This window comes from Canis lupus, chromosome 17 (genome assembly GCF_011100685.1).
Source record: "Canis lupus familiaris isolate Mischka breed German Shepherd chromosome 17, alternate assembly UU_Cfam_GSD_1.0, whole genome shotgun sequence".
Lineage (NCBI taxonomy): Eukaryota > Metazoa > Chordata > Mammalia > Carnivora > Canidae > Canis > Canis lupus.
This window is the reverse complement of record NC_049238.1, coordinates 25,170,946-25,426,489: the sequence shown is the minus strand read 5'-3', so window position 1 is coordinate 25,426,489 and position 255,544 is coordinate 25,170,946. Positions and strand designations below refer to the sequence as shown.

The window sequence follows — 255,544 nt, the reverse complement described above, 5'->3', positions numbered from 1 at the left end:
TCGCGCTTGCCTGGTTCTCAGGGCTCCCGGCTCGCGGTGTCATCGCTCTTACAGTCCATTCACCATTTTCTGCCCGTCTCCCGCAAAGGATGATTCATCTGACTTCCATCTCCTGAAGTAATGGGTACCATGAAAATAATTTCGATCGTCTATCAAGAGGAAAATGATTAAACGGATTTTGGAACGACCATATGGAACTGCGTGGAGCATTTAAAAAGAACGAGGCGGATCTACATGTACTAATAAAGAAAGGCGTCCTCGAGATATTAAGTGAAAACAGAATATTACAAACCAGTGTGATCTCCTACTTTGTATGAAAAAGAGTAAATGGAAAGAAAAAAAGTCACCAGTACCAATCTGGGGATTGTTATCCGACAGGGAAGCAATTGGAGACACAAAGTTAAGATCGCCGAAGACAAAAATATTAGCTCAGTGGAATGAAGTGAATGCTTCTACACGTTTATTTAGTACAGGTTTAGAGGCCCATTTTGAAGAATTAATTCGTTTGAATAGGGGCATTCCTAGGTTTTGCACAGTAAACATCCCACAGTTTACTGAAGAATCCAAAATGGGCCTCATTTTTTTTTTTTTTTTTTTTGTTTTTGTTTTTAGCCTACTGGCTGTCCCTTCCTTTGGGGAACTACCACTCACCTCTGCTGCCTCTGTGTCAATGAGCTGTGAGCACTGAACCCAATCTCGCAGATCCCGGAGGTGGAAACATGAGGTTAATATACTCTCCAAGAAACTGGAATTTTGGATGGACACAAACACACACACACACACACACTCAGTAGGAACTGAGTGCACTAAGGAGCTATCAGTTCATCTCATTAAGATCCCCAGCGCTGCCAGGTTCCTGGACTGGTCACTTGATAGTGTAACCTATCCAATAAACTATTCAGTTCTGTTTCTCTATTTCTATTTCTCTCCCTTTCTCCATCTACCGACCTTTTTTCCCCCTCTCTCTTCTTTTTACTTAGTTAACCATCGCTTTTTGTTCCCTAAAACTAGAATCCTAACTGACATAAAGTTCCCATTGTTTACAGAGTGAGGTTTGCAAATGCTTCATGCCAGCTTCTGATAATCGCCATATTCTGGCCACGACTTTATCTAATTTTTCCCCACCACTACTTCTCTGCAAACATAAGTTATTGCGAAAATGACCTACCCCTCCTCCAAATGCTCCCCACCCCCTTTCCTGCCTCTGGGTTTCTGTCAATTCTTCCTTCTGATAATGTCCTCTCTGTTTCACATCTGATTAATTTCAATTCCTGAGTTCTCTCTTTTGAATCCCATAGTACTTTTTGTTCTTGTTATGTGAAATCTGTATTTATATATATGTCATGTAAACAAGATGTATATAACTTATATGTATAAAGAAAAATGATGAAACAGCATCTGGTTTAAGAGAAAGTAAATGTAACCTGTTCCTTGAAGCACTTTGTGAGCTCCTTCCTAATCTCAATCTCATTTCTCCCTCCCTAGAGGAAGCCACTGTCCTGAATTTTGTACTCATTGTTCCTTTGCTTTTCATTTTAGTTTTGCAATGTACATGTGCCATATATTTCTAAACAATAAATTGTATAGTTTTGCCTGGTTTTACCTTATGCAAATGCAACATGTATTCTTAATTAGCTTTTTTCTGCTCGATAGTCAAGTGTTTGCAGTAACTCCTTGTTGATTTGTATAGCTATAGTACATTTATTTTAACTGCTATGTAGTATTCTACTACTTGAATTTAAAACAATTTATTTTACCATTCTACTGTTGGTGGATATTTAGTTTGGTGCCAGTTTTGTTTTTGTTTTTCCTTAAATAACTATTTAATTTCACCAGGACACATTCAAAGTAGAGCGGCTCTGGAGTCACACTGGTTGCATTTAAATCCCTGCTCTACCATTTTCTCTGATCTTGGACTATGGAGTGACTCAGCTTTCACATCTATTACATAATAGCAGAGTAGTAGGTAGTGCCTGGAGTAAAGTTACTGCTCGGTATTTTTCGATTGAAGAATGGTTCTCTCACGTATACACATATACTATAATCCACTAAAATGAGTTGCTATCAAATTTCCAAGCATTTGTTGCTCTTTCCTAGGACCACAGTTATCCTCAGGTCATTTTTCTTTCCCTTTATTTTATTTATTTATTTATTTTCTTTCCCTTTAGAATTGCTTCTCCTCCTACTTCCAATGTCAAAATCCTTCATGGCTTAACTGTAATGTTATTTTCTTTGGGAGGAGGGCAGCAGAGCAAGGTTTACTGAATGATAGCAAAGCAATAGTACAAAGTTCCCAAAGTGGGAGGGGACCCGCGAGGGTTGCCCTGTAATGTTTCTTCTGGATAAATTCTTCCATTATCGCCACCTGCAGAAATGATCCAGTCTTTTAATTCTTATGATGATTTGGTTTTGTTACTCTCTGGCTCTTGTTAATATATATTGCCTTGTGTGATAATATGTATTGCCTTGTGTGATAGTTATTTAAATACCTTATCTCCGGACACTTGGGTGGCTCAGAGGTTGAGCGTCTGCCTTTGGCTCAGGGCGTGATCCTGGAGTCCAGGATAAATACTTTAACTCATCCTGATATAGATTATAAACTTATTTCAAGGCAGTAGCCAAACTTCACACATTTTGGCTTACTTTCTGCATCTAGCCTGATGTCTTACTTATGGTACTCCATAAGTATTAATAATTTGAAAATCAATTCAAACAAGTGATTGTTGCAGATATCTGTTACTATGTAATAAACCACTCCAAAAACTTACGGGTTTAAGATTATAGCCATTTATTTACTCATGATTCTGTGAGTCAGCAATTTGATCTGGGTTTACCAGGCAGTTCTAGTGGCCTTGCCTGGGGTCATTCATGTAGATGTTAGTCATCTGACGGCTTGATTGGGCCTGTGTGGCCTAAAACTATCCTCCCTCACATTATCCAGATGGTGGTGGTGGCCATTGGCTGGGCCATATGTCTCCAGCAGGATATTCCAGACTTCTTTACATAGCATCTGGCTTCCAAGAGACCAGGAGATGGAGCTGCAAAGTCTCTTGAAGCCTAAACTCTACATCTTCATGTTGTCATTTCTGCTGCATTCTGTTGTCAAAGAAATCACAAGGCCAACTCCAAAGTAAGAGATGGGAAATTAAATTCTATGCTTGATGGAGGAGTGGCACACTGCAAAGGAGGCATATATATAGATAGGGATAGAAGGAATTGTTGTGCCATCTCTGCAAGAAATCTTTTTTTTAAAGATTTTATTTATTTATACATGAGAGACACACAGAAAGAGGCAGAGACATAGGCAGAGGGAGAAACAGGCTTGAGACATAGGCTCCTTGAGGGAACCTGATGTGGAACTCCATCCCAGGACCTGAGATGGGATCAGGGACCCCAGGGATCACACGTGACCTGAGCCAAAGGCAGATGTTCAACCACTGAGCCACCCAGGCGTCTCTCTGCAAATTATCATAGTGATTATGTGTAGAATTTCCTTTTACCTCAAGTTTAGAGTTTCAGCTTAAATTTTAGATAAACTGCTCATCTAAGAAAGCATTTCCCAACCATTTTTCTGAATCATAAAAACCTTCTTAGTTTTAATCATGAGCTAAATTAAATCAACACACGTAATTTTAAGGTGACAGCAACAATGATAATCATGACTAGGACCACCAGCTAATATTTATTGAATCCATATTCTGGGTTAACCCGGTTAATTTATACTCTCTTATTCAACCATCATTATTTGAGTTAAGCATTGCTGTCTCATTTTTTATTTATTGTTTATCCCCCCATTTTTAAAAATAAGGAACTTGAAGCTCTAATAGTCTGTTACTTGCCCAAACATATTAATGACACATACCATTTCAGGGCTTCAGGGAGTTAAAGTAAAAATGTAGGCTTCCAAAGAAAAACATTTTTACATAGTCTGTTTATATACTCTCAATTATGAAATAATTGTTTCTTCAGCCCCTAGAGCAGGAGTGATGTTTTGTTCCTTGGCATCCTGGTGTTGAGTCTCCAGCCTCAATAAATTCTGTTTCTTTTACACCCACAGTGTTATTCCAGAAACCAGACGTTCCTGGGATTTCACTTTGGAATCATCTCAATCCACATCTCCTGCCTCTTGGAATTATGTCCCAGGCAAACCCATTTTTCTGAAGTGACCTCTTCCTAAATCTGCCTCAAGAGAAATAGTGCCGAGCTGTAATCCTGGCCTGATAGTCTGCCTAGATTGAAGATCCTAACCTCAGTCATTTAACCTACAGTGTGATGGCCTCCCAGTTTTCAGATGGGAAGAACTTGCAGACACTTAATCTTGAAGGGAATCTGGGCCAGCTTCACCAGAACAAAAAGCAGGAGCTGAGTACTGTGCTAACTAATCCAGGACATTTGGTCACCGTATCAGTTTAACCCATTAATTTATTTACCAAGTGACTATCACCAGATAGTTTTGGGGCAATTTTAGCCCTACTTCTCTTCTAAGGAATTCCTCAAACCTTCAGCTTGAGAGATGCTGGATTATTTGAAGTAGGGATGAATGACAGCTATTAAAGACCTCTTCTTTTTTTTTTTTTTTTAAGATTTTTATTTATTTATTCATGAGCGACACAGCGAGAGAGGCAGAGACATAAGCAGGCTCCACGCAGGAAGCCTGATGTGGGACTTGATTCCGGGACTCCAGGATCACACCTTGGGCCAAAGGCAGGCGCTTAATTACTGAGCCACCCAGGCATCCCAAGGAGCTCCTTTTCAATTAAAAGAAAAAACTACAATAAAGTGGCCCACTTAGAACCAAGAGATTACTGATCTTGAAAAAGGCAGAAAATGAGAGAAACGAAGACATGGTTGGAGGTAAGGGAGGAGTAGAGTAACAATTGGGGGATTATTATCCTATAGCTGTGTTACTAAGCAAAAACATAATTGTGGAAACTAATCATTTCTTTTTATTGAGTCCACATTGTGATGCATATTATGCATTTATTTGTTAAACAAATTTGTATAGGGGATCCCTGGGTGGCTCAGCGGTTTAGCGCCTGCCTTTGGCCCAGGGCATAATCCTGGGGTCCCAGGATCTAGTCCCACATCAGGCTTCCTGCATGGAGCCTGCTTCTCTTTTTTTTTTTTTTTGGAGCCTGCTTCTCCCTCTGCCTGTGTCTCTGCCTCTCTCTCTCTCTCTCTGTCTCTCTGTCTCAGTCTCTCTTTCTCTCTCTCTGTCTTTCATGAATAAATAAATAAAATCTTTAAAAAAATGTATAAAGCACAGACAGCATGCCAGGCAATGAGTAAGGTGCCAAGAATATAGGAGGGAATAAAAGATACAGTAGCTAAAAAACTCAAGTAACAACTAGCAACAGTGGTGAGACATATAACATATAGGGGTTCCTGGTGTAGCTGTGGAATTCAAAAATGTATGTATGATATGAATGAAAAATATTATAAGAAATTGGAGAGTAGCATCCCCTTATTAAACAGGACAGCTGTTACTTAGCTCCAGCTGATTTTTGCCTTTCAAAAACATGTGGCATACTGTTGCCATACTTTTAAAACATCTCAAGAGAAACCAGAATTCTGAATTCTTATGTGAAATCTATGGCTGAGGAGATATTGGCTTAAAATTTAAAATCAAACAAACCAAAAACAAAACTGAGACACCAGTTTGAGATTCTCTAGTTTCCAGAGGATTTGTTTCTAGTGAAAGAGTGAATGAGCTCATGGTTTTGAAATAGTAGTAGGTGTAAGAGTATAAATTGTTATCTAACCTGCTCAACCTGATTTTTAAAACTATGATGCTGTGGAGGCATATGAAGAGGCAGTTAATACAGAATTTGAAATGCATGCCCTGGAATAGCAATTTAGATTGTCAGAGGGTATATTCAATCATCACTCTGAGTACTTGGTTATAGAAATTAGTATTATATTTCTTTTTTTTTTTTTTTAAAGATTTTATTTATTTATTCATGATAGTCACAGAGAGAGAGAGAGAGAGAGGCAGAGACACAGGCAGAGGGAGAAGCGGGCTCCATGCAGGGAGCCCGATGTGGGATTCGATCCCGGGTCCCCAGGATCGCGCCCTGGGCCAAAGGCAGGCGCCAAACCGCTGCGCCACCCAGGGATCCCATATATTTCTATATTTATGGTGGGCAGGGCATGTTTACTCTAGCACCTGTGAAAAGCAGGGTAATTCACAACTGTTAGCACCAAGTGAACGTTGGGGCATGTAGAAAGAGTTGTCTGTTTTCAAGAGTGGTTTCTACCAACTGCAGTGACTTCAGAGAGCCTTCTTTATCCTTGACATCCTCCTTTCCACCTTGACAGGTAAGCTCAAATCCTATAGTCTGGTAGGGATACCTAAGTCTGTCCATTTACTCTCCTTTTTTAGTGTTTCAGTCTGTTTGATGTCCTCCTGCTCCTCCCAGCTTTGCTTAAATACTTATTCTTTGTTAATACTGCTCCAAAGACCCCTACTTACATATATCTCAACCTCATGCTGAACTTCTTTAGAATTTATGCTCTGTATCATTCAATCTAACCTTTAATCAGTTATTATCTTATATTGTCATTTAAATGTATCATGTATGTATATATATCTAATGTAAATGAACTAGAATACGAATTTACTGTAATTTATATTTATTTAAATTACTCAAGGGACACCTTGGTGGCTTAGTGGTTGAGCATCTGCCTTTGGCTCAGGGAGTGATCCTAGGATCCAGGATGGAGTCCCACATTGGGCTCTTTTTTTTTTTTTAAGATTTTTATTTATTTATTCATGAGACACACACACACAGGAGAGAGAGAGAGAGAGAGAGAGAGAGAGAAACACAGGCAGAGGGAGAAGCAGGCTCCATGCAGGGAGCCTGATGTGTGGGATTCGATCCCGGGACTCCAGGATCATGCCCTGGGCCGAAGGCAGGTGCTAAACCACTGAGCCACCCAGGGATCCCCGCACATCAGGCTCCTTGCAGGGAGCCTGCTTTCTCCCTTCTGCCTGTGTCTCCCTCCCTCCCTCCCTCCCTCCCTCCCTCCCTCCCTCCCTCCCTCTCTGTGTCTCTCATGAATAAATAAATAAATCTTAAAAAAATAAATTCCTCAAGAGTTTAAGATCCCTTACATCACCTTCTTGGTGATTTGCTAGAAGGACTCATGGACTCAGAATATAGTCATAGCTATGATTTATTACAGCAAAAGGATAGAAAGCAAAATTAGCAAAGGGAAAAGGCACATGAGGCAAAGTCTGGAGAAAACCAAGCACCTGCTTCCAAGAGTCTTCTCTCAGTAGAATCACACAGGACATATTTAATTCCTCCAGCAATGAATTCTGACAACATGTGTGTAATATTGTCTACCATGACACTCATCAGAAACTCAGTGCTTGGGTTTTTACTGGAGCTGAGCATGTAGGCACCCTCTGGCTAAAATATACCAAAATTCCAGACTCCTAGAAGCAAGGCAGGTATATAGAAGAAACCATAGTGTTTGTACAAAAAGTTTAAGCCACTCTCATCATTTAGGGAAAGTTTTGTATTTGTGTAGGGAACTGTTTATCATTCAAATTCCCAGATACCAACCTTGGGAGCAGGCCTTTCTAAGGATAGCAGTTTCAGGCTTGCTATGTTAACTCTTTTCTACACACAACCCACAAATACTTGGGTGAAGGGAAGCGTGAACTGGAAGATTTTTCTTTTAGTACTATCATACAACTGATTAGACTGATTGCTCACATAAATATTCTTCTCCAACACTGCATGTGTTATGTACAACAAACTGTATATTTTCCAATTACAGAAAATTTATCTAAATGTTTTTACTCTATTTATTTATTTGAGAGAGGGAGAGAGAGGGAGAGAGTGTGAGCATGCAAATGGAATGAGGGGGAGAGGGAGAGAGAGAATCCCAGCAGGCTCCATGCCCAACGCGAGCCTACTGTGAGGCTTGATCATGACCTGAAACAAAATCAAGAGTTGTATGCTTAACTGACCAGGCCACATAGATGCTCTTTATTTTATTTTGTTTTGTTTTATTTTATTTATTTATTTTATTTTTAAAAGATTTTATTTATTTATTCATGACAGACACACACAGAGAGAGAGCGAGGCAGAGACACAAGCAGAGGGAGAAGCAGGCTCCATGCAGGGAGCCTGATGCGGGACTTCATCGGGTCTCCAGGATCACACCCTGGGCCGAAGGCAGCGCTAAACCACTGGGCCACTGGGTCTGCCCTAGTCTTTTTTTTTTTTTTTTTTTAAGGTTTTATTTATTTATTCATGAGAGACACAGAAAGAGAGAGAGACAGAGACACAGGCCGAGGGAGAAGCAGGCTCCATGCAGGAAGCCCTATGCGGGACTCGATCCAGGGACCCCAGGATCACTGTTTGAGTCAAAGGCAGGAGCTAAACCGTTGAGCCACCCAGGGATCCCCATACCCTAGTCTTTTTATTTTAAAGCAAATTCATGCTTTTAGGGGGGAAAAAGTTCAAGCAATATACAAGTTTGGAAAAAACAAAGACTCCCTCAGCATTTTCCCTTTTAATATTTTGTTTTATATTCCTGGCTTTTTGCTATGCACATACAAATAAATACATACAAAAATAGATTCTTACTATAGAGATTTTCCTATAACATGCATTTTTTTTTCACACAAAATTATGTAGCAAATGTTTTTCATACCAGTACCTATGGATCTATTTTAATCTTTTCAGTGTTTACACACTAGCCCATTGTATTATCATAATTTAACCTATTCCCAATTTTTTTCCGCTAAAAACTATGGTACAATAAGTATCCTTCAATTCATACTTTTTTTTTTTTTTTGTATTTCTATGGGATAAAGTTGTGGAAGTAGAAATGGTGTGCCAAAGTGAAAATTCTGTTTTAGTTTATCCCTCTTATGGTAAACTATCTTGAAGTCTTTATATAACATGCAGCAATGAATTTTTTTTTTTTTTTTGAGAGAGAGAGAGAGTGAGAGAGCAGGAAGGGGCAGAAGGAGAGGAAGAGAGAATCCTAAGCAGGCTCCACACTCTAGCCTGGAGCCTGACATGAAACTCAGTCTCACAACCATGGGATCATGACCTGAGTGGAAATTAACAGTTGGGCACTTAACCAACTGAGCCACCTAGGCACCCCAACAGTATTTTTTGACTGGCTATTCAGCGTCCATTCCCTTTCTTTTCCATTCCTACCCATTCTAAGGCTTTCTCTTGTAGAACCAATCCCCTCCCATTATATAATGTTCATACAATTCCAGTGGGATCAACTACTACCAGGTCACATCCTTGTCACTGTTGAGGAATGGACAGTAATTCAGGTCCATGCTAGTCAGTACATGACATCCACTTTATCAACGTAACCGGTTCAAAATGGACAGATCAAAGCAAAGTTCATACTTGTGGTACATGGGTGGACCTAGAGAAGTGATGCTTTGTTTTTGAATGTGAAAAAGAAAGCATGTTGTCCTGAGTACTTCTAGCAATGATTTCTTTACCATGAGAAAGCAGCCTGAGATTGAAGCTGATACATTAAAGAGATGAAGGTAGGAAAATTGTAGACAAACAGTATAAAAGCCAGACTAGACCTTGTTAGATACCCACCTTACTACCAGGGTTTTCAATTGTTACTCAAAAGTCTGGTTTGTTGCTTAACAAACTGGAATTGAGATTTGTTACTGGAATCCCAAAGGATACTAACTGATACATTTGTCCTCTATTTATGCACAGCCTGGAGCACAATCTTTGGAATGAGATGGATATGGGTTGAAATTTCAAGTAGCCATGTGAGTATGTAACATTATGTGACAATTTTGTTTTCCTTTTTTTTTTTTTTTTTAAGTAGGCATCACACCCAGGGTGGAACCCAACACAAGGCTTGAACTCACGACTCTCAGATCAAGACCTGAGCTGAAAAAGAGTTGGACGCTAAATTGATTGAGCCACCCAGGCACCCTGACAATTTTCTGAATCAATTTTATTATTTTCTTTATGGGGATAATTGTATCTGTTTTACGGGGGGATTACAGTATTATGTAGTAGAATATGTAAATCACTTCACTTGAACCTAGTTGGGAATTCTAATTCAATTTTTTTAAATTCAGGTTTTTTAGGGGGGTTCTCTCTTATATGGATACATCAGCAATGCATTCTGATAATGATACTATAAAGAAAAACACATTTACATAGTAATCTGGTATTAAAATTAGATGGCATAACTACCAATTTCTATTTTGCTGCCCATGTTTGTCTTTAAGTAGAGAAAAGGTTTCAGGGCATCTGGCTGGCTCAGTAGAGTATGTGACTCTTGATTTTGGGATTATAAATTCTAACCTACGTTGGGGGTAGGGATTACAAAAGGGGGGGGATGGTTTCTTTTTCTTTTTTTAATTTTTATTTATTTATGATAGTCACAGAGAGAGAGAGAGAGAGAGAGGCAGAGACACAGGCAGAGGGAGAAGCAGGCTCCATGCACCGGGAGCCCGACGTGGGATTCGATCCCGGGTCTCCAGGATTGCGCCCTGGGCCAAAGGCAGGCGCCAAACCGCTGCGCCACCTAGGGATCCCTATTCATGTCTTTAAAAGGCCATTTGGGGGTCACCTGGGTGGCTCAGTGGTGGCATCTGTCTTTGGTTCAAGGCATGATCCTGGGGTCCCAGGATCGAGTCCCACATCAGGGTCCCTGGAGGGAGCCTGCTTCTCCCTCTGCCTATGTCTTTGCCTCTCCGTGTGTCTCTCATGAATGTATAAATAAACAAAATCTTTTTTTTTAAAGCCTATTTAGCATATTATTTGGTATACCAATATTTCTGAGATGATGGTGATGGGGTGGTTGGGCATGGGGTTTGGTAGCAGAGACACAGGAGCTATGGGTAAAGTAGTTGTCTTTTTATCAGCCACCAGAGAGACTTCCTTGGAAAATGACTTCCTTCCAAATCTGGAATATATATTTCTAGGTCTTCTTCAGAGGTAGTTGGTGTCCCTTCCCACAAATTGTCCTCAGAGGGCCCATTTACACTCAATACACTCTATGTCTTCCTTTGCAAATACGTTAGCGTTTTTGTGTATGAGTGTGTACTGAATCATGTACTTTATTTGAGCACTTTCTCCCAAATTAATTAAAAGAAAACAGAATAGGAACAAAAAAGGTGACTATGGGGACACTGGGGTGGTTCAGTGGTTGAGCCTTTGGCTCAGGGTGTGATCCCAGAGTTCTGGGATCGAGTCCAACATTGGGCTTCCTGCATGGAGCCTGCTTATTCCTCTGCCTGTGTCTCTGCCTCTCTCTCTCTCTCTCTCTTGCTGTCTCTCATGAATAAATAAAATCTTTTTAAAAAGTAGTCTATGTTATTATAACAAAGCAGTAGTTATAGATAAAATAGAATGTCTCACTTATATAGCTTCACACAAAGCAGTTTCATCTATTTTATCTCATTTGATCCTCTACACGATTATCCTAATCTATATGTGTAAAAACATGAAGCTCAGAAGAGTTAAACTATTTGTTTACTTCCACATGGCAAACAATGAAGGAATCAGGTTCTAATACTCATCTAATTACAAATCAAGTGTTTTTCTACTATATATATTACATTATTCCTAAGTCGATTTTGTCTAATAGGCTAGTGTTTTATTTTTTATTTTTATTTTTTAAAAGATTTTATTTATTTATTTGAGATAGAGCAAGAGAGAGAATACATAAATCAGGGGTGGGTGGAGGGCGGCAGAGGGAGAGGGAGAAGCAGAATCCCCATTGAGCAGGGAGCCCAATGTGGGGCTCCATCCCAGGACCCAGAGGTCATGACCTGAGTTGAAGGCAGACTCTTAACAGACTGAGCCACTCAGTGGCCCCAATAGGTTAATGTTTTTTTTTTTTTAATTTTTATTTATTTATGATAGTCACAGAGAGAGAAAGAGAGGCAGAGACACAGGCATAGGGAGAAGCAGGCTCCATGCACCGGGAGCCCGACGTGGGATTCGATCCCGGGTCTCCAGGATTGCGCCCTGGGCCAAAGGCAGGCGCTAAACCACTGCGCCACCCAGGGATCCCTAGGTTAATGTTGCACCAAGTCTGTAAAAAGGGGGTCAAGCACATAATTTTTCTTTATTATTCTGGATTCTAGAATTCTAGTTCTAGAATCTATAAACTACTGTTTATTCTAAACTTCAAGAAAGACAAGTCTAGAGTGGTGCTTTGGTGCAAGTGCTTGCCTTCCCTATACATTCACTTCTTTTAAAAAACATTTATTGAATATAAGAAATATATGTGGAGATGAATATAACAAATTTTTGCCTTTGAAGAACTAAAAAATCTAATTGTGTTTAACTGCACACAACATATAAGGCAGGATGAGGTAAGTGCTTAGTAGAAAGACATGATAAAAGCAGATGAGAGGAGTCTTGAACCAAGTTTGGAATGACAAGGCCAAATGAGAGTTAAATGTTCTTCTCATTCTTCTAATTTATCCCTCTCTAGAGTACACATTATTGCCAATTTCTGTCATAATCATAATTCTCAGGGTCCATCCTCTTTATAATTTTTTAAAGATTTTATTTATTCATTAGAGACAGGGAGAGAGAGGGAGGGCGGGCACAGGCAGAGGGAGAAGCAGGCTCCACACAGGGAGCCTGATGTGGGACTTGATCCTGGGATTTCAGCCTCACACCCTGGGCCTAAGGCAGGCATCAAACTGCTGAGCCACCCAGGGATCCCCTAGAATTTTTAATTTCATATAAGAACTCAGTATTCTGCAGTCTCTTCAATTAACTTTATAGGTCCTATCATTTTCTTGCTAAGTCATTAACATCATTTCTAGCTGTCATTTTTTCCCCTCCCATCTCTCTGCTGTGATGGTGTGTTCTTTTTTTCCACATGTTGTAAATATAAAAAAATTTGGTGAAGCTTTTTTGTAAACCTCACATAAGTTTTTCCTGGTTTGAGAGAAACCTGGCTGATAGTTAATTATTCTGTTTACTCCTTTTGGTAATCATATATGCATGTATCTTACACACACACATAAAGATATATATGATCTTTAGTAGTGTCATTGTATGTATTTGTATTCAGTTTTGACTATGGATCAACTCCATATATGCTGTGAACCTTAGTATGTACCAGGCACTGTATGAAGTACTAAGTTACATAAGACAGGTCCCTGTCTCGAAGGAGCTCAGTCTAGCTTCTCTTTTACTAAAACTGTCAGTACTTAGAAAACATAAATTAGCAGTTCTCAATTACTTTCTGGAATTTGGAAATATTTATTGAGTGCTTGCTTGCTATATATTAAGAAATCCACGAATATATGATAATATAGCAATGTACATAACTGTTAAGTTTCCCCAACTCTTTTCTAGACATATTTACTGTTATTTCCCACTCCTGAAAAGCATTTAATCTTAATTTATGTATTAGTAAATTTCTGTATCCTTTATATATGTGTCCACATCTTTGCGTCAGTCCTACATGAAACATCCTCAAGATGCCTTATGGTAACTGCCACCAATTACAATATTAAACAAGTAAACATCACAAAATTAAACTTTAAAAACATACGCAAAAAAAAAAAATGTACACATAAATCTAGTTCCCAAATTCATTTAGATTTTCATCTGTTCAGTTTTTGCAGAGGAGCAAAACTTTTTTAGTTGTATTCTTTCTTTTTCAAAACTTAATGTTATAATCATAAATGTTTCTGTATTTCTGGAATCATGACTTTCAATAGCTTACCTCCCCTTATATTGGTATGACATAATCTAGTCTCCAAATATTTAATATGAAGTTTTCAAACTTTCATACTACAGAGTGCAACTACAAATGGGACTGTTGAATTAAAGGTAGGAACTTTAATGAGTGTTATCACTTGTATTTACATTAAAATAAATGGCAAAAAAAAAAAAAAAAAGGCATTTATTGGGATCCGAGCAATCCTGTTTGCTATTTACGAGCTGTAAGTAGAAGGCAAATGATCCTTTGTGTTTTTTTTTTTCCCCCACAAATGCAATAGTATCAACAGTAGCACACTTTGGAAAGCCAGTTGCTTTTTGCAAACTTTGATACAAATGTAAGGTGGCATTAACACCGCAGATTCGCAGATTGGAGGTCTTGAGCAAGGCTTACCGGGAAATCCTCAAACACTGCTTCTTCCCCCACCTTTTTAGAGTAAAACACTGACATTCTTTCGCCGACTGCTTGGCTTAGGTCTGATTTTTCGTTCAGAACCACCCAGGGAGTGGGTGACTGAGCTTCCGCAGAAGCTCTCCCAAAAGCGGCACTGGGGGCTGGGCGGGCCGAGCCCCTGCCCGCTGTGGTGGTCCCGGGGTCTGCAGCTGGGGTGGCGCTCGCCTCGGTGTGCAGGCTGCAGAGCCAGTCTGCCGCAACCTTCGAGGCCCGGTCTCGGCCCGGTCTCGGCCCGGTCTCTGCCCGGTCTCGGCCAGGACGCCCCGCCGACTGCAGCTGGGGAACCTGGACTCCGGCCGAGGCGCTAGCCGCTCCCCGCCCCCGGGCCCTGCGGGGCGGGGGCGGGGGCGGGGGCGGGGGGAGGGGGGAGTTCTGCGCAGGCGCGGCAGTCGTGCGACATCCGTCACTTACGGCTGAAGCGGTTTGTGCTGGGAGTTGGTGGCGCGGTGCAGGGCTCTTAAGAACGAGCGGCTTGGGCGCGGGTAATCAGCTCCCTCTCCCCTCTTTCCCACCTCTTCTAGGTTCTTGGGACCACCGCGGAGCTTCCGGACCTGATGCGGGCGCCCTGTCTTGGACTGTCCCACCTTGCTCTGCTGCTCCGGGTGCTCCCGCGCCCAGGTGGGGGTGAGGGGCGGGGTCGGGGGCTGGGCTGGACTCCATCCTGGCATCTTCGTGTGGAAATCTCCCGGGTAACTCACGGTTCTTCTTGTTTTCCAAGACTGGTTTCCGGGGATTGTGACTTGCAGGGTCCGCCATGGAGCCAGAGCAGATGCTGGAGGGGCAGACGCAGGTACCAGGAGGCCCTGGCTTCAGGGGGGCGGTGTGCAGCGAGAAGGGGTGGCTCACGTCTCAGTGACCTGTGTTTTGTTTCCTAGGTTGCAGAAAACCCTCACTCTGAGTACGGTCTCACAGACAATGTGGAGGTAATTTCGCCCACTTCTTATGCCGCATCTGAACGTCTCTTATGAGCTGGAGCAAACTTGGGATCCTTTTTTTTTTTTTTTTTTTTTAAATTAAAAAAATTTTTTTTTACTAGGTTGCTTTGCACAAGGGAAAACTTTATCAACATGAACTAAATAGTATCAAATCATGGGTAGCTTGTTTTATTAGCAGTAGTAATACCTCGTGCCATGCAGACGTTCACATTAGTTTTGAGTCAAGAGGTTGAACTTCTGAAAGTGATATAAAGAAACAAACATGCGTTACTAATGGAGACTGGCCAATCGTTTGGCTTGCTGGGTATTAATGAATCTGTTGGAACATTGCTTTGGAAAAAAAAAAAGCACGTTTAAAATTACACCCATTGTCTTTGTAGCAGAATAGTGTTCTCATGGAGTTAACATGTAATAAATGTTGATTTCTCTGCTGTTCAGTAGAAGATGCGATGCCGTTGGAAGCTATAACACATAATAGACCTTGGTTTTTTGTCTTAGTGAAGTCTGAATTCAAAGACTACCTGTGAAAAACATACAAAAGAAGATAGACTTTCTTAGAGCTTTTTCATAGAAGTGCTAGGAGGTGGTTGTTCAAAAGTAGAGGTTATTTTGTAAATGAATGAGTAAATGCCAGGACAAAAGAATTAGCCAAAGCTGGGTAGGATTGGTTAGGAAAATAGAGGCTTCCGGGAGATGTGTGCGTTTTATTGGGAGCGGGTGGGGAAGGAGACATTGCCAGTGATTAAGTTTGGATAAATGCACATAACTATTTCCAAGCTGCTAATATTTCTTTGTTTGTGCTGTGTACCAGACACACTGCTAAGTAATTTACATGTATCTTTAGTCCTATAAAGCTCAGGGAAGTTGAATACCTTGTGCAAAGTCACCAGGAAGTATAGTGGAGGGCTGTGTGTTAAACGTAGGCAGGTTGACGTTTTTGAGGTAGTTAAATTGTCTTGGCAGTCTTGATCAGCTACTAGAGTTCCCTGGTATGTGGAATAACCACTCTGCCTTACAAAATTGCTAGGAATGTTTCTGGGTTTGATATCAGTATATTAAGAAAAACACTTACCTATTTTCATAATGTAACCTTTAATTGAACCTGAAGATATTTTACACCACTTTGTATTTCATTTACAAACTTCTTTATAGACATCAGGAGTCTTTTCTTTCTTTTCCTTTCCTCTTTTCTTTTCTTTTCTTTTCTTTTTTTCAGCAGTCTTTTCTTGATGATGTTTGTATATGAAGGCAGAGTCACGATAGAGAAGAGCAGTGATTCCCAAAGGCTTTCTCTCAGGTTCTCAGACCAATTTCCGTGGTAGTGAGAAAAAAAAATGAGAGTAGAGGGAGTGTTTGATACACTCTTTGGTGATTGGTCTTCTGCTTCTATAGTTTCATTTTAAGATTTTATTTATTGATGACAGAGAGAGAGAGAGAGAGAGAGGCAGAGACACAGGCAGAGGGAGAAGCAGGCTCCATGCAGGGAGCCTGATGTGGGACTTGATCCTGGGTCTCCAGGATCACACCTTGGGCTGAAGGCAGCACCAAACCTTTGAGCCACCGTGGCTGCCCTGCTTCCATAGTTTTAAAATGCTCATTCCTTTAATGTATTAATGGTGGTAGTAAAATAATAATTATGTTTGTTTGTAAGATTTTACTTGGCAAAACAGAGTTGACATCCCTATGTTAGTCCTTTTGTTCATAGTGTAATTTTTAATTTGTTGTGGTATTTGAGAGTCTGGAAATCAATACTGGATAGTTGCTGCTACTTTTTCTCTTACTCTATTTCTGCCTTTAATGGCTTATAAGTTATAATTTCTTTTTAGGTGCTTGCTTTATAGTTTATACATGCAGGTTTGACTTCACAATTTACCTTCAAGTGGCATTATTTCTTTTTGTGTAGAGTATAAGAACCTTACTTGTAACAAGGGCTCTTGGGTGCCTCAGTCAGACTCTTGGTTTCAGTGTAGATCCCCCATTGCTTGGGTTGTGAGGTCCAGCCCCTCATCTGGCTCCTAGTTCAGCAGGAGGTCTGCTTGAAAGATTTTCTTCCTCTGCCCTTTCCCCAGCTCGGTCCCTCTCTCAAAATAAATAAATAAATCTTAAAACAAACAAACAACAGTATTGTCCCATTTTCTATCAACTGACCTTTGGACTGTTGTTATGTTTTACTTCTATGTATAAGTCCTGTAATTCATTTTTTTTTCTTTTTCTTTCTTTCTCTCTCTTCTTTTTTTTTCTCTTTTTTTTTAAGATTTTATTTATTTATTCATGAGAGACACACAGAGAGAGAGGCAGAGACACAAGGCAGAGGGAGAAGCAGGCTTCATACAGGGAGCCTGAAGTGGGACTTCATTCCAGGTCTCCAGGATCACGCCCTGGGCCAAAGGGAGTACTAAACCGCTGAGCCACATGGGCTGCTGCATTATATTTTCCTTAAAAATTTAATTATCTTTACTTTATTTTATTTTTAAAAATATTTTATTTATTTATTCATGAGCGACAGAGAGAGAGAGGCAGAGACACAGGCCCAGGGAGAAGCAGGCTCCATGCAGGGAGCCCGACATGGGACTTGATCCCGGGACTCCAGGATCACGCCCCGGGTTTAAGGCGGTGCTAAACCGCTGAGCCACCCGGGCTGCCCAGTTAATTATCTTTAAAGAGATTTTTCTGAATATCTGAAAAGGCATTATTTTGTCTTTTTTTTTTTTTTTTTATTGGTCTTTATTCCTGAGATATTTTTGCTGGTATAGATTTGTTCCACTGTCTTTTTGGCTGACATCATTTCTGATAGGAAATATGCAATCACTTCTGTCTTTGCGTCTCCATATTTAATGTCTCTTCTTTTGGTGCTTTTACGATTTTATTACAGGTTGTTTTTTTTTTTTTTTTAAGATCTGTTTATTTATTCATGAGAGACACAGACTGAGAGAGAGGCAGAGACATAGGCAGAGAGAGAAGCAGGCTCCTTGCAGGGAGCCCAATACAGGACCGGATCCAAGATCCCAGGATCCCATCCTGAGCTGAAGGCAGGTGTCCAACTGCTGAGCAACCCAGGCGTCCCTTATTTCAGGTTTTAAATAATTTGATTATGATGTGTCTTTGTGTAGGTTTTTTTTTTTTTTTAATTATGCAGCTTGTGCTTAGGATTCATCGAGTTTCTTGAATCTGTGGATTTAGAGTTTTTGTGAAATTAGGAAAATTTCAGCTTTTTTCTTCAAGTATTTTTAAGTACTCTGTAAGCTTAATTATGTTTTCCTCTCTTGAAGATGTGGAAGATGTTATAAGAAATGGTTTACAGCACTGCCTATTTTATTATCTGTATCATTTCTGGGTCTGTTTCTGTGGATTAAAATTTTTCCTCATTAGGGGTAGTATATACCTGCTTCTTTGCCTGTGTAGTGACTTTTTATCAGAGGCTGGGCATTGTGCATTTTACCTTGTTGGATACTGGCTATTTTTGTATTCCTTCAAACATTCTTGAGCTTCCTTCTAGGACTCAGTTAAGTTACTAAGAAACAATTTGATCCTTTCCAGGTTTGCTTTAAACTCTGTTAGGACCACACTAGCCTTTAATTTAGGGCTAATATCCTCCTCTTACATCTCCCCTGGAGCTCCATGTAGTACAGTTTTCCAATTTTGGGTCACAGGAACATGAACTATTCTTGGCCTCATGTGAGCTCCAGGGATTGTGTCTCTTCATTCCAGGTGCCCTGGGTAGTTATCCTGTATGCATGCACGATAAGTATTCACCTAAAGACTGCAAGGCAATCTCTTTAATTTCTTTCTGAATATACCTTTCTTCTTCATGCACTCTTCAATACTCTGTCCTACAAATTCTTTTTTTTTTTTTTAATTTATTTATGATAGTCACACACAGAGAGAGAGAGAGAGAGAGAGAGGCAGAGACACAGGCAGAGGGAGAAGCAGGCTCCATGCACCGGGAGCCTGACGTGGGATTCGATCCCGGGTCTCCAGGATCGCGCCCTGGGCCAAAGGCAGGCGCCAAACCGCTGCGCCACCCAGGGATCCCTGTCCTACAAATTCTAGTTGTCTTATTTCCCTGAAGTTTTAAGTCTGTCTTCTCAGCTCAAGGAGACTGCTGGGCTCTGCTTTGGTTCTCTGCATTGCATCCTATAAATTTTCTAGGCAGGAGGCGGTAACCTGGGATAATCCTAGTGCTCACCTTATTTTTTCCTCATATTTGTGATCAATGTTATATACCCTTAACACCTTTTACCTTTTAGGGAGGTGGTAATTTGGATGTATATATTTTTAGATTAATTCAGGATTTGGGCTTAACTAAAATTAAGCATGGCTGTTGGCACATAGTGGATATTCATTAAATGTTTGGATGAAAAAAATAAGAATATTTAGTCAAGGGATTTATTATTACATCTACAGGAATTGTTTAGGCATTGTTGATTCTTATTGAAGGCATTGAAATGTCATGTAACCGACTAGTTTTTGTCCTCCATGTGAATTATCTGTTGAAGTTTACCAAGGAACAATAAATTCTTTTTTTATTTTTTTTTTATTTATTTATTTTTTTTATTTATTTATGATAGTCACAGAGAGAGAGAGAGAGGCAGAGACACAGGCAGAGGGAGAAGCAGGCTCCATGCACCGGGAGCCCGATGTGGGATTCGATCCTGGGTCTCCAGGATCGCGCCCTGGGCCAAAGGCAGGCGCTAAACCGCTGCGCCACCCAGGGATCCCGGAACAATAAATTCTTAATCCATGAGCAAACAGATAGCTATTTTACACATTAATTAAGCACAGAAGATTATTGTCTCTTATGTTTCAAAATAAGATGAAAAAATCATGAGCAAAATTAGAATAGTTGGCTGACATAGTTGTGGGAAGTGTCTTTGGAAATCATGGTGTATATATATCGTAGGTATATGATTAAAGTTTTTGTTTTTTACCACTTTTTACAAAATAAAATTGTCTAAAAAATTAAGTCTAGAAAATGTTATTTTGTTGTTGACTCATTTATATCCAGTGTGAGTATAATTGAAACAAAAGTTCATTTTTAATTTTTATTTATTTTAATTTTTTTATTTTTTAAAGATTTTATTTATTCATAGAGACACAGAGAGAGAGAGGCAGAGACACAGGCAGAGGGAGAAGCAGGCTCCATGCAGGGAGCCCGACGCGGGACTCAATCCCGGGTCTCCAGGATCACACCCCAGGTTGCAGGCGGCGCTAAACCACTGCGCGCCACTGGGGCTGCCCAAAAGTTCATTTTTTAAAAATGATTTTATTTTTAGTAGTCTTTACACCCAATGTGGGGCTCAAACATACAACCCAAAGATCAAGAGTTGCATGCTCCACTAACTGAGCCAGTATGGCACCCCAATATTTCATTTATTTTTAAAAAATTTTTTAAAAAAGATTTTATTTATTTATTCATCAGAGACACGGGGGGGGGGGGTGGGGGGAGGCAGAGACACAGGCAGAGGGAGAAGCAGGATCCATGCAGAGAGCCCGATGTGGGACTGGATCCTGGGTCTCCAGGATCAGGCCCTGGGCTGAAGGCAGCGCTAACCGCTGAGCCACTTGGGCTGCCCCCAAAATTACATTTAAATGAAAGTGTTCTTAATAGTGTTTTGCCTTTTAGGTAGCCACTTATTTCTAATTTTCTAAAATGTTTGATTTGTAAAAGAATGAAAAGTTTTTCAATAAAGTAGTTTTTGATGCTCTGGATGTCAGATGAATCTACATGAAAGACCTAAAATTTGAAGGTTCTTAGGAGTAGAAAGTATGTCATTGTTTCTTAAACATCATTTAAATACCATATTAATGATCTTTTCTGTATTAGTAATTCTACCATTTTTTGGCTGTCATTCGATTAATATTTTTTTATTCTATTCACTTTAAAAAATCATGAATGCAAAAAAAAATCATGAATGCATTTCTGTAAAAAAGAAACAAATGGAAAGGCATTCTCAATTTGATAGAGGCTAACCATAAAAATAAAAACAGTGAATACAAAATGGTAGTAAATTTTAGCTATATTCTATTGCCTTTGGAAAGCTCTGAGCCTGAAGCCTGCTGTCTCTGTTAAGAGACTTTAGCAAGTGTTACAGAAGTGTTACAGACCTATTAAGTACCTAAGTGAGACTTTGTCCTTGATACGTCTGTGATGAAAGAATTGAAACAGGTCTAGCTTTCTTACTGTGCTTCAGTGCTACTTAGTGTCAGACTTTTTTGAAGCATAGTGTAAGAAGGTATTCTTATGAAAAAAACAGTAGCACTTGTATTTACTCCTCAACAGGCAGAAGGAAAGGGAGAAAAGGATCTGGAGATACTGGGGTATATGGGCTGACTCGGTCCATAGGGCATGCAATAGTTGATCTCGGGCTCATGAGTTTAAGCCCTATGTTGGGTGTGGAGCCTACTTAATTTAAAAAACTAAGTAAAAGAATGAGATCCTATGGTGCCTTCAGAGAGAAAAGGTTTAAATGGAATTTAGGGATGGGTCTGGTTTTTATTTTGGCAGAAAGATTTGCTATTCAATATCAGCTTTTCTAGTCATTGATTCTCTTAGTGTCATCTTATCATTAATTTTTGTTTAGCATTCAAAATAATCCAGTTATTTGTAATATACATGCATGTTTTTTGAATCCACTAGAGGATAGTAGACAATGAGAAGATTAATGCAGAAAAGTCATCAAAACAGAAAGTGGATCTCCAGTCTTTGCCAACTCGTGCCTACCTGGATCAGACAGTTGTGCCTATTTTATTACAGGGCCTTGCTGTGCTTGCAAAAGAAAGGTAAGACAATAGTATCTGTAAATGGAGTTATCAGAGAAAAAATAAAGACTTCTCTAATTGAAATATTGTTATCATTAGTTATGCTGAGTTATTTTTAAAATATAGGGAATTTATAGATATTAGAGTTTTAAAAAAAATAAGTCAGCCATAACTGAATTCAGATACTTTCATTTATCTGTACTAGTCTTGGATCATATGTATATTTATAAAGCTTTCTAGTCATGGTGTACATGTAATTTTATATGTCTTTTTTACTTTATAACAGAAAACTTTTTCTATATCTCTGCATAGCCTTTGTGATTATAATTTAAATTATAACAATACTGCAATTAATTTAGCCATTTTTTCATTGTTGAACACTTAGGTCCAATTTCCTTTGTTAATATAGGTTAGGCAATTTATATGTTTTCATGTGTCTTTTGCTTTTGTTAAATTACTTAAAAAGATTTTATTTATTTATTTGAGAGTGTGCCTATGTGAGGTGGGGGAGAGGGAGAGGGAGAGGCAGCCTCCCCGCTGAGCAGGGTGCTAACTTGGGACTTGATCTCAGGACCCTGGGATAAGGACTTGAACTGAAGGCAGATGCTTAATCGAATGAGCTATCCAGGCACCCTTGCTTAATTATGTTCTTGTGATACTTTTCCAAGAGTTAATTTGCTACTTTGAGGAACGACTGTTGTTATGTAGTATATGATACATAAAATCATTTTTTTCTGTCTAGAAGTTTATCCTTAAAGTTCTACTATCATAGCCTCAACAGCATGAGTGTTGCTATAAACTTTTCTTGCAAAGTTGTTTTTTTTTTTTTAAGATTTTATTTATTTATTTGAGAGTGAGTGAGAGAGAATGAGAGAAGGAGCAGGGGGTGGGGAGAGGAAGAAGCAGACGTCCCGCTGAGCAGAGAGCCTCAGGTAGGGCTCAATCCCTGGATTCCAGGATCATAACCTGAGCTGAAGGCAGATGCTTAACTGACTGAGCCACCCAAGCGCCGCACTTGCCAAGCGGTTTTGATTTATATTTCTTTGTTAGCAACATTACAGTTTTTTTCTTTACATGTTTTTTCCTATTAATTCTACCTAAATTCTTTTTGTGTAAGCAAATCCAATAAGAAAAATGTTTTCTTAAATTATATGTATAAAATAGGATTTGTTTATGACTGCAAGATAGATCTTGGCTCTAATACTGTCAATTAAAGTATGGGCATCTTTTATATACATATATTTTTGTTCTTTATCTGCAGAAAGCCAGTATATGAGAAATTCTAAATATTACTTTAAATGCTAGAAGGAAAAATTTGAAGAAGTTTTTAGGTAACATGCTGTTAGTAAATATACTTTTTAAGTAAGGAATTCTGGCAAAATTATTCATGAAATTATATATAGTATGTGAAAAATTATATATAGTATGTGAAAAATTGTTTATGTCTAGGCAGTTCAAAAGACCTTACAAATTTAAGGGAATGTTTTGAGATCATTGTAAATTAATTCTAAATATGCCTTTTCATAGTAGGATTTTATTTTATTTTATTTTAATTTATTTTATTTTATTTTATTTTATTTTATTTTATTTTATTTTATATATTTTTTTTGTTTTGTTTTGTTTTCATAGTAGGATTTTAAATAGCTGATTCCTCCAGCTTTTCATCTTTTGACTTGTTTTCTCAGCAAGAATAATTCATGGAAAAGTGATAAATATAAAATACATCTTTTGTTGACATTTTTCCCTAGTTTTATTGAGAAATAATTGACCTATATCACTGTATAAGCCTAAATGATATAGCATAGCATTTGATCTACATATATTGTGAAACGATACCATATCCATCATCTCACATAGATGCAATAAAAAGGAAAAAAAATAAAAAGAAATTTTCCTTTTGATGAGAACTCTTAGGCACTCCTGTCAACAAGTTTGCTATTATCACACAGCAGTGTTAGCTGTGGTCATTGTGTCGTATGTCATAGCCCTGGTGCTTATTCATCTTGTAACTGGAAGTGTGTGCCCTTCGATCACTTTTAATTCCCTTTCTTCCACCTCTGAATTTTAAAATATGTTTATGTTCTTAGTTGCTCTGTGTTGTAGCAGTATTAGAATTATTATTGATTTAAGTATTTGAAGTAAAATAGAGGTACATTTTTAGAATGAAACATACCAGAACTAACTTGTCCAAGTGACTATTGAATCCTTTGATTAATTTTTCAGGAGTTCATCCATTTGTCTCAATGATGCTACAGCCATTTTCTTATATTGTTTTTGTACTCTTATTGAAGGTTAATACCTGTGGAGAAAATTGTGCATATTGTAGGTGTATGGTTTGATGAATTTTCAGAACCCAAACATATCCACATAACTTGTGCTCAGATCCAGAAACTGAATACTGTCAGAATTCTCCCTTGTGACCTCTTTAAGTCATTATCCCCCCTGGGTAATCATCATCCCATTGTCAAAAATTACATTTTTGAAACTTGTGTTTTTAGAGTTGTATTTATAATCAGATGTAAGCCATACAAAACTTTCAGTCTCTTTTAACTATATTGTTGATTAACTTGCTTGCCTATTTCACTTACTGTATTTACTACAAATGGCCTTTGAGTGTAAAATGAAAATTAAACTGAAAAAGATGTATTTTCATTATGGAACAATACATTTAAATTAATACACTTAGAATATACATTTCTAAATTATGGATTTCTTTTCCCTTACAGACCACCAAATCCCATTGAATTTCTAGCATCATATCTTTTAAAAAACAAGGCACAGTTTGAAGATCGAAACTGACTTAATTGGGAAGAACAGAAAAATTTGGTTTCTACTGTAGATTTACATGATTAAGAGGCAGCTTTAATTGCCATGATTCCCCCCCCCCCCCCTTTTGGAAATATAAGAACCTTCAGGACAACAGAACTTATTTCCGGAATTGCAGAAGAAAACATATTTCCCTTATTTTGATTTAATCACCATACTTATTTAATGAGTGTATTCTGTGCAATTTTTTTCTCAGATTGTCTTTAACTTTGTTTTTAAAATAACCTTCAAAATAAACCGTTAAAGCGTCATTATTTGAAAGTAGTTTTTATTCTATATGGCAAATATTTATATGGCTCAGTTATTTTCATGAATTCCTTCTTTCTTGGGTCTTAGAGTACTGCAGGATGAAAATACACCAGAGTCGAGTTTAACATAAAATAAAAAAATCTCTGCCAGCTTTTCTCAGCGTTGTCCCTGGACCTCTTGGAGGGTGGGATCTTTGCATCTTCAGTTTTTAATATCAGAGGTAACTAATTCACAGTGAAGTTGTAGTACTGTTATAAGCATTGTGGAGGGTGTACAATATCCTTCATTGCCAGAACACTTGGTGGTAATAATGTAATAGTAGCTTTCTTTTATTGCAATTCTATATGTCAAACATAATTACCATTTTACTTAAATTATCTTTAATACAGCAACTCTACAAAGTAGATATTGTTATTCCCATTTTGCAGATGAGAAAACATTTGGAGGGGTTTAAGTGACTTGCTCAAGATCACATTGCTGGTAAGTGCTTGAATGGCATTCAAACCCAGTCCTACCAATGTGTTGCTGATAGTTAAGTGAGAAGTGCTTGTGCAAGTTCACATCATTGCTTATTTGGCAATAAAAAACACCAACCAGTCCTTTTTTGGGGTCTGCTCATTTTGTCCTGTATGAAAAAATTAAGATAACTCATGATCTCAGATAAAAGAGAACTGTCTGAAGAAAGCCAGGTAGGAAGAATATTCATTAAGAGAAGCAGTTCTTAGTGGGGAATGGCTTTGCCCTCTCACCCCAAAGGACTTTTGGCCGTGTCTAGAAACATTTTGGTTGTCACAACTGAAGTAAGGTGGAGTTCTACTGGCATCTAGTGGGTAATGATCAGGAATACTGCTAAATATCTTAAAATACATAGGGCAACCTGCATGCCCCACCCATCCCCAAGAATTATCTGCCACAAAATATCAATTAGTGTTAAGATCGAGAAACCCTGCATAGAGGGGAAACCTGGCTGGCTCAGTTTGTGTCATACAGTGCTCGATCTCAGGTCATGAGTTCAAGCCCCACATTGGGCCTAGAGTTTACTTACAGGAAAGAAAGAAAAGAAGACCCAGTTTTGGAGGAATGTTAAAGATGTGTGTCCAAGCTAAACACGTGAAGGTAGTTGAGATATAAAGTATGCTGATGAGGTATGTCTTACAGTTCACTTTAACACAGGAAAAAGCTTATTTCAGTAGGAGTGACTCTAGTGGGGAGGTGACATGGTTTTGATTTAAAATTGCAGATCTGTACAATTTGCATAAGAAAAGCCTGTAGCAATTGAGATCTCTTGCTTATATAGTAGTTTCCATAAATACTAATTCCATCAGATGCATTTTGGTTATTTGGCTAACTTCTACATAATCTGCCCAATTTTTTGGTGATATTTTAACATTTTATTAAGTGCTAATTGGGTAATTTTTTATTAAAACATCAATAGTTTTATCATCTTAATGGCAGTTCTTCATCTGTGATTCACATCAGAGCCACTTGGGGAACTTTTCATATATATTTCATATATAAATAGCCCCTGAGAGCCTGATTAAATTGTGATAGAACCTGGCTTCTGAATTTGCCTCTTTGAGGCATTCTGATATACACCTCTGGTTAACCACCAGTTAGAAGTAATGCAGTACTCTGCCTATGCTCCATAACTTCTAGTGTTGTATTGAATTATCTTTGACTTGGGGCTTAAATTACTCAATCTTGAAATTGATACTTTTTAAAGTAACAGCTGAGAATAGGCATATCTTTTGCTGCAATGCACATGCTACTAAACAGTACTTAACATGTGCTAGGCACCATGCTAAATACATGAATTGTTATATAATCCTCAAAATCCTGTGAGGTAGGTTAAATTTTAATACCTCATTTTTAATTAATTAATTAATTTATTTTTAAATATTTTGTTTATTTATTCGTTAGAGACACAGGGAAAGAGAGAGAGGCAGAGACACAGGTAGAGGGAGAAGCAGGCTCCATGCAGGGAGCCCGACGTGGGGCTCGATCCCTGGTCTCCAGGATCACACCCTGGGCTGAAGGCTGGCAGCGCTAAACCGCTGAGCCACCCAGGCTGCCCAATACCTCATTTTTAGATGAGCAAAGTGAAATTTTGTTGACTTGTACAAGGTTATAGAGGAAAGTAAATTTGAGGCAGGATTCAAACCCAGCTTAATGCTAAATTACTTTCCCTTAATGCTATATTACCCTCTGCTCTAATGCTCTCAGGTATGTTTATAGTTTTTCCTTGGGGTAAAATCAGTCTGCCCATGTGTGTGCAGTAGAAGCCCTTTTATCCAGTTGGTAGGTGAAAAAGTGAGTCATGGTGGGGAATCCTAAATGACACTGAACAGATATTTTTTTTAAGCTTAAAAATGTTAATCTATATTAACTTGGTAATATTTTCATTTCAATCTTTTATCTGGGTATGGGTTCTCTGATTGGAATTCTGTATCATTTTTCTCCCTTAAATCACTCCTATGATGTATGGTCTGCATATTTCAGTATCAGGTTTTTTGAAAGTAGAGAACGCTTTTTTTTTAGACATTTAAGAAGTAATTTGTAGAATCCTATGCTTGTTTCATGTTTTTTTTCTCCAGCCTTCAGTCATCTTACCTGCCTCTAATTTGACAGTTTTTACATAGTCTTTCCAAAGCATTCTACCTAATTTTTGTACACCTTTTGCATTATGTGTCTGTATTTCATTGGTTTATGTAATGTTTAATTAAATTATGTAATGGTAGTATCTAGTACAACTGGCATAAGTAAGGTGGAGAACACTATTGACCCTTGTTAGGTATGCACACAAACCTGAGAGGAGACCGCAATCATGTGAGAGTTTCCTAAAAAGTGTAATCTACAAGCTTATAGAGTTCAACTTTATTTTACGATGGGAACAGAGAGCATCACTTACCCCACTAAGCCGGTGGACTGAAAACCAGTTAAGCACATTTCCCTGTACTTTGATGAGGTATTTTACAAACCATGCCTACCCTTCGAATACTTAATGGATAGGTTATGGTTCAGTAAACAAATACAGAAATAGAATGGGAAGTCCTATATGTTATAGAATGAATTCTTGAATTACGTTGGTAGGTAGGTTAGTGGGAAGACCATAGAGCAAATTAGGCATAGATTCATAGAGGAAATAGAGACCTTGAGTTGAGAAAAAGAAAAATGGTTTGGATAGAATGATGACATTGTCTATTTAATTCTGGTCTTGTGGGAAGAATATTGAACCTTTGCTTAAATCTCATTTAGGAGAAGGCATGTCGGATTTTTAGAATTGATAACTTCCTGTTAGAAACTTGATAGAATGGTTGTAGGGATAGCATAATAATATAGCCAGATATTTTTCTGGACTGGATTCCAAAAAGGCATTAACAAATTGGAGGCCTGATACTTATCATCAAACTGTAGAAATGAGGGACAAAGGTGAAAGCTGTAAATGGCTATCACTGAGAATCTATTTATTTAAAAATCTCTACATTTAAATTAGGAAAGTAGGAAAGTAATATAGTGGAAAATAGGTCACCAGATATAAAAGGGCCAGGCAGTAATGAATACGAATTTTGTTTTAAAAAAAGTTAAAATCTTTTAACTCTGTTATTTCATTTCTGGGAATTCTAAATAATATTAATAAGTTTGAAAAAAGTTTTATAAAATTTATTTCAAAAAATTGGAAATGAACAAATTTTCATCTTAGTAAGAATCACTAAATACATACTTAGTGACTATTCAGTGTCAGGTACATAGTTAAGTATTTAATAAATATTACTTATCAAGTTTGGCTTCTAATGGAAGGGCAAACTAGACTGACTCTAGATTATAGTACTAGTTTGTAAATTTTTTTTTTTTTTTACTGAATTATAGTTGACACACAATGTTACATTAGTTTCAGGTTTACAACACAGTGATTCAGCATATGCTATGCTCACAAGTGTAGCTACTGTCTGTTACTGTACAATGCTATACAATACCATTGACTATTCCCAGTGCTGTACGTCTTATCCCCAGAACTCAACTCATTCCCTAAGTCTGCACCTCCCACTCTCCACCAATTTTTGGTCATTTCCCTTCTCCCCTCTGGCAACCACTAGTTCGTTCTCTGTGTTTATGGGTCTGTTTTTGCTTTTTTGTTTATTCATTTGTTTTTTAGATTTTACATCTAAGTGAAATCATAATGGCATTTGTCTTAGAGTACCATTTTAACTGATATCAAAAGAGCATCTTTATGCTAAACTCTTCTCAAGTTTGATTTGTTCAGAACTCTGGTTTTATTCTACAATATTTTTTGGATATGGGGCTTTTAGTAATTAGTGGACTTCTTAAGCTGTCTGCTATGGATAGCATTTTATAAAAATGGTCAATTTAATATTGCCATGTAGGTTCCAAAAATCAAGCCTAAAGATGTAAGTATTTTGTGTGTGTAGGTACTATATGTATATGGCACAAAATTCCAAAGATACTCAAAAGTTTAAATCTTTTGTCCATCCTTGCACTTCTGCCACCTAAACATATTGTTACCAATTTATTGTGTTTCCTTCTAGGAGTATTCTGTGTATAATCAAGTGTATGAGGATACTTATAAGTATTCTGTTTTACACAAATGGTAGGATACTTTACACACTGTTCTGCAATTTGCTTTTTCCTCCCCCCACCCAGCTCTCCATACAGTATACAGCACCACCTTAGTCTTTTTAATGGGTGTGTATGTATGAATATATCCTAATGTAAGAAGTCTCATATTGATGGTTATTGTGGCTGTGCTAGTTGTTTGCTAATACAGACTGATGCAGTGAATATAGGACATGCTTTTTTTTTTTTTTTAAGATTTTATTTATTTATTCATGAGAGACAGAGAGAGAGAGGCAGAGACACAGGCAGAGAGAGAAGCAGGCGCCCTGCAGAGAGCCCGATGCAGGACTTGATCCCGGGTCTTCAGGATCACACCCTGGGCTGAAGGCAGACACTTAACCTCTGAGCCACCCAGGCGTCCCAAGGACATGCTTTTTTAGAACATATGTTGGGTTATTGATGTTGGGTTCTGGGACTAGTGGTGCCCTATTTATTATTATTCTACTTTATAAGAACTCTCTATTAGTGAGGACTTCCTCCCTGCCTTTGCTACGACTGATGTTTATGGAGTGTCAAACCCAAATCCCTAGTAGATATAACGGAAATTGTTAATAATAACATGGAAATTGTACAGTATTGCCAAACAGACTTCTTCTGGGATGTGAAATGGGTATTTTGCATTATGTGGATCTCCATTAATTTAGGGGAGGTAAGTGAATAGTTTCAACAAATTCCTTTAAAGAGTCTCTCCTTGAATAAGGTAGCTAAAGAAAGATGGAAAGAAGGAATCATGATGGGATATATTGAGAGCATTATCGAGATAATGGAAGATCTTTTAACCTTTTACTTCTCTTGGCATTGTGGTCTTTGCTTAACTGGACCAGTAAGAAAACTCCTTTGGGGGAAAGAAGCCTCCAACAGAGCATTTTCCTATGGAGGATGCTTAAATTTAAATTAGGTTACTAGTTTGGAATGAATCCTGAGATTGTTCCTTGGAGTAGAGGATAATGATAAAAAGAAACAAAGAACAGCTGATAAATTGTTTTCAGAATACTTTCATTTTACTTCATGATTCTCACTGCAAGCCTGTGAGTTAGATATTGCTGTTTGCATTTGACAGATGAGAACGCCGAGATTTAAAAGGCTATGTTAGTAGATGCCATGATCAGTCTGAAATACCAAGCTTTCTTAGTTCATCATATCCAGTGTCCCCTTCCCTCCTTTTCTGGGGCCATAGAAGCAGAATCAGGAATCATTGACTTTGTGAGCTATTACTGCTTATCAATGCCATGCCAATCATATCAGCAGTTTTCCTTTTCTTGAAGTTTATGATGAAAAGTTTACCAATTTACCATGTCATCATTTACCACTGAATTTTGGTACTCTGTGAAGAGTACCATGGAATTAGAGCTGCCCCTCATCTTTTTGGGACATCCCTTTGGCACTACTTGGCACATCCTTTTTTTTTTTTTTTTTTTTTTTTTTTGCTGTGTAGTATGTTAACATTTGGGCAGGTTAGTGGTTAGAGGGTTAGAAATGGGGTAAAGAAATTCATATCAGTGGAGATTTTTTCATCTAATAATTGTGTAGAAAAAGGTGTGAAAGTCAGAAATGTTCCAATAATTGACCAGACTTTTAGGCCTGGGATGTCACACAAGATCCTTGGGCCTTAAAGCTGAAAAAGTGGGAGGAGGGGTGGGAATAGGAAAGTAAATTAAAACAAAAACAAAACTGTATTATGACATTAGGGAAACTTGAATATTATGCAGCCAGTTATCCGGTTTGAACTCTACCAATGATCTGTTCAGTATGAAATTCAGATTCTTTCACTGAAGACGTGCAAGTTTTTCTTAACTCTCTTCCCGGTTTTGGAATGATCTGCTTCATAACAACGCTACCTTGGTCTAAGATATCCTACTTCTCTGTGATTCTTTAATAGTTTTAGAGGAATTCTTTGTTCCTGACTCTTACGTGAAATACTGGGATTTATAAGAGGAGGGGTTGTAAATAATGTTTGTTGTATGCAATACTCTGTCAGGCTCTACATTTTATTAACTGATAATCCCAGGGACCCTCCTTGAATATACTATCCCCTTTTCATAGAAGGGAATAACTGAGGCTAGCCTAGCTATTTTCACACTTGAATCTAATTAGGGAGTGAAGACCTGCACCTACATCCGTATACAATGAAACGAGATAAATGTTTACAGTGTCAAAGCCACGATTAGGTGTAAGAGTGGCCGCGGGAAGCAAAAGCTAGCGTTTGAGGGGACCCCTGCCCTCACACTGCCATGTGCCTGTTCCTATACAGGAACTTCCTGAACGAGGCCACAGGCTCGCATCCCCGGGAGTGGAACCTCGGGGGTGTGAATCCACTCAACATTCGCGTGTGTGACGAGGCGGGGGAGGACGAGCAGGACGAGCAGGACGAGCAGGACCGTCCCCGCGGAAAGCCGCGGCGGCGGCGGCGGCGGCGGCGAGCCCCGGGTGCTCGTCATTTACGGAAGTTGGCTGGGGGAGGGGGCTCGCCCTGCGGCTGCGCCCCGCTCCCCCCCCGCCCCCCCCGCTCCCCGCCCCCCAGCCTCTGCTGCCGCTAAACCCCGGAGCGCGGAGCGTGCACGCTGCGATCCCTCGGCGGCCCGGCCGCGGCTGCTGGGCATGCTCAGTGGGCAGGACCCGTTGGAGCGGCGAGTAAGGAAGCGCTGGCTCCTCCGCGGGTCTGCCGTCCCCGCTCGGGCCCCGGCCCTGGGCTTCCGTGCGCGCGGAGCCGCAGCCGCAGCCGCCGCCGCCTCCCCGCGGGGCCTGTCCGGCTTCCGCCGTTAACCTCGCGGCGCGGCCGGAGGAGGAGCGGGGCGGGGCGGGGCCCGCGGGCCGGCGGGCGGCCGGGCGGGCGGGAGGGCCCAGCCGGGGTGGGGGCGGGGGCGGGGCGGGGCGGGGCGGGGGCGGGGTGGGTGCGGGGAGTCCCGCGGGGGTGGGGGGGTGGGGGTGGGGGTGGGGGAGGGGAGGGGGCGGGCGCGGAGTCACGGGGGTGGGGTCAGCGGCGCCGGCTCGGGGAGGCCGGCGGGGAGGGGGCCGTGGGGGCGGCTCGGCGGAACCAGCCGCGGCCGGGGAGCGGCGGCGAGGCCGGGGGCCGGGGCCAGGGCTTTCCGGGCTTCGGTGAGGCCGCCGCGGGCCCCATCTTCCGGCGCTCGCCGGAGCTCGTGCTGATTGTTGCTGCCGCCGCCACCGCCCCGGCTGCCATCTCGTCCTCCTGGGCCGCCGCCGCCGCCGCCGCCGCCTCCTGGGCCGGGCCGATCCCCTCCCCGCCGCCGCCTCCTCCTGGGCTGGGCCCGCGGTGTCTCGTCCCCTCGCGGAGCCGCTCCTGCCGCCGCCGCCGCCGCCTCCTCATTCATCCTCGTGCACCATAGGCGGCACAGGCACCAAGATGTCCAACCGAGTGGTCTGCCGGGAAGCCAGCCACGCCGGGAGCTGGTACACAGCCTCAGGTAGGGCCCCAGGCCGGCCCCGCGTGCGGAGGGAGCGCCCCCCCTCCCCCCGGGGCATCCCGCGGGGCGGCCGGCTCGCCGCCGAGTGTGGGGCGGACGGCGCGCGCCCTCCCGGGGCCGGGCTGGATGGAGGCTGGAGGCCGGGACCCGAGCCCGCCCCCGCCCCGGCCCCGGCCCCGGCCCCCGCCTCCGCCCCAGCCCCAGCCCCAGCCCCAGCCCCGGCCCCGGCCCCGGCCCCGGCCCCGGGAGGACGGCGCGCCCGGCGCGGGGGAGGCAGGCAGGACCGGCGGCGGGGCGTCCCCGTCTCCCCTCCAAGGTGCCCGGCTGCCTGCACGGGAGCGCGGGCTCCGGACCTTCTCCGGCTCCGGGCTGGACGCGGGGTCCCCGCCTGCGAGGTCGCCTAGGAGGCGGGAGGCCCTTCTCTGGGACTCGCGGAGCCCGTCTGTGGGGGTAGGGTAGGAGGGCGGCCAGGCAGCGCTTGGGGCGGGTGGCCTCCCAGCTCTTTTGTCCGTGTTTTCATTGTTACTGTCACTCGCGAAAGGGGCAGCCGGAGATGGCATCGGCGCGCCGGCCTCCCCCCGCGGCCGCGCCAGCAGCAGCCCGGCCGCCCGCCCGCCCGAGCCGAGCGGAGCCCCAGCCCCAGCCCCAGCCCCAGCCCCAGCCCCAGCCGCAGCCGCAGCCCCAGCCCCAGCCCGAGCCCCAGCCGCAGCCCCAGCCCCAGCCCCAGCCCCAGCCCCAGCCCCAGCCCCAGCCTGCGAGCGGGGCCCGGGTCTCCGCCGCCCCGGCGCGCCGTCAACGCCGCCTACAAACACTCTGGAGCTCTTTTATGTAAGAAAGCCCAGGGACGTTCCCTTTAATACACAGTTGGGTTAGGGCCACTGTTTTTCCTGGGATTACTTTCACGGGTCATATTTCTGGTGAGTTAACAAAGAAAGTTCCACCGTGATTCCCCATGGTGTTCCGTGGTCTGGTACCGGCTTACGGGTAACCGGACCCAACTTCTCGTGCGGATCTCGCATTCACGCTTTCCCTCTTGCACCGAGTCGGGTTGGGGTAGGGACGTGGCTGGTGAGGCGACAAAGATCTGGAAGAAAATTCCTTTCTCTGAGTTGCTGCTACTCGGGACTCGGAAACACATGCACTTTCCCGACTCACTGGAGATTTGCGGTGTTAAGACACAAAAGAATCCTAATGCTTGGATTCGCAAAGCCTAACAGGTAGCCGGCTGTAGTTTTGTACCGAGCAAATGACATTTGGCTTTGCCTTCGTGGCCCTGGCGTACTTCACGGACACTTAATCAGTTCCCACAGCCTGAGAATGTCAGTTGAGCTTTCCTTGGTGGACACACATGGGGATGTGTCCGAGACTCTGTCCTGCTAGCCGGTGGCAGAACGGGAATGGAGAAACGGGAGTCCCTGGCTCCTGGGTTTGTCCCCCATTAAGTGCATTGCTAATATTCAATTTATCAGTGCCTAAATGGCCTTTTCTGGGTTGTAAGTCACTAAGCTGCTTTCTTCAGTGTGTTCTGAAGGGTTAGAAAGTCTCAGTTTTCACTTTCATGGCCATCTTCTGATGTATTTCTTTTGGTTTTGTTTTCTGTATCTTTCTATAAGTGTTTTAGACTTTTTGACGTAGTTTGCCTTGACATTTGGGCAAATAATTCTGGAGGAATTTTTATAGATTCTTGAATATTCTTTGGGTAGTAAAATAAGGTATATCTCACACTTTGGACTTGAAACGACTTCTTCAGTAATCTCAAATATAAGAAGAATCCTTTAATCTAGCCCCAAACATTCTCTGATTATAGCTACTTATCAGTAGTGAGTGAACACAAACTATTTTCTTCTTTTTTTGGGTATAAGTGTAATTTTATTTTATCTTTTTACAGTGTTATATTAGTTTCAGGTGTGTACAGTATAAAGATTCAACGATTCCTAAACTGAACTATTTTCTCAAACATTTGAAATGCAATCTAATTTCCTTAAATTCTCAGTAGTCAGTAATGCCACTTTGATAATGTGAATGTCATAGAGAACCTTTTTAAAAAATTTCAGAGCATGTGTGGCGTGTGTGTGTGTGTGTGTGTGTGTCTATATGTATGTGTGATTTTAAACTTAAGTAATGATAAGGGATGAATTTAGAGCAATGTAGTTGTAAAAGCTTATTTCATATTTTAAAAATAAGTCAAAATAGAGAAGTAAACTTTGACTTGGTCTAACAACTTACTTCACATTATCCCAGTGTACCTAGGTTGATAGCATTGACCATCGGAAAAAATTTTACTTGTGTTATTATTGTTTCCCTAGTGAACTATTTCTAAAAACTCGAGTAATAGAAGAGACAGATGTGATTGTGGTTTGTCATTCTGTCTTTTCTACAGCATTCAGATCATGTCCATAGAATTAAAGTATTCGGTTACTGTTATAAGTAAGGGTGAAATCACATTTGCATCAGTTACATAGCTAGCTCAGAAAAAAAAGTGCATGTGCATATATGTTACATATCTATACACATAAATATCTTCATTGTTATATGCTAAATCCATTGATAGAAGTATAAATTATTCTTTATTCTCAAGGAATTTACAGTTTATTTGAAGTAAGTCATAAGATGGCAAATACATTTTGGATAAATTGAGATAGGGCTTTTAGGAGTTCTGAGGATTATGGAATCACTTCAAGGTAGCATTTGAATTGTGCTTTGAAGGAATGGTACTTAGGTAGGTTTGGAGAGGAGAAGAAACTTTGAGGGAACACCACAAAATACAGAAGCAAATAATACAAGTAGATAAATTTAATAAGAATGAATGGTTCATACTGGGGTATAGTTCTTGAGCCTGGAGTATTAAATTGGTGCTAGAGTATGGATGCCTGTGAATGCTATGCATCATAGTGATTTGATTTATTCAGTAGGTAGTCAGGACCAAGGGGGAAGTTTCTGAGTAGGGAACTAATATGGGAGTAGCATTTTAGGAAAATTAATCTCCTAGGAAGGTTAATCCTCATTTCTTTACCGGTGTATAGCTGGGCTCAGCAAACTATGCCCACAGGTCAAATCCGGCCTGCGGCCCTCATCATGAGCAAGTCTACTAGCTAAGAACAGTTTTTAATTTTCAAAGGGTTTAAAAAACAAACATAAGTGCCGTTGAAACCGTCTGTGGCCCGTAAAGCCTAAAATATTATTTGGCCCTTTACAGAAAAATATGCCGACCTCTAGTGTAGGTTAGTGGTTCTCAAAGTGGGATCTCTAGACCCAGCAGCATAATGTATCTGTACTCTGTATTTTCTCCATATTTATTCTAGCTTTTATTGCATTATTTCATGCTCTTAGTATCTTCTCTCAAGACAGTTTTAACTGCCTCGTAACTAGCCTTATCCTCCTTAAGTTCATCCTCTGCATTGCTCCCTGAATAATCTATCTGACCACATAATTCCTTTGCATAAATCTCACTGACCCATCTTGCCTTTTGGAAGAGGTCTAAGTTTCTTCATGACTTGGCATCTTACTATCTCTTTGACCACTCCTTCTACCCCATCTCAGTCCTTGTTTTTACCACCCTTAAGCAACATGTAGCAGCTGTAATTGTTTCTTTAAATATATTGTGCTTTTTACTCAAGCTGTTTGCTCTGATGGAATGCATTTTGCCTGGATAATTCCTACTCTTCTTTTAAAGACTCAGTTGTTCATACCTTCATGATGGCTGTCCCAATACCTGACCTCTCTAGGTTGTTTTTGTTGATCCTTTGTAATTCTGTAATGTCCTGTGCATATCTCTGTACATTTATTTGGTTATCTGTATGTGTGGTCATCATCTTTTTTTTTTTTTTTTCAAGATTTATTTATTTATTTTAGAGAGAGAGGGAGGGAGAGAGCATACACATGAGTTGGGGGAGGGACAGAGGGAGAGGATCTCAAGCAAACTCCCTGTTTATGACCTATGAGATTACGACCTGAGCCAAAACCAAGAGTTGGATGCTTAACTGAGCATCCTGGGTATATACCCAAAATACTGCACACAGGGGTACCTGTATGTGTTGTCTTCTGTAAGATTAGGAATTCCTTGAAGCTTGGGACAATATCTTACTAATTTTTGGTACCTTAAATACTCAGCACAGATTTTGTACATAGTAGATACTCAGTAAGTATTTGAATGAATGAGTGTTAAAGTGCTTGACATATAGTAAATATGGCAAAGGTATTGATTGTTGAAATCCTGAAGAGCAGCAGGGGTGATTAAGGACCATTGCAGTTAAATCTCTGAGGATAGTATGGGTGAAGAATATTAGTGGTGGGAAAGGATTAGAAATCCTGATTCACCAGTTGGGACCCCATTTTATCTAAGTTCTTTTTTTTTTTTTTTTTTTTTAAGATTTTATATATTTATTTGTGGAAATGGGGGAGAGAGATCACTGAGCAGAGGGGAAAGGCAGAGAGAGAAACAGACTTCCTGCTTAGCTGGGAGCCCGATGTGGGACTTGATTCCAGAACTCTAGGATCAACGACTTGAGTTGAAGGCAGACACTTAATCAACTGAGCCACCCAGATGCCCTAAGATTTTTTTTAAATTTATTTATTCATGAGACACACACACACACACACACACACACATACACACACACACACAGGCAGAGAGGCAGAGGGAGAAGCAGGCTCCATGCAGGGAGCCAGACGTTGGACTCGATGCTGGGTCTCCAGGATCAGGCCCTGGGCTGAAGGCGGTGCTAAACCCGCTGAGCCACCCGGGCTGCCCCCGGTCTAAGAGTTTTAAAGAAGTGTGACATACATATAGAAGAGTGTATGACTAGATGAATTTTCACAAAATAAGTACATTTATGTAATCAGCACCCAACTTAAGGAACATAGAAGTACTGAAATCCCCAACCCTTACTGTGTTCCTTGTATTCTAACACTAGAAAAATTTTGCCTGTTTTCGAACTCTATATGAAGTAGAATCATAAAGTATATCTTGTTTGAGTTGCTTCTGCTCAACATTACATTTATGAGATTAACCCTTATTGTGTAGTAGTTTGTTTTTTCTCATTGCTGTTCTCTGTTGTGTGAATATACCAGAGCTTATCCATTCTACTGTTGGTAGATATTAGGTTTTGCTGCAAGGAACTCATGTATGTATGTGGACTCCATGACTAGTGTGGGTGTGGAGTCCAATGCAGGGCTTGAATTCACGACCCTGAGATCAAGAGTCAGACACTTAACCGCCTGAGCCATCCAGGTGCCCCTGCAATAAACATTTTTGTACTTTTTTCTTTCTGGCGAACACACACATATATATATGTGTGTGCGCGCACGCGTGTGTGCAGTATTTTGGGTATATACCTTAGAGTGGAATTATTAAGTCATGGTTATGATATGCTCATTTTATTAGATTATGCTAAGGTTTTGGAAAGTGGTTTTACAAATTTACACTCCTATCACCAGTGTATGAGAGTTCTAGTTTTTCTTTGTCAGCATTTATTATTGCCACTCGTTTTTTTTTTTTTTTTTTTTTAAGATTTTATTTATTTATTCATGATAGTCACAGAGGAGAGAGAGAGAGAGAGGCAGAGACACAGGCAGAGGGAGAAGCAGGCTCCATGCACCGGGAGCCCGACGTGGGATTCGATCCCGGGTCTCCAGGATCACGCCCTGGGCCAAAGGCAGGCGCCAAACCGCTGCGCCACCCAGGGATCCCGCCACTCGTTTTATTTTTAGTTATTCTGGACTGGTGTGTGCTGATATTGCATTGTAGTTTTAATTTTCTTTTCCTGATGACTAATAAAGTTGAACACCTTCTCATATTAGGGACCCTGTGTTATTGGCCATTTGGATTTTGCTTTTGTGAAGCCTTTAAGTATTTTGCCTTTTTTTCTATTAGGCTGTTTACTTTTTTCGTATTGATGTGTAGTTTACATATTCTGGTTATAGTCTTGTTGGTTTTATGCATTGCAGATATAGTCTACTCTGTAGCTAGTTCTTTTAGGATCTTGGTGTTTTGGTGAATGAAAGTGCTTAAAGAAGTCCTGTTTATCAATTGGTTAGTCCTTTTTTGTTTCCATTTTTTTTTTCTTAACGATTTTATTTATTCATGAGAGACACAGAGAGAGGCAGAGATATAGGCAGAGGGAGAAGCAGGCTCCCCTCCCTGCAGGAGCTTGGTGTGGGACTCGATTTTGGGTTCACACCCTGAGCGGAAGGCAGACAGACCCTCAACCACTGAGCCTCCCAGGTGTCCTGGTTCTATTTTTGAAATCTTTGCCTGTGTCAGTATCTTGAAGTTCCTTTCCTGTGTTTTCTTTTAAAAACTTTGTATCTTTTTACTTTTCATATTTAGATCAATAATTCATTTGGTTGATAGCTGTATGTGTAATGGAGTTGGTACATTACATACATTTTTTTGTTGAACCAAATGTAGATACAGAAAAAGTATACAAGTCAAGTATATGCTTTGATGAATATTCACAAATTTGACATACTGTATGTAACCAGCCCTTTAGATCAAGAGATAGAACGTTTTCAGCATCCCAGAAGGATACATTACATTTTAATGTTTTTTGAAATTGGTTTATTTAAGTTAGGTATTTGTATCCAAATGTATATTTAATGTGGGGACTCCCTCCCTCCCCTGGAAAATGGTTGTTGTATTGGTGGTACATCTTATAATTATTGGTGTCTTAGAATTGAGGAAATATATCAAATTATTTCAAAGAGTATTAAGTGTTTGTATGATCTATATCTTTTTTTTTAATAAATTAATTTTTTATTGGTGTTCAATTTACCAACATACAGAATAACACCCAGTGCTCATCCCGTCAAGTGTCCCCCTCAGTGCCCGTCACCCACTCACTCCCACCCCCCGCCCTCCTCCCCTTCCACCACCCCTAGTTCGTTTCCCAGAGTTAGGAGTCTTCATGTTCTGTCTCCCTTTCTGGTATTTCCCACACATTTCTTCTCCCTTCCCTTCTATTCCCTTTCACTATTATTTATATTCCCCAAATGAATGAGAACATACACTGTTTGTCCTTCTCCGATTGACTTACTTCACTCAGCATAATACCCTCCAGTTCTATCCACGTTGAAGCAAATGGTGGGTATTTGTCATTTCTAATGGCTGAGGAATATTCCATTGTATACATAGCCCACATCTTCTTTATCCATTCATCTTTCGATGGACACCGAGGCTCCGTCCACAGTTTGGCTATCGTGGCCATTGCTGCTAGAAACATCGGGGTGCAGGTGTCCCGGCGTTTCACTGCATCTGTATCTTTGGGGTAAATCCCCAACAGTGCAATTGCTGGGTCATAGGGTAGCTCTATTTTTAACTCTTTGAGGAACCTCCACACAGTTTTCCAGAGTGGCTGCACCAGTTCACATTCCCACCAACAGTGTAAGAGGGTTCCCTTTTCTCCGCATCCTCTCCAACATTTGTTGTGTCCTGCCTTGTTAATTTTCCCCATTCTCACTGGTTTGAGGTGGTATCTCATTGTGGTTTTGATTTGTATTTGCCTGATGGCAAGTGCTGTGGAGCATTTTCTCATGTGCGTGTTGGCCATCTCTATGTCTTCCTCTGTGAGATTTCTGTTCATGTCTTTTGCCCATTTCATGATTGGATTGTTTGTTTCTTTGGTGTTGAGTTTAAGAAGTTCTTTATAGATCTTGGAAACTAGCCCTTTATCTGATACGTCATTTGCAAATATTATCTCCCATTCTGTAGGTTGTCTTTTAGTTTTGTTGACTGTATCCTTTGCTGTGCAGAAGCTTCTTATCTGATGAAGTCCCAATAGTTCATTTTTGCTTTTGTTTCTTTTGCCTTCGTGGATGTATCTTGCAAGAAGTTACTGTGGCCAAGTTCAAAAAGGGTGTTGTTGCCTGTGTTCTCCTCTAGGATTTTGATGGAATCTTGTCTCACATTTAGATCTTTCATCCATTTTGAGTTTATATGATCTATATCTTAATGCAGTTTTACTTTTTGAGTTGTTTTCATTCATTTTGCTGTATTTCTAAACATTTAATAAAATGTATCAGGGTTCTGTAGTTGGAAAACCACAATTGTTTAATTTTTTGATACGTGCCTTGAGTTTTGGGTGTTGAAATACATCTTAGTGTGTGAAAAATTGAAAAACTGACCAATAAAAACATTCTTCTTTGAAGAAAAAAGATTATATAATACTTAGTTTTAAAATTCACTTTTTGGGAAAAAAAATAAAATTCACTTTTTGGGATCCCTGGGTGGCTCAGTGGTTGAGCGCCTGCCTTCGGCCCCGGGGCGTGATCCTGGAGTTGGGAATGGAGTCTCGCATTGGGCTTCCTCCATGGAGTCTGCTTCTCTCTCTGCCTGTGTCTCTGCCTCTCTCTCTCTCTGTGTCTGTCATGAATGACTAAATAAAATCTTAAAAAAAATAAAACTAACTTTTTTAGGGGTGCCTGGGTGGCTCAGTTGGTTAAGGGTCTGCCTTGGGGTCAGGTCATGATCTTAGGGTCCTGGGGTCAAGCCCCACATGGGGCTCCCTGCTCTGTGGGGAGCTTGCTTTTCCCTCTCTCTCTGCCTGCAGATCCTTCTGCTTGGGCTCTCTGTCGAATAAATAAATAAAATTCTTTAAAAAAATTACTTTTTTAGGTTACTAAATATAGTGGTCTGTATGCTGATTTTTTTCTTTGCATTTCATCCTGCTATTTTACTTGGAGAAAAGCAACACAAAGAAAGAACAAATTTAATAGGCAAACTGTTGAGATTATTGCTTGATTACCTCTGGCTCTTTCTTACTTTCCTTCATGTTTTTTCTCATATAATTTCCACATCAAAATCATTTTCTTTCTTAGCTCCATGATGCAGTTTGTATTTATCTGTTTTTGGGTTTTTGTCCATTTGGAAGACCATGATGATAATAAAAATGTCCTTCATTAAGCTTATTACATAGGTACATTACATATATTTGAATATAAGCTGTAATCCTCAAAAGGACGCTACAAGGTTGGTATTATCTCCATTTATGGATGTGGAAACAATGAGTCAGAGAGATTGAGTAACATGTTTAAGGTGTAGTAAGTGGAAGAGTCTGACTCCAGGGAGCCAGTCTGACTCCAGAGAGGTATGGTGAGATATGTTGTCCCAAACATTGAACCTCTCTGTTCCATTTTAGATTTTCCCCAAACTATTGACATTTAACTCACACTTGTATATAATTTATGGTTTATTTTCTTTCTTTCTTTTTTTTAAGATTTTATTTATGCATTTGACAGAGAGAGCATAAGCAGGGAGTGTGGCATGCAGAGGGAGAGGGAGAAGCAGGCTCCCTGCAGAGCAGGGAGCCCCATGTGGGGCTTGACCCCAGGACCCTAGGATCATGACCTGAGCCAAAGGCAGACGATTAACTGACTGAACCACCCTCTAAAGCATTTTCTCATACATTTTTGATTTTCACAATAAGCCTGTGATTAGGATAGATGAGGCAGGCAGGGCTTTAATCTACCCCCTCCTTGCTATTTTATTGATGAGAAACTAAGACTTGGAGGAGGCTAAATTTGCGAGTCATACTACTGGTAAACAGTGAGCTAGGATTTGAACTTAGGACTTTTGGCTGAAGGCTATTTTTTCTAATTGTAGTGGTTCTGGAGTAAGAAAGAAGTTGAATTATTTGGAATCGGTAAGCGTCTCTATAATTTTAAGTAAGTAGATTATAAAATAATAAAATTGTGACTAGAAACACTTATGAATATTGACTATTATTCATAGAATGTAAATACTGACAAAGGAATAGTGTGTGTGTGTGTGTGTGTGTGTGTGTGTGTGTGTGTGTGTTTTAGGCTAGTCCCAGATTTAGATTTAGGCTTAGGAAAACTTTGGTTTTTTTTTTAAAGATTTTATTTATTAGAGAGAGAGAGAGAGAGAGAGAGAGAGAGAGCAGTAGGGGGAGGGGTAGAGAGAGAGAATCTTCAAGTAGATTCCCTGCTGAGTGCAGAGTCCAACTGAGGGCTCCATCCCACAACCCATGAGATCATTACATGAGCCTAAACCAAGAGTCGGATGTTCAACCAGCTGAGCCACACAGGTGGCCCACCATGATCTGTTTTTAAGTAGTCTATCCTCCTCCATCTTAAGCTCATTGCTTTTCTCTCTCTTTTTAATTTACTTTTTTGAAAATCTTGGAGCATTTTGTCATCTAAGATGATGCTGGTGGAGATGTGTATTGCTACATATAGCTCATGGAACATTGAAGATTCCATTTATATCATCATAATAATTATGCTTTTAGTAACCTAACTTTAATATGTTTTCATTTGGAAAAGTTTCTTTTTTTTTTTCCTTTTCTGATCGATCTCATCATTCTCCAGTTGGATGGATATTCTGGATTTCCTTCTAATTTCTAAAAACTAAATAGATTAGGATTAAAGAACTACCTGCTGATTTTGGAAAAAACAGTGTATATTGTTTTTTCACAAGAGCAAGTAGGGAAGGGGCACAGGAAGAAGCAGACCCCTGCTGAGTGGGGAGCCTAACTTGGCTTGATCTGAGACACTGAGATATGATCTGAGCCAAAGCCAGATTCTTTTTTTTTTTTTTTTTTTTTTTTTAAGATTTTATTTATTCATGAGAGACACAGAGAGAGAGAGAGGCAGACACAGGCAGGGGGAGAAGCTGGCTCCATGCAGGGAGCCCGATGTAGGACTCGATCCCAGGTCTCTAGGATCATACCTTGGGCTGAAGGCGGTGCTAAACCCCTGAGCCACTGGGGCTGCCCCTGAAGGCAGATTCTTAACTGACTGAGCTACCCAGGCACCATAGGCCTAGCAAAACTTGACACTTTTGGAGAGGCTTTATTTAACATTGTGATTCAATCTTGAATAAACTGAATTCTCTATGAAAGGTATTGCTCTAGGGACTAGTTTTGTAGCTGGCAATGAAACAAAAATCCCTAGAGTATATGTTCTATTTGGAGAAGAGACAATAAATAAGGTAAATAAGTAAAATATATAGTATGTTAGATATAGGAAAGTGCTGGGGAGAATTATCAAGCAAATAAAGTAGGGTTTGCTGGTGTGTAGAGAATGTTTAGGATGGGAGAGAAGTTTGCAAGTTTAAATAACATCAAAAGAGAAGACTTCATTTGAATGACATTTGAGTGAAGATTTGAAGTAGATGACAGAGCAAGCCTTGCATTCTAGATAATTTTAGGGTACAGTAAGTTCAAAGGTCTGGAGGCTAAAGCAGATGTGAAATGTTTGACGAACAGTGGGGAGGCCTTTGCAACTGGTATGAAGTGATCCTGGAACAGAGTAGTGTGATATGACGTTAAAAGTAAATGGCTGGAGGGCGGCCCTGGTGGCTCAGCGGTTTAGCGCCACCTTCTGCCCAGGGTGTGATCCTGGAGACCCGGGATCGAGTCCCACATCGGACTGCCTGCATTGGGGCCTGCTTCTCCCTTTGCCTGTGTCTCTGCCTTTCTCTCTCTGTATCTCTCCTGAATAAATAAAATAAAATAATAAAATAAAATAAAGTAAAATAAAATAAAATAAAATAAAATAAAAAGTAAATGGCTGGTGCAGAGGCACAGAGGTGTTGTGGTCAGATAAGTCTTGAAGACGACTGTAAGGACTTTTCTTGAGTGAGACTGCTATTGGAAGGTTTCGAGCAGTTGATGACATGATCTAATTTAGATTTACTAGAATCACTTGACTGCTATTTTGAGCATTGGGGAGTGGTGAAGACAGTGGCAAGGGCAGAACTAGAGAGACCAGTTGGGAGGAAAGCAGTAGTCCAAGTGAGAGATGATAAAGGTTTGGATTGAGTAATAGCAGTGAGGTGGGTAAGAAGTGGTTGGTTATTGGTTATATTTTGAAGATAGAGCTGAAAGGATTTGTTTCCATACTTGAAAGTAGGGTGTGAGAGAAAAAAGACAGGAGTCATGGATATTTTTTTAAGGTTTATCCCTTAGCAATTGCAGTAATGGAGTTGCTACCATCTGAGGTATGGAGGACTTAAGAGAAAAAAATTGAGGGAGGCAGGTTAGTGAGTCAGTTTTGGTTTGTTAAATTTTGAGGTGCTAGCTTTATAGTTACGAGGGTACATGAACCTGGTAGTTTAGAGAAGACGCCTAGACTGGAGATGTAAAATTGGGGATTACTGGTATTTAAGGCCAAGTGTCTGGGTGAAGTCACCACAAGAATGAGAATAGCTGGAAGAAAGTTTCATGACTGAGCCTTAAAACATTTCTAACCTGAAGAGGTTGGAGTGATGAGGCAGATCACATAAGGAAGACCGATTAAGCATTTCATTAGGCAGAGAATGAGATATCCTGGGAGCCAAGTAGAGAAAATGCTTAAAGATGTCTCAGCACAGTTTATGTATTTAAAAATATTTTATTTATTTGGGAGAGAGAGTGAGCAAGAGAGAGTGAAGAGAGAGAGTGCGTGCTCAAGTAGGGTGGAGGGGCAGAGAGAGGGAGAAGCGGACTCCTCACTCAAGAGGGAGCCAGATGCAGGGCTTGATCCTAGAACCCCAGGATCAGGACCTGAGCCCAAGGCAGATGCTTAACCAACTGAGCCACCCCGGCATCCCATCAGCAGTTTATATAGATTTGTCGGGGTGTTTTTTCTTTCACATACATATTTAAGTCTGGTCTGAGCTGCTCTCGTCTTCTACCTCATTTACCATTACTAGAGCTTAACTCTTAACTAGTTGCCTAGTTTCCATTCTGTTCTTTACACAGCAGAGAGAGGGAAATCTTTAAATATGTGAATGAGATAATATCCTTTTCTCAAAACCCTCCCCTTATACTTACAAAATCACATTCAAAATTTTTAGGCTTAGAAGGTCTTACGTACTCTGACCTCTGGTTAACTTTCTGATTTATCTCCTACCACTTACCCTTTAGTGTTCCAGCCATTCTGGCCCCCTTCTGTTTCCCAAATATATCAAAACTTATTCCTGCCTAAGGACTTTTGCAGGTATTATAAGATTGGCTAGTTCTGGCTGAGTAGCCTAGGAAAGGTTCTTTTTATTGGTTACCTTATTTTGCTAGTCACAGCTAGGAGAATTAGGAAGAGGTGAAAATGGGTGGGATAGTTTTTCCCAAAATGTTCTGAGAAACAGTAGTCCCTGGAGATGCCTTTGCAGAAAGGCTTTATCGTCAAATAAGTTCAGGAAATGTTGCATCTGTTTTTCTCCCTTGGGCCCAGACAAGTAACAATAGACTTGTTTTATGGCTCATTACATGGTCTGTCCTGGTGAATGTTCTGTGTTCATTTGAAAATAATGTATGTTTTCTGTAGTTGTGGGGTAGAATGCTTTCTAAATGTTAATTAGGTTAAGCTGGGTTATTATATTTAAATCATCTATATTCCTATTGATTTTCCTTATTATATATGTTAATTCCTGAGAGCAGTGTTGAAATTTCCAACCATAATTAAGGATTTGTGTATTGTTTCTTTTAGTTTTGTTGATTTGTCGTTTCATGTATTTTGAATCTATTAGTTGATGTACATATTTGGGATTGTTTTCTTGACTTGACTGTTATTACTTATATTCCTCTTTATATCTGGTAATTTTCTTGTTCTGAAGTGTTCCTTATTTTATATTAATAAAACCAGGCCAGGTTTCTCATGGTTAATGTTTGCATTTTACATGCCTTTCCATCTGATGTGTCAGGGGTCAGCAAGACTACATTCAGGTTTGATGATTTCTTAGAAGTACTCATAGAACTCAGAAAGACTATTATATACAGGTAGGGTTTATTACAGAGGAAAGATGCAGATTAATATCGAGGAAAGGAAAAGGTACATACAGTGGAGTACAGGAGAAACCTGGTGTAAGGGTCCAGTTTGTCCTCTCAGTAGAATTGCTCTGACAGTATTTCATTCTCTCATCAGTGATGAATGACAACAAGAATGAAGTCCTGCCAGCCAGGAAAGCTCACCTGGGTCTTAGTATCCAGGGTTTTTATTGATGTGTATGGGTGTGTGTGGGGGTGTCCGTCTTTGTAGGCATGGAACACTGTTGTGATTTGCCTTCACTAATCAGTCTCCAGCCCTCCTGTCTTTTGCAGAGCTCAGAGTGATACAGGTGTGGCCTAGGGTACCAGAAAAACAAAAACAGGCATTTACTATAAATTATATTGTTAGCATAAACTATCTAGCAAGGCCCTAGGTATACAAAGATACTTTTTTTTTTTATTGTAGTCAAATATACATGGCATACAATTTTCATTCTTACCAATTTCTAAGTGTGCACTTCTATGGCATTACAAACTTTCATACAATTTGCTATTGTCCCCAACAGCCATCTCTAGAATGTTTCCCTCACTGAAAGTCTGTACCTATTAAATCCGAACTGGTCATTGACTCCTCTCCCTATCTCCTGGCAACCACCCTTCCACTTTATCTATGAATTTGCCTATCCTAAGGTGCCTCAGTTAAGTGGACTCATGTACAGTATTACCTTTTTTGTCTGGCTTATTTAGCATGTTTTCAAGGTTAATCCATGTTGTAACATGTCTCAGAATTTTATTTCCTTTTTAGGCTGAATAATATCCATTTTATGTATATATCATATTTTGTTCATTCATTCATCTGTTGATGGACAGTTGGGTTGTTTGTACTTTTTGGCTTTGTGAATAGTAATGTTATGAATGTTGGTATCTGCTTGAGTCCCTATTTTTAGTTGTTCTGGGTATATATCTAGGAGTGGAATTGCTGGGTCATATGGTAATGCCTTGATTCTTTGAGGAATTAGCAAACTGCTATCCACAGCAGTTGCACTATTCTACATTCCTTCCAGCATTGCTCAAGGGTTCTATTTCCTTCACATCCTTGCCAACACTTGTTTTTTCCTTTTTTTTTTTCGATAATAGCCATCCTAATGAGTGTGAAATTGTATCATTATGGTTTTGATTTGCATTTCTCTAATGACTAATGATTTTTTTAAAAATATTTTTTATTTATTTGAGAGAGAGCATATGCATGTGAACAAGGGGTGGGGAGAGAGAATCTCAAGCACATTTGCTGCTGAGTGATGAGCCCTTTGAGGGGCTTGATCTTTCCACCCTGAGATCATGACCTGAGTCAAAATCAAGAGTTAGGGCAGCCCTGGTGGCGCAGTGGTTTGGCGCCGCCTGCAGCCCAGGGTGTGATCCTGGAGACCCAGGATCGAGTCCCACGACGGGCTCCTTGCATGGAACCTGCTTCTCCCTCTGCCTGTGTCTCTGCCTCTCTCTCTCTCTCTCTCTCTCTCTCTCTCTCTGTGGTGTCTCTCATGAATAAATAAATAAAATCTTTAAAAAAAAAAAATCAAGAGTCAGATGCTTTACTGACTGAGCCACCCAGACACCCTGACATTACTTCTTTTTAGCACTTTATAAATATTCTATTGAATTTTGGCTTGCACAGCTTCTGAGAATTCTGTCATTTTTTTAAAAAAAATTTGTTTCTCTCAATACAATGGTTTATTCTTTTCCTGTGGTTGTGTTAAGATTTTTTTTTTTTAACTTATTACTGTTTTCTCATCATTTATGTGCCTTTGAGTAGTCTCTGAGTTTATCTTTTTTGGGATTTGCCAAGTTTCTTGGATCCATAGGTTATAGTTTGCATCAAATTAAAAAATATTCATAATAATCATTATCACCTCAAATATTTTTTTTTACCCCTTGTTTTCTAGACTCCAGTTAAAAGTATGCTAAATAGCTTGATATTATCCTGTAGTTAATTGGGAATTATTTTTTTCCTTTTTTTTCCTCTCTGTGCTTCCCTTTGGATAATTTTTTGCTTTTGCTTTATTTTCAAGTTCACGGACTTATTTTTTATCTTGTGCAATATCTAAATTTGTTTTTCGTTCTATCAGTGACTTTTTTTTTTTAAGATGTTATTTGTATATTCATGAGAGAGATACACAGAGAGAGAGGCAGAGGGAGAAGCAGGCTTCCTGTGGGGATGCTGATGCGGGACTCAATCCCAGGACCTGGGATCACACCCTGAGCCAAAGGCAGACGCTCAACCACTGAGCCATCCGGGTGTCCCTATCAGTGGTATCTTTTAAGTATTAAAGAGTTGGGGCATCTGGGTGGCTCAGTGGTTGAGTGTCTGCCTTTGGCTTAGGTCATGATCCTGGAGTCCTGGGATTCATATTTTTTCACATTTATATTTTTTTAAAAATTAAAATATTGAAAGGCTCATTCCTGTGCCACCCTGTGTGTTTCATGTTCCCTTTCTCTTATAGGTATATGCTTTTATCAATTTCTTGAGTGTCCATTGTTTTGTTAAGCATAAAGAAGCACATATGAATGTATTATCATTACCTACACCTTTTCAGCAAGTGGTAGTATAGTGTATAATTGTTTTATACTTTTTGTACTTAACAAATTTTATAATTGAAAGTCTTTTTATGTTCTAACATGGAGAGTCATTATTCTGCTTATCACACCCCCTTTTTGATTGCTTATTCTGGTTCTTCAAAGGAAGATAGTTAAGGTGTATTCAGTAAGGTGACCCAGAGTTGAATAGCTAAATAAAATATCATTAGATCTCCAACAGTTATTTTCAAACTTTTCAAACTCAGTCCCTTTTTACTCCTCAAAATGATTGATTACCCCAAATGGCTTTTTTTAAAAATGTGAATTATATCTATCAATATCTGCCAAATTAGAAACTAAAACTGAGGAACTTTTAAAATATTTACTTCTATTTAAAAAATAATAAAAACTCATTCCATGCTTTACTATTAATAGCATTTTTAATGAAAGTAACTGTATTTTCCAAAACAAGAAAAATATGACTGGCATTTATTACATTTTTGCAAATACCTTTAATGTCTAGCTTAATAGAAAACAGCTGGAGTCTCATATCTGTTAAGTTACTGTATTCATTTTGTTGTGATGCATTGTTTAACCTGAACCATATCAAGAAATACAGATATGAAATTGGAAAAGGGCAGAGTATTTTAATGGACTTTTCAGATAATTTTGGATATCCTTTTTTGATACGTCACTAAAGCTAAAGTTGTAATTTTTAAAAATGTTTTTATTGAAATATAGTTGACATATGATGAATTATACATATTTAATATACCTGTGAGACTGTCAGCATCAAGGTGATGTGCTTCTAAAGGCAGTTTTAGAAAAAAGATGAATTCCAATTTGTGCTTTTTTTTTTTTAGTTATTTTTAAAGATTATTTATTTATTTATTAGAGACAGAGAGAGAGAGACAGGCAGAGGGAGAAGCAGGCTCCATGTATGGAGCCTGACATGGGACTCGATCCCGAGTCTCCAGGATCACGCCCTGGGCGGAAGGCGGCGCTAAACCGCCGGGCCACCGGGGCTGCCCGATTAATTCCAATTTGGAATTAGAAATCCTAGCAATGCAGGTTTGTTTTTATCTATCTATCTATCTATCTATCTATCTATCTATCTATCTATCTATCTATTATTTAAGAGAGAGGTGAGAGAGAGACCATAGAAGTGGAAGAGGTAGAGGGAGAAGGAGAGAGGCTCTCAAGCCGACTCTTCATGGAGTGCAGGGCTTGATCTCACAACCCTGAAATCACAACCTGAGCTGAAACCAAGAGTTGGGTGCTTAATCGACTGTGCCATCCAGGCACCCCAACAATGAAGTTTTTATACTATTCTTTTGTTAAGATCTGTCTATCCTCCACTTAAAGTGGATCTTTCATCCATGCAGTTATAACACCGTACATTAGCCATTTGGAAGACATTTGTTCCTTGGGTTATGCAGGTCTTGTAAATGTTTATATATTTTATCATTTATCGTTTATTTGTTTACTTATTTATTTATTTATTTTTCATTCATCGTTTAAAAATCACATTTGTTAATACACCATTCTTATCAGAAAAGTCTATGACTTGGGAAGCTTTTAAGCCCATAATGATAGAAACAAATTTTGCAGAATTTCAGGTTTCTCAAAGCTTGAATTTATAGCCAGCAGTATATATTGACAATTGTTTTCCTTAATGTGATAGACTCACTATTGATTTTCAAGGAAATATCTGCTAAATACCCAAGATTAAGTAAGTAACCATTTTTTGTCAGTCATTCTTTCTTTCTTTTTTTTTTTTTTTTTAATTTTTATTTATTTATGATAGTCACACAGAGAGAGCGAGAGAGGCAGAGACACAGGCAGAGGGAGAAGCAGGCTCCATGCACCGGGAGCCCGACGTGGGATTCGATCCTGGGTCTCCAGGATCGCGTCCCGGGCCAAAGGCAGGCGCCAAACCGCTGCGCCACCCAGGGATCCCTCAGTCATTCTTTCAAGAAAAATGGTATTCCATAAAAAAGTGGCTAGGTCAGCTTGCAACTCATGTTAAATTTTTCCCTTGGGAGAACCATCATGCTTCCCATTTCAGCACACAGAATACTGAAAAGTGTGTACTCAGGGGTTGAAATATAATAAAATGTGTAATATTTATAGCTGTAGCTCATCAAAGACGTTCCTAAATGAAACTGGATTTTTTTAAATTTTTATTTATTTATGATAGGCACACAGCGAGAGAGAGAGAGAGAGAGAGAGAGAGGCAGGCAGAGACACAGGCAGAGGGAGAAGCAGGCTCCGTGCACCGGGAGCCCGATGTGGGATTTGATCCCGGGTCTCCAGGATCGCGCCCTGGGCCAAAGGCAGGCGCTAAACTGCTGCGCCACCCAGGGATTCCTGAAACTGGATTTTTAAAAAAGTTTGTTTAGTGTGTGGTAATGAAGACTGTAATGGCTGCTATATTGTTTAGTGCTAATAAGATGCTAGCAGTTGTACCTAGTTACTTTTGAACCATCAAAGTAAATGCCAATAGAGTGAAAGAAGCAAGTAATGTTTTTCATATTATTATGAAAATGATTTTAATCTGGTGGACCTTCTGAAAGGATCTTAGGGATCCCCAGGAATCTGCAGATGTTACTCTGAGAACTGTTGGTTAATAGAAATCCTTACTTTTTCCTTGGCAGTTGTATTAACCTCTTCCCCCAATCCCACCTTTTTTTTTTTTTTAAAGATTTCATTTATTTATTCATGAGACACACACACACACACACACACACACTGAGAGAGAGAGAGAGAGAGAGAGAGAGAGAGGCAGAGACATAGGCAGAGGGAGAAACAGGTCCATTGCTGGGAGCCCGATGTGGGACTCGATCACAACCTGAGCCAAAGGCAGACGCTCAACCACTGAGCCACCCAGGTGTCCCTTTTAAGAACTTTTTATTTTTAGGGGATCCCTGGGTGGCTAAGCGGTTCAGCGCCTGCCTTTGGCCCAGGGCACGATCCTGGAGTCCCCGGATCGAGTCCCGCATCGGGCTCCTGGCATGGAGCCTGCTTCTATCATAAAATAAATAAATAAATAAACAAATAAATAAATAAATCTTTAGAAAAAAATGTTTTAAAAAAAAGAACTTTTTATTTCTAAACCACTATTCTTCATTCAATGTTTATTATAAACATCTTAAGGCCTGATCAGATTTTTTTTTTTTAGTTCTTTCTGCTATTTCATATAGCTTCCCATTATAATTAGAATAAAACCTAAACCATTTTACCAGCCCTACAAGAATCTTTATGATGTAGTCCTAGTCTCCTCCATCGTTCTTCACTATAATTCAGCCACATATTCCCTCTTACTGGAAATTTCTCTCCCTGAGAACTTCACAGCATTTGGGATTTCAGTTTAATTTTTACTTTCACAGAAAGGCCTCCTCTAATCCCTATCTATAGTAATTTCTCCCCTGGTCACTTCTTTATTATCTCTTCACCACAGTCAAATATAGAGACAAGTAGTACCAAGTGCAGTAATATAACACATGATACCTTATGACCCTTCCAATCTGGTCATAACTAAGTCAGGAATGGAGGTCTGAACCCAAGAAAAGCCAATTTATAGGCTGGCAAACAGCCAGTAAGATAGCCTCAGGAGTTGAAGAATTCTACACAAAACAGAAATGGAGACTCGATAAACTAAGCTGTGTCCAACTACACAGCTTTGTCCCTTCTACTTTTCAGTTTATGTTAGTCAACATCACCAATGAAGAAGTCGACCCTGAAATCATATATTTCCAAATCCCTAAAATATAAGCTGTAATGCTGAAAGTGGTAATTCATCTAAAATACTTAATCCAAAAGAATTCTTGGATGGTTATAAACAGCAAGGTTTTATCTTATTTATTTACAAATTTCCCGCCAGAAATTACTGTTATTCCCTCTTATACTGGTTTTAACAACTATTTAGAATCATACCTATTTACAAATAGAAAAATATTCTACTCTATAGGCAATTTTATAAACCAGAAATCCTAAAATGTATGTGATATTTCACTTAACCAGCAAAACAAAATTATTCACATAAAGTCCTTAATTATTAATAAATAAATGAGGCAACTGGGTGACTCATTTGGTTAAGCATCCAAATCTGGATTTCACCTCAAGTCATGATCGCAGGGTCGTGAGATCAAGCCTTGAGTCAGGCCTTATTGAGCATGGAGCCTGCTTAAGATTCTTTCTCTGTCTCTCTGATAAATAAACAAACCATTACCTTTTCTATTTAGTTTAAGATCTATACTGAATAAACAAAATAATTTTCTTCTATATATTCTCTTCACTCATTCATTCATTTTTTAATTTAATGAAATTTACAAAATTCCTATTTTATACCAAGACTGTTTCTGACACTGGGGAGACAACGATAAAAAAGGCAAGCAGGTCTATGTTCTCAGGGAGTGTATGTATTACAGAGAAGGGAGGCAGACAGTAAATAGGTGAACAACAAAATATCTTCAAATTGTGATCAATGCTACAAAACAAACGTATTTTGTAGCCACTCTGTCTAATAGAGAAGACACAGTTTAAAAAAAAAAAGGCAAGGAAGGCACCTCAAGTATCTAACAACTGAATTGAGACCTGCAGAATTAAGAGTCAAGAAAAGTCTCAGGGACAGAAACATCTAGGAAGAGGGGATAGCAAGTACAATAGCCCTGACTAAAAGACCTACCATATTAAAGGAATCAGGAAGGAAAAATAACAGTTTCACGAATCCTAGTGAACAAGGGGGAGAATGACAAAAGAAAATGTACGATAGGCATAAGCCAAATGATGTAGGCTATCCATAATAAGGACTTTAAATACAAATACAAAAGAAAATCATTGAAGCAGTAATCATTAAAGTAGTACAGTCGCATCTGATTTACATGGTTTTTTTTTTTTTTTGATTTACATGGTTTCTGAGTCCTAAAACATACTCTTGTAAAGTAAGCATACTAAGAAATGTAATTAAACATATAATTTAAAGCTAACTTTGTCATATATTTGGCAAGTTAGTGTCAGACAAGTAAGATAACAAGTAAGATAATTTAAAGCTAACTTCATCATATATTTGGCAAGTTAGCATCAGACAAGTTAGTGTCAGACAAGTTAGTGTCAGACAAGTTAGTAGTCAGATTAATCATCTAATCATTCATAAAGCATTTAGTGAGCATTTAGTGAGCTTCTGCTGTGTGCCAGATGCTGCTTTGGGTGCTAGAAATACAAAGATGATAGCGGTAATGTCACCTTTCACTCTGAGCAGTAAATACAAAACTAGTAATGGTGATAGCATCTTCTACTCTGAGCAACCCAGTTTCCTTCCTAAAGGCTCAAAGCAGTGGTTCTCTATGTTGTGTATTAGAGTCATCTTTGGTGTATGCCGATATCTGGGTTCCACTTATTAGCAATTCTAATTCAACAGGTTTCCAATAATCCCTAATCCCTCACCACAGAAGTGAGGGAAGAAGTATATCAAAATCACTTCTATCACTGTCCTCTTGGGAATAAGAAAAATGAGCCACTGTAATTAGTGTGAGGTGTATATAATAATAGTACAGAGTATACTGCGGGGGGTGGGGAGTGTGTATGAAGATAAACAGTAAGATTGACAGCCACTATAACAGGATTCAAAGGTGGGATTGGAGGGATGCCTGGGTGGCTCAGCGGTTTAGCGCCTGCCTTTGGCCCAGGGATCCCCCGCCTAGGTGAATTTTAACATTAATCATCACTTTCCAATTCTTAGATTTGAAAATGTTTTTAAATAACTGAGTTAAGACAGTTTGTATTTTAGTCTTCTGTGCAGTCTATTTGCCAATTTGTCCATCTGACATAGTAATAAATGGTTGGTTTGTACATGTCATTAAATCAGGAAGTGTTTACTAAATACATGATAATGTCTCACTAAGAATTTTGGGAAGTAGAAGGTTAGTACAAAGAAAGCCTCACCCAAGTTCAGGTGAGCCATATGGTGAGGCTTTTGGATTTCAGCCTTATTATATATCCAGCATTTATTGAGTCTTTACTGTATGTCAGGCATTGTACGTGCGTTTCATTTTTAATACAACAGCCTATGAAAAAGCTGAGGCGTAGGTTATTCAGAGTCACAGTGTTGGTGCTAGTATTCCAACCAGCTTGATCCACAGTTGGAGCTCTTAACTACTACTCTATATCGCATCCCATACAAGGCTTTTAGTAAATTAATATCTTAGGTTACAAAACATGTATATTTATTTGAAAATGAAATGTTAGGGAATTGTGTAACTTGTAAAACATTTTATTTTGTGGAGGTTCATGATGTAAGATCAATAAAAACAAGATAATCCTAAAAATTTCCCAAATATATAAAGTTTAGTCCTGCATGTTTATATAAACTGTACATTGCACATGTTTCAATATGCTGTCTTGTAATTTAAACACATTTTCAGGCATAAAAATTTTGAGTGGTTACCCATTGTCTACATGGAAAACAAGCAAACGGTTTTTTTGTTTGTTTGTTTTGTTTTGGAGCCTCAAACACTTATTATCTCAGTTTCTGTGAGTCAAGAATCCGTGTGTGGTTTAGCTCATTTCTCTGGCTCAGGGTCTCCCAGCAAATTCCTTAATGTCAGCTTTGAGGTTACTTATTTTAGTTCCCCCTTTCTCAACTATACAGGCTTTTGTTTTGTGTAACCAAGATGGTCATTTCCACGTTTGCACTTTTGTTCATAGCTTCCTTCTGTTAGGAAATACCCTACCATCTTCTGCTTTTCCTGTTCGACTTTAAGACCTAAGTTAATTTATTATCTCCTTAGTACTTCTCTTTCGTCTAAACTCTTAAATCCCTCATTAGGCACTGTGTGTGTGTATGTATCCTACCTTGTCTTATTTGCTGTTTCCCTAACTGGATAAACCAGCAACATCATACATCATATGATGTAGTTTGTATCTTATACACACAAGGAACTCAATAACTGCTTGCTAGTGAAAAAGATAATAAAAAGCCATATATGCATGTCAGTGATGTTTTTACGTAAACATTCCATTTTGTTCATCTTGTCTCATTATAAATCTTAAGTTTAAAATCTGAAAATTTATATTCTTGTGGAAGATTTTAGTGTTTAATTTCATGAAGAAATGAAAGGTTGGAGCTCTAAAGGAGGGAAAAAAAGGTATGTTATGTGTCAATCTGTATAAATAGCAAGAATATGATCATAGTAATTAATATTTTGAGTTTTCTTTTTTCTTTTCTTTTATTTAAGCAGGCTCCACACCCAGCGTGGGGCTCAAACTCATGACCGTGAGATCAAGAGTCACATGGTCCACTGACTGAGCCAGCCAGGTGCCCCAATATTTTGAGTTTTTAGAAATGAAAACTCAAATTTCCTTGACACTTGATATGTTTAATTATCCATACTCCAAAATAGTTTTCTTGAATACTTTTTCTTGGTTTGAAAACATTCTGTATAAATTTGACTTATATTTCTTTCTAAATTTGGAGCTTACATAGAGAGAGCTGTTATTTATTTATTTATTTATTTATTTATTTATTTATTTATTTATTTATTTATTTTAAATATTTTTGTTTATTTGACAGAGCACAAGCAAGGAGAGGGGCAGAGGGAAAGGGATAAGCAGACTCCTCACTGACCAGGGAGCCTGACACAGGGCTCTATGCCAGGACCCTGAGGTCATGACCTGAGTTGAAGGCAGACACTTAACTGGCTGAGCCACCCAGGTGCCCTGAGGAAAGCTTTTATTTTTTTAAATGTAATTTAATTTTATTATTTTTTAAGATTTTTTATTTATTTATTCACGAGAGACACAGAGAGAGAGAGAGAGAGGCAGAGACACAGGCAGAGGAGAAGCAGGCTCCATTTAGGGAGCCTGATGTGGGACTCAATCCCGGGACTCCAGGATCACTCCCTGGGCCAAAGGCAGATGCTAAACCGACGAGCCACCCAGGGATCCCCAAGTTTTGCCATATTTAAATGTGTTTAGAATCTAGACTCATTTTTCAGTTCACCATTGCTGTATACTTGCTTCCTTTCTATCTCATTCTTTCTGTCTTTCTAGAAACTTTTTAGGCAAAGATGCTTTGTTTTTAGTACTCAATCCACATAGCGGGGTAGTGGGGAAGAAATGAAACTAGGACATTACTACCACTTTCCAGATACCCACCAAAGGATTGTAAACTGTTCCTGAGATCTATGTAAGATCTTCTGTGTGTCTAGGTGGCAGGGTATGGATTTAGGAGGAGTATAGGTTTTCACTGAACTGGAACCAGTAAGACTCTATTACATATACATTGCCTGCTGACTCCTCTCTGTCACACAGATCTAGGGATGATAATTTCCCTTAAATACCAGCTTTGTCTAGTTAGAGGAGCTTTATCCCAGGAGAATGCAAAATTTAGGTGTCATTATACTTGCCAAGCAGGTATTAATTTATTTAATATTAAAAGTTCAATATACCCTTTAGAACTTTTATGATTTCACTACCTATTTCTATTACTCATGACCATTTTTTTATTGTTCAGTGTGGCATGCAGTTATAAACACAAGATTGAGTTGGTTTAGATTTTGGTACCCTATAACTGTCCATTGATGTTTTAGAAGTTTATTGGTGTTTTGCACTTTAAAGTGCTGTATTCCAAAGATGTTAAAGCCCTGAGAAAATAAAATGTATCCATGTGCCTATCTTTTAATTTTTACTTAGAAGCCAATTAGAGTCATTAGAAATGTGTGTAACACCTTAACTATTGATTATATAAGTCATCTTATTAGGTATATAAAACAGGTTTTTTAAAAAACAATCATGTTTTGAATATGAAAACAAGTATGATTCTAACCATTATTATGTTAATTGAAATTAATTTTCATATATTTAAACTGTTAACCACAAATGGCATGATAAACAGACCTAGCTTCTTCCTCTTTTTTCTATTATAATCTTAACTCCTTTGGTGATTATTAGACAAAAACATAGTAAATAAATGAAGTGCACTAATTTAAGTATTACAGAGTAAGTTAGTATGTTTTATGGATGTTCATGGTATTAAACCAGGTACAGAAGATTGGAGGTAGAGTGAGAAAGGTTAGCAGGTTTCTGATAGGATGATTTTTCATTTTTATCATGCTTCTAAACTTCTGTAAACTGAAGATTTGTCTAAATTGTCTTTTTTGGTTTGTTGTATTGAGATGAAAATCAGATAATATAAAATTAGCCATTTTAAGGTATATGTTTCTTGGCAGTGTTGTGCAACTACCACCAATATCAAGTTTCAAAACATTCTTAAAACCCCAAAAGAAATCTATTGAGCAGTTAACCTCCTTAAGCCTATTAAGTTGCTCCCCATTCCCATCTACTATAGCTACTGTCAGCCACCAAATCTGCTTGCTGTCTTTACGGATTTACCTACTTGGGATATTTTATATAAATGGAACCATACAATATGTGACCTTTTGTGTCTGGCTTCTTTCACTTAGTATAATATTTTTGAGGTTTACCCAAATTGTAGCATGTATTGGTACTTCACTCCTTTTTATAGTTGAATAATACTTTCTTGTATGCAGTTATTGGGCATTTGAATTGTTTCCATCTTTTGGCATTTGTTAGTGCTGATACAGAGATTTGCGTAAAAATATTTGTTTGAATATCAGTTTTTGATTCTTTTGGGTATTGCTGGAATTGCTGGATCATATGGTCTGTCTTTAATATCTTTAGAAACTGCCAAACTCTTTTCCACAGTGGCTATACCATTTTATTATATTCGCACCAGCAGCATATAGTTTCTCCACATCTTGTCCATCACTTGTTCTTTTCCTTTCTTTCCTTTTCTTTTTTTTCTTTTGGGGGCGGGGGTGAGTGAGGGACGGGAGGGACGGCGGTGAGGGCGAGGAGATGCGGTATGCTGATCTCAGATATCTCTCTCTCTTTCTTCTTCTTTCTTTCTTTCTTTCTTTTCTTCCTCCCTTCCTCCCTTCCTTCCCTTCCTTCCCTTCCTTTCCTTCCTTTCCTTCCTTTCCTTCCTTCTTCCTCCACTGTGGGGCTTGAATTTATACTCTGAGATCAAGAGTCACATACCCTATTGACTCAGGCAGCCAGGTGCCCCAATTTCTTCTTTCTTTTTTTATTTTTTATTTTTTTTTAATTATTTTTTTTATAATTTATTTTTTATTGGTGTTCAATTTACCAACATACAGAATAACACCCAGTGCTCATCCCGACACATGCCCCCCTCAGTGCCCGTCACCCATTCACCCCCATCCCCTGCCCTCCTCCCCTTCCACCATCCCCATTCGTTTCCCAGAGTTAGGAGTCTTTATGTTCTGTCTCCCTTTCTGATATTTCCCACACATTTCTTCTCCCTTCCCTTTTTTTTTAAAATAAATTAATTTTTTATTGGTGTTCAATTTACCAACATACAGAATAACACCCAGTGCTCATCCCGTCAAGTGCCCCCCTCAGTGCCCGTCACCCATTCACCCCCACCCCCCACCCTCCTCCCCTTCCACCACCCCTGTTCGTTTCCCCGAGTTAGGAGTCTTTTTCTTCTCCCTTCCCTTATCTTCCCTTTCACTGTTATTTATATTCCCCAAATGAATGAGAACATACACTGTTTGTCCTTCTCCGATTGACTTACTTCACTCAGCATAATACCCTCCAGTTCTATCCACGTGGAAGCAAATGGTGGGTATTTGTCATTTCTAATGGCTGAGTAATATTCCACTGTATACATAAACTACATCTTCTTTATCCATTCATCTTTTGATGGACACTGAGGCTCCTCCCACAGTTTGGCTATCGTGGCCATTGCTGCTATAAACATTGGGGTGCAGGTGTCCCCGCGTTTCATTGCATCTGAATCTTTGGGGTAAATCCCCAACAGTGTAATTGCTGGGTCATAGGGTAGCTCTATTTTTAACTCTTTGAGGAACCTCCACACAGTTTTCCAGAGTGGCTGCACCAGTTCACATTCCCACCAACAGTGTAAGAGGGTTCCCTTTTCTCCACATCCTCTCCAACATTTGTTGTGTCCTGCCTTGTTAATTTTCCCCATTCTCACTGGTGTGAGGTGGTATCTCATTGTGGTTTTGATTTGTATTTGCCTGATGGCAAGTGCTGTGGAGCATTTTCTCATGTGCGTGTTGGCCATGTCTATGTCTTCCTCTGTGAGATTTCTGTTCATGTCTTTTGCCCATTTCATGATTGGATTGTTTGTTTCTTTGGTGTTGAGTTTAAGAAGTTCTTTATAGATCTTGGAAACTAGCCCTTTATCTGATACGTCATTTGCAAATATCTTCTCCCATTCTGTAGGTTGTCTTTTAGTTTTGTTGACTGTATCCTTTGCTGTGCAAAAGCTTCTTATCTTGATGAAGTCCCAATAGTTCATTTTTGCTTTTGTTTCTTTTGCCTTCGTGGATGTACCTTGCAAGAAGTTACTGTGGCTGAGTTCAAAAAGGGTGTTGCCTGTGTTCTCCTCTAGGATTTTGATGGAATCTTGTCTCACATTTAGATCTTTCATCCATTTTGAGTTTATCTTTGTGTATGGTGCAAGAGAGTGGTCTAGTTTCATTCTTCTGCATGTGGATGTCCAATTTTCCCAGCACCATTTACTGAAGAGACTGTCTTTCTTCCAGTGGATAGTCTTTCCTCCTTTATCGAATATTAGTTGACCATAAAGTTCAGGGTCCACTTCTGGGTTCTCTATTCTGTTCCATTGATCTGTGTCTGTTTTTGTGCCAGTACCACACTGTCTTGATGACCACAGCTTTGTAGTACAACCTGAAATCTGGCATTGTGATGCCCCCAGATATGGTTTTCTTTTTTAAAATTCCCCTGGCTATTCGGGGGTCTTTTCTGATTCCACACAAATCTTAAAATAATTTGTTCTAACTCTCTGAAGAAAGTCCATGGTATTTTGATAGGGATTGCATTAAAGGTGTAAATTGCCCTGGGTAACATTGACATTTTCACAATATTAATTCTTCCAATCCATGAGCATGGAATATTTTTCCATCTCTTTGTGTCTTCCTCAATTTCTTTCAGAAGTGTTCTATAGTTTTTAGGGTATAGATCCTTTACCTCTTTGGTTAGGTTTATTCCTAGGTATCTTATGCTTTTGGGTGCAATTGTAAATGGGATTGACTCCTCAATTTCTCTTTCTTCAGTCTCATTGTTAGTGTATAGAAATGCCACTGATTTCTGGGCATTGATTTTGTATCCTGTCACGCTACCAAATTGCTGTATGAGTTCTAGCAATCTTGGGGTGGAGGCTTTTGGGTTTTCTATGTAGAGTATCATGTCGTCAGCGAAGAGGGAGAGTTTGACTTCTTCTTTGCTAATTTGAATGCCTTTAATGTCTTTTTGTTTGAATGCTGAGGCTAGGACTTCCAGTACTATGTTGAATAGCAGTGGTGAGAGTGGACATCCCTGTCTTGTTCCTGATCTTAGGGGAAAGGCTCCCAGTGCTTCCCCATTGAGAATGATATTTGCTGTGGGCTTTTTGTAGATGGCTTTTAAGATGTTGAGGAATGTTCCCGCTATCCCTACACTCTGAAGAGTTTTGATCAGGAATGGATGCTGTATTTTTTGTCAAATGCTTTCTGTGCATCTAATGAGAGGATCATATGGTTCTTGGTTTTTCTCTTGCTGATATGATGAATCACATTGATTGTTTTACGCGTGTTGAACCAGCCTTGTGTCCCGGAGATAAATCCTACTTGGTCATGGTGAATAATTTTCTTAATGTACTGCTGGGTCCTATTGGCTAGTATCTTGTTGAGAATTTTTGCATCCATGTTCATCAGGGATATTGGTCTGTAATTCTCCTTTTTGGTGGGGTCTTTGGTTTTGGAATTAAGGTGATGCTGGTCTCATAGAACGAATTTGGAAGTACTCCATCTCTTTCTATCTTTCCAAACAGCTTTAGTAGAATAGGTATGGTTTCTTCTTTAAACGTTTGATAGAATTCCCCTGGGAAGCCATCTGGCCCTGGACTTTAGTGTCTTGGAAGGTTTTTGATGACTGCTTCAATTTCTTCCCTGGTTATTGGCCTGTTCAGGTTTTCTATTTCTTTTTCTTTCTTTTTTTTAAATAGCTATTCTAATGAGTGTGAAGTGGTATCTCAATGTAGATTGATTAGTTTTTCCAAATCACTAATGATATTAAATATCTTTTCATGTGTTTATTGGCCATTTGTATATTTTATTTGGAAAAATGTTTATTTAGATCTTTTGCACATTTTTAAATTGGGTTGTTCTTTTTTTGTTGGGTTGTAAGAGTTCTGTATGTATCCTAGGTATTGATTCTTTATCAGATATGTGATTTGCAAGTATTTTCTCCTTTAATATTGTTCATTCTTTTCACTTTGCTGACAATATCGTTCCATATGTAGAAGTTTTTTCAGTTTTTTAAAAAATTTTTATTTATTTATGATAGTCACAGAGAGAGAGAGAGAGAGAGAGAGAGAGAGAGGCAGAGACACAGGCAGAGGGAGAAGCAGGCTCCATGCACCGGGAGCCCAACGTGGGATTCGATCCCGGGTCTCCAGGATCTTGCCCTGGGCCAAAGGCAGGCGCCAAACCGCTGCACCACCCAGGGATCCCAAGTTTTTTCATTTTGATAAAGTCCAGTTTTATCTATTTTTCCTTTTTGTTTGCTCATACTTTTGGCATTATATCTAATAGTAAACTGTTAGCAAATCCAAGGTTATCATGATTTGCCCCTCTGTTTTCTTCTGAGAGATTTATAGTTTTAATTGCTATATCTAGGTTATTGATCCATTCTGAGTTAAATTTTGTATATGGAGTGAAATAGGGATCCAGCTTTATTCTTTTGCATGTGAATGTCCAGTGGTCTCAGCACCATTTGTTTAAGAGGTTCATCTTGACCCTGAATTGGCTATTGGTGTTTGAGTTTACTGCTAGATTTTCAGTTCTATTCCATAGATATTTTGGGTTTATTTCTAGATTTTCAGTTCTATTCCATTGGTCTGTCTTTATGCTGGTACTACACTATTTTTTTTGTTTGTTTGTTTTAATGATAGTCATAGAGAGAGAGAGAGAGAGAGAGAGAGAGAGAGAGAGAGAGAGAGAGAGACATAGGCAGAGGGAGAAGCAGGCTCCATGCACCGGAAGCCCGATGTGGGATTCGATCCCGGGTCTCCAGGATCGCGCCCTGGGCCAAAGGCAGGCGCTAAACCACTGCGCCACCCAGGGATCCCCTGGTACCACACTATTTTGATGATTATTGTTGTTTTTAAGGTTTTATTTATTTATTTATTATTTATTTATTTATTTATTTATGAGAGACAGAGAGAGGCAGAGGCACAGGCAGAGGGAGAAGCAGGCTTCCTGAGGGGAGCCTGATGGGGGACTCAATCCCAGGATCCTGGGATCAGGACCTGAGCCAAAGGCAGACTTTCAACCACTGAACCATCTAGGTGCCCCGATCACTATAGTTTTGCAGTAAGTTTTGAAATTGGGATGTGTGAGTCTTTTATCTTTGTTCTTTTTCAAAATTATTTTGGTTATTCAGGGACTTTTGAAATTCCATATGAATTTGGGATCAGTAGTTCCATTTCTGCAAATAAGGCAGTTGAGATTTTGATAGAAATTGCATTGGATCTATAGATCACTTTGGGGAGTATCGCCATTTTAACAGTATCAAGTCAACTCATATACACAGGATGTCTTTTCATTTATTTAGGTCTTTATTTCAGTAATGTTTATAGTTTTAGTATATATATGTCTTTCCTACCCTTGGTTAAATTTATTGCTAAGTATTCTTTTTGGGTCTATTATACATGGATTTGTTAATTTCCTTTTTGGGTTTGTCATCACTATTCAATAGAAATACAGTTGATTTTTGTTTGTTGATCTTGTATGCTACAACACTGCAGAATTCCTTTAATGGCTCTAATAGTTTTGATATGGATTCTTTAGAAATTTTTTGATTCTTTACAATTTTTTATCGTAAAAATCATGTCATTCATGAATAGAGATGGTTTTACATCTTCCTTTCCAACTTGGATGCCTTTTACCTCTTTTTCTTGACTAATTACTTTAGCTAGAAATTGTAGTACAATATCGAGTAGAAGTGGCAATGCTGGGCATTCTTGTCTTATTCCTAGTTTTAGGGGCAGTGCTTTCATTTTTTTGCTGTTGTGTATGATATTAGCTGTTTTTTGCTGTTGTGTATGATATTAGCTGTGGGTTTTCTCATAAATGTCAAGGAAGTTTCCTTCTAAGTCTGTTTTTATCACAAAAAGGTGTGTAGGGTTTTGTGAAATGCTGTTTTTCTGTATCAATTGAGATGATCATATGTTTTTTTTTTTCCTTTAGTTTTATTAATGTGGTCTATTGCATTTTGTTTACAGGTATATTGAACTGGGATAAATTCCACTTGGTTGAGGTGTATAATCCTTTAAGTGTGTTGCTGGATTTCACTTGCTAGTATCTCATTGAGGACTTCTTTATATTCCTAAAGGATATTGGTTTGTAGGTATCTTGTGATGTCTTTGTCTGGCTTTCTTATCAGGGTAGCCTCAGAGAGTAAGTTAGGAAGTGTTCTGTACTCTTCTGTTTTTGGTTTTGGGTTTTTTTTTTTTTTTTTTTTTGAGAGTTTGAGAAGGATTGGCATTAATTCTACTTTATATGTTTGATAGGATTCACCAGTATAGCCATCTGGTCCTGGGCTTTTCTTTGTTGGGAGATTTTAATTACTGACTCAGTCTCTTTACTTGTTACACATATGTTCAAAATTTCTATTCTTGAGTCCGTTTGGATAGTTTCTAGGAACTTACCCATATCATCTAGGTTATCTAATTTGTTGGTGTGCATTGTAAATAGTATTGTTATAACCCTCTTCATTTCTGTAAGGTCATTAGTGTTGTCTCTTTTATTTTTTATTATTATTATTTTTAAGATTTTATATATTTATTCATGAGAGATACAGGGAGAGAGAGGCAGAGACAAAGGCAGAGGGAGACGCAAGCTCCCTGTGGGGAGCCTGATGCAGGACTAGATCCCAGGACCTGAGCAGAAGACATATGCTCAACCACTGAGCCACCAAGGTGCCCCAGTGTTGTTATCTCCTTTAAATTGGTTTTTAAGTAAGGCTTTTAATTTTTGTCTTGTTAGGTTATTTCTTGATTTGGTATGTTTTTACCTCAGCCCAGTTTGTTTCTCACACTTTAAAGGTGGAGGTATAGGAAACATGACAAGTACAACATCCAGAAGTGACTGTGTACTGGCATTACTGTATATCATTTCAAGTAGAGTTAAGTTTATCAGACTCCCAGACCACATCCCAGCCATACCAGTTAGAGAAAACAAACAAACAAATGTATTACACATGCAATTTTGCATAGTGCTATCTTACTAGTTTGTATTTTCTGAAGCTGATAGTAAGACTTTGTTGATTTGAAAAAAAAAAAAAAAAAAAAAAAAAAGACTTTGTTGATTTGATTTTATATTAATGAATCTTCCTCATGCTTGGCTTTAGTTGTATTTCAAAACAAAGTTTATTCTTTCAGACATTTTTTTGCATAAATATTCCTTTCTTAAGTTTACACCCAAGAAAGAAGGGTCTACAATCTTAAAATTTAACAGAATGCTCTCATCATTTGCAGGATGTTATTAGCATCCATATGAACATATCACTGTGTAAGTTAAGAGCCTGAAGATGTAAAAAAAGCAAGAAAAATTTTTAGATGGGGTTTGGAGAGAGTTAAAAGTCTTTTGGTCTAGTTTATGAGTGGTTATATGAAGGAACTTTCAACCTGAAATGTTACTTCAGATTGGAAAAAGTGTTAGTGTTGGCAATAAAAGGTATTTTGCTTGTGTAACTACGGTGTTTTTTTTTGTTTGTTTTGTTTTGTTTTTGTTTTACTTGATCCCCATGGGGATGATAGTGCGTTCTGAACATGATTGAGAATTTTATGTGCCATTTGGTCAAGAAAGATGTTGATAGATTACCCCAAGACTCATTAGGAAGCCAAGCTGTGACAGTGCCTAGCATTGAATGGGTATTTAATAAAATGCTTGATTATGTGGAGGTATCAACAAAAAAATGTAACTATAAAACTACTTGAGTAGTTGTCTGAAATATAACAGAAACTGAGATCATTTTAAACTAACATTAGCTCTTTAAAACAAGCCACATTTTGAAATGCAGTAATAGGATTACTCTACTGGATGCAGAAGTGTGAGGGATGCCTGGATGACTCAGGTGGTTAAGCATCTGCCTTTAGCTCAGGTCATGATTGAGTCTTGGGACTGAGCCTTACATTAGGCTCCCTGCTCAGTGGGGAGTCTGCTTCTCCCTCTGCCACTCCCCTTGCATGTACCTGCTCTCTCTCTCTCTCTCTCTCAAATAAATAAAATCTTTAAAAATAAAAATAAAAGTTGTGGGAGCTCAGGAACAGCATTGTTCCTCTATTTGGAGAGATGGCTATTGAAAATTACAAGAAAGAGGGATCCCTGGGTGGCGCAGCGGTTTGGCGCCTGCCTTTGGCCCAGGGCACGATCCTGGAGACCCGGGATCGAGTCCCACGTCGGGCTCCCGGTGCATGGAGCCTGCTTCTCCCTCTGCCTTTGTCTCTGCCTCTCTCTCTGTGACTATCATAAATAAATAAAAAAAAAAAAAAAAAAAAAAAAAAAAAAAAAAAAAGAAAATTACAAGAAAGAAAATCTTGTGTTATTATAAAAATAATTCAGATACACTAGAGAAAATTTAGAAAATATAGGTCAATGTAAAACTGAAATAAATCATCTCTTATCCTAAAATAACTTTCCTTCCTTCCTCCCTTCCTTCCTTCCTTCCTTCCTTCCTTCCTTCCTTCCTTCCTTCCTTCCTTCCTTCCTTCCTTCCTAGATTTTATTTATTTATTCATGAGGGACACAGAGAGAGAGAGAAAGGCAGAGACACAGGCAGAGAAGCAGGCTCCGTGCAGGGAGCCAGACGTGGGACTCCATCCCAGGTCTCCAGGACCACACTCTGGGCTACAGGCGCGCTAAACCACTGCGCCACCCGGGCTGCCCTAAAATAACTTTTCTTAACTTGTTTTCTATGCCTATGTATAAAATATAGGATCATTTCATATATGTGTGTGTATGTATGTATGTATGTGTATATATGTCTTTGTAGCCTCATAAATTTACTTAGCTAGAAGTTCAACATATGCAACTTTCTGTTAAAATAATGGGAATTAGGAATCCTGCCAGAAAGTTTCCTGTGTAATTAATATAGTCTTAAATGGCTGACTGGATATAGTAACTAGCTTTTCCTATGTAAATGAGACAGTAGTGTTGAATTGTTTATAACATTTATCTAAAATAAACATTAGTAAATGCTAATAAAAATATATTATGTACATAAGATCAAATCAGAATGTATGGTATTTTAAACTTCTTAGTAGTTCATCAGCCAACACTTCTCTGCCTTTTTTAGCTTACATTTTAAAATTTTGTTTTTATAAATAAATATACTGTAACCTGAAACAGAACTCTAGTTAATTTTCTAGGTTATGAAAAAACGTTAAAAACTTGGAATGGAAATGGCCTTGTTAGAGATTGTATTTACTATCTCAAATTCTGTCTATAATGGACAACATTGACAATAAAATTAAAAACAAAAAACATAAATGTTGAATTGTGAAATGAAATAGTTTATATGGCAGGAATTTGGTGGAAGGCATGGAGTTGAAATGGAGGGACATGAAATGGCGAGTGTAGTTTTGTTATTAAGGAGTGAGAAAAGTGAAAGGGAGGGAGGCCTCCTTGTAATTAATTTGAGGCACTTGGAAGATTTATTACTGTACAATTTGTCATTAATAGAACATCTACAACTTAGTCATTAACAGAACAAATAACTAGGTTTGCTATCTAGAGAAGGAAACCTGCTAACACTATTAGGAGGTGCAGGTAGTAGGGCAGCCCTGGTGGTGCAGCGGTTTTAGCGCTGCCTGCAGCCCGGGGTGTGATCCTGGAGACCCGGGATCGAGTCCCGCATCAGGCTCCCTGCATGGAGCCTGCTTCTCCCTCTGCTTGTGTCTCTGCCTCTCTCTCTCTAGCTGTGTCTCTATGAATAAATAAATAAAATCTTTAAAAAAAAAAAAAAAAAGGAGGTGCAGGTAGTGCAAGATTCAGAGACTTCTAGGTTAGAAGATTAGCATGAAGGGTGCCTGGGTGTTAGTTAAGTGTCTGACTCTTGATTTTCACCCAGGTCAATATCTCAGGGTTGTGAGATTGAATCCTGTGTTGGATTGCTGCTTAGTACAAAGTCTGCTTAAGATTCTTTTTCCCGGGATCCCTGGGTGGCGCAGCGGTTTGGCGCCTGCCTTTGGCCCAGGGCACGATCCTGGAGACCCGGGATCGAATCCCATGTCGGGCTCCCGGTGCATGGAGCCTGCTTCTCCCTCTGCCTATGTCTCTGCCCCCTCTCTCTCTCTCTCTGTGTGTGACTATCATAAATAAATAAAAATTAAAAAAAAAAAAAAGATTCTTTTTCCCTTCCTCTTTTCCTTTCTGCTCCTCCCTCTGCTCATGTGCACGCACTGCCTCCTTCCCTCCCCCGCCCTTTCAAATAAATAAAATCTTAAAAATAAAAAACAAAAAAAACCAAAGATCAGCATGAAAGCTCCTGAGCAAAGTTGTTAATCTCAGGGTAGAAGCTGTCTGCAGTCAGTCCTGTCTAGGCATAGGCAGCTCTGGGTCTCTTGGTGTTAACAGAAGCCAGAAGGATTTCAGGATGCATCCTATTATCAAGAGAGGCATTATCAGATACTAGGAGCAGACTTCAGATTGGAAAAAGTGTTAGTGTTGGCAATAAAAGGTATTTTGCTTGTGTAACTACGGTGTTTTTTTTTTGTTTGTTTTGTTTTGTTTTTGTTTTACTTGATCCCCATGGGGATGATAGTGCGTTCTGAACATGATTGAGAATTTTATGTGCCATTTGGTCAAGAAAGATGTTGATAGATTACCCCAAGACTCATTAGGAAGCCAAGCTGTGACAGTGCCTAGCATTGAATGGGTATTTAATAAAATGCTTGATTATGTGGAGGTATCAACAAAAAAATGTAACTATAAAACTACTTGAGTAGTTGTCTGAAATATAACAGAAACTGAGATCATTTTAAACTAACATTAGCTCTTTAAAACAAGCCACATTTTGAAATGCAGTAATAGGATTACTCTACTGGATGCAAAAGTGTGAGGGATGCCTGGATGACTCAGGTGGTTAAGCATCTGCCTTTAGCTCAGGTCATGATTGAGTCTTGGGACTGAGCCTTACATTAGGCTCCCTGCTCAGTGGGGAGTCTGCTTCTCCCTCTGCCACTCCCCTTGCATGTACCTGCTCTCTCTCTCTCTCTCTCTCAAATAAATAAAATCTTTAAAAATAAAAATAAAAGTTGTGGGAGCTCAGGAACAGCATTGTTCCTCTATTTGGAGAGATGGCTATTGAAAATTACAAGAAAGAGGGATCCCTGGGTGGCGCAGCGGTTTGGCGCCTGCCTTTGGCCCAGGGCACGATCCTGGAGACCCGGGATCGAGTCCCACGTCGGGCTCCCGGTGCATGGAGCCTGCTTCTCCCTCTGCCTTTGTCTCTGCCTCTCTCTCTGTGACTATCATAAATAAATAAAAAAAAAAAAAAAAAAAAAAAAAAAAAAAAAAAGAAAATTACAAGAAAGAAAATCTTGTGTTATTATAAAAATAATTCAGATACACTAGAGAAAATTTAGAAAATATAGGTCAATGTAAAACTGAAATAAATCATCTCTTATCCTAAAATAACTTTCCTTCCTTCCTCCCTTCCTTCCTTCCTTCCTTCCTTCCTTCCTTCCTTCCTTCCTTCCTTCCTTCCTTCCTTCCTTCCTAGATTTTATTTATTTATTCATGAGGGACACAGAGAGAGAGAGAAAGGCAGAGACACAGGCAGAGAAGCAGGCTCCGTGCAGGGAGCCAGACGTGGGACTCCATCCCAGGTCTCCAGGACCACACTCTGGGCTACAGGCGCGCTAAACCACTGCGCCACCCGGGCTGCCCTAAAATAACTTTTCTTAACTTGTTTTCTATGCCTATGTATAAAATATAGGATCATTTCATATATGTGTGTGTATGTATGTATGTATGTGTATATATGTCTTTGTAGCCTCATAAATTTACTTAGCTAGAAGTTCAACATATGCAACTTTCTGTTAAAATAATGGGAATTAGGAATCCTGCCAGAAAGTTTCCTGTGTAATTAATATAGTCTTAAATGGCTGACTGGATATAGTAACTAGCTTTTCCTATGTAAATGAGACAGTAGTGTTGAATTGTTTATAACATTTATCTAAAATAAACATTAGTAAATGCTAATAAAAATATATTATGTACATAAGATCAAATCAGAATGTATGGTATTTTAAACTTCTTAGTAGTTCATCAGCCAACACTTCTCTGCCTTTTTTAGCTTACATTTTAAAATTTTGTTTTTATAAATAAATATACTGTAACCTGAAACAGAACTCTAGTTAATTTTCTAGGTTATGAAAAAACGTTAAAAACTTGGAATGGAAATGGCCTTGTTAGAGATTGTATTTACTATCTCAAATTCTGTCTATAATGGACAACATTGACAATAAAATTAAAAACAAAAAACATAAATGTTGAATTGTGAAATGAAATAGTTTATATGGCAGGAATTTGGTGGAAGGCATGGAGTTGAAATGGAGGGACATGAAATGGCGAGTGTAGTTTTGTTATTAAGGAGTGAGAAAAGTGAAAGGGAGGGAGGCCTCCTTGTAATTAATTTGAGGCACTTGGAAGATTTATTACTGTACAATTTGTCATTAATAGAACATCTACAACTTAGTCATTAACAGAACAAATAACTAGGTTTGCTATCTAGAGAAGGAAACCTGCTAACACTATTAGGAGGTGCAGGTAGTAGGGCAGCCCTGGTGGTGCAGCGGTTTAGCGCTGCCTGCAGCCCGGGGTGTGATCCTGGAGACCCGGGATCGAGTCCCGCATCAGGCTCCCTGCATGGAGCCTGCTTCTCCCTCTGCTTGTGTCTCTGCCTCTCTCTCTCTAGCTGTGTCTCTATGAATAAATAAATAAAATCTTTAAAAAAAAAAAAAAAAGGAGGTGCAGGTAGTGCAAGATTCAGAGACTTCTAGGTTAGAAGATTAGCATGAAGGGTGCCTGGGTGTTAGTTAAGTGTCTGACTCTTGATTTTCACCCAGGTCAATATCTCAGGGTTGTGAGATTGAATCCTGTGTTGGATTGCTGCTTAGTACAAAGTCTGCTTAAGATTCTTTTTCCCGGGATCCCTGGGTGGCGCAGCGGTTTGGCGCCTGCCTTTGGCCCAGGGCACGATCCTGGAGACCCGGGATCGAATCCCATGTCGGGCTCCCGGTGCATGGAGCCTGCTTCTCCCTCTGCCTATGTCTCTGCCCCTCTCTCTCTCTCTCTGTGTGTGACTATCATAAATAAATAAAAATTAAAAAAAAAAAAAAGATTCTTTTTCCCTTCCTCTTTTCCTTTCTGCTCCTCCCTCTGCTCATGTGCACGCACTGCCTCCTTCCCTCCCCCGCCCTTTCAAATAAATAAAATCTTAAAAATAAAAAACAAAAAAAACCAAAGATCAGCATGAAAGCTCCTGAGCAAAGTTGTTAATCTCAGGGTAGAAGCTGTCTGCAGTCAGTCCTGTCTAGGCATAGGCAGCTCTGGGTCTCTTGGTGTTAACAGAAGCCAGAAGGATTTCAGGATGCATCCTATTATCAAGAGAGGCATTATCAGATACTAGGAGCATTTCACAAGGTGAGATACTTGGAATTATTTAAATGATGTAACATGCCTTCATGGGCTGGAGGAAGCTATTTAAGCTTTTTAGGAAGAAAATAAAAGAATCTTTGGTGAAGTACGTTATGTGACTTGATACTTTCATTTATACTCTGATTCAGTCTTTTTTGGCTTAGGCTTTGGGGAGCAGGGTCTGATTTTTTTGTTAAACACACCAGCCTTGAATGTGGCTCTTGAACCACAGATTGAGACAGACAGGCAGCACTCCTTACACTTGGTTGGAGCAGGGTCTGATTTTTTTGTTAAACACACCAGCCTTGAATGTGGCTCTTGAACCACAGATTGAGACAGACAGGCAGCACTCCTTACACTTGGTTGGGACTTGTAAGTTTTTGATTCCTGTTGTCTAAGCATCCTGGTTCAATCCCTCATTCCTCTGAGGCCTTCGGGATAATGTATGAGAAGAGAAGTTAGAACAGTAATTTTATAGTAACTACTTTGGAAACTCTTTAACTACATAAACATCAAATCAGAATTTTAAAACTTTCCACTAAACACTAACATTAAAAATCTATCAAGTTCTTAAAAAAAAAATCAAGTTCTATTAAAAGATTATATTTCTGTTAAGAAGAGAGTTAATTGACTGCCAAATGATTGGGACCTATTAACATCTCTTACATAGCAATTTTCACTTAATGAAATTATATCAATAACTACAAAACAGTATAGTATTCATTGTTTCCATGTTCCTTTACAGAATGAAGTCCTATATTATCCTATTTTATACAATGTTTTTTTTCCATCATAAAAATACTTGATTACTATAGAAAAACTCAAAATGTATAGAGGTGACCAAAATAAGTATCTAAAATTTGATACCCCAAAATAACCATTAATAGAATATTGGTTTTATGCCACTTAACAAATGTTGCAACATTTACTAAGTTTGGTTGTTTTTGCCTAAATAATTATTCTTTCCAAAGTTATTTAACTTTAAAAAGGATAAATTTTTAATAAGTTTTAACTAAAATGTATGTGATATCCTTGAAATCCATATAGAACTGGCATCAAATGATTTAGCTTTCTCTGGGACCTGAATATCAGGCCTAGTTTTGATGGCAAACACTCATTAAACTATTATTTAATGGCAAAAGTAGTAAATGCCACCTATTATTCAAAAGCAGGGTGTCAATTTAGAACTCTAATTATAAATTACCAAATAACTGGGGAGGCCTGGTGCTCAGTGGTTGAGTGTCTGCCTTTGGCTCAAGTCTCATATCGGACTCCTGCAGGGAGTCTGCTTCTCCCTCTGCCTATGTCTCTCCCTCTCTATATCTCTGTCTCTCATGAATAAATAAATAAATAAATCTTTAAAAAAATCAAATAATTGGTAGTAGTAACTAATACTAGCTGGTAAAGGTAAGTTTGTAAATTTCTTTTCATCCTAAAAGTCACCGTTAAAACATGGGGAATATGTAGAGTATTTTCTGGATAAAACTGGGAATATAGCATATAAACTGGGGATAAAGGGATGGTTTAGGAAAGAGGAGCAAACTGCATGTAGACTTTGGAGGATTTTATTTTTCTCACTTTTCAAATGAGATTAGGCCAATTTGAGTTAGTGTTTGTTTAGAACTTAGGGAAGGGATGCCTGGGTGGCCCAGCGGTTGGGTGTCTGCCTTTGGCTCGGGTCGTGATCCCGGGGTTCCCGGATCGAGTCCCACCTCAGGCTCCCTGCATGGAACCTGCTTTTCCCTCTGCCTACATCTCTGCCTCTTTCTCTGTGTCTATCATGAATAAATAAAATCTTAAAAAAAAAAAAAAGAACTTTAGGAAAGGGTGAAAGAGTTGGCTTTTAGAAAATCTTTTTCGTTTTTTTTTTTTTCTAAATTTTTATTTAAATTCTAGTTAGTTAACATACAGTACAATATTGGCTTTAGGAGTAGAATTCAGTGATTCTTCACTTACATACAACACTCAGTGCCCATCACAATAAGTGTTCTCTTAATACCCGTCACCCATCTAGCCCATTCCCCACCTACCTCCCTCCATCAACCATCAGTTTATTCTCTATCTTTACGTGTCTCTTATGGTTTATTTTTGTCTCTCTTTTACCACCCCCCTATGTTCTTCTGTTTTGTTTCTTACAGAGGAGTAAGTCATATGGTATTTGTCTTTGTCTGACTGTCTTACATTCTTTAGCATAATACACTTTAGTTCTATCTATATCATGAATGGCAAGATTTCATTCTTTTTGATGGTTGGGTAATATTCCATCGTGTATATACACCACATCTTTATCCATGTATCAGTCAATGGACATTTGGGCCCTTCATAATTTCGCTGTTATTGATAATGCTGCTATAAACATCAGGGTGCATGTACCCCTTCAGTTCTATATTTTTGTACCTTTGGGTGAATACCTCATTAGGGTAGTTCTATTTTTAACTTTTTGAGGAACCTCCATACTGGCTGTACCAGTTTACATTTCCACCAGTAATGCAAGAGAGTTCCCCTTTCTCCATATCCTCAGCAACGTCTCGTTTCCTGTGTTAATTTTAGCCCTTCTAACAAGTGTGAGGTGATGATAATCTCATTATGATTTTGATTTGCAAAATACATGTTTTTGTATGTGTTATTCCATTTAATGCTAGGCTACCCCATATAAGGTCCCATATAAGGTACTTAGTGTTTTATACTTACTTGATGATGAGAAAACTGAAACTCAAAGTTTTTTATTTAGGTCACAAACTCGGGTATTTTTTGCTTTGCTTCCAGTTCTTTCACTCATGTTTACCATTGTCTGATTTCTAAAGTTCTTTCCAATTGCTAAAATTCTGTGATTTTACAGAAGTGGAGAGAATAGTGTAATGAATTCCCATTTATTTATCATAGAATTACAAAATTATTAGCCCATTCCTAATTTATTTCACCCTGTATCCCCTTGCATTTGCCCCCCCACATTATTTTTATCCCCATATTAGTTTTTTTTTAAACTAATTTTAACTAAATAAAATTAGTTTTATTTATTTATTCATGAGAGACAGAGAGAGAGGCAGAGACACAGGCAGAGGGAGAAGTAGGCTCCATGCAGGAAGCCTGATGTGGGACTCAATCCTGGGACTCCAGAATCATGCCCTGAGCCAAAGGCAGACGCTCAACTGCTGAGTCACCCAGGCATTCCACTCCCATATTATTTTGACACAGATTCTTTAATATGATTTCATCTGTAAACATTTCAATATTTAGCTCTAAAAGAAACTAATTTTTTTTAAAGATTTTATTTATTTGAGAGAGAGAGCATGAGTGAGGAGGGTAGAGGGAGAGGGAAAAGCAGTCTCCCTGCTGAGTGAGGAGCTGATGTAGGGCTTGAGGTGGGGCTCAAGGTGGGGCTTGATCCTAGGACTCTGAGACCTTGACCTAAACTGAAGGCAATTGCTTAACTGACTGAGCCACCCAGGCATCCCAAGAAACTAAGTTTTAAAAATTTAAAACAAAAAACAAACAAACAAACAAAATAAATAAAAATAAAAATTTAAAACATAACTGTACTAATATTATCACTGTAAAAAAGTCATTAATTACTTCATATTCAGTTAATGCTCACATTTACCTTATTGTCATAATTTCTTTTTAAATGCTTTTTAAGTTGGGATTCAAATGAGGCTCATGTTGCAATTGGTTGAGATGTCTCATAGATATATAAAAATTATTATTTAAAATATTTTCTATTTCTTTAGGGAAGTTTTATTTTTTTATTATTTTTTATTTTTTTATTATTTTTAAAAGATTTTATTTATTAATCATGAGAGACACAGAGAGAGGCAGAGACACAGGCAGAGGGAGAAGCAGGTTCCATGCAGGGAGCCTGATGTGAGATTCGATCCTGGGAATCCGGGATCATGCCCCAAGCCAAAGACAGCCACTCAACTGCTAGACACCCAGGCCTCCCTTGAGAAGTTTGAGAATCACAGCAAAATTGAGTAGAAGGTATAGAGATTTACCATATAACCCTCTCATGTCTACTTGTTTAGCCACCATTTGTTGAAAAGACTTTTCTCCATTTTATTGCCTTCGTTCTTATGTCAAAGATTAGGTGCTATATTTCTGTGGATCTATTTTTTGGGCTCTCTTTTCTGTGCTGTTGCTCAGTTTGTCTATTCTTTTGCCAGTACCACTCTCTCTGTCTTGACTATTTTGGCTTTATGGTAAGTCTTTTTTTTTTTTTTCTCCATGTAATAGATTTTATTTTATTTATTTTGAATGTATTTATTTTGTTTTATTTTTATTTTTTTTATTGGAGTTCAGTTTGCCAACGTATAGCATATCACCCAGTGCTCATCCCATCAAGTGCTTTCCTCAGTGCCTGTCACCCAGTCACCCCCCCCCCCCCCCAGGTCCCTTTCCACTACCCCTTGTTTGTTTCCCAGAGTTAGGAGTCTCTCATGTTCTGTTGTGTTTTATGGTAAGTCTTAATGTTGGTTAGTATAGTTGTCTGCCAACTTTGTTCTCCTTAAATATTGTGTTGGCTTTTCTGGGTCTTTTGCCTCTCCATATAATATTCAAAATCAGTTTTTTGATACCCTCCAAGGTAACTTGCTGGGCTTTTGATTGGGATGCACTGAATCTGTAGACAAAGTTGGGAAGAACTGACATCTTAATAATGTTGAATCTTTCTATCCATGAACATGGAATATCTCTTCATTTATTTATCTAGTTTTTTTATTTCACTCATCACATTTGTAATTCTCCTCATATAGGTTTTGTATAGCTTTGGTAGCTTTATGCCCATATATTTCATCTTTTTGGGTACTAATGTAAATGTTACTGTGTTTTCATTTCAAATTCTACTTGTTCATTGCTGGTATGTAGAAAAGCTTTTGTATTTTAATCTGTATGCTACAACCTTGCTATACTTATTTTTTCAGGAGTTGATGTTGATTCTTAGGATTTTTTTTTTTTTTTTTTTTTTTTTTTACAAAGGTGATCATGTCATTTTCTTAGATGGATGTTTTTTTATTATTCTTTTCCAATCTTGTATAGCTTTTATTTCCTTTTCTTGTCTTACTATATTAGCTGGGATTTCTGGTATGATGTCAAAAAGATGTGAGACACCTTTTTGCTTTGTTCCTGATGTTATTATCTTTTAAAATCTACACCTTCTCTTTCTATCTCACATTTTTTTTCCTTGCAATTTTGTTTTTGTTGTTGAAGAAACTAGGTCTTTTGATTTTTAGAGATTCCCATGGCCTAGATCTTTGTAATTGTATCTCTGTTGTGTTCAGTATGTTTTTCTGTCACATTTATTATATGAAAAATATTAATTAGATCTAGAGGAGCATTGCCCAGTATAAATATAATGAAAGCCATAAATTTGAGCCTTGTATGAGTAATTTGAAATTTTCTGGTATTCACTTTAAAAAAATAAAAAGAAACAGTTAAGGGGGCCCTGGCTGGCTCAGTCGGTAGGGCATGCGGGTTTGTGAGTTTGAGTCCCATGTTGGGTATAGAGATTACTTAAAAAAATAAAATCTTAAAAAAAAAAACCAAAACAGGTGAAATTGGTTTTAGTATGTTTTTATTCGATCCATTATATTCAAGATGTTCTTTCAACATACAACCAATATAATTTTTGAGGTAGTTTATACTTTTTTATACTAAATCTTAGAAATCTAGTGTAGGTTTTACACTTATGTTACACCTCATTTGGAATAAGCTGCGATTGCAAGTACCCGGACTCTTGTTTTGAACAACACAGATTTTTTTTTATTTTTATTTTTTAAAAGATTTTATTTATTAAATGAGAGAGAGAGAGAGAGAGAGAGGCAGAGACACAGACAGAGGGAGAAGCAGGCTCCATGCAGGAGGGGGCCCAATGTGGGACTCGATTCTGGGTCTCCAGGATCAGGCCGTGGGCTGAAGGCAGCGCTAAACTGCCGAGCCACCCGGGCTGTCCCAAACAACACAGATTTAGAGACTTGACCAGATTTAGGTTTCTTTTTATTTTTGTCAGAAAATAGAGAATGCCTGGTTATCTCTTTTTGGTGATACTGGTAACCATTCATGATCATTGTTTAGATCTAATAATTCATTAGAACTTATAAAGTAGTCACTTTTTTTTTTTTATCATTCTACCTTCATTTATTATCTGTAATATTTCTCTAAGAGGATACTTCCTATCCTTGGTTACTTGCAGGAATAGTTCACTTAGAAAAAGTAGGGTAAGTAATGCTTGATCCTTTTAGTTACAAATTATCAAGATAATGATTTGGTTCCCTAGCATTTGGATAAAAGATAACATTGGATAAAGGTAATCAGCAAAAAAAAAAAATTTTTTTTTTTAAGTGTTACTGTGAACTCCTAGACTTAAAAAATACTCAAATTGTCCCATTTTTAGCCAGTGGGAGCCTCTTTAAGCTGATTTTTGAGTCCTCTAGACATGACCCTAATAGTCTTTGATAACTTTCTTGCATTCTGGGGTGTTAGTCTGTATTATCTAGGAAAACACAATCAATGGGATATATACACATATATATAGAAAGATATTTATTATAATGACTTTGCTTATGAATTTCAGAGGCTCATAAGTGAAAAGATCTGTGTTCAGCAAGTTGGAGGAGCTAATGTAGTTCCAGACCAACTCAAGACTCAGGAAGAGCCAGTGTTTAGGACTGAGTCTGAAGGAAGGAAAAAAAACCAATGTATCAGCTTGAAGTCTCTTCAGCAGGAGGAATTCCCTCCTACTTGTGAGAGGGTCCAGCTTTTTTGTTCAATTCTGGCCTTCAGTTGATTGGATGGGACTTAAACACCCACATCAGGGAGGGCTGGGAGGGCAATTTGTTTACTCAGTCTACAAATTCAAATGTTAATCTCACTCAGAAACACCCTGACAGACACACCCAAAATAGTTTTTGACCAAATGTCTGGGCACCCTGTGACTCAGTCAAGGTGATATATAAAATTAACCACCACATCTGGTATAAGATGTTCGAGACTCATTTACGTGTTCTGCCCATGGAATCTGCCATTTTCCCAAGGAACCCGAATCTTTACTATCTTAAACAAAATCAAAGTACCAAAATCTTATAAATAATGTTGGCAATTAATAAATGACCTCTGATGATTCTTTTAATGATGAAAATACATCGAGATTCATAATTTTCAAAGCTTTACTTTAGAAGGCTTTGTTTTGGGATTTTTATCAAGAAAGGTGTAATTTCTTAAAAGCCATTAAAATGACTTATGTTGTAGTTAATTTTCTTTTTTTTTTCTTTTGTAGTTAATTTTCTTATTCTTTTTCTCGCTTTTGGGTGTCTGTCTACTCCTATGTTGATCTTTTTTTTTCTTTCTTTTTCTTTTTTCTTGTCTTTCTTTCTTTCTTTCTTTCTTTCTTTCTTTTTTTCTTTTTTCTTTTTTTTTTTTGGTGAGCTCTGTGCCCACTATGGGTCTTGAACCCCTGACCCCAAGATTAAGAGTTGCCTGCTTGCCAGCCAGGTACCCCACTATGTTGATCTTTCTTAAGTTTTTGATACAACACTCAAAGAAAGCATAGAATGAAAGCTGATAGCCCAGAGTTTATACTTAGTAAAATGTATACAAGTGGTTGATAAGTATCTTTAAGTATCAATCTAAATAATTCTAGGGGGGCCTGGATGGCTCAGTCAGTAGAGCGTTGGAGTCTTGATCTCAGGGTTGTGAGTTTGAGGCCCATATGGACTGTGGAGATTACTTAAATAAAATCTTAAAAAAATTGATTCTACCTGTTAGTATATTACATAACCTAGAGTTACAGACATAATTGAGTTTATCCTCTTCATTTATAGAAAGAGAAATTGAAGCCTATATCTGTGGGAATGTTAGTGCTATAATGTTATAGCACTATATTCTATAGTGCTAGAATGTTAGTGCTGGATCACTTGTTTTTTAGAGTAAGCAATGTGCTGATAGGACAACTTCATAGCTCAGAGACACACCACGGTGGCTCAAAATACTGGCATTGCTATTTACTGGCTATATGAACTTAAGGAAACTGGCTTTCTTATTTATTTGTAAGCTAGAAATAATAATAACTATGTCATGGGATTGAGTAATATTTTAAGGAACCTAGTACTATTCCTTCACATTGTAGGTATACTATAAATTGTGGCTTTTCCCATCCTCTAGTTTGCAGTTCTTTCTGCCATATTATTACTTCTTTTTAAAATTGAACATCAAGTATATCTAAAGTAGCTGAAAACAGTACTTTTCTTGTATTTTTTACCATGTTTGTATTATTCATTTAACAGAATTTTTCATTAACAGAATAAAAAAGTTGGTCTGGTCCCTCTCTGAATGTTTCAGGATGACAGTATTGAAGTTCAAATTGAGATTTTACTTTTCATTCTGAAGTACTTAATCAAAATAACTTTTGTTGTTATATCCCCATTTATCATAATTATTGAATATTAAACACAGATGTTTTGTTTTATTTTATTTTTAAAAGATTTTATTTATTCATTCATGAGAGACAGAGAGAGAGAGAGAGAGAGAGAGGCAGAGACATAGGCAGAGGGAGAAGTGGGAGCCTGATGTGGGACTCAATCCCAGGACCCCAGGATCACGACCTAAGCCAAAGCAGACCCTCAACCATTGAGCCACCCAGGTGCCCAAAACACATGTTTTAAATAATATTTTGTGTCATCAAGGTAGGATGTAATCATGTTCATGCTTGTATTCTGCAGCAAACAGGGTAGTTTAGAAAGGCCATAATTAATAGATGTTTAAAAGCTGCTTTGATGTTCTTAGATTAAAGCTTGGCTACTAATACCCAATGCTAATATTTTAAATTATCACTCTCCTTTTGAACATGAACTGTTGGCTTGAGTTCTATAGAACTAGCTACAGGATTGTTTATGTGTAATTCATGTTTAATTTGAATGTGTAGAGAAAATCTTAGAAACTATTTATCTTCCAAAAAGTGTACTCTCATATTCATGCTGGTTGCTGTCTATTTGGATACAATTCCAAAAGCATACTTGAATGTTGACTTTTCCATGACAGTTAATAGATGGCTTTCTTCACTGGGAGGTATAAACATATGATTGCTAATGCCTAAGGTTCTATTTCATAAAATGAGTGAATTGATGATATATTTGAGGTGTTGGAGACTTCAGATTGGGAGACCCAGAGACCTTTTTTTTCTTTCTCCAATCAAAAAGGAGGCAATGATAGTTGTATTCAGCTCTTCTTAGAGTGATTTTCACTTGCTCTTTTCATTTTCTTGTAATTTCTCTGGTCTCTCACTACTTGTAAATTTAATTTTTACCACCACCCTCACCCCAAAATACTGAAAACTAATTGCTTTCGGGTTTCTGTTTCTCAGAATCACTAAATACATTGATTACCATTTTCTCTGATCTCATTGTATTCATTCATTGCAGTATATTAGGTTCTGTTAATCTTGAAGATCTTATCTCTGCTTTTCTTGTACTGTATTTTCCCTCCGATTCTTGAGCTGCACCTCATTTCCCTCCCTCACTGATGCAACTTCTTACTTGCATGCTGAAATATCTGTATCTGGAGACACACTTTTAACAGTTGTGCTGTCATCATCAGTCTGTGCACACTCAGATGGCTCAGCTGTTCTCATCTTTCACCACAAATTGACTGCGAAATCTATGTTTCTGTTATTCATCCCCCCTCCCTTTTAAAAAATATTTTATTTATTTATTCATGAGAGACACACACACAGAGAGGCAGAGACATAGGCAGAGGGAGAAGCAGGCTTCCTGTGAGGAGCCTGATTGTGGGACTTGATCCCAGGACCCCAGGATCACAACCTGAGCCAAAGGCAGATGCTCAACCACTGAGCCACCCAGGTACCTTATATCATTCATCCTTTTTTCTTCACTTATGGCTCTTATTCTTAAGACCTCAACATCTTACCTAGTTTCCTTACTGTCTCCTAAAACTTCCAGTGTGTCCAAGTCAAAGTCTTCATCTTAGAACAGATTTCATGGTCTTCCTTAATTGTCATTGGTATTTGTAGTATTGTTTATCTTGTCCCCAGGTTTAGTCATCACTGGCTCTTTCACACACCCCCTCCAGTTAATTTTGGCACAAAGTTACACAAATTCTAATTTTGCTTAGTATACTTTGGGAAATGCTGGCTTGTAGAGTTAAGGTTGGTTGAGTGGTTATCTATCTATCTATCATCTATCTATCTATCTATCTATCTATCTATCTATCTATCTATCTATCTATCTATCTATCTAATCTGTCTATCAAATTGGCCTAAGTGTAGAGGGGTTTGGGAAGGAGTTTTATTTCTTAAGTAAAATTTTTTGGTGACCGTGGTTTAAAAGAAGGTGCCAGTGACATTATCTAAAACTTCTTAAAGGTACTAGTTCCTGAGCATGGCTGAGGCTTTCAGAACTTTTCTGGTATGATCTTCTGGGAATTGGAGAGGTCCCACCTGGATTTAAATCCAAGTGTTTATTCTTCCATTTATTCTTCCATCTGAAAACCTTTTACATTAAAACATTTGCTTTAGGGATAGTTCAGTGAAGATGATCCAAAGAGAAATGAAAAGGGTTTGAGAGAATAAATGCACACATATCACTGAACTTCTATGTTTAACCACGTCCCTTAGTCTTCAAACTTGGTTTTCCTCCTAAATTATCCATCTGTGAACTCTTTGGAAAGCCTATTATCTGGTAGCTGTTACGCTTGACTACCTTTTCCTTTTCTATATATGTGATACCTGGCATGCCCATCTCAGTCCACATTAGGCATGTTTTCTTGGTTAGTTATCAAGGAAGAACTTGCTGAGATTCTTTCTGTTTACATCTTATGGTTGCAAAATCAGAAACATAATGCTTTAGACGGATGAGCTGGCACATGCATTACCAATGTTTAGTGAAAAGAAAACAGGCCTCAAACATGCCACAACAAAAGCATAGAAACAAAAATTGCATTAGATTATAGTTAATTACTTCAAAAAGCAAATTGGCTTCTCTGTGTTATCTAATGAATGCTGAAAAAGTCATAGTGGAGAATTACTTGTCCCTTGCTGGGCAAGTAAAAAAAACAAAACAAAACTGTTGAAACTATTACATTTTACATATTACATAAAGAAAGATACTTAGGGCAGCCCCGGTGGCGCAGCGGTTTAGCGCCGCCTGCAGCCCAGGGCGTGATCCTGGAGACCCTGGATCGAGTCCCAGGCTCCCTGCATGGAGCCTGCATCTCCCTCTGCCTGTGTCTCTGCCTCTTTCTCTCTCTCTCTCTCTGCATCTCTATGAATAAATAAATAAAATCTTTAAAAAAAAAAAAAAAAGAAAGATACTTATAAGGTGTTCAATGTCCTCTTTTCTAGGTCTTTCTTATCTAGAATGTTTTCTTGTTTTCTGATTTTATTTACCAGAAATTGGTGATGGACATCACACTTAAGGAAGTGACATAAGAAGGGGGAACCCCCTTTTGCTTGTCAGATTGGTCTGTATATATCTTCATACTTTATATTTTATTGGTCATATAGCAATTTTCAACTGTTGGATTTTGTTTAACTTAGTTTATTAATATAGATATTGTCTTAGGTCTAACAATGATTTGTTAGTTGGGTTTAGCACTTAGAGGCTTTTTTCCCCCATGTAATTGAAACAGATATTTGCAGCATCGTTTTTTTCTTTTAAAGCAGGCTTCTGTGTCCAATGTGGGACTCAAACCAATGACCTCAAGACCGAGATTTGCACGCTCTGCTGACTGAGCCAGTCAGGGCCTCATGCAGCATCATTTTATAAAAATATATATACATATATATTTTTTAAAGATTTTATTTATTCATGAGAGACACAGAGAGAGAGGCAGAGACATAGGCAGAGGGAGAAGCAGGCTCCATGCAGGGAGCCTGATGTGGGACTCGATTCTGGGACTCCAGGATCATGCCCTGAGCCAAAGCAGACAGATGCTCAACCGCTGAGCCACCCAGGTGTCCCTAAAAAGAAAAAAAAAAAAAAAATATATATATATATATATTTAAATTTTATTTATTTATGTATTCATGAGAGACACACACAGAGAGAGAGAGAGGCAAAGGCAGAGGGAGAAGCAGGCTCCACACAGGGAGCCTGATGTGGGACTCAACCTCGACCGCAGGACTCCAGGATCACGCCCTGAGCCGAAGGCAGAGGCTTAACTGCTGAGCCACCCAGGCGTCCCTAAAAAAATATTTTTAATTGAAGTCTAATTGACGTATAATATTAGTTTTAGGTGTACAGCATAGTGGTTCAGTAGTAACATATATTACAAAATGCTCACCACAGTAAGTGTATGACAATAATATTGACTATATTCCCTATGCTATAGTATTCATCCTCGTGATGACTTCTTTATTTATAACTGGAAGTTATAAATCCCCTCCATTCATTTCTCACATCCCTTCACCCCTCTCCCCTTTGGCAACACCAGTTTGTTCTCTGTATTTATGAGTCTGTTTCTCTTTTGTTGTTACTGTCTGTTCATTTGTTTTGTTTTTTTAGATTCTACATATAAGGAAAATAATAAGGTATGTGTCTTTCTGTCTGGAGCATTTCACTTAGCATCATACCCTCTAGGTCTACATGTTGCCACGAATGGCAAGATTTCTTTTTTTTTTTTAATGGCTGAGTATTATTCCATTGTGCATACATATCATGTTTTCTTTATCCATTCAGTAGTTAATGGGACTTAGATTGCTTCTGAATCTTGATGCAGGATCATTCTTTATGACTTCATGGTATTACGTTACACGACTGCAACATTTTTTTTATACTTAATTTTTGGTTAGGTAGTACATGTACATAGTACAAAATATGAAAGATGCAAAGAAGTACACAGTGAAAAGTAAAGAAGTACACTCTTAGTTCCCTCATAAGGATGCAGTCATGTTATCCATTTCTTTCATGTTCATCCAGAGATAGTTTATACAGATACAAACCAGTACATAATCATGTATACACACATTCAAAATGACAACATATTATACCTTCCGTGCTCTACAATGCTTTCTTTTTTTTTTTTTTTAAATTTTATTTATTTATTCATGATAGACACACACACAGAGAGGCAGAGACACAGGCAGAGGGAGAAGCAGGCATCATACAAAGAGCCTGATGTGGGACTCGATCCAGGATCTCCAGGATCACACCCTGGGCTGCAGGCGGCGCTAAACCGCTGCGCCACCGGGGCTGCCCTACAATGCTTTCTTAATTAAGAGATCTTCCATAAGGATTCATAAAAATTTGCATCACTGTTTAACGTTTGCTTACTCTTCTGCTTTATGAATCTACTATAATCTGTTTAATCAGGCTTTTTGTGTGTGGGGGGTAGACACTTAGATAGTTTCAAATCTATTGTTCTGTCAATTCACATATATGCAGTTATATTATACATTTCATTTGGTGTGGTCCATTGGTCCTGATCCACTTTTTCTGGTTAAACTCTAAGTGAAAGCTCTTAGAGAAGCAACAGAAATCTGTTATTATACAGAATAAGGTGAGAATGTGGTGATGTCTGCAAATCTGTTTTGTAGTAGAAATATATGAAAAGTGAAAATTCTAACCTTTCCTTTTATTTTTTTAAAGATTTTATTTATTCATGAGAAACACAGAGATGTGTGTGAGAGAGGCAGAGACACAGGCAGAGGGAGAAGCAGGCTCCATGCAGGGAGCCCGATGTGGGACTTGATCCTGGGACTCCAGGATCACGCCCTGGGCCGAAGGCAGGGGCTAAACCGCTGAGCCACCCAGGGATCCCGTCCTTTTATCTTAAGAAACTTATTTTTTTAGTGAAAGAAGTGTTGCCTTGTGTGGGAAGTGTAATTTATCTTAGTCCTGATTCTATCCAATGAGGCAGACTTGTTTTATTTTTCCACAGATTGTTTTTGGATTTTGGGTATCAAAATACCCAGATTTACTAGTATCAACTGACTGATGGTAACACAAAGAAACATTAAAAAAAAGAAAAAGGGAAAGAAATGCACTAGCTGCAATTGGATGAAAATGATTCCTGGTTAGATATGCATTAAGGAAGTATTGTGGACCTAACATTAAACATTTATATAATTTAGGTGGTTGCCTTTTATGAGTCCAGTTCCTGTTTCCTCACTAGAGTACTTGACGCTGTGTGAGGGGATAAACATGGTATATCTTCCTGAAGCCTCCATTTCAGTTGCAAATAGGAACATGGGAGTTTTGAGATTATAATGGTTATTGTATTATCAGTCTACTACATTCTCATGAATTTTTGGATTGAAACAGAAGATTTAAAAGAGATTTTGAATTTGTGTATCACCTAGTTTCTAAGAATCTGAGTTTACTTTGTCATCAAGGATATTTGAGTGGAAAAGCTGGGGAGGCATTGATCCTAATGCAAGGCTACAATCACCATTTAAAATATAATGTAAATTTTAAGAAGCAACGGAGGTCACTTATGGCTTCAAAGTAGTTTGGAGATAAAACTTCATGCATTTATATATTGCTAATTTATGGCTTATGTGATGTATTCATTTATTATACAAATAAATGAATGAATTATACAAATTAAATGAAAAATCTCAGTTATAAACCTACCAAGAGGTTGTTAGTTACATTCATTCATAGAGCATGGGCAAATAAACTCCTTTATGGCAGTGGGCCTCACATTTTAATTTGTATCAGAATCACCTGGAGAGCTTCTTAAAAGCTTGTTAAAAAAATAGTTGCTATTTCCAGAGATTGTGATGACAGTAGCTCTGTGGTGTAAGACCTAGAGATCTCTTCCTTAAATAAACACATCAGATGATTCTAGTCTGTAGATCTCTTTTGACTATTGTTAGAGGAGAACCGCATTAGTTAAAAAAATGTAATGGTAGGAGCATATCAAAATCTTCAGGATTGTAATTTAAAGCAGTAGCATGATGCAGCACAATAGGCTTGATTTTGAATTTGACTTGTCTTCTGTAAAGACCTATAGATAGTAGTTGTTTGCTAAACTTTGATAATGGAAAACCTGTGGCTGGCAAGAGTCATGTTGCTATTCCAAGTAAAAAATGAGTATCTCAGAAGCCAAAAATACATTTTTCTTAGAAGTTAAAATTGCTCAAAAAAAGAAAAGTTAAAATTGCTTTGGTTGAAGAAATAAAATATTTTATTTAATTTGAAATGCTAAATCTAAGGGCATTAGATTTTAATTTTTATCAGCTGGAGACATGGGTTAAATGACCTTCTCTTTCAAAGTATTGTTTTGTTAAGACTGGTGAGGTTATGGTAAAATCGGCATTGTCATTGCATGGTGCAAACTTATGAATGGTTGCAATTTTGAATAACATTTTGAATATATGTATTGAAATCTTAAAACAGCTCATACTGATTTACATAGTAATTCCTTCCTTGAGAATCTCAAAAATAAAATTTAAATATGAAACAGAGATACTTACTATAGAATTGTTTATAATTGTACAAAAATTGGAAACAAACTAACATCTTATTTTGGAGTAATATTTAAAGAAGTGACCCATTCGCACAACCAAATGCTACTTAACCATAAAATGTCTTTAATTAAGAGTTCATAATATAGGGAAATGCTTATGCTATAATATTATTATGTAAATAAAAGCAAATTAAAGAATTGTAGATCATTTTAAAGATTTATAAGGAAATTTGGAAAATATTACTTTTCAGTGAGTTTTATAATTTGGGATTATTGATTCCCCCCTTAATATGTGTTCCCCTGATTTTCTATACTGAACATACTTTTTGTAATAAAAAATAACAAATGCAAATCAGTATTTTTATATCAAAAAAGAGTTTACATAAGATATTACAGCCAGTCACTATCAAGGGATTTAATCACATCATTTGGTAGGGATAGGGAATTTGTTTATAAACAGAGAATAGGAGTAGGAATAGTGAATCCAAATTAATAGACTATTAAGCAGATCATTGCTAAACCTGTTTTCAGACTATAGTTTTGTAAATGATTGGGCAGAGAAATAGACTGTGATCCTTCAAAAGTTGCAGCCCTTTTAGGTATGAAATGCCAATGGAATTGGTATTAACTCTGAAAATTTTGAGAAACTGTATATGAGTAGGTAGAAGAGTGGTAAGTGATTTCCAGTTGGCCAAATACAAGAATTGGTTTGTATACACTAATGGTTGTTGTTGTTGTTTTTAAAAGATTTATTTGTTTATTCATTATAGACACAGAGAGAGAAAGAGAGAGAGAGAGAGAGAGAGAGGCAGAGACACAGGCAGAGGGAGAAGCAGGCTCCATGCCAGGAGCCCGATGCGGGACTCGATCCCGGGACTCCAGGCCAAAGGCAGGCGCTAAACTGCCGAGCCACCCAGGGATCCCCATGGTTGTTTTTTTTGATGATTAATTGCCCCTATGCAACTGTATTCTGAACTATAAAGTTTAACTAAAAAATGTAAATAAATTCTTAAAATGTTTAAATAAATTAGTGGGTAATAAGGAATCCAGGATATTTGGATTTGGTCTAACCTTTGAGGTTTTTGTCAAGTAAAACAATCAGTGTTCTTCACAGCAAAGGATTTTTTTGCGGGTTGATACAATAATATTCTGGATAGGTTGGGGCTAGATTCATTGTGATAATTCTTGTGTTCCAAGAGCATACTATTTTTTGTGTGAGGAGTCCTGTCATAGATACTATTAAATAAAAGTATACAGATAATATACATCCCTTGAGATGTATCTAAAAATAAGATACTAAGTTTTATAAATAACATAGCAATACATTTTAGGTGTGTGTCACAGTTACAGTATCAATAATGAGAGAGAGGATTTGGGAAGAACTGTTGAAATGTTGCTTTTAAAATTAAATGAGATTATTATAGTTGGTAAGGCTTCTCAGAAACATTTTCCATTGTAGTGAGAAGTACTGGTCTCAAATGCTGGTTTTCAGTGAACTTTTTTGCTCTTCTGCATTGAAATAAATACGAGAAACTTGTAGTGAGTGTAGTTTTCTTTTTTTTTTTTTTATGAGTGTAGTTTTCATAGTACCTACTGTATTTTATCAATTTTAAGATGTATATTTTTCCACATTTTAACATTTCTAGAATTGACTTATTTTATAATTGGTGGTACCTAACCATCATTGTTGGTTGTGAAATAGTTGCTACTGTCTACATATATGTGAACTCAAGAATTAATCCTGCTTGTATGACTTGACAACCGCAACCCACTGATCTTTTAGTTAATGTACTATTTAAGGATCATTTATGAATAGTTCATGATTCCTGAGTTGTCTTCCGAAACCTATAGTTATTTACATCTTCTGGTGGCACCTTTTGTAAGATCAAGAAATGTATGGCATGAGAATTTGTACAGTCACTTGTTTGGATGAGAATCCCAGAAGCAATAGAACACTTAAAAAAAAAAAATATTGCATCACTAATTATCCAAATGGTACAGAGGATGATTTTATGGAAAAACAAGGAGTACTAATGACTGTGAGTTAAAAAGCAACTTAGCTAATCAGATTGTGAGTTTGAAGACATTTTTAAGACTTCTTTGAATTTGGGGCAGTTGAGTGGCTCAGTGGTTGAGCGTCTGCCTTTGGCTCAGGTGGTGATCCCGGGGTCCTGGGATCGAAGTCTCTGTCTTTTATCTCTGTGTCTCTCATGAGTAAATAAATACAATCTTTTTTTTCAAAAAAGACTATTTTGAATTTATTTTTCTTTTTAAAATATAAACCTGAGTATTTATCATAATTCTAAATAAGTTTAAAAGAGCTTTTTCAAAAAATAAAAAAATTCTAAGTGATAAGAAACCATATGTCCTAGTTTAATTGGGAGCTTTTTTTTTTTTTTAAAGAGATTTTATTTATTTATTTGAGAGAGAGAGAGAGGGAGCAAGCACAAGCAGGAGGATCAGGATGATCAGCAGGCAGAGGGAGAGAGAGAAGCGGGCTCTCTGTGGAGTAGGGAGCCCTGACACAGGGCTTATTCCCAGGATCCTGGAATTATGACTTGAGCCAAAGGCAAATGCCTAACAGACTGAGCCACCTAGGCACCTCAAATTGGGAGGGTTTCTTTTCTTTTTTTTTTTTTGTCTTTTTAAAAGAATTTTTTTTTAAATTTTATTTATTCATGAGAGACACACAGAGAGAGGCAGAGACACAGGCAGAGTGAGAAGCAGGCTCCATGCAGGAAGCCTGATCTGGAACTCGATCCCAGGGCCCCAGGATCATGGCCTGAACCAAAGGCAGATGCTCAACCACTGAGCCACCCAGGTGCCCCTTTATTTTTCTTTCTTAGTGGTACATAAAATAAATAATGGTGCATAGTGATACTGGCAGTATCTTGCAGTCAATGAAATGTGATTAATTTATTCAGTTTAAAGTACTGAGATTATGTTAAAATTGTGCTCATCTTTTTGATATTATTTTATGAAGTCATAGTGATCATAAATAAATACTTGATATGTTTTAAGTGTCCTTTCTTGGTACAATGAAAAAGTGGCAACTCTGTTGTTTCCTCCTAATTTTTTTTGAAGTTTTATTGGCCCGTGAAATTCAGAGATCCAGCAGCCACTGTTATAAAAAAAAATCAAGCATAAATTATCTTATTATTTTTTGACTACAGTTTAGTTTTTAAATTTGAATAGGTTTCACAGAATGATTGCCAACAAAATACTAGGTGCTGACAGCATACTTTTGTTTGAATTTGTAATTTTTGCTTCTGCTTTCTCTCTTGTTACTTGGCCTTAACCAATCTCATGGAATTAAGTTTACTGTGTTAATAGGCAGATACCATTTAAAAAGAATGTGGTTTAAAAAATTGTGGCAGTTGGCCATTCCTTTTTTTTTTTTTTTTTTTAAGATTTTTATTTATTTGACAGAGAGACAGCACAAGTAGGAGGAGCAGCAGGCAGAGGAGGAGGAGGGAGAGACAGACTCCCTGTGAAGCAGGGAGCCTGATGCAGGGCTCCATCCCACGGCCATGGGATCATGACCTGAGCTGAAAGCATATGCTTAACTGACTGATCCACCCAAGCACCCTGTTCATTCCTTATATATGTGGGATATTTTGAACAATACTAGAAGATTCCTCTTCTAACCAAAAGTTTTTCTGTTTTAGATTGTCCCATTGTCTGAAGTTTTTATCTTTCAGCTACTCTTTGTATTTAAGACACTGATAGAAGCTCCATGAAGGCAGGTATCACATCTGTCTTTTTTTTACTGCTATAACTACAGCATCTGTTCCATTTCTTGGCACATAAATAGTGTTCCATAAATATTTACTCAGTTAATAAATGAAGGCAAATGTTATTTATGACATTAAAACATTATTGGTCATTGGAAAGCCCATGATGTGCTAATTTATTTATTAGAAAAGAACTTAGAGAACACATGATTTTTTTTCAGAGTGAACAGGCCATTGAACGGAAATTTTTTGTTTGCAAAGAAGAGGAACAGCAGGCCAAACAGAAAAGTGTAGAAAACCAATTTGACTACTTCATTACATATCTTAGAATGATTCTGTTAATGAGTTGCATAGGAAAAGCAAGGCTGATGAGGGGTGTGTATGTGTTATTAAGTTGCATTGCAGTATGATTTATTGTCTGTTTCCTAAGGAAATAGCTGTTCATTGATCTTTTGGGTACCTGCTTTTAGTATCTTATCCAAAGAAGAAAATGCCCATTTATCCCTCTCGGCAAGATCAGACAGCTCTTAGTTTTGCTAGGATTTAACAGTATTTCTGATTTTTCTACTCATCAGTGTGCCTTCAAATCCAGTGGTATTTGAAACACAAAACATATTTTGTTCATCATCTTCATGTATTAAGGATACCATATTGCCAAGTATCAGCCTCTCTGAAAGAACTCAAATTATTTTTTTCCTTGATACTTTATAGATCAACAATTAAGCAACCATAATAAATAGATATGCTTAGTTGTCATATTCAAAGATAATTAAGAAACTTGGAGTTTAGCTTTTACCTTGGGATTCTCCTGAGGAAATTGGTCCTTTTAATAGAGGGACTGCTAAAAGAGCTTGATTTAGTGCTTAAAATCAGTAAATTTGGTGGCAGTAGAGTGGCTAACTTGGGAAATAATATGTTCTTTGCTTTTATCCATTATCCAGTTTCTATTTTATAAACTTCTGTCTGTGGAAATACTTAGAGCAATACTTATTTTAAGTTAATATGAAATTTATTAGGCAGCTAAGAATTTATATTGAAAATCTGAGCTCTTTTTCCTTGAGTTATTAATGAGGTTATGTAATATATATTTTTTGGAATTGTCTTAAATTTAAGTTTTTAAAATAAACGACATTGCTGAAATCAGAACTTTTTTGTACTTTGACTTTTTACAGATGGACTGTTCATTATATGACTTGTTTATGTATATAGTCCTATTATGTACAGGGGGATATCCAAGCCAGTAGATATTTAATCTCAATGGATACCAGGGAAAAACAAATTAGAAGAAGTAAGGGGATACTATTTCATACTTATCATATTGCCAAAAAATAAAAAATTTTGACAGTATGAAATATTGGTAAAAATGAAGAGAAGTGGGAATTTTTAACCATTGCTGATGTTGGAGAAATATGAACTAAAACCTCCATTTCAAGAAGACCTTTCTTCAAAGGCAGAAGAGAAAGAAAATGATTTTTTTTCTTGAATAAGCATTGAGCCAGAATGTGAAGCACATCACAGGCAATCTGCTAAGAGATTGCAAAGACCTAAAGAGAGCTTACCCTTTTATATGTCCAAGCACATACAACCATTACATACATGTTTTTAAGATAAATTGAGAGCACTACTTAGTGCTCAGGTCGGGGGACTTAATAGCAAGATATAGCACCCATGCATCGTTTTAAGTCACTTGGTAATTGGGATGACAATATGTATTTGTTAACTGGCTAAATGTGTATTTGTAATCTTATGATAGGAGGTAATTTTGCAGCTTGGAGTTAGGTGGCCAGCTAGTTAGGTTCCTGTCTTCCCACAGAAATTGACAAAAAGAGGGTATTCTCTCCCCTGGTGCAAATCACATTTCAAAGAGGTGATTACTAGGTCCTTGAGCTAGCCCTGGGTTGCTGTTAGTAGCCTGCTTGCTTTCTTATTTATGTATTATTTAAAGTAAGCTCTACACCCAGTGTTGGGCTTGAACTCAGGATATTGAGATCAAGAGTTGCATGATCTACTGACTGAGCCAGCAGGAGCCCCTAGAAGCTTATTTAGCTTTTAAAAAGATTTACATATATTTCAGAAGGATAGAGATAGAATTTATAATTACAACTCTTCTAGAGAAAGTGCTCTAAGAAAAATATGGGGGTATCTTTTTTATCTATCTACCTACCTACCTACCTACCTACCTACCTTAATTACTTAAAATAGGCTCCATGTGGGGCTCGAACTTACAACCCCAAGATGAAGAGTCAGGTGTTCCACCAACTGAGCCAGGCAGGCATCCCATTCTTCCCTTACAATGAGAATTAAACTTCTCATTTTTTTATGCCCTTACACTGATGAGTAAATTGATTTGGCTACTTCACTGGGCAATTTGCAGTGTTCTGGTAGAGTTAAAGATGTGCATACTCTATATGATCCAGTACTTTTATTTCTAGTTAAATCCCAGAGAAACTCTTAAAAAAAGAGATTTATTCATTTGAGAGACTAAGCAAGCAGGTGTGGTGGGGAGGGACAGAGGGAGAGGGTGAGAGAGAATCCTGAGTAGACTTCCCACTGAGTGTGGACCCCAATGCAGAGCTCATCCCACAAACTTGAGATCATGACAGTGGAAATCAAGTTAGTTGCTCAACTGACAGAGCCAGCTGGGTGTCTCCCAGAAAACTCGTGTAAGAGACTTGTAACATTGCATATTAACAGTGGAAATAGCAAATGTTTATGAAGAGAGTGAATAGATAAATTTTGGTATATTCTTAAGGTATAATACAGCATTGAAAGTGACTGAATTAGAGCTACAAAATCAACATGAGTACCTGTTATAAATAATATTGAGTATTAAATTATAGAACATGCACAGTATATTTATATAATATTTTTAAAACATTGGGGATCCCTGGGTGGCTCAGTGGTTTAGTGCCTGCCTTTGGCCCAGGGCACGATCCTGGAGTCCTCGGATTGAGTCCCACATCAGGCTCCCAGCATGGAGCCTGCTTCTCCCTCCTCCTGTGTCTCTGCCTCTCTCTCTCTCTCTCTGTCTATCATAAATAAATAAGTAAATAAATCTTTAAAAAAATAAAAACATGCAGAACAATCTATATTTTTATGGATATATTCATTAGTAAAAGTATATAATGAAGTGATAAAACACCAAGATCAGAAAGTGGTTACCTTTTAGGAGGTAAATGTATAATGGGATCAGCAAGGTTTTCAAGTGTGTCTGTAATACTTTATTTCTTAATAGACAAAGATCTTAAGTAAAGAAGAATGTTAAAATTTATTAGGGGTGGGTAGGTACATTGGTGTTTGTTATTACCTAGAATCTTTTGTAATGTTTAAATATTTTATGATTAAATGCTTAAAAAAAGAGAAAGAAAAAAGAGGCCAGAAAAATCGGTGTTAGTTGGGGGGGGGGGGGGGGGAACTCAATCTACTTTTGTAATTGCATGCTAATGGTAATGATCTAGTAAAAAGGGACAAGTTAGTGCAGGTGACTGGGAGTGTTACCGGAAGAGTCCTTGAGAAGAAAAACAATGGGACCCAGTGCAGAAATAATTTGCTTGGCTTTTGATAGGAGTAAGGCCAGTGTGTTGACACAGGAGAGTAAACAGAATAAGTGGTAGGAAGAGGAAGTAGTTCTGTTCTGAATTTAGGGTGACTAATGTCCAGGTTTGCCTAGGACTAAGAGGTTTCCCAAGATGCAAGACTTTCAGTGCTAAACTGGGAAAGTCCTGGAAAAACAAGGATGGTTGGCCATCTTCTGATTTTCCTTGACAAAATGAAAAAGCAAGATCATCTGCTAGGAGTGAGAGGAGGATGAGGCTTTAAGGTAAATTGAGAAGCTATAAGAAGAAATTATCTTAAGGTTGGGAGAGCAAATTGACTAGGTTAGTATGATAGACTTCTGAGCTTTGCTAAGGGTCTGCTGAAATTTATGGGTGTAATATCAAAGTTCATGTGGTATTTTCTTGTCATCTCATTCAGCTCTACAGGTGAAGGTACTGTGTTAAATGGAAAGTTGGTTTTAACTGATTTGATTGTGATGAGGAAGAGTGAGGGCATAGGTAAGGAAATGATTATAGTGATGGATCATCAGCTTTCAGGCTGAGTAAGAGGTAGAGAAGAAGGGAGACGAAGGATAGCGGAAAAAATAATTCCCAATCTTTTGGCAATAACAGATTTTTAGAAGTGAACTGGAAAGATAGGAAGTGAGGAGAGTGGGATGCTTGAAATTGAGATTTTTGACATGATGCAGTCACTGGTCATCAATGCGATTACCAGAATAGAGGCTGGAGTAGATAGATGGAAAGGTTTTGGGTATGGGAATGATCACTCCATGGATGTGATATTAGTGATTAAGGCAAGTTTTGGTGCTCTGAAATCAATCACTCAAGTATTTTCAAATGCCAACAGTCTTTTGTTTCTTGTGCCTCAAATCGTAGATTGTATTGTTCTGGAATGAAGATGGTTGTAAATAAGTAAATGTATAAAAGCAGATTTTGTTTAATCAGTATGTGGCCTTATCTATGGCTTGCTTAGTAGTTGGTTAAGTTTCCAATGTTAATGTCCAAACTAATGATCCCACTGTACATTAAGTTATTTTAGTCCCAAATAGGTTCAATAAGGACTTTGTGTCATGGATGGTTATAGATAGTACATTTCTCTGCTAACTCCAACTTCCCTCTTTCTCTTTTTATAGGACCACAGCTGAATGCACAGCTAGAAGGTTGGCTCTCACAAGTTCAGTCTACAAAAAGACCCGCTAGAGCCATTATTGCACCGTAAGTTTTAAGGGTCTTTACCCAGAATGTTTCATATGTTAAGTATTAATATAGTATCTATAGATGGAACTAAAAAATTAAAAAACAAATGCTATGTTGAGCTGAAGAAATTATATATTATTTTCATGATTCCTTTAGCTTTCACTTTAATTTAAGGATAAAGGAATTTCTCAGGTACAGTAATTTTAAAATTTGATTTTGGTAGTAAAACTGACTTTTAAAGTGGAAGGTGATTTGCAGTGCATAAAGTTGGTGATTTTAGATTGATGTAACTGAGTAAGTTCTGTTTTAAATAGTAAAATGATCTACTTTAATTCAGCTGACTTTTTCCTTATAATGAAAAAGATGTGTTAATCATAATACCATGCAATATGGAGTAGCAACCAGATATTTGGGGAAGGGGTAGTGTTTTTTTTTGTTTTGTTTTGTTTTGTTTTGTTTTGTTTTGTTTTAATGAAGAAAATGTTTTGTCTTTGAATCTTTTAGATTCAAAGGCTTTTTAGAACTACAAGTTAAAGTATAGTTAATGGTGTGGTCTGTATGTGATATGAATTCAGTTCATTTTGATTTGGTTTCCAGTGCTAACTTTCAAGACACATTTTTTTTTTTTTTAAAGATTTTATTTATTTATTCATGAGAGAGACACAGAGAGAGAGGCAGAGACAGGTGGAGAGAGAAGCAGGCTCCCTGAGGGGAGCCCGATGCGGGAGCCCGATGCAGGAGTCCGATGCAGGACTTGATCCTGGATCCCAGGATCATGACCTGAGCCAAAGGCAGCTGCTCATCAAAACACATTTTTTAAAGCACATGTTAACTGTTTGAGAAAAGTAAAGGTTGGAGTTTGTCCCATTTGTTTCACAGCAGTGTCTTTTATGTAACTTCGGTTGAGTTAGATTTGGTGCCCCAATAAAGAAAAAATAGTGAAAATAATAATAGCATCTACTTATTAAACAATATGAGAATTAAATAAGTAAATACACATAAAGAGCCTACATTAATGTCTGGCACATAATTAAGTATTCCACAAATGCTAGATATTTAATGTGCCAAACATTTTGTTAAATGCTCCATTTGTATGATCTAACTTGATCTCATTTAATAGATAAAGGAGGCTACTGTACCACTTCTAAGGTATATGATAGACAAGTTCCTTAATCCCTTATGCTTTTGTCTTGTTGGTAAAATTGGAATATTTATAGTACCTCATATAGTTTTTTGATGATTAAATGAGTTAATCTTTAGAAAGTTTTAGTATAATAACTTAAGCTATTATTTATTTAGTCATTCAGCAAATATGTATGTACCCAGCTAAATGCCGGGTGTTCTTTTTTAGTGTTGCTTTTTGTTTCAGTAAGGTTCTTTTGAGAGGTTTTATCTTATCCTTTTATTTGGGACATATTCCTATTTCCTCAGTTTGCTTGACTTCCCTGTGTTTGTTTCTATGTATGAGTCTTCAAAGAGTAGCCTTGTATAGGAGATGGACCTTATCTTTCAACCTGGCCCTAGCTCTTCATTGTCTCAGAAACCTTTGTGATTGTTTAAGCAGCCTGATTTATTCTTGATAAGTCCTAGTTGTTGAGGGTGTGTCAAGACCTGTCAGTATTCTGAAGGAAGTGGATCTTAGGCACCCCCTACTTATGCGCTAATTAGAAGCCAGACCCTCAGGCAGCAGGTTTTAAAATATGCCAACATAGATAGTCCTGTGGGACTATAGTTGTAAAAACCCTGTTGGCCTCCAGACCAGGTAATCTAAAGGTGTCCTCTGGGGTGACATTGGCAAAAATCAGGGCTTCAGAGGAGTGTATAAGCTCCTCTCTGGGAGGTACTGGTGAAATGTAGTTAGATTACTACTAAGTGACTAACTACTACTACTAACTACACGTAAGGCTTAGGGAGAGCATAAAAATGGTATCCCCTGGCCTCCTTTCCTTGAAAGCATCTTCACAGCCTCTAGATGTATGGCAAATGTGAAGTCTGCCCCTCAGGCTGAAGTTCTGGGATAAGTAAATAGGCTTGTTTCACAGAAGGACTAGGGATGTGTTTCAAAGTGCTGTCTCTGTGATGCCCTGGAGGTGATAGCTTGCCAAGAACTGTCTCTTCAATTGTTGCAGCCCTATTGGACCCAGGAATACAAGCTCCCCTGGCCACCAGAGCGGCTGATCAAGGAGTGTCCTCTGTGTAGACTTGCATGTGCCTGCCAGCTTTAGCAGGGCCACAGGAGAGCGTGTGGTTGGTGCAGACACAGCTTTTACAGGGCCGCAGGAGAGCACAGGGCTAGGTTGCCCCATGGGTGCCTCTGTCCCTGGAGAGAGTTGCAACAGGTCCCTGTCTCTGATGTTTTAAGATTAGTCAGTGAATCTCCTTCACATTTAGTCTAGGCACTTTTCAAATCGCTGCTTTTGTGCTGGTTTCCAGGGTGACATGAGTCTGCATGTGAGCCCTTTAGGAGAAGTATTTCAGTTTCCTATAGCCTTTGGATTTCCTGGTTGTTTTGGGGATTCATCTCTCTGTTACACTTCCCAGGAATTGGTATACCTGATGTGGGTTGTGAAACCTTCCTTCCTCAGGAAGAAACTCTGGGTTTGTGAGATTCCTCCTGATTGTGGGTCCCAGTGCCAGGGATGGGGTTCTGACAAGGCTGCATCCTGCCTTCTCTTCCCATCTTGATGTGACACTTTTATCATGCAAAGGAGGTATTCAGCTAGTTTTCAGGTCTTTTGCAGAGGGAACCATACCTTATGTAGCAGTAGATTTGGTGTGTCCATGGGAGGTGAGTTCAGGATCATCCTTTGCTGCCATCTTGGACTGCTCCCTAATGCTGCAGTTGGAATAAACTAAAATTGCTACTTTTTTGGTGCTTACATTTTAGTACTTGGGAAAACAAACAGTAAACAAATAATTACAGGCATACATCAAAGATATTGTGGGTTTGGTTCCAGACGACTGCAATTAAACGAGTATTACAATAAAAAAAGCCAAATGAATTTGTTTCCTGGTGGATAAAGTTATGTTTACACTGTAATGTATTCTATTAAGTGTACAATAGCATTATTGTATGAAAACAGTGTATATACCTTAATTAGAAAATACTTATTGCTAAAAAATGTTAACCAGTAAGTTATAATCACTGATCACAGATGGCCTTAACAAATATAATAATACAAAATGTTTGGAATATTGCAGGAATTACTAAAATGTGACACAGAGACATGAAGTGAGCAAATGTTGGAAAATTGGCACCAGTGGACTTTTCTGATTTGAGGTTACCACAAGCCTTCACAATTTTTTTTTTTTTAAAGCAGTATCTGTGAAGCACAATACAGAAAAGGACAATAAAACAAGGCATGCCTGTATATTGTATCAGGTGCTAATGGGTGCTAAGAATAATAAAGCTGATAAGAAGATTGAGACTGACAGTATGGGTAGGGAGGTGCTAGTTTATGTAGGATAGTAAGAAAAGATCTCCCTGATAAGGTAACATTTGAGCCTAAATAATTCAAGAGAGAGATTATGCGACTATTGAGGGAGGAGGTTTTCAAGTTGAGGAACTGCAAGTACAAAGGCTCTGCAGCAGGATATGCTTAGTGTATTTGAGGAAAAGTGAGGAGGATGGGGGGGTAGCTGGAGTGGCATGTACAAGGGAAAGAGTCGTGGATGAAATAGGCAGCAGGAGCTCTCTCCTTGATTCAGGGATAAGGGAGGGAAGTTTGTGTAATCCTTGATTGGGTGAGAACAATGGATAAAAAAAAAGAAACAATGGATTAATAATCACGTCTTTATAGTGACTTGTGACATAGGTTCTATGTCATTCTTATCACTTTGCTGGTATTTGACTATTGCATGCTACCTTCCTAGTTAAAACTTGTTTCAAATGTAGGAACTGTGCTAAAACAATCTATAAAGTCAAGTTTAGTTATTCATAAAAATGTAGCTAGATTTATTTCCTTTTTATATTTAGTTTTTGGGTTGAAAATGGCAGTAGCCTGGGAAATCAAATGTTTGAGTCTAAGTCACAAGTATATGGATTTGTAAAAGATTTCCAAATTACCTTGGGTTTTATTTATTTTTGAAATAGCTCCTTTTTTTTAAAAAATGATTTTTATTTATTTACTCATGAGAGACACACAGAGAGAGGCAGAGACAGGCATAGGAAGAAACAAGCTCCATGTAGGGAGCCCGACGGTGGGATTCGATCCCGAGTCTCCAGGATCACGCCCTGGACTGAAGGCAGCGCTAAACCGCTGAGCCACCCAGGCTGCCCTACCTTAGGTTTTATTTTTTATTTATTTTTTTTAATTTTTATTTATTTATGATAGTCACAGAGAGAGAGAGAGAGAGAGAGAGAGAGAGGCAGAGACATAGGCAGAGGGAGAAGCAGGCTCCATGCACCGGGAGCCCAACGTGGGATTCGATCCCGGGTCTCCAGGATCGCGCCCTGGGCCAAAGGCAGGCGCCAAACCGCTGCGCCACCCAGGGATCCCTACCTTAGGTTTTAAAATGAGTATTTGTAAATAGTTTTGGCTTTGGTCTGTGTGTTTCTGTTATATAATGACTTTGCAATTATGTTTATGCATATGTAATACAATATCCATTTTGTTAACATATGAAAACTTTAAATTATAGTCAAATTAATCTTAGTATATAGTTTCCAGAAGTAATTATTTTCCTTTCTAGAGTTTTGGTTTTTTTTTAGGTAGAAAAGCAACAACTAATATTTTATTGTTCTATAGGCACAAAAGGGTCTTTGTTAGAACATGCTTATGTAGTAATTAGAAAATTTAAGATTCCTACTTTTAATTCAAATCAACTCTATTAAACTTTTAAGATATTAAGTAATCTCTACCCCCAACATGGGGCTTGAACTCAATCCTGAGATCAAGAGTTGCATGGTCTATTGTGAACCAGTGAGGTGCTCCTAAAAAACATTCTTTAACTTTTATAAAATTTAGCTCTCTAGGACCAGCTTTTCTTAGATTTTTTGCCTTCTTTGGCATAAATCATGTAAGGGGAGCCTTAAGAAACAAGTAATTCAGAACCTAGATAGCATACTTTTAAAACTGCTTAAACAGATTGCTTGTTTGTATATTGATGTATATAGTAAATAGAATAATGTTGTTAGAGAATAAATATTGACCCATAAACCAACTAATGATCAATCTTAATGATTCTAATCTGTATGGCATATAGGCATTTTTGAATTAAATTCAAAAGAATTTGATTTGATTTAAAAATGTCCTTTGGTTGAATTTAGGACAACCTTACTGTCTTGAGGTGTAGGAAACAGTATGTTGCCCAGAGATATATTGAAATGATCTCATGAACTAGGGTTCCAAAAGCCTTCCTACTATGACTGCTAGACACCTTAATGCCAAAATTGTTATCTTGCACTATGTAGGATTAACGTAGCAACCCTTGGAATAGAACTGTATGTTCAGTATGCATCACTTAAGAAACCTCTTATTGAATATAAAAATATCAGATAATTGGAAGGGGGCTTACTTAGACAGTAAAGCAGATACTATGGTTATTGAAGCCTGCCTCATACATTTAAACCAGAGTTTGATTTGTTAGTAGTGAACCTAATAGTAGTAGTATGGAGTAAAGGATACTTTCACTTTTCATTGTATACCCTTCTTTATGGTTTGACTTTTTTATACTGTGTACATATATTATTTTTAATATAAAAACTTAGTTTTAAGTTTTGAAAACTTAAAAGCCAGGAAACATTTATATAGAAGACCAGTTTACATATAGTGAAATATACTGTTGAGCTCTACCAGTGTATCTAAACAGTGTATCTACACAGTGAATATAAATAAATATAGTTAATTTAAGTTCCTGCAACTTGTTTATTTCTAGTCCTTGTTTATTTTAAGCAGTAGGTTATTCATGGCAGTATTTCAGGTCCTGTATATTCCAGCAGTAAAACAATCTGGATATGCAACATTGTGGTTAGTGTATTCTTTTTTTTTTTTTTTTTTTCTTTTTTTTTTTAATTTTTATTTATTTATGATAGTCACAGAGAGAGAGAGAGGTGCAGAGACACAGGCAGAGGGGGAAGCAGGCTCCATGCACCGGGAGCCCGATGTGGGATTCGATCCTGGGTCTCCAGGATCGCGCCCTGGGCCAAAGGCAGGCGCCAAACCGCTGCGCCACCAAGGGATCCCTGGTTAGTGTATTCTTATTTGACTTGAATAACTTTATTTTTTTTATTTTTTTATTTTTTTAAAGATTTTATTTTATTTTATTTATTTTATTTTATTTTATTTTATTTTATTTATTTTATTTTATTTTATTTTATTTTATTTTATTTTATTTTTTTATTTTATTTTTTATGATAGTCACAGAGAGAGAGAGAGGCAGAGACATAGGCAGAGGGAGAAGCAGGCTCCATGCACCGGGAGCCCGATGTGGGATTCGATCCCGGGTCTCCAGGATCGCACCCTGGGCCAAAGGCCGGCGCTAAACCACTGCGCCACCCAGGGATCCCAAGACTTGAATAACTTTAATAACTTTCCTTAGTTTATAATATTGTTTGCTTAATATTTGTGAGATTCCAAACATGTTGTAAAAATAAAATAGTCTGAATAATGACTTTCTAATCTGGACATTTTTGAAGATATAATTATCTAATATTCTTTTAATGAAGCAGGAATCTTGAGGGCCCTTGAGTAATGCCTATGGAAATAAAGAGAATGAAAGATGAGGTCCAGTGAAACTAAATGGAGAGTGTCATTGTGAAGCTGCTGCTTTTGGAGGCTGCTTGAGCCAGTTGTTGTTCAGGTGGATTCCAGATACTAACAAGTGTTTTTAAGTTTAGTTTCTGGCTTTCTAGATCATAGTTTACTGTAAGTAGATCTTAAAGACTTTTCTTACTGTTTCATCTGGTCCCATCTTCTCATTTCATTTAGTCCAATCTTTTTATTTTGCATTTTTGCCACTATTAAGTAGAACTAGAACTATGAGAATCTGATTTTGTTGAATCCAAGTGTGTGTGGGGTGTGTGTGTGTGTGTGTGTGTGTGTGTTTTAAATTGTTCTCTATATCCTCTTTGATGAAAAGCCTCTCAGAGAATGTGTGGTAGACTCTTGGCATTCACACTTTATGCAATTCACCTATAACCTTGAAGGTCTCAGAATGAACAAGTGAAAGTCCATGTCATGTAGTAATTGGTAATCTTCCTGACATAGGAATTTAAATTATTTAAATTATACCCACACTGCAAGGTTGCTGTGGGAACTGTCATTTAACTAGTGAGTGACCATGGACAGTGGCCTTGTATCCTCATTCGATTGCAGCTCTGTATGGGGCACAGAAATTCGGAAGGTTAGGAGCTAGACTTGGTGATATAAAGGGTCTGCTGTGTAAGAGTAAAGGGAAAAGCAAAATATTTTGTTACAGGAAGGATCAGTTTTTAAAGGCATGGTTTTAGACTAATGAAAAATGATAGGCATTAAAGTATAATTTTGAATTTGCCTTCATTGAGGTTACATTGGGAACCAGAGTGACCTGGAAAGACTCTCAGGGATGACTTTGCATTAAGGTTATAAGAGCTTGTGAAAGACTGATTAGGATACACTTTTATGATGTGTATTCAAGTATCTGTAGAGTTCACATTTTCAATGCTCTTCTATTATGCACAAAGAAGAAAAAACCTTAGATGTTCCCATAGTGAACACTTACTTTATTATGAGTGATCTCTTAATGAAACATTGTTTCCACAAATATGTAGAAAGATTCTTATTAGCAAGAAAAGGGTCTAGGAGCAGAGGATTAGTGCTGAGATTTGATGGTTATTACCATGACTCTCTTCATTACCATGTATCTGGGCCAGGATAAAGGAAAGTACTAGAAATTTTTTTTTTTAAAGAGATTTTACTTATTTATTCATAAGAGACGCAGAGAGAGAAGCAGGCTTCATGCAGGGAGCCCGATGTGGGACTCGATCCCGGGACTCCAGGATCATGCCCTGGGTCAAAAGTAGGCGCTCAACCGCTAAACCACCCAGGTGTCCCTAGAAATTCTTTTCTTTGGCTATAATCATAGTCCTTTCATGAAGTAGAGTTTCTCATTATGTGGGCTAAGAGGGATGGTACACTTAATGATTTTTAAAAATATACTCTGCAATATATTCTCTATTAAGATTAAAACTCTCTCTCCCTTTTTTGCAACTATTCTGCCTTTGTTTCAAGCAGGCTTTTAAGTCCTCAACTTCAGAAAGGACTGAAACCATGAAATCTGAGTTCTATTATAAAACATATTTACCTTAGTTAATCATGTTTTCTTTTTTTTTTTGATGTTTTCTTTTTTTTAAATTTTAAATACTTTCTTTTTTTTAAGATTTTACTTATTTATTCATGAGAGACACAGAAAGAGAGGCAAAAACACAGGCAGAGGGAGAAGCAGGCTCCATGCAGGGAGCCTGATGTGGGACTCAATCCCGGGACTCCAGGATCATGCCCTGGGCTGAAGGCAGGCGCCAAACCACTGAGCCACCCAGGAATCCCTAATAATGTTTTCAAAAGCACCCACTTTCCCTACAGTCCTATAGGATATATGGTATTCTTCTAGTTATAAGGTTGTTGATTTTCCTACCCCATGGAAACCTTTCTTTGTTCCTTAAAATAGATAGAGGTTAAGAATGGGTTCTGGAACTCTACTGCCGACCTTTAAGTCCTGGTGTAGTCAGTATTTGTGTGACCTTGAGGAAGTTTCTTAACCGTTCTGCTTTCGTTTCTTCATCTATAAAAGAAAAACAATAATTCCTATTTTGTAAGGTTGGTGTGAGGACTAAATGAGCTACTAATTTGAATAATGTGGATGAGGGACACAGAGTAAGCTTTCAGTAAATGTAAGTTATTACCATTATCATAATTGCCCTCTACCCTCTCCTCTTCCTTGTCCCTCTGTACCTACTTGGTCACTAAGATATGTCAGGTTTTTTTTAGACTGTAGACCATTCATGTCTCATTTCCTGCTGGCACTGGGACCTTTCTAGACCATGACTTTTACTACCTCAGGCCACAGCACCACCTAACACCTCCTGCCTCTGATCTCTGATCTCATGTTTTTCAGTACTAGACTAATAACAGTTTTGTATTGTCACTACCTTGCTCCAGAATATACAGCAGTTTTTTAGTTACTTGTTTTATCAAGTCTGACTGTGGCTTAACACTACTTATTTCACTCAAGCCAGTCTCATATTTTCTCACCTACATCATGTACTTGGACATTTGCTCATGTTCTTCCTTCAACCTTTTTTTTTTTTTTAATTTTTTTTGTAAATTTTTATTTATTTATGATAGTCACACACACACACACACACACACACACACACACACACAGAGGCAGAGACATAGGCAGAGGGAGAAGCAGGCTCCATGCACTGGGAGCGGGACGTGGGATTCGATCACGGGTCTCCAGGATTGCGCCCTGGGCCAAAGGCAGGCGCTCAACCGCTGCGCCACCCAGGGATCCCTTCCTTCAACCTTTATGCTCTTCCTTTGTGCCTTTACCTCTCTACTCTTAGTATTTCTATTCTACCTATACTTCAATAATCCAGTGTTTCTAAGATGACTTTATGGCTTTTAAGAACTGTGCTTAGGTAGGCACAGGATTGGACTGATTGAGACAAAGACTGAGAGATCAGAGTGTGGACTGGGGATCAGAGCCTTTAAATTCAAGAATGGCAAATAGGAGTTAAGTCTGAGAAGCAGATCTAAGATGGAAGGACCAACTTAAACGACAAGGGTTGGGACGGGAAGGGATAGGATATAAGTGACCGCTGAGAGCAAAGCAGTTATTGAAAACTTGACATACTGTTCTGCAGGTTTGAGACAGACCAGGGCAGATCTTGATGGATCAAGTGGTTTTTAAGGCCCACATGGCTGGACAAGATAGCATACTTATGAATTTGACAAGAGGGAGCCAGTAATGTTATGATCAGGAGCAGCTATTAGGAATCTGAAATAGTCAGTCTTGGGGTGTTGGGCACTGGAAGACTGGGGCCATAACTGGAAAAAAATTTGAGCCCCTGGTTAGGCTAGAATATTAAGATCAGCAAAACTGAATGTAATGTGCTGAGCCATAGAACAACTTAACATTTCTTCTGGCTAGGATTAGAACTGTGTTGTGTGAATAGTGCTATACTGAAGCAACTTGATAGGCTCTCTTGCTGGATTTATGGATAGAGTGACTACCCCTAATCCAACCAACAAAGCCTGCAGTGGTTTCACTATGCTCAGTGTAGATTCCGTATTCCTTACCTCTTGATTAAGCATACTGCTATCCCATATTGTTGTGATTGACTTAAGTGAATCTCTTTTTCTCCATTCATAGCTTAGGTTAGATCAAATGGTGATCCTTTTAAAAAAGAGCTTTATTGTAGTAAGATTAACATATGGCTGCATATATTTATTTAAAGTGTACATTTGGATACATTTGAAATATAGATACACACCTGTGAAACTGTCACAATTAAGGTAATGAACATACTCATCATCTTCAACGTTCCTTGTTCCCTTTTGTAATTCTCTCTCTGCACCTCTCTGCCTCTTCTTTCCACCCACATCCATTGACTTACTCTCTGTTGGCTACAAGTTAGTTTTATTTTTTAGTAGACTTATATGGTATGAACTCTTTTTGTCTGGCTTCTCAGCATATTTCTTTTTTTTTTTTTTTAAATTTTATTTATTTATTTATTTATGATAGTCACAGAGAGAGAGAGAGAGAGAGAGAGGCAGAGACACAGGCAGAGGGAGAAGCAGGCTCCATGCACCGAGAGCCCGACGTGGGACTCGATCCCGGGTCTCCAGGATCGCGCCCTGGGCCAAAGGCAGGCGCCAAACCGCTGCGCCACCCAGGGATCCCAGCATATTTCTTTTTTGCCATCTTTTTTAACATAATTATTTTTATCAATAGTTCATTCCTTTCTGTTGCTGAAGAGTATTCCATTATATGACTATACCTCAGTTTTTTAAAAAAAATTCTATTTATTCATGAGAGAGACAGAGAGAGGCAGAGACATAGGTAGGGGGAGAGGCAGGCTCCTGCAGAGACCCTGATGTGGGACTTGATCCCAGGACCCTGGGATCATGACCTGAGCCAAAGGCAGGTGCTCAACCACTGAGCCACCCAGGTTTGTTGAAAGACTTTTTATACTTCAGTTTTTTTTTTTTTTTAAGATTTTTTTTTTCTTTATTTGAGAGATAGAAAGAGAAAACAAGCAGGTGTGGGAGGCGAGGAAGGAGGGAGAAGCAGACTCCCCATTGGGCAAGGACTGGATGTGGTGCTAGATCCCAGGACCCTGGGGATTATGACCTGAGCCAAAGGCAGATGCTTAACCAACAGCCACCCAGACCCCCCTAACTCAGTTTGTTAATCCATTAACCTCAGTTTGTTTATCCATTCATCTTTGGAGGAATATTTGGTTGTTTCCAGTTTTTGACTGTTGCAAATAAAGCTGGGATGAACATTTATGTACAAATCTTTGTAGTTATAATGCTTTCATTTTTCTTAGGAATGGAAGGCTGGGTCATATGGTAGGAGTATATTTAACTTTTTTAGAAATTGCCAAACTCTTTTCAAAAGTGATTGTAACATTTTACATTCCCACAAGCATAGCTTGAGTTTCAGTTCTATGTCCTTAACATACTTGGTATGGTCACTCTTTTTAATTTTAGCTATTCTACTGGATGTTTAGTGGTAGTTTTTTGTAGTTTTAATTTGCCTTTCCCAAGTGACTAAACTATATTGAGCATTCTTTTATGTGCTTATTTGCTATCCTAGTATATTCTGTGTTGAAGTATTTATTAATATCTTTCCCTATTTAAAAAAATTGTGGTAAAATATATATAACAAAACTTAACATCTTAAGTACTTTTACTTTTTTTTAAAGATTTATTTATTTATTTATTTTTGAGGAAGCATGTGCATGATTGCACAGAAGTGGGGTGAGGGGCAGTAGGAGAGACACAGAGAGAATCCTCAAACAGACTTGCCACTGAGTGCAGAACCTGACTTGGGGCTCAATCCCAGGACCCTGAGATCATTACCTGAGGTGAAATCAAGAGTTGGATGCTCAACTGACTGAGCCACCCAGGTGCCCCCCATCTTATACCTTAGTAGCATTAAGCACATTCATGTTATTTTGCAGCCAATCTTCAGAACTCTTTGTCTTGCAAAATGGTTACCTATTTTATTTACTTATTTTTTATTTATTTATTTTTTACTTGTTTTTTTTTTTTTTTTTTAATTTTTACTTATTTATGATAGTCACACACAGAGAGAGAGGCAGAGACACAGGCAGAGGGAGAACCAGGCTCCATGCACCGGGAGCCCGACGTGGGATTTGATCCCGGGTCTCCAGGATTGCGCCGTGGGCCAAAGGCAGGCACCAAACCGCTGCGCCACCCAGGGATCCCTGGTTACCTATTTTAAATATTGGGTGTGTTTTGAAATTTTTTTTACATATTCAGATATAAACTTATATCAGGTGTATGCTTTATGAGTATTTTCTCCCAGTCTGTGTTTTGTCTTTTCAGTTTACTGTGCATCCTGAAATCAGTTATGGCAAGAATGAATTACTCCACATTAATTAGCAAATTTCTATAATCAGGGCTTGATTTACGTTTGTTGATTGTCTATACTTAAGAAATGGGGGAAAATGTTAATAATGCAGATTAAACTTAAAGATTATGTTGTGTCTAGGGGATCCCTGGGTGGCTCAGCAGTTTAGCACCTGCCTTCCGCCCAGGGCGTAATCCTAGGGTCCCTGGATCGAGTCCTGCGTCAGGCTCCCTGCATGGAGCCTGCTTTCTCCCTCTGCCTGTGTCTCTGCCTCTCTGTGTCTCATGAATAAATAAATAAAATCTTAAAAAAAAAAAAGATTATGTTGTGTCTGTAGCCTTATACTTTATAAAAAAGTGTAAGAAAGTATGAAAGGAAATATTTCTTATAGTATTTCAAACTTAGCTAATCAGTAGAGAACTCACACAGGTCAGACATGTGTCTTCATTGTTCTACCCTTGTCAGTTGCAACCATTACTTGGCTATGGATATAAGAATTCAGCAAAAAATCAGTGAAAGCATTCTGTAGCAATCAATTGACTATGTGGAATTTTCAATAAAGAGAATTATGTATTTTTCATTATTTGTAAATTATATGATACCTGTGTTTTTTTTTCTTTTAAGATTTTATTTATTTATTCATGAGAGACACAGAGAGAGGCAGACACAGGCAGAGGGAGAAGCAGGGTCTCTGCAATGAGCCTGATGTGGGACTTGATCCTGCAACCCAGGATCATGCCAAAAGGCAAAGGCAGACACCCAGCTGCTGAGCCACCCAGGCGTATCTTTTTCTCTCAGTAAAGTTTATAATAAGTTTATGTACACATGTGTGTGTGTGTGTATATATATATATATATATATATATATATATATTTTTTTTTTTTTTTTTTTTTTTTTTTTTTTTTTGCAGAGACAGTTGTTAAATATTTACCGGCATATCACTGTCCGCACACTAATAAGTAAGCACCAGAGAAATGTGTCTAAACTCATGTAACTTGAATGAGTCAAGAAAGAAAAATGAGGTCAGGAAACAAAAGTCAGTCCATAAGTGATAAGAGAACCAAATCTAATTCTGAAACCAAAAGATGAAAGGGAAGAGTAATAGGGAGAGAAAATGAAAGGCACAATACTCAGAAGGTCACATCAATTCTCTTATTACTAAAGACACAGAAGAAGTGAGTTATTTTCTTCTAGGAATTTTATGGTTTTAGGTCTCACAGTTACGTCTTCAATCCATTTGGAAAATTCCAAATTTTTGTATGTGGTGTAAGAAAGTGGTCCAGTTTCATTCTTCTTCATATATCTGTCCAGTTTCCCCAGTACCATTTGTTGAAGAGACTGTCTCTTCCCTGTTGTAAATCCTTGCCTCCTTTGTCATAGATTAATTGACCATATAGGTGTGGGTTTATTTCTAGGCCCTCTATTCTATTCCATTGATCTGTTTTGTGCCAATACCATACTGTTTTAATTACTACAACTTTGTGGTATGTCTTGAAATCTGGGATTGTAATACCTTCAACTTTGCTCCTCTTTCTCAAGATTGCTTTGGCTCTTTGGGGCCTTTTGTGGTTCCATACACATTTTAGTATTATTTGTTCTAGCTCTATGGAGAATACCATTGGTATTTTGATAGAGATTGCTTCAGCTGTAGAAACATTTTTCATTTTTCTAGTTATGTCTTTAGGGAAGGGAAATAAAAGCAAAAATTAACTATTGGGACTACACCAAAATAAAAAGCTTTTGTACAGCAAAGAAACCATCAAAAAAACAAAGTCATCTGATAAATGAGAGAAGATATTTGCAAATGATATATCTGATAAGAAGCTAATATCCAAAATATATAAAGAAGCTCTAGGGGCGGCTCAGCAGTTCAGTGCCACCCTCAGCCCAGGGCACGATCCTGGAGACCCGAGATCGAGTCCCACGTTGGGCTGCCTTCATGGGGCCTGCTTCTGCCTCTGCCTGTGTGTCTACCTCTGTCTCTCTCATGAATCAATAAATAAAAAAAAAAAAAAAAAAAAAAGAAGCTCTATATCTCAGTACCAAAGAAACAATCTTTTTTTTTTTTTTTTTCCCAAAGAAACAATCTGATAAAAATGGGCAGAGGACCTGAGTAGACATTTTTCCAAAGAAGACATAAAGATGACCATTAGACACGTTGGAGAGATGCTTAACATCACTAATCAGGAGAATGCAAATCAAAACTACATTGAGAAATCACCTTACAGCTGTTAGGAATGGCTAGATTCAAAAAGCCAAGAAATAGCAAGTGTTGGTGAGATGTGGAGAAAAAGGAACCCTCTTGCATTGTTGATGGGAATGCAAATTGGTGCAGCCACTGTGGAATACAGTATGGAGGTTCCTCAAAAAATTAAAAGTAGAATTGCTACATGATCCAGTAATTCCACTACTTGGTATTTATCAAAGAAAACAAAAACACTAATTTGAAAAGATAAATGCTCCCCTTTGTTTATCGCAACATTATTCACAATAGCCAAGGTATGGAAGCAACCCAGTGTTCATCAAAAAATGAATGGAGGGCAGCCTGGGTGGCTCAGCGGTTTAGCGCCGCCTTCAGCCCAGGGCCTGATCCTGGAGACCCGGGATCGAGTTCCACATCAGGCTCCCTGCATGGAGCCTGCTTCTCCCTCTGCCTGTGTCTCTGCTTCTCTCTCTCTCTGTGTCTCTCATGAATAAATAAATAAAATCTTAAAAAAAAGATGAATTGATAAAGAAGATGTCACACACACACGCACACACGCACGCATGCATGCACGCATACACAATGGAATATTAGTCATAAAAAGGAGACCTTGGGCAGCCCCGGTGGTTTAGCGCCGCCTTCAGCCCGGGGTGTGATCCTGGAGACCCAGGATTGAGTCTCACGTCATGGAGACTGCTTCTCCCTCTGCCTGTGTCTCTGCCTCTCTCTCACTCTGTGTCTGTCATGAATAAATAAATAAAATCTTAAAAAAAAATTTAAAAAAAAGGAGACCTTGCCATTTGTGACACATGAATGGACTTACAGGGTATAAGTGCTAAGTGAAATAAGTCAGACAATGATAAATAAAATATGTTACTTATGTAAGATGTAAAACACAAAATAAACAAAGAATAAAAGAGATTAAAAAAACAGACTATTAAATAGAGAGAACAAACCTAGTGGTTGCCAGAGAGAAAAGGTCAGTGGGATGATGGATGAAATAGATAAAAGAGATTAAGAGTATACTTCTTGATGAGCACAGAGAAATGTGTAGAATCTTGAATCATATATTGTATACCTGAAACTGATATAACACTGTATGTTTTAAAAAGTCTAAAAAATAAGAAGTTAGAAAAATAAGGTGAGTTGTTACTGTAGGATATTTGTTTTGGTCTGATTTGACTTGATCTTGGTCTTATTGTTATGTAATAGTCTGCTAATAACATTGAAGAAGAATGTTAAAAACTCATATTTATTAGTATTCATTAGCAACTTCAAGTAAGCCTTGGCTATCTCAATTTAATTGTTCTCAAGACCAAAAAAATTATAAAATACTTTTTAAAATTAAAAATTGGAACATAGAACAATTATGTGTTCTCTATTGTCTGCTAAAGTTTACATCATTAGCTACATTGCTTTTTTTAATCTATATACTCAATTCTATGATGTTTACCATAGTTATATTTCTTTCAAAAGGTTTTTTTTTGAGAATATCTTAATTTTGAATCTGATAATTAAATTTTAAAAATATTTTGTTTTGTAGCCATGCAGGATATACATACTGTGGGTCTTGTGCTGCTCATGCCTATAAACAAGTGGATCCATCTATTACGTAAGTAATACACAGTTTTGTTTAAGTGGGAGAAGGTTGGGAATCATAACCACTTTGTCACAGAAGTAACTTGATTTTGCATGCTTATTGTTATATACTTGATTTCATTAAGAATTTGACTATTTATTATACCTTATATAGGTTATGAAAAGTTTTCATACTGTTTTTCATTGAACATTTGGTTTTTACATTTAGGTTTTTTTTGTTGTTGTTGGTAGAATGCTTAGTTCTGGAAATGTTAGGGTTAAATGTTTTGTTTAAATTTCTCTTTGAAACCAGATGAGCATCTTTAAGAATGCAAAGTGCCTTGTTCTATCCTAGTCATTTTGTGATTTAAAATTCTTTATTGTACTTGTTAAGTTGTGGTTAATGAAAGAAAATAATTTCTCATTGACAAGATGAGGTAGCTGAGTTATTTTAGAATCTGACAGTGAATTTAATATGGTGTTTGAAGTATGTTAGCTCTTAATAATTCAGTGAGAACTCTGAAATTAGCTTTAAGATTTTTATCTGGCAGATTGAGACTTAAGTAATATACTGCTCTCTAAAATAAGAAATTTATGAACTTTTAAAAGCTTTAACTAGAAATAGCCATCCCCATTACTTAATTTGCTGACCAGCATTTTATTGAAATAGTTAATTCACAAATGTGAACAGGTATTAAGCTCCAGTCTGTATGCCAGTTATACATATACTATATAAGTAGGTAAAATCAATCATCTTAATTCTGTCAAATATTGATTGTTAGGTTAGACTTGTGCTAGTAGAGGTAAAGCATAATAATTCAAAATAAGTAACTCACAGCAGCCCTGAGTTTAAAAAGAAAGTCTCACCCCACTGCCTAATCCTTTACCTTTGAGCAAATTGTTCAGATTTTTAAAACAAAAGAACTGTTCTTTTTTATATTTATGTAGTGTGCTCTGCACATTGTATCATGCCTTTGCTGGAAATTATTTTAGTAAGTTTTTAATGATAAAAAATTGATAATGTTGTCAAATTGATGAGGTTTTAGTTAGCCCTGCCTCATTTATGGTGTTTTGAGGAGTGTCTTCATCAAGTACTTCTTGATACATTTTTAATATATGATTTCAGCTAATTTATTTCATGAGTAAGAACAAAAATAAATGAATTGGAAAGATTTTCAAATGTTTCCTTCATTTGGGCCTATAATAAAGGTTAGTTAATATGACAACCTTTTTCAAACCTTTTCTATTTGAGGATATTATTTGCTAGAAGGATACTCCTGAATTAAATTTAGCTTAGCAACATTAGAGAGATGAGAACCTATGTTGGTAGATGCAGAAAGGATGTATTAAATAAGTTGATAAAAAAGGATGTATTAAATAAGTTGATAATGGAAGGAAAAGAGAAAAGGGAAGAGAGCTAAGGACTAAGATGATAATAAAAGAGGTGAGTAAAAAGAGAGGCAAATGATGCATGAAGATGTTATCAGCTTATTTTTGTAATTAATATATAATAATTGAATTTTGAATAAATAAATCTGAAGATCCAAGCATTAAAAATAATTGACAGTCATTGCTATATTCTCTTGAAAGTAGCTTTCCTTGAGCTTGGCAGTGTTTCAGAGTCCTTTGAGAAAATAGAGAAAGAACATTTTTCTGGGAACTATGAGAAGTACAAAGAAAAAAATAACAGTCCAGGAGAGAAGTTTAAATTCTCTGCCACTAGATCCATTCTTACCTTCCACACTAATCCATTCCCTACATGTCAACTAGGATCATCTTTTTGTGCTGTCTTACTTTGAATGGATCTTTTACCTTTGCATCATTTTGTAATATCTTGCATGGAACATTTAGGTGATATTTGTTAACTGAATTATGCAGATCTTTTGAATGTTGACATTTCATCATACAGTGCCAAAAAACCACATTTGTTAATATCACCACAAATTTCATCACAAATATCTTTAATTATTGGGAAGCTGCCCATCTCACAGTGATAGAAGTTTTGCAAAAATCTAATTTTCACTTAAAAGCTTCAATTATATCTTGGGCAATGTTTTCTTTGAAGTGGCAGGCCTATTTTGTTCATTTTCTAGAAAATTTCTGCCAAATACCTAAATTGGAGTAACTGCAATTTGTCTACAGTCATTTTTTGAAGTAAAAATTGTGTCCCATGAAAAAAAAGCCCAGTTTAATCACATTTACAATCACACAAATGTTTTCCCTGAGATATAATTCTGTAGATAGCAAAAGTGCTTTATATATTTATCACCACAAAATTAATACATTTTGTCATACAGAATATTTTTAAAAAACTGTACTCAGAGTTCAAGATTTAATGATATTAAGTGAAACTGGCCTTAAAAAAAAAAAAAAAAAAAACCCTTGGTGTGGGTGAAGGTAAAGAATACATGACTACCAGTACCTTTGCTTCTATCAATCTATTGATTAATCTGTGGATCATAGTTCTATTGTGCTAGTGATTTACCAGCCTCATTTTTTCCCTCTAAGTACAAATGTCAACCCAGTGGAAAAGGCAAATAAATTCCTCATTAGTATGAAAATAGTTTTGATTTTGTACACTTCTTGAGAGGTTCTTTGGAAGGTACAGTTCACAATTTGAGAAGTACTATGATAAAGGGTGATTGGATTTAGATTATGGCTGTTGGGGAAGGCATTTCTGAGGAAATCATTTTTAAGCCAAGCAAATGGAACAATAGCACCTGTGAAGGCTTTGAAATAGGCAGAGCTGTGTTCCAGTCATCAAGGAACTGCAAGACCAGTATATAAACTATTGTGACCAAGGGGTGGAGGTGGGGAAAGTAATCAAGAGGGGGCCGTGCATTTGAGACTTTAGAACCCATTTTATCCTCTGATTAAGACTTTTTAAGCAGGAGAATGATGGAATCTAATTTATGTTTTAAAAGGAATACCTTGGTTGTTTAAGGAATTTAGAAAATGGTATATTTAAGTAAGTTCTTTCCTGTATTTATTGTTGCAAAATCTTTTTCTGTTACTAAAACTTTAATTGAAAACCTGGAAGTCAAGATATATAGTAACCTGAAAGAGCCAAAGAATCTTCTTTGGAGCCACATGATGTTTAATTCTTCAGTTAAAATATTCCTGTGTGCCAGGAAACATCTTTAAAAATTACTTGTATTCCATTATTTAGAATTAGTAGTTGAATATTTATGAGGGCAGATATGCAGGTAACTTTATTTATTGGATGCACAGACTATACTTCTTGTAGTAAGTAACTCCACAAATGTGAATTCTCTGGAGGTATTACACATAAACTACATTTATTTCTAAAAGAATACCTCTTGACTTTTTCTTGATTTATCATACTAAGGGTTGGTCTTTTTTTTTTTTTTTTAACATGTGTGACAATAGTAATGATAGGCTAATATTTGTAAGTTATTTATTTAAAGGCAAAGCACTTTGCAATTAAATTGGAAAGAAAGTGGCATTGCTTCCAATGCCCATATTACTTATTTTTCTTCAAAATATTCCTGAGGTCTTGGCGTTTATGGATCTAGCAATTTAGCCCCCGTCCACCAAAGAAAAGAGCGAGCATTATTTTTTATTTACATTATTAATTTTTTTGTTAGCACACAGCTAACAAAGAGACTCATTTTGAGATTACTACTACTATGCACTTTTTTTCCCTCCTTTTCAATGATGTCTAGCTTATTTTTGGTTTATTTTTGGGTTCGTCACTTGTAAGGATTCATATTGATGTGAACTAAACCTCCTTTTCCCTGTGTTGCGTATGAGTGAGTTTCTGTCAGATTGGAAAGAATCTGTTGAGTATACAATTGGCTAATTCAAATGTGTGGGGCTCTTTTCTCCACCAGTCTTATCTTTTCATCCAGATTGGGTCTCGCAAAAAGGCTGACAAGGTAAATAGGTATTAGAGGGGACAATTAGGTTTTCCAAACTGACCTTCGGTGTTTATTTCTGGAGTAGTGCTCATATTTTGGTCACTATTACAACCTGTTACACTTACCTAGAAATATGTCTGTGCCTTGGGTTTAAATCAATATTTTAAGTCATTTCATATTTTAATTATATATGCTGGATTTCCTAGGAGTGTTTATTTTAAATATTCTATTCCTCTGCCTTGTCATAGAAATACATTCATCAATAATAAAAGTGCTGCCTTTTTCATACTTGATTCTTGGTTCATGTAATACCTGTCCTTAGGCAAGTCACCTGAACACTCAGAGTTACCATTGTCTATATGCTACATTAGACTTTAATTTAGAAAATTGTGATTATGTTTATGGACTGTTGAGAGAGCATAGTGGTATCTTTTTTGTTCATTCAGGAATCTAAATTTGATTTGATCGTTTTTGTTTTGGAAATGGCTGTTGGCTTGCTCATAGAGGTGATGATAGGAAGTGAATATTGGCAGTGGAGGAAAGGAAGAGAAGAGATTATGTTTTTGACTAGAAATGGCCTGTGGATGAAGTCTTATGTTTTTGCTATCTGTGACATCCTGAGGAAGTTTTGGGACTCTAAACTGAGAATCTCTGTTTTCCTTATCCATATCTTCCTTACCATCCCCTCCCCCCACCACAGCAAGTAACATATAGCAGACAATAGGTTAATTTTCTTAGCTGTCATTGAATTTTATGAAAATAAATATATTGCCTAAGCACATTCCTTCACTTGCAAGTTTTTGATATGAAAGAACTAGCTAATATCTCAGTCTTTGTCCATTAACTGAGCAGTGAGTAGTAATCAATTTTTTCTAGATACATAGCTTATCATTATCCCCTTCTTTCTCATAGTTTTGGTTTTTCAAGTCTGTAAGTTTGTGTGTGTGTGGTGGGGGAAGAATCTGGGAGAACAGAGAAAATGGATGGTTTTGGAATTTAGATTGTGAGGATGTTTGTGATAAAATGAGGGGAAGTTAATTTTACTCTTGATGTCAAGATAAAAGGATTGTAAAGAATTAAGCTATGGTTTAGCCCAGTTCTTTTCTTTAGCTACAGTGCAAATAACACATAATCAAGTTTCTTTGTTTTTGGGAATGGCTTCTATCTACTTGAATGGAAACAGAGAAAGCTTATTATACAGAATTTTTCTCAACAATTTTTCCTTTTTTCTCTGCTATGGTAGAAATGTGGAAATAGCTTTATCAGAATGGTTCTTTGTAATGATATTTTGTATGGAGTTTTAGAAATTATACTATCATGTGTTTTTATTAAAGTCATGGTAGATCTTAGGAGGCAAATTTAGGACATGTTTAGAATTTGGAGATTTTATTTAATAGATGAAATGTTTAAATTCAATGAATATAGCTATTGAAAAACCTTATGTATCGTAGGCATTGTGAATGCTGAGATGATTTTAAGCATAGCAATTGATTTACTGTAGATCAATAAATCAGTAACTAGAACACCCAAGTGTTGAAAATGTTTTGTTGTTGAAAATGGTTCTTTTAAAGGCCTTCCAACAAAAAATATAGTTACAAAGTTGAAATTAATTAACTAAGCAAATCATTAGTGGGTATATTAGTTTGCTGGTGGTACTGTATAAAATACCACAAAGTAGGTGACTGAAAGCAGAAATTTATTTTCTCTCAGTCCGGAGGCTGGAAGTCCAAGATGAGGGTGCTGATAGGGTGGGTTTCTCCTGAAGCCTCTCTTCTTGGTTTGCAGATGGCTGTCTTCTTGATGCCTCTTTACATGGTCTCCTTTCTGTGCATATGTGCCCCTGGAATCTCTTCCTTTTCTTATAAGGATACCAGTCATTGGATTAAGGCCTTATCTGAATAGCCTCATTTTAACATAATGATATGCTTTAATATCTTATCTCCTAATATGGTTACACTCTGAGGTACTAGGGTGGAACTTCAACATAAACTTTAGGGGTACATAATTTAGCTCATAATAGTAGATAATGAAATGAAATCAGTCAAGATAGAAAATGGTGCCACATATGATTTTTAAAAATTACTCGTTTTTTCCCTTTTATTTAATAAGGTTTGTATAGAATTGCAATTGTTCTGTGCTTTTGTTGTATATCTCCTAGCCGGAGAATTTTCATCCTTGGGCCTTCTCATCATGTGCCCCTCTCTCGATGTGCACTTTCCAGTGTGGATATATATAGGACACCTCTGTATGACCTTCGTATTGACCAAAAGAGTAAGTATATAGAAATCTTACAGCTTTTTAACAGCTAAAAGTTTTTTAAAAATAATAATAAATTAATTTTAAAAATTAAAAATATGAATATTATAAATTAAATCTAGTTTTAAAGAATAAATTGATTTTAACTTATCTGCAAAAAGCAAAAGCAAAGAAAGATGATCTTCTATATGCATAAAAGACAACTAGAGTTTTTTTGCCAGCTGCAAAAATCTGTCAGGTCAACTAGTCTCCAACTGTTTATGATTATATGTGTATTCAGGGAAGTGCCTTGTACTCACTGTATCATGAGACAAGAAATTAGTACCCACAACAACTTGAAGAAAGATTCTGAGCATGTTAGTCTGCTTCTGTATATATCCCTTTCCTTGTAAATAGGCCATCATTCTCAAATGAGTTTTGTGGGGGTGAAAAAGTGAAACTCTGAAACAAAAGTGTTACATAAGTCTTAAGTGTATTTTATTTTTAAAACATGTCTGTATTTTGATAGATGTTTTTCCATAGGATTCTAGAAATCAGATCTTTTTTAGTTGTGTCTCATTTTATACATTGAATGTGTAAATTAAAACCTTTTGACTTCATAATAATATTTTTGGAGGAGTGGGAGCATAATTTTAAAAATCTAGAACAGTACAGAGAATAGCATAACAAATATTCTTTTACTTACCGTACACAATTGACTCAGAATTTTCCTTTTATCTAAATTCAGTTTATTTTCCCAGAAACCATTTTCATGATCTTGCTGTGTATTCCCCCAGTTCATCACATTATATTTTAAATATATTGGGTGCTTATTGTTTCAAGAAATCTTGGAACAAATTCTTCTGAAGAATGAGAGAAGCCATTTGCAAAACAGACAATCACCTCTTTTTCCTTATTTTTTAGGCCTAATTTTTCATAATTGGGGGTTTCAGTTATCCCTGAGTATTAGTAATTTGTTGTTAGAATAATTTTTACTAATGAAGCTGGAGTAGAACTAGCCTTATTACTCCTTGTGATGCTTTTAGGGGACATACCTTATTTTTTAAAATTTTGTTGGGGCATTCAGAAAATTTTGGTTTTAGGTAGCCTCCTAATGAAGGAATGAATGATTTTAATCAGGTATAATTTTGCAGAAAAGCCATGCCATCATTTGTTTCTTTCTTTGATATTGGTAAAACCCATTTAAGTATATAGTTATAAAAATGTTGGTTCTGTTCTCTGATAAAAAAAATTCTTATATCACTTTTTTTAGCATGTTAAATTTCATCTTTTTCTCATTATATAATATCCATTTTTAAGTATGATTAATTAGAAGGGTCTGAATGACTATGTCATTTTAAGATTATTTATGGCGTAGTACTATGTGAATTTATGTTCTTGTCCCAGAAGCTGAATTTTTAATTTTGAGGAAAATAGCATCCTTAAAGGAATTTTCTGCTCTTGGTATGGTAGGCATTTGATGTGGGAATTTTATTATAAAACAAAACACAACTTAAAAACTATATTATTAACCTCACGAGTATGTAGACCAGTGGCTTTGCCATATTTTACTAGGAATTCTAATCAACTGTATTCTTGTTGGCATGTGCTGATTAAAGTCCAGGAAGAGCTTAGACCCAGAGGTGATTTTAGATGTAATGAAAAGAACTGATGAAAATTTTGAATTATTACTTTTATTTAACTGTGTAACATATGAAAATGCCGTAGTTATCACATGTATTATTGCTTTGTTTGGTATGTAAAAAGCTAGTTTTATCTTTTTTAAAGTTAAAAATGAAGGAAAATGTTATGTGGTACTTCTGTTTCTTGCCAAAACATGTAGTTTTTTGTTACTGAGTGGAGTCTCACAGAATAAGGATATACATTAATATATTTGTTTTACTATATTTTGAAATCTCTTTAGTTTACGGAGAACTATGGAAGACAGGAATGTTTGAACGCATGTCTCTGCAGACAGATGAAGATGAACACAGTATTGAAATGCATTTGCCTTATACAGCTAAAGCCATGGAAAGGTATATTGATTAATATAAGAAATCCCAGAGAAATCGTAAATATTAATTTCTTTGGAGTTATTTTCACTGGGTAAAATTATCATTAGGATAAGGAGATTTTAAAGAAAATTTGTTATTTGACTGGTGCCTGGCTGGCTTAATTGGTAGAACCTATGACTCTTGATCTCAGAATTGTGAGTTTGAGCCCCACATTGGGTGTAGAGATTACTTAAAAATAAAATCTTAAAGTTTGTTATTTGAAATGATATAAAAATTTGAAATTGGATATTTCTAATGTGGTTTGAAGTTAGTTTTAAGTAGTTTGTCTGTAACGGCTGAACACATGAATTGACATGGTTGTTTTATTAGGTGATAATATTTTAAAAACCTGTGTGTTTGTGTGTGTGTGTGTTTGAATTAATCATTAAACATTTATCTCAGAATAACAAATTCTTTTATGCTATAAGTAAGTAATCATAAAACTTTAGATTTGGAAGTAACATTGGAGGTCATTTATTTCAGCCTTATGCAAAGTACATAAATATCTTTTATAATATGCTTGACAGATTATTATCTGGTGCCTGCTAACGGTCTTCCAGTGGTAGGATGCCCACGAGACTAAGTAGGATGACAGGGACAATATTTATTTTATTCTTCACTTGTATCCCTGTGCCTAGCAGAATGCCCATTACATAGAAGTCATTAGTTTATTTTGTAAAATGAAAGAATTTTTAAAAGAGCTTTCTTCTTTTAGGGCAGTATTTCAAATTAGAAGGTCTTCCTTTTGGAGGTCCCATTTGTCTGATTTTTTTTCAACCATTTCCTTTATATGGACTTAATATTCCTTATATAGTTTGACTTGTCCTAAATATGGTGAGATTATTCCTTCCCTGGGTCTTGTCACTATATTCCCTTAGTAAAATGCATTGTATATTATATAGGCTTATATTTTACATAATAAAATATATATTATATTTTTAAAAATATAAAATATTTTATATAAAATCTATCTTATAATATAAACCTATATTATATATATATAAAGTTAAATGTGTTAATGAAGTCCAAGACCACATGAACATTTTTCATGTTTATATGGCTTACCTGCTATTGGCTAATACACTTGTGGCCAGCTACAGCCCAAGGCTTTTTCATACATTGGATCATTTTTTTTCTTGTACTTTTGTGGTTTCTTTTTAACTCTTGATTACTACTGTGTAATTTTTTCTGGTTGGTTTTAGTCTATTATGGCAGTCTTTTAGGATCATTTCTATTCCTAATTCCGTTATCAGTTACTTAACTTATTTCAGTCTTATGTTATCCACATCTATTCATGATGATAACTATGATGAATTGTGTAAACCTAAAGGAAGTCCCCCCCCCCAAAAAAAATCATTGTAACATTAAATTATAAGCAGTATAGTTTTAGGTTAAGTGTGTTTTACCACATTCTAATCTTTCAGAAATTTTTAAACCAATATATGCTGTTTATTTTCTGGAATGCTAGTATAATCAGAACAGTACATTCTTCAATTACATAGGCTAAAAGAAAACTTTTGTTTTCCTAAAATGTTTGCATATTTTGTCATGAGAAAATATATTTTAGACATAGTGAATCTCAGTATAGTAGAACTAATACATTAGAAGCCAATAGTATCCTTAAGGCAGTTTTAACAAAATAATATTTTTGTTATTTCAAAAGTAAAACGTAATGTTGAAAATTTGGGAAAATAGAAACTAAAATCAACAAAAATTCCTGTTTATAATTCCCTCTCTATTAAATAGTGTTAAATAACCAATATTTAATATATCACTTCTCAAGAGACCTTCCCACTTACCCAAATTACATTTGCATCCCTAATACTGACTCTTAAAAAGTACCCAGTACTTTTCCTTTGTAGTCTTTGCTGCACTCATTACCTGTATTAGTTATCCATTACTGTGTAATAGATTGCTCCAAAAATTTTGGTTTGAAATCACAGCTATTATTGTATGAATTACTGCTCACTAATTTGCGTCAGGAGTTTGGGTAGGAGACACTTTGCTCTGGTCGTTGAGATGTTGACTAAGATAACTTTTAGTGGGGCTGGAGGATCCAAGGTGGCCTTGGTGCTGGCTTTTAGTTGAGACACCTCATTTGTTCTCTGGGTAGCCTATTTGTTCATCAACCATGGCTTTTCTTTCTTCTGGCTTCTCTCTAGGAGGATAGACTGGATTGTTAAGGCCTAGCATCATTTTTACTACATTCTGTTTTTCAGAGCAGACCACAATGTTAGCCAATATTTAAGGGAAGGAGAAAGAGATCCATTCCTTGATGGGAGGAGTAGCATGTGTATATTCAAGAATAGGAGGAATTGTTGGTAGCCATCTTTGCAGATGGACTTTCACAGTTCTTCTAATGGACAATTCAGTGTGTCTCCAACATGCAGTACTCAGCCCTCCTAAAATGCCATGAAATCTCATTCAGTTAGGTCCTCAGATTCAAAATCCATTACCTTGTGGTCTTTATTAGGTTGAGATATGGATGAGTCTTTCTGGGTACAGCTTCTCTTGGTTTGGATACCTGTGAACTAAGAATAGAAGTTTTATCCCACCACTCACTCTGTATACAATTTTGAGACAGGAATTCTTAGTCACAATAGACATTCCTAGTGGAGAATGAAAGAATGGGAAGCATATAGCAGCCTTTGTCCAAAGCAGTTCTGAAATCTAATTAGGGAACAGAGAATGTTTTTTTGTTGTTTATTTGTTTTTGTTTTAAGATTGAATTTATTTATTCATGAGAGACACACATACACAGAGAGGCAGACACAGAGGCAGAGAGAGAAGCAGGCTCCCTGCGGAGGGAGCCTGATGTAGGACTCAATTCCGGGACCCCCGGATCACAACCTGAGCCAAAGGCAGATGCTCAACCACTGAGCCACCCAGGTGTTCCAAGAATGTTTTCCAATTAGGGCTTGGTTCTGACTTCTGGTAGTGGTTTCATAATTCTTCACTTTTCTCATCTCTTGGCTTGGTCCCTTGGGCTCTTGGCTCTACTTGCGGACTCATTTTTACTTCTCCATAAGAAGTGGGCCTTGTTTATACCTCAGTCTGCTTCATATATGTGACAGTTTGAAAACCTAAAGGCCTCTTCTCATTTGGAACAGCGTTTATTTTAATCCAAACTGATAGAACTCTATTAAACATTGTGGGATTTTTGTATATCAGATTATAAGTGCATTTTATTAGGCAAAAGTCACATCCACAGTTCTTTAAGTGATAGGACTCTCTCTACTTTGGATCCCAAGCTAGGATTTTGTAAGCTTCTTAGGAGCCCTTTTGCCTACCTAAGAGGGAATATAAGCCCACTTGCTTAAATCTTTCTGTGGTCTTTTTTTTAAAGATTTTTATTTATTTATTCATGAGAGACACCGCAAGAGAGAGAGGCAGAGACACAGGCCGAGGGAGAAGCTGGCTCCCTGCAAGGAGCCTGATGTGGGACTCAATCCTCCATCCCTGGGTCACACCCTGGGCCAAGGCAGATGCTCAGCCGCTGAGCCACCCAGGTGTCCCTCTTTCTGTGGTCTTAATAAAGAATTGTACAGATGAATTTTTGATTTGATGATTGTGAGCTTATGATTTATGGGCAGTGCTCTGGATTTGATCTTTGTCTTCATATTGTTTCTTTGATAGTCTTTTGCTATCTGTAGAGGCTGGTGATGAAAAACAACTATTTTCCAACCAAACAACTCATGGTTAGAACTATTTCCTTTAAGTTTTACTTTTAATTCTTTAGCTCATGTTTTTCTTCTTTTACCTTCTCATACTTGGCTATAAAGAAACGAGTGACATTTTGAATATTTTGCCTGGGAATCTTCTTATTCTCCAGGTTCACTCGGTATATTTTTATTGTTCTAAATCATTATACTTCTGATAATTATGCTTAGCATAATTCTGCCAGTATATATATACGGGCCCCTCATTCTCCTGGCCTTGTATAGCAGTTTCCTTACTGCTCTAACAGTTCCCTGTCTTCTTCTTGCCCTTTCAGCTTCTGCTTGCCTCTGTATGCAAAGCCAATGGGTTAGGTTTCTGTTCCAGTAGTACCCTTTTCAAGCACCACTTTTTGTCTCACATACCTTCGTAGCCTAACAGATAATCTCAAAGTGCCTTTTTTTTTTTGGTTATAACTCTGTGAACTAGAAATTTGGTCATGGGCAGATGGTGACAACTTGTCTCTGTTTCATCTGCTGCCCATTGAAACAGGCTGACTTAGGCCAAAGGCTCTAGGGTACCCTCATTTTTTGTCACGGGCTGCAATGCTTGTTGTCTACTGAGGTACCTTGGTTCCATCTTGGAGCGCTCCATCTTCACCTATTGTCACTTATCCTTCAGGGCCTCTCTTCACCTGATTGTCCCTCTCCTCAGATAGTTGTGGACCATAATGAAGTAAATCGCAGTTCAGGGCAGCAAGAAAAGAAAACTAGAAACTTTGAGGCCACTTTATATTTAGGCTTGGAACTGGCCTAGTGTCATTTAGGCCACATTCTCCTCATCCAAGCAAGTTGCAAGACTAGGTTCAAGGAGAAGGAGAAGGAGACTCTACTTTTGATGAGAGGAGTGGTAGGAACATTTAGAAGTGGGAGGAATTTTCAGGGATTATACCTGAAGACAGCTTACCATAGTACCACTGTACTTAAATGGCTCTTTTTGGTGATTGTACCTGTATGTGTTCTCCTTCTCTTGCAGTTCCCTACTCTGCTCCCTGTCTGAGGGCAGCTAGTCTTTACTGTACCTTCTGTGCCCAGCTCAGTACCTGCTACACAAAAGAATTTCTGTAATTAATTGTTGAATGAATTCATAATAATCTTCACATTATTAAATATTATTAAATATTTTCCCAAAATGAGGTTGGATGTTCTTTCTTATTACTGCTTTTCATATTATGAACATATTTCCATGTCTTTTTTACTTCTTTTTATTGAGTACACATAGGACTTCTAGAATATATCTATGGAATACTTTAATCAGTTGAACATTTAATTTTCTAACTTTCCTTTCATAGTCATTACAGATTTTTAAAACTAAGTACCTAAGGTATTATTTATAATTCTATGTGTTATCTTAAACAAATTTAAAAAATAATATTCATTAGAACTTTTTAAAAAAATAATGAGTAGTATAAAGGAGGAAACATGAAATTACCCATAATCTCCTTGCTTAGTTAACCCTATTGACATTAAAAAAATACTTGTATAGTACTGTATGTACATAGGTTGAAAATATAAACAGCATCAAGATGTATAAGATGAACAGTTAAAGCTTCCCTGCTTCCCTTCAACAAGTGTTCATTTAACAGTAAAAAGTGTTATGTATCTACTAACATATGTATGCATGTATGTTTGTATTATATATGTAAGATTTATATATATACATACTTATTTGTGTAAATTAAATCATACAAACAAGAGATCATATCTTATGTAATCCTGATCCTCTTCCATATTTATTTTTACTATTGAATTCCATATATTATCTTTACTGTAGTAATTTTTACATTGCTTATAATTGTATTAAAAAGTTAAGTTAGAAAAAAAGGATATGTAGAAACCATCTATATTGAAAAAAAAACAAACAAAAAAACTAGTAAACTCTGAAGATTAAGATCATTGGATCCCAGCTCTTCTTTTTTCTTGTTCAGTTACCTTTAACATCCCCTACATGTTCCTTTCTCTGTATCATCCCTATTTACTGTTCGTTTAAAATTTAAAATTTTAATTGTTTTGGTAATTTATCTATATGAAATTAAAATGTACTCTTTAAGGCATAGAATTATATGAGTATTGACAAATACAGAGTTGTATATATCCATCATAGTCCAGATATAATTTTACTATCTTTTGTTCAGAAATATATGCAGAGTAAATAGGATGCTTTAGTAACTTTGAGTTTCATTGAGAAATACAGCACTATAAAACTTTTCATGTTCACTCTAAAAATATCATTATCTTAGCCATTTAATATTTTTTATTACTGCTAATAGTTTGGAACATATACAACTTGGAAGTACAGTACAGTGTATTTAAATATGTACCATCTTCTGCTTTACTTTCTAGCCAGTCTTACAAATTCAGTATGATTAGGATTCGACAGCTCTTGGAGTACTTAGAGTATTATTAAAAAACAGCAGCTTGATTTTGTGTAGTTTACCCAGATCAATAAGCTGAAGTCTTGTAATTCTTATGTTTGAGTTCCCTGAGTAAGAACACTACTATCGGATGATTTTGCATTGTATTAAATACAATTAACTGAACAGTTTTTCTGTTCTTAATATCTTACATTAGTATGGTACATTTATTACAGTTGATGAAGAAATAGTGGTACATTATTAATACCTAGGTCCATAGTTTAATTAGGGTTCCCTTTTGGTGTTACAAGTTTATGGGTTTTCTAAAGCCATGTTATCTACCATTATAGTACCATACAGAATCATTACACTGTCCTAAAAATCCCCTGTACTCTTCCTGTTCATCCCCACCCTGCCACCCTTTTCCCCTTTTCTGTCTGTGTCTTCCTTTTCCCATCTCCTGGTAACCACTTACCTTTTTATTCTCTCCATAGCATATAGTCATCTAGTTTCTGGAATGTCATGTAATTGGAATCATACAGTATGCAGCCTTTTCAGGTTGGCTTCTTTAAGTTAACAATATACTTTCAAGATTCCTCCATGTCTTTTTTTTTTTGGCTTAATACCTATTTCTCTTTATTGTTGAAGAATATTCTATTTTATGGATGTATCACAGTTTATCCATGCACTTATTAAAGGATTATTGATATAGTTAGATTAACATCTCTCATATTTATTACTGCAGTCTACTTACTGCCCTTGTTCTTTATTTCTTTTTTTTTGTTTTCTCTTATTCTACCTTCTGTGGTTTTACTTGAGTGTTTTATAGGATTCTATTTTTTTCTCTCAACATATCAATTATAGTTTTTTTTTAAAGATTTGTTTATTTATTTATTCATAGAGACACAGAGAGAGAGAGAGAGAGGCAGAGACACAGGCAGAGGGAGAAGTGGGCTCCATGCAGGGAGCCCGACGTGGGACTCGATCCTGGGTCTCCAGGATCACGCCCTAGACTGCAGGCGGCACTAAACCGCTGCGCCACCAGGGCTGCCCAATTATAGTATTTTTTTAAAAACCTTTTTTAGGGGAGGGAGGAGGGAAAAAAAAAAACCAAACATTTTTAGTGGTTGCTCTGAAGTTTGCAGTTGCATTTGTAACCAATCCAGGTACACATTGAAGTAACACTATACTGCTTCACAGGTAGTACAAGTACCTACAACAGTATTTTCAGTTTGTCCTTTCTATTTCTTATAACCTTACAGTCATTCATAAGCTATACTTACAGCATATTGTTGCTATTAGTTTTTGAAAACATTGTTATCTCTTAGATCAATTAAGTATAAGAAAATGAAGTAAACTGAAGATGTTATTTTATCTTTATTTCTTCTCTAATGTGCTTTCTTTAAGTAGTTCTGAGTTTCTGACCTATATCATTTTCCCTTTGTCTGCAGAACTTTTTACCAGTTTATAGCTCTGATTTTATTTATACCTTCTCTTTTGGGTTGAAAAAGGAATTCTTTACCACCCACTGCAGAATACACGAGAGATTCCTTTTATGATGTCTCTTTAAATCACAAATAATGTATTTTATATATGGGGAGTAATTAAATAGGCTAATAAATAAAACTCATTTTGACCCCAAAAAGGCAATTCTTTTCCCTTAAGTTTTACTAATTTATGTAAAAAATTTGATTGGTTTTAAGGTGGTTTAAGACATTTCCTCTCAAAATTTAAAAATTTTGGTTAATATGCGTTTTTCAAATGTTACAGAGCTTCTTAACTGTGCTAACCTATGTGTAAAGAATGATGGGGAATAGAAAAATAAACAAACATTGTGTATTTCCTCAGCATATAGCCTGGTAAGAAGGATAAGAAATATACTTAAATAGATATAACATAGTTCAAAGTGTATTAAGTGCAGTTGAAGAGTTTATGGGATCTGAGAAAGGGGATATGGGAGCAGAGAGATATTTAGGAGAGCACACATGTGGCTTTGTGGTAGAGATAGCATTTGGGTGGACTTTGAAGATGGCTATAATTTTCACAAAGCGGGGCAGGTTTCTGTAGGAAACAGTTCTCTAAGTACAAAGTCTAGGAGTAGGAAAACGCAGGGCTTAAGAATAGAAAGCTATTTACCTTGGCTTAAGGAAGTTGCAAAAGGTTTGCCTAGTAACTGAGGTCTCTGAGATATTTTTGTTTGGCCTGTAAAGCTAGAAAAAGTTTTCTTATATGTATGAATATTTTTAGTTGGATATTAGTCCTACTACTTCCTGTTATCTTATACCTTGACCAGCTTTTAATGCATATATATTACTAGCCTGGAGCTGGAGGCATTTGGAGGCATTTGTAAGTTGACTTACAGAGGCATAGAGTAAGAGGGGCAGATTTGGAAGTTGAGGGCCGCCTGGGTGGCTCAGTTGGTTAAGTGTCTGCCTTTGGTTCAGCTCAGGTCATGATCCCTGGGTGCTGGGATCGAGCTCCACATTAGGCTGTCTGCTGGACAAGGGAGTCTGCTTCTCCCTCTCTCTCTGCCTCTCCCTCTGCCTGCTGCTCCCCCTGCTTGTACACATGCTCCCCCCCACCCCCCCGTCAAATAAATAAATTTTTTCTTTTTTAAAGGAAGTTGGAACAGTAGGTTTGGGACCATTTTATAGAGGTCATTGAATGTCATTGTAAGATATTTGTATTTTGTTCCCTGATTGGTATAGAGCTAGTAAGAGTTCCTCAGCAAAAGAAGGACATGGTTAGGGATGCCTGAGTGGCTCAGAGGTTGAGTGTCTGCCTTTGGCTCAGGGCGTGATCCCAGTCTAGGGATTGAGTCCCGCATTGGGCTACTTATGAGAAGCCTGCTTCTCCCTCTGTCTATGTCTCTGCCTCTCTTTCTATGTCTCTCATGAATAAATAAATAAAGTCTTAAAAAAAAAAGAAGGATATGGTTAGAACTTGAAATAAGAATATTACTCCTTTTTTTCTAAGTAGGCTTCACGTCCATTGTGGGGCTTGAACTCAGATCAAGAGTCACATGCTCTACGAACCAGGTATTCCGAATATTACTGCTTGATGATGTGATGGTATGGTGAAGGATGGATTAGCGTTGGAAAAGATTGTTAGATATAGTTTAGTAAAGATCATGGGACTTTGAACTAAGATAGTGGTGGATGGGGTAGCAAATTGAGCAGATGGTGGGAGACATTTGAACGTTTAGAATCTATAGAACTTGGTAAATGTTTCTATGTGGGGGAGTAACTTGATTTTAAGAACATGCAAAAGTGAAAGGCCTAATAGATGCCATTATCAGAGATGGTAAAGCCAGAAATAGGTATAAGTTTAAGAGAATATAGGGCATGGAAATGTTGACTTGTTCATAATAAAATATGGAGATTTCTCTATAATTCTGATAGCAAGCTTGGCCAATTTGTGATATGATTATTTTACTTCAGATGATTAAGAAATATGAAATATGCCTGGCCTTGTAAAAACCTTTATTTCGGTATTCTTACTAAAATGGAAATTGAGAAAGGTATATAACCTTTGAAATTATTTTTATAATCTGATTAGATTCACTTAATTGATGAAATAGCAAAGACTTATAAAATGTTAATTTTAGTTGTCACTGACAGCTAGCTTACCTCCCCCTTTTCCCTCTCTCTTCCTCTTTCCTGAGTTCTTTGGTTCTGCCTGATGTTTCTGGATTTAGTTTGTTCTTATAGTGAGTCACAGTCTTTTGTATGGTCTATATATGCATGTTTCTGTCGTCTGATGGTGAACTTGATCAGAAAAAAAGATGAGAGGGGATCCCTGGGTGGCTCAGCGGTTTAGTGCCTGCCTTTGGCCCAGGGCGTGATCCTAGAGTCCCGGGATCAAGTCCCACGTCGGGCTCCCTGCATGGAGCCTGCTTCTCCCTCTGCCTGTGTCTGTCTCCCTCTGCCTCTCTCTGTCTCTGTCTCTGTGGGTCTCTCATGAATAAATAAATAAAATCTTTAAAAAAAAAAGATGAGAGAAATTATTTTTTATAAGCCTCCCTAAAACTCTGCCGTTATGATTCCTTTATGCCACTTTGCCTTTAACTCCTGTTTCAAGGGTTCCACCACCAGCTTTACATTTGAAGATTTGTTATGAGGACTCACAGTTTATTAATGGTTTTGGTTTATTGGGACAGATAGGATACACAACCGGACCAGCAAGGGAAAAGGATACATCAGGCAGAGTCTGGAGGAATCCAGGTGGAGGCTTCCAACGTTTTCCTTTCATAGGGTGGATTGAATGGAACGTGCTTCCTCTATCAATGTAACACACGTGCAGTGTTTCTGGTCAGGGAATCCTGCTTTAAGATTCAAAATCCAGGATTTTGGTTGGGGGCTGGTCATGTAGGGACTCTCAGCCTGTGTAATTAGCTCCAGCTACTGAAATTCTAGACTCTCAGAAGGAAAATGGGTGTTTGCTATTATCATTTTGTTTACAATCCAGGCAAGCTGGTACAGTGTCCTAAGTGGATAAAACAGCCTTAATCAACACAAGAAACATTGTTAAAGCCAAGGGCTAGTCTTTACAAGCAGCCCCTTCTAAAAATTGCTGCAGCAGACTAGCTAGGTTAACTCTCCTGCAAAATTCTCATTCCTCTTTTCCCAATTCCAGCCTGCCGTAAGTTTCTGACTCACTTAAATGCCATTCTAACCCTTCTTATAGCTTAGTTTTGTATTAGATCTTAAAATTTTACTTTTCTTTCTGATTGTGGCCTGAGTCAAGGTCCTCAAATATTAGAATGTAGATCTTTAGTGCTTTGTACCTTCAGTGGTATTGATGACATAGTAATACTGTTTGTTTTTAAAATGAGTGCTCCTTTCTTGGTTCTGGGGTTTCAGTTCTTTTTACTCTGTTACACATCTTGGATATATTAATTTTCTGCAGTATGGTTTAAGGTATAGGACAGAAAAAGAAGAGATAAAACTTTCTTCTCCATTATTGAAGTACTCATAAGAGCCTTGTAAGTAAGGTAAGTATTATCAACTGTTTTTACAGATGACAAAATTGAGGCTTAGGATAGTTTCAGGTAACTTGCTTCAGGGTAGCACAGCTTGCAAGTGGCAAAGATGGACTTTCTTTTAACAGCCTATTGAAATATGGTTTACATCCTATAAAACTCATTTACATAAGGATACAATACAACTCTTTGATTTTTAATAAATTTATAGAGTCATACATTCATTCTCACAATCTAGTTTGAGAATATTTTCAATACACAAAAAAGAAACTTTGTGTCCATTTGAGGGCAGTGCTGGCTCTGACTCTCAATCTTCAGCAACCATTTATCTGCTCTCTGTCTCTATAGATTGGTATTTTCTAGAGATTTCATATAAATGGAATCATATGAAATGCCCTTTGTATCTGTCCCTTTTCACTTGGCATACTGTTTTTGAGGTTCATCCATGTTGTAGTTGTATCAGAAGTTCATTGGGACACCTGGGTAGCTCAGTGGTTGAGCATCTGCCTTCAGCTCAGGGCGTGATCCTGGGGTCCGGGGATCAAGTCCTGCATCAGGTTCCTGGCAGGGAGCCTGATCCTCCCTCTGCCTATGTCTCTGCCTCTCTCTGTGTGTCTCTCATGAATAAATAAATAATAAAATCTTAAAAAAATAGTTCATTCCTTTTTATTGCCAAATAGTTATTACATTATATGAATATATCCTGTTTTATTTAATCTCTTCACCAGTTGATGGACATTTAGATCACTTCCATTTTTGGCTATTAGGAATAATGTTATAGACATTCTTGTACAAGTCTTTATGTGAACATATATTTTCATTTCTCTTGAATGTTTTAACTCTTTTAGAAACTGCCAAGCTATTTTCCAAAGTGATGGCACCATTTTATATTCAGCCAGCAAAGTATGAGGGTTCTAGTTTCTTCCCATTCTGGCCAATACCTGTTATTGTCAGTCTTTTTTATTATAGCCATTCTGATAGATGTGTAGTGTAACTTCAATTGGCGTTAATTTGCATCTTTCCAGTGACTCATGATGTTAAGCAACTTTTCAGTGTGGTTATTAGTCATTTGTATGTCTTCTTTTGTGAAATGTCTGTTCATGTATCTTGCCCTAGTTTAATTTGATAATTTGTCTTTTTCTGAGCTGTAAAAGATTTTACATATTCTAGATACAGGTTACTTTGCTCTCTTGAAGAGCAAAAGTTTTTGATGAATTCATTTTTATCATTTTTTTCTCTTTTGTGGATTTTGCTTTTGGTATCATATTTAAGAAATCTTTGTCTCATTCAGGGTCACAGAGATTTTCTCTTCTTGAACAGGAATCAGCAAACTACAGTTTGCAGACCACATCTGCCTACAACTTGTTATTATAAATGTTTTATTGGAATATAACCATCCATACTCACTCACTTACATATTGTCCATGGCTGCTTACTCTTTACAGTGATAGTTGAGTGGTTATGGAGATTGTATGGCCCTGAAAACCTCAAATATTTACTTTATGGACCCTTTAAAAAGATTGTTGCTGACCCCTGTTCCAGAAGTTTTATTATTTTAGTTCTTATAGTTATATCGATTACCCAATTTGAGTTAATTCTTGTGTATAGTATGAGGTAAAGGTCTAAGTTCACTTTTTTTTAATATGGATATGCAATTATTATCCAGTGCCATTTATTGAGAACAATATCCGGTAAGTAATGAGTCATTTTCCTTTTGCTGCTTTTAAAATTTTCTTTGTCTTTGGTTTCCATCAGTTTCATTATAGTATCTCTAGATGGGGATCTCTTTGTGCTTATCGTACTTTGGGTAATCGAGTCTCTGGGAAATGTAGAGTAATGTCTTTCATGAAATTTGGGACATTTTCAGCCATCATTTCTTTTCTTTTACTGTAACTTTTTTTGGGGGACTCCTGTTGTATGCATCCTACTATGTTTGATGTTGTCTACAAGTCTCCAGTGCTCTGTTCATTTTTCTTCAATCCTTTTTTCCCCTTTCTACAGGTCAGATGATTTATTTTATCTTTAATTCCACTGATTGTAATATGGAATCTGCTTTTCAGACTATCTAGTAAATTTTAAATTTCATTTGTTGTACTTTTCAACTCTAAAATTTCCATTTAGTTCTCTTTAATAGCTTGCATTTCTTTGTTAATATTTACTGCTTACTTAGTCATTGCCATATTTTAACTTTTTAAAGCATAATTTCCTTGAATTTTTTGAACATATTTATAATAATTGTTTTAAAGTCTTTGATAAATCTGGTCCCACATGGTTACAGCTTCTACTAGCTACTCCCCCACCCCCCTTTTTTTCCCCTGAGAATGTGTCACACTTTCCTGTTTCTGTGGCTCATAATTTTTTCTTGAAACTGGACTTTTTTTTAATCTTGTATTATAGCAACTTGGTTCTGATTTTATCAAAATTTTCTTAAAAAAATAAATAAATAAATAAATAAAATTAAAAAAAATTTTCTGCAGATGGTAGTGGTGGTTGTTTCATTCATTCACTTTTTTTTTTTTTTTTAAAGTAACTTTGTTGTCCTTGTCTACAGAATTTCTCTCTCCCAAAATTGTGGCTACTGATGTATTTCTTCAACTTTTAAAAATTTCTTATAATTTGACTTTCTAGAGTTCACCTCTATGTTCACATTGCTTAGTGCTTAGCTAGTGATTGGTTGGAGGTTGTGATTGAATGAATACCTTAAGTCTGTAAAGCTTTCATCCTCTGCTGGTGGATTGAGTATAGTTTGGGGAGCATATTAAAAATTTGGGCCCTTTTCTAGCTTGCCTCCTTTCCTTTCTGTTGCGTGTTCTCAGGTCTCCCTGTTTGTGCATGGGGATTTCCAGTCAGCCTGGGATGTGTGACATGCTGGTCTCTCTCACGTCTCCACTTTCTCTTGGGCATGCTTTCACACAGAATTAGCTGGCATTCTGGGGGAGCTTGGGACCTTATGGGTTTCCCCTGCACATATGTGCTTGCTACCTTCTAGTCAGATGGGATTATATGGAGAACATCAATAGTCTGCTCAGAATATGTGAACTTATCCAGTCCCTCTGTGGCTCTCTCCTTTCCAGAATCTCTCTTAAATTTCTAGGTAGTGCTCAGGTTATGGCTTGCTCCACTGGTACTATAATCTCAGGCTGCAGGAGCTACAGGTTTTTCTGGTTCTTGCTGGGTGTGAATTTTCTGCTCTCTACTCCAAATCAAAGTTAGCCCTCTTCAGCAATGAAGCTGCTGGTTTTCACAGCCAACCTTACCATGTTGGTGGAATGGCGCAGGGGGACGGAGGCAGCTCTTGGTAAAATGCCAGACTTCTGCTCTTCCAAAGAAGTTCAGTTATTTTACATGACCAAACTATTCTTGTTTTTTTTTTTTTTTTTTTTTTTTTTTTTTTTTGGTGGGAAAGTTTTAGATTTGTTTTTTGAGGGTGAGATTTTGTACTCCATGACTAGGAAAGACTAGCCTGACAACTTGAATTCTAAAACCTAGGAATATTAATTTCAAAGCCCAATTGCTCTTTTTTCTAATTCATACTTTGTGGAAATATAGAACAACAAGTAAAAAAAAAAATATATATATATATATATTTTTTTTTTTTTAAGAAATGACGAGGTAGATGGATGAATCTTGATTCAAAGCTTAGATTTCTAAGCAGTATGAGTCTTTTACCTTGGTATAGATAGATTTGCAAGCTGAGGCTAAGGGTAAGTGAATGGTTTGGTGGCTCTGTGGAATAGTAGACATGTATTATTTCTTGACAGCAAGCCAACAATTGTTGACAAAGTACTTTCCCAGTAGTGTTTCTCACTTCATAACAGTTTTAGAAAATAGATATTGCAATTATCGTTTTATAGTTAAGGAAACATATTTTTAGGTTAGTAATTTACCTACCCTCTTAACTTTTATTATATGATGGAGATGATACTTGAACCTATTTCTTCTGACTTCTTGGTTTTTATACTCTATATAACTGCATCGCTACCATGTCATAATTATTTATAGACTCTTTGATGATCCTAGTTTATTTATTTATATAGTACTGGAAGTTAGAACAAATCATAACAATCTTCTTGAGTTTTTACTAGAGGTCAAATTCTTTCCTTTCAAATGATAATCACTCTTATTGTAGAGCCCCTATTCATTCATGCAGTTGTTAAGCAAACTGGTGAAAGAGAGAAAGAGATATTCCATGGCAGCTTCCTCTGCCAGCTTCCTCTTTTTTTCTTACTCCATAGATGCAGATTCTGCCCAAGAAGCCCCTGCATTGCAGAGGGACTGGAGATCTGTATGATCTGTTTATTTCGCAATTGACAAGGGTAAGGGGGTCCTTATGGGGGAGGCGCTCGGGTGCCCTGAATTGAGCTTTATGAAGCTGGGCTAACACTTATTTTGGGAATAAACTTAAAATTAGTATTTTTAAAAACCCTTTTATGAATTCTGTTTGTCCTACATCAGTTAAGTGTCAGGTTATCATATTAAAAAGCATTTATTATAATGGTGATTTTTTTTTTTTAAAGTCCTGTTCAGAACAAGTCAGACAAACATGATTCACGCTTCTAAAATTCCAATCTGGGATCATTTAGAATGTAAATTATATTGAATATATGTAAGTAAAATTTCACTACAATGAAAAATTTAAAAGGTTTTGGATGAACGTCTGTTTCTATAGCCCATCATAGTTATTCTTTATTAATCTGCTCTGTTCCTTTTCCATAAATCTGTCAATCTGAAGAGTGAAAAAGGGACTTGTGGATATGTCATAAACATTGTGGGTGGGTGTGGTGTCTTTTTCTTGCTGCTAGAAATTAATACCTACTTCCTTGAAGTCTACATCCACCCTAGATGCCAGTGAAATTTGAGTTATATTTTCAAACTGTCTTATATCTGTTTATTAGTATAGGTACAAGGTGCAGTTGGTGTATCTTACGGGAGCCAAGATTAAGTTTTGTGGGTCTCATTTGGCAGGTTTATTTTATTTTATTTTATTTTATTTTTTATTTTTTATTTTTCTGATGCAAACACACGAGGGTTTATTAGCAAGCTCGAGCTTAGGTCCAAGTATGCCCGACACAGCGGAGCAGGGACTTGGGACCCATTTGGCAGGTTTATAAAAGTGCCAGAAGTGGTGGTTTTTATAACAGGATAGGATTAAAATATTAAGGAAGAGTTTAATGCTCTTTTAAAATTGCAGAAAGGTTGGGCAGATGATTGTAGCTTTGATGTGTAGTTGAGAAGACTTGATTTGGTGATGGTCTGATGGGCTTATTTTTATTTTGAAGATATTATTATACCTGGTAGTAAATTAGCTTTGTTTATCTAAAGAACTATTGTACATTTCTGTAATTTGAATAGATATTTTTAATATTCTGTATCTCTCTTATTTTTAAATGGTCTTCTTTAAACATTTAATTTATAGACTAAAAAATTCAACAGTATGTATCTTTCCCTTACCATTATTAATAAATGTTCCACTTTTTAGTGCCAACACATTGGAAAACTATTTTTATTCTTATACTTCTTAAATGACTTTTTTTTTTTTTTTCTCTGTTTTCTTTAAGCCATAAGGATGAGTTTACCATTATTCCTGTACTGGTTGGAGCTCTGAGTGAGTCAAAAGAACAGGAATTCGGAAAACTCTTCAGTAAATATCTAGCGGATCCTAGTAATCTCTTTGTGGTTTCTTCTGATTTCTGCCATTGGGGTAAGTTCTAGATTTTAACATATCATGATAGATACTATATACTTGTGGTTAATGGTATCTTTTCACTCTAAGCTCTGATTTTCAGTTCTTTACCATTTTCCTTGGAAAGTTTTAGCTGCAATGTTTAAAAGTGAATAAAAAAGTCTTTTAAAAAGGATCAGATTATTATAGTAGATTATGGATACATTTCCAAAGGCGACTGGTATAATTGGATTCACACTGTGAGGGCATCCTTGCTTTAGCTACTTACATTAGTGGGAGTTAAGATCTTTTAACCCCTATTTCCAGGTTGAGTTGTGTGGTAGATTCTCGGAAGTTAGTTTTTGGTAGATAAAACCAATGTTCTTCTTTAGAAGGTAGAAGAGCACTGTGTGCTATGCCAGTCCTTTTCCACATTTCTTTTTCTGTAATTAGTGTTTTTTCTTTCTATTTTTCCTTTGGTGCTTAATTTTTGCCATCAGTTTAGAGGTACCCTCCAAAGAGTGTAATATGTTGGCTGTTAGCATTGTGGTTTTCACTGGTAATGGCTAATACGAGTAAGAACTCTTATGTGATTTTTGTTATTATTGTGAATAAAAAAAGTAAGGAGACTTCACAGTGAATAAATCATAAAAAGACATTTGTGGATGCCTCTTTCAGTAAGTTTTATTTTTTGAATCTTTGAATACAGTTTGCTATCCTTTATCCATTGCTGTTCTGGATAGAGTATTTCTGATTCCTATTCCTTTTAGGACCTCTCTCATTGGCCTGAGGATGCCAGTTATCTGTTCATCCTTTAGTTATTTCTTTTATTATTGAGAAAACATAAGGCACAAGTCTGTACATTTTAAGATAGAGTACTTGAATTGCCAGAAAAACATCCTCTGTGAGATACAGGGAGCCCTGGCTTTTATATGTCTTAAGCATTGATTATCAAATCTGGCTCACTATTTTTCTGGCCTCATTAGGCTGGTATTTTCTCTTACCTTGCTCTCTGAGTGGCTTTGAAATCATTTTTAAGAGAGCCATCCTCCCTTATAGATACGTATTTTGGTTTAAGGCACTAATTTCTCATCTGGGGCTGATTGTCTTATGAGGGGGCATTTGGAAATGCCTGGAGACATTTTTGGTCATTACCTTGGGATGGGGGTGGGAAGCGGGGAGGCTTTAGGCATCAATTTAGTGGAGTACAGAAAAGCTGCCAAATAAACATCCTTCAGTACACAGAACAGCCTTCCTCATCAAAGAATTATCCTGCCCAAAACACGTAGTGCTAAGGTTGGGAAGTCCTGGTTTAGGCTGTGCTACCTTACCTAAGAGACTCTCAAGTTTCTTTATAATAATCAGTTCTATTGGCTAGTTGGTTTGCTACCTTTGGCAGAAGTTATTTTTTATGGATTTTAAGTATATTACTTAGATCTGAGGACTAGATAGATGCTTGGAAATTCTGATGTTTAGTCGTAGTTGATCTTAAAAACTAAGGAGTATCATTATTGAAAAAAGGATATTTTTCTTAGTGTTGTGAATTTGTGTTGATAATAAAGCATGTCCACATGTCTTAGAAATTAAAAATTCTTGAAGTGTGTGTCCCCTCCCTCTTCACTTTTAAGGCTCCCATGAATCACTTTAAATTACTTTTATGATCTAGAGAATTAGTTCCCCTGATATTGTTCTTTAGAATCTGGTTGGTATCATGTGCAATCACAGTATAAATCCACACAAAAATCAGTAGATGCTTTTCTCTTAAATCATTCTTTTTACCTCATTAATGAATTCTAAAGCAAACAAGCTCTAGTCCACTACTGTATTTAAGTATAATATTGAGAGAGAAAGATGAGTTTTTATATTCTACCTAGATTCTTAGAAAATTATTTAGGCCATTTGATCTCCAGTGTTCTAGAAAATTCTGGTGTTTAAATTTGTAAGCTAGGATTTCCTGGTGATAACTACAGATGATAACTCAAAATTTCCAAAGGTTGGTAGATGTTAGTTATGAGAATTATCCAGAGATTAAACATATTTATATTTACATTTGGTCGTTAAGTAATAGAACTTTTCCAAGTGCTTATATTTTTTAGTATCACTAACAATACTCATAAAGTGCTTAGTTTGTACTTTGGAAAGCACTGTACTAATTCTTATTAGGAAATTTGATAAAGATCTGGGGATAAGTGGAAGGTACTTATAGATACTATTAGATACTATTCCAAGATTGGTAGTTCCCCTTCTACAATAGTAACTGTCATTCTTGTAAAGTAAGATTCATTTTCTATTTTATATGCCTAGTTGAATTAATACGAATCTTCGGCTAGTTATGGGTTAAAATGTCTTAGAAATTTTCATATTTCTCAAATTACGTGCTCTGGTGGCTTTGGTCATCTTTTCTAAATTAATGAATGATATACATCCATTTCAAAAATCTAGCTTTTTCTTGTGAGGATATTTCTTAATGGTTTTTTTCTTCTTCTTCTTCTGTTTTTTTGTTTGTTTTTGTGGGTTTTTTTTTTTTTTTGTTTGTTTTGTTTTGTTTTTTGGTAAAGATACTGTATAGATTGATTTTACCATATCAAAGTAATGTTAACCCTGAATTCTAAATAATTTCACAGGAAGGATTTAGTTCCTTAAATACTCAGAGATCTTAAAAGTTCCATTGAGTTATACTGTCAAACACACTATTACATTTGTAATAGCTAATTTTTGAAGAAAAATTGCTTAATTGATTATGGTACAGTTGACAAATTACTCAGATACATATAGAGGAATTTTGTTTTTGTTGAATAGAGTACTGGCAGTGACAGCATTTTTCATTTCTAGTCATTGTTTCTATTATGTACAGCTTCTGTTTAAAATAAACCAAGAGATTTGGTGATAGAGACAGTTGGGAGACCTATTATGTGATTGGAAAGGTTTTGCCTGGTTGATTTTACTTGTTAGCCAATGTCTGTTACAAGAGTGACTTTTTTTGTGTGTATGCTTTGCTTTAAAGATGTTCATCTTTCAGATCCCATTTAAATTTTGTGTGGACTTGAAAAAGACATTAGAGAAAAAGTAGAAAGACTAAAACATTCTCAAATTTTCTTTTTGGGTGGGAAAAGCCAAGGGAGAGTGGAGACCTAGATTCTATTATGCTCTTTCTGTCCCTTATTTGAATCCCCTACTCCCCCCAGAAAAAAACCTTCACCATTTCAATTTCTGCCTTTTATTCTATCCTTAGTCTAATCCACATGAAAATTCATTAGTCAGCCCAAAAGGGTGATGTTTCCTAGTAACAGTTCATGATCCTACCTCATTTCACCCTTCCCACTACTACCAGGGATTGTGGCATAAGTGAAAGACATTTGCTGCTAATATTTTTACTATGGTTAAGTTATGTTATCACTACTTTTTCTGATCAAGTTTCTTGTCATATAAGATAGCTGCATATAAGAGAATTTTGACTGGGCCTAATTTAGTTTTTCTAATTGGTAGAATTTTCATTGTTTTCCTAACTTTCATTTTTGCTCTTATTCTTACATATAATATATACTGTTAATATTTGTACTTCCTTGATTTCCCTGAAATTTATATTTTCAAATTTAGATTATTGACAGCTTTCATTAACATAATTTCTAATTAACTTCTAAGAAGTTTCTAAATGAAACTGGATCTAACAGAAATTGGTTTTTTAAAAAGTCGATTCATTCTATTTAATTTTCCTTTTATGGTGGTTTTAAGTGCAAATTGACTTCAGTAAATTTACTTGGTAAATGTTAATGATAAATTATTTTATTAAAAATAGGAATAAAATTTATTATACTCACTTTAGCAATTTTGGATTTTTACATATAAAGTTATATTTGTCTAGATTTACATAATTTCTATAAGTATGTGTCACCTATCAAAAGTGGCATTCCTCAGAATATTTATAAATTTATATCTTTATTCAGATTTCTAGTTTAATATACATTAACAAGAGATTATACAGTCTGCTCTTTTTCCTTTCTGTTGTTAGTCTCTTAGATACTAGGGTACTACTATTTTCTAAATAATTTAAATTGATTTGAGTGTAACTTAGCTGATTTCTGAAATACATCTTATCCAAGCTTTCATATTTGTCTTCTCAAATTTTATACATACTAATTTCACCTATTTAAGGTTTTGATCTTTTGCATGTTGGAGGGTAGGTTATTATTATTATTTTTTAACCTTATAATTGAGAGTTTAGAATGAAAGGACTATAGTTTTTCACAATTTCAATTATGAACGTCCCTAGTTTAGGTCCTTAGTAGAGAGCGACTTGATAATCTATCTCACAGGTTGTTGTGAGGGTTAAGTTAAATCATTGAAAATGTTGTAACCTAGAAACCTAAAGTGATGAAGTGAATGTATAACAGTACAGTTTTTCCTGGACGTATGTCTGGAAGTCTGTTTTGTTCACTCATCTTTTGGGGGCTCTATTGATGAACTTTCCAAGCTCACTGTTTATTTCTGCAATCTAGTGTATGGCTTCATGCTGAGGTATTTGATATTTGTTTACTTTGTGTTTGGAGGTACTAAACAGTAGTGTTGGTTCTTGTACCATTCATTGTTGTGTGTCCTCATTAGTTGACTGTCGTGTGTCACACAGACATCCCTGGAGCTTACTCTCCGCACTCTGTGAATCCACTCATGAATCACCAGTCACCTTTGGAGATGGGGAAAATTACTTACCTGTATTTCTTTTTCTCAGAAAGCGTGCTCTGGAATGGATTCACAAATGAGCTACCCTCCTTCCCTCAAAGAGTAAGGTTTCTGCTTTACAGGATTTTTTTTCTTGGGTTATTTTTCCTCTCATCTTTTGAATTTGAAAAGAACTGAGGGAAGGCACCTGAAGAAACTACTGACATACTCACTAGGGGAGCTCCAAAGCTTATGCTGCCCTAGGGGCAGTGTCAATGGCTCTTAAAGCTAGAAAGCTCATACTTGGAGTTGAAACAGGGGCTCAGAGAATCCATTTTCCCAGTGTACCTTCTGAAAGGATGAGTTTCAGGTAAGTAATTTTCTCTTACTACGTGATATGCTTTATTCATACTTATGAAAGTGTACAAGTCCAGTTCTCCAGGTACATAGGCAACTGTATTTCCTCAGTTTAGATGCATAAGCTTTACTGAATGTTAGACACATTATAAAACAAAATGTCTGCTCGTGAATTACATAAAAATCATAATATATTTTAAATCAACAGTAAATATTTGATTAAAGGTGCATTTACGGACAATGTATTATGCTAGTATTGTCATTTCTTTCGTTTCTCATTAAATAAAGTCTTGATAAACTTTTTAAAAAATAATTAGATACAAAGATTTTTCTTTGCATTCAAATTCCAAGAGATGTGTAACTAAAGTTGCGTGTGCATGTGTGTGCGCGTGCACACATCCTCCCTCATCCTCCCCCCCCTCCCACCACACACATATAGGTTAGGATGATGGAAACTATTTACTTTGGATTAGATGCTTTCTGTATGTATGTATATTGACCAGAATGAATTTCTCAAATAATTTTTAAATGCTTGTACAATTTTTTTAAGATTATTCTAAGACAGTTTGAGCTGTTAAAGTCAGATATTTTTTCAGTGTAGTAGCTATATGTAGTGTGGATTTTCAGTGTAGTAGCTATATGTAGTGTGGATTTCTACTAGATTCTTTAGCTACAAAATGCAAGGTAGCTACCTAAGGAGTAGCAAGTGGTAGATAGCAAAATGTTAAACATTTAGTCATTTTTTTCCTGTGCATTTTGCCATTTTTTTTCAATCACATGTTGATTTAGTATTTTAAAATATTCAAGACATTTTATGTATTTTTCTCTTACTTCAGAAGTAATTTTTAAGTGAAAATGACATTGAAAATGGCCCGTATGAACAAGGCAGCATTTCCAAATATAGTTAGGCTTTTCACCTGTGATTAAGCCAGGTTTGACCAACTTCAGTTATTTGAAACAATAGCTCTGAACTTGGAAATCAGCAGAAAACACTTTTGAGTAGCAGATGGTTCTCAAAAAGTACATGCATTTTTCTCTCCACCTGAACAGTAGCAGTTTTTGGATTAGACAGTTATGTTCCAGTCACAGGGATTATTGACATCTAAAACTGACAGCTATCTCCTGAAGCAAGTAAAACAGAATGTGTTAGTATAAACCTGAAGTAATTCAGGTTCAAAGAATATTCATCTTCATCGCTTCCAAGAATATTACTACAGTTGACAGTGAAAAGTTTCTTGTCTAAGGTTATCCATTTAATTGTTCATTCATTTCACAAAAGATTTGGGACAATTCTATCAAAAGAACTTTGAAATAGAAATAGAAAATTAGTACATATGAATTGAATCTGTAAAGTTACTGCAACAGGCTTTAGATTTGACTTTGAGCCTTCTGATAGCCAGTGGCAAATGGGAAAAATAGGGTCAATTTATATAGTTCTTACTATTAGGTAGGAGTAAGTGTATACATTATGTAAAGAAAAACAAAATTATACCTAACTAAATTTTGGAAGAAATGTCTCATGAGTTATTTAACATAGGGACATTGAATGATGAATTGTCACTCTTTAAGAATGTTTTTAGTGCAAGGACTGTCATGGATCACATAGTTATGGCAAGATGTAGTAATCCTCAATGTTTACCAAAAAGGTTGTTACATTCAGAAAGCAGATAATTGTCTCAGAACCTTATTGCTTGATTCTAGGATAACATGAATTACAAGATGTAATACTGATTTAATAGAAACTCTTGAGGGAAAGTAAGAACTGCTACATGAGTAATTTGTACATATTAATGTATGTGAAAAGTTAAAATGTGAAAAAGAAAATACAGTATATTCTAGAAAGATGACCATCAAAGACATCAACGTCAACAAGTAAAGGAAGTATTGAGAATGGTTATGTGTTTTTTTCAAAAAAAAGAGCATCAAAAGAGTTTTATTATTTTGCATTGCTCATCATTTATGATTTTTTTTAGTAAAATAAAACATAAAAATCATAATTATCCTGCCAAAGGAACCCATCTTCTCAGGTGTGAGGATGATAATTATATATGTGAACTTTGCTCTAAAAATGAAGCACAAGACACAGAGTGTGTACATACATGACTGGTATAGTCTCATCCCTTTAAAATGCATTTTGGTGAACCTTTAAAAATAACTAATATAAAAGTAATGAGTTCTTAGAAATATAGGCATCACAGAAATACAAGTGTAGATGTATCTGAAATACAACGTGAACGGTGGAATAACATACCACAATTATTTAATAATGAATATGTTTAACTTTTGGTTTTTATATGACTGTAGCAGGAAGCAAAGTTTATTACCTGAGCCTTTTGTTTTCTCTCTTCTTTTCAAGCTTCTTCCAGTTTACCTGCTCTGTTTCTTGGAGAAGAGCTAAACTTATTGAATGTTCTGTGCTTGTACTCTTACTGAGATTTTATTGTCAGAGTAGGACTATTTATTGTACTTAATCTATCGTACTTAATCCTTTTGTGCCTCCTATTTTAAGGCACTTGTATTGATCATTTTTCAAGTAGAGAGTTTTGCAAGGATGAGAAATTTTTTTTATTGAGGTCATAAAAATCACAGAAGCCACATATATCTCTGACCTGCACTTTTTTTTTTCTGTAATAGAGACCAAATCTTTGCATTTATGCAGCAAAAGCTAAACTTTCATTGATTTGTTAAATTGAGATAGTTTTCTTAAACCAAGCTTCCTTGAATCATATTCTTTTGGGTTTACCTTCTATTATAGACAGATATGATATGTTTAACAATGCTTCTAACTTTTAAGCTGTTTTTTTTCCTTAGTCTTTTGTATTGCTCGTGACTTTAAGGTTCTACAGTTTGAAGTAGTTTTTAACATCATAAAACACTGGTGATATATCATTTCCTTATTACCTTCCCAAATACGCCTTTTATTTTTATGTACAAGGGCTCTTGGGAATGATTCTCTCAGAGGCTTAAGCTGTGCTTTGCCTTCCATGAGAACTGAAATTATTTGGTAAGCGCTTGCTTTCTTTTTAGCTTCTAATTTTTCCCTATTTTATTTTGTACATGATATTTGTTTCAAGGTCAAAGGTTCCGTTACAGTTACTATGATGAATCCCAGGGGGAGATTTATAGATCCATTGAACATCTAGATAAAATGGTAAGTCTTTCAGGTGTGGGGTTTTAATGCTCTAAGGTGTTTTCTTTAATTTCAGATTAGTGATTCAAGACTTAATATGTGAAATATACAGTGGACTAATAAATAATTCTTTCCCTCTCTTTAAATGTGCAAAATAGAGTTTACAGTCATATAAATATTGATCATAAAAATAACCCCTTTTCTATTAGTTGAAATTTCCTTTATCTTCATTTTATTTGATTAATGAGACTAAGAAAAATTAGATACAGGTTTTAGATGCTATTTGGGGGAGTGTCTAAAGTTTAGGGATGACAGGATACTAATGCCATTATTTACTTTTAAGCAGAAACAGTGGTAGCAAATTCTAAGTTTGTTTTATTATCTAATTATATTTCTTGGCCATTTGGATTTTCTTAAATAGTGTTTCATTTTGTTGTTTTAAATATAGAATTTAAAAATATGATTATGTTCTTATCTGGCCCAGGAGTATAGTAGACATTGATCCTGCTGTCATTTTCCTTAAAGTAGTATGGAAGTCATAGTACTTATTTTCATATTTAAGAAGTCCTACAAATCATCTTAGTTTTTCTTTTCTTTTTTTATTTTTTTACTTATAAACAGAATATTAAATATAGCAGATATATAACTAATTGGCTCTGACCTTTGATAGATCATCTCCTTCTCTAGTCCTCAATTTGTCATCTCTAAGATGAGAGATTTGGAATAGGTGGTCTCTAAATTGTCTTTAAACTCTGTCAGACTTTATGTCTGTGATCTGTTGAAATCAACTTTACCACTGTTTGAAAGCTTTTTGGCATATATACAAGAATATTTAGTCTGAAGTATCTGAAGTAGATAAAATATTTTAGTAAGGAATCTGGATTTAAAACTATAGGTAGGTTATACCTTGTATATTTTATTAAAAGCCAAATGCAATGAATGGAAATTTAGTTACTTAGGAGATTTTATTATATTTAGATATTATTGTATTTAAATTTATCTTATTACTTGGATCCAATTACGGCCTAATACACTTTTACCTTTGGAATTTTGTTTGGACTTAATTTACTGACTTTTCTTTTGGCTTTATGATGTTGTCATGTCAGACATTTAATTCTTTTCTGGCTTCTAGTTATAATCTTATTTTTCTGAGACTTGGTTCTCAGTTGCCTTGGGAAATTTTTCCGGTTATGTCATCATTTATTTTTTTCATGTAGTAAGTGATTAATGGGTGTCTCCTGTGTGTCTGGTACTGTGTGAAATACTAAAGATGTTGAGAAGAGAAAATACTGTCTCTCACTTAGTGCAATCATTGAACAGACTTAGAAGCTATTCCGACATAAAGATACAAGAGATACTCGGGACGTATGCTCTCCTTATTATGCTGTGAGAGTGACATAGATGATCCTTGCTTAGGATTTTGACTCTTTTTATACTTGATTGTCTCATGTTGTGGCTTTGCTCAGTTTCACCTTCCCAACCAGGCACACACTGACTACCCTGTTTAATTTTGCATCAGAGATTCCACCCTTTTAGCATTCTCAATCCACTTTATCCTGCTGCAGTTTTTCTTTCAACAAACTAAATATTCTACTTATTTATTATAGTTTTGTTAGTCAGGAAATTTATCTTATTCTTTGATATACCCAAAGTGCTTAGAATAATGATTAGAACATTACTAGATGCTCAGATATTTTTCAGGTGAATGAAATAATGAATATAATCTTCCTATATATATATTCAAGTAAATACCCTACCTATAATATGAGAAAGAAATAAACAGAAAATAATTTATGATAAAATAGTATATTTTTAATGATATATTTTTAATGATGTAATGATATAATACCAACTATATTAGAAGACATTATGAAGTAGTTAGATGCTTATACATTGTATAATTCATATAACAGCTATCCAGTGGATCCCTGGGTGGCTCAGCAGTTTAGCTCCTGCCTTTGGCCCAGGGCGCGATCCTGGAGTCCCAGGATCGAGTCCCATGACGGGCTCCTGGCATGGAGCCTGCTTCTCCCTCCTCCTGTGTCTCTGCCTCTCTCTCCCTCTCTCTCTATGCCTATCATAAATAAATAAATAAATAAATAAATAAATAATAAATAAATAAATAAATAAATAAATAAATCTTTAAAAAAAATCTTTAAAAAATACAGCTATCCAAACCTAAACAGTTTTTTAATATTTGTGACTCATATTACTAAGGTGTATTGCTGGGTGACTTGATTTTCTAAAATGGTGAACGATTCTTAGTAAAATTGTAAACTAAACAAACGGTAGCCTTCCCTCACTTTATATGATATGGCAGTTCCTGTATATTAAAACCATGCAAAACTTCTTGGTATTTATATATAAAATAGAATATTTATATATAAAAGTAGAGTTTCACCTCTGTGGACATGTCAAGAGTGTTATAGGATGAGAACAATGATTTATGTGTGTGACTGTCTTGTATTATAGGACAGTTAACATCCCTGGACACCACCCACCAAATCCCCCAGTAGCATCTTCTAATTACTGAGACAAACAAAAATGTGCCCACAATTTTTCATCATAACCCTGTGGTGAACAGTTGTTCTATGGCTTTATCCTACTTAAGTTTTCTTCTCAGTATTAATTACTGTGTGACTTATTATTTGTTGATTTGTTTGGTGATAACCTCCCCTATTAGATTACAAGCTTCATGAGTCAGGATCTTTGTCCATTTTGTATCAGCTTTTCACCAAGTACTCAATATATATAGTTGCTGAGTGAATCAGTGAATAAATGGATGGGGGGTAGTGATGAGAAATGAAGGTAGAGAATCTAGAACAAACTCTTCATTTAAGAAAATTTTTTAAGGTTTTTTTTTTTTTTTTTTTAATTTATTTGAGAAAGAGAGAGTGAGAGAGCAGGACCAGAGCAGAGGGAGAGGAAGAAGCAGACTCCCCACTGAGCAGGGAGCCCGAAGAGGGACTTGATTCTGGGACCTTGAGATCATGACCTGAGCTGAAGGCAGATGCTTAACCAACTGAACCACCCAGGTGTCCTTAGAACATACTGTTTAAAGGATATTAAATAAGGAAAGTGATAAAATCAGATTGTATTTGAATAGATCATATAGCGCATTGTAGCAGGTGGGTTGGAGGGAGGTCAGAGGAGAAATGAGTAAACCAGTTTGGTAATTCAGGTAATTTAGACAGTAGATGGGATGGTGATGGTGGGAGAGAGGGACAGAGTGGATATATTCAGTATATGTAAGAGACAAACTGATGAAGGGACTTGGAGATTGATTGAACTTGCTGGGGAAGGAAGTATCAAAGATAACTCCTAAATGTCTTGCTTACGCTCCTGGTTGGGTGTTGGTACTATTCACTTAGGTTTATAAGAAGATAAGACTGATGTTTTTGGAGGTAGGGAAACCATAAATCCTATTAGGGATATTCTATATTTGCTGTTGCCTGCAAGATACCCAAGTGGAGATGTCAGGTAGGCACTTGGATTTTTATTTTGTCAGTTATTTTTGAGTGCACTTACAGTCCTAGGCACCATTGGAGATAATGGCAGTAAACAAACACACTTGTTCTCACAGGACTTTTATTTAACAGGAGGAGATACATTGTTTTTTCTTTTAAAGGTAAGGGTATATATAAGTTAGTTTCCAAAAGTGATGTGTGCTGTACAGAAAATATTGAAAGGGTTTTGAAATAGTAAATGATTGGTGGTTGAGTGATTGGAGAAAGACTTCCCTGAGGAGAAACGTTAAACTTAGATAAAGATGATAAGGAGCAAACCAAGTAAAGATCAGAGGAAAAGAGCATTCTGGAAAGAAGGAACTGCCTGTGCAAAGTCCTGATGGGAAAGAGGCTGGTGGGTGGAGAAAAAAATGAAGGGCCAGTGTTGCAGGAGTACAGTAGATAAGAGTAAGAGTAGTATAAACTGTGGCCAGAGAGGGATAAGCAGGGATCAGATAATGTAGGGCTTTATATTCCAGGGTAAGAAATTTATATAAGTACAAAGGGAAGTGAAATGATGTAGTTACATTATTTTAAAGGTCAGTCTGGTGGTTGTGTAGAGAATGGATTCTACAGAAGTCTCAGGAATAGTAATAACAATGGGCGTGGGCAGTAGTTTAGCGGGGAGATGATAGCAACTTGGACTTGGGGTGGCATTAGTGGATGTGAAAAGAAGTTTGTAGATTTGATTGAGATCACTTTGAGAAGTATTTTCAAAAGGTCTTTGCTAAGGAATTGACTATAGTGTTTTGAAACCTGGAGAAGTCTGGAGTAAGTTTGAGAGTTCTAACAGGTAATTAGAGACAGGGTAGAGAGGAGATTGTCTGCCATAGTAATCCTTAAACTTATCTTTACAATTTCAGTCACCCGTGGAACTTTTTCAAAATAGACTTGCACATATGTGCCCCTGGAGATCACCTTCTGGTAGTATGGAAAGAGTCCCCAAATCTTTTTATTCCTAAATTCGCTTTGTAGATAAATTTGAACTGTCCTGCTATTGCCACAATCTGTTGAATAGAACAAATTTCCTCTTTATCTCTCTTCTCTCGTTTTCTATTCAGCTCTTTAAATCATTTGTTAACTCTAATTAGGCAGCATTTAATTTTGCACATGTAGGAATTTGTAAATCCATGAATTGATGCTTTTTGCACAGAGAGATGTTTTCTCTACAACATTAGTTTACCTGGTACTCCGAAGTCACTGAACATGATGGTATCCCTTACACCTCTTTAGAACTGTGGTCACATTTAAACAGTTTAGTATTATTTATCATTCTATGTGTTATGTATAAACATCCATATTTAACTATCCTTTTAGCCTTTCTTCTAATTCTATATTGATTGTTAGCTTATATTAAGAGGAGTAGCTTTATTTATCTCTCTTGAGATACATTATCAGACAGAGATAGACCTTGGTTTCTTACTTTGACGAAGAGCAAAAAGGGCAACAATTATCCATTGGCATGATTCCCATGATTCTCCTACAATTATTGCCCTTTCTGGTGGCTTCTAAGTCTTTGAAATTATAAATTTTTGCCCAAAAAATGAACAAAGAACCAGTAAGTTTAAGATTGACTTCTGAATCTGCATCTGACAACCTTACTTTAGATGTCCAAAATAACCAGGTCATAATTTTTAAATTTTTATTTAAATGTCTGGAATATAATTTCTGAACATTGAGTATTTGGTTCTTATTAATATGTTTGAGTTTAATATTTGATATGATATTTACTTGGAGTCTGATATTTGTGGTCCCTTTCTGTTTATATAGAATTTTTAAATGGCTTATAAGTGTTCTGTTTTTTTATTAGCATACTCTTAATTCAAGTTATAACTCACTTCTGCAGGTTAGAGTAAATGGATTAAAATAAGAATAAGAGTAATATGAATGATTAGGTCTATACATATAGTCTTGTATGTATGTTTGTGTGTGTGTGTATATATAGTGTATATATATATATATATATATATTTATATATTTTCTTAATTGATTTATATAACCAAATGGTAAATCTCTCTGTGTATTCCTTTTCTAAAGTACCATTTAAAAGTAATTTCATTCATTTGAGAACCAGTATCTTAATTTCTATATGTAGTCTTTTTAAAGCAAATATAGTTGGATGGTTCTCTATATAAGTATTAAAACATGTTAGTAGTTCTGAATTGTAATTGTTACACATCTTGAAAGTTTGATAGGATGAAAAATTAAGTATAAAATCTGAGGTATAATCTGTTCAAAATTAGTTTATTAATTAGATTTGGCTCTTTTTTAGTTTTCAGAAAAGTCTGTTTCTAAGTTCTAAAACAAAAGAAAAATAGCTGTACCTCTTATTGCAAAATAATTGTATCTAGAATTTAAATATCTTGGAATTGAATGATGTGAAAAAAAATCTAAATAAAAATTTTAGGAAGATAAACTGGATCTTCCAAATGTTATTAAGTGGGGAAAAAAGTAATGAGTTACAGGAGATGTATATTCTGGAAGTGTTAAAATAGTATTGGCTGCTGATCATATTTTTGGTATGTAGTACTTTGTAATTTCAGTAATTATAAAGCAGAACGTATTTTAAGACATTGATTTTTGTGAACTTTTGATACTACATACTGGAAACATTAACCATACATAAGTACATACATATGTATTTTATATCTATGTATTACATGATCATGTTATTTTTTTCTGTTGCACTTTTTATATAGACCAATGTTTCATTATGGGCATTTAGCAAAGAGAATCTGAAAATGGGATTGTAGTCATCCTTATAATGTTTTTTCCTTCCAGATTTATTAGTAGTCACTTCAATTATTGAACTTCAGCTACTTTTCTTTCTTTCTACTCTTTTTTTTTTTTTAATTTTTATTTACTTATGATAGTCACACAGAGAGAGAGAGAGAGGCAGAGACACAGGCAGAGGGAGAAGCAGGCTCCATGCACTGGGAGCCCGACGTGGGATTCGATCCTGGGTCTCCAGGATCACGCCCTGGGCCAAAGGCAGGCGCTAAACCGCTGCGCCACCCAGGGATCCCTCTTTCTACTCTTTTCAAAGTGAAATTGTTCAGATTTATCTACTCATACTGCTTCCTTGAACTCAGACCAGTAGTTTCTTTAGTAGTCTTTGGTATAAGGTTTTATAATATCTTTTAAGATAGTTATTTGTTAGTACATTGCTTCTTAGCATTGCTATCTTTTAGGGTGATTTTTTTCCCCCCACAAAATTTCTTTCACTATAAGATTTTATCTTGATGCCTCTTACAGAAAGCACAATATTTCCGTTTCCCATCTTGCCTGTAAAATACTTTTCTTTTTGTGTTTGTTACTTTAGAGGGAGATTGCTTCTGGGTGACAGAATTTAAAATTAAATTAAAATTAAATTGAATATTTTATTATATATAAACTTTTTTTTAAAAGGGAAGATCTTTATTGTCTTATCAGAGTCCTGAATTTGCAGCTCTGTCAGTTAAAGCTGTCTATTCAGTTTAGGATTGTCACTTGGGATTTAACATTAGAAGCTTTCACTCATTACTTGGAGAGTCAGCATGATAGATTCCCTCTACCCTTGTCCCCCTCAAGGTGGGGAGTTACCTTTCAATCTGAGGATTTCTTGCTGAAGCTGCTAAATTTCTCAGAAACCCAAATCGTACTGGATATTGGCTTTTGGTGTTTACGATGTCTGCTTTGTATCTTAGATCCCCACTGTTTCATATTAGATTTAAGTTCATGTGAGCAGATTCTCAATATGCTAGGCCCTAAGCAAGATTTTCATCTCCTAGACATTAGATTCCCTGATCATATCTTCCAGTATTTCAAGGAATAGAAGAGTTAAGCATATTTGAGAAGTGCTTTGTTTCTTCTTCTTGGAATTTTGGCAGTTGGCAGTAGTATCAAATTAGCATTTTCATCTTCTTGGGATTTTGGAAACAGTAATTTAAAAATTGTTAGCATCAAAATATAAATGTATACAAAACTATATTTGCCAGTGATCTGTATTACTTAATGGATGTCCTCTTTCTCCCCATCTTTATTGCTGTTGTTTGCATACTTTATGAATTTTCCAATTGGAGAATTTCACTCATGAGGAAAGCCTTATTTTTTCTCTATATCCCTTCTTTATAAAAATGCATACTTGTTCATTGTCTTTATTTGTCAGAGAATTGATCGTAATGGAATTGATTTTTGCATGAGTCGGTACATAACACACTTTAGGGAATTAAAAATTCAAGTTTAATCCCTTAACTTCCATCATCTCCATTTTTTCTTTTCCCTGTTATAATTTAACCACTATACCTTAATTTCAAACGCTTTGTTTAGTAGTGTCTTCTCTGCATTAATGACCTTTTTATCTTTCTATACGAAATTTCGTGAGTTCTTTGTTTTCAACAAATTTTTTCATTAGTTTTCCTGTTTCTGAATTCTTCACATCAGTATATAAATGTGGTAAGTTTGTTTAAGATGTGCTTTAAGATTTTAGCATTAAGGTGTACATCAGAACCTCAGTGTCATATCATGTATTAATGAGTAGAATTCTATTTAAAGTAAACTGTCCTAGACTTAATTCAGGAACATTAAAAGTTCCTTAAAATGTGTGTACAAATTATAGCTATGTGAGACTTCTTAAGAATTGTTGGTATGTCTCTTATGCTACATGAGGCAGACTAGTCAGTGAGAAATAGCCTCGGATTAGAAATTTAGAGGCAAGCTCTTCATCTGATTTATGCCTCAGTACCTTCATCTTTAGGGAGTTATATCTTGATTATCCATATATGTGGAAGAGATTTGTTTAACTCCATCTCTGCACTACTACTTGGCTCGGAAATATATTGTGTGATTTTTCTTTAGAATTATACTATTGTTTATCTTAGGTTTAGTTTTTAAGTTTGTTCATATTTCTCTGAACTTGTACCAAATGTCACTGAAGACTGTAGACCTGGAAGCCTCCTAATTTGCGGGGAAAACAGCTTAGCATTATACACTGGTTGTGGACAAATCTAGAAGTGGCTAATTGATGTGCAATCAAATGAAAGTTGATTACATGCACACACCTATCTGTCTTACATATTTGCAGGAAAGTGTGATGATGTTTATGAACAACTTGGATGCTCTGATAACAGGTTCTTTATAAAATTAAATTTGATGCTGCCACTGCCATATTTTTATGTCACCTACTGATTACTGTCATTTTTCAGATGTGTTCATCTGATTAGGTGCTTTTCTACTGCAGTTGTTTTAAAACATGTTGAAATATAATTTAAAAACCACACAAAATATATCAGTTGATTCCCTAGTTAAATCATCATTTACATTTCTCTCAAAGTATGTTAATCCAGTTTGTTGAACTCAAATGTAAAATATTTTACCTCAATAAGAAAACAAGGTAAGGTAATTGGTGAATGAATGAGTGAGAATCATTGATTTATTTGCTTGATTAAAGTTGCTCTATATTATTTTATTATGAATACATTATTTGAATGCATTTGCAGAGTATGGAATTTAGTGTGAATAAATTCCCAAGTCATAGTGGTTATCTTTATAGTAGTTTTTTTTTTTTTTTAGTAGTAGTCTTAAAGTTTTTGATTCTCAAAATCTTAAAGCATTCTAGCTGGAAGTATAAAGAGATGAAAAGCTTTTTTTTCCTTTTTTTTTGTTTTTAAAGATTTATTTATTTAGAGAGAGAACATGCGTGCGTGAGCATGAGCATGAGAAGGGTGGGAGGGACAGAGGGAGTGGATCTCAAGCAGACTTCCTGCTGAGTGTGGAGCCTGATAAAGGGCTTGATTCCATGACCCTGATGAGATCATCACCGGAGCCGAAATCAAGAGTTGGACACTCAACTGACTGAGCCACCTAGGTGCACAAAGAGATAAAACACTTTTTAAAAAAGTTCATAAAAGGCCTATTTTGCTTAAGCATTTGTCTTTTATGAGCTTTAAATTAATTAAAGATGTATTAACCTTTTTCTTACTGGTATCTTCGTTTTTTAACATACTGGTAATTCAGAATGCCTTGCACACTCTTGATATTTAAGTGTATGTTATGGAATTAGCTAAATTACAGTAAACCCTTAATTATTTATGCGTAAGAGAAATAAAACGGTTATGGGAAAAAACAGCCATATAGAAAATTTAATTTTCACAACAGATTTACTTTTGTAAATACGTTTATATAAGAAAGATGTAAGATTGTGAAATGTTTGAGGATTGTCAACTAAGTAATGACTGATGATAGTGGTGTGGAAACATAGCAGGAGATCAGAAAAAACTAAACTGAGGACTGAAAGTTTTCTGCTAATGAAGTGTACATATTGTTGAGAGCTGACTATAATGAGATTACCTATGATGAATGAGTTTGATACTTCACAAGGATTATTTAATGTGTTTTCTTTACTTCTCCTTAATTGAAAAATTATGATATTTGGCTCTTAGTAACAGTTTTAAAATATAATTACGAAATAATAAGTTGTGTACCTTTTTCTTTTTCTTTCATTTTCTTTTTCTCTTCTTTTTTTAGGGTATGAGTATTATAGAACAACTAGACCCTGTATCTTTTAGCAATTACTTGAAGAAATACCATAATACTATATGTGGAAGACATCCCATTGGGGTGTTATTAAATGTGAGTATTTTTAGGAAGGCTTGATTTTTAACATTTTAATATTTGATCCCATGATGTTTCAAAATATCTTAATTGTTATCATCTGTGATATTTTATTAATGACTGTTGGTTTTAGGTACATATAGTAAATTTCCTTTCTAGTACCTTTAAGATAATTAAGTTTTTCATTATTTTGCTTACATGGATAAAGTTATTTGTTAATGCAAGATAAGCCAGTACTCTCTTTAAATATAGAAAAATTGTTTAGAATAGAAGCCTAGTTTTTCTCTTGACTCACAGCCAATTCCAATATAGTCTTTACAAAAATAAACAAAAGTAACCTTTGATAATAAGTAACCTTATTAATTTGTTTTATTTAATGTTCTAGACTCTATAAAAATAAATGGAAGATTCTGTTTTTGAACTTCACATATTCATAAAATGTAACACAAGACAGCATGTATACGTTTTTCTCTTACAACAAAATTTCATGTAAATAATAATAAGAGATGGAAGTTTCAAGTAGCTGACTTTTTGAAAGAGATAATAATATTAACTTTTCCTCTAATAAATAAAACACTGTGGCTTTCCTGAAAGAAAATATGAGACTTTTTAAGAAAGTGTATGTATACTCAAGAATCGGAAGAGGAAGCAATAACTATAAACAAAAATAACAAAAAACCACTGGATTTTCTTATAGTTGTGTTTATTGTTTGGAGAGACAGAGAATAATGGAGAAGATGATGTTGGCCTAGAATAGGTAGGGTAGGAACCTACACTACAGTGTAGTTTAGTGTAATTTGAAAGATAGTACATTGTGGGTTTTTAGAAATGGTTTTCTCTTAGTGGTATTGATTGGAAGAAAAGCCTGTTAAGGGCATAAACTAATTATTGAAATTTAAACTAAGCTACACCAATTCCTAAAGTCTGTATTGGCTCAAATAAAATTGTAATAAAATAAATGATGAACCAGCCCCTAATTAAAGTAAAAATCCTGGCTTAATTCTTACATCTGGAAATTAATTTATATATATTTCAAATTTAGTCAAAGTCAGACAAAGAAGAGACAGTATTTCAAAGTGACAGAAGTGGCTGTGATTTGGTTTAGAGTAAGGAAAAAGGTATATTTTTCTTGAAGTGGCCTTATTAAATATAACAAAGGTAGTGTGGAAGATAACTGATATTTATCAAGAAGCTAGACTAGGGGAAATTATTTGAGAGAATGAAATAAGGAATTCTCTTTTTCCTGTTTAATATGATACAATAAGAAATTCAAGAAACAAATTAAGAAAAGAGTAAAAAATCAAGGCTTCAGTTGTAAAGTGGACAAAGTTAAGCTACCAGCACATTCAAAGAGTGTTCACTTTTTATTTAAGGTGTGTCATAACCAATTTTTTTTTCCCCTAGGCTATCACAGAGCTCCAGAAGAATGGAATGAATATGAGCTTTTCCTTTTTGAATTATGCCCAGTCAAGCCAGTGTAGAAACTGGCAAGACAGTTCAGTGAGTTATGCAGCGGGAGCACTCACGGTCCACTGAAGCTCTGAATCCTCAGGGATGCCACCTGCACATACTCATTCTCTGTCCGGGGTCCCAGCCTAGCCCTTACCAAGATACTGGTCCTGGTTTGGGGGGATTCTGAAACCTCAAACTAATAGAACTTTCTTCTCTTCTTTTCTAGTAGGTGTAGTCCTTCCTTAATTTCAATTCATTAAAAAATGCTTTATAGTATAGGGCAGTGGAAGGAAGGCTGGCATCAAAATATTTTGATCAAAAAAGATGGCAATGTGAAGGCCCAGTTGTGGCAGTTTTTGGAAAGTAACTTGTAAAGCATTTACCATATCCTAAATTTGCACTCTTTGCAGACTTGTGCACATATATTCCGCTTTCAGAATAGTTTTGCAAATTGTACACAAACAAACAAAAAAAGGGTGGAAGCTTTTTAATAAAGAAATTGCATTTATAAATGATCTGTATTAGAATATAATAAATCTCCAGTTATAGTCAATTACTACCCGTGTTGTACAACAGATACCTTCTATTTTAGTTGCTAATAAAGGGCTACACAACTCAAAATAGTCTGATTTAAACTTATTGCTCTGTGGTACATATGAAAAATTGTTTTTTTATTAATTCCATCTCAGAATTTTTATGTTAAAAGTGGTAAACTTCAGCTCATGTAAAAATATGTTAGGATGCATTTTGTATTTTACATATTTATGTGATTTTTTTTATCACAGATATTAGAATCATATTTTCAAGTTAGTTTTTAAAATTACATACAGTTTGCTTTTTTTGTGTGTGACATCACCTTGTGTCATTACTATATTGTAATAGAATATAAATTCAAGATTGGTAAAAGTACACAGATGTAGTCCTTCCCTTCAAAGATCGTGTTTGATAGGCAGTAGTCTGCAAATGAGGAAACATTGAATGAAGAGTGTTCTTAGTGATTTTCAAATCATTGCAGACCATACACTACTGCTGTGCTTTTTTAGTGCTTTAAGCAATTTGACTCTCTTACTTGAATTTTTAGCAAGAAATTGTTAACGATAACAAAAACAAAAAACCACTGGATTTTCTTATAGTTTTACAAATTTTTTGTCATTATTTTTGGTGCGGCTCTTCCAACTAAAATAATGGTATGGTGTTGTATTTCTTTTTTTAGCATAGACCATTTCTAGTCACTTCAGGAGAAAAAAAATACTTTGATTAGTTAATTATTGGCCACCATGCATGTACTAGATTATACCTATTTCAACCTAACATGGGTATCTACATTACATTGGAGAGCATTTGTATCTTCAGTGTTACGCCAGAATAGCACAATTTTTAGATGCCTTGCACCAATTTTATTTAAAGTTTTGCATTTCTTATTTACTAAGTATCAACTTTCTATACTCAAGAGTTGAGAAAAAATGATGTTATCTTTTGGATTCAAAATTATCCTCTATACATGTATGGAAATTATACTCTTACGTATTAATGATTTATTTCCCATCATTTAGGTATACTTTTGAGTACTATAAATATTTATTCCTTATTTATTATATAGACTATAAAAATTTCAAGATTGACTGCAGAGTGAATTTTTATTATTTTCTGAGTATAAAACTGATACATGATTATTACAGAAAATTTAGAAAGTACTGAAAAGGTTAAAGAAGAGAAAAAATTATCTTCAATTTCACTATCCAGAGATAACACTGTTAATATTTTTTGTATTTCCTCTCAGTCTTTGTCTATGCTATTTATATGTATGAGTGTGTATATGTGTTTGTGTGTGTGCATAACAAAATTGAGATTATACTGACCATATAGTTGTATACCCTACTTTTTATAACTTGACTTCCTAAGTACTTCCCCATGTCTTTGAAAATGTGATTTTTTAAAAATGGCTGCCTGATATTTTATTGTATGAATATATACACCACGATTGAACCAGTTCTCTCTTTGGATATTAGATTGTTTCTAATATTTCACAATTATAAATAATAGTGGGATGGCCATCTTTGTATGTAAAATTTGAACTCTATAATAGACTAGTTCTTTAGAATATATTCATGGGAGTGGGATAATTGGTTTAGATGGTGAGAACTTTTTAGGCACTTTAAAATATGGCCAAATTACCCTTCAGCAAGTTTGTACCAAATTAATAATACATGAATACCCCTCATACTGCCTCTTCCCCAGTTACTGATTATGATTTTTAAAAATTTTTGACAATTTGTTAAGCATATGATTGGTTGTTCTTTTTCATCATTCTAATAAGAGTGGCTTTACCATGAATCAGTTTTTTTTCCTTCTGTGATTTTGTAGTTGATTGATTAATAAAATTCACAAAAGGGTTGCTTAGGTTAAGTGGGCTGTACCCCTGTGAATATGTTTACTGTACATTTAAAACTCTAGAATATTTCAACATCACTCCACCCTTTCCTAGGATATGAACATATCTTTTATACTTAGTCATGAAGTATAAAGAGTTCCAAACTGATAGTTGAGTAGTGAGTTCTAGTTGTCTGTGCCAGTAATTAGTTCTCTTACCATAAATATTTCATGTTGTATTGAGATGGTCTCATCTGTAAAATGTGGAGGTGATATCTTAAGCACATTCTAGTATGTTAAAAACTTACATCATTAAATTAGAAGTTTTATCTTGATTTCAACTCTACATATGTAAAAATGAAAGTCTTTTCTTAACCCAAAAGGGAAATTAATTTGCATTATTTAATGCAGTTAATGTTACCTAAATTGTTGAACTTAAACTTTTCTACTTTAAGTGCCTTGAAAGTGTTTTGTATTTGAAATCTAAAATGTAAAAGAAGTTATTGTGTAGTTCTGTACAGTTTCTGCTATATTGTATACTTTTGAGTTATTTGCAGCAACTTTTTTTTTAACCGTAGATTGCACAGAGCAGTATATTCATGGATTCTTCACTATTCTACTAGTGAATCCTTGAGAAATGTATGTTAAAGATTAGCTCAGTGAGCAGGTAAGTAAATACTTTGTCTTGGGTGGGCAACAAATCATCACACAGAGTAGGATAAAAGACTATCCAGATACTCCAGTGTTCATATTTAGATATTCCATTATGGATGGTAGGTCCTGAGTTCATTACTGATCATTGTTGCAGGTCACAAAGTTTTCTTTGGTAGTAAGTATTGTCCATTGCCCTAGATTAGAGGTTGGCAAATGTTTTGTGTGAAAGACCAGTTCCTAATATTTTGGGTTTTGCAGGCCATAGGGTCTCTGTTCCAACTATTCATCTTTGCCACTGTAGCACAAAAGCAGCCAGAGGCAATGTGTACGTGAGTGGGTGTGGCTGGTTCACTCAAACTTCACAAAGAAAGACTCTTGGATTTGCTTGTGGGTCATAGTTTACTGTCTCCAGTCCTAGATCCTATAGTTTACTTGTAATTCAAATTACTGGCTAGTAATTTAAACTGCAGCAAATGATTCCTAACCCTCTCTTAATTTGATGTAGTCTACTTGGCTGGGTTTGAGTGTTATTTAGAATTATAATGGGAAGTGGAAGTAGGTAAAGGAAACTAGGAAGTCTTAGGAACTAATATTTTAAAGCACTTTGAAGCCCTTTTGTTTGCCGAGGACCACTGAGAGGTTTGCTCTGCTGCCATAAATTAATGAAAAGAATGATGAGTAGAGGTTGTGATTGGTTGTTGGAAATTATAAAGATTATTGTAAGCACTTGGCTACCTAGAAGGTATTAGAGGTTGGATAAGATGAACCTTTGTACCTGAGTATTCTAGGACATACACCAATAATTTAAGAGAGACTGTGAAATGTAGGACTCTATTTTGCCAAGTAAAGACTTTGGAAAAATAACTACCATCTTCTATCACAATCCTTTAGTATTCAGCCCCTCAACTGAAACCCCTAATATTTAGGAAGGGCATAAACTCAGAATAAAAGACGGTTATTTAACTTGAGCAACTTTTTAAGTTGATGGAAAAATTACAACACTGTTCTGTCTTCATTTACTCTGGATCAATGAAAACTTCATTGAAGAGTAGTATTAGTCCATCGACTGGCAGTTGGGAAGTGCTATGGTACAGTTGACTTTTAAGTCCTAATGTGGTTATAGAACTATTATTGATTAGCAAGTGTAATAAGCCACGGGCACTCTGACATTCAGTCTAAAGCTTTTATATTATTGTGTTAAATTGTAAGTGCCACATATTAAGAGGGATGTTATGAACTGTAGTCTTCATAGGGAGGCATCTGGAATGATGGAAGTCCTGAATGCTATGCAGAGTGGGATGCAGTCAAAGAAATTGGTAATACTTATTTTAGAGAAGATAAGTTTAAAGAGAGGGAATTTTTCAAATATTTGAGTGACTCCCATGTATAGGAAGAAATAAGATTGTTCTGTGTTGTTCTAAATGATAAAAGTAAGAAATGGAAGTTTCTGGTTCCACATTTAATGTTCTCTGTGAGAATTTCTAAATGCAAATGAACTCTGTCCTCAAAAAACATTGGAAGTACTCAAAAGCTAGATCAGTGGTTCTCAAAGTAGGATCCTATACTATCAGCATCAGCATCACACGGGTATATTATTGGTGTAGATATAAAATTATGGAATACCAAGCTGAAAAAAAGCTAATGGAATTAGTACAAATAAAATGGAATTTATTTCATGTGTATAAAACTATTAAGGGCAATAATTTTTCAATAGAAATTAATTTTGATCATTTAGCACTCACTTTCAATATAGATTATAAATTGATGATTGTTGCTTGTTAGTGGTGGAACACTGGACCCTCAGAATGATAATATACTTTTGCTTTAATTAAAACATTTAAGTACAAGCTAGAGGTTTCTATTTACTAAAATAAATTTAAGTTGGTTTTCAAATCAATGACTTGACTTTCTTAAACAGGTGCTTCTTGAACATTAAAACAGAGCCATATCCGTAGCAGAAAAAGGGTATTGAGGGAGCTTGCTCTTTTTACACCTGTGAATGTCAGAATACTAGGAAGGGAATCAAGAGGAGCTGGCAAATAAATTCTCTCTGCCTTCTTTCTCTCTTACTCTATAAATACAACTGAGTATCGTGTCACCCTATTATCACTGTGCTGTACATTTGGTAAAAGTACCCTTAGGTAGTGCTGCTAACCAGGACTTCTGCCTTTTTAAAGTCACTGTTGTGGATGGAACTTGTTTGCCTATCATGAGTTTATTGATACATGCTGCTTGTTGGGATACTATGTCAGTAATTTTAGAGTTTTAGATTTGTCATTTATTTCAAGGTTCTCTAGGGATTTCAGAGTGGTTTGTGCCCAAGATGTATCACATTAATTGTGTATGTGTGTATGTGTTTAATTCTAATGTAATGTTTTGGCCTTCACCCTATAAAATAATAGAAAAAACTTTAAAAGCCAGTTCTTCTGATTTTGAAAGCCATAATATAATACAGTTGATTTTTCATTATAAATTGTAAGTTATGTTTAAATGCATATTTCATACTGTATGGTGAGGTTGTAACTTTACTAGCTGTAGTCCTTTTTCTTTCCTGTCATTGTAATAATGAAACCAAAGAGCGTATAAATACCATTATTAAGCTTTTAAAGTCCAGGTGTATTCAGCATTGAGCAAGACCTGAATTCTGATCTTTAAATCTGCCAGTGCAACTTGTAGAAAATATTTTTATTTTTCTGACCACAATATTCTCTGAATTATTTACTAAATGTGATGTTATATATAAAAGTATAAAGTATAAAACATGATGAAAGTAAAAAGTATAAAACATGATGAAAACTAAAAAAAATGAGAATGATATACAAATGACATACCAATGATAGAGTTTGGTGAGATTTTAAAATAAGTACTTAGACTGTTGAACAAGATTTAATAAATGTATTTTTAGCTTAAACATTTTATAAATGGAAATTTTTTCCTGAAGTTTTCTTTCCGTTTAAAATTTATTGATTTGAATCTAACAAAAGAGACATTCAGTTTTGTATTTGTTCAATTTTGATGAATTTTAAAGCAAGGAGAACCAAAGGCAATCTTTAAATGAAGTGTCTTCTGAAAGACAGGAAAGCATAAACCTTTTAATTGGAAGCACTTTTTTAAATTGACTTTTTCCATTTTCAGTTTTAATTGTGAAAACCAGCTTCTTTACTAATTTTAAAAGATGGTAGAATTTAATATTCGCAGGCTCTTTGTAGTGCAAAATGAAATGAATGGTATGTAAGTGATCTGGTGAATTTGAAACCACTGGCCCACGGTTCTTAGCTCATATTTTGCAATATCTTTTGGTGTTTATTGGCATTTGGTATAAAGTTTTAAAGACAATTAATTAGAATCTGCGTTAGCTGTTTGCCTAATGACATGTTCAGCCAACTCTCAAGTAGAAAGATACTGTGGACTCATTTTCACTGGAATTCATTTTCAGCTTTGCTGGTGAGTTGCCACTGATTTCCTGAAACAAGTCATTGCTCTTTCTTAGAGCAGAGTTTCTTTCTTTCTTTTTTTTTTTTTTAGTTTCTTTCTTTATTGACGTGAGTTAGAATTGAATAATATAACTACTTTCCACCTTTGATTTTTTTATGACAATAATAAGATACCTTGTTTAATATATTGTACTTTTCATTTTTAAAAGTTACACAACCTTTTCTTTCCTCTTAATCTCAATAAGTATGCCCGACATTTTTGCCTTATTTTTATTGATAGAGAACCTGAGGCAGGCCTATACAAATAATATGACTTAGGTAAGTTTGCATGGCTAGTTAGTATCAGAGCGAGGACAAGAATTCAGCTCCTCTAATTTTCAGTCTGTATGTTACAAATGCTATACCATATTATTTATTACTCTATGTTTTGTTTTTGGTGCTGGCTCTTTGAGGTATGTTGAATTCAAATAGTGATGGGATTTTGCAACTTTAATAAAAATGGGAACCATTCATGTACATGTCTACTTTGATTAATTTAGGTAGAAATAGACTTCTTTTGATGGATTAAAGTACTCCATATTTTTAATAATTCTGAAGACTTCTATTTTCTTTTCTTGGAAGGCCTAAAAATTCTATTCTGTTGCTTATATCATCAAAATGCACTGCCGTTGTGTAAAGGGACACTGACAAAAATGAAACTGAAGTTATTTGGTATGGGAGTTACTGATGTTGAGACTTTGCAGCAGACACTTGGCTCTCACCCTTCCAGTCCATGCATAAAGTGTTCTGCAAACACCTGTGACTGTTCCATGGATTTTTTTCTCACCTGTACACAGGGAAGATTGGAAGTGCTAGGAAGATAATGCCCAGGGAGCACCCCTCAGCTAGTGATGGATGGGAATTGGAAGATAATTGTTCTAGCTTCCTTGCCCTTCTGGTGACACTCTGAGGCATGTTTCACATTGTCTCCTGGAGTTTCCAGTGGGACAAGACTTCATTGCCCAAAGCAGGAAACTTAAATATGTACTCTTTATTTTCTTCCCCCTCTTCACTGTCTCACTTCCATTCCTTTATCAGTGTTCCCTGGGATTAACTCCTAAATGAGCTTCTTGTCTTAAAATCCTGGTCTTCAGAGTCTCTTTCTGGGACCACCTAAAATACTTTTGACTTCGGAAATAAGTCATTACTAGTACTCATGCTAGATATGAAAGATTTCTTTTAAAAAGACAATTATTGGGGTGTCTGGGTGGCTCATTCAGTTAAGCACCTGCCTTTGGCTTAGATCATGATCCCAGGATCCCAGGATCGAGCACCACATTGGGCTCCTGCTCAGTGGAAATTCTGCTTTTCCCTTACCCTCTGCCTCTGTACTCTCTCTCAAATAAAGAAAATTTTAGAAAAAAATTATTATTTTGAACAAGATCTAAAACAAGTATTGTAGTATTCTATTTTAGCTTGTCTCATAATTGCATCCATGTTCAATTTAATTTCCTTAGCTTCATTTCATAGCAAAGGAAAGATTCACAGTAAAAAAACTTAGGTAAAAATACAAGCTAAATATTTTAGGTGGAAATTGTACTACCAGATCTATTTGTTCTTTTCTTTTAAAAAAGTAATATAGGTCCATTATCTAAATAACCTAAGAAAGACACAATGGGTTATCTTTTTTGGTAGAAATTAAATGGAATTTGGTTCAACCAAAATTATGGATTATTAACTGCTTGGATCCTACTTTCTCATTTCTTACCAAGACCTGCTTATTCATAATCAGGGACCAGAATTAGCCTTGACTAACACTGATTGTAAGGATAAATTTAGTTCCTGGGTAATTTCCCCAAAGATTTTTCTATGATTCTTATTTAAACTTTTGGGACACTTGGCTGGAGCAGCTGGTAGAGCATGTGACTCTTGATCTCGGGGGTGTGAGTTCAAGCGCCATGTTGGGCATTGAGCTTTACTTAATTAAAAAATAAATAATTTTTTGTGATTTTTATTAAGGATTCAGGAATATGGAGTTTATAATTTGAATAAACTCTATGTTAAATTGCATTATAAGTTTATCTTTTATACTTCTTTGATATCTTTTTTGAATTAAGAATACTGGGTTTTGTATGTTTAAAAAACAGTGGGAGAAACATCCGTTTTAGGCACATGTTAATTATCAATCTTCTTTCTTTTCTCACATAAAAACTGTGATTTTTGTGTCTGAAATATACGCTCTATTGATCTGGTTTGTGAAATGGAACAGAAATGAATTTAAGCAGGTTTGTAGTTCTGTTTATAGGGCCATTCTAAGATTATTATTATGGCACAAATATTTTCCCATCAGAGAAATAGAATATTTGAGGAATATATTTTAATTAGTTATCCTGATTATAAAATAACATCTTAAAACATCTCTGTATTTTTTAAGTAGAAATACCAGAGTGTATATATAGTATTTTCCCACAGTGCAATTTGCCTTGTGGTGCCTTCAGATTCTATGTTTTTGAGTACATGACAGGACATTTCTTGACCTTTTGGGGTTGTATTTGTCTACTGGACATGGTCAGAAATCAACTGGGTGATTAGACTGGATAATATGGTTTAGGGGAAAAATGTTAGTTATAAAAGAATAAGTCTGCCTTTCTCCTGGGATACATTAAACTGCTCTAACGTAGAAACTCTCCAAAATCTCCATAGTGGCATATTGGAATAAGCTTAGAGTCTGTCAAAGTAACTATTCGTTTATAAATATAAATTTTTTTACTTCAAAAAATTACTCTTGTTACTTTTTAGGTGTGCTACATCTAAATAACTCCTTTTTTTTTTTTTTTTCTTTTTACCAAATCTACACAAGGCTTTTGGCATTTCAAGTATCTCGAAATGATAGGTTGAGGTCTGGTGTAAGAAAGAAGCAAAGGTGATTTTTTTCCAGTGCATAAGAAAGCTGGCCCATTTCCTGAAAGCTAAATGTTGAAGTGATTAAAAATGGGGAATATCTTTTTATAAAGTCTTTCCTGGAAGCTGACTAATTGTGTTAAATGTGAACAATCTCATGATAACTTGATATAAATAAAACAAGCATCAAAAATTGTCTCTTTGAAAAGTTTACATATTTTCCATCACCAATAGGGCACTTATGCTATACTTTTGTATTAAGTATTTAAATAGAACCTGGCCTTTTTAAGGTTTAAAAAGTGCTCCCCTCCTTCCATTAATGTGAAGTACTTGTTTTTGAGAATGTTGTATTTCTGGATGTTTGTTAATTTGATGAATCTTGCAGGGTAAGTCTTTTCCTAAAAGTTCTGCTTGGTACAGTTGTCAGAGAAAATTAACTTGGATAAAACAATGGTGCAGTTTGAACAGTTAAAATTTTTAAAATTTCTATTTAAAATAAGATCTCCATGATTCCATTTAAAATATGATTTCCATGATTGCGATTGATAATTTTGTAATCTTTGTTCTCAGAATTGTTTGTGTATTGGGAAAATATTGTACGTTATAGTACCTGCTTTGCATTTTTTTTCTGTTTTAAAAATCCTCACATTTATTATCTCTTAACAAAAGTAATTTTTAAATAAATGTTTACATTTTGAATGGGAAAATTTAAACCAATTATCAGTACTAAAACAGGTTGAAACTTAGGTCTGGCATTTTGGTTGGAGTTTGGATTGTGTATCTAAAGGATATCAGTTTCTACTCAAGATTTACAATAGAGTTAACATTGGATTCAAAATTACTTGATTGTAAACAAAACAAAACAAAATTACTTGATTGTAATTTATATTTTAAGTGTAATGTAGAGATTTTGCATTAACAGATATTTTTTAAATTGCCATATTCAGATGTGATTATTTTTTAAATGGAGGTTTAAATAATTTTTTAATAATAGAAACATAGGTAAATATGTTGTATTTAAATCGTTACTAGTTTATTACTTGAAAGGAACTTCAGTTCTGTGCGGGAAATTTTACCTCTATAGTTGTAGAGATGTCTGTCCATCATAGCTTCAGATTTTCTCTAAGATAAAGAGAGGAGAAATACTGTCCATCATTTCTTCAGATATCTCATATGATTAAAGTTACTGTTACTATAAAATGGCTTAGAATGATATTTTTTAGCAGAAACTTTTTAGTAATTTCAATGCTACATGGTAATGAGCAGCTTTCTGGTTAGAATCCTTAGGTTTTCTTGCTAGTTTCTCCCTTGTATACCCCACACCCTCTGCCTTTTTAATGTCTACATTGTTGGCATCTTCTCTACAATTTTAGGAAAACTAGATACTTGAAAAAGGAGTTCTTTTCACTGAGTTTTAGTTTTTCTGTCCAAGATGAGCAGTAGTGTGATTAAGGAGATATACTTTACCTCCTTCTTTTATAACAGAGCTTATAGCATTTAATATTCTTTTTTTTAAGGATTTTATTTATTTACTCATGAGAGACAGAGACAGAAGAGGGAGAGAGAGAGAGAGAGGAGAGAGAGACAGGCGCAGAGACACAGGCAGAGGGAGAAGCAGGCGAGAGAGAGAGAGAGAGAGAGAGAGAGAGAGAGAGGCGCGCAGGGACACAGGCAGAGGGAGAAGCAGGCTCCATGCAGGGAGCCCGATGTGGGACTTGATCCCGGGTCTCCAGGATCACACCCTGGGCTGAATGCAGTGCTAAACCACTGAGCCACCTGGGCTGCCCAGCAATTAATATTCTTAAAGAATAAACCTTTACCAAGTTTTGTACTCATTTGCAGATCAGCCTAGGAACACCCTTAAGAAAGTAACAGATGGATTGTATAGTAAAATAGAGATAGTGGGATTTTTGATCATGAGGATTTTGTAAAGTTCAGTGAAGAAAACTGTTCTTTCAAATGAAGATAATGGGGGTTATAAATGAAAATATGGGATAGAAAACACGAATAGTTAAAACTATTTTTAAAAATCTAAACTCTATTGAAAACAAATAGGTTATTCCTAAGAAAAAGATACTGTATGTTTTAATTATCTTCTATCTATGTGGGCACTAGAGCAGTAAAAACTAAGATTGATTTGTTTCTCTTCCCCTTTTTAGTTAATTAGCATTAGTGTTACTGGCTTAATTATGTAATGATTGTTATTTTCTAACATTTAAAAAGATATTTCCTCTAAGATAAAGATAGGAAAAATACTGATCTGTGTCCATCCTCCCTTTCCCTTGTTGTAGTTTTTTCTTTGTATATTGGAAACAACAACAAAAATAACAAAAGCCTGTTTTTAAAGTTTCGAAAAGACTGCTTTTACCTGAGAGAAATCTTTTCAACGTAGCTCTAAACCTGTAGCTTCTTGTAGTGGGTAATTTGTTCATTTTCTGATATCGTTAGCCATAATATTTTTTAATGGAAACTAGAATTCGAGATAGAATACCCTCACAGCAGAGCTATATTTGCTTGGGCACATGATGTTGGGCACATTCTCCCTTTGTAGTGGTGTTCTCCAATGCTTGATTTCCCCTGTCCCCCCCAGCAACAGCTCTCCCCTTTTCTCCCTCTCACTCTTTCCTATTCTTTTTCCCCCTCCTCTTGGAGAATAAGACCCTTTAAGTATGTAATTACTGTATTTCATATTCTTAATTAGCACTTATAAATTTAGCACCATCTCCTAACAGAGCAGTCGTATCATCAACCATACTACTTTAGTTCATTGTTCTTCTAAACATCGGTGTCAATTTACATATCAGGGTAAAGTGTATCAGAGATATGACCATTTATAAAGGTACTGGCTTTCATTGCTTATGGTAAATAAATGTTTTAATCTTTTGCCAAATGGAAAAAAATATTTCAAAGGAAAGCAAAAGCCATTTTATGCAAATGTTTGTAAACATGTATGTAAATATGTTGTTTTTCTTTCCCTCCAAAAATATTTTAATAAAAATGGATTTTTAGTTTCTTCTTGAATGGGGTTCCTTTGTGTATAGCAGGGCAAATTGTGGAAGCCTAAACCAACATTGCAGTCTTGAGTTTTTTTAAATCACATCACATCAGAAGGGATACAGCTTTTCCTACTTTGTCGTTTTTCACACAATGTTTTCCCCTTTAAGAAAGAATGTTGATTTTTTTAATTGAGGTAAAACTGACATATAACATTAATTTTAGGTGTACAATATAATTAAATATTTGTATATATTGTGAAATGGTCACCACAGTAAATCTAGTTAATATCTGTTACCATATGTAGTTACAAATTTTTGTGTGTAATGAGAAACTTAAGATTTACTTTTTAGCAACTTTCAGATATGCAGTACAGTATCATTAACTATAGTCACCATGCTGTACATTACATCACCATGACTTATTTCATTCCTGAAAGTTTGTACCTTTTCACTGCTGTCACCCATTTGCCCAACCACTGCCATGACCTCTGGCAACCATCAATCTATTCTCTGTATCTATGAGCTGATTATTATTTTAGGTTCTACATATATAAGTAAGATCATATGGTATTTGTCTTTCTCCGTCTGACTTATTTCACTTAGCATAATGCCCTCCGTTCATATTATCACAAATGGCAGGATTTCATGTTCTTTTTTATGGCTGAATAATATTCCTGTGTGTGTGTGTGTGTGTGTGTGTGTACATGCACAGACACCATATTTTCTTTATTCATTCATCTGTTGAACACTCAGGTGGTTTCCATGTCTTGGCAATTGTAAATAGGGGTGTAAGGAACATGAGGGTGTATATATCTTTTTAAGTTAGTGTTTTCATTTTCATTTATTTATTTATTTATTTATTTATTTATTTATTTATTTATTTATTTATGATAGAGAGAGAGAGAGAGAGAGAGGCAGAGACACAGGCAGAGGAAGAAGCAGGCTCCATGCACCGGGAGCCCGACGTGGGATTTGATCCCGGGTCTCCAGGATCGCGCCCCGGGCCAAAGGCAGGCGCTAAACCACTGCGCCACCCAGGGATCCCAGTGTTTTCATTTTCGTCAGATAAATACCCAAAAGTGGAATTGCTGGATTGTATGGTACCTCTGTTTTTAGTTTCTTGAGGAATGCGTATACTGTTTTCATAGTGGCTTGGCTGTACCACTTTAAGTTCCCACCAGTAGTGCACAAGGGTTCCCTTTTCTCAACATTCTTGCCAGCACTTGTTATTTCTTGTCTTTTTATGAATAACTGTTCTAATAGGTGGGAGTTGATACCTCATTTAATTTGCACATTCTTGATGATTAGTGATGGTTGTGATCCATATGTCTTTGGAAAGATGTCTGTATAGATCTTCTGCCCATTTTTAAATCGGGTTGTTTGTTCTTTCCTATTGAGTCATTTGAGTTCTTTATGTATTTTGGATATTAATCCCCTATCAGATACATGATTTACAGTATTTTCTTCCATCCAGTAGGTTTTCTTTTCATTTTGTTGATGATTTCCATTGCTGTGCTGAAGCTTTTTAGTATGATATAGTCGTAATTGTTTACTTTTGCTTTTGTTGCCTTTGCTTTTGGAATCATATCTTTATAAAAGTTGCTGTGTTAAAATGCGTAACCACTTGTTTTCTTCTAGAAGTTTTATGGTTTCAGGTCTTACATTCAAGTTTTTAATCCATTTAGAGTTAATTTTGTGTGTGATGTAAGATAGTGATTGCTTTCATCTCTTTTTTTTTTTTTTTTTAAGATTTTATTTATTTATTCATGAGAGACAGAGAGAGAGAGAAAGAGACACAGGCAGAGGGAGAAGCAGGCTCCGTGCGGGAAGGCAGACGTGGGACTCGATCCCGGGTCTCCAGGATCAGCTAAACTGCTGAGCCACCCGGGCTGCCCCCTTTGTTGGTTTTTATGCATTAGGTAAAACAACTACCTCTCCTAGTCTTGAAGAAATAGGCTTGTTCAGGGGAAAGAGCCTGGCTGTTTAGCCCTGCTCTAGCTCTTGGTTGTCTAACCTTTGTGGTTGTCCACATAGCCTATTTTATTTTTATTAGCCTCTAGTTGTTGAGGGTATGCAGAGACCTGTCAGTGTTCCAAGGGGGAGTCTTTCGGTCAGCACATAGATTCAGGCTGATTGGTCACCAGAATCTCATTCAGCAGCTTGTCAAGTATACAAATGCATACAGTTCTGTTAGACCACAAGAATAAGCCCCACTGGCCACCAGAGCCAGCTGATCTGGAGGTTACAGTCACAAAAATTGTATAAGCTGATTGTATAAGCTCCTTTCTGGGAGATACTGGTGAGCTGTATGTAGCAAGGCAGACAGATAGTGTAAAGATAGAGTCTCCTGGCCTGTCTTCCTCAAGAGTGGTTTTGTGGGCCTCTAGATGTGTGCCAAACCTGAAGCCTGCTCCAGCACAAGCAAATACACTTCTTCTCAGAAAGACTGGGGATGTGTCTGCTGTCTTTGCAGTACTCTGGGGCTGGTAGTCTGCCAGGAACTGTCTTTCTGACTTTAACAGTCCTATGGGACCCAGGAATACAAGTCCCCCTCTCCACCAGAGCCAGATGATCAAGGGGCATTCCGTAATGGTAGATGCAAAAACTCGGACACCAGATGTGTATAAAAGCTTCCCTCTGGGATTTACTGGTGTTCCAGAGCTCTGCAGAAGGAGAGTGTGAAGATGGTGCCCATCGAGGAAAAAAAAAAAAAAAAAAAAGATGGTGCCACCAGCTTTTGTAAGGCAGAGGGGGAGTGCATAGATGGTATCTGCCATCTCAGTTCAAGAGAGTATCTCAGCATGCCCCTACTCTCTGGCTGATGCTTTAAGATTAGCAAGTGGATCACTTACATATAAATTCTGAGCATTTATCAAACAGCTGCCTTTGCCCTCAGTCTTGGGATGAGTGACCCATGTGTGAGTCCTTTAAGAGCTGCTTCTCAATTCACTGCATCTCTGTGGTTCTCATGGATATGAGCCCCATTGGTTTTCAAAGCCAGATGTGTTTGAGGCTCATCTCTCAGGTGCAGGTCCTCACAGTTCAGGTGTCCACTGTAGGGTATGAACCCTTTACTCCTCAGGGGTTTATGAGTTTCTTCCTAATTATGAGTCGCTGAGCTGGGAGTGAGTTTTATAGATTGTCTGTCAGCCTCTCCTACCTGCCTTGTTTGTTTTCTTCTTGTGAAGGATTTGCTCAGCTAGTTTTTAGGTCTTTTTCAGTGGAAATTGTTTTGTATGTAGCTGTGGATTTGGTGTGTCCCCAGAAGTTGAGTTCAGGATCTTTCTCTGTCACCATCTTGAAATGCTTCTCATTGATTTTTAAGTGTCCAACTTAATTATTTTTGAATGGTTGATCAGCAGCATTTACTAAACCACTGAAAAACTAATGATTGGTTAGACATCTCTGTCTGTGATACACTGTCATTCATGAAAACCAATGAGTTTCAAGAAGAAAAAATAACTATTTTTGGAAATAGGAATTCTGCCTATTACAATTGACTCATATTATGGCATCATATGTACACTGGAAGAAAAATGGCCATCCAAACAGTGTTTGGCAGAGTCCTCACAAATTATAAACATTTCTAAGAATTTTGTGCTTAATTTTGGATTCCACACATGGAAAGAGGAGAGAAAATTCAGGTAAGTAGTACACATGAATGATGATTTGAGGAAACAAGATTTGGATGAAGAATGAAGAAAAAAAATGTTTGAATAGTAAGTAAAGTGGAGAGGATTGACTGACTATATGAGAAGGAACATGGGTGATGATGAGGAGCTGCTTTTTATTTTAGTCAATAATTAGTTTTAAACAGTTACAAATGAGATTGGCATCTGGAAAAACTACTTTGTGTAGCCTAAGGAACATAACAGCACACAGTCATAGAAAGGTTTGGTGAGGGATCCCTGGGTGGCGCAGCGGTTTGGCGTCTGCCTTTGGCCCAGGGTGCGATCCTGGAGACCCGGGATCGAATCCCACATCGGGCTCCCGGTGCATAGAGCCTGCTTCTCCCTCTGCCTATGTCTCTGCCTTTCTCTCTCTCTCTCTCTGTGACTATCATAAATAAATTTAAAAAAAAAAAAGAAAGGTTTGGTGAAGAAAAGGGGAAATAGATGAGGTTCTATCCAGGAAGAGTTTCAAAGATTAGTGACCTTGAAATTTTCTTCAGTTCAAGGTGAGACTGTAGAATTCATTATTAACGGTGATGCCATGAGCCCTTTTGTGTGGTGTATGTGTGCATGTGGGGTAGGGAGGGGGAAGCAAGAAAGAATATACCTTAAAAGTTTTAGAATCATTGCTTTATCTTAAATTCAAATCTGTAAGCTGGATGGTCAAGATTTTAATTTGATGGATGGCCATTGGGCCATGTAACATTATAAATTATTTGAATACTTAGGGATTATGTATATGAAACTCCTGGACATTTCAGTGTAGATTGTTAAGTGATGTGGAACTATAACTTTTGAAAATGCAGAAATTTAAAGTGTGTTGTTCACAACTAAAAAAAATCCCTTAGAACCACTCTGAAAGTTGGTGAGATCTGAATTAGTGATTTTGATATTGAAAAATACTCAGTAAAATTTAAAAGAGGTGTTTGAATTGAAATCCTTCAGTTTTACTGTTTTGGTAATGAACTGATGTTTTATTAATCAATCAGTTGATTAATTTATATTTACTTTACTTATCTATCTAGTTTTTCAAAGTGGGCTCTACACTGGGTGTGTAGAGCTCAAACCCACGACCTAGAGACCAAGACCTGATCCAAGATCAAGAGTCGGAGAATTAATTGACTGAGCCACCCAGGCGCCCCATGAACTGATTTTTTTTTTTTAATCTGGCACAGAAATCAAAGCATCTACAGTGCTGATTCTTAGAGAAATATGTCACTTAAAAACTGTTGTGTGTTTTAAATAGCAGTATACTTAAACAGTTTTTCTTTTTTGGCAATACCCTTAATTTCTTTTAAAAGTTATATAACATTTAAAAGTTTGTTGTTGTAAAAGTGTATTATATTATATAGTTAGTAATTGAAAGTGATATCTAATTTGTTGGGGCACTTGGGTGGCTCGGTTAAACATTCAACTCTTGATTTCAGCTCAGGTCATAATCTCGGGGATTGTGATTGAGCCCTGCATCAGGCTCTGTTCTGGGCATGTAACCTGCTTGAGATTCTCTTCCCCCTCTTCCTTTGCTCACGCGTGTGCGCTCTCTCTCTCTCTCTCTCTTTTTAAAGATTTTTTTATTTGAGAGAGAGAAAGACAGAGATAGTGACAGAGAGCACAGACAGGGAGGAGAGGGAGAAGCAGGATCTCTGCTCAGCAGAGAGCAGAGATCCTGAAGGGGGATCATGACCTGAGTCGGAGGCAGACACTTAACCACCTAAACCACCCAGACGGTCCCCCCCCAAAGAAAAAAAAAGTAGAGGTCTGAATCTAAAACAAAACAAAACAAAACAAAAAAACAAGCAAGCAAATGATACCTAACATTGTAATATTCAGCCAATTTGTCAGCTGTAATGCAGGTCAAATCTCATTATAGAAAGTACTGTTTAAAATGCATAACAACACAATTCAAGCAATATGCTAGCAGTAGACTTTCGGTAAAAGAATTGGGATGCTCTGTGATGATCCATAGTAAGATATGCCTATCAATAAAGAGACCTATATGTCTTCTACCAACTTCTCAGAATTCATACGTACAGATAGTTGCTCTCCTGTGGCAAAACGTTTTCTGGCTGACTACCTATTTAGCACTTTGGTACTTTCTGTGACTGTTTCACAGCTTGCAGAATATTCTGATTATTCTTAATGGTCACAAGTCAAGAAGGACAGGAAACATGTTGGTATATTTAAGAAATTACTGTAGGCTCCTGGGGCATAGGGTGGCTCAGTCAGTTAAGCATTTGACTTGGTTTCAGCTCAGGTCATGATCTCAGGGTAAGAGATTGAGCCCCACGTTGGGCTTCATGCTGGGCATGGAGACTACCTAAGATTCTCTCCCTCCCTCTCCCTCTGGCTTACTCCCCTATTAAAAAAAAAAAAAAAAAAAAGAAAGAAAGAAATTAGTGTAGACGCCTGTCAGGTTACTTATATCTATGAAATCTGATTTTTATTTAATTTTTAAAAACAGACTTTTAAAGAGCAGTTTTAGGTTCACAGAAAAAATTGATCGGAGAGTAGATTTCCCATTTATCCCCTTCTCCCACATGCGAACAGCCTTTCCCAGTATCACTAGCCTGAACCAGAGTGATAAATTTATTCAAATGCATGAACCTGTATTGACATATAATTCAAAGTCCACAGTTTGCATTAGGGTTCACTCATGGCTTTAACATTCAGTGGGTTTTGACAAATGTGTAATGACATGTATTCACTATTATAGTATCAGTACAGAGTAGTTTCACTCCCCCCAAAAATCTGTGGTCTGCCTTTTCATCCCTCCCTCCTCCGTGCTCTGGGAAACCCCTGATCTTTTTACTGTCTCCATAGTTTTGCCTTTTCCAGAATGTCATATAGTTGGAATCCTACAGTATCCAGCCTTTTCAGGTTGGCTTATTTCACTTAACTGATAGGAATTTAAAGTTCCTTCCTGTCATTTTCTGTCTTGATAGATCATTTCTCTTTAGCACTGATACTCCATTCTCTGGGTATACCACAGTTCATTTATCCATTTACCTGTTGAAGGACATCTTGGTTCTTTCCAGGTTTTGGCAATTGTAAATAAAGCTGCCATAAGCATCTTTGTGCAGGTTTTGTAGTTTGTTTGTTTTTTTGGCATAAGTTTTCTGCTCATTTGCATAAATACCAAATAGTGCCATTGCTGGGTCATAAGGTTAGAGTATGTTTAGTTTTGTAAGAAATTGCCAAATTGTCTACCAAAGTTGTCTGTACTATTTTGCATTTTTAGCAATGAAATGAGAGTTCCTGTTACTCCATATCCCTGGTACCTTTTAGTGTTGTCATTTTTTTGGATTTTAGCTTTTTAACTAGCTTCTGAGTTTCCACTAATGGAATTTTTTCATGAGTTGTTGAATTTGTATGTTCCTTGGGGATAGGAGGGCCCAGGGTTTCCTGTTATATCATCTTAGTGACACTACTCTCCTTTTATGTCATGACCCCAACCAAAAGAAAAACTGACCAGAAAAAAAAATTTTTTTAAACCTTAAAAAGTAAAAAAAAAAAAAAAAAAAAAAAAACCTTAAAAAGTTATTTTTTTTATTTGCTCAGAATTCTGAAGAGTTCAAGGCCTTTGTGTGAGACATATCTAGAATGCAACTGTTAACCTGGAGTCAAACTCTAAAAAACCAGAGAACCCAGCTTCACTATAGTATTTGTTTCCATAACCCCTTTCTCTGTTCTTCATGCCTCTCCAACTGCTGTTCAAAAAGTGAAACAAGTTCTGGTTCTGCAAACTCTGGTTGCAATGGTTTGATTTGACAAGAACTCAGTCTTTTAAAGCTACCTGGGATGATTTAGTATAATTATGAGGTGATGCATCTGTTGGTACCCTAGCACAGTACATTTCATGACATTTTGAATCGATAAAGGGTTGAATAGTGACACAAGTTTCCCTGAGTACCTTTCTGGCAGAGATTGAGAGTGAAAGATAGGAACTTTAAATTTAAGTTCATATTAAATCTATATACAGTCTTTGTGGAGTTTCCTAAGATACCTGTAGTTCTGTATAACTAAAATTATAGCAGCAGTAATGAAAGTAGTAGTTAACTACTCCTGTGGATAGGCATGACTATATCTGCTAACCCATTATTTCTGTCTGCATCAGCAACAGGACCTGTGGCTGTACTTCTGTGCTGCTTTCCGTATTTTTGCCGAATCAGAGGTTTCAAACTTGTGACATCATCGTTTTGTGGGGTTTTGAAATGATGTGTAGGTTCTAGAAGCACAGAACTGAACTGGGGTATGGAGAATATGATTCAGAAGTACTCCGAGGGTGTGAAGGAAAATAGATGTTAAAACAGTTGCCACGGTCTGATCATTTTGATGGTAATATCTTAGAGGTGTATTGTTACCTCAATTTCAAATTTTAAGAAATCTATGGAATTTGAATATTTATTGTTCCCACTTTCTTCAGGATGTCTCTTGATCCCATAGCACCACTTGTTATTAGAAAAGTGTTGGAGAATAAATATTAATGTGTCTCAAAGATTTCCTCATTGCAGAAGGGAATACAATAGTCAATACCTTTCAAGTGGTGATGTATAAAATTTTCTAATCATAGATTGCTGAGGTCTGCTGAGTTGTGTAGAGTCTTCAGAATGGTAGGAGATTCTCTCTTTAATGACTATCACAACATTTCTAAGTATAGAATCTAGACTTTGAGAGATAAGCTTGCTTATGGCCTTGGCTTTAAAGCAGGAGTGATCTCAGACCTGCTGTGTTACTTGCAGATCTCCAGGGGGAACCTCATAACTTTACCAAGTGACATTCATATGTTTATTATTCCTTATGTACTTGAAAACATTTTTTTTTTTTTTTTTTTTACTTTATTACATCACAACCCCAGACTACCTTTCCCTGGTCCAATTCATTCTTGTTACTGAATTTTTCTTTAGTGCCTTCTTTAATTTAATCATCTTTGGTGCTCTTTTCTGTGCAATTTTGTTACCATCCTGTGATGATAGGAGCATGATGCGATGGGGAAGTCCTGGGCCGGGCTGCTTTTTCATTTTCTGTCTTCTGTCTCCTAAAGTAAGATACCAGGTTGCTATGACAGTAGAGCAACATTTGTCTTCTTACAAGAATGCTAGAGTTTCCTGGCTTATAGTCAGTTGCTGTTTATTAGGAAATTGACTGTTCTACAGCCGTTGTGTTTGTGCAGGGTAATAGTATGTACTACATACCTACTGCTGCATAACAACCGATAACAAAAGTAGTGGTTTCAAACCACACATTTATTACCTCACAGTTTCTGTGGGTGAGGAATCCAGATGCAGCTTAGCTGGTTTTCTGCTTCATGAACATCTCCTGTGGTTTCAAAGTGTCAGCCAGGCCTGAAGTCTCATCTGAAGGCTTGACTGAAGAAGGTTCTGCTTCCATGTTTGCTTATGTGGTTGTTGGCTTGACTGAGTTCTTTTTTGGGTTATTGAACTAAGGCCTCAGGACTCTTGCTGGCTCCTAGCTGGAAGCTGCCCTCAATTCCTTGCCATTTGTGTTTCCCAAAATGGTTTGATCAAAGCCAGCAAGGGAAAGAGCCTACTAGCAACACAGAAGTCAGAATCTTTTGTAGTCTAATCATGGAAGTGATACTCTCTCAGTGCTGCTTAGAAGCAAGTTATTCAAGGGGAGGAACAAGAAGCAGAGACCTTTGGGGGTCATTTTAGAAGATGCCTATCACATAGCATTTAAGTACATCTTTTTATAATCCCTAAACAGGCTGATTACTCACAGCGGGCTGAGGGAGTCTGGACCATTCCATGTGTTGGCCCTGCATGTCTTAAAAATATAGGGATGATTCTAGAATGGGACTTCAGTTCAGGTTTATCAGTCTTAAATTTCTGGAAATGCACTTTCTTCTGCTTCCCATGACTCCTTAGAAATATTACCAGCTCTCACATCTTATGCACAGGTGGTTCACCTTCTGTATATAATACCCATTTGTTAAATGTTTTCAGAACACTTTCACAGATACTCTCATTTGGTCATCTGACAGTACGCTAAGTGAAATAGGCAAGGCACATATCATTGTCCATTGTCCTATTTGTAATAGGCTTTTCACAAGTCTGCCTGCTTTGAGTCTCTTCCTATCTTCAGTCTTTCATTCACACCAGCAACAGAGTTATCTAATAGGAAAATTCAATTGTGCTTTTCCTGTGTTTAATTCTTTAATGCTATTTCATTATCATTGGGATAAAATCTAAATTCCTTTATAAGACTCTTAAAGAGTTTTCTTGTTTAGCCTCACCTCTGACCTCTTCCATTCTCTTTTCTAATCATCCAAAATTATGCTTCAGCACTTGCGTTACTTTACATTTGCTGTTCGTGATGCCTAGGACACCCTCTTGATGTCTGTCTACATTTTCCTTGTCTTGTTAATCTTGGCTCAAAACGCGTGCCAGAGGATGAATGGCATTGCAGAGCCAGGATTCGTAATGTGTCATTTTTCTTTTCATCACTGCTATGCACACTAAAGTAGCAAGATGTATTCTTGTAACATCCTCAGTTTTTTTCCAGTCATTTTTCTATAATTTGGTGTTCCCTTTCGTTTGAACAGCATTCTTTTGAGAAAAAGTTTGTGACACTCTTGGATAGATAGATATGAGTATGTGTGTGTGTTGTATTGCATGCAGTCTCTAATACATCGCAATATATCTAAATATATATATATTGTAACTAGATGACATTATGTATACAAAGTATAAGTCAATTCTTTCAAAGTCAAGATCTATGCCTTTTGTTTTTCTACTTCATGTGATCATAGTTATGACAATCTATTTTGTTGACTTATGCATTTTTTCTCAAGTTTTATTCACTTTTATGTATTTATTGGTTTTACTTTTATCAGCTGTATTTATTTAGCTAATCTGTCTAGGAGTATCTTCTCTGGTTAACCATTGGATTTTAGTAAACAGAAGTATGGAACAACTGCACATTAGTCCTGTATAAGTCCTATTGCATGCAGGTTGTCTGAGTTTCAGGAGAGTAAAAACATGACCAATCTTTTTTGTCAGATTTTGGTTTAGAATGGGTTTCACCTTCATGATTCTCTTGTTACTGGTTTGTGTCATATATTCCTTACAGATTTTAATACTAGCTGCAATCTACTGATTACCTACTTTATACCAGAGTGTTTTAATCCTTAAAATAAGCATAAAAAGTAGGTAGGTATCCTCATTTTACACTTTAGGAAGGTAACTAATTTGAGGCCACTCTCAGCTAGTTAGTAGCTAAACTGGAACATGAATTCAGACCTGTAAATACTGTGCAGAAAACACATCTCTAATAAGATTCTTCTATTTAAATTATACTTATTTTCTTCAAAAATAAGGCAGTGTGGTTCAGCACCTTTATTGAGTACCTACTGCATGACAGTCTATTGGTTCTTTATCAACCATAAGAAATTCCTGATAATCAACCATATTTTATATTATTAAAATAGCAATTTTGTGTTATTCAATATTGTACCTTGTATAACTTAATTTTCAGAATAATCCCATCTTAAAGTAGGGGTTTTCCTAGGTTAGAAAAGAGTTTCAGGGAGAGTAAGCTTATTTAAGGCCACTCATGTATATGGAGCAGAGTTGGATTTGATCCAAGGTGTGTTTTGCTCCAAAGTCAATGCTTTTAGATTATACCTGTTCTCCTCTGAACTTTTTGGAATTTGTTCTTTTTTGAATCTGGTATAAATTCCCTCAATATTTTCTCATATTGCTATCTAGGAAGATGTCACATTTTCCTCCCCACTTTCCATCTATACTGTTTTTACCTTTCCTGGAACATGCAGTTTATTTGCTAACCAGCTGTCCTGTTCCTCTCTGTGAATTCCTGTAGCCTGTTTTCCATGCACTTTTAGCACTTGATTACTTTCTTTTCATGTGTTATTTTTTAGCTGTATTACAGACTTCCTGAGCACAGAATTTTTAGTGCTCCTATAACTTCTCACAGTTCCTTGCCTTACATGTAGTGTAGTAGAATCAGTAGAATCAGTGATTTTATGCTTTTTCCTAGAACGTGGACTGAGCACAAAAATTATCCAACAGGACATAGTCTGGAAGATTTTGGCAAAGTTTAGTGTGATCGGATACTGGGCACTTTGAAATGGTGACCCATGCAAGCCCCCAATACTTCTTTGCTTTTTGAGAATATAATCATCTGGCCAGTCAATTCTGTATATCAACTTCAGCAAGATTTCTAACACAGTAAGAAACTGCTTCCTTTCCCACTAGCGAAGCAAATATTAGCTGGTGCTGCAAGCCTGTAAGTTCCATTTACCTACACACTAGACCTACCTGACCCATTAATTTAAAAAAAAAATCTTTTGCAAGGATAAATCAAATCATACATACTTATTTTTAAAAGTAAGCATGTGAATAAAAGGACAGAAAAAATAAGTCACATATAGTATCATGCTCCAGAGATTGTCACTGTAAATATTTTTTCCACATACATGTTTGTGCATTTCTGTCTTCTATATATTTTTAAAAAGTGGAATCCCGCCATATATACAATCTATTTCCTTTTTTTCATTTAACATAATGGGAAAATGTCCCAAAGTATATTCGTGGCTGCAAAATATTCTATTGAGTACATGAGGAGGATACCATGTCACAAATCATACAGAAATATAATCATTTTTACAACTCATTTTTTATCTAGGGTTTCCGATGTTAGCTTATGACAAAAAATATTATAGTCAATTCCAAACTTTCTCAGTCAGCCCAAGAAAGCTTACTTTCTTTTTTTTTATATTTATTTATTTATTTATTTATTTATTTATTTATTTATTTATTTATTTATTTATGATAGTCACACACAGAGAGAGAGAGAGGCAGAGACACAGGCAGAGGGAGAAGCAGGCTCCATGCACCGGGAGCCTGATGTGGGATTCGATCCTGGGTCTTCAGGATCGCGCCCTGGGCCAAAGGCAGGCGCCAAACCGCTGCGCCACCCAGGGATCCCGAAAGCTTACTTTCTTGATTCAGAGTTTTTTTCCTTTTATTCTTTCTTCCTATGTGGTATCTGAGTACAAAAGTGACTTGAATGACAGCTAAGTGTTATAAGTATGTCTTATGTAAGTCCCTGTTTACCACATCTAGAAAACTGGATAAAATATAACAGTTTCACAAGGAATACCCACCATTTGCTTCTACGTGGATGGAACTGGAGGGTATTATGCCGAGTGAAGTAAGTCAATCAGAGAAGACAAACATATGGTTTCATTCATTCGGGGAATATAATATAAAAAACAGTGAAAGGGATTAGAGGGGAAAGGAGAGAAAATGAGTGGGAGATATCAGAGAGGGAGACAGAACATGAGAGACTCCTCTAACTCTGGGAAACGAACAAGGGGTAGTGGAAGGGGAGGTGTGCGGAGGGATGGGGTGACTGGGTGACGGGCACTGAGGAGGGCACTTGACGGGATGAGCACTGGGTGTTCAGTATATGTTTGCAAATGGAACTCCAATAAAAAAATACCAAAAATAAATAAATATTTTAATAGAGAAAAAATATATAACAGTTTCAGACATTGGACAACAATGCAAGACTGGGGTTTATGAGCGAAGGGAAACAAGTTCAACCATATGATTATACCAAATTACTGCCTGGAGGCAGTTTCCACATCTACTCATAGTGCAAGGAACCCAAACAGTTCCAAGGAAACCAGTTCAGGGTTTGGAAAAGCCAAGATGACTTGAATTTGTTGAGCCAAGTACCATAGAGCAGATTTGCTTTACAGAGGAAGGGGTCTAGAGACCTGCAGAGGGGTCCCATTCAATCTTGGGTGAGTACTAATTTGTGAATGTTTGAGAGGAAATGATCTGAGGCCAGGGAAAGGAAGAATGCAAAAGTGTAGGCATAATGGTTTCCAGAGCTGACATGACTAGGAGTAATGTACTTCCATCAGTAAGAGTGGAAAGACATTACAATATATGAGAGAAATTCTCAGAAAGCATTAAATTAATCCTAGACTAGGGTTCTGCTCTGTACCCGTCTTTAATAAAAAGCTTAAGAGCAGGACTCAGAGAATCCAGCTGACCCCAAATTACCATTGCCAGAATAAAATCCAACCACATTTAAAGGAATTTAGCAAAGATCCAATATTCAGCATGCAAAATTCAGAATGCCCAGCATCTAGTAAAGTAAAAAAAAAAAAAAAAAAAAGGTATACAAAAAGGCAGAAAAATATGACTCATGACTTAGGGTGTGGGGTGGAATCAATAAGAGACCCAGAAATGCCAGAGGTGATAGAAGTAGTAGACAAGGACATTGAAACTCAGTGTCCTGTGTGGTCAAGAAGACATAAGAAATCAATACTATGAGTGAAGTGGGAGATATAAAAAAAGATCAAACTGGAACTTTTAGAAATGAAAAAGTATTTGAAATGAAAAATACATTAACTGGGATTAACACAAGATTAGGCAGTAAATTAACCTAAAGATGGGACTATCTGGAATGAAAAACAGAAGAGTCAGGAAAGGGAGTAAATAGCATTAGTAATCTGTGGGACAATAATAAGAAGTTTAATTTAACAAAACTGTCACTGGAGTCCCCCAAAAAAGTGGGAAGGGAAGGGAAAAGACAGAAAAGGTATTTGAAGAGGTAATATTGGAAATTTGTGTTTTCCAAATTTCATAAGAACTAGAAATGCACAGAACCAATAAATAAAATGAATAAAGAATAAAACCTGGAGAAACTACGACAAGGCATATTATAATTACAGAAGACCACTCATTAGGGTGGAATATTTTTCAAACATACACTTGAATTTAACTTAAATTGAGATTTTAAAAATGTGGTTCAAGGACCTCTTGCATCCGAATTACCTTGAGTGTTTTTTTTTTTTTTTTTTTAAGATTTTATTTATTTATTCACAAGAGACAGAGAGGCAGAGACATAGGCAGAGGGAGAAGCAGGCTCCATGCAGGGAACCCAACATGGGACTCGATCCCAGGTCCCCAGGATCAGGTCCTGGGCTGAAGGTGGTGCTAAACCGCTGAGACACCTGGGCTGCCCAGCTTGGGTGTTTATTAAAACTGTATGTTCCTAGACTCCATACCAGAGCCATTGAATTAGAATTCTCCTGAAGATGGCCCAGGAATCTCAACTCTTAGAAATCTTTCCAATGAATTTATACATTGAAGTGCTAACAAAAATAAGTGTGTACAGTTTTTTGGGGGGGGAGGGGCGATGAAATTAATGTTACTGTATCAGATATTAGGTAACTTTGGGACCCCTGATGGCTCAGTGGTTGAGCATCTGCCTTAAGCTCAGGTTGTGAACCTGGGGTCCTGGGATCGAGTTCTGCATCAGGTTCCCTGTAGGGAGTCAGCTTCTCCCTCTTCCTATGTCTCTGCCTCTCTCTCAGTGTCTCTCATGAATAAATAAATTTAAAAAATCTTCTTAAAAATATACTAGATATCTTTAATATCATCAGTTTTCACACAAAAGATTTTACTTCCTTGGAACAGAATGTATGTCAGCAATATAATTGAATCTGATTTTCTGTCAAAGGATGCAGAAAACAATAGTGATTAGTCACATAAATTTTAATTGATTTATTACATAGTTTTTCAGAAAAGGGGTTGCAGGACACTGCATCCAGAACAGAGGATATTTCTGAGTAGAGCTGAAAAGGGTAACACTATCAGTTTCATGTGGATGTTTTAGAGAACAGTTTCAGACTAAAGTCCAGGTCTGACACTTAGGAAAGACACTTGCTTATCACATTCAGAAGGTGTGAAAGATAGCTCAGTTTTGGACTTGGGATTCATAGTTGTAACGAGTGTTAGTTTTAGAGTCAAATATTAATCTGAAGCCTGACCTTGGGTGTATTACTTAATTTCTCTGATTCTGTTTCATAATTTGTAAAGTGGAAATAAGTTTTCTTTCAGTGTTGTGAAATGAGATAACATGCTGTGTCAAGCAGCCAACTTGCAGATGCCGAGTATCTGATTGGTGTTAGTTCTCATATCCGCTAATATTGAGCTCTCATTGAGAATTTGTTATTTATAAGACACTGAAAGTGAGGAGTAGAAACTGGTCCAGTAGACTAGCCTAAAAGTATTTGGACAGGTCCTATGCAGGTTTAATTAGAGAGTTTTAATAGGAAAGGCTAACTTACAGGCTGTGATCCAAGAAAGTTCAAAGGGAAGCCCCTGGAAGCAGCCAAATTATGTTTGATCAAACTAATTGAAAAGCATGACTCTGAGCTCATTACTTACCTCTTTAACAATTTTAGTCCTGCTGGATTAAAACAGTTGATGCATCTTCATATCAGATTTGGGACAATGGAACTGTGAAAGAAGGAGAAGAGAAAGGGAAAGAAAACTTCCTTTGCTTGGATGGAGTCAGTGGAAGAGCAGCAGTTGAGACCCTGTCAGGGCCTGGGGAACCATGTTTCCTCAGCAAGAGGCTGAACAGTTCACTTGGGCATTGTATTCACAACCATAGTCTTAGCACCAGGCACTCGGCAGTTGAGCTCAAATACCTGCACATTCTAAATAAAAGATGTGAAGAAAATAACTTTAAAAATGAAGTAACAGGTTCTAAAACTTTTGTGAATGGATTTAGCACATTATCGAGTAGTCATTATGTGCCAAGTGTTTTACCTTCAAAAAATGAGAAAGGCACATACTCTTTCTGGTTTCTTAGAGTGCTTAGTCTAGAAGAAGAAACAAGATAGTTTGAGGAAAGGTAGGCTCACCTTGCAAAAAACCGCACTCTAATGTATACTGCTCACAGGAGAAGAATTGTCCTTGAAACACCCAGAGGTAACTAGAACCTGCCCAGAAGGCTCTGTGAGAATCTTCCGTGCTCTTAGAGGGAGAAGGAGAGGGCTGACATCCTGACATAGAAAGATTTCAACATTAAATGAAGAGGAGGCCTGGCTCAAAGTTGCAGACCTCAAATTTGTCATATTTTCTACTGTAACTTTTATGAATAGTATAGAATAAAGTCTGCATAAACATGTGCTACAAGTGAATACATAGAAACTAACTTAACCATCCAATGAAACAATCCTACTTGATTCCTTTAAAAACTGATTGAGTGTTCCAGCTCTGGAGTCTGACAGATCTGCATTTGAATCCTAACTTACGCAATAATAAAATTTGATTCAACATGTCAGGCCTCTTTCCCCTTTTGGAGTGAAATAGGAATGGTGAGAATTGTTCATAGTTGATGAAGGGAAATATGTTTAAAGTGCTTAGCACAATGCTTAATGTGTAGTAAGTTCTCAATAAATGCTTGCTATTATTAAACTATATCCTAACATCCATTCTTGGATGGAGGAAAAGAAGGAAGGAGGGAAGGAGGGACAGAAGGAAAATAGAACGAAAGGAAATCAGTCAATACACTAGGTGTCAGCATTGTGCCACAAGTAGTCGTGTACACAGAATGCCTATTGTGATTTTATTTAGAGGGTGTCCAGGTTGAACTGGCTTGGAATAGAGAGGTACTTAAGCAGATCTGGAAATTCAGAATCCTAAAATTGCAAAAGAAGGACATAGCAATGTTTTGGTCTAGGCCACCCTGTATCAATTATTTTTCAAACTGGCAAGGTGTTGAAAATAAAAGCTGTCTATCTCATTGGACTCCTGCTATCTCTGTAAACTCCACATATCAGGGTTAAGAACATTCTCTTCTTTGTCTGTGATCCTAGCGTTTTTTCTCCTCTCTAGGCTTTAAGTCTTGGAGTCATTATCAAGAAAGAACTGTGATTGAAACATGGTCAAGGGCTTGACCTAGAATTCTTTATTTTTAATGAGATATAATTGACATACCACATTGTTTAAGGTGTACAACGTGATGATTTGATGATTTGATACATTCATATATTGCAATATGATTACTACCATAGTGTTAGCTAACACCTCCAGCATGTCACATAATTATAATTTCTCTTTTTTTTTTGTCGAGTATCTGATTGGTGTATCTCTTTTAGCAACTTTGAAGTATATAATAATTTTGTTGACTGTAATCACTGTGCTCTGCATTAGCTCTCCAGAACATACTCATCTTCTTTTTTTTTTTTTTTGTTTTTTTGTTTTTTTGTTTTTTTTACATACTCATCTTCTAACTGCAGATTTGTATCCTTTGACCAATATATCCCCAAGCCCCCTACCCCAAAGCCAAACTACCAATCTACTCTGTTTCTACAGGTTTTTTGTTTGTTTGTTTTGTTTGTTTGTTTGTTTCTACAGGTTTGGCTTCATTTATGTTTCACGTGTAAGTTGATACCATACAGTATGTGCCTTTCTCTGGGTAATTTTTTTAGCTTAATGCATTCAAGGTCCATCCATGTTGTTGCAAATGGCAGATTTCCTTCTGTTTTGTGCTGAATAATATTCATGTGTGTCTTTGTGTGTGTGTGTGTGTGTGTGTGTGTATGTGTAATCACATTTTTAAAAATCCATTCATCCGTGGATGGGCACTTAGGTTGTTTCTATATATTGGCTATTTTGAATAATGCTGCAGTCAACATGGGAGTGCAGATATCTTTTCAATATCCTGTTTTTATTTCCTTTTGATATATACCTGGAAATGAGATTGCTGGGTCATATGGCAGTTCTGTTTTTTAGTTTCTTGAGAATCTTCATACTGTTTCTGTAGTGATTGCACCAGTTAACATTCTCACCAACAGTGCACTAAGGTTCTCTTTTCTCCACGTCCTTGCCAGCTTGTTATTCTTGTCTTTTTGATGCTCTCCATTCTAACAGATGTGAGGTGATAGCTCATTGTGGTTTTGATGTGCATTTCCCTGATGACTAGTGACTTTGAGCATTTTTTTCATGTATCTTTTGGCCATTTGTATATTTTCTTTGGAGAATGTCTATTCAGTTCCTCTGCCCAGTTTTTAATTGGATTGTTTTTTGTTACTGAGTTATCTGATGATATGATTTGCAGATCTTTCATTCTGTAGGGTGCTTTTTCATTTTATGGATTGTTTCTTTGGCAATACAAAAGCTTGATTATAGTGTATGATCCTTTTAAAGTGTACTGGAATTTAGTTTCCTAATATTTTGTTGAGGATTTTTGCATTTGTTAATTAGGCTTATTGCCCTGTAGTTTTCTATTGTCTGTAAGAGAACTCTGAAAGAACAGAAAACTGGTTTTAACGTAAGAGTAATGCTGGCATCGTAAAATAAATTTGGGAGTGCTCCCTCTACTTCAGTTTTTTCGAAGTGTTTGGGGAAGAGTTGGCATTAATTCTTCTTTAAACATTTGATAGAATTCACCAGTGAAATCAATCTGGTCTTGGGCTTTTTTCTGGTGGGAGGTTTTTGATACTGATTCATCCTCCTTGCTCATCTTGGTCTGTTTGGATTTTCTATTCCTTTGTGATTCAGTCTTGGTAGGTTGTATGTTTCTAGGAGTGTATCCATTTCTTCTAAGTTTGTCCCATTTGTGGGCAGATAATCGTTCATAGCAATCCTTCATGATCCTGTGAATTTCTGTGGTATCAGTTATCAATTTTGTTTTTTATTTTCAAAAACAGTTTTTAGTTGTTCTTTTCTGGTCTTTATTTTATTTCTTTGTTATTTACTTCCTTCCAACTTTGGGCTTGTTTTTATTTCTATTCTCTTGAAGCATGAAGTTTGGTTGTTTATTTGAGATCTTCCTTTTTCTTAATATAGGCATTTATCACTATAAAATTCCTTCTAAGAATGGCTTTTGCAACATTCCAGAGTTTTTTGTCTTTCTATTTTTGTTTCAAGATATTTTGACTTACTTTTTGATTCTTTGACCAATAGGTTGTTCAGGAATGTGTTGTTTAGTTCCTGTATGTTTCTAAATTTTCTAGCTTTTCACTTGTTGCTTTCTAGTTTCATACCACTGTGGTTGGAAAAGATGCTTGATATAATTTAAATCTTGAATTTTCTAAGATTTGTTTTGTGGCCTATCATATAATTTATTCTGGAGAATAGTCCATGTGCACTGAAGAAGAATATGTATTCTGTTGCTGTTGGATGGAATGATATCCACATGTGTTCATTTCAAAAGTATGGTTCATGTCCATTTCAATCTGGATGATCTATATATTGCTGAAAGTGGAGTATTGAAGTCTCTTATTATTGTTTCTTTTTCTCCCTTCACATCTGTATTTGCTTAATATATTTAAGTGTTCTGACATTGGGTGCATATATTTACAATTGTTACATCTACTTGATGAGTTGACTCCTTTATCATTATAAAATGACCTGTTTATCTCTTGTTACCATTTTTTGCTTCAAGTCTATTTTGTCTGATATAAATACAGCGATCTCTTTTATCTTTTGGTCTCCACGTATATGGACTATCTTTTTCCATCCCTTGACTTTGAACCTACATGTGTCCTTAAAGCTGATGTGAGTCTCTTGTAGGCAGCATAGAGTGTGTGTTTTTTTAAATTCAGCCAGCCAACTTTTGCCTTTTGATTGGAGAATTCAGTCCATTTACATTTATAGTAATAACTGACATGTAATTAATTATTAATTCCATCTTATTAATTGCTTTCTGGCTGTTTTGTAGTTCCATTGTTTCCTTTTTTCCTCTTTTGCTGCCATCTTTATGAATTAGTGATTTTCCATGGTGGTGTGCTCTAATTCCCTTGTCTGTATCTTTTGTGAATGTACTGTTAGGTTTTCACTTTTTGGTTACTTTGAGATTTACACAAAATGTAGATAAAACAGTTCATTTTAAACTGATGGCAACTTAACTTCAATCTTATACTAAAACTTTACCTTTCTACTCTTCTACATTTATGTTTTTGAAGTCACAACTTACTTTTTTAGTGTGTTGTACATTTATTAACAAGCTATAGTAGCTGTAGTTATTTTTAATACTGTATTCTTTTAATCTGCGTATTATAATTAAATGGTGTCTGGGAAATCTTTATTTCTCCTTCATTTTTTTTAAGATTTATTTATTTATTTATTTATTTATTTATTTATTTATTTATTTATTTATTTATGAGAGCAAGAGCACATGAGTTGGGGGAGGGACAGAGGGAGAGAGAGAGAGAGAATCTCAAGCAGACTCCGATTCGGGGCTCTATCTCACAACCCTGAGATCATGATGTGAGCTGAAATCAAGAGCTGGATGCTTAATGGACTAAGCCACTCAAGTGCCCCCTCCTTCATTTTTGCAAAATAATTTTAGAGGGGGTCCCTGGGTGGCGCAGTGGTTTAACGCCTGCCTTTGGCCCAAGGCGCGATCCTGGAGTCCTGGGATCAAGTCCCACGTCGGGCTCCTGGCATGGAACCTGCTTCTCCCTCTGCCTGTGACACAATCTGCCTCTCTCTCTCTCTCTCTCTCTCTATGTCTTTCATAAATAAATAAATAAATATTTAAAAAAATAATTTTAGAGGATAGAGTATTCTTGGTTGACTGCTTTATTCTTTCAGCACTTTGATTATCACTCCACTCTCTCCTACCCTGTACCATTTCTGCTGTGTGAAACTTGCTGATAGCTTAATGGGGGTTCCTATAGTTTAATATATATTTTTCTCTTGCTGCTTTTAGAATTCTCTCTCTGACTTTGCTTTTTGACAGTTTCATTGTAATATGTTTGGAGATGACTGGAGTTGAAATGGGGTCGTCTATTAGACAGGAAAGAAGGAAGGAAGCACTTCACTTGGCCATCTGTAACCTTCAATAATGAGATAACAAGTTTCTGGCAGCAGAGAAAATGGGAAGGACTTCTGTCTCATCATTAATTCTCTTCCTTTCCTAGCCAGTGATCTCAAAGCTCCAGAGGAAATGAAAAACAGTTCTTATTCTTGAAAAGGCAAAAATATCCTTAGATCATCCAATTACTTGGCACAAGACTGGAATCAATAAGTAGCTGAAATAAATCACAATGTAAAGTTTAAAGTTGTTTAAAGTTTGAACCTTAACAAGTAAGGTTTAAAAGTTCAACATAAATAGAAAATTATGTTGTCAGAACTTTCACTGCTTCTGTGAATCTTTTAAAGTAAGAATAGGAGTGGTGGAGATTATACAGTAATATAAGAAATTAGATTGGCATGAGTTTTGTTTGGCTCTTCAAAACCAATGATTAAACAACTTTGTTCTCAATATTTTGATTTGTAACTGACTTAAGGTGTTACCTTGATTTGTAGTTGCTCTGGAATAGGAAACCTAATTTTAAAACCTTTAACTTTCCAAAAACCTAAAAACTAGCTAGTTAAAACTAACTAATTATTGATATGGGAAATAAAAAATTCTCAAAATACTTAGATGTGAGTGGCTTTTGCATTTCCTAATCATTGCTTCTATATTAGGGTTTAAATATGAGCAGCATGGCTAGTTTCTTCTTGGTCTTTTGAATTAGGATTTTTTAGCTTTTTGAAAATAATCCACAGCCATGTAAATGTCATTTAATAATCTCTTCACTGTAGGAAAAGCACCTCATTTATGTAGCACTCTACAAAGTGCTTTCATATAATCGTTTGACTCTTTAGTTCTTTGTGAACTAGATAGGAAATGTATTGTCATTCATCAAATATATTAATTCTAAAAATATATGAGTTTTTATTTAAGTTCTAGTTGGTTAATATACAGTGTTATATTCGTTGCAGGTGTACAATATAGTGATTCAACACTTCCATATAACACCCAGTGCTCATCACAAGTGCATTCCTTAATCCCCATCATAAAAAAGAAAAAAAATCCCCATCATCTATTTAACCCATACCTGGACCCACCACCCTTCTGGTAATCATCAGTTTGTTATCTATAGTTAAGACCTACATGTGAGACCTGAAACCATGAAAACCCTAGAGGAGAATATGGACAATAACTTCTTTGACATCAGCCATAGTAGCTTCTTTTCAGGTATATCCTGAGGCAAGGGAAACAAAAGGAAAAATAAACCTTTGGGACTTCATTAAAATAAAAAGCTCCTGCACAGTGAAGGAAATAACAAAACTAAAAGGCAACTTATGAAATGGGAGAAGGTATTTGCAAATGACCTATCTGAGAAGGGTGAGTACCCAAAATCTATAAAGAACTTATCAAACTCAACACCCAAAAAACAAGTAGCTCAGTTAAAAAATGGATAGAAGACCTGAATAGACATTTTTCCAAGGAAGACATATAGATAGTCAACAGACACATGAAAGGATGCTCAATATCACTGATCATCAAGGAAATGCAAATCAAAACTACAATAATATATCACTTCACACTTGTCAAAATGGCTAAAATCAGCAACACAAGTGTTAGTGAGGATGTGGACAAAAGGGAACCCTCTTGAACCATTGGTGAGAATGAAAATTGGTATAGCCACTGTGGAAAACAGTATGGAGGTTCCTCAAAAAGTTAAAAGTAGAACTACCCTACAGTTCAACCATTGCACTACTGGATATTTACCCAAAAAATACAAGAGTAGTAATTCAGAGGTGCACCCCTATGTTTATTGCATTTTCTACAATAGCCAAATTACAGAAGCAGCCCAAGTGTCCATTGAGAGATGAGTGGATAAAGAAAACATGCTGTACACACACACACACATACACACACAGAGGAATATTACTCAGCCATAAAAGCAATGAAATCTTGCCATTCGCAATGACATGGATGGACCTAGAGAGTATTGTGCTAGGCAAATCAAGTCAGTCAGAGAAAGATATGGTATAATCTCACTCTTAAGTGGAATTTAAGAAACAAACGAAAAGGGAAAACCAAGAAACAAGTATTTATTAATGCTATGTGACAGGCACTGGGGATACAGAGTGAATGAAAGACCTTTTTGTTGTGGAGCTTCTGTACTAGTGGGGAGAGATAGACAAAAAGCAAGTACAGGTTTACATTATTTCCTTACAGAAAAGTTGAATAGGATAAAAGAGACAGGGAAGACAGGAGATATCCATGAATGGTACTTTATAGAGTGGTCAGGAAAAACCTCTCTGATGAGATGACACTTCAGCAAAGGATTCCAGAGGAGGAACATTCCAGGCAGAGGAAATAGGAAATATAAAGACCTGGAGAAAAAAATGCTTCTTTGTGTTTTCAAGAACTGTAATTAAAAAAATGATGTGACTGTAGAAATGTGAGCAACAGAAGAATGGGGAAAGAGAGGAAATAAGTAAAAAGGCTGTAAGATTAACTGAGTTGATTATTCAGTAAGTGACAGAATTGAATTCAAACCCAGGTCCCTTGACTCCAGATCCAATGCTTATAAACCATGTTACTCACTGACATAACCAGTAGTAGTAGTTGCTCTATTAATGCTTACTGGGTAGATTCAGTGCACCTAGCGAATGGAAGAACAATATCAGAAAGATAATATTAATCTGCATGATCTCTTTTTAGGCTATTAAAATTTAGTTGCATTTATGAAAATCTTCTTTGTCAAGGACAAAATTAGACCTCTACTGCTCAACTAAAGAGGCAACTAAAACTACCTCCCACTATTTCTCTTGTAGTTCAAAATTTCCCCCTTGAAAGATCTCATTCAGCTGTCCTTAACCTTTAATATTGAGACAGGTTCTGACAGTAAAGGAAATGGTAAATAGAGTTCATATTAAGAACTTGAAAGAATTTGCATGAGGTTTTTAGACTGTGAAGTGCATGTATATATAAACAGAAATATATATGTACATATTCTTATATACACAAACACCTGCTGTGGGAAACTTTTAAAAATTATTTTTAAAAAAGATTTTATTTATTTATTCATGAGAGACAGAGCAGAAGAGACATAGGCAGAGGGAGAAGCAGGCCCCCACAGGGAGCCCGATGCGAGACTCGATCCCAGGGTGCCAGGATCATGACCTGAGCCAAAGGCAGTTGCTCCACAACCCCTTGGTACTTGGGTACTCCTTATATTATTTTTTATTTTTAATTTAGAAAATTTTAATTCCAATATAATTAATGTACAATATTATATTAGTTTCAGGTGTATAATTCTATATATTACATTCAATAATTCTATACATTACTCAGTGCTCATCATGCTAAGTGTCCTCTTAATTCTCTTCACCTATTTCTCTCATCCCTATCCCTCCACCTCCCTTCTGGTAACCACTAGTTCATTCTCTATATTTAAGAGTCTGTATTTTGTATCTTTTTCAGTATGTTCATTTGTTTTGTTTCTTAAATTCCATATTTGAATGAAATCATATGGTATTTGTCTTTCTCTGACCGACTTACTTCACTTAGCAGTGTACTCTCTAGATCCATTCATGTTGTTGCAAATGGCAAGATTCATTCTTTTTATGGCTGAGTAATATTCCAGTGTGTGTGTGTGTGGTATACAACATGTTTTCTTTATCCATTCATCTCTCAATGGACACTTGGGCTGCTTCTGTAATTTGGCTATTGTAAATAATGCTGCAGTAAACATAGAGGGTGTCTATGTTTCCCTCCATGGAAAACTTTTATTGCTAATGTTAGTGGTGGCAGAAGATACAAATTATGATAAAGATGATAACATGAAAAGATATCAATTCCAATAAAATCTACTCAATGAGTTCATACTATACTCACGGGTTATAGACTGGTATGAATTTTAAATGTGAATTTTTAATAATAATACAATGCTATAATAACATGTAAGCCATTACAGTATACAAATATTGCCTATTAAATGATGAATTAATACTTGATTTGTATTGAGCATGAGCTAGTTCTATCTTAGCATCTTCTAGAAGACCTCTCATTCCTTAATCAATTTTAATAGGAAATCAGGGGCATCATGGCTGGCTCAGTTGATGGAATCTGTGAGTCTTGATCTCACGATTGTGAGTTTGAGCCCCATATTGGGTGTAGAGATTACTTAAGTTTTTTTAGGTTTTAAGTAATGCGTTTAAAAATTAAAAAAATTTAATAGGAAATCATAAGTTATTTTGCTTTGGAGACTGCCACGTAGTACCCAGCACAATGGCTTAAAAATGTTGAGTGGAAGATAGCTTAGAGTAGTGGTTGAGAGAACATACCTTCAAGATTTAGGCTAAGCTGAAACTCAGCTTTATATTTACTAATTGTGATCTCAGGCAAGTCTTAAGTGTCCTTGTCTATAAACTGGTTTAATAATAGCACCCACTGGGATGCCTGGGTGGCTCAGTAGTTGAGTGTCTGCCTTTCGCCCAGGGCGTGATCCCACATCAGGCTCCTGGTAGAGAGCCTGCTTCTCCCTCAGCCTGTGTCTCTGCCTAGCACATCTGTGTCTCTCATGAATAAATAAATAAATAAAATCTTTTTAAAAATAGCACCCATCTTATAGAAGAGTGATATTTAATTAGTTAGTGAATACACATATAAAGTGCATAAAATGATCCTGATGGGGATCCCTGGATGGCTCAGCGGTTTGGCGCCTTCCTTCGGCCCAGGTGGTGACCCTGGAGACCCGGGATCGAGTCCCACGTTGGGTTCCTGGCATGGAGCCTGCTTCTCCCTCCACCTGTGTCTCTGCCTCTCTCTCTCCGTCTGTGTTTATCATAAAAAAAAAAAAAAAGATCCTGATACATAGTAAGAATTAAAATGGTGTTACACTATTTTTATTAACATGAAAAATATTTGTTGAATTTAATTAATCTTTTGCAGATAAGATTGGTTGATTTAGAAATAGTTCAGATGTGTACTATCTTTTTTCAGATGTGTACCATTAATGTGATAACTATACTATTATGATGAGCTCAAGGTTTAGGAAATTGTTTCTCCATTTCTGACTTGGAGGCATATTTACTCACTAATACCATGCAAGAATAATCTATCTCTTCTTTTCTTTCCTAAGTGATAGATAGTAAAAGTGCTTTCCCATGAAGCAGAAACTTGAGATTTCTCTTTTTTACTTAATGATCAATTTATACTTGTTTTTGAAGTTCATTTCCTTCTTTTCTAAAAGGAAGATCTAAAAAGGAAATCTAGCCTGGTTAATTTAACAATATCTTTCAAATGTTTTTAAATGTTTTAAAAATATGTGTTGTAACAATTTAGTGATTTTCAGGCAATTAAAAAAAATTTAAATGAGAGTGCATCACAGGAAGTAAGTATTGTTTCATGAAGCATTACACATACATATGTGTATCATAAATATATTACTACATGTGTAACATATATAAAAGACAGTAGGTGTAATGATGAAGGGCATGGACTCTGGAGTCATACTGCCTGTATTCAAATCCTGGCTTGACTATTTGTCTTTGGGCCAGTTTTTTGTGCCTCAGTTTACTCATCTGTAAAATTAAGGTAGTAAAAGTACCTACCTCACAGAATAATTTTCAGAATTAAGTGAGTTAACGTATGTAAAGAGCTTAGGATTTATAAATCCTTTTCTCTCTGTTTATCCATCCATCTATCCACACACACATACAGATATACACATAAATATATATTTGTATCTCTACACATACACACACATATGCATATATATAGTAGGAGCTATGTAAAAGTCATCATTAATCATGTGTGTGTATGTTTGCTTACTGTGTGCTAATTTAAAATATCTTTCTTACTGAGTTGTGGCCAAAAAAGTTTTAAAGTTACTGGCTTATCAGGTGGAAGCTGGTATTGTGAATGTATTTGGAGTGAGAAGACTCTGGTCCAAGTCAATTTTTTTTTTAAGATTTTTATTTATTTATTCATTCATGAAGAGACAGAGAGGCAGAGACACAGGCAGGGGAGAAGCAGGCTCCCTGTGAGAAGCCTGATGTGAGACTCAATCCCAGGACCCTGGGACCACCACCTGAGCTGAAGGCAGACATTCAACCATTGAGCCACCCAGGTGCCCAGTTCCAAGTCAATTCTCTGTCAATCTCCATGTTACCTGGAAGGTGTCACTTGACCTCTCTGTAGTTGTCTTTCTCTTAAGGTAATTGGGCACCAAATTATCTTAAATGTGCCAGCAAACAGTCTTATTCTATGCCTTTAATATTCTATTTGCCTCTTCCCTTTCTTCCTTCCTACTTCTAACCAAAATTGGAAGTTTTTTTTTATGGTTTGCAATATTATGAGTTTTGACTTTGGCCAGGATAATTGAATGAGGATTAGGTGCCTGAGGAAAAAGACATGCAATAGGGACTCTCCACACAGGATAGTGACCAACTAACCTCATCAGATCATTCCTTTGAGGGCAAGTTGAATACAGGCAACATTAGGGATGCCTAGAGAGACATCAGAATGGAAGAAGATCAGAGCAATGTTGCTGTAGTGTCCTTCAGATTGTGACAGGAGGAAAAATGGCCTAAAGAATCAGTACTGGCGGTGGAGTTCTGCTGATGGGAGAGAACTATCTCAAACTGCCTCTGACTAACTTGTATGGTTGTGGAAAGACTGATCCTCATGACATGCCTTCGGTGGGTTGGAAGTGAAACAGAGATAGTCTTTTTTTTTTAGCCTGAGCCAGGAGAGGAGATGAGACAAAAGGGCCCAGGAACATGAGAAGGTAGAGCTTAAATACAAGAGACAACAAGTGAGACTTTTCTGGAAGCAGGGATAGTTAAGAACTTTTTAAATAACAGGTTTTTTTTTTTTTTTAAATTGAAGTTCAATTTGCCAACATATAGCACCCAGTGATCATCCCATCAAGTGTCCTCCTCAGTGCCTGTCACCCAGTCACCCCATCCCCCCACCCAACTCCCCTTTCACTACCAATAACAGGAATCTTTAATTCTCAATTTTTGCTAGCTGTGTCACACTGGGGTGCTTTTCTTCTCTATTGTACAACACCCTCAGCCTTGAGTCAGTAGTGTTCCAGAAAGAAAGAATTAGGAAGGGTCCATCAACTTGATATAAAGAAGGAAGTGAAATTCAGAACAGGTATCAAGAATTTAGTGGAAGCAGGAACTCAGTTGAAATGTAGCCCCTACCAGGCACCCAGACATGTTACAAAGGATACCAGGTTTTCCAATATATGTGAAATGAACATTTGAGCCAATTTATTTAAACCTCTGATGACAAGATGAGTTGAGCAAGTGCAAGAGTTGGAGGCTTTCAAGCAGCTGATACATGATAATGATAACTCTGTCATTTAGAATGATATTTTCCAAAGAGTACCTCTGAGCACTAGCTTTGTAAGTTTCTCCAATAAGGGTTCCATGATAAAATAAATTTGGGAAGTGATGGGCACTGTACAACTCAACTCTCCTTGAAGATCTATGGTTTACATTAGCATGTTATAACTCTGGGAAGTCGGGCAGTGAAGGTTAAGATTACACAGTTGCCTTCCTTGAAGCCCAAAAGAACCAAAGAAACACAGTCTGGTTTGCAACTACTTGCTAGACTTTTCTATCTTGATTTCAAAAGAGTCATTGCCAAACCAACATGTCCAGAAATTTCTCAATGAGGTGCATTTATCCTCTTGTTTCCACCTTCTTGGACAATAAGATCATGGCTACCTGTCATCTTAGAAATCTCAGTTATCACGTATTTATTTATTTATTTTTAAAGATTTATTTATTTATGATAGACACACACACACACAGAGGCAGAAACACAGGCAGAGGGAGAAGCAGGCTCCATGCCGGAGCCTGACGCGGGACTCAATCCCTGGACTCCAGGATTGCACCCTGGGCCAAAGGCAGGCGCTAAACCGCTGAGCCACCCAGGGATCCCTCAGTTATCTTTTATTTATGACCCTTAGCTCTCCTTTACACTTGTTACACACATATAATAGAATTAACTCATTATCAGATCTTGTTATTGCTTGTAAAACAGTTATATATCCCATGCTAGATTTTTAAAATAATTCTAATATTCATTGGATATTTAAGATACATTGAATCTTTGTAACAGAACATTGTATTTGCACATGCCAAGCAACAAACCACTGGAGATTAAAATAGAAACAAAGTACTATTTAAATAGCATCAAAAATCAGCACTTGGGTGACGGGCACTGGGGGTTATTCTGTATGTTAGTAAATTGAACACCAATAAAAAATTAGAAACGGAAAAAAAATAAAATAAAATCTTAATTCTGACAGACATTCTCAGGAAAAAAAAATCAGCACTTGGGGATAAACCAGACCAAAGATGTGAAAGACTTGTACACTGGAAACTACTAAATATTGCTAACAGAAGTAAAGAAATGTTAGTAAATGGAGAGGTATACCTTGTATATGGCCTGGAAGACTCAACATTGTTAAGATGTCATTTATCCCCAAGCTGATCTATAGATTGAATATAATACCAATCAAAATCTCAGCAGACTGTTTTGGGTAGAAATTGGCAAGCTGATTCTAACATTCATATGAGAATGCCAAGGACTTAAATTGCTAAAACAACTTTAAAATAAGGAAAAAATTAGAGGAGTACACTACTTCATTTTAAACATTGTTGTTAAGCTATAGTAACCAAAATGGCATTGTATTGGGATGGAAATAGTTACACCAAAGGAACAGAATAGAGAATTCTGAACTCACACATTATGGACAATCAATTTCTTTTCTCTCTCTCTCTCTCTTTTTTTTTTTTTACATCAGAGCAAAGGCAATGCAATGGAGAAAAGATAGCTTTTTCAACAAGTAGTGTGGGAAGAATAATTGGATTGCTATATATTTTTTTAAGATTTTAAGTAATCTTTACATCCAACATGAGATTTGAACCCACAAGCCTGAGATCAAGGGTCACATGCTCCACTGACTGAGCCAACCAGGCATCCTTGGATATCTATATTTAAAAAAAAAAAAGACCTTGGGTCCATACCATGCAACCATTTACAAAAACTAACTGAAAAGGGATCATATGCCTAACTGAGACCTGACACTGTAAAAATTTTAGGAAAAACATGGTAAAAATATTTGTAACCTTGAATTAGGCAATATTTCTTAGAAAAGACACCAAAATCACAATCAATAAAAGGACAAATTGATAAACTAGACTTCTTCAAAATCTGAAACTTCTGTTCTTCAGAAGACAGTGTTAGGAGAGAATGACAAGACAACCATAGACTGGGAGAAAATCTGTGGAAAGCAAATGTTTGATAGAGGACTTGATTCCAGAATATACGAAGAACACTCAAAGCTCAATAATAAGAAAACTCAATAAAAATGGACAAAAGATTTGAATAGACACTTCACCAAAGAAGATATATAGATGCCAAGGGTACCTGGGTGGCTCAGTTGATTAAGTGTCTGCCTTGGGCTCAGGTCATGATCTCAGGGTCCTGGGATTGAGCCCGGTGTTGGGCTTCCTGCTCAGTGGGGAGAGTCTGCTTCTCCCTCTCACCCTACATCTTCCCCTGCTTGTGCACACACACACTCTCTCAAATCTTTAAAAAGAAAAAATGATTATATATATACATATATATATATACACACACATATATATATGGCAAATAATTACATGGAAGCATGGCTAATATTGTTATTGGGAAAATGCAAATTTAAAATTACTCAGCCATTAGAAACAAATGACCCCCATTGCTTCCACGTGGGTGGAACTGGAGGGTATTATGCTGAGTGAAAGAAGTCAATCGGAGAAGGACAAATTTATATGGTCTCATTCATTTGGGGAATATAAAAAATAGTGAAAGGGAATAAAGGGGAAAGGAGAAAAATGAGTGGGAAATATCAGAAAGGGAGACAGAACATGAGAGACTCCTAACTCTGGGCAACAAACTAGGAATGGTGGAAGGGGAGGTGGGCGGGGGGTGGGAGTGACTGGGTGACGGGCACTGAGGGGGGCACTTGATGGGATGAGCACTGGGTGTTATTCTATATGTTGGCAAATTGAACACCAATAAAAAATAAATTTATAAATAAAAATAAAACTACAATGAGATACCACTACATACCGATCAGAATGACTAAAATTAAAAAGATTGACCACCCCAAATGTTGGAGAGGATGTGGAGGAACTAGAACTCTCAAATACTGCTGGTGGGAATGCAAAATGAACAGTCATTTTGGAAAACAGTTTGGCTGTTACAAATAAATATACATCTATTACATGATCCAGCCATTCCACTTCAAGATATATATTTACCTAAGAGAAAAGGAAATACATGTCCATATAAAGATTTGTACAGAAATGTTTGTAACAGTTTTATTTACAGCCCCAAAATGATAAGCAACCCAAATTTCCATCAACAAGTATATTTATACAATGCCATTATACTCAGTGATAAAAAGGAATGAATTGTGGATACAGTTAACAAGGATGACTCCCTACTTATACTAAGTGAAAACAGCCAGTCTAAAAAGATTATATACTATATTGTTCCATTCCTTTAAAACTCTAAAAAAGGGGTGTCTGGGTGGCTCAGCCAGGTAAGGGCTGCCTTTAGCTTAGGTCATGATCCCCTGGTCCTGGAATGGAGCTCCATGTTGGGCTCCTTACTCATTCTGCCCCTCTCCCCTGCTCCTTTCTTTCTTTCTCTCTCTTTCTCTCTCTCTCTGTCTCTGTCTCTGAAATAAAATCTTTTTAAAAAGTCTCTAGAAAATGTTGACAAGCCAACAGAAAGCAGATCAATTTGGGAAGGTGAGGGGGAGTGCAAGGTGGAGGAGCACAGAAAAATGAGAAAGCAGGGGATTACAAAGGGACTTAAGGAAACTTTGGGCATAATCCATATTTACTATCTTGATCGCAGTGATGGTTTCATGGGTATACACATGTCAAACGTATTCAAATCGTGTACCTAAAATGTGCACACCTTATTTTATCTCTACCATATCTCAATAAAACTTTTTTAAAAATGTGGTTCCAGTATGCATTTGTTTGAGGTGTGAGTGGGTCATTCAGGTAGGCGTGTCCAGCTTAGGGTTGGAAAATGGGATCTGGAACTCCGAGGAGAAGCTGGAGGAAAAGATTGTAGGAATAAATTGTCCCTTCATCCCTCTCTCTTCTTCCCTCTTCTCCCCTTCCTCTTCCATCTGTCCTCCATAAAGATCTGAGATGGTTAAATACTATTTATATGGAGTGATAGTGGAAGATATGGGAGAGGCTGATTGTATGAAGGAATGGGTACAAGGAAAGGTTATTGAGGGAAGAAACTTGAGAAACACTTGAGGAATGTTTGAAGGGGATATTGAATAAGAGAACCAGTATGATCCGAAGAATGGTGGGCACACAGGAAAATAATTAGTCAAGGGGAATGAATGGGCTACCTCCTTTTTGCTTAGCATTGTGTATTGTCTGTAAGTGTTGGTTTGTCTTTCTAGGGCTCAAGAACATCTCCACTGGGATAAAGAACAAACCAACCACAAGGACTATGCTGGTTAATTTTGTGTTGTCTCTGATGGAGTAGTGTGTTGTTTAAAAAACAAAAGCACAAAGCTAAGCTTCGAGGAAACCGATATTCTTAGCAGATGGGAGTCATTTCACATGTAATCCTTTACTAATTCAACAAAGCAAACAATATTTGCTTGGCACTAGCATCTTCTGTTTTCATAAGTTAGACCACATGAAATGCTGAGTGCCTTTAGAGAGGTATAGTAATTTATTCCCTGCTGCCTGGCATTAAGTGGGCGAACCATTTTTAATGTCATAGACCAAGGATAGAAAAAAAGGTAAATTATATAAAAACATTTATGAGGTCTTTAAAGGGGTGTCCTGGCTCCACACCTTTGAGATGCCTTTCAGCCTTTTGTGCTGTTTCTGCCTGAGAATGCCTGATAATAATTTCCAAAAACTGCCCTGTTCTTGGATTCATTATTCTACACCAGGGAGAAATTAGTCCATTATTTCAGAGACATAATAGGCACTGTGGAAAAGAACCCAACAGGGTTGGAATTTCTGCTTGCTTATATTCTTTAGATTTCGAACAATAATAAATGATTATGAAATCTAAAGATTTTCCAGGGAAGGTTTAACATTAAGTTCAGTGGGAATATCTCATTCAAAGGATTTAGAAAGAAGTGGGTTGGGACACCTGGTGGCTCAGGGGTTTAGCGCCTGCCTTTGTGATCCTGGAGTCCCGAGATTGAGTCCCACGTCGAGCTCCCTGCATGGAGCCTGCTTGCTTCTCCCTCGGCCTGTTTCTCTTCCTCTCTTGGTGTCTCTCATGAATAAATAAAATCTTTAAGAAAGAAAGAAGTGGGTTGAATTTCATACCTGTGGCTTAACAGTGTTCAGGGGAAAACAAGAACCAAAGAAAAATTAGTCAACTGACCAAACAAATAGAAACTCAAACTTACAAAAATAAAAACACTCTATATACCGAATAATAGCATTCAATGCTGACTGGCTTGTTAGATGTCAGAGACCTCTGTTCTGACTGATGAGCTGTATGACTTTGGACAGATTGTCAATCTCTCTGAGCCTCTGCTCCTCCATCAAAGGGACCATAATACCTACCTTACCAATAGAGATGTGGTGAGGAGAGAAGGGACCTATGACAGAATGCCTGGCCCGATTATCCAAAAATGATTGTTTTGTTCCGTCCCCTTTTTTCTTAGGGACTAACCAAGGCTGACAGCTAAGGGTGCAACAGATAGTTTGCTGCAGTGTGTAAACCAATTCCAGTCTCACCTTTTTTATATCTGCTTCTGTACCCTTTTAGAGTGTGAATGAGGAAAGTTCTCTCCTTTTGCGGTACAGGTTTGGGTTGGGTTAGCTAGGAGAGGGACATGTCTGACTTTTTTTTTCCTGCTCCCTTATGTTTTTGGCCATGTTTCCACCAGGCTGTGGCCTCGGGGCTCTGGTCAAACCAGAGTCATTGAGGCTGAGAGAGTAGGAGGTGAGAAGGCAAACTGCATGGGGAGCTCAGAGCTGGCATTCCCAAAATCTGAGCTGCCCCAGAAAGAGCACAGCCTTGGTTCAGGCAGCCTTCCTCTCTGTAGTAGGCAAGCTTCTCTACCCTTCCAGATGTCCTACACTTTCTCAGGGCAATACGTGGTCCATGGCTTTGGCACTGAAAGAAAGAAATTTTATTCCAAAGAGGAAGTACTCTGTTCTGGCTCTCAGTTTTTATTTTGTCCTTAAACCTCAGGTTCTCTTTCCCAGGAGGGATTTAAATTGGCTTCCAGTAATAATTCCCATTTGTTACATGCCCCATGCTTTAAATTCACTAACTCATTCTCATAGCAATCCTGCAAAATACGTGTGACTGGTCCCATTTTATAGATAAGGAATTTCAGGCTTAAACAGATATTAGGGCTCGTGCAAAATAGCATAATTGGAACCAAGATATATTCTATTTAGGACTGTGAAGCAGTTTGTCTTTCAGTCCTGTTTACCTGCTTTTCCACCCCGCTCACTATACTGCCACCCTGAGAAAGGCATCCTGGCCTGGAGCAAGTACTAGTTTAAAGGATTTATTCACCATGTTAATCCCTGAGATGTGATCTCTTTCTCATCCCTGGGACGTCATTAGAGAGAGTATGCCAGCTGGGAAAGGATGCGAAGGACCCCATAGCATCACGAGTACAGTGTGTCCTCATAAAACTGGTGCTCCAAAAACAGCTATATTTTACTGAGAGAATTAACCAAAAATTGAGGCTAGTTTTTACAACTAAATGAGTGGGTCTGCATTAATTATCTATATATCTTATTCTGAAGTGGTTCTCAGCTGTAAAACTCCAAAGGAAGCAAATAGAGTACAGTATGCAACGTTCTTTGAGGTGGTTGATCCAGTCTTCTCAAGTTTTAGAAGGTCTCATTGGGAACAGTTATGATCCTGAACTATATTATAGCATTATTCTTTAAAAGGCTTTTTTTAAGCCCTCTGAGCAGAACAAGCTGGCCTACCTCAGAGCACCAGAGCTAGATCAAAAGTGCATCAGCATTATTTTTCTAACAAAACAAAAACAAACATGAACAATATTTCCTCTAAAATTGAAAAATAAAATCAGCAAGGAGAAACAGGAAAAAGGAGGACAGTTTTGGATTTTGTAAGAATTGAACTTTCATTTAGAATTTGAATTTATTGTGAATTGAATTTAGTTAACTTTCATTCACATTTAAAGGCCTAGGCCCAGGTCTAGAAGAGTTACTGTAGCATTCCATGAAAGATTTTCCTTTGTTATTCACATTTCAGTTATGTGATTGGTGCACTAGAGTTATTTTTCCAATCTGAATGGATGTAGAAGCATGTATGGATATGCAGTGTGTGCAAAGCTGTTAGCATCACTCAGAAATAAGCTTGGATATCATCACAACCAGTATAAATCTTGCATGACAAAGGATTTGGGGCTTAAGGTAGCTTCTAAACTTCAGTGTTCAATATGACATACTTTTATTACCTTAGAATGTATTTGTTGTTCTAGATGTTCAAATTCACCAACTTATTCTGAGATACAGAGTCAACTTTTATGGTGGTAATTAACTCTTCACTAGAAAACATAATTGACATCTGACACTCCATGGACTCCTCCACTCAGCTATTGTTGGGTTTAATCTGTGACTGACTGTCGAGTGACTTGACTCTCTTGCAAAGCAAGAAGCATAGGCTTTGGAATCAGGTTCTGCTTTTATATATTTTGGCTTTGGGAAAACCACTAGTAATCCTTAAAATTTAACGTGCCTAACAAATTACCTGAGGTTTTTGTTAAAATGTAGATTCTATTCTGTAAGTCTAGTTTGAAGCCTCGAGGTTCTGCATATCTAACAAGGTTTCAGATAATGCTGATGTTGACAGTCCCACTTTGAGTGTCAGAAAACTATTTGAACCTTAGTTTTCTCATCTGGAAAAAAAGGGATGAAAATAACTACTTGGGAAAATTGTTCGGAACATTAAATGAATCAGTGAGGTGAAGCATCTGACACATAAGAAGATTACCACAAATATAAAAGTCCTACTCCTCTTTTCCCCCTGTTTTGTTCCTATTTAGCTCAAAAGCTTGTTCAACTCCCAAGTTTCCTCAGCTTCAGCTTTTTTTTTTAAATTTTTATTTATTTATGATAGTCACAGAGAGAGAGAGAGAGGCAGAGACATAGGCAGAGGAAGAAGCAGGCTCCATGCACCGGGAGCCCAATGTGGGATTCGATCCCGGGTCTCCAGGATCGCACCCTGGGCCAAAGGCAGGCGCCAAACCGCTGCACCACCCAGGGATCCCCTCAGTTTCAGCTTTTACTGGATTTACCTTCGTACTTATGTGATATACTTAGGTTCATGGCAGAAAGGCACATGTGAATAATGAAGAGCCCACCTCTGTCCTCATTCAACATTACATGGAGAATCTTATGCCCAATGTGAATACTCAAATTGAATTGAAAGGCAACTTGTTCAAAATGGTTCTAAACCTTTGCTTAACCATTAGCAAAAAATGATTATTTGGGATCACAAAACAATACCCAATTATATTCTTAGAAGACATACTTCTAAGATAAAATGTTTCAAAATGGTTAGAAATAAAAGAATGGGCAAAAATATAGCAGGCAACTCAAATATAAGCAAAATGAGGATTCTGATCTTAATATCAGACAAGCTAGAATTTAATTCATAAACTCTTCCATAAAGTAGAACGGGAAGGAATACTTCTCAACCCATCATCTGAGGCCAATTTTACCCTGATACCAAAACCAAAGACATCAGAAGAATAGAAAACTATAGGCCTTAATGCCTGTCACCTAGTTACTTAAAAAATGAAAAGAAAAAGAAAACTATAGGCCAATCTCTTATGAATGTAGCTGCAAAAATCACTCTTTACAAAATACTAGCAAATTCTATCAACATATCAGAGAGTTATACTTACCAAATGTCATTTATCCCATGAATGCAAAAATAGTTTAACATTGAAAAATCAATTGATGTAATATGCCATGTTTTAAAATTACATGATCATTTCAATAGATGCAGAAAAGTATTTGATAAAGTCAGGTTCCTCTCAGAATAAAAATACTTAAACTACTCAACCCTATTAAGAGCATCTGTAGGAACTTAAGAGCTAATATACTTAATGGTGAGGGTTTGAGTGTTTTCCCCCCTAAGATCAAGGATAAGACAAAGATGTCATTTTTGCTACTCTGTTCAATAGTCTACTTGAGATTCTTGCTAGGGGTAATGTCTTAGTCCATTCAGGCTATAATTACAGAATACTGTAAACTAGGTGGCTTATAAACAACAAATTTATTTCTCATTGTTAGGGAGGCTAAGTCCAAGGTCATGCTGCCACCCGACAGTCTGTGTCTGTGAAGGTGTCACACTCCCTGGTAGATAGTTTTTTTTTTTTTTTTTCTTTCTTGTCACATGGCAGAAGGAGCAAGGGACTCTCCCAGGCCTCCGTTACAGAGGCACTAATCTAAATCACGAGGGATTCACCTTCATGACCTAATCACTTCCCAAATATTCCACCTAATATCATGACACTGGATGTTAGGATTTCAGCATATGAATTTTTGGGTAACTCAAATATTTGACTTATAGCAGGCAATGAGGCAAGAGAAAGAAAGAAAAGATATCCAGACTGGAAAGGAAAAAGTAAAACTATATTAGCAAATGTCATGATCTTGTGTATAGAAAATATCAAGGATCCACTAAAGACCTATTAGAGATAATAAACAACTTCAGCAAGGTTGTTGGATATAAGAGCAATATGAAAAAAATCAATTGTATTTCAATACATTAGCAAAAACCAATCTGAAAATGAGATTCAAAACCAATTTCTTTTTTATAAAAGAATGAAAAAGAATAAGATAGGAAATAATTTGAACAGAAGATGGATAAGACTTGTATACTGAAAACCACAAAATATTGTTGGAAGAAATGCAAGATCTAAGTAAGTGGAGAGACATCCTATGCTCATAGATTGGAAGACTTAATACAGCATGGTAAAATGGAGTAATCCCTAATTTCGTTTTTTTGTTTTTGTTTTTTAAACAATTTTATTGACTTATTCTTAAGAGAGAGAGAGGGAGGCAGAGGGAGAAGGTTTCTCATGGAGCAGGTAGCCTGATGCTGGACTCAATCCCAGAGGATCATGATCTGAGCCAAAGGCAGATGCTTAACAGACTGAGACACCCAGGCATTCCCTCCTTTTGATCTACTGATTCAATGCAAACTGTAGCAAAATTCCAAAAATTGGCAAGCTGATCCTAAAATTCATGTGGAAATGCAAGGAATCTGAAATAGCCAAAACAATCCTGAGAAGAACAACACAACTGTAGGACTCACTTGCAGTTTCAAAACTATAGCAATCAAGACAGTATGGCACTATCATGAAGATTATTGGAATGGAATTTAGTTAGAGTCCAGAAGTAACTTTTATGGTTAGTTGACTTTTGATAAAAGACCAAGACAATTTAATGGGGGAAAATAATAGTCTTTCAACAAAAGGTGTTAGGGAAATTAAATACCCCTATTCATGCAAAAGCATGAATTTGGAATATTATAGGAATAGTGGAAATTTTCTTGATATAATAAACTAAGCTCAAATATCAGCATCATGCATTTTAGCTTTCTGCTAAAATCTGGAACAAGTGTCTGTCACTACCACTGTATTATACAATGTGCTGAAAGTATTAGTCAATACAAGTAGGAAGCAAAAAAATTATAGAGATATACAAATTATAAAGGCAGAGATAAAACTACCATTTATAGGGATGATATGATAGTATACTTTGAAGTTGTGAGAAAATCCATTGAAAAGCTTTGTCAAGCAATAAGAGAATTCAAAGATAGTTATGTACAAAATTAATACAGGGAATTGGTAGCAATCTATCTATATCAATGTCAATACATATCAACCAGTTAGAAGATAAGACCTCACTTGGAATAGCGATCAAAAAGATAAAATACCTACAAACTCAGCAAGACACACATGAAATTTTAAAGACAAGAAAATTTAAAGACTTTTGAAAAATACAGAAGATTTGAGCAAATGCAGACACTTTGCGTGGTCTTAGAAAATATTTTCATAAAATTGACAGTTCTCCTCAGGGTAAATTATACATTTTACATGATCCCAATAAAAATGCCAGTGTTTCTTCACCCCCATCCTACCCCTCACCCCAAAGTGACAAGTTTTATTTTAAAGTTCATATGACAGGGATCCCTGGGTGGCGCAGCGGTTTAGCGCCTGCCTTTGGACCAGGGCGCGATCCTGGAGACCCGGGATCAAATCCCACGTCAGGCTCCCGGCATGGAGCCTGCTTCTTCCTCTGCCTGTGTCTCTGCCTCTCTCTCTCTCTCTCTGTGTGACTATCATAAATAAAAAAAAAATAAAGTTCATATGACAAATTAAACAAATGAGAACAGCCAGGAAATTCTGATAGGGAAGAGTGATGGGGAAGGTCTATCCCTATCAGATACTAAAGCATAAAGCAACAAGTTTAAAAGTATGATAATGGCATTTGAAAGAGGCAGATGTACCAATAGAACAGAATAGCATGCCCAGAAATTAACTCATATATGTACAGGAATTTAGTAGATGATAAGGTGATTATCTCAAATCAATGGGGGAAAAATTATTATGAAAAGTGTTGAGACAAGAACCTTCTAGAAAAATACAAAGTTGGATCTATACTAAATCACAAGTGAATCAAAGATTTAGATGTTAAAATTAAAGCCAAATAAATGCAAATAAAAACATGAAGAAATTATAAATTTGGGGTGGAGAATGCCTTTCTAATTATGACTAGAAATCTAGCATGTGGCTCCCTCTGGGTCCTTGGGAGGGCTCCTGATATGTCTTTGGGTGTGTCCCTGAGTGGGCAACAGGACTGGCCTGGACTGCCACTGAGTGGGTCTAGGACTGAGTCACAGGGCTGCTTTAGGGACCACATCTGTGACTGAGGTCTACAGACCTGTCTGTGGGCACAGATGGTTGTACCTCCTGCTGGGTGCATAGGCTGACAGGACTGCCCCTGGACAGGAGCTGAGTAGGACTGGAGTCAGATCATAGGGCTGCTTCAAGATTGGTTCACAGACCTGAGGCTGGCAGGCCTACTTCCCAGGGCAATAATCCTTACATGTTAATTTTCTCAGAGTTTCCTTCATGGCCCAGTATCTCTTTCATTCCAAATGCTCTGTGTGGGCAAAGCCAGTGCAGCTAGAGATATAGTGAAAGAGAGTGGAAGTAGATGAGACTATAGAGGTGAGAGAGGATGGATCACAAGAAGCATATGTCAGCAGATTCTGAAGAGTTGGCCATTGCAACATAGGAATCTCCTGAGCTCCCTTCTTCCACACACACCCCAAATGTACAGATACACTTGGAGACACCTGTGAAAGAGATCTGGAAACTAGCTGAACGACTCCTACACATCCAACAAATGAGAAAATACCTGCATCTAAATGAGTAGGAAAGGCTGAGACACACTCTTGATACAGTATAAACCCCACCTCAACACAGTGCTGTATAACTGGCATGGAACTCCAACTCCTACCTTCTCCCTATGGAGCAAGGGGTCAGAACCCCACACCGTCACCCCAACTAGAGGTTCCTCCCATTAGAGGAACAGACTCCTAAAACACCTATATCTGAAAGCCAACAAGGCTTGTGTCCATGAGACTCTAAGACTACAGCAAATAAAGAAGCAATTAAAAAAAAAAAGATTTATTTACTTGAGAGAGAGAGCGTGTGCTCATGGTGGGGAGACGCAGAGGGAGAGGGAGAGGGAAATCCAAGCAGACTCGGCTGAGTACAGAGCTGACATGGGGCTCGATCTCATGACCCTGAGATCATGACCTGAGCCTAAACTGATTCGGATGCCCAACCAACTACTTAGGTGCCCCAAATAGCAATTCTTAATGAGCACACAAGCACTGGCTGTGACTATCCCCTTAGGGCTCCGTGTAGAGAAAGCAGGCACAAATTGCTCATATCCCACTCTTCCCCTGAAAGAGGTTTATCTGCATAATTTAAAAGCTGACACCAGAGGACCAGGTTTCTAATTTAGCAGACACTAGGGACTGGCTGTAATCCTCCCTAGGCACTGGGGAAGCCAGAACTCATCTCCCTCACCTCGTCCCTCTAGCCCACCCCATCATCAGTGTCTTCCTGGAAGGAGCTTATACACACATCTGCATCCCAGCTTTTGTGGTTGTCCCCTGAGTGACAGTCCCTGGATTACCTGACATGGACAAAGGGGCTTCCTTTCAAGAGTTCCACAGGGGAGCAAAGAAGCAATTTTAAACTGGCTTGTCCCTCAGGTCTCCGGGCAGAGAAAGCAGGTACAATTGCCCACCATGCAATATTTTCATGAAAGAAGTTTACTTACATACTTTAAAAGATGCTGCCTGAGGTTTATGTTTCTAATTTAGTAGGTATCAGGGAATGTTTGTAATCTTCCTAAGACCTGGGAAGCTGGTAGACACCTCTCATGCCTTCTCCCTTCATCTCACACCAAAAATAACACCCAGTTGCCAGTATCTTCTTGAAAGGAGCTTATACACACATCTGGTGCTTCAGCTTTTTTAACAGTCACCCAAGGGTCAGGTCCCCAGATTGCTTGACTCTAATAGTCAATGAAGCTTGCATTCAGGAGTCTTACAGGATTGTACCAAAGATGCAGGAGCAGGTGCAGGAGCACCCTCCCTGTAGCTATACACCAAGGTACAGCACAGAAGGAGCAGGCAAAAATGCTCATTTTCGTTTCTCCCTGGAGGGGCCTAACGACATACTTTCTTAGCTGCTGCCTGAAGTTCCAGCTTCTAATCAGACTACGTCTGGGCACTGACTGTGATCTTACCCTTTGGGACACAGACAGGTTTTGGCACACCCTCAACTACTATAAGCCACTTAAAATAAAAATTCTGCTTGGACAATAGCCAAGGTTAGAAATAACCAAGAGTTGGACCAGGGTTCAAGGATAAGGATCATTTCCTACATGAGACCACTTCATCAGGACTGGGAGAGATGGTCATTTTATATAATATGCAGAAACCGACACAGAAAGTCAAGGAAAATGAAGAAGTAGATGAATGTGTTTCAAACAAAAGAACAAGATAAATATCCAGAAACATGTCTTAATGGGATGGAGATAAATGGTTCTCCTGATGGAGAGCTCAAAATAATGGTCTTAAAAATACTCATGGGAAGGCCAGGAGAACAATGCACCAACAAAGTGGGAATCTCAACAAAGAGACAGAAAATATTAAAAAGTACAGAGGGCAGCCCTGGTGGCTCAGCGGTTTAGTGCCGCCTTCAGTCCCCGGGATCAAGTCCCACGTCGGGCTCCCTGCATGGAGCCTGCTCCTCCCTCTGCCTGTGTCTCTGCCTCTCTCTTTCTCTCTCTCTGTGTCTTACATGAATAAATAAATAAAATCTTAAAAAAAAGTACAAACAGAAATCATGGAGCTATGTAATATAAGTAACCTGAGAAATTCGTTAGAAATGTACAGCAGTAAACTAGATTAAGTGGAAAAATGAACCAGTAAGCTCAAAGATAGGACAGTGGAATTCATCCAGTCAGAGGAATAAAAATGAAGAAAGATGAGAAAGAATGAAGATGGCATAAGGGATTATGGAACACTATCAAAGGTACCAATGTTATGTATCGTAGAAGGGATGGAGAAAGGATCAGAAAGCTTATTCAGAGATAAATGACTAAGGGGCTCCTGGGTAGGCTCAGTCGGCTATGAGTCTGCCTTTGGCTCAGGTCATGATCTCAGGGTCCTGGGATCAAGTGCTGTGTGGGGTTCCCTACTCAGTAGGGGATCTGCTTCTTCCTCTCCTACTGCCCCTCCCCATGCTTATGTATTTTCTCTCTCTCTCAAATAAATATATAAAATCTTTTTTAAAAATGGAGGGGGGAAATGGTCTAAATAAAATAATGGCTGAAAAAATAAAATAAAATAAAATAAAATAAAATAAAATAAAATAAAATAAAATAAAATAAATAAAATAAAATAAAATAAAATAAAATAAATAAAATAAAATAATGGCTGAAAACTTCCCTAACCTGGAGAAAGAAAAAGAAAGACATTTAGATTCGAGAAGTCCAGAAAGTTCCAAATATTAAGTGTGTAGTTCCATGGTACTAAATACATTCATAATGGTGTACAACCATCACCAACCATCCATCTCCAGCTATAATTATTTTCATCTTGTGACACTGAAACTCTATAACCACTAAACAGTTACTCTTCATCATTTTTCTTCCCAGCCCCTGACAACCACCATTCTAATTTCTGTCTCTATGATTTTGACTACTCTAAGTACCTCATGTAAGTAGAATTGTGTAGTATTTGTCTTTTTGTGACTGGTGTATTTCACTTAGAATAATGTCCTCAAGGTTCATCCATGTTGTAGCATATACCAGCATTTCCTTCTTTTCAAGGGCTGAATAATATTCCATTTTATGTATATATCACATTTTACTTACCCATCTGTCATGGGTTGCTTCCACATTTTAGCTATTGTGAATAATGCTACTATGAACATGAATATGCAAATATCTCTGAGACCCTGTTTTCAATTCCTTTGGGTATATGCCCAGAAATGGAATTGCTGGATCATGTAATTTTATTTTTTAATTGTTTGAGGAACTTCCATACTATGTTTCATAGTGAGAGTACCATTTTACATTCCCAACAAGTGCAAAAGGTTACTGACTTTCCATATCCTTGCCAACACTTGATCTTTTCTGTTTTGTTTTGTTTTGTTTGATAGTAGCCATCCTACTGGGAGTGAAGTAGTATCTCATTGTAGTTTGATTTGCATGTCCCTAATAATTAGTCTTGTTGACTATCTTTTCATTTATTTATTGGCAGTTTGCTTATAGTCTTTGGAAAATGTCTATTTGAGTCCTTTGCTTATTTTTGAACTGGGTTGTTTGTATTTTTGTTGTTGAATTTGCATAGAAATATATTTCTATATATATTTCTAAATATATTTCTATATATATTTCTAAATATTCTAAATATTCTAAATTTCTATATAAATTTCTAAATATTCTGATAATAGGTATTTTGCACATTATCAGAATATTCAAGGTGCCCTTGGGAACCTTGGTGGCTCAGTTGGTTAAGTGTCCAACTGTTGATTTTGACTCAGGTTGTGATTTCAGGGTCATAAGATTGAGCCCATAAATGGATTGTTCTTTCTACCTCTCCCTTTGCTCCTCCCCACATCACTCGTGTGTGTGTGTGTGTGCGTGCGTACGTGCATGTGTGTGTGTGTGCAAATATTTCCCCCCATTCTGTGGATTACCTTTTTACTCTGTTGATACTGTCTCTGATGGACAAAATTTTAAAATTTACATACCATATGACTTCACTCACATGTGGAATCTACAAAAACCCCACACATGAATAAACAAAAGAGAATCAGACCTATAAATGCAGAGAATAAACTGATAGTTACCAGAGATGAGTGTGGGAGGTAGGGCAAATGGGTGAAGGAGAGTGGGAGATACAGGCTTCCAGAAATGGAATGAATAAGTCACAGGAATAAAAGGCACAGCATAAGGAATATAGTCAGTGATACTGTAATAATGATATATGGGGACAGATGGTAGCTACACTTCTAAGGAACACAGCAGAATATATAAACTTGTCAAATCACTAAGTTGTACACCTGAAACTAACAGTTATTTTTTTATCCTTTTCATTTTATGGAGTCTGTGGTAATGTTATATCTTTCTTTTTGGTAATTAGGAATTGGTATGCTGTCTCTTTTTTCCTTATTAGTGTAACTAGTGGTTTGTCAAATTTACTGAACTTCCCAAAGAACTAGCTTTTGGTTTGGTTGATTTTATCTATTAGTTCTATTTTTTATTGGTTTGATTTCTGCTTTGATCTTAATTATTTAATTACTTCTGATTGTTTAATTTGCTCTTATTTTCTCTTTTCTTATCATGGAAGCTGAGGTCATTGACTTGTGAACCCTCTTTTTTCTAGAATGAACATTTAATGCTACATATTTTCCCCAAAGCACCGTGTTAGCAGCATCTCACAAATTCCTTTATGTTCAGCTTTAACTTTCATTTAGTTCAAAATACTTTGTTTACTTAATTGATTTTTTGCTTTGACTCTTGGGTTATTTATAAGTGGTTTTTAGTTTTCAAATATTTTCTTATAAAGATTATTTATTTATTTATTTATTTATTCAAGAGAGAGAGAGAGACAGAGAGACAGAGAGAGAGAGAGAGAGACAGGCAGAGGGAGAAGCAGGCTCCATGCAAGGAGCCTGACATGGGACTCGATCCCGGGTCTCCAGGATCACGCCCTGGGCTGAAGGCGGCACTAAACTGTGAGCCACCCGGGCTGCCCTAGTTCTCAAATATTTGAGGATTTTCCAAATAACTTTCTGTTACTGATTTCTGTTCGTATTCCATGTGCTCACAAAGCATAATTTCTTATTATTTAAAATATACTGAGACTAGTTTCATGGCCCCAAACATGGTCTTTCTTGGTAAATGTGTGTATAATTTAATATAGTGTGTATTTTGCTGTTTTGGGGTAGGTGCTCTATGAATGTCAGTCAGTTCAATTTAGTTGACAGTGTTGTTCAAATCTTCTATAGCTTTACTGATTTTCTTTCTGTCTTTTTTTTTTTTCAATCATTGAGAGATGGGTACTGAATTATCTGGCCATAATTGTGTATTTGTCTCTTTCTCTTTGAAATTCTGTCAGTTTTTGCTTAACATATTTTATTTTATTTTGTTTTATTTTTTTAGATTTACTGTGAGTTAAACAAACTGTTTTATTTTTATTTCAGAAATAGCACACATCCAGAATCTTAAAATTTTTGAAGTGTAAAGCATAGTAGTGTTAAACATATGCACTAGAATTTTTCACCCTGAACCACCTCCAACAGAACTCCAATGATTCCTCAACACCTGATATGTGGGTCATCCCTTCCAGGCTTAGAGCCTCAGGAGCCAACCAGAGTTGTACCACTGGTCAGATATCATCTGGACCTTTGCAAGAGCTCCCAGGGTTATTGATATAATTGAGTTGAGTAGAGACACAGATAGTATGTTAATGTTTACAAGTTATGTTCTCTTCTTGCCTCATGTAGGAAGCAAATAACAGCAGGACAATTAGGCAGAAGTTAGAGCATATGCATATTCCAAGCAAAAATTTAAAAATAAGCCATCTACTCCCACGTCATACAAAACAAGCCTTAATAATCTACATATTTATCCGACTTTTCACTAAGTCACTTGATAGATTATACAGTCAGGAATTGATCATGATATGGACCGCCCTGGTGGCTCAGCGGTTTAGCGCCGCCTTCAGCCCAGGGCGTAATCCTGGAGACCCGGGATTGAGTCCCACGTCGGGCTCCCTGCATGGAGCCTGTTTCTCCCTCTGCCTGTGTCTCTGCCCCTCTCTCTTTCTGTATCTCTCATGAATAAATAAAATCTTAAAAAAAAAATAAAGTCAGGAATTTCCATTTTTATAGATTATTAAATTTCAGTTTCTCTTTTTATTTTTATTTATTATTTTTTAAAGCTCTGTTCTTAAGTATGTTTAGATTGCTTTGCCCTCTTGAAAAACTGTCATCTTTATCATTAGCAAATGTCCTTCTTTATCTATGACAATATTCTTTACTTTGAAATCTTTTTTTTTTTTTTTTTTTAGTATTAACATAGACATTCCAACTTTCTTTTGACTTCCATCAGTGTGATCAGTCTATTTCCATCTGCAACGGTTAATTTTTTGTGTCAACTTGACTAGGCTATGGTGCCTGGTTGTTTAACAAAACGTTAGTTGTTTTTTTTTTTTTTAAACGTTAGCTTAGATGTTGCTGTGAAGATATGTTGTAGATATGATTGACATTTATAACCAGTTGACTTTTAAATATTTTTAAATATTTTTAAAGTTTGTTTGCTTGTTTGTTTGTTTATTTTTAAGTTATCTCTGTGCCCAGCATGGGGCCTGAACTCATGACCCTGAGATCAAGAGTCACATGCTCTTCCAACTGAGCCAGCCAGGCACCCCTCCAATCAATTGACTTTTTTTTTCAATTGACTTTAAGTAAAGATTACTCTCCATAGTTGTTTTTTTTTTTTTTGGGGGGGGGGGGGCTCAGCTAATCAGTTGAAGATATTAACTGAAGTTTCCTAGAGAAGAAGAATTCTACCACAAGACTGAAACAGAAATGCTGAGTTTCTATCCTGATGGCCTATTCTATGACTTTTCAACCCAAGACTGCAACATCAACTCTTACTTGAATTTCCAGCCTGCTGGTCTGCCCTATGGTTTCTAGACTTGCCATCCTCCATATATATATGTGAGCCAGTTCCCTAAAATAAATATCTTTGCCTCTGTCTTTCTCTGTTTCTTTCTGTCTCTCTCTCTCTTTGGGTGACCTCTCTCTATCTAAATAGAAAAAGAGGGAAAATAGAACAAAGAACAAATGGGAGAAATAGAAATAAATAGCCAACTGATAAACCTAAGCCCAACCATACCAATCTTAACATTAAATGTAAATATTCTTTAAAAACAATTAAAATATAGATATTGCCAAATTGCATAAAAGTCAAGACTCAATTATATGTTGCTTCAAGTAATGTACCTAAAATATAAAGACACAAATAGCTTAAAAGTAAAAGTATGTTATATCAGTCTGGGCTCTTTAGAAAAAATGTAACCAATAAGATCTCTCTCTCTCTCTCTTAAGATTTTACTTTATTTAGAGAGAGAGCTAATAAGAGAGAGCATGAGCGGAGTGAGGGGCAGAGGGAGAAGCAGATTCCCCACTGAGCAAGGAGCCTGAAATGGGGCTTGATCCCAGGACCCCCAGGATCATGACCTGAGCCTAAGGTAGACGCTTAACTGACTACGCCACCTAAGCGCTGGTCTTTGTCTCTCTATCAGACTTTGAAATGAATGTTTCTACTGTATGACCTAATTTCCTTTATTAATATCCTTTATTAATTTAAGGTTTTAAAAAGTATAACAAATGTACCCTTTTGTTAAATGATTTTTAAAAAATATGTTGAGATAATCACATAGTGTTCTGCTTTGCATCTATGTTTTGAGTAAAGTTAGTATTGTTTTCTTTTTGTGCAGTACTTTATTCTGCATTGGTGTAATAATTATCCTGGCTTCTTAGAAAGAGGTGGGACCCTTTATCCTTTTACATGCTCTATAAGTACTTCTGGGTTCAGTGGCTTGTTTTAGTAGCAAATATTATTACTTTTTATATGGTTATTTTGCTAACTTTTCAAAAAAATGAAAACATTTATTATATCTTTCTTTTAAACCTCTTTTTTAATTTTTTAAAAATTTTTATTTATTTATGATAATCACAGAGAGAGAGAGAGAGAGGCAGAGACACAGGCAGAGGGAGAAGCAGGCTCCATGCACCGGGAGCCTGATTTGGGATTCGATCCCGGGTCTCCAGGATCGCGCCCTGGGCCAAAGGCAGGCGCCAAACCGCTGCGCCACCCAGGGATCCCTAAACCTCTTTATTGAGATATAATTCTGATGCCATAATATTCACCAATTTTAAGAATACAATGTAATAGTTTTTTAAAAAATATTTTATTTATTTATTCATGAGAGAGAGAGAGAGAGAAGCAGGCAGAGACACAGGCAGAGAGAGAAGCAGGCTCCATGCAGGGAGCCTGATGTGGGACTCGATCCCAAGACCCCAGGATCACACCCTGGCCCAAAGGCAGGTGCTAAACCGCTGGGCCACCCAGGGATCCCTGAAGAATACAATGTAATAGTTTTAGTATATTCAGAGTTGTACAATGCAGCAGGTTGAATGGTATCCCCCGAAAGACAGATCCACCCAGAACCTCAGAATGTGATCTTATTTGGAGTCAGTGCCTTGGAAATGTAACTAAGGTATGGATCTCAAGATGAGATCACCCTGAGTTAGGATGGGCCCTAAATCTGATGATGAGGGTCCTTATGAAACAGAAAGGAAAAGACCTAGGGAAATATAGGGCCAGTCATGTGATGATGGGAGTAGAGATTGGAGTGATGCATCTGCAAGCCAAGGAATGTCAAGGAAGGACAGAGCCACCAGAAAGTTGGAGAGAAGCTTGGAACCAAGTGTTCTTTAGATTTCAGAATGTACTAATGCTGCTGAAACCTTGATCTCAGACTTCTGGACTCCAGATCTATGAGAGAATTCACTTCTACTGTTTTAAGCCACCACATTTGTGGTAATTTGTTTTGGCAGCCCCTGGAAACTAATACAGATTTTGGCACTGGGAAGTGGGGTACTGCCATAACAAATACCTAAAACTATGGGGTTGGCTTTGGAATTGAGTAATTAGTAGAAGGTGAAAGAATTTTGAAGTGCATGATAGATTGCCGAGATGTGAATGTTAAAGGTGATTCCGTTGAGAGTTCAGAAGTAAAGATCATGGTAGAGAAAGCTTCTTTCATCTCAAGAGTACATATATCACCATGAACAGAATGTTAGTAGAAATATGAATGTTAAGGTTCTTCTGGTGACATCTCAGAAGAAAATGAGGAACATGTTACGGGAAACTGGAAGAAAAGCAGTCCTTATCATAAAGTGGCAGAAAATTTGGCTGAATTGTGTTCTACTCTTGGGTTGAAGTCAGAATTTCTAAGGAATGAATGCAGACATTTAATTAAGGAGATTTTAGCAAAGGAAGGTTTCTCCTTGTTTCTCCTTGCTGCTTGTAGTAAAATGTGAGAAAAATAAAATAAACTGAAGAAGGATTTGCTAAATAAAGTGGAACCAGTGTTTGATGATTTGAAATGTTCTTGGCCTATCTAAATTGCAAAGGATGCTAAAATTAGGAAGTTTTATTATTGGGAAAGCATGCTCGGGAGAAAAGTCCAAGGGTATGGCTGGGCAACATTTTGTTGAAGACAGTGAGTGTGATTCATGTAAACCATCAGCTATCCCAGCAGAGATTAGTAGAGATGAGGTTATCCAGGAGGGATCTGTAGAGACCTACTTATCTAATGATGTGAATCTCTATAACATACACAGGAGGCCCACAAGGCTTTTGAGATTGCTGTCCTAGCAAAGCTTCTGCTATGGGTCCACAGGTTTGAACAGGCTGAGTTATGGGTTTAGATACTCAATTATTGATTTGAAGTCATCTTTTTCAATGTAGTATTTGCAGCTATAGATTTCCCTCTGAGCACTGCCTTAGCTGCATCTTATAACTGTTGGTACATTGTCTTTTTAAATTTTTCATTCATCTCAAGGTATTTTCTAATTTCCCTTGTGATATCCTGTTTGGGTTTTTGGTTATTTTGGAGTTTGTTATTTAATTTCTATGATATCAGTTTCCCAAATGTCCTTGTGGGTTGATTTCTAATTTAATGCCATTGTGGTCAGAGAACATACTCTGGATAATTTAAAATTTTGAGGCTTGTTTTGTGACATACATATGTTTTACTCTAGAGGATATCTTATGTGCCCTGGGGGGAATATGTATTCTGCTATCATTGGGACGGATGTTCTATAAATGTCTGTTATGTGTAGTTCGCTTATACTGTTGTTTGAGTCATCTATTTTCTTATTGATCTTCTGACTAGTTGTACAAATCCTGCCTGTCTTTGATTACCTGTGGCCTTAGGTTACACTAGATAGCTTATACTGAAAATGTGATTTATGGTGTGTGCCTTGGGCCAAGTGGTATCAGTTGACATCTGAAAGAGCTAAAGACCAAGTAACTAAGTTCAGCCACATTACCTTTGCTGATTTCAATCTCTATCTTTTAGCTTTAACAAACTGTAATCATGGGTGTAAAAGTCTACAATTAAGTTCCAATGAACATGAACAAATTACTAAACACACAAGAAAACCAGTCATTGCGAATGAGGGTCAGCAGTAACAACAAAATGTGAAGTCAGACCAACATATATGGAAATCATTAAATGTAGACTATAAAAAAAGAAGAATGTTTAATACCTTTAAATAAATGAAAGGGGAATTTAAAAATATTCATAAGGAGACTATCAAGAAATGACCAGATGTATTTGAAGAGGAATCAAAGTATATTTCTTCATTAAATAAGAAGATGCAATTTAAATAGAACATAAAATGTAAATGCTAAAAAGATTTGATAAAAACATGAAGATTACTTAACTGGAGGAAATACCTAAAGAAATTACTCAGAAAACTGCAAAGAGAGAAGAGATTGGCAATATGAATGAGAAGTTAAGATGAAAAGAATGAATAAATATGACATGCATCTAATTGGAGTTCTAGAAAAAGAAAATAAAGAAAATGAAAGAGAAGCTATATTAATGAGAATGGTTAAGAATTTTCCAGAATTAATTTTAGGTTTAGATTTATAGATTCAGGAATTATAACTAGTCCTAAGCAGAATAAGTAAAATGAATTCTATATCTAGACATAGACATATTCTAATGAAACTGACAACTTCAGCCACAAAGTAAAGATCTTAAAAATAGCCAGAAATAGACTTCCAGGGAATATGATGAAGTAGGAGGATCTTAAGCTGACTTCTTTCACAGATACACCTTGCTGACACTGACATCAATGTAAATAACTCCCAAAACATGGTAGAACAGATTTTCTGCAGCTAGTTATAGAGAAGAGGCCACATCTAAAATGGTAGGAAGGATCAAGATGTGGTCAGGCACTAAACTGACTCATGACACTGTCTGTCAAAGGGAGGGCCACTACAAGCATGGAGAAGGAAGAGGAGCAGATCCCATACCAGGCACCAGACTTTGGGCACCTATGTGGGGAAGGTGGATCCCCATAATATTTGGCTTTAAAACCAGAGGGGCTTAACCTCATGAGTTTTATTTTTTAAAAGATTTTATTTTTAAGTAATCCCTACACCCAATGTGGGGCTTGAACTAGCAATCCTGAGAGCAAGAGTCACATGCTCCATTGACTGAGCCAGCCAGGCACCCCACTTCAATGAATTTTTACAGTCAGCTGGGCTTGTAACACCTGGGATTTAAAAATCAGCTATTCAGCTCTGAGAGAGCTGGAGGATAATAGGAAACTGAGTCCCCTACCCTTCAAGGGACAACATAACAAACAGCCCCACTGAGATACAACATAAAAGCAGTGGTTTGAAAAATGCCTAGGGTATATGGAAGGGAGCTTTGTTTACTAATCTCAGAGCATGTGTTGGTGGGGCAGGGATCTTTAGCAGACTTCTTAAAGAACAAAAGAGCTGGAAGTGCCATTTTCTTCCCCTTCCCCACAGATACATGGACATGTGTGGGAACCAGTGTAAACACTCTCTATCTAGCTTGCTAACACTGCATGTCCCACCCATGTTCTCCTGTGGACCTGCTACATCCAACCTGCCCTTGACAGGAGTTCCGCAAAGCTTCAACAGGTCCCCTACCACAGCAGAGAGGTCATACCTTATGTGTTCCACCTCACCGTTTTCTTGTGGACTCATCCATCCAACCCCCATCCAGTAGTTCATTGAAAGCAATGCCACAGTGTGGCATTGTGCTAGCAGCCCTGACAGTGATCAGCATGACTCCATGCTGCCCGGAAGCATGACTTTTTCTTCCTCAACTTGACTCCTGGCCTGGGAAGAAGGGATGACAACCACATACATGAATGGGCTGGGGAAGACATCTGGTCTGACTGTAGACCCTACCCACCAATGAAAGCCTCTCAGGAACAACATAGGGAGAGTGTCCGGCAGTTCAGTGTGGCTACAGCTCTGACAAACACCTGGTTTGACCCAACTCAAGCCCAAGGTAGCCCCATACTAGCCCATTAACATCACAGGAACCAAACCCTGCCTACAAAAGGCAAAGAGAGCCATTGCAGATGACTGAACTAAAGGCAAATGTGCTCAGCTACAACAGTAGGGCACATGCAGCACACATAGGGAATGCTCCTGAAGCACCAGGTTCTGGTGAACAGGCAATGTTGCACTGCAGGGCACCATAGTCCACTATCTTCAAGAGCAGGAGACTTAGCTGACTTTCCTAACACATAGAAACAGACAGACAAAAAATATGTCCCAAATAAAGGAACAGGACAAAAATCACAGCAGAAGAGCTAAATGAATTGGAGATAAGCAATATGCTTGTTAGAGAATTTAAAATAAAGGGATCCCTGGGTGGCGCAGCGGTTTGGCGCCTGCCTTTGGCCCAGGGCGCGATCCTGGAGACCCGGGATCGAGTCCCACATCGGGCTTCCGGTGCATGGAGCCTGCTTCTCCCTCTGCCTGTGTCTCTGCCTCTCTCTCTTTCTCTCTGTGACTATCATAAATAAATAAAAATTAAAAAAAAAAAAATAAAGGGTCATAAAGATAGTCTCTGAACTTGAGAAAAGATTGGAGATTCTCAGTGAAACCCTCCGCAAAGGGATAGAAAACATAAAAAAGAACCAATCAGACATGAAGAACTTGATAACTGAAATTAAAAATATACTAGATGGAATAAATAGTAGATTAAAAGAGAATGGATTAGTGACCCGGAGAAAAGAGTAATGAAAAGTAATCAAGTGAGCAAGAGAGAGAAAAAATAATAATAAATGAAAATCAACTAAAGGAATTAACTTTATTAATAATTAAGCATAATAACATTTGCATTGTAGGTATCCTAGGAGAAGAGAGAGGAGAGAGAAAAGGGGACAGGAAATGTATTTGAAGAAATAGTAGCTGAAAACTTGCACAATAATAGAACTGATAATGAAAAGTTGAGGAAGAAAAAAGATAAGAGGTACTATAATGTTTTCTTATCTTTCATAACCGGAGGTCAAAGATATATTAAAATCTAATACAAGTCAAGTACTCATTAAAAGCATATGTAATAGGTAACTATTGCTGTTATCTAATGTTATCCCAGATAATATATTACCATACAACTTAGAGATTTAAAGAAACATTTATAATTTTATTTTATTTTTATTTTTTTAAAAGATTTTATTTATTTATTCATAGAGACTCTCTAGCTGTGTCTCTAGCTAGACAGAGGGAGAGAAGACTGAGAGAGGGAGAGAGACTGAGGCAGAGACACAGGCAGAGGGAGAAGCAGGCACCATGCAGGGAGCCGGATCTGAGACTCGATCCTGGGTCTCCAGGATCACGCCCTGGGCTGCAGGCGGTGCTAAACCGCTGCGCCACCAGGGCTGCCCCATTTATAATTTTATAACATGAATCTATGCATTGATTGGATGATTCTGCTGATCTGGGATAGGTTCTGCATGTGTCTCTGGCCAATTAGCTGGTTAATTGGAGGTTTGCTGGTCTATAGTGGCTTTGCCTGAAATGCTTCATGTGCCTGTTATATTCCTCTGGCAGGCTAGCCTCCTTATGTTCCTGTGGCAAATAAATAGAAATGAGAGAGTGCAGAAACATACATGTATTTTTTCATGCTTCTACTTGCATCAAGTCTGCTAATATTTTATTGGCTAAAGAAAGTCACATGGCCATGCCCAGTTTCAAGAGGATTAGAAATAGACCCCACCTATCATGTAGAAGAGACTGTGAAGTCCCATGGCAAAGGGGATGGCTGCAGAGGGAGTTGAACAATTGGTGCCATGAATTCAATCAGTCTAACATAGCATAAAAGAAAATTCTAGAAGAAATAAACTCTTTTAAAATTTAGTGTTGGAAAAGAGAAGGGGATAGATAGAACGTGAGAGGAAGTAGAAGTGAGGAATGGTAAAAATGTTATTTAAGAACCAGTAAGGCATGGGCACCCACCAATCACAATGGACATTGACCATTATAGAAGTAGGATCCTGAGGGTCATCTGCTATGCCAGAGATTGGTTATTTTGTTGCATGAGGAGGCTTGGGAGTTCCAGAAGAGTGGCAAGGAGGACATTTTGATTTTTTTGTTTTGTTTTATTTTTTGGAAAGTTATTTTATTTACTTAAGTTTCAAGTTAAAAAATCTCCTTCAACTTTTTAAAAAGATTTTATTTATTTATTATTTATTTATTTATTTATTTATTTATTTATTTATTTATGAGAAAGTAAGGAGGAGGGATAGAGGGAGAGAGAGAGAATCTCAAGCAGACTCTCACTGAGTGTGGAATCCAATGTGGGGCTTGATCCGATGACCCCAAGATTATCATGACCTGAACTGAAACCAAGAGTCAGACACTTAACCAACTGAGCCACCTGGGAGCCCCCAAATAACTCCTTAAACTATTACACTCACTTCACATAGCTTATTCTTCTTCTCTTTTTAAAAAGATTTTATTTATTCATGAGAGACACAGACAGAGAGGCAGAGACAAAGGCAGAGGGAGAAGCAGGCCCCTCATGGAGAGCCCGATGTGGGACTAAATCCCAGCACCACAGGATCACACCCTGAGCCAAAGGCAGACACTTAGCTATTGAGCCACCCAGGCATTCCTTATTATTCTCCTTTTATTATTCTTTCTTTTTTGTTTTTAAATCACTATTTTAAAATTTTATTTTATTATTTTATTTTTCATCATGATAAGTATTCTCGTTAATCTCCATCACCTACCTCACCCAACCCCACCTCCCCATCTTCACTGGTAATCATCAGTTTGCTTTCTAGAGTTAAGAGTCTATTTCTTGATTTGTCTCTCTGTTTCTTTTTTTCTTTGGTTGTTTGTTTGGTTTCTTAAATTCCACATATGAGTTCTGAGATCATATGGTATTTGTCTTTCTCTGACTGACTTGTTTCACTTACCATTATACTCTCTAGTCCTATCCATGTTGTTGCAAATGGCAAGATTTCATTCTTTTTTAATATCTGGATGATATTACATTATATATATAATATGATATTTATCTGTTCATCTATTGATGAACAGTTGGGCTACTTCCATAATTTGGCTATTGTAAATAATGCTGCTATTAACATAGGGGTGCACATATCCCTTCAAATTAGTGTTTCCGTATTTTTGGGTAAATACCTAGTGGTGATATTTTTAATCTTTTGAGAAACCTCCATATTGTCTTCCACAGTGACAGCACCAGTTTGCATTCCTACCAATAGTGGAAGAGGGCTCCTTTTTCTCCACATCCTCACCAACATTTGTTGTTTCATGTGTTGTTGATATTAGCCTTTCTGACAGGTGTGAGGTGATATCTCATTGTAGTTTTGATTTACATTTCCCTGATGATGAGTGAAGTGATGTTGAACATCTTTTCATGTATCTATTGGCTATCTGTATGTCTTCTTTGTAAAAGTGGGTGTTCAGATCCCCTGTCCATTTTTTAATCAAATCTTTTTCTTCTTTCTTTCTTTTCTTTCTTTCTTTCTTTCTTTCTGGGGAGGGGGAGGGAGGGGTAGGGAGGAGGAGGAGAAGGGCCTGCTTCCTTCCGTTCTTCCTTCCTTCCTTTCTTTCTTTCTTTCTTTCTTTCTTCTTTCTTTTCTTTTCTTTTCTTTTCTTTTCTCTTCTTTTCTTTCTCTTTCTTTCTTTCTCTTTCTTTCTTTTCTTTCTCTTTCTTTCTCTCTTTCTTTTTGAGTTATATGAGTTCTTTATATATTTTGGGTACTAGTCCCTTATCAGATGTATTATTTGCAAATATTTTCTCCCATCCACTACGTTGTCTTTTCATTTTGTTGATTTGTTTGGGATCTTAAAGCTAGGAAACCAAATCCAATAAACTTCACCAGATTTACTTGGAATATCTATAAATTTGGGTAAATCCCTCTTTCTTCTTTAGGTTCCCCAAACAGCCAAAGTCTCTTGATCTTATTTAATGCCTTGTGAAAATTAATCAGGACAGAGTTCATTATCCAATTTATTAGTACCCTTGGGAGATAGAAAAATATGTACCTTCACAGAGAGAGGTAAAGCCTTTCCAAATTACAGACATATACACATATAAATTGCTTAAAACTCCAATCCTATAATTTCAGCCACAGGTCAAAAATTGAGAAACACCAAAACATTGTGGTCTAGATAGCAAAGAGCTGTTTTCCTTCCCAGTGAGTATGAAAACAAATGAACAAAAAACAATAAAATTTTCTGCCTTCTCTCACTCAATGTAAAAAAATTGATCTTTGTTAATAGAATTTATTAACCCAATTTTGGAGATCGCCAATTTTGGAGATCATACATTCATTTATACATTTCATTAATTACCAATTTTTGCTGACACCAAGAGAGAATAATTTCTCAGCCACAAATGCAACATGCACACATATACATGCAATTAGTAGAAAGAAAAAAAGCTAACTGGAGAAGTGGAGAGTCAACAAAGTTCAAGTTTTATTGTTGCTTGGCATTCATCTCTAGGAGCAAAGAGAATATGTGCTTAGGCTCAAGCCACCTGCTGGGTACATTTCCTGGTAATACAGTTTACTTGCCTCTATCAGGTAAATTCATTGGGCATCTTGGTGGAAGACCTCCAGAAAGATATTTTTAAAAAGGTAAAATCATGACTCTAAAACAAATGTAAAATTAACATATGTCAAGATTTTATTAAACCCATTTATTAGTGAGGGAACCAGTAAGCTGTCACAACCAGTTCCTTCTTCCCAGTAATGAACCTCCCAGAATTCAGACTAGGGTCTCATTGGTCTACCTGAAGTCATTTATGCCCATATTTGAATTGATGCTATGGCTAGGAAAATGGAATGCTCGGATTGTTCATGATTTGGACCTATGAGAATGGGGTGGGGTTCCCCAACAAAAAATCGGGCATTTTTATTGACAATAAGGAAGGAAAATGGATGCTGGGCACACACAGCAACTTTCCACTCTGTCGGTATTTGGCTGAATAAGAGAGCAGAAAGGCTAGAGATTAGGAACCAGATTTGTTTACTATTATATCATAGGCCGTCTAAAAATGGAGAGTCTGATAGGAAAGATATTATAGATGTAGACCTGACCAAACTTGGCAAAAGGACTAATATGGGAGGAAGAGATGTCAATGTCGTCTAACCTGTGGGTCTGGGATGATTATGGGAGTCATAATAAAAATGTAGAACACAAAGGAAGAGAAGATATGGGGGTAGGATGATGAGTGAAGTCTCAACACTTTGAAGTGTGTTGGGACATTGGTGTATTTCCAGGCTTAGTCAAAGTAGCTAACAGAGCAGAAAGAAGTGAGATAAAAAAGAAATTCTTGGAGGGTACCTGGGTGGCTCAGTCAATTAAGCTCCTGACTCTTGATTTTGACTCAGGTCATGATTTCAAAGTCATGAGATTGAGTCTTGAGTCAGTTCTGTACTCAAAGCAGGGTCTGGAATGCTCTCTCTCCCTCTTCCTCTGCTCCTATCCTAGCTAGTGCTCTCTCTCTCTCTCTTTCTCAAATAAAAAATAAAAAATAAAAAATAAAAATAATTAAATAATTAAATAAAATCTTAAAAAAAAAGAAATTGTTGGAGCAAAAGGTCAGTGAAGGAGGAATTAAATGGAAGAGTTGGTGTTGCAAATGGGTTAATACGCTATTCCTTTAGAAGCAAAAGAGAAAGATCAGAAGATAACTAAAGATATGGAAACATTTTGAAATAGGAGGTAGAGAAATTGAAGAAGTTTATATAGGATGACTCCAAATACCTTGGAGGAGGAGGAAGAGACAGAGATGGATTTACCATGAACCTAATGATTCTTAAAGTTCTGGAACCCTTATTCATGGGCATCTCCCTTTTAACATGCTTTTATAAAATTTGCAAAACTATGATTTTTTAAAAAAATATTTTATTTATTTATTCATGAGAGCCACAGAGAATGAGGCAGAGACATAGGCAGAGGGAGAAGCAGGCTCTGTATATGGAGCCAGATGTGGGACTTGATTCCAGGACCCTAGGATCACGACCTGAGCCAAAGGCAGATGCTCAACCACTGAGCCACCCATGTGCCTGCAAAACTATGATATTTAAACTGCAGTTGGTTTGGATTGCTGTCTTTTTCCACTTCAGCTTTTTCTTTGTCACACCTTGCCTGCATCTGGATTGGCAGTGAAGTGGCAAAGGCATTTTTCAGATCTGACTAATGGGGAGTTGAGTTGGGAATATGTTTAATTTGGGTTCAGTGGGATATATTTGTTTTGTTCTCAGTTACTTCTGTGTATAGTTAAGCAATTTCTAGAAATCCCGATATAGGAATGGCTTCTGGAATACTCACTTTATCAACCACTAAACTGATTTAATCTGGCATCATAACATGTAGGTACAGGGTCAAAGGTCTTAGGCCAATATGAACATTTTCTACAGTGGTTATCAGAAGTATGTGGATGGTTCCTGGAAGAGAAACAAGCTTTGAAAAATATGGAGTCAGAAGCTAATCTGTAGGAATTTATTCCATATCTTATAGGCTATATATCACAGAGGTTTTTCCTTAATTTGACAGTGATCCTAAAAATGTTTGTGACCTCACCAAAAACAGAATTAGGAAATTGAAGGAAACTTTAGAAAATATCAATTAAAACTCTCTAGAGATTCTGATCAACTTTGCATGCTAAGGGAAAGACTGAATTATCACTCTATAGAAAATGATATTGTAGACATTATCATATGAAAAGATGACCAAAGAGTATGCAGGCAAAAAGTTGTAAGAAAAAAGATTACAGAGGTGTGTCAGGCAGTTGATTACTAAAAACATTGTGTAATATTTCTGTATATTATGACATTGTGGTATTTTCCACTTTTAAAACATTTGTGGGGGATCCCTGGGTGGCTCAGTGGTTAAGTGCCTGCCTTCGGCCCAGGACGTGATTCTGGAGTCCCGAGATCGAGTCCTGTGTTGGGCTCCCTGCATGGAGCCTGCTTCTCCCTCTGTCTGTGTCTCTGCCTCTCTCTCTCCCTCTCTCTCTCTCTCTCTCTCTGTGTGTGTGTCTCTCATGAGTGAATAAATAAAATCCTTAAAAAAATAAAAATAAAACATTTGTGCTCTGTGTGGTTTCTTATGAATGTAAAATGTTGTATTCACAGTTTTGTATTCTTTTCCTTAAAGAGTTCCTCTCCCCCAGTTAGGTCATGTATGCATTTGGAGGTGAGGGTGTGGAAGAGTGTGGTGCGAGTTTCTATTTGAGACTTAAAGAGAGTGGAAAAAGTCTAGAGTGAAGGCTGTACAGCTGGGCTGGAGAGTCAACCAAGGAAGAGAGTGAAGGGGCAGGAGAGCTGTCCTGGAGGTCTACAGCTGTGGCTGGCTAGAACATCTTCGTGATATGGAGAATACTGGGTGGGAATCCCTTGTAAAACAGCATGGAGCCATTATAGATTTTGAATGCGCAGTGAAGATCAATGTCAAATTAAGATTTTAAAAATGGATCTGACAGCTAATGGAAGGACTCTAGCTAACTCTGGCAGAACTTCATGAATCTTTTGATGACTCATTAATGTGTCATCCTGAGATGATCTCACTTTTCACTGGGATTTTGCCTTGTCCGTTACTGCTTTATGTCTGTTGACACACCTGCACTTACAATGTTGAAATTCACAGTTTATGAGTCATTTGCTGTTGTTCCACTGATGCACATCTGTGCATAGCCTCCTCCATGAGGATAGGTCTTTTTTTTGTCTTTGGATGATCTGAAGGCAGACACATTATCTGATCCCAATTAGTGTTCTTGAAACTTAAAAAAAATTATTTATTTATTCATGAGATATGCAGAGAGAGACGCCATAGGCAGAGGGAGAGGCAGGCTCCCTGAGGGGAACCCCAAGCAGAACTCAATCCCAGGACAGGATCACAACCTGAGCCACAGGCAGATGCTCAACCACTAAGCCACCCAGGTGCCCCTTGAAGCATAGCTGAGCCAGCTTCTTTCTGCTGGTGCAGCATCTCAGCTTCAACAATGCACCAAATGGAGACAGATGACTGGTCTGGTCCTCCTTCCCAATGACTAATATAGCTCTTGATAAGGTTGCAGGAGAGATTCTACAAATGTTGCTTCATTTAATTAGGCTCCCATTCTGATTCTGTCTATAACATCTTATTGTTTTCTTTACCAGATAGTTCAGAACAGAAGCTTCTCTCCACAGTAAATACAGGCCCATGAAAAATTGACAGAAAAGGAGAGTGGAGAAAGTGGATTAGATAGATGGGATGAATTAATAAAAATATAGTTAAGATTTGTTCAGTGGATGGGACGCCCAAGTGGCTCAGCGGTTGAGCATCTGCCTTTGGCTAAGGGTGTGATCCTGGGGTCCCGGGATCGAGTCCCACATCAGGCTCCCTGCATGGAGCCTGCTTCTCCCTCTGCCTATGTCTCTGCCTCTCTCTCTCTGCGTCTCTCATGAATAAATAAATAAAATCTTTAAAAAAAAGATTTGTTCAGTGGTTAATGTGTGCCAGACATTATGAGAACTTGCATACACCATATCTATCTATCTATTCTTATCTATCCATCTGTATCTATCTATATTTATCTATCTTCATATTCACTTAGTTTTCACAGTAGCACATTAGACAAATAATCTTACCATCTCTCTTTTATATATGAGATAACTGTGTCTTATAGAAACTTAATAACCTGCCAAGGTCACACAGTTAGAAAGTGTCTGAGCCAGGATGCAGACCCACCAAGTATGTCTGACTCTAGATTCTATGCTCTTTACCCCCATGAGATGCTGAGAGGTTGGTAGATGAAGATGAGCTTGGGTGGCTGTAGATAGGACATAGTAGTAGGTACGAAAGAGAATATGATGGGGCAATAACCCTTATATCAACTTCTGCTGACAGTTTGGAACTATATCACAAGTAATTTGTACTGATAATATGTTATTACTAATAATGCAATGTTTGTGAATGACTTACATGAAAATAAATTAGAGCAGATTCTATTATCACCTTTAATGTGACTCTTACCTGGATTCTACTATGATTCTTTTTAAGTTAGTGAGAAAGGACTGGAGTTACCGATGGGTGTTCCTTGGAAGGACTAGAGTTCTAGATGAAGTGATCTCAGATGTACATTGACTACCATGGAATTGAAGTGGAAACCAGGTAAGAACCACCAGAATGAAGATGCTATATGCAGAAGGATGTTGTAACTCTTGTGCATATACTCTCAAATTTCCTTTCTGGCTCTTTTTAAAAAAAAAGATTTATTTATTTATTTATTCATTCATTCATTCATTCATTCATTCACTTATTCATGGGAGACACACAGAGAGAGAGGCAGAGACATAGGCAGAGGGAGAAGCAGGCTCTCTGTGGGGAGCCTGATGTGGGACTTGATCCAAGGACCCCGTGCTCATGACCTGAGCCAAAGGCAGATGCTCAACCACTGAGCCAACCAGGTGCCCCTCTGGCTCTTTAATAGAGGTGGGAGATGTTTATATCTGGGAGCAAACCTCTATGCAGAAGGTAGTCTGGCCCATGCACAGGGCATGAACCAAAGTAAATACAGAGGCCAGAAGCAACTAGTTGAAGCTGCTACCCACTAAGCTGTATGGCTCTGAGCAAATCATGTAGCTTTCCCTAGCTTTAGTTCCCTTATCTTAGTGGGAGTAATGGGTGGTATACTTGCTTTACAGGTTTATTGTGAGAACCAAAGGAGATTGAGACTCTAGCTGTGATTGCTCTTTGAGAATCTGTTAGCAAGCAAGTCCTTTAGTTTCAGTGGGCTAACATCCCTGGAAAATGGCATCCTGACAGCATGTTGGAATGCCCTTAATTCACTAGTCTTTTCCTCTATCCCTCTCACATACTGACACACCCACTTGCAGGGCCCCCTCCACCCAAGCCTCTGCTTCCCAAATGCTTCAACACAGTACTTTCCAAACAAAAACTATTAGGAAAATTTTAGAGGAGTTGAAGCCCCTGGCTGTGCTGGGCCCCATTTTTGGTAACATGCTGATAGGATGTTTGAGAACTTGTTCTGAAAGTCATTACTTTCCCCGTAAATGGAATTTTTCCTGGGAGGCCATAAAAATGGAAGAGATTAAAATTTTTACTAGGTTGATCAGGTTACACACATCCTCTGGCCTGATACATCACAAACAAGAAAATAATAAAAGGCATTTAAACAGAGGCTTTTTGCCAAGGGTCTTCTCAACACATCATAAAACATTAGGACATGACAAGTCAGAGATTGGAATCAGCCGTGCCTGTCAGCTAGCACTCATTCACAGCCTGTGCATTCAGGGTGGGAGAAAACTTGAAGGGCACCAGAAGTTGCATAATCAGGCCTTTGAGCCAGCAAGAGTGTCCTCTGGGCTGGGCTTCTGCCCTCAGCCTCTTTGGCTGGTCTGGTGCCCTCTACCAAGGAAGACTGGAGCCTCGTTTGCTCATGGCTGCTCTGACCAGCAGCTTCAGGCTCTGTCTGCTCCGATACTGAGGACATCCACACTGCTGGGCATGATATTTTACTCAGGACCTAAAGCCCTTTAAATTCAGTCTGTGAGAAGACAGGCTGAAAGATGATGCTATCAATAAAAATGAAGATTTCCTTTGGAAGAAGTTGAAAAGTTCAGACTGTCGTTATATTTCATATATCATTCAGTTTACATTTGTTGTCTCTTATTCACAGTCCATCCCACATGACTGGATGGGAGCTAGAACAGAAAGGGATGCTGTCTCTCACCTGTCCTCAAAACTGCTTTGCCCATATTTTATCACAGCATTACCATTGACTTGTCTTTCCATCTAGATCTATTGAGTGCCTGACATGTTAGGCTTCAATAAATGTTTGCCTTTATATTCTCCACCTGACCAGGATGATTAATTCCTCTAGATTGAAAAATCATCTTTTCAGTGATAAAATTTCATCTCAATTAGGTGATCTCTCCTTGGCAATTATCAACATGATACATGATACATTCATGAATTTCTCATAGAAATTTCAAAGTTGATATAAAAAATGCCAACAGGAGTTTATTCCCCACCAATCTTCTCTTCATGATACCCCCTCTCAAATTTTCATTTATTCCAGTGAGTGATACCACACATACTCATTCATATTGGAAACTGAGAAGTCACCTTTGGTTCTTTCCTTTTCCTGACTCAAGACATTCAGTTCACCATCAAGGCCAGTTCCCAATGTGTTTCAAATTCTTCTACTTTGCTTCATTATTTTAGTCTGAGTCATCATCACCTCTCATCTGGTTATAAGAGGCTTCAGAATTGTCTCCTTATCTGTATTCTTATTCCCGCCACCCCATCCTCCCATACTTCAACACAATATTACTCTTTGTTTTGTCTTCACATCCCTATCTACTTCTTACCTTCCTTTGTTTTAAGCAAATATCAGACACCTTAATTTTCATCCATACTCGTTATAGATCTATGTACATATACGTGCATGTGTGTATAGTATAATATATATACTATATATAGTATACATACACACACATACACACACACAGACATCCTTTTTGATAAACTTAACCACAATAGTATTATTTACTTAAAAATACAATCAGTTACTTTTAAGCCACTATTCATATTCTCAATTATATCATGAATTTCATAGTTTTTTAAATAAGCTTTTATTTATTTATTCATGAGAGACACCGAGAGAGAGGCAGAGACATAGGCAGAGGGAGAAGCAGGCTTCTTGCAGGGAGCCCGATGTGGGACTTGATCCCAGGACCCCAGGATCACACTCTGAGCTGAAGGCAGACACTCAACCACTGAGCCACCCAGGCATCCCATGAATGTCATAGTTTTAACTGTTTTTAAAATATCAGAATCCCAATAAGATCTATGCATTGTGATTCTTTAATAGGTCTCATAAATCTATTTGAATCTCTAGGTCCCAGTCCTCTTTGTTTCCCCTGTAACTTACTTGGGAAAGAAATCAAGTTGTTTCTCATGACTGTCTCCAGTCTGGATTTTTCTTATTGCATCTTTATGATATATTTAGACCAGTCGCTTTGTCTTTAGTATTTCTCATAGATTGGCAGATAGATCTAGAGGCTTGAATAGATTGAGGGTTGATATCAGGAGAGATGGCTACTTCATAGTGGCATTGTGTTTTTTCACTAGGGGACTTGTGATATCTAGTTGTCCCTCTTTTTTGCCATATTAGCAGATATTTTTTTTAATGCCATATTAGCAGATATTAATTCAATACTCAGATTCATTACTTCATTAGGAGTTATAAAACAATGATATTCAAACTTGTCATTCCTTTTTCATTAATTAGATGGGCTACAACTATAGAGAGAAATATCCTCTAATCTACTTTTTGGAAAGCAATGTTACCAGAATGAAAAGGAATCTTCTGGCTTTGGTAATAACCCTCCCGCTGAAGACAACTAAAAAATCTGGACAGAAAAAAAGAGTCTTAAAAGTAACAATGAGGAAAAAAATAATGATCATTATGAGGTTGTGATCAGCTTGAGAAAGACAGTTCAGAGAGATGAACCTCAGCTTCTTCTGCTCTGGAGGTGTTCAGTGCTTGGGGAAGAGCCACATTTTTGACAGGTTAGTGTGAGAAGGAGACAAGAGTTAGAGTCAGGAGGTTGAGACCCTCAAAAGTTGCACTGTTTAAAAATGTTTTTGCCCTGGGGGCATGTGTCCATTCCAGGGAAAAAGATGAAAGACAGAAACAAGGATTGGAGTCCAGCACCCTCCAAAGGGGAAAAACATGAAACATTCCCTCAGGACTGACAACTCAACAGGATGTGCCCTGGGAATGGGGATATGACTTTACTTTGGGAGGTCATTGTGGTGACTCAGAAAACCTTGGTTCCCAATAGCTAGGATCCTCAGGTATCTGGAAGAAGGAGAAAATAAAATGAAACACCTCTCTGGAGGAGATAACACCATCTAAGGTCTAAAATTACTTCTGTAAGTAATTGAAAAAGAAAATGGTCTGAAAACTATCAGAAATAATAAGATACACCAATGGATAAAACAATGTAAGCCAGAAACAGAAAAAAAAAAACAAAAAACAAAAAACAAAACAAATCAAAACAAAACAAAAAAACACAGACTGCAGACACACCAGTTTCGAATTATCAGATATGGACTACAAAACTATTATGCTTACTAAATTCTTGGAGATAAATTTGAAACATAAACATTCCAGCAGGGAGCTAGATACTATAAAGAGTGACACTCAATATTTCTTTCCCAACATCAGGAATAAGAAAAGGATATTTGCTCTTGTCACTTCTATTTAATGTTTTACTGGAGGTTCTAGCAAGGGGAGTTAGGATAAATAAGTAAGTAAATAAATAAATATTCATCATCTGTAGATGATGTGATCATGTGTATAGAAAATTCTAAGGAATCTACTAAAAAATTATTAGGACTAAATAAATTCACAAGGTTGCAGGATATAATATCAATACATAAAAATCAATCACATTTTTTTCTATCGCATTTCATACACTAACAATGAGCATTCTGAAAATAGAATTGAGAAAATAATTCAATTTACAGTGGGATCAAAAAGAGTAAAATAGATACAACTCTAACAAAAGAAGTGCAAAATTAATACGCTGAAAACTACAGAACATTGGCTAAAGAAAGGAAAGAAAATCTAAATGAACAAAGAGATATTCCATGTTCATGGATTAGAATACTTAATATTGTTAAGATGTCAATATTCCTTAACTTTATCTACCAATTCAACACAATCCCTATCCAAATCCTAGCTGACTTTTCTTTTTCCAGAAATGGATGAGTTGATCTTAAAATTCATATGGGAATGATTAAGTGTACACTTAACTTGATGGGCACTGAGTAATATATGGAATTGTTGAACTACTATTTGTACACTTGAAACAAGTATAACACTGTGTATTAACAACACTGGAATTAAAAAAAACACATGAAAAGACAATTCATATGATAATGCAAGGGACTCAGAATAAGCAAAATAATCTTGAAAAAGAACAAAGTTGAAGGACTCATACTTTCTGACTTCAAAAATTACTACAAAGCTTGAGTATTGAAGATAGAGGTATAGATCAATGGAATAGAATTACAAATATAGAAATAGTGTATTCTAATAAATTGATTTTTGACAAGAATGTCAAATAACTCAATGTTAAAAGGATAGTCTTCATTAGGACTCATAAAAACATATAAAAACGTATTACTGGGACAATTGGAAATCCACCTGCAAAGGAATGAATTTATACTCTTACCTCACACCATACCTAAAAATTAACTCAGATTGTGAAATTAGGGCAGCCCAGGTGGCTCAGCGGTTTAGCGCCGCCTTCAGCCCAGGGTGTGATCCTGGAGACCGGGGATCAAGTCCCACGTCAGGGTCCCTGCATGGAGCCTGCTTCTCCCTCTCCTGCGTCTCTGCCTCTCTCTCTCTCTCTGTGTGTCTCTCATGAATAAATAAATAAAATCTTAAAAAAATATATTGTAAAATTAAATGTTAGAGCTAAAACTACAAAAGTCTTAGAAATAATAGGAATAAACCTTCATGGTTTTGGATTAGGCAATAATTTCTAAAACATGACACAAAATGCATAAGTAACAACAACAACAAAAATAGATAAATTGGACCTCACCAAAATTTAAGACTCTTGTGCTAAAAAAATCCCATTACAAAAGTAAAAAGGTAGGGGAAGAGGTGACTGAGTGAGGGCACTGAGGGGGGCACTTAACAGGATGAACACTGGGTGTTTTACTATATGTTGGCAAATCGAACTCCATTAAAAAATATGCAAAAAAGGGGATCCCTGGGTGGCTCAGCGGTTTAGCACCTGCCTTTGGCCCAGGGCATGATCCTGGAGTCTCGGGATCGAGTCCCACATCGGGCTCCCTGCATGGAGCCTGCTTCTCCCTCTGCCTGTGTCTCTGCTTCTCTCTCCCCCTCTGTGTCTCTCATGAATAAATAAATAAAATCTTAAAAAAAAAAATATATATATATATATATACACATACATACAAAAACAAAAGTAAAAAGGCAAGCCACAGAATGGGAGAACATACTTGTTTTTTATATATTCTGGATACCAATCCTTTATCAGATTGGCACTTTACATATTCTGGATACCAGAATAAGGTCCAAGCTACTCCAGAGTCCTTGCATTTTTCAAGGGAAGATTAGGGAAAGATTGGCATCAGACTTTGATATGTCAAACATGTACTAGAATTAAGAGAATGGAAAAAGTGTGTGTAATTTGCACATCAATAGATGGAAACTGTAGAATGATAAAAAAAATCAATTAAAAGGAAAATGTGAAAAGGAGAACATAAGGAACAAACAACAGGTGGCTTAATAGAAGAATATAAGAAGATGTTAGGTTTAAATCCAGCTAGGCTAGGGCTAGAGCCTAAAGGGACCATGTGTTCCAGTTAAAAGTCAAAAGTTTTTTAGATAGAATTTAAAATTATCCACTGTAGGCTTTTTATAAGAGAAAGATTAAAAACATAAGGTTTTAAAAAGGTGGAACAAAAAAAAAAAGAACAATCAATCAATCAATAAATAAATAAATAAGTAAATAAATAGAAGGTGGAACATAAATGAATGAACAAAGATACCATGGGAGAAACTATAAGAGTATTGGCATAGCTTTTCTCAGGCAAGTAGATAGATTTAAGATTTAAGATAGCATTATTAGAGTGGGTCACTTCATAATGATAAAAGGTTCAAATCACCAGAAAGATTTAATAATTTTAAGCTTTTAGTTCTTGTAAATATTGACAAATTTGTAATTTGTGTGGTTTATTTTCTCATTCTAAACAAACTTACTTTTGTACCTAATTCTGTATTAAAAATGTTGTATTTTTTTTCTTAAAGAGTTCTCCTTACCACCTGGTTTTCTGTTTGTGTGTCTCTCCCTTTTATTCACTATGCTTCAGTCTCCCTGGGCTCCTTTCAGTTGCTTGAATGCATCAAGTCTCAGGGCCTTTGCGTATGGCTGGACTACAGTCTTCTCATCCTGCAAGTCTTAGCTCAGGTGACATGTACCAGGAGTACCTTCTCTGGCTATTCTGATTCTCCACATAGATCATAAGCCCCCATTATTTTTCATCTCAGTCCTTTTCAGTTATAGATTATAAGCCCTATGAGGTCAGTAACCATGTCTTGCTTACCATTATATTTCCAGGATTTATAAAAATGTTGAAGGAACGGATGGGAAGAGGTGGGTGAAGGAGAAAGGAGAAAGAGGAGTCATGGAGGTTGCATATATCTGCTCAGGGTGGTGTAAGTAGGAGTGATGAAATCTGGGCCCAGAGTGAAAGGCCTAGACTTAGGTAAGAAGTGAATCCAGGCAAGGAATACAGGAAGCCATGGAGATCCAGGGGAAGAAGATGATCCCATGGCCAGGGCAGATCCTGGGCAGCACAGAGGGAGAAGTAGAAGCAGAGTAAGCCCCATCCAGGGGTCATCCTAGGGGTGATTCTACCTAGGGCTGGTGCTGTTCTCCATCCTGGCCTTGAATGTGATGAGAGAGCCATGTTCAAATAACTATGACTAGAAGCAAAGTCCCCTTTTCTCCAGCACCACTTTTTTTCCTGGAGTCATCATCTGTAAAATTCACTACTTGGAAAAGATAATCTGTAAGGAATTCTCCAGATCTAACAGTTTATTTTCTCTGCCTTCCCTTTTCCCCCTGCCCCTTGGGCCTTCACCCTTCCAGTCATGTAAGCTGGAAACCTTTAAAACATTTGTGATGTTTTCCTTTCTCACCTCTCCCTTCCCAAGTTTTGTTTTTTTTTTTTTTAAAGATTTTATTTATTTATTCGTGAGACACACACACACAGAATGAGAGAGAGATTGAGAGAGAGAGAGAGAGAGAGAGAGAGAGGCAGAGACACAGGCAGAGGGAGAAGCAGGCTCCATGCAGGGAGCCTGATGTGGGACTCGATCCTGGGTTTCTAGGATCAGGCCCTGGGCTGAAGACTGTGCTAAACCACTGAGCCATTCAGGCTGCCTACCCTTCCCAAGTTTTAATGGTGATTCACTCTCTTTCCTCTTTTTGGTTTCCTTTGTAGTCTCCCTGGTCCAGACTTCATTATTTTCCATTTCCTAAATAGTCAATTTGATTCCAGTGCAGTCCCCTCACCTTTCTGTTCCATCTTTTAAAATTATCATCTTGTTCAAGTCAACCCAGTATTAAAGCACTTTTAAGAGAATCCCAGTGTTTCAGGATAGAGTCTGAATTCTCTGATCTCTAAGGGGCCCCAGATTTTGACTCCAGCCTACCCTTCCAGCCTTCTCACCCACTAATTTCCCATAAGAAACTTTTGGCCCCTCCAGACTGACTTAGTTATTGTTTTCCTCAACACGTCATGTTTTTTTCTGATTGTCACACTTTTGCTGATTCCCTCCTTTCTCCATGGAATGTTCTTATGCTCTTATCTTTATGCTCTTCCATCAGAAACTAGTTATGTTCCACCTTCTCAGTTAATACTTGGCTTCCTCCATGCTGATACAACATCAATTATTTATATGATCCTTGATATAGGTTACTTTCTTGCATTTCCACATATCTAATTCCAAGGTTCTTTTCTATGAAATAAGGCAATGACTTATTTCTATGAAAAAAGAGGAGATGACTTTTAATAATAGCCTATAGTTTGCTGATTTCTTTGTGTCTATGGATCATAAGGATCATGATGCCTTTCAGTTTACCAGATATTCTTGAGACTCTGCTATGTGTCCACATCTGTGTTACGCCCTGTGATGAGTGCAGAGGTAAATAACAGAGAGCCCTGGATTCTTAGGGACAGCATAATCATGTGTGGGTGTGTATGTGGGAGTGATGGGGGATGCACAGAGGAGAATAGAGGCAGATCTACTCATGAGAAACTATCTTAGAAGGCCAAATAAGAAAGATGCTATTGAAGAATTATAGAGTGGGATTGGAGAGGAGAGGAGGGAGTAATTTTAACTGGGATCATCTGGAGAGGCCCCCAAGCAGAGGCCACAGAGCTGGACTTTGGCTGGTGAATGACTGTAAGAGCAAACATGGAATTTTGAGGAGGGATGGTGAAGAAACCACAATAATAAGGGCATGAGCACAGGTGCGGGAGACATAGGGAGAATCCCAGAAATTGTATGGGCTTTAGTGTGAAGAACACATGGGGGACATGAAGCATTCTTCTCTGATATAAGGTTGTAGAGAAAGGCTGACTCATCTTCTCCCACAGCCCACCTCATGCTCTCTTCCCTGGCTTCACCTTGCTTGCAACTCTCCACAGTCACTAAGTTCCTGCTTTGTTTCTGTTAACAGTTTTGCCCCAGTGCCCTCCCAGGTACCTTACTGGCTCTTTCCCCCACCCTGGCTGACTCATCCCATCATTCCCAATGACACTCAGGCTTCAGGTTCTCCAGGAGTCCAGGCTGAGTTTGACAGCAGATGTCTGGGGTCCCTTAGCATCCCATTCACTGCTTTAACGTGATCTCCTCATGTCCATTTTCTCCACTAGTCTATGAGTGCTTCTTATTTTAAAAAAATGTCCACATTTTTCTGCCAATGCCAAGATGTCTTGAAGGCACAGTGTGTTGTAGTAGAAAAAAAAAAACTTATCTAAGAGTCAGAAGCTTTGAGTCCTAATCTTGAGTACCAGTTGGGTGGCCTTGTCTCTGGGCAGCATTCTGGATGACTTCTGTGATTGTTGTGGTAACTATGAGAGATAATACATGGAAAATCCCTAAAGATACTAAAGAGATAGACAACAACTAGTTACTTCGTAAGTCTCACATTTAATAGCATTTCCTTATTTCTCATCATATAGGACCTTTCTGCCTTTCACAAACTTATAATCACTATGGCCTCTGTCTTTTATATATTCCTATTATGTTCCCGCTCTTAAATGATTTTTCTAAATTCTCTGGTTCTTGTTTTTCCACCCATATCTGAAGTGTTCTTTCATTAGCATTATTTCTTCCTGTTTCCAAGTTTTACTGGTGGCTTCCATGGCTTCTATTCCCAGTTATATACTGATGAATCCTTGATTTTTATCATCCAGGCTGATTTCTCTCCTAAGTCCACATCCTTCTTTCCCACAGTATGCTCACTATCTCCACCTGGCATGTTAAAACTAAGATATTTCAAAAATAACTCCTGATATTCAATCTGGACTTTCTCCTCCATGTTTCCACGAATAGCACTTTATCATCCAGGCTGACCTTGCCCCTACGCCTCATATCCTTCTTTCCAACTGTATGCTTACTATCTCCACCCGACACTTTGAAACTAAGATATCTCGAAAATAACTCCTCATATTCAATCTGGACTTTCTCCTCCATATTTCCATGGAGTGGAGCACTGTCCACTCTATGAGTCAAGCTAAAACTTCAAACACATCTTTAGCTCTTTGTCTTCTTCAACACTGGCAATGTGATGGAAAAGAAGGGGGGAAATAGAGAAGGGGGTTTGGGAGGCAAATCCTTGAGTGGGACAAAGAATGCAAAGGGAAACAGGCTGAGTGGTGAAGGAAGGTAGACAGGAGCTAGATCTCCAAGGGCCATGTAAGTCACGGTAAGGAATTTGGAGTTGATCCCGGAGGCAGCAGGGATTCATCCACTGGAGGGCTTTAAGGAGGGGGCATACATGCTGAGTTTGTGGCAGTAGAAGGCTTAATCTGATTACAGTGTGACAAATGGATTGTAGGGTTCCAATATGAGAAAGGAAGAATGTTAAGACCTGGATGCTGAAGGGGAGATGATGAGAAGATGAGGTCCCAAACAAAGGCAAGATATGAGTCAGCAAGATAAATTTGGATTTTTAAATGAAGAAGAATTCTTGGAGGATGGCCACTTGTAGAACTACTCATCCCTCATTCAGGGAGACAGTGAAGGGGAAGTTTCAGAGAAGGCTGTGTGGGGATAGGAACACCCTGCAGCTAGTAAACTAGCCCATGAGAGTGAGGGCAGGCCTGGGCTCTGACCACCTTTCCTGTCCTTATGGTTGGAGTTTATTTTGCCTGATGAGCGTATGAGAGAAATAACCAGGACATGATGAATAAAAATAAATTTTGGAACAAAATCACAAAGAATAGAACTTACTCTTAAAAATCGGTGCACAATGATTGAAATAAGAACTGAAGGAAAACGAGGCTTCTTTTCTGACAAACTATAGTTGTTGATTATTCACAAGTCCTTTAATGTCTTTTTTTGAGAAAGCAGTTTGTTTTCCAGCTGTTGTTCATGGTTGCAATTACATTTGTGAGTGGTTGCAAGGGAAAGTAAAGAAAACAGCAGGTTGTTTGATAGTGCTCAAAAGCCTGTCTATGAACCATTCGCCGAAGATAACAGATTCTTCCAAAGGAATAATGTTTATAAGTTCGCAGAGCTTCTCTGCTTATAAAAAAAAAATGAGAGGAGAAACTGAAAAGTCAGGAAGGAGGAATTACTCGTATATATGCCTCTGCTCATAAAGACTTGGAATTGTAATAGCCGGGCCACATTTGTGGTCATTGTCGGGAATAATTAGAATAAGGGAGGAGAGAAAAGTCAGGTTTTGTTTCTTTTTTTTTTTCATTTTAACCTTGGGACTGATAAAGGGAGGTGTGAGGTGGCTGAAGGTGCTAAGGGTCAGGTCCATTTCCATTAGGCTCTTTTATTTCTGGAAGAAGTTACTATGGATAAAACTTAGCTACTGGTGAAATGATTGGAGAATCCACCCCTCCCATGTAATAAAGTGGAGGCTTTCTCATTAACTTGGTTAAGTGACTTAATGAGCCTTTCCTTAAAAATAGTGATTCAAAGGGGGCATATGCACCCCAATATTATTAGCAGCAATGTCCACAATAGTCAAAATATGGGAAGAGCCCAAATGTCTATCAATAGATGAATGGATAAAGAAGATGTGGTATATATACACAATGGAGTATTACTCAGCCGTTGAAAAGAATGAAAGCTTGCCATTTTGCAACAACGTGGATGGAACTAGAGGGTATTAAGCTAAGTGAAATAGAGAAAGACAAATACCATATGATTTTACTCATATGGGGAATTTAAGAAACAAAACAGATGAGCATAGGAGAAGGGCAGGAAAAATAAAATAAGATGAAAATATAAAGGAAGGGAAACCATAAAGGACTTTTAACTCTAGGAAACAAACTGAGGGGAGGGGATCGAAGGGATAGGGTAAGTGGGTGATGGGCATTAAGGAGAGCACGTGATATAATGAGCACTGGGTATTGTATGCAACTGATTAGTCAATAAATTCTACCCCTGAAACCAATCATACACTATATGTTAACTAAATTTAATTTAAATTAAAAAATAAGTCAATATAAAACTTAGAAACTTTTTTCCGTATAAAAATTCAATAAAGATTAAACTTCATTTACAAACTCTTCAAATTGACATATGATCGTTGTTAGTATGCATCCAGTCATGTTTGCCTTGTTGTGTGATTTTATGCACTGGACTTTAGAATCCTTCAGACACTTGACTCATTATTGCCTACTGTTCTTTGCAGGTGCAATGCAAGAAATGGATCCTGAATCTTATTTAGGTGGTCTAGACATTTCAGCAGCTGAGAGTTTGTTGCATTTAAAGGCAGCATTTTCATCTTCATACACTTGATGAAGTTGTTCAGAACTATATTTTATTAAGCAACCAAATGTTATGTTTATTGACATAACTTCCATAAGTTCATCTAAGCAGACATGGAGAAATAGGTCTCAGAATCAGTAAGTGAGAGGCCCTAGAGTAAGAAAAGAACACAAAGATTTCCTAAAAGGCAGAGGACCTAGGTCATGGCTAAGTTTTAAGAAAGAATAGAATATCATTAAAAATGAGATCTTACTGGCTTCACAGAAGTACATAATGATGCTCCTTTTTAAGTGAAGATTCATTTTACAGCCTTAATATTACAGATGTGGACAAAGTGTTCTGAAGAGCTCTTGATCAAAAATGGCAAAGATCTAAATCCTAATGACTTTATCTCTGAAATTCAGTTAAAAAAATCAATGACTGTTATTAACTTTGAGAGAGCAAGCCCTCCAAAATGACTTCATTGTAGCTTCTAGGTTTTATTGCTCAGCAGTCTGAATTTTATTGATGCCTCATCCTGACATCAGAAGTGCTCCTATTACATATTTGTTCCTTCCCTGCCTAGTACACTAAAATTAATGAAAAAGGAAAAACTAAAGAAATGAACTGGAGACAACAGGCTGGCTAGATCTAGCTGCTTTGTTAAGTGAGAAATCAGCAGCTGGTGCTATTGCCTTTCATGGGAAGACAAAGGGACTCAGGTGGTGGAAATCTCCATGTCACATATACTTTTATGAAATGATAGTCTGATCGTTTTTTGTCTTCTGTTTTAAAAAATTGTCTACCAAAGAGATGAACAAGTGTGCAACCCAGGATGGCATGTAGATTAACAAGGGGGCTTATTTTCTATAAGTTTCTGTTGTGCAGCACAATACAGGCCTATACTCCAGGGCCCCACTTTGGACAGAACTTGACAACATCTTCCAATGCACTGAATGCTTGTGCTCATTTCAGAATACAGAACAACTCCCGTGGTCCAATTTTGCATCGTCACCTGAAATGGGAGTCAGGTTGAATGTTATGTTTTACTCCTTCAAAGCCTAATCCTCACCAGAGAACTGAGGTTTTAAGGACCCTCAGGGGGACCAATAGTGACCATTGCAGGAGTAAGTAACACTGCGGAGTGTGTCAGAGAGTCACCTGTTCTCTTATCTCAAAACAAGCACACTGATTCAGATAACTGCTAATTTAACCCAAATATATTTCCAAATGCGGGACTTAGAGGTCCTACTGGCTGGTAGAGACTGTGTTTGCCACTCTAAATGGTCCATAATGTCAAGAACTGGTTTTGGTCTACTGTTTTTAACCTCGCACTGAGGTGGCAATGCACACCCCACCCTGGGGGAAAAAAAAAACAACATCCCACACCATTTCAAGTTTTATTTTTTTGTATTTTTTTTTATTGGAGTTCAATTTGCCAACATATAGTATAACACCCAGTGCTCATCCCGTCAGGTGCCCCCCTCAGTGCGGGTCACCCAGTCATCCCATCTCCCTGTCCACCTCCCCTTCCACTACCCCTTGTTCATTTCCCAGAGTTAGGAGTCTCTCATGTTTTGTCACCCTGTCTGATATTTCCCACTCATTTTCTCTCCTTTCCCCTTTAATCCCTTTCACTATTTTTTATATTCCCCGAATGAATGAGACCATATAATGTTTATCCTTCTCTGGTTGACTTACTTCACTCAGCATAATACCCTTCAGTTCTATCCATGTTGAAGCAAATGGTGGGTATTTGTCGTTTCTAATGGCTGAGGAATATTCCATTGTATACATAGACCACATCTTCTTTATCCATTCATCTTTTTTTCTTTCCATTCATCTTTTGATGGACATCAAGGCTCTTTCCACAGTTTGGCCACCATGGACATTGTTGCTATACACATTGAGGTGCAGGTGTCTTGGTTTTTCACTGCATCTGTATCTTTGGGGTAAATCCCCAGCAGTGGAATTGCTGGGTTGTAGGGTAGTTCTGTTTTTAACTCTTTGAGGAATCCCCACAGTTTTCCAGAGTGGCTGTACCAGTTCACATTCCCACCAACCAAGAGGGTTCCCCTTTCTCCACATCCTCTCCAACATTTGTTGTTTCCTGTCTTGTTAATTTTCCCCATTCTCACTGGTGTGAGGTGGTATCTCATTGTGGTTTTGATTTGTATTTCCCTGATGGCAAGTGATGCGGAGCATTTTCTCATGAGCAGGTTGACCATGTCTGTGTCTTCTTTGGTGAAATTTCTGTTCATGTCTTTTGCCCATTTCATGATTGGATTGTTTTTTTCTTTGCTGTTGATTTTAATAAGTTCTTTATAGATCTTTGAAACTAGCCCTTTATCTGATATGTCATTTGCAAATATCTTCTCCCATTCCGTAGGTTGTCTTTTAGTTTTGTTGACTGTTTCTTTTGCTGTGCAGAAGCTTTTTATCCTGATTAAGTCCCAATAGTTCATTTTTGCTTTTGTTTCCCTTGCCTTCATATGTGTATCTTGCAAGAAGTTGCTGTGGCCAAGTTCAAAAAAGGTATTGCCTGTGTTCTCCTCTAGGATTTTGATGGATTCTTGTCTTACATTTAGATCTTTCATTCATTTTGAGTTTCTCTTTGTGTATGGTGTAAGAGAATGGTCTAGTTTCATTCTTCTGCACTTTGCTGTCCAATTTTCCCAGCACCATTTATTGAAGAGACTGTCTTTTTTCCAGTGGATAGTCTTTCCTGCTTTGTCAAATATTGGTTGACCATAAAGTTGAGGGTCCACTTCTGGATTCTCTATTCTGTTCCATTGATCTATGTGTCTGTCTTGATGATCACAGCTTTGTAGTACAACTTAAAATCCAGCATTGTGATGCCCCTGGCTCTGATTTTCTTTTTCAATATTCCCCTGGCTTTTAGGAGTCTTTTCTGATTGCACACAAATCTTAGGATTATTTGTTGCAAGTATCTGAAGATAGTCCATGGTATTTTGATAGGGATTGCATTGAATGTGTAAATTGCCCTGGGTAGCATTGACGTTTTCACAATATTAATTCTTCCAATCCATGAGCATGTAATATTTTTCCATCTCTTGGTGTCTTCTTCAATTTCCTTCAGAAGTGTTCTGTAGTTTTAAGGGTATAGATCCTTTACCTCTTTGGTTAGGTTTATTCCAAGGTATCTTATGCTTTTATCAATGGGATTGATTCCTTAATTTCTCTTTCTTCAGTCTCATTGTTAGTGTATAGAAATGCCACTGACTTCTGGGCATTGATTTTGTATCCTGCCACATTGCTGAATTGCTGTATGAGCTCTAGCAATCTTGGGGTGGAGTCTTTGGGTTTTCTACGTACAGTATCATGTCATCTGCGAAGAGGGAGAGTTGGACTTCTTTCCCAATTTGAATGCCTTTTAGTTCTTTTTTTGTTGTCTGATTGCTGAGGCTAGGACTTCTAGTACTATGTTGAATAGCAGTGGTGAGAGTTGACATCCCTGTCATGTTCCTGATCTTAGAGGAAAGGCTTTCAGTTTTTCACCATTGAGAATGATATTTGCTATGGGCTTTTTGCAGATGGCTTTTAACATGCTGAGATATGTTCCTTCTATCCCTACACTTTGAAGAGTTTTGATCAGGAATGGATGCTGTATTTTGTCAAATGCTTTCTCTGCATCTATTGAGAGGATCATAGGTTCTTGTTTTTTCTCTTGCTGATATGATCTATCACGTTGATTGTTTTACAAGTGTTGAACCAGCCTTGCATCCTGGGGATAAATCCCACTTGGTCGTGGTGAAAAATCTTCTTCATGTACTTTGGATCCTATTGGCTAGTATCTTGTTGAGAATTTTTGCATCCATGTTCATCAGGGATATTGGTCTATAATTCTCCTTTTTGATGGAGTCTTTGTCTGGTTTTGGAATTAAGGTGATGCTGGCCTCATAGAACGAGTTTGAAATATTCCGTCCCTTTTTATCTTTTGGAACAGCTTTAGTAGAATAGGTATTGTTTCTTCTTTAAACGTTTGATAGAATTCCACTGGGAAGCCATCTGGCCCTGGACTTTTGTGTCTTGGGAGGTTTTTGATGACTGCTTCAATTTCCTTCCTGGTTATTGACCTGTTCAGGTTTTCTATTTCTTCCTGTTCCAGTTTTGGTAGTTTGTGGTTTTCAAGAAATGCATCCATTTCTTCTAGATTGCCTAATTTATTGGTGTATAGCTGCTCATAATATGTTTTTAAAATCGCTTGTATTTCCTTAGTATTGGTTGTAATCTCTCCTTTTTCATTCGTGATTTTATTAATTTGAGTCTTTTTTCTTTTTTAATAAGGCTGGCTAGTGGTTTATCTATCTTATCAATTCTTTCAAAGAACCAAATCCTGGTTTTGTTGATTTGTTCTACAGTTCTGGTCTCTATTTCATTGAGTTCTGCTTGAATCTTTATTAACTCTCTTCTTCTACTAGGTTTTATTTGCTGTTCTTTCTCCAGTTCCTTTAGGTGTGAGGTTAGCTTGTGCATTTGAGTTTTTTTTTTTCCAATTTTTTGAGGGATGCTTGTATTGTGATGTATATCCATCTTAGGACTGGTTTTGCTGCATCATAAAGATTTTGAAAGGTTGTATCTTCATTTTCATTAGTTTCCATGAATTTTTAAAATTCTTCTCTAATTTTCTGGTTGACCCATTCATCTTTTAGCAGGATGCTCTTTAACCTCTACGTGTTTGAGTTTCCTCCAAATTTCTTCTTGTGATTGAGTTCTAGTTTCAAAGTATTATGGTCTGAAAATATGCAGGGGACAATCCCAATCTTTTGGTATCGGTTGAGACCTGATTTGTGACCTAGTATGTGGTCTACTCTGGAGAATGTTCCATGAGTACAGGAGAAGAATGTGTATTCAGTTGCGTCCGGATGCAAAGTTCTGTATATATCTGTGAAATCTATCTGGTCCAGTGTATCATTTAAAGCTCTTGTTTCTTTGGTGATGTTGTGCTTAGAATATCTGTCATTTGCAGAAAGTGCTGTGTTGAAGTCTCCTACTATTAGTGTATTATTATCTAAGTATGTCTCTACTTTGGTTATTAATTGATTAATATACTTGGCAGCTCCCACATTAGGGGCATAAATATTCATGATTGTTAGGTCCTCTTGTTGGATAGACCCTTTAAGTATGATATAGTGTCCCTATTCATCTCTTACTACAGTCTTTGGGATAAACTTTAATTTATCTGATATGAGGATTGCTACCTGAGCTTTCTTTTGAGGACCATTTGAATGGTAAATGGTAAAAGGTGTGAAGAACACCTTTCATTTTCAGGCTGTAGGTGTCCTTAGATATAAAATGAGTCTCCTGTAGACAGAAAATAGATGGGTCTTGCTTTTTTTACCCAGTCTGAAACCCTGTGGCTTTTGATGGGATCATTAAGCCCATTCACATTCAGAGTTACTATTGAAAGATATGAATTTAGTGTCATCATAATACCTATTCAGTCCCTGCTTTTGTGGATTGTTCTTTTGGCTTCCTCTTTCTTTTACAGAGTCCCCCTTAATATTTCTTGCAGAGCTGGTTTGGTGGTCACTTATTCTTTCAGTTTCTGCCTATCTTGGAAGCTCTTTATCTCTCCTTCTATTCTGAATGACAGTCTTGCTGGATAAAGTATTCTTGGCTGCATGTTCTTCTCATTTAGGACCCTGAATATATCCTGCCAGCCCTTTCTGGCCTGCCAGATCTCTGTGGAGAGGTCTGCAGTTAATATAATATTTCTCCCCATATAAGTTAGGGATCTCTTGTCTCTTGCTGCCTTAAGGATTTTCTCTATGGAATTTGCAAGTTTCACTATTAAGTGTCTAGGAGTTGAACGGTTTTTATTGATTTTAGGGGGGGACCTCCCTATCTCCTGGATCTGAATGCCTCTTTCCCTCCCCAAATTAGGGAAGTTCTCAGCTCTGATTTGTTCAAATATGCTTTCTGGCTCTCTGTCCCTTTCAGTGCTCTCTGGAACCCCAATTATATGTAGATTTTTCCTTCTGGGGCTATCATTTATTTTCCTTAACCTTTCCTCTGGTCTTTCATTGTTTTTCTCTTTTTTCCTCAGCTTCCTTCCTTGCCATCAATTTGTCTTCTATGTCGCTCACTCTTTCTTCTACCTCATTAACACTCGTTGTTAGGACCTCCAGTTTGGATTGCATCTCATTTAATTGATGTTTAATTTGGGCCCGATTAGATCTAAATTCTGTAGTCATGAAGTCTCTTGATTCCTTTATGCTTTTTCCCAGAGGCACCACAGATTTATAATTGGGCTTCTGAATTGGCTTTCTGATATCAAATTGTAATCCAAATTCTGTAACTCTGTGGCAGAGAGTACTGTTTCTGATTCTTTCTTTTGTGGTGAATTCTTCTTTCTAGTCATTTTGCTCAGTGCTGAGTGGCTGTATGAGCAGGCTGAGTCCAGAATATCAACCATGACCTAAGTAAACTTCACCCTAGATGATTCTGATGAGGTCAGAGACCAGAAAATGAAAACAAAATCAGAACAAAATAAAACAAAAGGACCACTAAAGTGAAAAAGAAATTTTAAAACAAAGTAGTAAAAAATAAAAGGCCAAGAATCCCAAAGAAGAAGAGAAAAAAAAAAAAAAGGAGAAGGAAAAAAAGGTGGGGGGACTGGTAGATGGTGGTGGTGACAAGGTTGTAGTGGAGGGAGAATGTAGTCTACCTGAGGGGTTCTAGAGGGTGATCCTCTTGTTTCTCAGTATATTAAGTTCTGTATGTTAGAAGATGCTCAGTTCCAAATTTATATAAACTAGAAATACTTGTAGAAAGCCCCAACATTGACACCAAAACATAAAGGAGATAAAAGAGGGCGGCAGAATGGGAATGAGGAATCTCACAGAATGAACCAGCACGTATACCACTTGGTTCTGGGTCATGTTTCAGAAGGTCATGTGTTAGAAGATATTAACTTCCACTATTGTAGAACAAAATGAGGCTGAGAAAACAAAAAACACAAAACAAAACAAAACAAAAAACATATCTTGTATATCTCGCAAAATTAAGTTGAGTATATTGAAGAGAATCTAGAAGTGAAAAATATATCTAGGACCTGTAATTGTAGAAATATGAAAGTCAAAAAGGAAGAATCTTAAAAATGAAGAGGTGGTAAAATATTGTAGTTTAGGTGGGAAAAGAGAAAAAAATTGGAAATTTAGTGTGATAAAAAAATGAGTTGTACTGGAAAAAGGAAGAAAAAAACAAGGAGGTTTTATATAGAACCCTGTGGTTCTATATACTGTAAATCCCTCGACTTCCCCTGGAGCTTTCCAGCGCTGCTCTGTCAAGAACTTGCTCTTCCCCTGTCCTTCCAGCTGGTTTTCTGGGGGAGGGGCTGCTGTGCTGACTCTCAGGTGTGTGCACCAGGGGAGCTGCCCCGCCCCCGCCCCCGGCTAGGTGCCGGGCTCAGTGGGAGCTGTTTGCCCCGTGAGGTCCCTGTTCCCTGGTGGCCCCCCACCCAAGCACAGTGTGACACCAGACACTGGCAGCGGCCAGTGTCTCTCAGCTCCTGCAGTAACTACCACAGCTCCCAGTCCGCAGGGGCCTGGATGCTCCAGGGCGGAGGGGCACTGACCTGCACAGCTCGGGCTGCGGCAGCAGGAGCATCCTGGCTGTCCTGTGCCCTCCCCGCCTCTGCCTGTCCGGGGGGAGCGCAGGATCCTGGGCTGTGCCCCCCCGCGCCCTGGGTTCTGGGGCCTGCGCCGCTGGAATCGCGCTCCCGGGTGGGCTCCCAAAGGCAGCAGGTGCAGCCCCTCCCCAGAGACCCGGCCTGACCCACCGGCTGCTCCCGGGGCCCCCGCAGGGCGCTCCAGCCCTTTCCCATCTCAGCCCCCGGGGTGTGGCGGCTCTTCCTCAGTTAGTGACCCCGGGCACCTGGGGGCTCCACTGCCCCTCCTGGGATCCTGCCCGAGTTCCCTGCTGAGCACCTTTCTGTCCAGGAAGAATCCGGTGCGGATTTTTTAAAGTTCCTGCTTCCCCAGGGCAGGGCTCTCCTGTCCCGAAGCTCTCACCACCTGGCCTTAGCCCGGCTCCTTGCGGGGCTCCTCCCCCATTTGCTTCTTTTTAATTTTTTTCCACCTTCCTGCCTTGTTAGAAGCGCACGCTTCTCTCTGTAGCCTTCCAACTGTTCCCTCTTTAAATCTCAGGTCGAGGGGGGAGTCCCTGGGTGGCTCAGCGGTTGAGCGCCTGCCTTCGGCCCAGGAGTGATCCTAGAGTCCCGGGATGGAGTCCCACGCTGGGCTCCCTGAATGGAGCCTGCTTCTCCCTCTGCCTGTGTCTCTCTCTCTCTGTCTCTTATGAATAAAATTAAATCTCAGGTCGAATTCGTAGGTTCAGGATGGTTTGAAAGTAATCTAGGTGAGCTGGTGGGGCCGGGTGAGTTGGGGACCCTATTCCCCCCGCCCTCTGTCTTGCACCGCCCCTCAACCCACACCATTTAAAAAACAAGCTATTGCTGCCCTGTCTCTCACTTTCCTCATTGAATAATATTTTAAAAATTCATTTACCCAATAAATAAAAATTGAATATATAGTGTGCATCCTGCATTGCACTAAGTGTGTTCTCTGCCTTTCAGGAAGTTTTCAATCAAATTGGGAAGATGAATCATGTATTCAAATACTTACACCCGCAAAAGAGTTGAGGGAAGGGCAGGGAGGAATGCAGGTGCATTGTGAGGGATGGTTCTAAAGGGTCTCAGGGAGCCTCCAGATGGGAGGCAAGAGCAAGTCGGCATTTGGACAGCTGTGATACAGGTAGTGGATATCAAGGGACATCCAGGGACATAGAGGATATATTCCCTTCATCTCCCATCTCTTTCCAGGCCCTATTTAGCAGGGTGCTCACTGGGTGCCATACAATGAGCTAAACAAGAGGTATCTACCTGAAACTCCCAGTTGACCTGAAAGGTAAGTGCTATTTTCTCTATCTACTCAAAGAGCTTAAAAAGTATACCCCAAATCATATAGCTAATAAATATCAGTATTGGAATCTGATCAAGTTGGAGGGGCTTTCTGAAAAAGAATGACTTCAGCTGTGTCCACATTCTAGGAAAAGATATGGAAGCCAAGGCATGCTCAGAGGAGTGAGTCAGGAGTAGGGCAGTAGCAAAGTTCATCTTTCTTTTCGGCTGATCATATTTCATAGTACCACACAACAAAGAACCAGGAGTGGGTGAGATCAATGGTGATGCCACCTTATGAAGATCTCATTTAGTAGTGATACATTCTGAGGAAAGTGTTTTCATTTTCCCATTAAATCTCCATTAAGGATAGTATACCTTTTCTAATGTGTCCCCATTTTCCAGAATGCTATATATTTCCTTTGATTTCATAAAACTATCTCCTGACAATGATATTAAAAGTGTGATCATTTTTAAATGAACAAATTGTGAATGGTTTGAATAAAATGAATACTGATAGCTGGTCAATATTTGAAATCATGCCAGTACTATGAAAAAGCCAGAGATATAATATGAATTTAAGATAATCAAATTTTAATTTATGATATTCCTGGGAGAATGGAGATTACTGCTTGTATGTCTGAAATAAAGGGGAAAAAATGCCTTTCCTGCTCTTGGAAGATGTGGTGGCTCCCACCAGTTATAGATGGTATAGATTGTCTGTGGGTGTCAAGTGTGGCATTGGTTTGTTCCAGATGCTTGGAGTGTCCTTCAGACTCTGTCAGAAGGTTGGACAAATGGAGTCCTTTGATCATTGTATAATTTTTGTATTGCCACTTAATAAATTCCCACAAACTTGGTGGCCTAAAACAATGAATATTTATTTCTTACATTTCTGGCTTCCAGGACTCTGACACCAATTTCATTGGACCCAAACCAAGATGTTGGCAGGATTACATTCTGCAGAGGGTCATGGAATCAGTTTCCTTGGCCTTTTCAGCTTCTAGAGTGGCATTACTTGTATTCCTTGGCTCATGGTCCTATTTTCTATCTTCAAAGGCCACAGTGTAGCATCCTCAAATCTCTCTATTTGTCTTTCTGTCTCTCTCTGTCTCCTTTCCACTCTGCGAGGTCACACATTGTCTTCTCTCTTCTGTGGGATGCATGTGATTATATGTAGTGCCTACCTGGATAATTCAGGATAATCTCATCTCAAGATTCTTTTTTTTTTTAATTTTATTTATTTATGATAGTCACACAGAGAGAGAGAGAGAGAGGCAGAGACATAGGCAGAGGGAGAAGCAGGCTCCATGCACCGGGAGCCCAACGTGGGATTCGATCCTGGGTCTCCAGGATCGCGCCCTGGGCCAAAGGCAAGCGCTAAACCGCTGCGCCACCCAGGGATCCCTCAAGATTCTTTTTTAAAAAGACTTGTTTATTTCAGAGAGAGAGAGAGAGAGAATGAGAATGCATGAGCCAGGCTGGGGGTGGGGGCAGAGGAAGAGGGATAGAGAAACTTTAGCAGGCTCTGTGCTCTGCACTGAGCACAGAGCCTGATGCAGGGCTCGATTCCAGGACCCTGAGATCAAGATCTGAGCTGAAACTGAGAGTTGGCCACTTAACTGACTGAGCCACCCAGGTGCCCCTCAAGATTCTTAATCACATTTGCCAAGTCTCTTTTACCATATAAGGTAACATTCATAAATTCAGGGGATTAGGACATGTATAACTTTGGGGCAGAAATTCAGCCTACTATAGCTATGAATCTTCTTTTGTCCTTTTTTCCTCTTAATGCCTATAATGTGTTCAGTGCTGTGATAATCCCTAAAGACAGATCAATGAGAGTTTATCTCTATCTTCAAGAAACTCAGTTTAGGTGAGGAGACATATATGTGTATAAAATGACTGTAATGTAGAGAGAGGTTTGCAAATAGGGTTTTCACAATATTAAAGGGGAATGGTTAACTCTCAGTGAGAAACTGGGAAAGTCTTAGAGATCTGTCTTATGGGAATATTTTAAGTGGAACATTAGTACTGCAATACAGAGAAAGGTGATGAGGATGGAAAGGAATCTGAAAACTGGCACCCAAGAAACAATGAAATAATCTACAGAGAAGACAACTTGTAAGATGGTGTTGATGGAAGAATTATGCTTAGTTTCTGTTGCATAGGAGAGAAGCACGGAGGATAAGAGGTAGACCTAAGGCCAGGAACAAGAAAGACAAGGATGTCCACTTTTACCACTTTTATTCAGCATAGTACTGGAAGTCCTAGCCACAGCAATCAGACAACAAAAATAAAAGGCATCCAAATGGTAAGGAAGAAGTAAAATTTTCACTATTTGCATATGACATGATACTCTATATAGAAAACCCTAACGATTCCACCATAAAACTCCTAGAGCTGATAAATGAATTCAGTAAAATCACAGGAAACAAAATCAATTTGCAGAAATCTGTTGCATTTCTATACACTAATAGCAAAACAGCAGAAAGAGAAATTAAGAAAAACAACCCCATTTATAATTGCACCAAAAATGATAGCTTACCTAAGAATAAACCTAGAAGGTGAAAGACCTGTCCTCTGAAAACTATGAAACACGTATGAAAGAAATCGAAGATGGCACAAACACATGGAAAGACATTCCATGCTTACGGTTTGGAAGAACAAATATTGTTAAACATGTCTATGCTACCCAAAGCAATCTACAGATTTAATGCAATTCCTATCAGAATACCAGCTGCATTTTTCACAGAATTAGAACCAACAATCCTAAAATTTG

The 255,544-nt window shown here is 37.1% G+C and overlaps 2 protein-coding genes across 7 annotated transcripts; both read left to right on the top strand.

The window, feature by feature from the left end:
- Positions 1-12,171: 12,171 nt before the first annotated feature.
- DPY30 (dpy-30 histone methyltransferase complex regulatory subunit) lies at positions 12,172-24,937 on the top strand. Of its 4 annotated transcripts, none has more exons than XM_038561219.1 (6): positions 12,172-12,343; positions 14,688-14,784; positions 14,885-14,956; positions 15,042-15,089; positions 21,739-21,881; positions 24,587-24,937. In XM_038561219.1, exons 3-6 carry the CDS (start codon positions 14,921-14,923, stop codon positions 24,657-24,659), a joined length of 300 nt encoding a protein of 99 aa, XP_038417147.1. In that variant the 5' UTR covers positions 12,172-12,343; positions 14,688-14,784; positions 14,885-14,920; the 3' UTR covers positions 24,660-24,937. The 4 variants fall into 4 exon arrangements, with proteins under 4 accessions (XP_038417147.1, XP_038417148.1, XP_038417145.1 ...); XM_038561220.1 differs by lacking the exon at positions 12,172-12,343 and adding an exon at positions 14,548-14,587; XM_038561217.1 differs by lacking the exons at positions 12,172-12,343; positions 14,688-14,784 and adding an exon at positions 14,559-14,648.
- A 7,271-nt stretch (positions 24,938-32,208) lies between these two features.
- MEMO1 (mediator of cell motility 1) lies at positions 32,209-157,505 on the top strand. Of its 3 annotated transcripts, XM_038561206.1 has the most exons (10): positions 32,209-32,224; positions 32,915-32,992; positions 95,880-95,961; positions 112,275-112,343; positions 118,349-118,461; positions 120,350-120,461; positions 137,089-137,231; positions 145,280-145,356; positions 155,346-155,450; positions 156,837-157,073. In XM_038561206.1, the coding sequence occupies exons 2-10, from the start codon at positions 32,932-32,934 to the stop codon at positions 156,966-156,968; spliced, it is 894 nt and encodes a 297-aa protein (XP_038417134.1). In that variant the 5' UTR covers positions 32,209-32,224; positions 32,915-32,931; the 3' UTR covers positions 156,969-157,073. The 3 variants fall into 3 exon arrangements, with proteins under 3 accessions (XP_038417134.1, XP_038417133.1, XP_038417135.1); XM_038561205.1 differs by lacking the exon at positions 32,209-32,224 and having other exon boundaries at positions 32,679-32,992; XM_038561207.1 differs by lacking the exons at positions 32,209-32,224; positions 32,915-32,992; positions 95,880-95,961; positions 137,089-137,231 and having other exon boundaries at positions 156,837-157,505.
- Positions 157,506-255,544: the final 98,039 nt, after the last annotated feature.

Bases quoted from the DNA above. Each gene is read 5' to 3' on its own strand.
- DPY30 (XM_038561219.1), top strand. From the start codon at position 14,921: ATGGAGCCAGAGCAGATGCTGGAGGGGCAGACGCAG. The intron at 15,090-21,738 runs GTAATTTCGCCC...TGAATCCACTAG, and splicing joins GTCTCACAGACAATGTGGAG to AGGATAGTAGACAATGAGAA. The intron at 21,882-24,586 runs GTAAGACAATAG...TTTCCCTTACAG, and splicing joins GCTGTGCTTGCAAAAGAAAG to ACCACCAAATCCCATTGAAT.
- MEMO1 (XM_038561206.1), top strand. From the start codon at position 32,932: ATGTCCAACCGAGTGGTCTGCCGGGAAGCCAGCCACGCCGGGAGCTGG. The intron at 95,962-112,274 runs GTAAGTTTTAAG...TTTGTTTTGTAG, and splicing joins GCTAGAGCCATTATTGCACC to CCATGCAGGATATACATACT. The intron at 118,462-120,349 runs GTAAGTATATAG...AAATCTCTTTAG, and splicing joins CCTTCGTATTGACCAAAAGA to TTTACGGAGAACTATGGAAG.